Raw genomic sequence first — 288,358 nt, forward strand, 5'->3', positions numbered from 1 at the left:
CTCCTCTCTTCCAACTCCTCTCCTTCGCCCCCCGCCCCAGGCCCGGAAATGTAGTACTTTCACCTTCTCAAGATGGTCCTGGCACTGTGGCCAGTTGCCTGACCACTGAGTTCAGCCTTCGCAAAGGAAGGAAGAAGTAGCACCTGTCCTCAAGGCAGACCCTCCTGTACTGACCCTGGGATGCCAGTGCGAGGGCAGGCCTGATCCTGAGAGCCCAGAACCCCTGGACAGGAGAGGGGAGCCCCACCTGCAGCCTGGGATGCTCAAGACTGAGCTCCAGGCTCAGGGAAGCACAGGTCTCCAGGAAGAGACCCAGAACCAGGAACCTGTCCAATGGGGTGGGCCTGTGGGTCAGTACCCTCAGCATGGCCAGCGTCCACCCAACCCAGCTTGGCAGCACTGTTCCAAGAAGGCCTTCGATGGTTCCGCCTCTCAGAAGCCTCCCCTGAGGTGCACTGGGAAGGGCCCAGGGCTGCACACTGACAAGCAGGCATTTATGAGCCACCTGCATCTCCTCCCTTGACCTCATGACTTTGGGACAGGTGCTGGTGGTGTTGCCTCCACTTACAGGTGAAGCACAGAGAGCAGGTGGGCTGCTCAGGGTCCAGCCGCTGGGGGAGGAGGGACAGCACTGCTGCCCCAGCTACTGCTCCCAGCAGCCTGCCTGTCCTGCAGGACGCCTCCTGCTTTTCCCACTCATCATTGGTACCTGTGGAGACGGGGCTTTCTCCCCTGGGGCCTGTTCCTGGGCAGGTTTGTTTATTTCACGCTTTGAAGCCAGTTTGGCCTCAGCAGCTCTTAGCATCCAGAGGACAGTTAACTGGAGTCTCCTCTATGCCCAGAGTAACTCAGGCCTTAAAGTCACCATTCCTAGCCAAGCACGGTGGCCATGACTATAATCCCAGTAGCGTGGGATGCTGAGACAGGAGAATTACAAGTTTGAGGCCAGCCTCAGCAACATAGCAAAACCCTGTCTCAAAGTAAATAATAAAAAGGGCTGGGGATGTAGCTCCATAGCAGACCTGCCCTGGGTTCAGTCCTCAGTACATAAAAAAAGAAAAAAAAGTTACCATCCTTCCTGCCAGCTCCCCCTCCCTCCTCTGCCCTCACCGAGGTGGCCTGGGCGCTACTTACCTCCTGGGCCAGCTGCTGCTCCAGAGATGCCAGGATGGGGAGCCAGGGCACTCCATCCCCTTGGCCCTGGGCTGCACCCTGTTCCCACAGCTGGGCAGTGGTGGGGGGCCCTGGATATCCCTGTGCCAAGCTGAGTCCTCGAGTCCTTAGGAACTGTCCGAGGCGGAAGAAGCCTGGTCAGAAGGCATCAGGGGTGCTTAGTGCATGCAGTCACTTGTCGCTGCAGCCCTGGCTCTTCACCTCTTCCTGTCCCGCCAGGCTCCACCTCAGCCTTCCTTCCTGTCTGATTTCAAAAGCCGACAGTCTAGACACATCAGTGAGCCAGGTTTGCTTCGGGCTCACCTCTCTGTCATCAGCCCACAAGTCAAAGAGCAGGGAGTGACACTGGTGCCGGGTTCCGGGACTGAGCATCCCTGCAGAACGGCGCAGCAGACAGTGGCACGGTGTCAAAGCTGTCCATGTGTCCCCTCCACCAGCCAGAAAGGGAGACAGGCCATCCACAGTTCAGGAGGGGGTGAGGAAGACCAGTGGCTGGGGGGCCAGAGCTCTGGGGCTAGACTCCTCCCACTCTCTGCTCCCACATCCTGTGGCCAGTCCTCCTTTCTAGCCCCCTTGTCTCTCTCTTCTGTCACTCCACAGGTACCTTCTGACTCAGCTATGAGTTCAGGGGACCCTGAAGCTGTCACCTGCACCCTGAAACAGTAGAATGTGGCTGCTCATGGCACAGATCACTCTCGGCCCCCCCAGGCAGGCCTCAGCCGGTGGTCGGTCCTGGTGGCGAAGGGCGCGGGAGGAAAGAGCGTGGCCCAGAGGAGCAGCCTGAGACAACATCACACAAAGCAGAGGTGCAGAACGTCCCCACCGACAGGGAGCAAGCCACTTAACATGTGGACAGAGGGAAGTCCGCGACAAGGGGGGGCCTTGGGGACTGCGTCTCCTCAGCTGGCAGGAGAAGCCAAGGCCGGCTGTGGCGCAGTGAGTCAGGCACACACCGCGGCTTGTGGGGGCAGGGCCCTTGTGGACGGCTCCCCAGGTTCTCCAGCGTGGCGAGGGGAGGGGCTGAGCCTGATGACCCTGTCTGATCCCCTGCTCCCTCCTCTCCAGCAGTCTTTCCAAGCACCCGGGGACATGCCTGGTGCTGAGAGGATGCAACCCTGGCCCTCTGAGAAGCCCGTGAGCCTCCAGGCGGGCAGAGCGCAGAACCGGTGGCTGCACCTCTGCCACGGGCGCAGCAACGGCATTTGAAAGCAGGCCACCCACAGGATGCCGGAAACCACAGGCCCGATGGGTCTGTCACGTGAAGAGGACAGAGGGGCTCACTCTGCTTCCCTCCTGGGGTCCTGCGGACAGATGTTGAGCACACATCAGAGGAAATAGCCTCCTCTGAAGGGTCTTGGGGAGCCTCCCAGATCTACATCCAGCTCACAGGCACGCGTGGCGGGCCTCTCAGCCACGATCCGCGTGAATGAGGAAAGGGCTAACAGCCGGAGGATGGTGTCGGCTGTGTATCACTCAGTTACCCAAAAACTTATCTACTCAATAAACACACAAGAGCCAGAGCTCTTTTTAAATGAGATGGGGCGTGACAGGTCTGGCCACACCAGCTCTGGCCTCTAACAACAACAACATGGAGTCACCCAACTCTATTTACAGACACACAGGTAAAAGGGGCAAGGCTGGGAGGAGCTTCTTCTGTGATGGACAGGATAGAGTGGAGTTAGGGGAGCCATTCTCTCAGGGGAACTAGACAGGGAACCATCTGATTCTGCTGGATAAGGATGGCTTCCCCCAGGCACATCTATCAGCCTCCGCAGGGCTGATCCTTGTTCTTGTCAGTTAGCTGGGGGAGCCATTCTGGCTCCTGGGAGTTCGGGGTAGGGGGCAAAGAGGTTCCTGAGTCTTTACTGGTCTGGGACTTTCTGTCCATCCAGAGCAGGGTTAGCACTTCCCAACTCAGCAGCAGCCTGGGACCGCTGGGAACCTGGCAGGGTTCCTGCCTGCCAGGCCTGGGACCCTTCCCTGAGTCTCCTTGCCTGGACCAGTGATTCTCCTCCGACTACTTTGGTGGACAAACGCAGGCTGTGGTCAAGGCCAAGGCCACAGAAAGAGGGCAGGTGAGAGGTCAGGTTAATGCTGAAGGCACAGGCGGTCCAGATATATGCTGCGAACATTCTGCAGGGCTCTGGGCTTTCTTCTTGTCAGAGCAGAGCAGCCTCTCGGGGGACTCGCCTTGCCTTGTGCACGAAGCAGGCCTCACTGGTGTTTTCCAACGCAGTAACTAGACCTAATCCAGTAGGGCCAGGGCCCATCCAGCTGCGGCTGCCCCTTTACTGCAGCGGCTTACGTAACCCCTTCCCTCCTGGAAGCAGCAGCCTCCTCCTCAGTTGTTTCAGGACAAAGCGCATCACCAAACTACAAACCCCGTGGAGCTGGTCAAGGACCAGAGTCGCCTTCTGCCTCAGCAACTCTATCTCATGTCCCTAAGTTAACACCAGGAAGGGGCATCAAGCCCCTCACGGAAGGTCAAATTCTACCTTTGGCTTGATCAGAACTCTCCAACCCTTGGGTGCCAGAGCAACATGAGCCAGGCTGGGGTCCCTCCACCAGCACACACACTACATATTCAAGAAGCCCTGTTTTCTCCTAAGTGCTATTTGCCCTCAATGCCCTGTTCACAAATCCTTCTTCCAGGAAGATGTCCTTGATGCCACCCTTCAGGCCACTAAGCCCTGACCCCCATGCTAGGCGGGGGACAGGCCAGAGGCTGTCTCTTCTACTAGTCTACTAGGTGGGATAGGATGAAGCCAGGGCCCAGCACACAGGCCGGGGCAGTGATTGGCAGGTTGACTGGCAGGTCTAGGCACCCTGCTCCTGAAAGGACCCCCAGGTACAGCTGGTGTGGTCCCCCAGCCTCCTGAGCACAGCCAGTGAGGGCTCCCTTCAGTGTGGGAACAAAGAGCATCTGTGTCTGTTATTAGAAACCAGAGAAAAAGGGAGACAGCGGGCCTGGCACCCGAGAGAAGAACGGGCACAAAGAAGTCTCTGGAATCCCAGGCAGGAAGCGGGGGCTGGAGCTCAAGTTCACAACCTGGGTCCCTTGCAGATTTTTCCAGATTTAGGTTTTTATAAAGTCTTTTTATGTTTATTGCACATCATACAAAACCAACTGTGCTGTATTCGACAGACGAGGACGTTCACAGGACGTGGAGACCCCAGCCCTGCTCCTCCTGTGCTCCACACTCCTCCCAGACCAGAGGCAGCTTCAACGCGTGTGGAGGGAACCCACTAACAAACAGCATGCTTGTTCAGGGGTCTAAGAGCTGTGCTGGGCCCTTGTGCACTGCTGAGTTTGGAGACTGCTGGTGACAATGACAAGTCTGGGTAGGATGGTTAGGCCAGGAGCAGCCCCGGGGCATGGTGGTGCAGGCAGCTGTGGACACAGGGTCTGCTGGTGGTGGCTGGCTTGGTCTGAGTGCAGAGAAGGAAGACAGGCTGGCCAGCTGGGGCACTCGTGGGGCAGTCTGCCTGGGCCTGCAGGACAGTGGCAGATGGGGTAGAACTGGGCCTTTTCTTGACCAGCTGGGGTGGCTAACTGCCCCTCTGGAGCACTGGCAGGGGCCCTGCTGGGCTAGGGGAGGCAGACTGTGGCTCTGACACAGGGGCCTAAAGAGGGGGACAACATGATCCAGCTTCTGCCCCAAAGAGCGGGCAGAGCAGGACGGGCTGTCATCGCTCAGGCACAGCAGGCCGTCTGACTTAGGCTGGGTACCCAGGCCCTCCTGGAGATGGCCAGAGGGGTGATAGGGACTGGGCATAGGAGGAGGGCCCTGTCAATCCCGCTGCCCCCTCTTCCGGCCTGCGTGCCGTCGCCCCTTCTGCTTGAGCTTCTCCTTGCGGGCCGCGGCAGTGGTGAAGGTGATGCAGTGGGCGTCCAGGGCCTCCAGCAGCTTGCCGGTGGCCACACGGATGCCGTTCTGCTTCAGTTCTGCCTGCAGCTCTGCCAGTTCCAGGGGCTGGTACATCAGCACCTTTCGGTACAAGGCTGGCTTGGAATGGATGCAGCGCCTCACAGCCTCCTCTGCGTTCTCTGCCTGGACGGCTGCCTGTGAGCCGACCCCCTCCTCAGCCTCCTCAGCCTCCTCAGCCTCCTCGTCTTCTCCCGCGCACTCCCAGGCGGCGCCACACTCACAGGAGGAAGAACTGAAAAGAAGAGAACGTGCTCTGGGGCACCCTTCCTCTCCAGCCTGAGACCAGAAGCCCCTCAGCGGGAAGAGATGTGTTCCTGTGGCCCTGCGGGGCTTGGCATGGCAGAGATGACCGTGCCCTCAGGGTGGCAGGATCTCCTCATGGTACCCCACAGCTGGGCTGGCTGAGCTGGATCCCCCATAAACTGGGAGGTCCAGGTGTGGGGAAAGGAACAGGGATTCTAAAGGTCTGCTGGGGACTCAGGAAACTGCCTTGAAGCCACCTGGGCTTCCTCCAGTTCAAGCCAAATGGCCACGGGTTTCTGAACATCCCATCCCTCAGTCCTGCTGGTCAGAGGACACATGAGGCCAGCCCTGTTGCTTCCGTCCAGTTACCTCTGTGAGCTAAAGGAGCTGTCATTGCTGTCCACATAGGTGGCCACGGACTCCTGGGAGGCTGGGAGCTGGGTGTCACCATCAGGGCCTGGAGGTGGCTCCTCAGTTGCTAACTTCCTTGGGTGCAGGATGCTTTCAACAGGCTGCTGCTTTCGATGTCGGGGGCCCTTGGTCTTAGTGGGGCCTTTGGACCTTTGGGTCCTGGGACCTGCAGTGGCCTTGGGCTGGGTGTGGCCTGCCCGGGAAGGCCTGTAGGTCTCGGTGGTCATGGTTTGGCTGTGAGGTGCCTCCAAAGGCACTTGTGAAGACTGGACCTCGTCCTCAGAGTCCGACTCCAGGGTCTGGTGAGTGTACTGGAAAATCTCCTTCAGTTTCAAAACCATCTGGCGTTTGGGGAGCGGACGGACTCCAAACCTGAACACGGAAGCAGGTGAACTTTAGGCCCAGCTCTGCGGTCTGTCTACACACTTACTGCCGTCACAGGCTGGCACAGAGCAAGTACCAACAGATTTAAGGAATGTCTCTGTGAGACTGACACTGGAACACTCACGCACCAACGTGTGCTAGAGTACCCAGGAGGCCCCTGAGCAGGAGAGCCCCAGGCACCAAGCTAAGGAGAAAGCTTTCATGTTCTCTGAAAAACATGAAGTCTTCTCACTCACCCTGTGGAGCATGGAGACCTGTTCCCTCATGGTGACCCGACGGAGTCTCATTTATTGGCTTCTTAGGGCCATGGACTGGGAGGAGTATGCACACGGTCCCAGACCGCTCACCCCACCCCAGGAGCCACATGCTCCCTGCAGAGTTGATGGCAGAAGCTTCCTCCCAGGCCCAGCCCAGCAGTGCCCATCAGACCTGAAGGACCACCTGTTGGACAGTTCTGCTCCCAGTCTAGATGAGCTAGTAATGCACAGGAGGGGAGAGACCACATGCGAGCACGCTGGCGAGAGCACCACCAACCTGTCCAGTTCTTTCTTCAGCACCGGGGTCTCCATGATGGAATACCTTGGCATTGGAGTTATGGGCACTTTGGGGGGCAAGTTCTTCTTCTGATGAGCACCTTCTGGGTAAAAAAGAAGCAACATCTCAGTCTGAGAGATGTGGATTTGTGACTACTTCTGGTTCTGCAAGTGTCACCAAGAGAAATGTCTCTCAAAGACCCCAAGCAGCACTTTGCCCCCCCGAGAGCAGGGATACCCACCCTCCACTGTTTGGAGTCATGTCTTCCCATTGGAAAGCAGCCTATAGCACAGCCCGAGGGCCCTCCTGGGACAGTGCTGATGCCTGGTAAATGGGCCCTGGTACCACTCAACCCAACAGCCCAACAACACCTGATACACAGCGATGGCTTCAGATAGTGGGCAGACTTGGACACTGACAGACTTGGACATTAGTACTTTTTAATAATTCAACAATAAAAAGATGAATAAATTAAAAATAGGCAAAGACGTGGGCTTGGTGGTACATGTTTGTAATCGCAGCTACTTGGGAGGCTGAAGGAGGAGGACAGCTAGTTTGAGGTCAGCGTGTGCAACTCAGTGAGATCCTGTCTCAAAATAAAAAGGGCCAGGATGTGGCTCAGTGGTGGAGAGCCTGCCTAATATGTGCAAGAACCTGGTACCTCAAAGTCCCTAAAACAAAAACAAACAAAAAATAGGCAAAGAATCTGAGCAGGTGTTTCTCCAAAGATACAGGAATGGCCAGGAAGCATGTGAAAAGATGTTCAGCATCAGCAGCCCTCAAGAATATGAAAATCAAAACACAAGGAGATGCCACTGTGTATCCTCCAGGCTGGCTGGAACAAAAACAGCAGCAAGTGCGGGCAAAGACATGGAGAAATCGCGACCCCGCAGCAGCTGGCTGGTGGGGATGAGAATGGAGGAGCCACTTCGCAGACAGACTTGCGCTTCTCCAATAAAGTTACTGTACAACCCAGCAATTCCACTTCTAAGTACATACAAAAGAAAAATGAAAGCTTATGTCCATACAAAAACATACACATGAAGGTTCATAAGGAGCATTATTCCTAGTAACCAAAAAGCTGGAAATAACCCAAACGTCCACTACTGGATGAATGAACAAACCCAATGTCACTTGTTCACCCGATGGGAGTCTTCCAATATACAAAGGAATGACGTACTGGTAATGTCATTCAAGATGGATGAACCTTGAAACCTTACACTACGGGAAAGAAGCTAGACACAAAGACCATATATCACGATTCCCCTTATGTGAAGTGTGCAGAACAGCCAAACTGCCAGAAAATGGATGGTCAGCGGCAGGGGCTGGCAAGGTGGCTGCTGGTTCTGCTCTGAACAGGCGAGAACCTCTGGAACTGGACCAAAGTGGTGGCTGCACAGCACAGTGGCTGTGCTGACACACTCTGGAGGGGCAACTTAGTGGCATGTGAGTTATATCTCAATAAAGCCATCTTTAAAGAAGTCAGTCTGTTAAAGACCGACAGGTGAGGACTGTGCAGCCTCCCCTCACCCTTCTGTGACCAGGGCCCTTGCCAAGCCGCCCTCCTAGGCTGCAGCTTGCCTCCCTGCCTGGCTGACTTAGCCCGAGGTGCCCAGGTCTCAAGCTACTGCACAAGTTCTCATAGCACCACTCTGGGAACCGGTAAGAAATGCAAATTCTGAGTCCCCAGGGGCCTTCTGGAGCAGAAGCTCTGGCATGGGGTAGGGCAGGCCACGTGCATTTCAGCAGCGCTCAGCAACTCTGGAGCCACTGAAGGGTAAGCACCACCATGGCCCAAGCGGTCAGGGATTTCGGAGGGGAGGAAGCACCGGGGCAGGCAGACACCTGCCCTTTCTCTTCACTGTGCATGCCTGGGCAGGAGGGGCTTCGAGCCTGCAGAGTGCCGAGATGAGCTGGAAATGGGCCCACTTCCCAGGGGGGTGAGGCAGAGCAGGGGCTGCCGGCCTCCCCTTTCCTGTTTAAACCCAGGGGCTCTTACCACTGAGTTACAGCCCCAGCTCTTTTTGTTTTTTAATTCTGAGACAGAACCCCTGGGCTTTGCTAAGTTGCTGAGGCTGGCTCTGAACTTGCAAACCTTCTGCCTCGGCCGCCCAAGCCGCTGGGGTTTCAGGTGTGGGCTACCACGCCTCGCCCCATTTGTTTTTGTATTTTGTTTTTTGATACCAGGGCTTGAACCAGGCCCTCATGCACTCTAAGCCTGTGTTTTGAGTTGGCCCCAGCCCCTTCTGTCTAATGAGATGGAGTTCACATTAAAAATGTGTCAGCACATTCAGGGTTGGGCGACCACCACCTCGATCTGGTTCCAAAACATTTTCATCACCCCAGAAGGAAACCCTGTACCCAATAAGCAATCACTTCCACTTCCCTCAGTTCCAAGCACCTGCTGGTCTTCCTTCTATCGCTCTGGATTCCTGGATATTTCATAGAAACAAAGTCATACACTATGCGACCTCTGTCACTTGGCATAACATTTTCAAGGTTCATCCACACTGTCACGAGTCAGTATTGCATTTTTTTAGATGTTGATGGACCTTTAGTTATTCATTTATTTATACCCAGGGCCTCACACATGCTAGGCAAGTGCTCCACCAATGAGCTCGACCCCCGCCGAGCATGGCATTTTTTATGGCAGAACATTCTGCAGTGCGGATAAAGCACGTTGCCAGTTCATCTGTGGAGGGACATTTGGGTGACTTACACCTTCTGTCAACACTAGCGCTGCCATGACACGCCACAGACAGGCACCTGAGGCCTATCCTCGATGACTGTGGGTGCACAGGTGAGCGCGGATTTGCAACTGAGAGGCTTGCTGGTGGGAGCTGGTGGCCCAGGGCTCTGGAGGGGAGGCCACAGGTACAGGGTTTTAACAAGTGTGCAGGTGAGCACTAGTGAGGACTCAGGCCAACTTGGGAACAAAGACTGACTGGCTATGGGGCCTGAGCTCAACAGGCAGCCTAATCCCCAGATACTGTGGAAAGGGGTCTGCAGGTAACGGAAGGGTCTCACCCAGGTGAGCCAGCCCTTCAGCCCACTTAACACTGCCCTCCACACCCACTACCGTCAAACGGCATAAAAGTCAGGACCCCTCCCCACCCTCGCGGCCACTCACGTGGCGTCTCTGGCCCTTCTGATGGCTGAGCTCGGTGGGCACTTGGTGTCTGGGCCATAGGTGGAGCCTCTGGGGACTTCTGCTCTTCCCCATCCCAGTTGTCCCACAGGGCTGGATTCAGAAAGCTCAGCCTGCTGCTCCCCGAGGAACTGGCTTGTGGGGACTGCTGCTGAGATTCTCTGTGGGCAGCACAGCTTCCTCGAATTGGAGTGGTGCCTGGGAGTCCTGAGCAGTGGCAATCACTGCTGTCCAGAGCCTCCTGGGTCGGTCTGCTGGGACTGCTGGTGCTCAGGGGGCCAGTGCGTTCCAGGTTCAAGTGGTCAATTGGAATCGGCGAGAGCGGCTCAACATGCCAACAACGGCCATCCACGGGAACTGGGGGGTCACCGTCCAACAGCGGACTGCTGTTTACCTGATGGGGGGTCACCTCCTGCTCATCTTCACTGTCCCCAACTTCCACCACTTCACTTGCTGAAGCCTGCTTTGGCAGGCATGGCCCCAGTGGCGAGAGCTTCTGGAACCTGCTGGTGAAATCAGGGAGGCCTCTTGCTCCGGCCTCAGCCAGAGGCAAAGAGAGCGAGTGGTGCCTGGGGCGGGGACGGGGCGGGCTCCCGTAGGTCTGCCTTCTGCTGTCAGGCGACGTCTGGGGCATGATCACTGAAAACTGCGCAGCTTCCTGCACTGCCCTGTGTCCTGAGGCGGCGCTGGGCGTGTGCCGACCCATCTTATCCTCTGGAATCCTGGTCCTGAGGCTTGTGATTTGGGTTTGTGACGAGCAGTCACGGCTCCTACTGGCCAGTGGGGTGGCAGGCACCAGCCATGAGGTGTCTGTGCTGTCCTCATCCAGGCTGTTCTCCTGGTCACCGAACAGCCAGGGGGCCCTTCCATGGCCCAACATGTCCGGATTCTCCAACTCTCCCTCTCCTTCCTCCTGCTGTGTCTCAGTTTCTCCCCTCGGTGGGCTACAATGTTCCTGATCTGCATCAACATCGATGACTGAAAACAGCTCGGAGGACCTGGGGCTGAATTCCAGAACTCTCCTTTCTTCTGGGAGGTCATTAGAAATGGACTTTGTTTTGGTCTGTTCTAGTTCCAACTCTTCATCTGAATCCAGCAAAAGGATGATCTCATTCTCTTTGCTCACATGGGATGGAAACTGCTGGGACCTGGTGCTCGAGCGGTCAGGCTGAGATTGGGTCAGGTCAATGGGAGAAGATTTTTCTGGAGAAATCAGGACCCCCTTATTTTTGCCTTCTAACATGGAAGTACACCCTTCGCCTCTGCAGTGACCTGGCTCTGTACGTGACGTGAGAATGCTAGTGTCCCTCTTCTGCCTGGAAGGTCCAAGTGGAGATGGTGATGCTGGGGCGGCCACCCAAGAAACACCACTGTGTGACTGAGGTGTTGCTGAGGACGAGTCACCCATGTGAAGGTGAAGCTGCGACTGGCCAGGACTCCTGCCTCCTAGGGGCCGTGACAGTGGGCAGCATGGGTGTGGCAGGGGCATCTGCTGTGCGGCCAGGGGACAGGCCATCTCCATCTGCCTCTCCTGGACAGTGTCCCTCTGCTCATCATGACTGCTTATTATTTGGGACAGTTCAGATTCTTGAGCTGATGAAAAGACCTGTTCATGATCACAGATCTTGACTGAATGCAAAAGGAAGCCTTCTTTTTTCCCCGCCCGGCAGCTCCCAGAGAGGCCATGGCCAGGTGCATCTGTGGGCACCTCTTGCTCCTGGGTCTCTGCCTCCCCCGTGCTGACCGAATGCCGGCCTGGGAGCAGCAGAAGGGAATGTTCTCCGTTTCCCCAGAGCGCTGGGGCCTCCTCTTTTCCAGGCCCAGACAACTCCATTGGCTTTTCCAACTGTTCATTACCCTGGACCCTTGCCAGCATGGGCCCAGTCACTGGACTGTCCTCCCCGGGTTGGTCACTGTCCTCCTCTGTGCCTGGTGCTCTCTCCCCCTGGAGTAGCTTTCGCTGAGTAGCTGCAAATTCATAAATTTCTTCCATTTCTGCTTCATTGACCCGTTCCCTGTCTTCTTGTTGGCGCTCAGATTCAAGCAGAGTCTCCGTTTCCTCCTCCTCCTCTGCCCACACTGCCTTCAAGAGTCCCTGGAAACTCTCCACTCTGCTGTCACAATGCTCCTCTTCCTCCTCCTGCCGTTCGCCCTCGGAGTCCATGGGGACAGGCACCTGCTCACACAGGTGAGCGAGGTCATTCACGCCAAACCTGAAACAGGAAGTTCCAGGTCACCACCGCTCTGCACAGAGGTCCGAGCAGTCTTCACGAGGAGGAACGGTGGTGGGACTGGGCTGTGGCCTTTGCCCACTCTCCCAAGAGGAGGCCCACTCCCTTGCCCAGGACACCCTAGCCACTAGCTCTAGAAACCAGAGACTACCACGTGTTTGATGGGTTGCTGCGAACACGAACACGTGTTTGATGGGTTGCTGCGGAGCATGGGACGCATGCTCCATCCGGCATGCGGATGGAGAGCGAGATGGAGGGTGGGCAGGACTGTGAGTCTGCGCAGCACAGGCCACCCCGAGAGGCCTCAGGACGGTCAGTCCGAGACAGGTTAGAGCAGACCAGCTGGCCACTGCCCAGGCTCTGGACTCAGCAGTGCATTTCAAACTGGGGGCTGAGCTGTTCCTTCCCCAGGCACCTGGGGAATGAGGCAGCCTGGGATGAGCAAGGCGCAGCAGCGTGGACGCAGAGGAAACCTGGACCTGGTAGAGTCCTCCCCATCCAGGGCCAGGCATCCCTGCGCAGCTCCATTCTGGCCCACTTCAACTCCCATGCCCTGTTCACAGTTGCCACTTGTCATAAACTTGGGATTAAAACAGGACTTTCAAAGTTTTTTGCGGGGAGGGGAGTACCAGGAATTGAACCCAGGGTGCTTAACCACTGAGCCACGGCCCCAGCACTTTTATGTTTTATTTTGAGACAGGGTCTCACTAAGTTGCTGGGCTGGCTTTGAACTTGGAATCCTCCTGCCTCAGCCTTTGAGCTGCTAGGATCGCAGGTGTGCCCACAGCCTGGCTAGGACTTGCAGTCTGACAGCCTTGGTCATGACCCTCCGGCAGCACAACCTCCCCTGAGCTGCCAGTCCGCCAGCCTCACTGACCCAGAGGCTGTGGGGCCGTGGAAGGAGCAATCCCAACCTGAGGGCCAAGGAGCTCAGGGCAGGGACCAGGCGCGGAGGCAGGCCAGTGTCTGCTGTGTAGAGATAGTGGAGGAAGGCGCAGGCGGCCTCAGAGCTCACACTGCTCAGCAGGACACGCTGGGTCAGATCGCCGTCTTCTACAGCAGAGAAGCCTTCATTGTTCACCTGAGGACAAAAGAAAACACAGACCTGAATGTCCATGCGTCTTGAGCCTTGCGGCATCGCACCCCAGGGAGAGCCTGGCCCTCTGCTGTGCGTGTTGTTGGCCATGATTCTCCAGGATGGGCTGTAACACTTCTTTTTATTGTTTTGTACCAGGGGTTAAACCCAGGGGTGCTTAGCCACTTAGTCACATCCCCAGCCCTTTCTGTTTTCTACTTTTGAGCCAGGGTCTTGCTAAGTTGCTGAGGCTGGCCTTGAACTTTCCATCCTTCTGCTCCAGCCTCCCAAGCTGCTGGGATTACAGATGTGCACCACTGCATCTGGCTTGAGCTATAACATTTCTTATTTTCAAAATCCTATTATGGGTGGATCTTCAAGGAACTGGTTAGTTTTCCTTTGATGGGGTCAAGAATTTTCTGAGAGAAACTGAGCAGTTTGTTGGATTTTTACAAGTCAGAACACAACAGAGCAGGAACTCAACCCTAAATGGACTGATGTGATACTTTATAATGATGCAAATGGAGGAAAGAGGGGACAATACTGGAGGGAAAAACAAAGAACCAAAAATCTGGCCAGGTGCCACGGCACATGCCTGTGATCAAGGTGGTGCACACCTGTGTTCCCAGTGCCTTTGGGAGGCTGAAGCAGGATGATCTCGAGTTCAAAGCCAGCCTTAGTAACTTATCAAGGCCCTAAGCAACTTAGCAAGACCCTGTCTCTAATAAAATACAAAAAGAGGCTGCTGGGGATGTTGCTCAGTGGTTAAGTGCCCCTGGTTTCAATTTCCAGTACAAAAAAAAAAAAAAAAAAAAAAACCAAAAAACTCTGAGGTTCCCTGTCCCTGAAGCCCTCCCTTCTCCACAGAAGCAGAACCATGCCGGCAAGCATCAGGAAGCATGCTCTGGGGCAGCAGTGCAGGGTGAGATGAGGAGGGAGGAGTGGGAAAAGGCTACATGAGGCAGAGAAAGGGTCTGGTCAGAGAAAGGTGGCAAGGGAGGGAGAGAGGTACATGCTGGTCACTGCCCTGCATACTTACATACTGAAAGAGAAGTGGACATCGGGCATAAAGCACAAACTTGTGGGCATAAAGCACTTCCCCACTGTCCACCTGGAACTGGACGTCACTCAGGTGTGGGTTATTGACCATGGCACTGAAGTCAGCAGCCAGCAGCCCCAAGGGGACCTGCAGAAGGAGAAAAGGGAGAGTCTCCTTTCCTAACTGGGCTGAGGGCCCCCGACTGAGAGGCACTAGAGTGGGCCAAGCCAGGACCCTTGCTCTCCTCTCCAGAATCTGCCTGCACCGGGGTTCGCCTCTGGGTTATCTTAAGGCCCTTGGCGATCCAGAAGGGCAAAACACTACCTTCTGTCTCAGGTTCTCTGTTACAGTGTGTTCCCTGACCCATGATGGGAGGGATCTGCAGGTGGCTTATGAGAAGATGTCCTTAAAGCCTCTGAGACTATGTGAGCACATGCTCTGGGGACTGGGTTCCTCAGAGCAGCCTGATGTAGCAGACCAGAACCCTGAGCTCAAGTTGTTCAGGGACCTGCCACTTCCTGACTATACGTGGGGCCATCACCAGACTGGTCCTTGACATGAGGTGCTGGATCTCATGGGACGATGTCCACTCTAAGAAGCACCCAACTTCTAATGCTGTCAACAACATGGGATACTGGACCATTAGCTGGAGCTCAGGACCCACACACAGAAGGGTCACAGCAAGTCCCTCCACAATGAAGGAAACTATCGAGAAATGAGCGTGTAGAGCAGATACCAGAACGAGGTGGCCACAGTCAGCAGTCCCTCTGGGCTCCCAGGACAGAGGGGCTCCAAGGTTTTGCTGCTGAGTAACCCACAGCATCCAGGGATAAAGGGACAGAAGCACCAGGACGGAACCCAGGAGGGCAGGTGGGCTCTCTGCTGGCTCCACTCAAGGGCCGTCAGAGTTCAGTCATCTGGGAAGCTGAGACCAGGGACTCGAGCACCAGAGACCAAGACCACGAAGCTGCAGCAGAGCTGACAGCCTGGCCTGTGGTGCAGAGGCCTGTACTTACCAAAGTGTGGTCACCTCTCTCGAGAGGCTTCTCTTTGAGTGGCAGGACAAAGCCAGTCAGTGGAAGACTGCTGGGCCCCAAATCCAGCCCTGAGAGAAGGATTTGCTCATTAGAACATTACTTCTTGGCAACATTAACCACCGAACAGGCAGCACCACAGTGGGCCGGGCTGCACCAGCAGTGCCCCAGTGAACCACCAGCCGAGGCCACCTGCATTTCAACACCCCCCAAAACTATTCTCACCACCCTTCTTGAGTCTGGAGGTAAAAGGACAGTAAAATAGACAAAATTAGCCCAGATGGCTCAGGCTTTGGTTCAAGTTTTTGCAAAACTGTCACAGACACAAGTGCCTCTGTCACATTCCCCTCTGAGGAAAAAGGAAAGCATCCAGGGTCTGTCCCTCCCACCATACGGGATCAGCCTCTGAGCTGCCCTCACAGCTCAGTCTAGCCTGTCCAGCCTCACACCAGGTGGGCTGGCCCAAAACCCATCCAAGGTCTCACCGGCAACCCTGCTGCAGGGCTGCGGGCTGGTGCTCAGCCCCTCCTCCGCCAGGTCCACCAGGTCCTGCAGGGCTTGGTGCTCCCTCTGGCTGGCAGATAGCAACAGGTCCCTGGGGCCAAGGCCTGCAGGGTGGCTGCTCTGGAAAGCAGGAGGCTTTTGCACATCTGGCTCTGGCTGCTTGGGCAGCATCAGTGGTAACTCAGGTTCCTGCTTGAGACACTGCAAAGAGGAGGAAAGCGCTGTGTGGGCACTGTCATGTCCTGCAACAGCCACCCCCACATGCACGGTTGGACCTGAAACTGCACAGCTGGACAAGGGCTGTTCTGAGGGTGGCCAGTCATAGCCAGGAGCAGCCCTGGGAGGCTTTCCCCAATTACTGTGTCCCAGGCTTCTGTCATGACCCACTCTGGGCTATGGCATCCAGGTCTGCAGTCCATCACAGGGCTGGAAGGGGGCCTAGGGCCCTGCTGTCCTCCCACCGTCAACTAAATGGCTGCAGGCAGAGGAGTACCAACTGAGGACCCCTACAGCAGGATCCTCTGGGGAAAGATTTTACCAGTCCCCCTGGGGGTGGGGCCTGGACTCAGCATTGTAAACAACTCTCCAGGAGCATGCCAATTTGGGGAGCCAAAGCCCTCCCTTTTCTTATCAGGAGAACCGCTCAGTTGCTGTAAGGAGAAATGAGCTGCAGCAATGCCCTTTAGGCTTCCTCCCCACCCCATTTCCTGCATTTTCTGTTGCCCTCTGTCATATACAGGGCTGCATTTCTGCACTCTCCCCAAAGCCTGTCCGCACATGTGCCGGGAGGGCCAAGGCTCACCTTGGCCGACTGCTGGGGTACGATGGGAGGGACCAGGGCCATGGTGTAGAAGGACTCCACAGCCCAGGCCCCGGTCAGGGCACTTCCCTCCCACAGGAAATTCCGCTTTCCTTTAGGCAGCTGTAGATGCCAACCCGCCTCTTCCCATTTTTCTGTGGAAATCCTGCTGGCAGGAAGTGGTGGCGTGCTGGACAGCTCCACTTCCTCTGAAAGCATCTGGGCCATGCGGTCCTCGATTTGTCTACCTGTGGTCTCAGAATCCTGGACTAACAACTGTGGCGGGGATGCTGGGGGTTTCTTCTTGCGACTCTTCTTCTCTGAAGATAAACAAAAGTGGCTCCATCAGTGATGGATCTGTCTCCCCGTCCACAGGCCCCGCTCACCTGAGCTCAGTCATGGCTCAGCAGCGGGACCTCCCTGGGGCCCCTGCTCCCAGTCACTCATACCTGTTCCTGGTCTCATCTTGTCAGAAAAAGCATTTTCCAGTCTGAGTGCAGGCACGGCTGGACGCTGCTCCATCTCAGATCGGGACAGAGCCATGGCCACCAGCAAGTCCTCAGATGGCAGGTTGGGCTTGCTGACCTTCCGCCTCTTCTGTGGTTCCTTCTTGCTGGTGGCTCCTTTCCGTTTCAAACCCTCTGTGCAGCTGCTGAAGCTAAAATACAAGACACAGAAAGTCTGGTGAGGGCGTCCCTCAAGCCTAGGCCTGTTCCCTTCTGGAGGTGAAAGGAAAGAGATCGACATGCCCATTGTACGGAGCCATCAGTCACCTCAGCTTCCACTGTGCTGATTCTGTTCCTCCTGAGCTCACGTGATCCTGTGTTCAGCCTGGGCTGAACACAGAAGGATCTAGGCCCTTTCTATAATTGTCCAATTGGGTTCTCAGTGGACAGACAAAGCCACTGGTAGTCCCTGTAAACCCTAGTTGTGGCCAAACCTTATGGTATAGTCAACACTTGATGGCTTTGAGATGGCTCCCTGGATTGGCACTGAAACTTCAGACGGCCCCAAGGCGGTCCTGGCCACACAGGCCAAAAAGCATCCCTTCCCTCCTACAGGGCCCCAGGGCAAAGTCTCTGCCCCAGGCCTAAAGGAAGGGCCTCCTGGCTTTCCGCCAGGAGTGAGCAGCCGTAGCCAGTTCAGCACCTCTGAGGTGGGCGAGTGAGCGAGAAGGATCTCTGGCTGGAGGGAACCTATGTTGCCTGTGCAAGTCCCCCAGATGAGTTTGTGCCAGCTGCCTGCCCTGCAGCTATCTCCGCACCTCTGGCTTTTGCAAATGCTGTGTTCTTGCTGGGTAAGGAAAGCTGAAGATTCCTAGGGATGGTCTTACAAGATCAAAGTGAGCCCGAACTCAGCTCCAGCTTCCTGGGAACCACAGCTGCCAAGAGGGAAGGGGACCACCAAGCAGCTGGGCAGCCTGCTCCTGTGAGGGCATCATGAGGCTGCATCTCTAGGCTGTGGGCAGGGCCTGGGCCCCAGAAAAGCAAGTGAGGAGCACTCAGCTCTGCCAGATAGCCACATGCCTAGGCTTGACCTCAGCAGGACGAGTTCAAAGTTCCCTTGCGTGTCCAGTTCCTGACCCACCTAGGGCCCACACATGTCTAGTTTCACTACTTGGAGGAATTTCAGAAGCAGACATTTAGTCTGACAGGCAAGCAACAGCTTGGAGAGTCTATTTGCAGGCCACAGGCTGCCCATCCTACAATGCAAGTGTGGATATGCTAAATACAGATGGTTCATCAGCTAAGAGAACCCTCTGCCTCTGCAGTCTCAGCTTGACCGAGCCCAGCTGCCCAGGACCCACGTGCAAGGCAGTGACTGCACAGACAGCCCCCAACCTTGGTCTCCCCTGTGTTCCTACCTGTTATCAAAGAAAAGAAGTCCCAAACCTAAAGATGTCTGGGGCCCACAGTGCCTTTGTTTCCTCTAAAGTTGGGGTCAACATGGGTGTCCTGAGTGGCGAGGCAGTATGAGCCAAGCTGACCTCTGCCACTCGTGTGCCTGTGGTTTGCATGCAGGGGATTCATTTCCCAGCTGTCAGAGGGGCCTTTTGAACACTTAAGCATTAATTCATGCAAATTTTTTTTTAAAGTAAGGTCTTGTGGTTTGGTCACACTGACTCTGTGACCTGTTCTGAATAATCTATATTTACAGTATGAAAATCGAACTACAGAGACGGAAACCATGCTGTACTGCCAAGACGTGGAATGGGCAAAGCAAAGGCCAACTCTAGCGGGGCCACCAGGCACAGACTGGAAACATCTCAAGGATTCAAGGAAAGAATCCAAACGGCCCTTTCCACAGATGGTGTTCTTCAACACTATAGATAGGAAGTTTTTCTTAAAAGGACAAACCACATATCAAGACCATTATTTGGCTTCTCTTTTCTTCATGTGTCTCACCTGGGTGCTGGAGGGCCGTCGCCTGCCTCAGACTGAGCTGTCTGCAGCCGCACAGCCTGCAGCAGAAGCTGGGGGCCCACCTCCATCTTCACTGCGCACTGCTTCAAGTGACTGATTCTGCTCTTGGAGGTGAGAAACGGTTTGCCACAAATGGGACACTCAGGGATCTGAGGTGTGGAAGGTTTTAGTGCCTTTTCAGCCTCATCCAAGCACCTGGAGGAAGACAGTAGATACGGGACAGCCAGCGTCCCCAGTAATGAGGAAGGTAGCAAGTGCTGGACCCACATCAGCACGGACCTGCTGTGGCCTAAGCATGCCCCTGAGGCCAGTCCCTCACAGTCTGCACATCTCCTGGCAGTCAGCTCTAGACACTAGATTTAGGCATCTGTTAGTAAAGGTGGTTAAAGAAAGCAGGGACAGACCCAACAGAGTTACCTCAGGATCCAGCAATTCTACTCCCAAGTACATGCCCTGAAGAACTGAAAACAGGTATTCAAACAAATACACGAAACCTATGTTCGGAGCAGCTCTATTCACGAAACCCACAAGGCGGGAACCAATCAACTGTCGTGCAGGGAGGAAAGGATAAGAATGTAGCGGCTCCATACAATGGGCTGGTACGCAGCCATGAAAAGGAATGACACACTGAAACACGCACCACACAGATGACCTTTGAAAGCATGACGTTAAAGGAGAGAATACATGAAATCATGTTAAGTGAAGGAGGAAAGCAAAGGGCCCAGCCTTGTGTGATTCTACTTGTATGAAGTGTCCAGAGCAAGCAAACCCATAAACACGCTAGTCATGGTTTCCAGGGGACCAACTGCCAATGGGGCGGGGGCTTCTTTGGGGCGACAGAAGTACTCCACAGTGATGCTGCTGACAGCTCACGACTGTGTGGATATAACAAAAGTTCCAGGATTGTACGCCTTTATTCTCCTGTGGCACCGGGAATGGAACCCAGGGCCTCACAAGTCCCAGATAAGTGCTGAGCCGGATCCCTTGGAGAGAAGGGTCTTGCTAATTTGCCTAGGCTGGCCTCAAACTTGTGATCCCCCTGCCTCAGCCTCCTGAGAAGCTGGGATTAGAGGCATGTACCACTGCACCCAGCTGGAACTGTGCCCTTTAAATGGGTGAAAAGTATGATACGTGAATTGTATCTCAATAAAGTTGTGCAGGAAACAGGGCCTGTTGATGACACCCAGGTGCTAGTCATATGAGGTGTCTGGATTCCGTTAAAGTGGGCTGCTCCCCACTTGGGTCATTTAGATGGGAGACACAATGGTCTGTGCTGCTCCTACCTGTTCACATGCTGCTCCCTCCGGGTCACATTCATGGCTGAGAGGTTCTTCTGACACATCTGGCAGAAGAACAACCCCTTCTCCTCCAGGCTACCATCGCATGCAGATGCTGCTTCCCTTCCAAATTCCTGCTGCAGGGCCAAGGCCACTGCAGCATCGCTGTCTGTGGCAGGCAGCCTGGACACATACCCTGTGGAGCAGCAGCCAAGATCATGAGGACAGGCTCAGCACTAGACTCTGCCATGTCTATGCCTCTCACAGAGCATGAAGAAACCACAGCCCAGCACCACTGTGCAGGCCTGGTGATGGGGGTGCTGCCCACTGAGACAGGGCACCAGGGGACTCCTGGCATAGCTCTCCCAAAGTTCAATATGCACACGGATCACCTGGGATACTTGTTAAGATGCAGGCTCAGATTCAGGAAGTCCAGGGGGCACCTGGGACTCTGTATCTCCAACAGCCACCAGGTGGGCAATACTAGTGGTCCAGGTCACCCTAAGTGTGGAGGTTCTAGAGAAGTTTCCCCTCATCTTCTGCTAAATCATGCACCTCGGGCATTGCAGGGTCACATGGCTCCTATTCCAGCAGAGCTAGGTTTTCTCTTTCAAGCTCAGCCTCCCCTGCTGCTGACCTTCTACTGCCCATGACAGAAGAACCACAGCACAGTAAAAGCCCTTCGGTGGTTAAAGGCAGTCTCCAACTTAGCATCAGACCAGAGGATGAACTGATTCTGACCCTGAGTGGCTGCCAGGGTGGCCCATCTGATATTACTGGAGTAGACTCATGGCACTCACAGGGTCCTGAGCATTACTGTGGCCTACCAATGCAGCCACCAGCCAGGAAGCAGCACACATTCATTTGGCACCCTATTTTCCTTTCTTCCTGTGGTACTGGGGACCAAACCCAGGGCGTCACACATGCTAAGCACATGTTTTCCACTGAGTTATGCTTCCACGTGTCCTCCGTTTTTTTAAATAAAGAGGTTAGAGCCAGGCACAGTGGCACAGCATCTAGGGAGACTGAGGCAGGAGGAGCACAAATTCAAGACCTAACTTGGTAATTTAGTGAGAACCAGTCCCAAATCTTAAAAATAAAAAAAGAAGGGGGTGGGGAGCTGTGAATGTAGCTCAATGATAGAGGGCCCTGGGTTCAATCCCCAACATGGGGGCGTGGAAGGCCTATCCATTCCTGAGCTGTAGTCAGGCATGATGTGAAGACACGTGGGGAAAACTGAGTCCACTGTGTGGAAAGTGCCAGGCTTAGGCAATGGCTGAGCGACTCCTCTGCCCCCACCTCGTGTCACAAGGATCAATGCCTCTGCAAGATATCAAATATAAAAATATGCATTTTTAAAGAAACATATAGCAGGAGCATTCTGAATCAACTTTGAGACTACTGGCCAATTCTAGAATCACAAACAAAACCAGTTAAGATCTGAAAAACTGAAGAAAGGTATGTAGGTGGAAAAATGTTAACAATTGTTAAATCTATATGAAGGCATAGAGAATTCACTGTAATTTTTTTCAATTTGTTGTACTTAAAAAAAAGTTTTCCATGAGGGAAAACTTTCATAATGAAACGTCAAAATAAAAACAAAAGGTACTTTTGTCAAGGGAGTCAACTGAAATGACCAAGGGACCCTTCATTCTTTGGCTGAAAAAGTTTAAACAACAGGCACAGAGCCTGTTCACAGCAGAAATGGAATGGATACCAGTTCCTTTCTGCGCCCCCTCCCTGCCTCTGCTTGGAAGAAGAGCAACTCCTCATACCGTTTCCCGCCACCATCTCCTCTTGAGGGCTCTTTGGGCTGTTCTCTTCCAGTGTGGCCTCCGCGGAGCACTCTCCTGAAGCATGCCTCAAACGCTCCGGGTCTGCTCGCTTAAACTGCTGCATCCGCTGGAGAACCAGCTCTGCGGCTCGGGGCTTGGAGGGACTTGGCACGGCTGTTGTCAAACAGGTTGGAGCAGGGTGGGGACCCCCACTGGGAGCATTCTCTGGCAGAGGAAAACATTCATAGCGTCTGTGCCACTAGAGAAATGAGACTTTCCCCACCAGATATATGCGAGACCCGTTTCCAAGGTTGGACCTGCAAGTGTGAACAGGACTGACTGACTACTGGGAACTTGTTTGTGGCAATGACAGGCGAGGAGAGGGAAGTGACTGCTGATGAGCTTGGGATCTATTTTTGGGTTGATTAAAATATTCTAAAATTAGGTAGCAGTGGTGGTGGCACAACTCTGTGATTATGCCACTGAGCTGTATGCTTTAAGAAATGAATTACATTCCAATAAGTTTCACAGAAAGTGAATTAACTATATTTCAGTAAAACTTATTGAATATTAATGACAAATGTTTCTCTTTCTAGATCAGTTCTCCTTTAACTTGAGATCCACAGAAGGCCCCCAGAGTGGAGACCAAGAACCCCCTGAAGCTGCACGTGCGCAGGGTTTTCTGGGAACCATGGGGAGCTTTCGTCAGATGTGCAAAGAGCATGAAGGGCCAGGAGCGTCTTGGCAACTTCACTGCTGCCGTCCACAGTCTCTGAGCTAAGGTTTGACTCCCACTCCTCAGAGGAGCTTCTGCCCATGGTAGGGGAAAAAAAATGCTATTTCAGGTCAGGAAGTAAAGGTGAGGAAAATTTAGAAGCAGAACAGTAGCTCAGAGGACCTGTGGTACATTATACATGCATGGCTGGCCTTCAGTTCTGGTGCAGAACGTTTGCTGAGCCAGGCCTCAGTGTGCTGAGGGCAGCAGGACAGAATCGCTACTTGAAACAAACAGAAAGAGAAAAATATTTAAAGGTCTTTGGAGGAGAGATAAGACCTGAAGATGCTCCTGGGATCTAGACTCACAGCACAACCTCCTCAGCCTCCTCAGCAGCCTAAACAAATTGGTTGGCTATTCCAACTTACCCACTCTGGAGTAAATTCAAGAAAATCACAGCATTATTTTGTGGAACTCCCGTTAACATTCATGGGCAATTCTCAAAGAGCAGAGGGCTTCAAACAGAATCATGTGGGAAATTCACACAGAGTTCATGTTTTCTATAGCTACTGTTTAGGAGTTGGCAAACTCTGGGCCTGGGGCTTGCTGCTTGTTTTTGTACATAAAGTTTTATTGGCACATGGTCACACCCATTCATTTCCATATGGTCTATGGCTGCTTTCACACTATAGCAGCAGAGTTGAGTATAGTAGTCCCTCTAGGGAACTGGTTCCAGGACCCCCTAAAAATATAAAAATCTGCAGATGTTTGAGTCCCTTATATAAAATAGTATAATATTTGCAAATGACCTTTAAGTCCTATCTAGATGACTTACAACACCTAATACAATGTGTTAGGTAATCAGTCGTTACACTGGATTGTTTAGCAAATAATAACAAAAAAATAAGTCTGTACATGCTCAGTACAGATGCAGTCGGTTTTCCTCAAATATTTTCCATCTGAAGCTGGCTGAATCTGCTGATTTGTAACCCATCTATGGGGAGGATCAATGGCAGTCATGACAGATTGTATGGCCCACAAAATCAAAATATTTACTATCTGGCCTATTTCAGAAAGTTTTCCAACCCATGGTGAGAGTCATTGCAAATCACTTCTGTTGTCCTCTCTGAAAGGTCTGGCCATGGTTCTTGCCCAGTTACCTGTCTGGATGCTCTGTGCTCTTTCCTGGAGCTTGGGTTGATTCAGGGAAGAAGCAAGCACTCCTCCCTCCCCATTTACAGACAGAGCTGGTTCGCTTTCTTGCAAATTGGTTGCCTCTGGCCTCTTAGTGCTAGGGGCCTGGCAGCCTAATTGAGATTTCTTCCCTGCAGAGCCATGAAGTGTTTTGCTCTTGGTTGTGGATTGTTTGTTTTTTTTCAATTTGCTTCTTATCTGAGTGCTGTCTGAGGCCTTTTTTGTCTTCCTTTCTCCTGACACTTGCTTGGTTCCATTTTTTTTCACCCTTTGGAAAAAGCTGGCACAGAGTTCTTTAAAATCATCATCTGACTCATCCATCATCTGACCAGTTTTGAGTTTTAAGGCTTGGGAGCTGGTCTTCAGGGGAGTAAGGGCTGATCTGGGGGCATGTCCACAGTGGGAGAGTGAGGCTGCCTATAAGCCCACACTCATTCACACTTTCAGCTCCACCAGGCTTCCTCCCCACCTCTCACCAAGTCACTGGGAGAGTGCACAATTGAGCAAAAAAGTATTGTTTTCCTCTCCGTAATGATTTAAATATCTTTCTTCAAACTGGGTCCGTGGTTAAACCACATGTTTAAAGCTTCCCTCTGCTAAAGTTCAAGGCTGAGAAAATATTCTGCTGTCCATCAGAGGCCTCTGAGATAAGACACACATGAATTCGGTGCTCAGGTAAATCTCCAAGATCTCCATGCTGACACACACGAGTTGGTTTGATTTCACATCTGTAGAAAACCAAAAGCATCTAACTGTAATTCAACAAACACTGTCATTTCTTCCAGGAAGGTGCAAACCATGTACAGTATAGGAAAAGTCTTCAAAGTAATAATATTCTATGAATGCTCTGAATGGCCTTGTTAACAGTGTATAATCATCCCACAGGACATCACAACACAACAGAGTATCTAGAAACGTGCCAATGCAGTCTTCCATAGGCAGAAAAAGTAAGTGCATCTTAGGACAGCCTTGCTTTTTACTAAAATTTGGAGAACCCTACAAAGGACAGTAACCAAAGAAACGGAAAACCCAAACCTAGGGAACCTATCTCCCTACACAGGTCTAAGACTACCAGATTTATCAGTGGATTGGGGCTCTATAAACAAATGTTGCAACATGAAATAAAAAGCATATGACCCTGAACATGCAGAGGGAGAGAAAAGGCCACTTTTCTACCTTCTCAGCCCACAAGCACTCTCCAAATCCAGAGAACCAGAACACTGCTTATATGCAAAGGTTGGACCAAAGGGCATTATTATTTACTTCAGCACACAGTGTGGTTCAAAAATCAAAAGTGAATTATCAGATGGCAAAGTCCTTCATTTCAAATTCCACAAAATCTCCACTGCCCAATCTAATGAATCATTTAGCTTTCCAGAACTGGGAAGATAAGACTGCCCAGAATCTCCTTTCCGTGGCTGGCTGTCTCATCTTCCATGTTACCTCCTCAGAGCAGCCTCCTTTAATGTTCAAGGGAACCCTCTGCAACCCCTCTATCATCACACATGCTTTTCAAAATGACATTTATCAAGGTTATAATCGTATACAATGCATTATCTTTATTGAGTGCTTACTGTGTGCCAGACTGTTCAATTGCTTCTCAAGACTAACTCATCTGATCCTTACAATTCTAAACAAGAAAATCAACCGCCACCTTTTCTTTACAGCAAGGATCTAGGCACAAGCAGAATAAGGAACTAGCTCAAGTCACACAACTTTCCAAGTGTCAAGGCAGAGATCAGACCCAGGCAGCGTGATTCCAGAGTTATCACTCTTATGTTTTTATTCACTGACTATTATCTGTCCCGGACTTAAGTTCAACGCTTCAGGAGGGCACAGACTTATCTGTTCCACTTCGAATTCTTGATCCAGTACCTGACCTGGAATAAGTGCTCGACAGCTATTTGTGGAATTCATGAACTGCGGAGTTTGATAAAATCGGGGTGAAGAAAGTGGGAGGAGGGAAGGGGGAGTCTACAGGGAGCGGCATAGATCGGGTCAGGCGTCAGGCTAAAGCCTGGATTTTATCCTGTCGGGTGGGCGCGGCTAGAGGAATGTCCACACGCCACCGCGAGACCCCGTGTCCCGGTCCTGAGTCTCCGGCGCCCGGGGCCGGATGACATAACGGCCAGGGGCCGGCGGGCAGGGCGCGCTCCCAGCGGGCGCGGGGGAATGAATGGGTCGGGGCGGACGCTCCCGCCCCCCAGCCCGGCCACTACGGGAAGGGGCAGGGGGTCCGTCTGCGGAAGAGATGCCAAGGGCCCTGGAGGCCCTAAGGCCGGAGGAGGACCCCGATCGCCGGCCGCAACCTCCCGCCCCGCTTCCCTTGGAGCGGCCCCCGTGCACCCGGCGCGGCTCCGGCCTGTCTGCAGCGGCTGTGGCCTTGCGAAGCTAGGAGACCCGCCAGAGGCGGGCGAGAACGGATCGACCCGCAGGAGAGCAGGCACGGCTCGAGGGGAGAGGCCCTCTCCTCCCGGGTGCGGACTCCCAGCCCCGAAGTCGGCTCCTCCTACCTCCGGCGCCGCCGCGGCACCTTCTCAACGGAGAGCCTCGCGCCTGCGCACGCGCCCCGGAGTCCCGCGGAGCACGGCTTGTGCGCAGGCGCAGAGAGGTCGCGTTGAGGCGTAGGGGGCAGCCTTCCCGTCTTCCTCTGCGGCCTCGGGGGCGCGCAACGGCGTGACGCGGGGCGTGGCCGAGTGGGCGCGGCAAGCCGAGGCGCGGGTGTACCGCTGGGGAAGTTCGCCAAGTGTCGGGCGAGAGGCGGGCTGAGTCCCGCGCCGTCGCGGCTTTGTGGGGACGTTTGCGGGTGCAGCGGCGGCGCCGACGGCAGCACTCGGAGGGAGGGAGGCGCGGGACCCGAGGCCGCTGGAGCGCGGCGGGCTGCGGAGGCGCGGGACCCAGGGCTCCGAAAGGCGTGCGGGCCGCAATTTGCTAGTTGCGGGCTGCGCATCTGCGTGAGGCGGGATTGCAGTCGCTGCGCTGGTAGCGCCGGAGTGCGGAGGAGTCGGTGTGCAGGAGAGGTGGCTGGCTTTTTTAGACGTCTGACGCACAGTGAGCCTGTGCGCGTCGTGGTTTTCGGTTATTCACAGGATCGTGCCTCCATCTCCCCTCTTACTCCACAACGGTCCCCCCGCCCCGCCGTTCCCTCATATTCCCTTTCTTGGCAGTCACTGATGAGCTGCTCCTTTTTATAGATTTGCCTGTTTTGTACATTTTATATAAATGGAATCATAAATCTGGAGTATTATGGATTTTACTAATCGAGGTTCATCCGTGGTGTAGTTGACTCAGCACTTCATTCCTTTTCCTGACTGAATAACATTCCCTTGTATGCATATACCACATTTTGTTAATTACTTGATGGGCATACGACTGTTTCCCGGTTTTTTTTTTTTTTTTTTTTGTTCGTTTGTTTGTTTTTTGTTTTTGTCTCCTATCTGTGAACACGTACATGCAACTTTTTGTGTTCTGGGAGTGGAGTTCCTTGGGCAAAACTCCTTCTGAACTTTTTTCTTTTTTAACATTTAGTTTTGCAGTGATGGGGAGCAGACACAGCACCTCGTGCATACTAAACACACATTCTACCGCTTAGCTACATCCCCAGCCCTAACTCTGACTGTTGTTTCAGGTGTAGGAATTCCAAGAGGTTTTTCTGTGTGATAGAACTAGGAGGTATGACTTGTTCTCTGGTAGTGGAGACCTTAGTTTGTAATATGGTTTCCCACTGGACAGAGTAGACAGAACAAGACTGGCAGGCAGCAGGGAAACATGGATGGAGTGGGTTGTCTTGGGGTTTAACCCATGAAGGTGCCTGACTGACAGCGGGGGGAGGCCAGTGCCATCAGAAGAGGAATTGATTACTGTTTCCCAGGAAGAGGGAGCATGCCACACCACGCAGGGGCAGAGGGGAAGCCAGGGTTTGCTCAGGAGGAAGCAGGACCAAGGGGAAGGCATAGGTGAGTGCTTTCTTGGGGCCTCTGCAGGAAAGGCAGGTTGGCTGGAGTGGGGACATTTAGGATTGGCTGGTTTAAATAACTGGGGGCTTTGGGCTCTAGGGGTGGTCTCTGGTTGCCTGGTACCTGGCCACGGAATGGTTTAGGGAAAGGAAAATATGGTGTGTGAGTTAGATAAAGGAGGGTGGCTTTCCTGTGAGCAGGACACTCTCCCGTTGAGTTTTTTACTCCCCAGGAATCAGCTAGTTCTGAGAGGTGGTGTTTTCCTACCAGCAAGATTAAATATCATGAGATACAGAAAAATTCAAAAAAATGACTAGTTCACCTGTACATGACTGGGACAGTGGGAAGGACAGATGAGAGGGTAGTTTTTCCTCCACAGATTGGAAGTGAAGTACCTCAGTCATGTTTAGGATTTAAATTTCTTGGAGGCCCAGTGAAGAAAACCCTTTCTAGCTCCCTTCCCCAAACCCAAAATCTGACTTTAAGTAACATGGATCAAAGTGTGACTTAGAGAAGAGAGTGCCTTAAACCTGAGATCCTCAGCTGAATCACCTGTGTGGTTTTCCACAATGGAAACGTGTGGACACTGTCCTTAGGTTTACTGGAAAAGTCCTGAGGGAGGGCCCTGTTTCCAGATGATTCTGATGGCCTCTAGATTAGGAACGACTGTTTAACCACAGCTGCTGAGTAGATCCTGGAAGCCAAAAGAGATGCCAAAAGCCTCTGGGAGAAGGACAACTGGAACTTAGTGTCAGGCCTAGTTCCTCAGGGAAGCGCAGTTATCCATACCCGGGACAGCTTCCTCTGTGACCCAGGGTGAAGGATGGGAGCCCCTTGGCCAAGACCACGTTGTGATGAATCTCCAGCAGAAGCACCAGAATCAGGCAGAAGTCACCCACTGTGACTAAGCTAAGGGACAGTGTCGTTTCTATGGAAATGCTACTGTGTTTCCTGCTTTGCAAAACCCATAAACCAGGGAGGCGAAGGGACATTTCAAATATTAAAAGGTAAGGCTTGAGTTAGGTGCAGTGGTGCACGCTTGTAATCCCAGCAGCTCGGGAGGCTGAGGCAGGAGGATCGAGTGAGACTCTGTCTCTAAATAAAATAATAGGGCTGGGAGTGGGGCTCAGTGGCTGAGGGCCCCACAGAAGGTGAGGGTCAGCTTTGGGTGGGTGCAGAGCCGGTGGGAGAAGTCCGTGTAACTCCAGCCCGCGTGTGCTTTTCTAGCTGACTGGAGGAGGTCGTTTTTGAGTGAGGGGAAAGGCGAAGAGGTTGGATGCACTGATTATCACAGACTTGCCCTTCTGGAATTTCTTTTTGAAAACTTGGCATCTTTGATATTTTAAGCAGTTGTGAGGAAGAAGTGAAGGCCCTTGTCCCAGTTCTGCAAAGCCAAACCTGTCCAGCTCCTCCTGGTTCATCTTGGCAGGGCTTAGGGAGAGTGTAGACTGAATAAGGAAATAATTGTCTTCTCAGTTTTTTTGGTCGTAGTAATTTTACTTTTTCCTTTCTTTTTTTTTTTTTATTTTTTATTTTTCTTTTTTTCCTGTACTGGGGACTGAACCAGGGATGCTTTACCACTGAACTACATTCCCAGGCTTGCTTTCCCCAGAGGCCCGAGGAGGCTGCCGTGATTGGCCACAGGACCAAGCTGGACCCATCCCCTGCCCCCCCCACCCCCACCCCGAGGCCCCAGCCAGGCGGGTGCTGGCGGTGGCGCTTGCTGGCTGCTGGACCTCTGTGCTGGGGGAGAAGTGCTGGCCCCAGTGGACAGCGTGCTTCCATGCACGTCCAGGAGAGGGAGCCTGGGAAGTCACCTCTGCAAGGTGAGTGGACTCTGGGAACCGATGCCGCAACCCAGCTGCAGCCCTGAGTGCCGGGGCAGAGGTCTGGCTGCTGCCTGTGCCCCTGCCTGCCTGGGGCATCTTCCCTTCCACGTCTGGGACACTGTGCCTCAGGCCCTGCCCTGGACTGGTGCCTGGGCTGCAGGGTGGTGGAGGGAGGGCCCTCGGGGAGCCCCTCATGTGGATGGGGGGTTGGGACAGGAGGGAGCACGGGCCCTTCGCCACCTGCAGCCTCAGAAGGCGTATGTCCCAGAGCCACCTGGGGCAAGGCCTTTCCCTGGGAATCGACTCCCCCACCGCTGAACCCCCGCTGGCTCTCAGGGAGAACGCAGTTGCTTCCTGCACGTGTCCCACCCGCAGGGGAGAGTCAGTTGTTGAGTGCAGAACACCACATGACTTCCCCTGGGCAGCGCAGGTGGGAGAAGGACCTGAGTGACCTTGGGGACCATGGCCTCCCGGCACGTGGGGTAGGGCTGCCCTGGCGGGGTCACAGTGCCTCGGTGTCCTGTGCTGAGATCCGGAGATGCCTGGGAGAGCAGAGGGTGGGTGGGGTTGGGGGACAGCAGCCTTCCCAGCTGCCCCACCCAGGAAAGAGTAGGCAGCAGCATCGTTGGGAGTCGTGGTCAAAATGTGGACGTGCGACCAGCAATAGAGCAGCCTGATGCCCAGGCCGGGCAGGAGGTTCTGTGTGACGTGCAGTTCCCAGAAGGCAGCGCTGCCACCCGGCCCAGGGGGCAGAGGCCTCAGAAAGGAAGCTGCCTGGAGCTAGAGCCCTGGCAGCCCTGGGACCAGGAGTGCGGCCATCGGCCGAGCTGAGGACAGGCCCTCCTGCTTGCTTCCAGAGCTAGCGGGGAGCTTCTGGTGGGAGGACTGACTGGGTCCTTGTTAGGACGAGGATGCAGAGGCCTCTGCCCAGAAAAGTGACAACTCAGTCCCTGACTGCCCCAGAAACTGGGCTCGTGTCCCTCTTGGTTCCCCTCGTCTCGCGCACTCTGGACAGGACATCCAGAGCTGGGATTGTTCACATGGCTGCTGGTGGGAGCAGCCCCTGGGCGCCAGCCCTGCCCGAGTGACCTGGAGGCGCTGCACACGGACGCACTCCTCGTGGAGCCGCGTGCAGCGGGACAGCCACCTCCAGCCCCGGCAGAGGCTCCTGAGCAGGTCCTTTCCCCAGGGCCCTGGCTGGGCAGGATGCTGAGGAGCAGAGCCTAGGGCTGCAGGCGGGACCCCAGGGTGGGCCCCATGCTGAGCAGCAGGACCCCAGGGCCAAGTCCCCAAGAAGGAGGAGGCCAGAGAAGAGAGCAGCCTGGCAGCAGGGACGAGCAGCTGGAAGTAGAGCTCCGTGGAGCAGGGAGGAGTCTGGCCTGTGGGGAGGAGGCCCCGGGGAGAACTTGGGAAGTGAGCAGGCCGCAGGGGATGCAGCGCAGTCCCCGGTGCCCCCAGCAGCCTGTTGCTCTGGCCTGTCAAGGAGGTGAGCCTTCCCTGGAGGGGATACGTTCAGACCCCTGTGATCCTGTCACAGTGGCTGATGCTCAGTCAAAAGTGACAGGCACACCAGAAAATGGGAGCACAGGAAGACATCACTCACAGACGGGCCTGGTCATCAGATGTGGGCTTCGAAACAGCGTGGCTGACCCACAAGGAGACGGGCGATGGGGCAGGGGAGTTTGAATTCCGTTGTATCTGGAGTGTACAGGCAGGGGGCCTTGTCAGCAGGCCAGGCCAGCAAGGACTAGTGAGCTGAGGAAGGTCAGTGGAAGAGGCTGCAGTGTCACGTGAGCCTGGGCCTCAGGGGCCTGCTAACCTCTCCACAGCCCCTGGCCCCCGGCCCCAGGGTGGACATGGGAGCTGTGTGCTTGGGGGAGGCTGAAGCGGCTTTGTAACTAGGGTACCCGAGGGGTGTTTTCCACGGCAGCACTTGCTGGGAACAGTGGCACCAGGGTCCTGCTGCACGCTCAGCAGGTATAGCTTGGTGGCTGGCGCCCCAGAGGCTCCCGTTGCAGGGGTGCCCCAGTGCCCAGAATGCCTGGGTTTCTAGGCAGCCGACTTTGTATTTGTGTCTTTCTAAAAGCAGGGTGCAGAACAGTGGTGTGCTTGAGGCTGGGGGTACGGGAGGCCAGCAGAGCCCGCTGGGAGTGCTGCCTCCCAGCCTCCAAGTGCCAACTGTTCCCCAGTGCATTGGGGACCAACGCATGACCAGCCGAGCATGACAGCCGCTGTCACGAGTCCTGGCTTTCCTGTCTGTTGTTCTGAGGAATTTTCCACCCTGGGTGGAAATGAGCAGAAGTGAATTTGGGCTGGCGAGTGCAGGCCAGGTCATGGGCCAAGGGCAGCCCGCGAGCTAGCGATGCCTGTGACCTTCTCAGGGATTAAAGTGAGGTGGCCAGGATGGGGCCTTTGTCCTCCAGGACGCTGCCTCCTGAGCTGTGCCCGGTGCCTCCAGAGGGTCCTGGGGGAAGGGACACTCTCTTAGCCAGCAGGAGCAGAGTGGTGAGCCTGGCTCTGCTGGGGGCCCAGAGCTTTTCTGCTTGAGAAGTCGGCCCTTGAGGAGTGTGAACGAGGAGCGAGTACGCTCATTACAACCACCGAGCGACAAGGGCCCTCGGGCAGTGAGGGGCGACTCCTGCGGTAGAGGCGACATTTAAGGTGACACTGGGATGACAGGAGGGCCCAGCCGTCCAGATGTGGGGCTCTGAGCAGGGCTGCGTAGGTCATGGTAGGCACTGATTCCATCTTAAGGACAATGAGAAACTGGTGACAGATTCCAAGCAGAGGAATAACGTGCTCGTGATCCGATTACACATTTGGGAGAGCCGGTGCCTCACGTGTGCCAGGCAGGCGTCTACCGCTGAGCCACGACCCCAGCCCAGCGTTGGCTGTGTTGCTGTATCGCCAGTTGCTTTCCTGTTTTTCCTCTCTTCCATTTTCTTCTTGAAAATTTATTGAAAACTTATTGAAAATCTTCTTGAAAATTGAAATTTATCAGTGAGACTGTTCTTGTTCCTGCGTCCTTTCCTGCACTCTGGGTCCTACTGTGTTCCTGTGGTTCTGCTGGCCAGAGCCTGTCCATCCCATTTGCCGTAGGCTGGCATTTAGGTCTGGAGTCTGACCAGCTTCAAGGTCGTTCTGGCTGGAAGCCTTCCCCAGTGCTGTCCTTTGGTCAGGAGGCACAGGGTGGCTGCTGTCTTCCTGGTGTCAGCAGCCACTGTGGTTCAGCACCTGGACTTGGGACCGTCACTCCCTGTGCTTCACAGCCTCACTGTTTCCTTGGCCCTCTGACTGGGGCTGCTGAGCAGCAGCCTGTGCACAGAAGTTCCTCTCACTTTGCTGTTTCCAGGATGGTCGGTTCCTAGCAGCCCCGATAGACTAATGTGAATCGTGTACTGAAACACAGCGACACTTAACTAAGCGCTGCGGCTGTTCTCTGTGGCCATCTGTGTAGTTGAAAACTTGAGAGATGTTGAGGTGGCTGCAAATCATGACATCCAGAAGAGAAGGAAAGCGAGTGAGCGAGCTGTAGCGTGTCACCTGAGGTGCCCTGTGTTCCCTGGCTCCGTTTCCGGACTCCCAGCTGAGCACTCCTGTGAAGGCTCGCTGTGGTGACTCCATCACCAGCACTTGAGACAGGGCCTTGCCATATGGTCCCCAACTCCTGGGCTCAGGTGCTCACCCTCCCTCAGCCCCCAGGTAGCTCCAACTCTGGCTTAGGCAGTTATCCGAAGAGGCCCCGAGCCAGAACAAATCCGTGACTGTTGCATTTATTAAATAGGGAAATCCAAACAGTAAGTATTCTTGTCCTGGTGACTTGCAGTAGACATTTTAGAAAAGTAATGCACATAAAGTTTAAAGACAGTTTTTATTTCCATTTTGAGTGTCCTAGTGACTCCTGGTGTGCCTGCCTGCCAGGCCCTTTGACCCCCCCCCCCACGGCCTTGCCTCGTTCTGTGTTGAATCTCACGTGGTAACCGCTTCTTCAGTTACGGCCACAGCCAGCGCTGCGGGCACGGAAGTTCGGAAAGGAGTGAAGTGGGAAGCAGCTTCGGTACCTGGACTTCCCTGAGCCGTGCACGCCCCATCCGAAGGCAGCTCTGTGCAGTCTGGGGACCTCAGCTCTCTGCACCCCCTTGAGCCCTGTGCCACTGCACATGTCCCTTTGAGGTTCTTTGTTCCTGGCCATGGTGTTCATAGGATTTTCCTCTTCATCCTTCGACTCGGCTTGCACACTGTTGTTACAGGCTGCTTCCCTCTGTGTCTGCAGAGGTCTAATAGGAGAAAGCTGTGGTACCTCGTGGCTGATGTACAAACAGCTCACACTGACATGGAAAAGTGGCCAGCTTTTCACACTGGCCACTGGCCGTGGGCATCCATCTCCTTGTTGATGTGACTGGAAATGCCAGGAGAGCCACACCTCTTCCTTCCCTGGCGCCCACCTCTGCATTAGCAAAGTGGGAGCCTTTCTGGTCACCTTGGCTTGGCCCAGTGGCTTGCCAGGGCCAAGAGTGGGCAAAAGGGACAGCGCAGAGTCCAAGCCTAGGCCTCAAGAGTGTCAGGCACCCTGCTTGCCCCTCTGCACCTTCCAGCCCAGCAGCAGCAGGGCCGCCCTGGCTGGTCTGCAGATCTGCGCATGGGAAAGGACGTGTGCTGTGTGCACTGAGACTTGTTTTTCCTTCCCCAATACTGGGGCACCCTGCCACTGACCTACATCCCCAACCCCTTTTTAAAAACTTTGAGATGGGGTCTCATAAATTGTTCGGGCTGCCCTTGAATTCGCCTCAGTCTCCCAGGTTGCTGAGATTACCAGCAAGAACTGTCATGCCTGGTTTTGGGGGCAGCTTGTTACACAGCAACCACTGACTGACACAGATCGAAGTGCCCAGGAGGGAAAGGTAAGAGCAACGGTGGTACAGCATGAGGGCTCTGTCCCCAGGGAGACGGGGACTTTTTAAGAGCTGCAGTGAGTCTGTGGAATGTGCTGTGTCCACTGGTACTTGAACCTCAGGACGGCAGTGGCGCTCCCCTTGGGATGGGGAGGACAGTGGTTCACGCCGGGCTCACAGGAGCCCTGCTCCAAGGCTGCTGCAGGTGGCAGGTGTCCAGGTTCAGCCATCTGTACACTGCCTGAGTCCCAACCTTCTTGCTTGGGGGGTCGGAGGAGGAGGGTGGGGACGGTGCCTGGGAGCGCCCAAGAGTAGGGAAGGGATGAGAGGCTGCCAGGCTCCCTGGTCCAGTGTGCTGCAAACAGGAGCCAGACTCCTGACTCGCTGTGCCAGTGCCCCACGTCCACTCGGAAGCTGGGCCAGGTCACCTCTGTGGAGCACAGTGGCGGCCCGCTAGGTCTGCTCCTCAGGGAATGAAAACAGGGAAGAACCAGCAACCAGACCTCTGAAGAAGTCTGACAGGGCTTCTGGTAGCTGGAGCAACAGCTGGTGACTCCATCTTCCAGGTGCATGACAAAGTTCGGTAAGTCTGTGAACCTCGTGCTGATGGCCAGAGGCGGCTCTCAGTGCTCTTCGAGTCCGCAAAGGTCAGCTTTACCCTGTTAATCCTTGCTGGGCCTGCCCTTGGTTTGTGACCAGCCCCTACTGACTCCTTCCTGCTCTTGAGGCCACCCTGCTCCCTGAACTCCCACAGCCCCCCACCCACTCCAAGGTTCTCGAGCTTTGGTCCTCCCTCAATTTCAGTCGGGCCCTTCCTCCTCAAGGAGACCAAGGCCTCCCACACAGCAGTGCTGTCCTTGGGGACCCAAAAGCTCTTCCCATGTGGGACAGAACTCCCTTAGATGGACCATCTGAATATGGTACCTAAAAATACCCATGTCCTAATCCCTGGAACTCAAGTTTATATGGGAAGAGGACTTCAGATGAGACTAAGGATGGTGAAGTGGGGACATTATCCAGCTAACCTGGGAGGGCCCCAAATGCAACCCCTGTCATCTTTCTAGAGGCAGAACTGTCGGGTCACATGACAGTGGAGGCAGAGCAGAGCCAGGGATTGCTGGGAGGAAGGTCCTTCCCTAGAGTGACATGTGTGGCCCTACTGAAAACTGGGTTCTGAGCCTCTGGTCTCCAGAACTGTGAGAGGATCAACTTCAGTGTTTTAAGTCACTAAATTGATGGTTTGTTTCAGTAGTCTCAGGGCATGAAGGCACATGGGAAGGTCAAAGATTCTGAAATGACTGGACTGGCCCTGTGACCTGGTCACTGAAGGTCCTTGAGGCCTAATCAGCTCCTAATTCACCTCAGAAAGCTCCCTACTGCCTGGCCCTGCACTGCCATCCCCAGCCCCTGCTGCTTGCTCAGCTGCCCACGTGTCAAGGCTGCTGAACTGGGAAGGTGGGAACTGGGGTGCTATGAAGGTCCTGCACCAGAGGTCTGGCCACTGTGGGCTCCGTGGCAACATGCAGCTGTTTCTGGCTTTGGCCTCGGGCTTCAAGGTGACCTCCAGGCCCCCAGGTCAGAGGTAGGCAGGTGGATGAGTGCAGCCCCACCCTCCAGCACACACCATGCCCATCCCTGGGGAAGATACTGGACGGGCAAAGGACAGGAAAAGCGTGTTCACTAGACACTTTACAGCCAAGTGCCAAGTGCAAACACAATTATCAGGTGCTGTTTTTACACTGGTATGGAGCTGTCTGTCAAGGGCCACATAAGCAGTGTCATTGTTATGCACAGTGCAGGGCACGCATGCCCTGGGGGCGGTCTCGGCTGCCTGAACCCTTAAAACCCTGGGCAGGACCAGCAGTGCCTGCACAGGGACTGAGCTCTGCAAGACCTCCTTTCCCAAGACCTTCCTTTGGAAACTTTTTTTTCTTAAAGCAGCAAAAGGAGTGAAGCATCATCAAAGAATATTCCAGATTCTTAGCAGAATTTCCATCATCTCTCCAGAAGTCACCTTGGGTGAGTGCCAGGCTTGGTCATCTGTGGAGTCCTGGGTGACCGGCCAGTCTCTGAGCAGGGAGGGCAGGCTCAGCTGTGTCCCACCAACACAGCAGGGTTTGCCTGGCAGCGCAGGCTCCAGGGGCTCAGGATGGCTCGTTCCCTGGTGGGCGAGGAGGAAACCCAGGGACTTGAGGCACTGAGTGCTTACCCCCTGGATATGTGGGGAAAGGTCTGAGGGTTTCCCCAGGATGTGCTCTGGCACAGCCATGAGGACAGGATGTCCTTGACCTTGGGCTCCACTCGCTTCTGCCAAGCTGACTCAGGAGGCTGGGGTGAGGATGACAGGCCATATCTCACTGTTGGTGTTCCTGCAATCTCTGTCCTCCCAGGATGAGGGGGTCAAGGCCACTGATAGTGCTGCTCGCCCTGGCCAGCCTGCTGCACATGGTCATGGCTTTGAGAATTGCAGCCTTCAACATCCGAAGTTTTGGAGACACCAAGATGTCCAATGACACCCTCTCCAGCTACATTGTGCGGGTAAGTCTAGGTGGCCTGTCCCCGAGGGCAGACCTTGGGAAGGTGTCACAAGCCCCTTGAATGCAGGGCTGGTGGTCTGGGCAGGGCAGCTCTGTGGGACCACAGACTGCTCGTGGGGCATGGAGAGCCCCAGGACCCGGCAGAAATGAAGGCTGGGCGTACTGTGCCATGGACACTGTCCCAAGGAGCAGCAGCAGCTGTGGCCCTTGACATGGTCGGGACCCAATGCCCCAGGCAGGCAAGGGCTGGAGTCTCCACCCAGCTCTTGCTTAGCCCCCGTGTGGCTCTGTCCCCCAGATCCTGAGTCGCTACGACATTGCTCTTGTCCAGGAGGTCAGAGACACCTATCTGACAGCGGTGGGGAAACTGCTGGATGAACTCAACTGGTGGGTGACAATGGTGGGCTTCTGGGAGAAGGGACCACTCCAGGGGACAGTAGGCACAGGAGCCCTGCTGCTGGCCCTGAAGGACCTTTGTTTCCTGCCCTCAGGAATGCACCCGACAACTATCACTACGTGGTCAGTAAGCCCCTGGGACGCAACAGCTATAAGGAACAGTACCTCTTCCTCTACAGGTAAAACCTGGGGCCGGTGCCACCCGTGACCGCCAGCACGTGAGGACCACCCCATGTCGTACCTCAGCACATTGCTGCAGACTGAGGGGGGGTCTAGAGTCCAGTAAGCCCTTCCCTCTGTTGGGAGGAGCCTAGGAAAGTGGGAGGGACAAGAACCCAATGAAACTGAGTGGTCAGACCACCCTCTGCCTCCAGTCGCAGGTGAGCCGGGGACTGGCTGCTCCTAGGTGCGCTTCCTGGCCGGGTGAGCCTGCTCGGTGCTGGAGCGCACACCCGGCCCCTCCTGTTGCCCAGGCCCACGGGGCTGGTGGAGCAGGTGCAGTGGGATGATGTGAAGGAATGGCCGGCTCACCAGCCCCAGGGTCACCTCTTGCCTGGCCCTCCCGCAGGCCTGACCAGGTGTCCGTGTTGGACAGCTACTACTACGACGATGGCTGTGAGCCCTGCGGGAATGACACCTTCAGCCGAGAGCCAGCCATTGTCAAGTTCTTCTCCCCGTTCACACGTGAGTGTTGCCGAGCCTCAGCCTTACCCAGCCGTGCTCAGTCTGTAGCAGAGCCGTCCCCTAGGCCCTTACTGTTCACATCACATAGGAAAAGGTCCACCCCCTGGGGCACCGTGGTGTCCTTTATCCCAACAGCATGTGCTCAGCATGTCTGTCTCCTCAGACGTCAGGGAGTTTGCCATCGTGCCCCTGCACGCTGCCCCAACAGACGCGGTGACTGAGATTGATGCGCTCTATGATGTCTACCTGGATGTCCAGCAGAAGTGGGGCCTGGAGGTGAGACCGTCCTGTGGGCAGTGGGCTCTAGTGGCCCCATCTGTTCCTGGGCCAAAAGGCAGGTGTTTCCTGGCAGGATGTCATGTTGATGGGCGACTTCAACGCTGGCTGCAGCTACGTGACCCCCTCCCAGTGGTCCTCCATCCGTCTGCGTACAGACCCGGCCTTCCAGTGGCTGATTCCCGACACGGCGGACACTACAGTCACATCCACACACTGTGCCTATGATAGGTGGGCAGGACCTACCATGGGCATCCAGCCTCAGAATGCACCACCAAGCCTCTGAAGCCCAGCCCTCACCTGCTGTCCTATGTCTCACAGGATTGTGGTCTCGGGAGCTCTCCTCCAAGCTGCCATTGTCCCCGCCTCAGCTGCTCCTTTTGACTTCCAGGAGGCATTTGGCCTGAGTGAGAAGCTCGTAAGTATGCATCCTGCCAGCTCAGGGTGCGTAGAGGCTCTTCCTCCAGGAAAGGCCTGACACCCTGCACGTCTCCCACAGGCTGAGGCCATCAGTGACCACTACCCAGTGGAGGTGACGCTGAGGAGAGCCTGACTTCAGTGAGCAGCATGGCTGTGCAGGTACAGACCGTGCAGCCCCCAGCCAAGGGGGCGACCTCACTCGACCATCCTGAAGCCTGGACAGAGTCCAAATGTGGGTTAAGGAATACTTTAATGGAGGTAAATAAAACTCAAGGAGGTGGTGGTCTCCTGTCCTTACTATCTCTGCCTCGGGGACACTTCCCAGGCACATGTCTCCTTTGCCACCTGAGAGGACCAGGTCGTCAGCGTCTCTCCAGGGCCTTATGAGAAGGTCATTGAGGCGGCAGACCATAGGCCTGGGGTCGTCCACCAGCCTGCTGCTATCATGGCGTTGTCATAGATCTGAAAGGCAAGGTTGGAAACGTCGTAGGGCAGGGGACCCAAAAGGCAAAGAGGGAGAGCAGCCTCCCAACCTCCAAGGTGGGCCCCCGGGGCCGTCCTGGGCTAAGCCATGCTCCTCTCACCTGGTCGACCAGCAGCTGCGCCAGCTCAGGCTCCGGCTCTCTCAGCTGGGCTGAGCTTCCTGATCAGCATGTGCCTGCAGTATGAGAGCCAGAGGGAAAGTCAGCTCAGGCTGGGCTCTGTCCCACCCACAGGGCCTCTACCTGCTGACCCCTCCGGGGGGTTACCAGAAACATTCCAAAACAGTTCACAAATTTATAAATAGCTTGTTAAACCTCACAGAAGAGCAAGCAGCAAGAAGGGACCTGGAGGAGCATATGCTAAAGTGCGGGGCAAGGCTCAGGGAAGGCAGATCAGCGGGCCTGCAGCATGGGGCTCACTAGCCAGCCAGAAAACCTAAGACCAGTTCTACCATCTTCCTTAGACCAAATTAACTGGGATCAAAGATAGAACAAATCATAAAAGCTTAATCCCAGAAGCAAAATACAAACACAGAAGCCAAAAACAAAAGAATGATAAAAACGTGTTTCCTCAAAGGTAAAATATGCAGAGTTTATCCTAATAAGAAGAAACGTCCATCAACTTAGGGTCCAGGAGAAAATGGGAGTTTACCTATGGTTCCACCGAGCAGGCCACTGACATGCTGCACAGGTGACCCCAGAGCAGCAGCTCCATCTCCAGCCAGCACCCCAAACATACATCCACAGCCAAAAACAGGACGGCTTTCCTGAGGCTCTAGCTCGAGGGCCCCCTGGTTACACCACTGAGCAAGGACCTCCGTGCTGAACCTGTGGACACACGTATGGCTGCACTGGGGACAAGGCCAGGAGGAACATTTTCCCTGTCATTCTTGGTTTGTTCCAATTCTGAACCACGTGAGTATGCCACAGGCTTTAAAAGCAAAATGGAGAAGTGAAGCCCTCGGCCGCCTCCACACAGCACCAACAAAACTGGTCTCCTGGCAGAACAAGTTAGCCTAGCACCTGCCTTTGTAGCCAGTGCTGGGGCCCAGAGCCGGACCAGAGCGTCCATGCTGGTGATCTGGCAGAACTGGGAACGCTACCTCCCCACCCCACTATTTTACAATAAAGATGATAATAAGTGACAAAGAAAAAGTCACGACTGGTGCCATAGGAAAACCCACACAAGCAGAACTCACCAATGGGCTGCACGGGTGGGGTGAGGCATGGATCAGGGCTTTCCTTTTGCCATTAACATCTCTGGTAACTTGTTTATGTGATCTCATTTAAAAAGACAGTTGCAAAAGAAGTTCAGAAAATGAAAAAATTTTAACATTTAACAAAAAGACACATCAGAAGCCAGCTGATGTGGTGGTGCACACCTGGAATCCCCAACTAGGGGGATGGAAGCAGGAAGATCGCAAGTTCTAGGGCAGCTTCAGTAACTCAGTGAGACCCCATCTCAAAATACAAGATAAAAGGGCTGGGGCTGCTGCCTCAGTGGTAGAGCGCCCTGGATCAGTCCTTAGTAGTGCACGCACACACGATATTAGGGCCAGGCTTGGAGCACACCTGCAACCCCAGAGACTCAGGAGGCTGACACGAGAGTACTCTAAAGTTCAAGGTCAGCCTGGGCAACTTAGGAAGATTCCATCTCAGGAAAAAAAAGACATCAATTATAAAAACTAAAGGAACATGCCAGGTACAGTGGCACAAACCTATAATCCCAGTGGCTCTGGAGGCTGAGGCAGGAGGTTTGTGAGTTCAAAGTCTGTCTCTGCACCTTAGTGAAGCCCTAAGCAACTCAGTGAGACCCCGTCTCTAAATAAAACAAAGTGCTGGAGATGTGGCTCAGTGGCTAAGCACCCCTGTGTTCAATCCCCAGTGCAAATAAAACAACCCAACAACAAACTAAAGGCACAGAGAACCTAAACAGCTGAAAGGTACTTAAGACCTAAGTAAATGGAGAAAAATACCATTTCCATCAACAGAAAGACGTCAGTTCTTCCAAAATCGATGTAGGGAGTTAAGACAACCTCCATCAAAACCACTGGAGCTTGTCGGTACGCAAGGGCGTGGCTCCAGTCAGGCCACCTACACAGGAGCAGCGGCCGAGCAGTCAATCTCTGCTCGATGAAGCAGGGGCAGACTGGCTGCTGGGCCTGGAGGCCTGGGAAAGATGAGTGCCCAGGACCCTGTGGAAGTGGCAAAGGGACAGGCAGAAAAAATGTGTGTGTGGACACCTGACCCCCCACGCCTGGGCCAGGACGGTGTGTACAGCAAGTGGGCGGAGAGTGACGGCCGTCTTGCAGAATAGACAAAAATCAGACCTCCCAGGACTATTCAGCCACAGAGCCAGCTGAAAGGCCAGAGCCGCCCAGCCTAGAAGGAACGGTAGGTGCTGAGGAGGACTGGTACGCAGTGTCACCTGTGGAAACTACCCTCAGAGCCCCTGGAACACAGACCGCCCCTCAGATGCTGCAGGAAAGAGGGACTTCAAGGAGAATATCTGTGCCAGGCACAGTGGCACACCCATAATCAGGAACTCGTTCAAGGCCAGGCTGGGCGACTATTAAGGCCCTGTCTCAAAATAGTTACAGGCCACAGTGTGGCTCGGACGTAGGGCACTCACCATGCTGACCTCGGTCCAACCCCCCAACAATGTCCAAAGAAAAAAGCAGGGGAAGGAGAAGCACCTGTGCCGGGACCCAGTCCCCTGCGTTCAAAATAGGCCAACCAGTCTGCTTTAAGGGGCGCAGACTGCTCAGGCACAAGGCAAAGTGAGGCCATGGCAGTCCTGAGACACGGCTGCCCTGTGAGGGACAATTCTAGCGGGGAGAACCCCGGTAAGGCACCTGAGGGTCCGGCAGGGTTCAGTTTGTTCAAATCTTACTGAATACAGTTTTGTGGGTCTTTTTGTTTGTGTTTTTTAGATTTTTGATGGACCTTTATTTTATTTATTTATTTATATGTGGTGCTGAGAATCGAAACTCAGGGCCTCACACATGCCAGGCAAGTGCTCTACCACTGAGCCATGACCCCAGCCCTGAATACCCAGCCCTGAATACAGTTTAATGACATGAGTCCTCTTATGGTCTGGATCTTAAATGACCCCTTAAGTCTCATATGTTAAAGGCTGGGCCCCCAATCTGTGGCACCCCTGGAAGGTGGTGGAACCATTAGGAGCTGGGGCCCTGTGGAAGGAAGTTAGGTCATTGGGTAAGTGCCCTTGAAAAGGACAATGGGACTCTGGTCCCTCTTCTCTCTTTACTTCCTGCTGCCATGAGAGGACCAGCTTTATTTTACCATGTGCTCCTGCCATGTTCTGTCTTGCTACAGGTACAAAGTGACCAAGCCAAATGAAGATGGCTAAAATCTCTGAAATTGTGAGCCAAAATAACCTTTCCTCCCTTAAGTTGATTATTTCAGGTATTTTATCACAGCAACACACATCATCTCCTTATAAACAGCTGTCCAACTGCACAAAGCTTGTGTACTTTCCTATGCCTTGAGAAGAATGCATGGCCATGTACAGTAAAAACCCCCTCAGCAAGCTGAGCATGGTGGCATATGCTTGTAATCCCAGCAGCTTGGGAGCTGAAGCAGGAGGATTATGAGTTCAAAGCCAGCCTCACCAAAAGTGAGGTGCTAAGCAACTCAGTGAGACCCTGTCTCTAAATAAAATACAAAACAGGACTGGGGTAGTGGCTCAGTGGTTGAGTGCCCGAGTTCACTCCCTGGAACTGAAAAACAAAAACAGAAACAAAACCCTCAGCAGGTCATAAAGGCGCCTGGGCCACACCTGGGATTGACTTCCAGTGTGGGCTGTAGGAGTTGAGCACGCTCTTCTTGCGTCTTGGCCAGCTGTTGCATGCGCAGGAAGTGCCGTGCAGCCCCCATCTCTAGCACTGTCACCATGGCAGGGTGGGTGTCCAGGCGGAGGGTCACCTGCAAGCAAGGCCGGGGTGGAGCTGAGGGGGACCCAGAGGTAAAGGGGCCACGCCTGGCAGGGTCTAAAGCAAGGGTGAGGCTCCCCGACACAGTGGATAGAAGAGGGGTCTCAGGGACAACCTCTCACAGCCCAGAGCCATTCCCCTCCCCATTGTCCACTAAGGAGGGGACCATGTGAAGGCAGAGGCCCATGCCTCCTCCCTGAAGCACCAGTCCCTAGTATCTGCTTGATGGAGATCCGTCTTGCCTGGTGCTGTTCACACCTCAGTTGTTCACAGGGCCTGTTCGGTCCATCACCATCTCTGAGGGCCCAACATTGACCTTTGGCCCAGCCCCAGGGCAGGTCCGTCTCTGCCCTGTCCTGCGGCCCTGCTCTCCCTCCTCCCATCATGAGAAGACATCCTCCCAGCAAGCCACTCACCTCCAGTGTCTTGAGTGGCTGGGACCCTGGCTTCCTGACTCAGGCCAAGAACCCTCCTGCCCACCAGCCTGGCCACTGGGGAACGAGGATCTGAGCTCTGATTCAGGCCCTGCCTCCTCAGGCCCAGATGTGATCAGAGCTCCTCACCACAGCCCGGACAGTAGCTGCCCAGTGCTTAAGGGCATGGCGTTTGTGAAGCAGGGACGCAGCATGCACCACAGGAGCAGTGCCACCATGTGACCCTGTCTGCACGGGATGGCTCTCCATGTTCTGCAGAGGTCACGTCTCTTCCACCCAGGGCCACCCCTCAGCTTACTGCCTCCTGGACCTGCCTCTTGCTTGCTCTTATTCCACCAGAACCCCACTAAGATCCAACTGGGAGCATGAGCTCCCCTCGGGCTGGGGTGGCACATCCCTTCCTTGGTACCCCTACTTTAGCCACTGCAACCTCTGTAGGGTCCAGAACAGGCTGGCCCTGAGGCACCTGCTGGGGACCTGGCTGCTCCTGCTACTCCTCAGTTCCCAAGACCTCTGCCTCACGCTGCAGGGGCCACAGGGAAGGCGACATGCCCGGGAAGGCCTCACCTTCACATTGGCAACTCGAGACCCCAGCGCGTTCCTCATCCAGGCCACCAGCTCCTCGGTCTCCTTCTCGGAAAGGCGGTCGCCGGCTGTGCAAGATGGCATGAGCGAGCCACTGTCCACAGCCCGCTTGTTCCGTGGGCTCTCCCCTCACCTCCTGCCCCACTGCCTGGTGCTCCAGAAGACCCATGTCATCTGCAGTGAAAACCTCAGGAGGCACTTCAATGGCCTGAGTTTCCTGTGATTTCATTTTTTGGTGGTGGCGGTGGGGCAGCGCTGGGGATTGATCCTAGGGCCTCGCATGTGCCCAGCAAGCACTCCCCCACCAGGCCACACCCAGCTCTCCAGGTAAGGCCTGAGGGCTTCAAACAAAACAATCCTACACTGGCACAATGGTGCAGCTTATGATCCCAGTCGCATGGAAGACTGAGGCAGGAGGAGCTCAACTTCAAAGTCAGCCTGGGCAACTTAGCAAAACCCAGTCTCAAAAGAAAAGGCAAAAACAGCTGTGGATGTGGCTCAGTGGTAGACCACTTGCCTAGCATGTGTGAGGCCCTGGGTTGAAGGGAGAAAAAAAGCCCAAATCTGACTCTCTTGGGATGCTTGGTCAACTGTCGGAGCCACCACAGAAGGAGCACCAGAGGCCCTGAGACCTCAACATTTTCCATGAATTATTAAGATGTTACCAAGCAGCTTCTTTCCCTAAACCCAAGTGAAAAAGAACATCCCAGGTAAATCCACAGACAGGTCAGGAGAAGCCCTGCAGGCCAAGCATCATCCCAGGCCACTTGGTTTTGTCTGCTACTAAGGCCACAAATGGTGCTGGCCCTGTGCCCTGGAGAGGAGAGCAAGCCCACCTGGTGACGTGTCCTCAAACTTTTCCTCCTTGTAGTGATCGACCACGATGTCCGTCTCAACCGAGATAAGCTTCTTCTTGTCAAACTCACGAAGGTGCAACAAGGTGAGCTCATCAAACTGCTCGTAACAGAAGAGGACCTGCAGACGTCATAGAACCTCAGTGGACATGAGACAGAAGAGGGGACACCTCCTCTCAGCACATCCCTCAGTCTTTCCCCAGACCTGAGTAATGGTTCACCAGAGGGAAGAGGGGGGCTCTGGCCGTCCTAGCAGCAGAAACCCTCCACTCATGCACGAGGTTCCCAGCCACCTGCTGCGAGAACATGCCATAGGGCAGGAGCAGGTCTGCCCGGGAAGGCCCTGGCTGCCCTGGGATGGGGTGGCGGGTGCACCACCTGGCCTCCTGGCCGGGCACACTGGGCTGGGATGTTTGAGACCTCCACTCGGCTCAGACCCTGTGAGGGAGCCGGGCCAGGATGGCGGCTCCAGAGCAGCCCCACTGCTTGCCCACCTCCATGTGCTTCTGCTTCATAGCCTCGTAGTAGGGCGAGTGCTCTGCCAGGTGCCGGCTGGGGGCACACAGATAGTAGATGTTGCGGGTGCCAGCCTGCATGCGGCTGGCATAGTCCGACAGACTGGTCAGCTGCCCAGCAGGCAGTGCTGAAGACTCATAGCGCAGCAGCTTGGCGATGTCCTCCTGTGGACAGACACAGGCAAGTCACTGTCCGCTCCAGGTCTAGCTCTGAGCAGCTCCACCCTGCAGGCCACAGGCCTCACTCTGCCCATGTGCCCCCACCTGAAGAGGGACAGGGACCTGGAAAGTACTTTCTACCACGTATGGCCCAGGGGTGTTCAGAACCCATCCACAAAGACCCTGCTCCTGGTTCCAGCAGCTTCCCTCTGTACTCAGTGATAGTTCCTGTCTCTGTGGGCATTTGGACCTGGGCATTTGGACCTGGGCGTGAAGTCCACATTTCTCAGCTCCCTCACAGCCAGGGGTGGCACGTGACCAGTTCTGGCCAGAGTGGGCCTTGGAGAAAGACCTAGGAGGAGGGCTACATGCAGATGTGCCAGGTAGAGTTGGGGATGTAGATAAGCTGGTACAGTGCTTGCCTTGCAAGCACAAGGCCCTGGGTTCAAATCCCAAGCACTACCAAAAAAAAAAAAAAAAAACAAAAAAAAAAAAAAAAAAAAAACCAGATGTGACAGTTAGGGTCCACGTGGACTGCACGTGAAGGACAAGGAGCAGCAGCAAGTTGGGAGACTGGTCCCTGGTCCCCCCAGCCCAAACACTGCCTTATCCAAGCTGCTATCACCTGAGAGTTGTGGCAGAGGGGTGACAAGGAGTGTGGGAATCCAGGGAAAGGAATCAGAGGACACCTAGGGACAAGTCCAAATGCAAGTGTCAAGCCTGGACTCAAGATGGACAGAAGCAGACAAATGGAGGGAAAGATGAAGAGCAGGAGCTGCCCTGGAGTGGCCACAATATGGTCCTGCTCATGGCAGGCATGGGGTCCTTGCTGGTATGCACAGCTGCAGGCTTACAAAGCACTTGAGAAAGGCAAGGCTACCAGGTCTATCAAGTAAAGGTCAGACCAGCAGGAATGGATGCTGAATGGCAAGCTGGGCAGCCCTGTGCCCAGGGCAGCAGAGTCTGCTGCTAGGATGGAGTGTCAGGGCGAGCCACCTTGGCCACACCCATGCTCAGCCTCCCTCCGTGGCTGGCAGGAGGGCACCAGTCACAGCCAGCACTGGGATGTTCACGGGGAGGCTCCTGTGGGCGAGGACAAGCACGTCCTGGGAACAGAGAGTGCTAGTGCTGGCACGGTGCTGTGGCTGTGCTGTGCCACTGACCTGTGCATTTCAAGAGGGTGACAATAAAAGGTTTAAGGTGCCAATATCTCAATGAACAACAGCAGTGCTGAGGGGCTTCCACCATCACCCAAGGAAAACCCCTTGTTAACACCAGACCCCTCGGCTTGCCTGAGCCCCTAACCTGCTCTGAGAGAGTGCACCCCTCTTCCTGCCACCTCAGGGGTTGGGACCTCAGGAAGAAGAGGCTCAGCCCTTAAGCGGAGAGTGCAGTGCCTGTAAGCCAGGGCAGGGCATGCATGCACCACATGCTCAGCCTGCTGCTCTACTGGCAGAGGCCTGGAGTCCAGTATTCAGTGCACTGACTCTGCAGCAGTGGCCAGGTGCTGGGGACCCCAGTGCTGTGTCCAGAGGCCTCCACCTTCCTCCTCAGCCCCAGTGCTGAGGCAGACCAGAGGAAGGCCTGGAGAGCTGGCCTTACCTTGACCTCCTGCTCTGCAGTGGTCACGATGCCCTCCCTCATGAACAAGCCATAATCTTCAAAGAACTTCGCATACTTCTCAGCATCCCTTTTGCTCTGCTCAACGAAGAACTTGATCAGCCTCTGCTGTAACACGTCCCGGAGCTTCCTGGGAATAGAATTCACTCGCCATGAATGACAGCTTCTGTGAAGGGTTCAACGAAATGGCCAGTCTGCCCACAAAGATGAGAGAATAGCAGCACCACTGGGCCTTCGGTGCTGAGCAGAGGGGCGCCCTGGAGGCCCAAGCAGAGCATGCTGCCCCCTGCAGGCGGGAGTGTGAACTGATGTCCAAGGCAAGAAGAAACAGATTATTATCCTTTGATGAAAATGGAAAGTCAGGTCATAAATTATGAACATTATGACATTTATGTATTAAGATGGTATGTCTACTGCTTCAAATCACCTGAGCTGATATTCAAGAGGTACCATGTGGAGAGACCCGCAGATAACCCTCAGCCAAGTGTCACTGTGACCTTCACAGGCACAGGACAAGTCGGAACCATGCCCCACCTAGCAGGACTGGCCCCTTGTGTTCTTTCACTGAGCCTTGGTGCAAACACAGGGTTGCTTCACAGAATGACAGACCTCCTCCCCAACAGTATCCTGGACAGGAAAGTCAGGAAAGCCCAGGGGCTCACATTCAGCAAGAGAGCAGTGCGACCTGGTCTGGCCTAAGGACGGTGGCAGTGAGACTGGCAACACAGTCCTGGTCCTGAGGCTGTACTGCAGCCACACAGGACCCTACGGTATCTGAAGGAAGAGGGGGCAGGGAAAGAAAGCTTGCCTGAAGACCAGAGGAGAAAAGGTTTTTTACAGAATTTGGAATTCCTTGAAAACTTCTTAACATGGACTCTTGAAATTGAGATGAGCTGTCAGACTGGCAACCTGACAACCATGAGCAGTGATGGGGCCAGACTTCCCCTCTGCAGCTGGGGCAGACCCAGGGCCACGGCAGTCAGAGCACGCAGGTTTTTTGACTGACGAACACGACTCCTCTGTGACGCAGGCTCCAAGGGGCTGTGTGACCAGGACTCAGCACAGTTCTGCTATGGTCAGCTTGGGGTTGCTTCACCAGAGCTTCCTGGTTCTAGGGTTGCCTCTGGTCTCTCCAGCTCTAAGACGTGGTTGGTGCCTGGAATCCCCCTGACTGCAGTCCCCTGGGCTGAGTGGTAGGGATGGGCCCCCAACCCTTCCCATTAACGTGGAGCACAGCATGCCAGCCCCAATGGGCCCGCAGGCTCACTCCGCACTCTGCCACCAGCAGAGGAAACTGTCCTGCCAGAGCGAGCAAGCGTGTTGCCCTGTGGCAGAGGGCCACAGCTGTCAGGAGGCCCACGTCACTGGCACAGACCAGTACAAGGTACTGAGGTCCTTTTTTTCATTTATTATACCTTCTGTTTGTTTTTAATAGGAAAAATAACTTTTCTACCCTAAGGGACTAAATAAACAATACACATCTGTGCGATATGCTATTATGCAGTTATTAAAAGAGGTTCCCCCCAAATTTTTGGGTAGGAAATACCCAAATAAACTACTACCTAGAAAAACAGTATAAATATGAGGCAGCCCTGGGCTGTTCTCCAGGCAGGTGTCTCACCAGTGAGAGCTGCCCTCCTCCATGCAGGAAGTACCTCCTCTTGACCATGAAGAGCAGTGCTTGTCCAGCAGCACACTGCTGCTGATTTCGTTGTTTATGGGCAACTTAGAGACTTGTGAAGGACCTATTTCTTTTCCAATTTGGTTTTTTTTTTTTTTTGGGTGGTACTGGGGATTCAATCTAAGGGCACTTTACCACTGAACTAACTACATCCTCAGTCTTTTTTCTTTCTCTTTTGCTGTATGCAATTTTTATTTGTCAATTGAATTTTTAAAAAATTTTTTTAATTTTTACAGACTGCATTTTGATTCATTGTACATAAATGGAGTACAACTTTTCGCTTCTCTGGTTGTACACAATGTAATCACACATGTACACAGGGTAATGATGTTGGTCTCATTCCACCATCTTTCATACCTCCGCCCCCTTCCCCCTTTCTTTATTTTTTGAAAAAGGGTTTCAACTCAGTTGTCCGAGCTGGTCTTGAACTTGTGATCCTTCTGCCTCAGCCTCCTGAGTACCCAGGATTACAGGTGTGTTCCATCACACCTGGCTCCAATCTGATTTTTGTACACACTCTAGCTCTAAAACCTGCTCTTACCTCCTGAATCCTAAAATGTCAACTCTGGCCATCTCTAGGTTAGGACCACAGATGAGACACATGGCCGTTAAAAGCAAACATTACTTTCACTAGGAAAAAAAAAAAAAAAAAAAAAAAAGCCAGTGAATGCAGTTCCACTTCCGCACAGGGTTTGGCCTGCTGCAGGCCACTGCCAAGAGCCTTGTCCCCGTGCAGCTGGGTACCCCAGCTGGCCCTGCAGGCCCTGTCCTATCTAGACTCCTTGGTGATGACCAACTAGTCCCAAACTCTTGCAGACCACAGACTGAGTGGCTCAGGAGTAGGCCAGGCCCAGTTTTCTGCTCTTTACGCTGCTCCTGTTCCCGTAAGCCACGCTCAGGCGTGTGAGGCACAGCCAAGCTGGAGCACCTGATTCTCAACAAGAAGCCCACACTGCCCTGTGCCCTAGGCTCACCGGATGAGTGCACTCTCCTGCAGGAGTTCCCGGCTGAGGTTCAGAGGGATGTCCTCACTGTCCACCACACCTGCAAGGAACAGGGCAGGTCAGAGCCTCCCTGCACCTACGGCTCCTCAACCACTACCCAAGAGCCACATCTTCTTAACTGGCCCTTTGCCTTATGTGAGCCACAGGTGGTGAGAGAGGGGCAAGGAAGACAGGGGGCTACAGAAAGCCTGGGGACAAGACACATCTGAGAGCAGGCCTAGCCTGGGCAAGGGGTGGTGCCTATAGCCTCAGAGGCCCTGGGACTCAGCAAACACATCAGGGGTTCGACCTTAAAAATTCTAGCTACACCAGGCGCAGTGGTGCATGCCTGCAATCCCAGTGACTGGGGAGGATGAGGCAGGAGGATCGTGAGTTCAAAGTCAGCCTCAGCAACTTAGCAAGACCCTGACTCTAAATGAAATGTAAAAAAAGGCTGGGGATGTGGCTCAATGGTAAAGCAACCCTGGATTCAGTGCCCTGTTTAAAAAAATACATAAAAGTGAAAAAAAAATCCTAGCTATGTCAGGGACAGTAGGCACCTTTGTGCTCAATGATACGAAGATCTAAACACTGAATTCTTTTTTTTTTTTTTTTTGCGGTGCTGGGGATTAAACCCACGGCCTTGTGCTTGCGAGGCAGGCACTCTACCAACTGAGCTATCTCCCCAGCCCACTAAACACTGAATTCTTTACTCAACTACGATCTCAAGTTCAGATTCATCACATGATCAAATCAGTCACAACTAATTTTGAGGCTGGAAACAGTTCGAGAGCCTCCGAGCTAGTCTCCCCAGCCACAATGACCAGGCTTAGGAAAGCTGATCTGAGAGCCAGACCAGCAACACATTTTGCAAACAGTGAGCAATGCAAGGCCACACAGCAAGCTACTCGCAGACTCAGGGCCACAGTCCAGCACAGGTGGCAGGCCACTGTACCTCGAATGAAGCGCAGCCACTTGGGTAGGATGTCTGCAGCTTTGGTCTGGATGAGGACTTTACGACTGTACAGCGCCACACTGGAGCCCAGCTCCCTGCTCACATCAAACATGGATGGTTTCTGAGAAAAAAAGGACAAGGTCAGGTGGCAGTGGCAGAAATCCACATTAGTAATAGGGAGGCAGAGCCCAGTGGCAAGATGCTAGATAACCTTGGCTACCCTGGGCAAAGAACCAGGGGGCAGAAAAGGCCAGAGGACGAGTTCCACCAGAGGTCCCAGTCCAGGTAGACACACCACATGTACACCAGGGCTCTGCAGGGAGTGGGGTTGGCCCTCTCTCCCCAACCCGCTCCCAACACAGTACATAAAAGGATATGCACGTCTCCAAGAATGGAGCCAAACTTGGTGATTAATCAGGGGCCAGCAAACCACAGCCCAGAGGCCACATCTGGCTTGCTGCCTATCTGTATGAGCTGAGGATGATTTATACAGTTTTAATGGTTAGGGAAAAAATTAGATAATTAACAACATGTGAAAAGATAGGAAACTGCCATTTTAACATCGACAGGTCCAGGGGCCCAGCTTCAGTGGTTCCCAAGACACTGTCTGTGGGCCTTTCTCACCACAGCAGTAGGGTCAGCAGACACACAGAGACTGTGTGCTCTGTCCTCCCAGAAATGCATGCTGGGGTGAGCCACGTGCAGTGGTGCGCCACGTGCAGTGGTGCACACTTGTGATCCTGGCTACTTGGGGTGCTGAGGCAGGAGGATCACAAATTGGAGGCCAGCCTCAGCAATTTAGTGAGACCCTGTATCAGAATAAAAAATTAGGGCTGGGGACAGAGCTCAGTTGGTAGAGTGCCTGCCTTGCAAGCACAGGGCCCTGGGTTCAATCCCCAGAACTGCAAAAAAATAAAAAATAAAATACAATAAAATAAAAGGGCTGGGTATGTGGCTCAGTGGTTAAACACTCCTAGGTTCAATTACCAGCACCACCACCTCTGCCTCAGCACTGGGTCCTGCTAGTGTGGGCTCTGACCCAAGAGGTCCTGGTAGGCTGAGACTCAGCATTTGTAACAAAACTTAAGAGGATGCTGAGGCTGTGGCCCATGGACCTCGCCTGGAGGGAAGGCAGTCCAGCTCTTTCTCAAAGGGATACTAAGAAATGGGCACTATTACAGTCGGGTCAGGTGAAGGCATGGGAACCTGGGGATTAAGCCCTGGACAGGCCTCTCCACTGCAGGATCTGCCCATTTCCATATGCCCACATGAACCAGGGTGAGGAATGAGTGGAAGCACACCATGACTCTGAACCCCTTTCTGGAGCATCCTGAGGAAAGCCTCACACGACCTGCAACACAGCCTGCCCTGCCCTGCCCCAGCCAGCATGCAGCTGCTCCAAGGGCCCCTCCCTATGCACCCGAGCACCTGAGACCAGACCTGCTCTGAAAGACGTCACATGAAACACCCTTGCACTGTGCATGTGGGAGACTGAACAGCCTGTGCTCCCTGCCCAGAGGCCTCTACTTTTCTTCTGCTCTAATCCTGCCAATGAGGTGGCACACCTACATGAAGATGTCCCCACTTGGAGCCATCACTGTGGTCACAGGAATGCCCTGGCTCTGGGGGCAGAGGGGCCGCTCAGCAGCCGCAACACGTGAGGGCCACGCAGGCCTGAGCCAAGTGCCTCACCGTCTCAGGCACGTAGAAGAGGCTCCGGATATTGAGGGGTGCATCTGTCCTGTAGTGCAGGGTGTAGCGGGGCTTGTCAAATGCCTGAGCGATGTAACGGTAGAACTCCTCATGCTGCAACTCACTGACGTCCTTGGGGTCCATCATCCAGAGGGCCTGGTGACAGCAACGGAGGGGGAGCATGGTGAGCTGCATCCCCACCAGGACCCTACAGGTCAGTGGAGGAAAGCATGCCCCTGGACAGGCTGCGGTGGGGGCCGGCCCTCCCTCTCCAGTTCCATCCCCTCCAGGACTTGCGGGGAGAACGGGCTGACTCATGAAAGCACTCGCACAGTGTCCCTTCCTGAAGGCAGTAAAGTCAGGCAAGGGCCAACCAGGAGGCTGGAGCTGAGTAGGAGAGAGAATCATGCCATCTATCAATGCTGAGTGTGGGCTGGGTGTGCTGGGTCTGGGGCCCTACCAGCACCCCCAATCTCATCTCTCCACAAAAGACACCTCATCCTGATTCTGGGCAGCGACCCCTGGTCATCTCTGTCCTTCTGTCCATGGAGTGTGCACATCTGTCTCCAGGGCTGCCTGAGCCCTGCAGGTAGCTCTGGGCCTCACCTGCAAGGTGTTAATCCGCCTTCCATTAAGGTACAGAGGGAAGCTGACGAAGTTACTGTACTTTGTCACCACGTCTGCAGGAGACAGAGACAAGAGTAAAGCGAAGCCGCTCCAGGTGAGGACAGGGCTTGCTGAGGCATGCCCACCTCACAGGCGCAGGCAGGGCCCAGTAAGGCACAGGTCCTGCCCACCTCTTTGGGTGGCAGAACCCAAAGAGAAGCAGACTTCCCGGGGCCGGGTTCCCTGACACCACGTGGGCTTTCAGTGAGACTCCAAAACAGCCCACAGCAATGTTCCTCCTGGGAGAAAGGCCACAGGCTCCAAGCTCTTGCAGCTAGACAGCTCTGTCAGACCACCAAATTTACAAGAGATCGAGGGCTGGGTACCATCTGTCAGCAAGCCTTGCCTTTGGGTTCCCCGAGAGTCAGCGAGAGTTTTGTCCCCCACAGACCTATCAACCACGCTGGAAGCCCAGCCCCTGCACAGCCCTTCTCAGCTGTGTCCATCTCACAAGGCCCAGAGGTCAGCTGGGGCCTAGGCACCACGCACCTCGAACCCGGGCCTCACTGGCAAACTCTCTGCAGTCTGACTTGAGATGGATGACAATCTTGGTTCCAGTTCTGACACCCGAAGCTTCAGCGATCTCAAACACTCCAGAGCTAAGACCCAAGGGAAAGGAAGTCAGTTCCACGTGTCACTGCCTACAAAGCACGGTAGGGCAAAGTCACTGCTTTCCTGGGATGTTCACAAGCACAGCCCAAGCCAACACAGGGAGTGCCCCCTCTGACCGAGGCAGAACCCCTCAGGTCACAGAGTGTACACCAGGGAAGAGGACCTCTGTGCTGGGGTATAGGTAAAGTCTCCAGGCTCCCTTGGAGAATTTCCTGGGCCTAAGCAACCAGGAAGCAGACCCAGGGCACCAATGGGGCCTGGCCCAGCTCCAAACCAGCACCAGATACCTGTGCTGTTTCTGAACTGTGGCAGAGGCCAGGTGCCCCTGAGAAAAGCAGAAGCCACTTCAGAAGTGAGGAAAGAGGGACTGGGGTTGTAGCTCAGTGAAAGAGTGCTTGCCTAGCACAGGCGAGCACTGGGTTTGATAGTCAGCACCGTGTAATAAATAAATAAAAAATAAAGGTTAAGCCAGGCTTGGTGGCCCACACCTGTAATCCCAGAGGCTCGGGAGGCTAAGGCAGGAGGATGGAGAGTGCAAAGTCAGCCTCAGCAAAAGAAGGCACTGAGCAACTCAGAGAGACCCTGCCCCTAAATAAAGTACAAAATGGGGTTGGGGATGTGGCTCAGTGGTCGAGTGCCCTGAGTTCGATCCCCAGTGCCACCCTCACAAATAAATAAATAAAGGTAAAATTCTTAAAAAAAAAAAAAAAAAGAGAGAGAGAGAGAAAGAAAGAAGTGAGGGAAGAGGGATGCCCCCCCAATGGGGCCTTGCTGACGCCTTGGCCACGTGCACTCTCAGAGCCACTTCCATGGAACTCACAGACCTCGATCCCGACTGAGGGAGCTGGCTGGCAGTGCTCCAGCCAGGCCTCCTGCCCCAGGGCTGCATGACTTGGAGGTCGAAGTTGTAGGACCAGCTGAACACAATGCTTAGACTTGGCTATGTCCCCATGCCTCTCAAACACTGTAGTGCTGCTGAAACGCCCACCCAATCAACTCGGCAGCTGTCACCCTCAAGCACGCAGGGGACAGAAAGCGAGCAAGTGGCTCTCACAGCCCCACCACCTGCTGAGCAGAGGCCTCCCAGAACCTGGGGGGGGGGGGGGGGGGGGGGGGGGAGAGGACAAGAATCTAGAGGGTAGGGAGAACCAGAGGTGCCCCATAGAACCCAGGCCAAAGAAGTCTGCAGGATGGCCCAGGAGGAAGGCCTGTCCCACACCCAGTCACCGAAGGGGCTCAGCTGGACGGGCCAGCACCACAGAGCACAGTGACTGGTGACCAGTCGCACAGATCACTGGAGCCACAACGTAACTACTTCCCAGAGCAGGAGAGTCAGATTTCACAGTTCATAAATCACTCCTTTGCATTTTCTCAACAAAGTTCCTTTCCAAACTCTGGTCAAACTCAAGTGTTCCCAAGGCAAAGACAGTACCCATGTGATGTAGGCTTGCTTCCTAACTCACCCATCTGAAAGCCACTGATAACCTGGGTTCCCAGGGGCTACTGAGCGGGAATAGACTTCAACTCTGTCGGCCACCATGAAGGCTGAGTAGAAACCCACTCCAAACTGGCCGATGATCTTGCTGCTGGCCTCCGCCTGGTTCTGCAGTGCTTCCAGAAAGGCCTGAGAGGACAAAGGCTGGTCATAGGGAGGTCGCTCCCTCTGGCAGCAGGAGCTGATATCCTCACTTTCTGTGTGGGTTCTCAAGCACATGTCAAAATCCCAGTTAATGCTTAGGCGATCATGCTGAGATGCCCTCTTTCCATGCTATCGATACTAAGTCACACAGAGGTGGAGCAACCCACCCAAAGACACACAGATGGGCCAAAGGGGAAGAGTCCCTGCTCATCCATAAAGCTCCCACTTCCACCTCTCAAGGCAAGGGCAGGCCTGTGGGCTGCATCTGAGTGGGAAGAGTAGTGCCCCCACCCACTAGGTCACTGAACCAACAACAAAGCCTCTTCTCAGTTTGCCTTCCGCATCGTGTCTGCAACACTTGAAGCCTTGTGTGAAGATCAGCACAAACCCAGCACAGCCGTTCCTCAGCACCAGGGGGGGGTCCCAAGACCCCAACAGATACAAAAACCCATGATGCTGAAGTCCCTTGTATAAAATGGTATAGCATCTGCACATAACACATCTTTCCCTAATACAGTGCAAATGCTGTGTAAATAGTTACACCATATTGTTTAGAGAACAATGACAAGAAAAATGTCTCTGTATGTCTTCAGTGCAGACATGATTTTTAAAAAATGATTTCTCTCCCAGCAGGAAAGGGTGTCTGAAGCAGAAGGATCACAAATTCAGGCCAGCCTCCGCAACTTGGTTAAGGCCCTGTCTCAAAATAAAAAATAAAAAGGGGGGCTGGAGCTGTGGCTCAGTGGTAGAGCGCTTGCCTGGCACATGTGAGGCACTGGGTTCGATCCTCAGCACCACATGAAAAAATAAATAAATAAAATAAAGGTATTGTGTCCACCTACAACTAAAAAAATATTAAAAAATAAATAAATAAAAAGGGTTGGAGATGTGGCTCAGTGGTAAGGTGCCTCTGGGTTTGATCCCTAGCACCAAAAAGGAAAAATAAAATTTTCAAGGTTGGATGAATCTGCAGACATGGCACCTGAACACACGACGGCTGGCAATGAGCACAGAGCACCTGCTGTTCTCGTGTATCGACAGTCTAAAGAAAAATGTGTGTGCTCGGCTCTGTCAACACAGTGCAGCACAGTGTCCTGCCAAGCTGGACGTTCTGCACCTGCATCGTGGCCACAGAGCACCTCGAATGTGGTTGCTGTGACCGAGGAACTGAACTGTACATTTTATCTCCTCTTATTTCATTTAATGTAAACAGCCACACGTAGCTAACAGCTGCCATACAGAACAGCGTAGACCATCCCTGACATCCCAAATGGTGGGGAAGTCGTGGTCACAGAAGTTTTTTTTTTTGCGGTGCTGGGGTTTGAACCCAGGGCCTTGTGCTTGCGAGGCAAACACTCCACCAACTGAGCTATCTCCCCAGCCCACAGAAGTTTTTTAAAAGAAGAAATTTCTGTGAGTCATTTTGGACTGAAGATGATACCACTTAGGCTAACAAAAACGAACAGAAAAGCACTCAGAAGGGGCAGCAAGGGCACCCAGTCTGTCTCAGGCCGGAATAGACACACTGAGGATGACCCCTGGATGGTCCAACTCCTCTTCCCAGCATCAGCTTCTGCCATGTTGGTGGCCATATGACCCCCGAGTGGCTGGTAGTCTCCAAGTGGTTGTGAGCAGACCTGTTCACCTGCAGACTGTGGCCCCAGGCTGCCTGGGAGGAGGCAGTCCACTGTGCCGTGGCGTCAAGCCCATGCAGATCAGAGGCCCAGGGGGGCACAGAAAGGCATCAGGAGGTGAATGGCACATTCGAGGTAACTGACAGCTGTGAACCTGCCATCCAGTTCCCAGCTCTGGGCAAAGAGCTCGTTTGAACCCCTTCACACTCAGCGGTGCCTGTGACCCCTGATGCTGAAAGGGAATCAACGCTGCTCTCACAGCGCCCTCTGTGGGGCCCACATGACCAGGCTTCACTAGCGGGGCACCCAGGGCCACCCTGTGGAGGAGAAGCAGTGACCATGCCACCTTACCTTTGACCCTGATCTAGCGATCGTGCCCAGGTTGGACACCAGCTCCTCCTGTGTCATCCCGATGCCAGTGTCCTGAGGAGAGAGATATTAAGTGCCAAGCATGGCCCATGGGGCACAGCCTCAGTGGTCCCACCCAGACGGGATCTGGGAAGTACACCTCACATGCATCAGAAAAGCCCAAGTCCAGTTATGTGAGCTCTGCATGACTGCAGAAAATCGGAAGGGGTAGGAGATTTGTCATTAAAACATCCTGGGGGCTGGGCAGAGCATGTGCTTGGCATGCAGGAACACCTGGGCTCCATCCCCAGCACAAATGAACGAACAAAAACCAATGGAGGAGACACTGCATCAGTAACTTGGAGGAAAACAAGTCTCATCCTAAATGGAGCCAGCTCTGCACCCTCTGCTTGGCACATGCGGGCTATGGCACTGCACTCCCCAACCCCTGTCCCCAGGTGGTAGTGTCAGAAGGGGACTGGTAAGTGGTTACCAGCAGGCTCCCCTCAGGAACGAGGTCAGGGCTCCTTCTGCCACACACTGAATCTGCTGGTGAGGCTGCCTGGCCTCCAGAACTCCAGCAACCATTAGTGCTGCTCATGCACAGAAGAGTCCCAACAGATGAAGAGGGGCCACGTGCCAGGAAGGCTGCCATGGGCCCTCCCTCCCCTTCAAACCTGTGAGTACACGTGGCCTGCTCCCACATGCGGACACCCCATACAAGGCACGAGCTACGTGCTGCCATCAACCTGGAAGTGGGAAAGCACTCAGAAGCAGGTTTTGCCTCCTTGCAGGAAGTCACTTCTAAATGCTCTTCCTGAGGACAGGCCACAGGGGAGCTGTGGCCCACTGGAGGCACAGCAGGGCCACAGGGCGCTGACGCCCGGCTGCCGTCACAGTGTACTTGCACCTGTTACACAGGCCCCAACACCCATCAAGAAATGGGACGTTGAGGGGCTTTTAGTAAATTCTCTCTGAGGTGCTGGTAGGAAGAGTCCAAACTCTGGTCTGATCCATTTATTGTGGAACATGTAATAATCACAGATAAAGAGCTGATTTAAACTAGCTTCTGGTTGGTATTAGTCATTAAATATAATTACACTGAAAATTTCTTCTTTATTTTGGGTGCTGGGGACTGAAGCCAGGGCCACATGAAGGCCAGGTAAATACCTATCACTGAGCCACACCAACTGCCCCATGGCTCTTTCCCCTAAGGATTCTGTTGAGAGTTCCAGTACAGAGCTGGAGAGTAGCTCAGCAGTACAGCAATTATGGGCTGATGTAAAGGAGAAAAAGCATCTAGTAGTTCCTGTTTTCATTTTACAGTGATTTCTTTCCAAACTGATCTATAGATTCATTGCAACATCAATGAAAACTTCCACAGGTTTTGTAGAAAATGACAAGTCAAGTCTAATACTATATGGAAACACAAAGAACCTAGAATAGGGCTGGGGATATAGCTCAGTTGGTGGAGTGCTTGCCTCACAAGCACAAGGCCCTGGGTTCAATTCCCAGCACTGCAAAGAACCTAGAATATATTGAAAAAGAACAAAGCTGGAGAATTTACACTCCCTAATTTTAAGCCTTACCACAAAGCTGAACAGTTAAGATGGCATTTAAGGACAGTTACACAGACCACAGAGACCAGAGTGTCCAGATGCTAAAGCTGTGCAGATGCAGCGCCCCTTGACCTCTAACCAAGGTTCCCAGACAGAGCAGTGGGGACGGAAGTGCTTAAACAGACACTACTGAAGCAACTGCACAGCCACACACACAAAGCAGATTGCAGTCTACTTCACACCATACCCAAAATTCATTGCAGATCTAAATGTAAGAGCTAAAGCTACAACCCTTCTAGGACAAACTTTCAACTTTGGAAGAAGCAAAAATGTACAGACAGATCACTAAAAGCATGAAACATAATAGCCAGAAGTCATAAACTTGACTTCCTTAAAATTAAAAACTTATGGGGCTGGAGGTTAGTTTAGTGGTAGAGCACTTGCCTAGCATGAGGGTTCCATCCCCTGCATTATAAAAAAGAATCAACAACAAAACAACAAAAATCTTTTGCTCTTCAAAATATAATAAAAAGGCAAGCCATCGACTGGGAATTTTACATTCTCTTCTGCCTTCTGTGTGTTCCAAATTTTCTATGATGGGCAAGTGCAAATTTATAGTAAAATTAAGACAGGAGCCTTCAGAACAGGAAGGATAGTCCACATGTCACTTGAGCCTAGATGTAACTGGAAGGCAGGTGTGGCCTCCCTGTGTCAGCCTGTCATTAAGCAGGGCGGCTGGCCACCAGACCATCCTGGTTGCCTCTGAGAGGTGGGAAGTGTGCTATATCCGAGCACCAAGATGGAGGTACCTGGATGGTGATGGTGCCCTTCTCAGCATCTGTCTGCAGGTGGATTTCCATTTCCGGCAGTGTCTGGCCATTAGACACCAACTTGTGACGCAGCTTTTCCAAGGCATCGCTGGCATTAGAGATGAGCTCCCGTATAAACACCTATAAGATACAAGCAAGAGGAAAGCAGACAAAGGACACGAACTCTTCAGGATCTGGCTGGCTGGCTGCATCTGCCATAGCTCAAAGTTGAGACCTATCACAGATCACTCAGCCTCCAAACAGATGGTAAAGGCAGGCCCACACATTAAGGGTGGGTCGCTCCTCTGCAACACAGCTTTCGGACTCCTACTGATATTTCTTTCAGGGTTTTCAGTCAGGTCTGATGTTATTACATGTCTATTAACTCAAACTTTAAGAAAAACCAATTAAGGGACCGTTTCTTTCTGTCTCTTGCACAGGGATAACAAAATATCACCCTGAACATCTTTCTCTCCTACTCCATTAAGAGTGCTTCATTTCATCTAGTGGGATCATCAAGCCCCCATCCTCTGGAGAAAGAGGGCCCCAGGCCCACGAGGCCTCTCAGTCTGGGAGGCACCTCTACCCGACACAGCACACAGGGGAGGTGGAGGAGGCGGCTGGTCTGGCAGGAGGAGACCTGGGGTATTTCCTGTGAAGCCCCTTTCCACTCTGTAACCCTGTGCTTTACCCTTCCCCCCGGCATCAATGAGCACAGAACCTACAGCCTGTTTGTTCTCTGCTTTTTCCAAGTCTTGTCATCCTTAAATGTGTTTGAAAAATTCCTTTGTAACCCTCCCTGCTCTGTGCCACACAGACGGGGGTGTCCTCCAGTTGCTGACGCCCCCCTAGACCTCGTCATACCAGCAAAGAGGTAAACAACAGGGGCCACAGGGCATACCAACAGCAACTCAAAATGGACCTCAGCACAGCCCATGCCAGCATTTGAGGGATTTTTAAATTATCAGCAGAATTCAAATAACTCCCAGAGTCGATCTAGTCCCCACAAAATCATCTGGATACACTTATCCATGAAGCTAAACCAGATTTTGGTGAAATACTCTCTCTGATAGATTAGGATCTGGGCCTCTCTGCAGTCTAATGCATACTCACAACTAAGACACGCCCTGGCACCTCCCCAGGATGGTGTGAGAGCACTTCTGCCAGAACACATTTGAGCCCTGGAAGTGATGGATGGCACCCACCTCTTTTTCTGAGTACAGGGAACGGGCCACGATGTCCAAAAGCTTCTTCGTCTCTGCCTGGAACTCATGCCTGGAGATGGACCCTGGTAATGAATCACAGATGCAGCCAATAAAGCTGTGCTTCCATCTCTGTGCAAGAACACACTATAACACTTAAAAGAATGTTTAAGGTTCTAAGTTTAAAATATTCCTTTTTTCCTTTTTGGTACTGGGGATTGAATCCAGGAGCACTTTACCACTGAGCTATTTCCCCAGTCCTTTTTATTTTGAGACAGGGTCTTGCTAAGTTGTTGAGGCTGGCCCTGAACTTGTGATTTTGATCCTCCTGCCTCAGTCTCCCGAGTTGCTGGGATTATAGGTGTGTGCTACCATGCCCAGCTAAGTTTTAAATATTCTTAAAGAGTGAACAAAAAAGAAAAGTGAAAAGAAAATCTCTCAGGTAAGGGGTCTCAGGAGTAGGACACTCTCCATGTCCTCCATGTGGCTCTTCTCTCCATGGAAAGGACTAGGTGCTTTCCACCTAGTCCTTTAGAAAAGTTTTCCCACATGCTGTGGGGCCAATTTCCCAAAGCTCCTGGTCTTGAGAATCAGGCTGGCCCTGAAAACCAGACCCTGCATCATGGCTTCCAAAAAAGTGGCATTCTATTAAATTACTTAAAAAAAGGAAAAATGACAAAAATTCACGTCTCTCAACATCAAAGATTCTGTTCTTCTTGCCTCACTTAAAAGCCAGAAATGGAACCCCTTCGGGCCTGGCTCCAGAGGCTACCCTGCTGTACTTCAGAGTTCAGTCCTGTGGAAGCTGAGCCAAAACTCTGCTTCCACAATCATTAGCAGATGTGCCATAAACGGCCACTCGGCACAAAATACTCCCAGGTGACCACCAGAGGGGGCAAGACGCAGCAGGAAAAAGCCAGAAGTTGCTTGCTGGGACGGAAATGGAGGACCTCACTAGTCTAGGGAATGCTCCCCACAACCAAGAGTTACATGGGGCTGAAGTTAATAGGCAGCTCTATCAATCACTGTCTCTGCTTCAAAAACTTCCCCTTCCCCACCATCAGTGACCCAAGAAAGACTCCCCAGATCACATTACCTTGAACCTTCTCAGTGCTGCTGACAATGGAATGCAGGGGCTCCTCCTTCTTGTCCTCAGCAGCCTGTGACGTACTGTATGGATGTCCGGAGTAGAAGCTCAAAGCTAGGTTTTGCCTGGGGCTCCTGAAATGGAGTGGGGTCCTCTGAAGACACAGAACTGACTTTCCTGAAAAGGCAAATGTGTGGAAAGGATGACAATATTCAGAAGCAGAACACCCTAGTTACTTCACATCTTGTCCACCTAGCAGCGATTACAATTGCTCTGAGTCAGCCTGCTGCTCCAGAGGCATGAAAAGTGGCTGAATACGGCATGGCTGTTTTGGTGACTTTTCCCCACACGTACCTCAGACACACTTTCCTGATTAACAGTGGCTGATATGTTCTATCGTGCAGCCAGGGAAGACAGCAGCTCACCCAGTGCCAAGGTCCCCCAGCCTGGTGCCATGCACTATTCTGGCCTTGGAAACCACACAGGCTAGTATTCTCCATAGCAGGTGGACCCAGGGGCCAGCAGCCAGGGCATGAAGTTGCTCAGATGTTCGACAGAATGGTTAAGGATACACAGGCAGTCAACAAGACAGTCCCTGCAAGAATCCAGCTCTAAATGATGCATTTGTCTGTCAGGTACTCTCCTACACAGTGCAGATTTTTAACAAATGGAATGATGTAGAAGGTACAGAAATAAGGAGTCAGTCAGGTTTCTTTTCATTTAATTTTTTTTTTTTGTAGTTGCATACAGAGAGCATGCCTTTTTGTTTATTTTTATGTGGTGCTAAGGATGGAACCCAATGCCTAACACATGCTAGGCAAGCACTCTGCCACTGAGCTACAGTCCCAGCCCTGAGTTCTTTTTTTTGCACTAGGGAAGAACCCAGGGGTACTTAACCACTGAGCCACATCTCCAGCTTTTTTTTTTTTTTTGAGTCAGGGCTGTGCTAAATTGCTGAGGCTGGCCTCGAGTTTACAATCCTTCTGCCTTAGCCTCCCAAGTTGCTGGGATTACAGGCATGCGCCATCAACTTTCACATTCCTAAAAAGTACATAAACTTTCATTTTTTCTTGGCTTACTCCTGGATTTATAAATAACTCAACCCTAGGCTTTACGTCTCGACAGAAGACCTTGAACACATCTACCCCTATTGAGAAAACACTCAATTTCCACAGTATAAATATTTAATTCCCTGGACCTAAGTACATTGTTCACTTTAATATAGTTAAAAAAAAAAAAAAAAGACAAAGAAAAAGACAAACTTCTTAAAATTGATGGCTGGCATTAGATAATTTCACAATTGACACTAGACTGGGGAGCAGCATCCCTATGCCCTGCTCAGTCCTCTTGCCCCGGCACAGGTGGCCCTAAGAGCACAGGAGGGAAGTGTCAGGCTTTGCTGCTTGCCAGGGACGGCACAAGGTATGCTCTTGGGGCCTCCATGCTGTAAAGGATCACAGCATGGGTGAGGCCTGGAGCAGACACCGGAGGGAGGCGAGATCTGAATTCTGTCTCCAGGTAGGATGGGATGGAACCTGGACTCAACTGCCATACACCTTTGATCCCAGGATACACCAACAAGAATCCCAGCACTTGGGCAGTTGGCAAGAGGCTGAAAGAATCCTCTGCGATGGGAGGAGCAGAGACCAGAGTGTAAGGGCTGGTGGTATTCAGCACTTGGTGGGCATTTAATTTTTCTCTCTTTTTTCTTAGTACAGGGAATTGAACTCACAAGAATTTTAACACTAAGCCACACCCCAGCTCTTTTAATTTTTTAAGACAGGGTCTTGCTAAATTGCTGAGGCTGGTCTGGAACTTGCAATCCTTCTGCCTCAGCCTTCAAAGCTGCTGTGATTATGTGTGTGGCCACTGTGCCAGTCCAGTGAACATTTAAGACAGTCTGATGCCCAACACTCCTATATGGTTCCTGGGTTCCCTCTTCCCACCGTCTACCTGGCAACCACTCCCCACACCTCAGGTACAGGAGGCTACCCTAGCAGCACTATCATGGGCCCTCTCCTCCTCTGGCCCAGTGCTGCATGCCTTCACAGCACGAGTTCCAAAGCTTGAGATCCAGTCCTTAACTCTACAAGATCACCTCAATACCATCTCCCGGTTCTACCTTGTTTCTCTGATCACGCGTCACTTGTGACCATAGCCACACAGATACAGGATGCTCCAGGCTGGGACTCCAGCTCCCCAGTCCACAGTCTGTGTGTGAAGCCTCTGTGCCCGCCCTCCCACCTGAGCCCTGATAGCACACAGAAGTACTTGACAAGCCTCTGTTCACAGGCCCAGAAACAGGAGTCAACATAGTATTCCTGCAGGGGCTGGCTTTCCACTTTGGTGGGTTGGACCTGGGGAAGAGCAAGCCTTGGCCCACTCCAGCCACAGAGCATACTTGTTGAGACCATCACCTCCCTCTGCCCTACTCTTGCTCTACTGGGCAGCCCTTTCCTCACCACAGTTTCCTGGTCCCCTCAGCAAAGAACAGGGTGCCTTCCTTTGCCACCTTGCTCTACCCCAAAAGAACACCTGGAGTCAGAGGAATCTACTTCAACTAGTCCACAGGTATCAGGGGTCAGGGCTCAAACCGTCTTCTTGGGGACATAATTCAAACCACAATAGACTGGTTACCTACAAGGAGGTGTGTATTGTTTCCTGTGGCTGTCCTAAGAAGTGCCACAAACCAGGAGGTTTGAACAGAAATTTATTCTCTCACAATTCTAGAGACAGGAGGTCTGCAATCAAGGAGTGGATAAGGCTGGCTCCACCTGAGTTTTCTGGATGGCCATCCTCCACATCCCAGCCCTATAAAGACACCAGTCATACTAGACTGGGGCCTGCCCTAATAACTTCAGCTTAACTTGATCACTGCAAAGATCCTATCTCCAAATAAGGTCACATTCACAGGAGCTGAGAAGACTTCAGATTCTTCTTCTTTTTTTTTTTTCTTTTTGGGGAGGGATCACAATTCAACCCCTAACTGGTACATGTGAATGGAGTGGAAAGAACAGGGTACAGGTACCGGGCAGCAGAGGGAGGGTACTTACCACTCCTGAGTATACCTCTTTGTGCATCTGACTCTTTGAACCACAGCAATGTTTTAAATGAGCCATGAATCACGCAGGGCATGCAGGAACACAGAAGGAAACAAACAGTAGCAAAGGTGCGTCTAACTGTTACAGATGTCAAAACCAGCTTGAGAGCAGACAAGAACTAACCTAAGCGACTTCAGAAATTGGTGTTCATTGTGAAGCTAACCTCAAAGAGGACTGTGCACAACCACTGTACTCAGGTGGCTCAATCTGTACATCAGTATAAGTTAGCAAGCCCCAAACTGCTCCGGCTGTGGACCAAGCTCAAGCAAGTGTATATAATTTACTGAATGAGTCCAGATCCCCACCGAGAGAAAAAGGCGGGAGCAGTAAGGAAGGGTGCTGGGACAAATCCTGCAGGAGTGCACTAAAAGTAGAGGCTCTGTATGAATTTGCCACCTCTATTAGATCAGATATAGAAATCAACAGAAAACGTGTAACTCAGACTTCATGTATGCTAGGCAAGTACTCTGCTGCTGAGCCACACCCCCAAACCCTCCATATTTTAAGAAAACTAGTTCTGTTTGCAAAACCTTTGTCACTTCAAGATTATATATGATTCCCATGTTTTGTGTTTCCTGGTCTTCCCCTTAATACTCAGAATTCTTTTGGAAGGATTTGATATGTTGTGATAGAATACTTAAGTGCTCACAGATGGAAAATGGGAGGGAAGAAGCAATCCGTATTTCTACCTGGAACTTCAAGATTCTTGCAACATAATTCTAAGACTACACCAATTCATAGTACTATTAAAAGCAGGTCTGAAAGGTGCCAAAAATATGCAATGGAGAAAAGATAGCCTTTTCAACAAATGGTGCTGGGAAAACTGGAAATCCATATGCAACAGAATGAAACTAAACCCCTATCTCTCACCCTGCACAAAACTCAACTCACAATGGATCAAGGATCTTGAAATCAGACCAGAGACCCTGCAGCTTATAGAAGAAAAAGTAGGTCCAAATCTTCACCTTGTTGGCTTAGGATCAGACTTCCTTAACAGGACTCCCATAGCACAAGAAATAAAAGCAAGAATCAATAATTGGGATAGATTCAAACTAAATAGCTTTCTTTCAGCAAAGGAAACTATCAGCAATGCGAAGAGAGAGCCTACAGAGTGGGAGAAAATCTTTGCCACTCATACTTCAGATAGAGCACTAATTTCCAGAATATATAAAGAACTCAAAAAACTTTACACCAAGAATACAAATAACCCAATCAACAAATGGGCTAAGGATATGAACAGACGCTTCACAGAAGAAGATCTACAAGCAATCAACAAACATATGAAAAATGTTCACCATCTTTAGTAATAAGAGAAATGCAAATCAAAACTACACTAAGATTCCATCTCACCCCAATTAGAATGGCGATTATCAAGAATACAAGCAACAATAGGTGTTGGAGAGGATGTGGGGAAAAAGGTACACTCATACATTGCTGGTGGGACTGCAAATAGTGCAGCCACTCTGGAAAGCAGTGTGGAGATTCCTTAGAAAACTTGGAATGGACCCACCTTTTGACTCAGCTATCCCACTCCTCGGCCTATACCCAAAGGACTTAAAATCAGCACACTACAGAGATACAGCCACATCAATGTTCATAGCTGCCCAATTCACAATAGCCAGACTGTGGAACCATCCTAGATGCCCTTCAATTGATGAATGGATAAAGAAACTGTGGTATATATATACAATGGAATATTACTCAGCTATAAAGAATAATAAAATTATGGCACTTGCAGGCAAATGGATGAAATTGGAGAATATCATGCTAAGTGAGATAAGCCAATCTCAAAAAACCAAAGGACGAATGATCTCGCTGATAAGTCGATGATGACACATAATGGGGGGGTGGGAGGGGGCAAGAATGGAGGAAGGAGGGACTATATAGAGGGAAAAGAGGGGTGGGAGGTGTCGGGGGGAAGGAAAAAAATAACAGAATGAATCAAATATCATTACCCTATGTGAATGTATGATTACACAAATTGTATGCTGTTACTCCATGTACAGAAACAACATGTATCCCATTTGTTTACAATAAAAATAAATTAAAATTAAAAAAAAATTGTGTTAAAAAAAAAAAAAGCAGGTCTGATTTTAGGTTAACTGAACTTTCTAAAATGACTCCACAAATAAACCAGAAGAGTGCAATAAATCTGCCCAAATCAGATACCAATATACCATCTGCATAGTATCTGTCTTCATATTTCCCCCATACCCTAAAGGAAAAGCCACAAACCTCAAGGCCAGGCCACAACGTCCTTGTGTCAAAGCATCAGTCAGCTTGGGGTGGCACAGAAGGGGAAACACTGGGAGTCTGAATGTGACATCACACACAGAGCCTGGCTGCATGTCTTCTATCAAGGCCCTCCTCCCCTTGATAGAGGTCCTCAGTAACCTCTCCCTACAAAGAATTATAGCACTTACTTTCCATGCTGCTCAGTTAATACGTGCTAGCTTGTGGCACCTTTTCTATTAATTTCTTGTTACTATATAATTTATCTCACCAAATCAGAGTAGGGACGAACTTATATTTCCTAGTATCAAATGCTCTGAAGGCAAGAACATCCATACCTCCCAGGAGGCATCTATTACAAAAGCAATACATTTTCCAGATGAGGAACTTTTGTTGGTGGTGTAGTAGATGAACACAATACCTTTGTTTTATTTATTTATTTTTATGCAGTGCTATGGATGAAACCCAGTGCCTCACACATGCTAGGGAAGCACTCTACCACTGAGCTACACACCCAGCCCCCAGATGCATAACTTCTTATAAACCTAGACATCACTGTGTTCCAGCAGAGCCACAGATGGTCATAGTGGCGTTAGGTGTCCTTCAGGGGCTTACTAGACAAGTTAGTTTATTTATTTATTGTGTATGTGTATGGTGCTGGGTATGGAACTCAGGGCCTTGTACGTGCTAGGCAAGTGCTCTACCACTGAGTTACACCTCCCGCCCCTGTTTTGACTAGTTTGAAGGAATAAGAATAGCACCTGTCCACAGGGGCCACCCAAATAAGGTCAGTGAGTAAATATACTGGCTCTATGGTTTCATATAAAAAGAATACCCACCCATCCTATCAGTCATTGACACTACTATGGCTTTACTTTAAAATGTCATCTTCAGTTATGCTCCTTAGGAATATTCTAATTGATTTTCTGGAATTATATATACCAATCAGACCATTTCCACTTTTTCTTTTTTTTGTACTGGGGACTGAACCCCCACATCCCAGCCCTTTTTATTTTGAGACAGTCACCTCGCCTAGCACCATCTCCAATTATACCATGTGATAGCAATAGAAACTACTTTACATTTAACTTCAAACCTAATACAGAGTGCCACCTCCTGAGGGGCTGAGTTGTGTTCGACCACATCAAGTCTCCTACAGATAACCACGAATTCAGGAACACCAACAAAGAGACCATCAGAGGCTCTAAAGGACAAGAACAGGAGATTCTGAGGGCAAGCTGACACTTCCTAGAAGGGATCAACACAAAAGGAAGCAGGCTGGAGTTAGGTCACGACAGAGTGGCTAACTGCCAATAAAAACGCGCACAATGGCTGGAAGAGCCAGAGGGGAAGACTAGAGCAATCACAAAGCTGAAAGGGGGAATCCCTAAAGGGAAAGAGTCAAAGAAAGGAGACTCCAGGGTTTCTGATGGATCCCCTAAACCATGGGTGTGGGCAAACTGTAAGCAGTTCCTCCAAGGACCAAAGAATGGTTTTGTTGTCTATGCAGTTTGATCAAGTAACAGCCCACTTTAAAACAGAAGCAATCCAGAGGAATATAACAGCCCGGAGACTCCATAAAATAGCATCCATAGCACTCAGGGTGTAATTAAAAAAAAAAAAAAAAAAAAAAAAATCACTTGATAAACAGAGAAAGGGGAAATGTAACCCCTGCTCAACAGAAAAGTCAGTTCATGGAGGCTGATCCCCACAGATCCAGATGCTGGAATCAGATACTGCTGTCCAGGCATGGTGGCACAAACCTGTAATCAATCCTAGTGGCTTGAGAGGCTGAGGCAGGAGGATAGCGAGTTCAAAGCCAGCCTCAGTAACTTAGCGAGGCCCTAAGCAACTTGGCAAGACTGTCTCTAAATAATATATAAAAAGGGCTGGGGATGTGGCTCAGTGGTTAAGTGCTCCTGGGTCACTTAAGTAAATTCCTGCTTAAAAAAAAAAAAAGAAAAGAAAAAAAGAAACATATTGCTGTTAAGTAGGGCAGGGAACAATAGCAGGGATAAAGCCAAGAAAAAAGTGTTGCCCAAAACAAGTCACAGAATATACACAGTATGACCTCAACACATTGCTTAATATACATACAACTATGCATGTATGTATTAACACACATAGAGAAATACAAAGAAAAGGAAATAAAAAGTGAAAAATTCAGGCCTGCAGTCACCTCTGGGTGCATCAGGGAAGCACCAGGGAGGCAGCAGGAGCAGGAGGGACTGGTGTCTGAGCCACAGCAGCGGGGGAGAAGTGCTTCTCACTGCACACACTGTCCTCTGAATTCTGCACTAGGCATCAATAACCTAGCACAGCATAACCTGTTCATAAAACTATCTACAGAAATGACCCACTTACAACAAACACATAAAAATTCCCTAAAGGTAGGGCTAGAGAGATAGCTCAGTCGGTAGAGTGCTTGCCTTGCAAGCACGAGGCCCTGGTTTCGATCCCCAGTACCGCAAAAAAAAAAAAAAAAAAAAATCACTAAAGGTATAAAGCATACTTACGAAAGGACATAGAAGAACTGGGGCTGTGGCTCAGTGGTACAGCGCTGGTCTAGCATGTGTAAGGCACTGGGTTTGATAAATAAATTTATCAATGGCACAGATAAATAAATTTTTTAAATAAAGGTCCATCAACAACCAAAAATAAAAAAAGAGCATAGCATGGGGGAATGTCTCTGTGTATTCTCTTTATTTATTTATTTTTGCGATGCTGGGGGTTGAGCCCAGGGCCTTACACTTGCAAGGCAAGCACTCTACCAAAGGATCTGTATCCCCAGCCTGGGAATGTCTCTAAATACAAAGTACAAACTGCCAATTCTCTTCTTGTCTTTTTTTTTTTTTTCTTTGTGGTGCTGGGGCCCAATCCCAGGGCCCCTTACTGACAAATAGTACTCTTACAGTGAACCATGATTTGTCTATTTTTAACATAACAACAACAACAACAAAAAAAAAAAAAAAAAAAAAAAAAAAAAAAAATTTTTTTTTTTTTTTTAAAACAGTGCTGGGGATTGAACCCAGGGCCTTGTGCTTGTGAGGCAAGCACTCTACCAACTGAGCTATACCCCCAGTCCCAAAAACACAATTTTTAAAACAATTATTCAAACTAATATGTTGGTTTCTAGTCAATTCACAAAGCTGTACAACCACCACCACCAATTCCAGAAAACCTTCTCAACCCAAAAAGAAGCCCCGCACTCCTCCAGCTCTCAGGAACTACTTAATCTACTTGTGCTTGGTGGATTTGCTGTTCTGGACATTACACATAAATGGAATCAGAGTGGCTTCTCACTTAACACAATGCTTTGAAGGTTCATCTGGGCCACGGATGGCTCAGTGCTTCCATTCTTCTTACAGCTGAATAATTTCCACTGCATGGAGAAAGGACATTTTGGTTTTTCATTAATTAGCTGACAGTCATTTCTATTTTCTGATGGCCATTTGAGTTGTGCTCACTTCTCCGCTATTATGAATATTCCTGCACAAGTTTTCCCGTGGCATGCTTTCATTTCCCTAGGGCATGTACTGAGGAGTGGAACTGCTGGCTCTGGAGGTGACCAACAAACTGAGCAGATGACTGTTTTCCAAAGGGCAGCTCTTTCCACCCTCCCCGTTGTGCATGCGTAGAGCGCTGACTCTTGCACTGCCTCGCCCACACTCCTCAGCCCATGCTGCTTTTTACTATAGCTGCCCACGTGGGCGTAAACTGGTATCTCCATGTGGTTTTGATTTATGCATCCCCAATGACTGATGATGTTGAGCATCTTAAGTTTTTTAAAAAATGACTTAAAAAGTGGAGAGATTTCTTCTAAACAAGACACATAACTCAAGAAGCCATAAATGTAAGGACCACATAAAAATTAAAAAGTCAACGAACACACTAGAAGAAAATTTGAAGCACTAAAAAATGTTAACTAATACACCAAGAGCACTTATAAATCTCTAAGAAAAAGGCTAACAGCCCAGAGGAAAAATGGCAACTTACAGAAGAAAAACATTAACAACTTAGAATCAGAACAAGATGTTTTACCACATTCATATCTAAAGAAATATTTTTGTCAGGCATGGTGGTGTAGGCCTATAATTCCAGCTACTCAGGAGGCTGAGGCAGGAGGAGGGCAAGTTCAAGGCCAGTGTCAGCAACTTAGTGAGACCCTGTCTCGAAATAAAAAACAAAAGGACGAGCTGAAAAAAAAGAAATGCATTTTCACTACCAGATTGACAAAGATTTCTCCAACACTGTTTCTCTAGCATTGGGAAAGGTGTAAGGAACTGTTGGCAGTGCTGTGATTAAACAGAACCAAACCAGCTTGGGAACACCCTAAAACGGAGAGACTAAGAAAGTTAAGGAAGGCCGGTAGGAGAGCTCTCAAGGCAGATGGGAAGAAGCCTAGCGGAAACGAAGGTAAGACCATGTACTGCACGTCCCAGTCTGGCTCCATGTCTCTCCCTTCCCAAGGTATATGGGTGTGCACGGCATCCTGGCGAGCAGGGCATGGGGTGCCAGGGTGGAACTTTTTTCACTGCACCAGTTTGTTCTGTAAAACAGCATTTTTCTTCTAATTAATAAAAACACAGGAAGATTTTTTTCTCAGAAAACTTTTTCTCTCAATTGTTTTTAATCTCAGAAAACTCTTAGAGTCTGTTTAACTCAATACTTATTCTCAACTATCACCCCAACCTTAAGGTGTGAAGTCACAGACACACTAGACACTGGTGGCACTATCAACTGGAGGAGCTCCCCCAACCTCCCTCAAATGTGCCAATCCATACCTTCCTCAGGACCCTGGCACCCACTTTCCTCCGCTCTTGAAACCCTCTCCTGCACCCAGAGCCTGCTTACTCCTCACCTCCTCCAAGGCTTTGCTTAAAGCCAGCTCTGCATGGGACCCAAGCAAAAACATCCCTGCATCCAAAGCGGCAGTCCCACTGTGGCCTGCCCTGGCTTCTCCACAGGGCTCCTCACCTCACACTCCAGGGAGCACTTTCCCATCTCAAGTCGCACCCCACCCCACCAGTACCTATGTGCCCCCTGGAAATCCCCACAGCACCCGGAACCAGGGCTCAGCAAAACACAGGTACCTGAAGCTCTTCAGCCAACCAAAGTGCCATACAGATGTTTGGGTGCGTTAATCTTCTCAGGAGGTATAGCCATGTAACACAAAGGGTTCTGGTTTTTGTTTTATTTGCAATACTGGGGACTGGATCCTGAACACTTTACCACTGAGCTATACTCCCAGCCCTTTTTATCTTTTCTTTTGAGACAGGGTCTCGATAAGTTGCCCAGGCTGGCCTCAAACTTGTGATCCTCCTGCCTTGGTCTCCAAACGGACCACAGGCATGCATCACTAAACCTAGTAAGAATTTTTTTTTTTTAAGTGAAATTGATCTCCAGGTGCAGTGGCATGCACCTGCAGTCCCAGCACTCAGGAGACTGAGTTTGATCACTCAAGCCCAGGAGGTAGGGCCAGTCTGGGCAACAGAGGGAAACCCCATCTCAAAACAAAAGCACTCTGAAACTGCCTTCTGTATTTCCAGACCCACTATCTTAACAACTCTGAAGAACTGGTTTGTTAAACCAGTTCTCAGCCTGTGCTCTTGGCATAGTATCTGGTAACCCTGTGACCACCTCAACCCTTTCTTAGACTTTCTGTGACCTATGTATATATATCATTGTGTAAAACATGATGTGTCATTAAGCACCACAGATAATAGAAACTTACATTAGAATGGAATACAAGAACTTGTAGCCAGCTGTATCAATGGTGTAGCTGGTGAATTTGCTGTTCTAATAAACCCTGACACTATGGAAAGAAACAAAAGTTGGGTACATGTTAATGGCATTGCTCACTTACAACAGCTCCAGAGAGGCCTGGCAGGTTAACACTACTGCAATGGAGGATGATAACCCCTCAGTACTCAAGACACAGTTTTGGTGTGGGGGCATTTTATAGATGAAGAATTCTTCAATCTCAAAGCCCTACAGGGACCAAAGCACTCGATGGAAGGCCAGGAACCAACATTCATAAACACCTGGAAACCACCAAAGAATGGCTCAGTTAGGTCCCAACTAACCAATGTCTTTTAGAAAGACTTCCAATCATATAAAATAAAATATTTAGGCTGGCACAGTGGTGCAGACTTGTAATCCCAGAGACTTGGGAGGCTGAGGCAGGAGGATTCCAAGTTTAAAAACCAACCTCAGCAACTTGAGACCCTGTCTCAAAATAAAAAAAAAAGGCGGGGGGGGGGGGGGGGGGGGGGACCGCTGGAGATGTGGCTCAGTAGTTAACTTACCCTGGGTTCAATCCTTAGTATGGAAAAGAAAAAAAACGTGTGGGAAGAATGTGGACAGAGAGGAAGGGAAGGAGATAAACAGAATAAAGATGTCCCAAGTCCCTCTGGTGACTTGGGAGGCAGAGGCAGGTGGATCACAAGTTTCAAGCTAGCTTCAGTAACTTAGCAAGACCCTGTGGTAAAACAAGAAATAAAAAGAGCTGGGAGCTGGGGTTGTAGCTCAGTGGTAGAGGACTTGCCTGGCACGTGTGAGACACTGGGTTTGAACCTCGGCACCACATAAAAATAAGGGTATTGTGTCCATCTACAACTAAAAAAATAAATTTCATAAAAAACGGGGGTTGGGGGCTGAGGATGTGGCTCAATGGTAGAGTGCCTCTGGGTTCAATCTCCAGGGCCAAGGGAGGCGGGGGAGTACTCATTCTACTCCACGCTGTAATAAAATAACCTGAAATAATCTTTATTGCATCCAATAGCACGTTAAGCGAAGAAAGATACATCCACAATACAAAAGTCTCTGTAGCCACTGGAGACACGCTGGATACCTGCACATGGACATGAAAAGACGTATGAGGAGGAACGCTGAGCGCGTTAAAAAATATAAAAAGCTGGAGCACGATGCCTATTTGACTCAGATCTTTTTACGTCAGAAGTTACACACGCACATGTACATTTACGTGTGCGTAACACGAGTGTGCAGAGCCAGAAAGAAGCCAAACCGTCACCGTGGATACCTCCGAGTGGGGAGCAGGAGAGCGGGGCTTAAAGTCATTCTCCACTCACGGTTCGACCTACCAATTCCTGGCCCTGCGGATACAGTGGTCGACAGCCCAGAGCCCACCCGGAGGGACAGGGTGGCCGTCGGGGCGCCAGAAGCCGAGCCGAGCTGAGCCAGCGCAGCTGCATGCAGGGAAACGCGGAACCGAGCAGCGCGGGGCTCCGTCCGACTCCGGGCCCCGACGCGCTCGCACAGGCAAGCCGGTCCCGCACACGCGCCCGGCCCCGGGGCCTGAAGCCCGCAAACCCGCGCGCCCCTCGCCGGCCTGCTGGGTGGCCCGGAAGAGAAGCCCTACCCCGCGCCGCCCTCGGAGGGGCGCCCCGCTGCCCTCACCTCCCGGAGCGGACGCCAGCGCGGGAGCCCAAAACGCAGCCCGCAGGCGGCGACCCCAAGGCAGAAGCGCCCGCAACTCCCACGCCATGTCGTCCTCCAGAGCGCCGCGCGGTCTGACGGGAGCACCGCGGGGGCGGGCTTTCCGGGGGCGCGGTGTGTGACGTCACGACGCGCGCCCGGATGCCCGGGGCGCTGCCTGCGGGGGCGGGGCCGGCTCTGCACGCCATCCGTGGGGCCTGCGGGCGGGACCTCCTTGACCTTGGGTCGCGTCGACAAGGGCGACGGCCCTGTGCGTAGGTCCCCGGAGGTGGTCGTCGTTGGGCCGCGCCCGCCGCTTGCTTGTGGGCGTGCGTCTCTCTGAAGCGGGGCCGAGAATGGGAAGAGGCAGGTAGCGTTTCTGCAGCACGGGTCTCAGCCGCTGGAAGTCTCTTCTAAACCTAGCAGGCCAAGTGCTGAGAAGGCAAGAGTATCGAGGCTCGACTTGTCTACACCAAAACGTGAACTCTGTGAACACCACCACCCACAGAACTGGGATTACTCGTTTACTCCAGCTCTCTTTCTTCCTCTTGGAAGTTAGAGTCTGGGTTAGACTATAAACCCTGCAGCCACTTCATATGCAGATTGCCTTGCACCACCTTTACCCAAGAGTGAGGACCAGGTAGCCCTTTTACATGGGTCCCCAGATGAACCTGAGGCATCCTGGAGACCTACTGCTGTGACCAAATAAGTGTACAAAAACATTTACTTGAGGACCGGAGGTGTGGCCCAGTGTTTGCCTAGCACATCTGAGGCCCTGGGTTCCATTCTGACCTCCGCGCCCCCGACCCCACGCCCACACAAAAAGCCGAATAAACCAACTCGAAGTGCTTTGAGATTGTTAACACAAGCTGCAGAGAAGTAAAGGCCCCAGAACAGTTGGGGTATTAGGAGACAGCATGTCTGGGAAAGCGTCAAAATACAAAGATTAGGGAACGACCCCCATTGTCCTGGCCTGAACAACTGAGCAGGGGAGTGTCAACCCAACCTGGTGGGCACTGTTGCATAGAAGGCAGGCGCCCGCTCACCTGGACACTCTTGCCAGCACCCCTATCCTCCGAAGCCAAGTCTCATTCTTTTTACTCAGTCCTCAATAGTCTTCTCCCCCAGTTTTTTTTTTTTTTTAATTTTGAGAAAGGGTGCCCATGGTGACCTTGAACTTGAGATCTGGCCTCAGCCTCCTGTGTCACTGGGATTACAAGGTGTGCCAACTACTGTACCTTTCCCCAAACTCTTAAAATCAATTTTGAATTTGTCTCAGCCCACATGCCCTGTATTGCCTGCTCCTGCCTGGGTTCCTGGGTACCCTCCTCATCACCACTCTCCAGAGTGGTTTCCAGTATGTCTTCACAGCTACTCCCAGAGAAACTAGATGTTTGCCTATTTCATTCCTTTTTCACACCATTTAGGAAGTCATCTCTTCTGTAAAAGCAGACACATTGATCTACAGGAACTTCTGACTTGGGAATCATTTCATCAAGGGGAAGTGGCATTTGGCAAAGGGAGGAAATCCTGGGCTCCATTAAGGATGGGAGATGAAACTGCAGGACCCTGGCTCCATGGAGGATAAACCTAAACCTACCAGGTTCAGGAAAAGCCAGCTAGGGCCCTCTGTCCTTTCTTCGCTGGTACACTTTCCTTGCTCAGGAAACCAGTGCTTGGAATTCATGTATCTATTGAGGGTCAGAAGCAGCTTCCCATAAAGCTCTGAGGTCCCTCTATGCTCTAGCCCTTGCTGCCTCCCAATGCTTTCTAGTGATACCAATTCTAGCTGCCTAACACCTGTCAGCTTCAAATATCTCATTTGACCTATGACCTTTCCACTTCCTTGTTTTATCTCACAGCTTTTGGGGATGGGAATAGTGTTGTTTGGTCCCCAAGACTCTTAGCAGCATATACCTACTCTCCTTCCATCCGCTCCTCAGGAAGCACAGGGAACAACCTTCCTCTTCTCAGGGGCCCACATCTATGTCAAGGTCTGAGGCATCCTGAGTGGGATCAGGGGCTACAAGGAAGGAGTCCCAGCAGCAGGAAACCCGGCTGGCTGGAAAAAAAGAAAGCACTGATGGCAGAATACACCTTCAGTCACCCTTCCCAAAACTCAGTGGGCTTCCAAGGACCTATGGATGTGGATTCTCATCCTGGCTTGGAGCATTCCCTAACTATCTTCTTCAGGGATTCTTTCATCTGAATTTCATGGATATACCTGTATTTTAAAAATCAGTTTTTAAGAGGCTTTCTTGTGGGCCCAGGGCCATGGGATGCAGGATCAGACTATACAACTCATTTCAGTCTCAACCCTCTCACAGGCATTGGGCAGATTGGCCAGAGTCACCTACACCATAATCTTGACACTGTGAACTCTAGGCTGGCCAACACTAGGATGTAAGTACTTATTTTCCTGATCTGAAGTTAACCAGTGACTGTTACCACTTAGTGTCTGAGGGGTTACCATATATAGTTATTCTCCCATTTCCCCAGGTACCCCCACAATGGGCTTTGGGTAAACCTGGGTAAGGCTGGCAGTAGGGCTGCAGGTGCTCCAAAGCCTGGAAGCCTCACTCTGCTCTGCTCTAAATGCACTATGGACTGGGCCAAATCACTTAGCCACTTGCATTTTTCTACCTTATAGGCCAAAGGAGTGAATCCATTTAAACAATTTGCACATATTATGCTGCTTTTTCCATGTCTTCATTTTATTATCTACATCAGGAAGGCAGAATTTGGCAAACTCCCTAGAGGTTAAGGCCAAGGCCCAGGGCTCCTTGCTGGGATTGTTCCTCAGTGCCCCAAGCCTCACAGGGGCCTCAGGCCCCTACTTCTCTCTCCAGGCCCTTCCTAATCCCTTAAAAACCTGCCACATCAGGTCTTCCCCATGCTAGGCAACACTCTATTGAGCTGCACCCCCAGCCCCCTGCAACACTTTCTAAATCAAGGTGTTCAATAGCCGTCAGTTCTCCTATGAATACATTTTGTTTAGTGAAACCAGTTGATAAGATTCCTACTAAGTCCTAAGAAGACTGAAAGCACCTTTATGGAAAACTTAGGTAAACTGCAAAGCATCTTCCTCACTCATCAATGCTCTTTGGAGTCTACTTTGGGTGCTACCTTCACTCAAGTTTAGTATCTCTCAACTGACTTGTTTTCCCATCCTTGACTTTGTATTTATTACCCACAATTAAATTAGACATGATTAAGGCATGTATAAGTAACAGCAACATCTGTAAGAGGCTGCCACATCTTTACAGGCCCAGGTGAACAGACTTTACTTTCATTACTACGTGCTCCCATGCATGAATCTGCTGCAGTATTGAAGCTGTCCCTCCACAAAGTATTTCCTGGCTGCCAGTGGCTACCAATGTACAATCATTGCCTCAATGAAGTGTGTTTTTAAACAGCAGCTTATTTTGTCATGCAGTGCTAAAACCACAGAAACCTTTGGTTTAATTGTATAGCAATCAAAAGAAATAGAAGCCAAGTACGGTGGCACATGAAGGTAATACCAGATATGTGGGAGACTGAAGCAGGATGACTGAGAGTTTGAGGCTGGCCTGGGCAACCTAGTGAGACTGTCTCAAACAAAATAATAAACCTACCAGAGAGCTCCAGGAGAGCTCTGGAGAAGCAGCAGCTTCGGTAAAGCATGCCTTCCAAGACATCTCATTCGATTCCAGTTCTCACAGGGTAGAATTTCAAAGACAGCATCAAAAACATGCTCATTTGAGACAAATTCAACTGAGCATCTCCAGTCTTTCAGTGACAAGCTGCTGAGCTAATTAGCTAATGCTAAGGATCATTAGCCAATCTGAACCATCTTTGAATCCAAGCAGTTTTACCAGCTTTTATTATAAACACCAGCACATTTTAAGTTCCCTCTTTTTGATCACAAATATAGGACTTTTTTCTTCTCTTCTTAAGTATACAGCATGAGACACAGCATCTGGGCTCTCCAGTTCTTACAGAAATTTCCTTGGGATTAGTATCCACAGCCCCACAGCCTTAACATTGAATGCTCAGGACAGTTGCATAGGATGCAGACTCCAAAGAGGATGAGGTTGGTACACAAAGTTTGAATTCCAAGATAACCTGAAAAAGATGACCCCACTGCCCATTAAAAGGATGCACATCAGAGAGCACCATCTTCTGAGCAGGGGCTGGAAGTGACTCCTCCAGGTCTCCAGATCCACATTTTTGCATGTACATGAGACTTAGGGCTTCCCCCTTTGGTGGAAAAGGGAATCTGAAGAGGACTATGAATGTGCAAGGACCCAGCAAGTGGAGCCAGGATGGCAGATCTCCACAGGAGGGCATGCCATCCCCATCTGGGGAGTGGGTTGGTGAGGATGTTACGTGGGTGATTTTCTTCTTACCTGATTTAATTAATCCACATTATTAAAACTTAAGATTGAAACCTCTGTGCTATATCTACATTGTACCCTTCCAATTTCTTTAAAATCTTCAAACTGAGATTCCCAAGTCAAAAATCATATATTTTGAAAATACTTTTGTGAACATAAGGGCCAAAAAAGGGAAGCTATTTGGGTCACAATTTCTAAATTCAATACCACAAGCTCTGCTCTTCCCATCTAGACCAACCTTTGGTGGGTTCCTGGGGGAGGGGGCAACAGACTAGGTGGTTAAGTTTGGCTCCTCTGGGGCTGGTCCTCTTGGATGTGACAGCAATAGCATCTGTTAGCTCATGTTATCTGCTTAGTGAGGGCACCGGCAACTGGACCTGGGGGAGGGTGGGATCATGAAAAATCTGTCCCCGGGTCGCACCTGGCCTGTGTGAAGGCTCCTGAGGTCTGGTGGGACAGGTTGATGGATGTGTCTGCCCTATGAAACCAGGATTTCAATGGAAGGGAGGATAGGGGGTCAGGAACCACCCTGAATCCCTTGAGCACCCTTTTCATCAATTCTGGGAATTGTAGATAGAAACAGGTGGCTGCCTGAAGGGTGGAAGTCCTCCCCCAGGGTGGTTTGCTCCAACAGGAGGGAGGACAGGGGACGTGGGCTGGAAGCAAAGTGCTGTTTCAGACCCATTAGCAGACTTCGCAGCATAAGTAAAATTCACCTGTGAGCATCAGGAGTTAAGGCTGAGGCTGGGCTGCTGCCTCAGTCTCTGGGAAGCCAGCCTCCAGGTGACGGTTGGCCTGGGATGCTTCTCAGCTACCACCTGCATCGCCACCATAAGCACAGCCTCAGCCTCTTCACTCCGAGCGAACAATCGGAACCATGTCTTACAAAGAACAGACTCCAAAAATATATATAAATAAATAAAAACCTTAAACATTCTTACAGGGATCTTAAAGAACAGAATACATGTTAAAAACTTCAGTAATTTATATCAATTTTAAGCGATACTTTATATACAATGGGGGGAAAACACATGCATAGTCCAAATACAATGTTGAAAACAGCATTTTCATAACAAAAACCCCAACACCAAGTGTTAATACCATGTACATGAATTCAAGAAGGACCACCCTTTTTGTCTGTTGCACACAGTTTATTTAACAATATGATATAAGAAATGAGTTGGTACTTTACCATTCTATACAGTGATTGAATCTTCTTGAATTTTCTTATTTATAGTAATTATAGCGCTTGCATGATTTACACTAGAATTGCTTTTCCTCATTTCAAGTTTCACATAGAAGAAAGAAAAGAATGCTTCTTCTCTATTAACATTAGCATGGTCTAAGAGAGTGATCATCCCTATTTTTGTCTAAAACCAGTTTTATCAGAGAAACAAAGCAACAATTTCTACATCTGCAAGACAAGAGTTTGGCTTAGGCCAGCATGTATAGATAGATGTGTGTGGGTGTGTACGTGTGTGCACGCCGAGTCAACTCCTATCGTCCAGGGGTAATACTTGGAGACGCCCACAGAGTTCACTATAGAAAAAAAATCTTCCCGCAACGTCAGTTATCGGGATACATTATAAGATGCATTATTTCAGGAACCAGTTTCTGAATATTATTTTTCTTCTCACTTTTAAACATAAATGTTTAAAGTCTTGAAAATACAAATAAAAAATATGAATATAATGAACTTGCTTTTCCCATTAAAAAAAGGCATGAGTCACCAGCAATGACAAAAAGAATTCAAACAAGCCCCCCTCCCCCCAAAATAAAAACAAAACAAAAAAAAAAAGAAAAAAACAAAAACAAACAAAAAAAACCCCCAAAAACAAAAAACAAAACCAAAGGGAGAGAGAGATCGAGCGACAGAGAGAGAGAGAGAGAGAGAGAGAGAGAGAGACAGAGACCAGATATTTAAATCAACTGGTTTTTAACAAAAAAATATATTCTTTGTATTGTTTCTTTAAACATCAATCCACCTTTCCATGGCCTGGAAGTTGCAGTTCCATCTAGGAATAAAAAGAGCCCAGATGCCTGGATTTTCAGTACAAAAGGTCCAAGAACATGAAAGGGACAAAAAGTGATGCTCTCATAATGCTACAAACCCTCCACAAACTTTTCTAGCGTGTCTCCCGTGGTGTCACCAACCAGAGACAGTTCGCTGGATAGTGCGCTCCTGTTGGGGGTGTTCAACTGGGGGAGCATTGCACTCTGTTCGGGGTTCCCCAGGTGTCCCTGATCCATGGAGCTGGCCATGGTGACTGCAAGTCCAGGGTGGGGGGAACCAGTCTGGGGTGAGACATGGTGTGGTGAAGGCTGGGGCTGTATCCGTGGGGACGGGCTGGAATGTGGAGGCTGGGACTGGGGCCGTGGAGACTGGACAGGGGCTGGAGACCGCACCTGGTTACTAAGGGATGTGGCGATCTGCTGGCCGGGGAGGTGCGAGGCCTGTGGCTGTCCTGAGAGCATGTGCTGCTGGGGGCTCATGGGGTTCGGCTGGCCTGGGGACCCAATCTGCTGCTTCATCTGCTGCTGCTGCAGAATCCGCTGCTGCAGGGCCTGCTGGATATTTGGGGTGCTGTCTGCCCCCAGCCCAGGCTGCCCCATCTGGCTGAGCTGTCCCATCTGAGCGGCCATCTGGCCCATGGAGCTACCCTGGATGGGGAGATGCTGCTGCATGCGCTGCTGCTGCATGGCTGGAGCATAGCCTCCGGGTCCTTGTGGCTGCTGGAACTGGCCATGCCCAGCCATGCCCCCAGCCATGGTGGCACTGCCTTGCTGTTGCTGCTGCTGTTGCTGCTGCTGCTGCTGTTGCTGTTGCTGCTGCTGCTGCTGCTGCTGCTGCTGCTGCTGTTGTTGCAGCAACTGCCTCCTCAGCATCTCTCGGTACTGTGGATTCATACTCGCCATGCTGGGGTTGTGTCCTGGGTTCATGATGTTTAGAGCCTGGCCCTGGGGGTTCAGGCCTCCCATCGCCTGCTGCTGTGGAGGCACACCAGGCCGTGGCACACCGGCTTGCATCGCATTCAGGTTCTGCATGCCGGGCTGCTGGTGCATACCGGGCTGGGGCTGCATGCCGGGCTGGGGCTGCATGCCAGGCTGACTGGCCACATACTTGGCTGTGCGCTGTTTGATGAAAGCTGCCATTAGCTGGGGATTCGACTTGAGGATGTTCAGCACCTGCTGCTGCTGCTGAGGGGAACTGGGAGACTTCAGGGTCCGCAGTAGGTCTTGCAAGGCGCTGGGCGAGATGCTCCTGGGTGGTTGCACACTGGGCATTCGAGGCCCGGCTACAGCCGCCTGGGCCTGCATGGACATCACGGGCCTGGGCATGCCTGGCATTGGCTGCTGCTGGGGGATGGGTGCCTGCTGCCACTGCCCAGGTGGCATGCTAGGCATGACAGGCCCGCTGACCTGGTTGGGTCGGGGCACATTCAGGCCCACAGGGGCCATCTGGCTCCCCGGGGTTCCCATGCCTGTGCGCCCTGGGGGCATGCCATTGTTGATGTTCACTCGGTATAGGTGCTGCTGCTGCTGGGCCTCACGCTCGATTTGCCGGGCTGCTTCCACTGCTGCAGGTGGGGGCTGCGCTGGGGGAGGAGGAGCCTGCACTTGGTTGGTGGGCTTTCCAGCAGACACCGTTGTAGGGGGCTGAGTCCGGGCCACACTGGGGAAGCCGGCTGGTGACATGCTCACAGGTGAGGGCTGGGGCTGGGCAGGGGGCTGTGGTGTCTGGGGTGTGCTGGGCTGCTGTGTGGGGGTCCCAGGCGGTGCTGAGGTAGGAGAAGGCAAACTCTGCTGAGGCACATTGCGGGTGTTCATGGTGGCCATCCTACGGCGCATGAGCTGGGCCTGCTGCAGGCGGTGCTGGATCTGCTGCTGGCGGAGCTTGTGTTTGATGTTGAGGCAGAAGGGCACAGGGCATTTGTTTTCTTGGCAGTGTTTGGCATGATAGCAGCAAAGAGCAATGAGCTGCTTGCACACTGGGCAGCCTCCGTTGGTCTTGCGCTTACAGCCCTTGGTGTGCTGCACAACCCGCTTCATCTTCTGGCAGGATGGCAGTGAGCAGTTGGCATTGCGGCACTGGCAAGCGTGCACCAGGGACTGGATGCAGCGCTGGATGCTCAGACGCCGGGACTCCTGGGGGCTCTTGGACTGTGGCTCACCCTGGCTGCTGCCCTCATCATCCAGGCCCAGGCCCCACTTCACCATCTTGTGGGTGTGGCTCTTTGTGTTGTAGCAGTTGATGCAAAGATCATAGTCCTACAGATAAGGAAAGGAAACAGGCTGGCATCAAAACAGGGCCCAGCATAACCAGACATTCTGGCTGTCCTTCCCCACAGCTGGGTCAGAGCCTGCTCATGCTAGTGTCTGCATGAGGCTCCCAGGCAGTGGACACCTGCCCACTTCCTGTCTTGCTTCCTCTGTTGTGGGAAAAACATCAGGTCCTGCTGTATCCCTCCGACTCCCTGTGAAGCCCTACAGTAACAGAATGAGGAACACTGCAACCATTTCCTCCAAATTCCCCCAGAGACCATGGGACCTCTTTCCCAGGAAGGTATGAAGTAGCCATACAATGATCCTTCCCCAACACAGAAACCCAAGTGACTGAAAACTGCATGCACCTGAAAACAAAGAATAAAGCACTAAATCTGAAGAACATAGCCCCAGGATGGGGCTCACAGGAAGAACACAAAAGCCTCAGTATTAGGAAAGTATAATGTGGAGGGTAGAGGAGGTTGTGAAAGAGCAGGACTCAGAGGTGGTGGGCAAAGGAGGGGCTAGGCATACACATGGGTAGCCCTGGCCCTGCCAAGCAAGCTGCCCCCATGGCAGTGACTGTGGACCATCCTGGGAGGAGGTGAAGGGGGGGGAAGCTAGGATCAGTGACCACAGGAAGGGAACCAGGGGGTCCAGCACAGTCTGACTCACCAACCCACCAAGGGGCAGTCAGTGAGCCTGTGCATGGAGTCCATCAGGGACATGAGAGGAGGGGCTCAAGACCCTGACCCAAGCTGCCCAAGTTGCCAGCAGGGCAGAGGGCATCTCTGATCCCTTAGCAAGACTAGAGCTGGAGTCACAGGAGGTAAACAGATCAGAATTACCATAGGATCAAAGTACCCGCCCAGTGCCCACTCCATGCTTGCCCAGCCAAAACCACAGGCGGCCCTGAGGGTGCTGTAGCTGTGCTAGACGTGGAGTAGGAGCCAATGAAACACAGGGAAGAAGACAGCAAAGCCTCCCAACCAGCTCCTCATCCTGGAAAGGTCAGTAGAAGCAGAACCGTGCAAAGATACCAACAGTGGGATCTGTGTGCACTCAGCCGGAACCCCAAGCTGGCTCCTAGGAGGGAAGGAAGTGATGGGGCCTACCTCGCACACAGTACAGTGCCAGCGGGTCTCCACATGGTGTTTGCACTCATTGCAGGTGTAGACAAAGCGGTCCTGGCCCTGGGTGTGCAGCTCCACCAGCATGCACAGCGTGGACCACTTTGAGCGGCGTAAGGAGGAGAACTCCCAGTGCTTGTCTCTGGCCAGGGTGAGGAAGGCATCACGCCCATCCATGAGGTCACAGCTGAGCAGGGGGTCAGGGTCCACGATGGGGGGCAGAGTGTTGATGACAGGCCCAGCATGCAGGTGAATCACAAAGAAGACCTGCAGAGAAGAGCTGCATTAGCCTCTCCTCTGCCGGCAGAACAGATGGGCAGCAGAGCCCAATGCCTGCTTGAGGGCACCAGTTTGATAGAACAGAATTGGCGACAAGTTGCACAGTATTACCAAACTAGCCATTTCTGCACTCTAGGAGTAGCCCTCCTCCCTCCCACTGTAGACCTACACAGAGTACCTGGAGACGGTCGGCCTTGTGCCTTCTCCATCTCCTGGCTACAGGCAGAGTTGCTGCCCCCTTTGGGCCCTGAGCATCACCAGTACCTCTCACCCAGCTGTGCCACTACCTCTTTATGCTTCTCCATGGTAGCATAGAGCTTCTGGGACAGGTCGTTGGACACATTGGGCATGCTGGGCTTCTTCTTATTGGCGCGGCTAATGCTGCTTTTGTTCTTGTTGGTCTTCTTGTTGTTCTTTTTCTTGGCATTCTTGCTGTCACCCTGACTGCCCTGCAACCACAGGCAAAGTTGTCAAACAGATCAGCTTCCTCTTCCATACTTGGTACTGACACCCGACTCTCAGGCCATGGGGTTCCGGGAAACCCAGCGCAAGAAGGGAACCCTGGGCAGAGCCAGTCTTCAGAGGAAAAGGTGGAGAGGATGGGAGCAGGACCTAGACCTAGACTCAGTCAGGCATGGCCATGTCACCTGTAGCACCACATCACCTCTTGAGGAAGAGTGGACCCAGAAAGCCAGCTCAAAATCTAACCAACGGAGGGGAGAGAACTTCTCAGCCTTATCTGTGCCTGTAAAAGGGCTCCAGTCACAGCAAGTGACAGGAAGGGTGTAAAGAGGAGAAGACGTCACACTGGTAGAAGCAGAACTCTCATGAATCTCCTCCAAGTCCCATGCAAGGCCTGCATGCTCTATCACTGAGCTACATCTCTAGCCCAGGACCTTCATTTTTGGGGGGATGGGAGGGTACATTAACTTAACCCTGAGCCACATCCCCAGCTCTTTGTTTTTATTTTGAGACAGGGTCTCACTAAGTTCGCAGGGCCTCACTAATTTGCTGAGGCTGGCCTTGAACTTGCAAGGTTGTTTCTGAGCTTTAATCCTTCTGCCTCAGCCTCTGGAGTTGCTGGGATTTCAGGTGTACAACACTGTGCCCAGCTTCAGAACATATTTTAAGAGCAAAGCAGCTTCCTGCCCTGAAAGTTGGTCATAAATGAAATTAATCCCATTGTTGAGGTCCTGGATGTCCAAAAGGAAGGCAAGTCCTTGCCACCATGTATAAGCTGCACACAAAGAGAACAGCAAGTCTTCTCTTCAGCAATCATGCCACCTTGCCCTCCCTACCACGTGTGCATCCCTGGTACATGGTCAGGGCTGGCCCAGGTGTAAGCCCCTCTCTACCTCCATGCTCTGGACAGCTTTGTTGCCACCAAGCCAGATGCTTCCCTGGCTGGGATAGAGCTCGGTCTGCAATCTTCCCCAGAGCCTTCGCTCTTATGGTGGCAGGGCTGTCCTACACAAGCTCAGCAGTCAGGGCTCTGATTCTAACCAGGCACCAGAGCCTTCCACAGCTGGGCCCAGGTTCCTCCTTCTGAAATAATCCCACCTGGCCTTTATGAGCTTGGACATGGTTCTGAATTGCACCAAAGGACTAGTCTGGTCTGTACAAGGCACTCAAGATTCACCTGGGTTTCTCCTGCACTGAGCTCTGAAACCTGCCAGCCCTTCCAAGGCCAGCCCAAGTGCAGGCTTCATCCTAAGGTAATGGGACTTCTAAGAACCAAGTCACCAAACCCTGATGAGGACCAGCCAATACTCCAGAGAAGGGCCAGCCTCTGTCAACCCAGTCTCAGGAAGTCAGAAAATGACAACAGTCCTAGAGTTCTTGGGAACCACCAGGGCAAAAGCCTTTGTGTCTCCTGGTCAACACTGTTCTGGAGAGGTTGAGGCCTGGCAGGCCAACAGCACAACCAACTTGCACAGGGCACAAAGCAACTGTGCAACTGATCACATGTGCACTGAGCATGCATACTGCAACCTGGGTCTTCAGATGTCTGTACATGGACAGGCCCTGCTGGAGCCTGCCTCATCCACCTCCTCTGGGGCATTCCCAGACATCTCAACAGCAGTATGTCCAGTCAGTTTTCAGTTTCTCCTATACCACAGGCAACGACAGCAATGTGACATGGAGGCTTGGGCCCCACACAAGAGCCTGTTCAGTTCGTGGTTTCTCTTCGCATGTCACAAAGACTTGTCCCAAGTTTTGGAATTGCCCTCAAAATTCACACTTCCACTGCATCTATAGCTACCACTGAATCTATGCACCATTATCTCTCTCTCTTTCTCTAATATGTATATCCTGCAGTGCTGGGGGATGGAAACCAGGGCCTCATACATGCCAGACAAGTGCTCTAATACCTTTGTGACTCTGAACACAGCATGTTTCCTTCACTGTCTGGAAGGCTCTTCCAATGCATCTTGTGTGGTGGGTGGGTCTGGGCTCCCAAGTCATCTGTCCAACAGCCTCCTAAACCTCCTGCCCCAGCCCCTTTAACTTACTCCTTCTTAGAGCTCCCTCACCACTGCAGCTACCCAGGCCCCTCCTATGTCTCCTAGAACACACCCTGGGGAAGGGATGGAGTCCTGCTTAGTTTGTGCCATTGTGCCTGGTGCAGATGGACAATAATCAGTTAATAGGACAAGCACAGGAAGGCACCAAAGGAAGAGCTGCCACAAATGCAGGAACAAAGCCTGACGACCAAGGGTCTCTTGGTTAAGTGACTTTTGCGCTCCTCTGACTGCCTCCCTGGCTCCCCAACAGGATATCGTTCTTTCTCCTCTCTGGGTCTAAATCCCATGCCCACCCCCGCAGGGAGCATCTTTTGTGCAAAGACCACAGACGGGTCCCCCGCTTTAAGTACTGACACCCTGAGTCCGTGACTTAAAGACAACACCACAGAAAGAACACAACTGCAAATGTGCACTTCCCAGCCTGCCACCTAGCATGCCTGGGGCCTGGTAGGCCTCTAATGGGGGCTTAGGGAGGGCCTGCACCTCGGGGGTCTCGCTAGCTGCCGTGCTCTCTTCTTTCTTCCTCTCTTCTTCTTCTTGTTCCAGTTCCTTAATGCTCTCTTCCAACACATTGGGCCAGAAATCTCCTTCAAAATAGGGCAACTCCTTGGCACTTGTAAGCCTGTCTTCAGTTGCTTGTTTGAAGATGTCCTGGGAGAGAAAAGCACAGCAGTGAGAGGACAGCCCTCAGGCCTTTGGGAACCAGGCACACCAGCCACTGACATATGAGTTGACTGCACTGCAGAGTTCCACTGCAGATAGCCATTTTCATTCTGCGGTGCCATGTTTCTGCTTTCTAATTATTTTATGTGTGTCTGTGGTGCTGGAGTTTGAACCCAGGGTATTCTACTACTGAGCTAAATCCTTAGCCCATCTTATTTTATTTCGAGATAGGGTCTTACTAAATTGTGAAGCTAGACCTGAACGTGTGGCCCCAGTCTCCCAACTCACTAGGATTATAGGTGTGAGTCAGTGTGCTTGACTTTGCTTTCTGATTTTTATTTATTTTTCGTGGTGTGGAGAGGAGCCTCGTGCATGCTAGGCAAGTGCTCTACCACTGAGCTATATCTTTGGCCCCATTTTCTTTTTTAAAAAATTTCCTTCTTTTTATTTTTAGTTTCCTGGCCCCATTTTCTGATCTTTTTAAGTGAACACAATTATAAAGGATGGGAGCACAAGAGGAAAACATTCAGATGTATTTCAATCAACTATGAGAGGCACAAAGTCACTGGTACCTACCTTGTAGTCATGAATGATCCGCTCTGCAAACGCCTTGTCCAGCATCTTCTTGTACCACTCCTGCAGTCGTTTTGGTTTTGGAATTTTTTGATCAGGGGGGTGGCAATGGAAGATGTAGTCATCTCCTTCACTTGGGGGACAGGCCCAGATGTGTCCTGTTACATACCTGCAGGACACAAGCATCAATGTAATTGGCCCTGCCTTCAAGGAGTCACAGCTGAGGTCAGGAACCAAAACAAAGACAGAAATAATTACAAAGAAAGTAGAAAACAAAAGAAATTACCATAATGCTTATGGTAGAAGCTGTAAGAGACCTAGGTTCCAAGCCAATGTCCTGGGGATGGGGTCAGGGGTAAGCGAAGGTGATCTTAATCACTTGTGAATTCAAGCCTGGACATGGCCCTGAAACACTTTGCTCTCAGAGGTGCTCACAGGATGGGGCCAGTCATGACCCTGATCACTTCATCACAGAGCCTGGACCATGATAGGCAGTCAAGGCACAGCAAAGGAGGCATATCAAGTGTGCATCATACTTTCTACCTACTCCTCCTGTGCACTGGAAAAGCAGCTCAGCTGAGTATTTCTAATGGGTTAATGCCAAATCATATTCATTCTATTTAAGACATTTTGATCAAATATCTCTAACTTTTTCATTTGGGGAAGGAATATGATAGATCTGGACTATAAAAGCCAAAGTACTGCAGAAAGAAGTCAGAAACAAGAGACACTGTATTGCAGGATACCATTCCTATGCAATATCCAGAGAACACATTTTTACAGAGACAGGAAGGAGATTAATGGTTGCCTGGGGCAGAGGTGGGACAGGGATTAACAGCAAAGGTGCACAGGGATCTCTCAAGAGGGGATGGAACATTCTGAAACCGATTTATGATGATGGTTGCAACATTCAGTAAAGTCACTAAAAACCACTGACTTGTAAACCTAAATAGGCAGATTCTGTGATATATAAATCATGTCTCGATTAAGGGGAAAGAGAATGAAATGCAAGCAAAAGTAGGCAAAAAACTTGAATTGTCCCCTCCTGAAGTCAGATATACATAGATCTTTTAAAGGAGGCTTGGAAGACTTCTAAATTGACTGCAATATATTAGAAATAAAAACACAAAAAAATTTTTAGTGAAAAAACTCATGGTTTCACATGGTAAACATGCAGGGAAAAAAAGTTTTTATTGGTTCTGGATAATTTAATACTTACCCCAATTTCTTCACATATTCTAGGTATCCAATAAGGATCTCATGGTAAACAGCTGTCCGGAGGCATCGCGGCCGGAAAAAATGAATACTGTCCAGATAAGATATGTAAACACGCCTGCAGGGGTACATTTTAAATTCAGGATCTCAAACCAACACTAGCATCCAAAAACATTTTCATAAATGCTTTGTTTTGTTTTGTTTTGGGGACATCAGGGCCTTGTGCATGCTAGGCAAACACCCTACCACTGAGCTACATCCCTAGCTTTTTAAAAAAAATCTGACACTAGTCTAAGTTGCCCACACAGGCCTCTAAATTGAGAGGCCTCTAACTTGTGCCTCAGCCCCCACAGTCAATGGGATTACAGGTGCATACCACTACTCCTGGTGATGTTCTGCTTTGACAGCAGTTATACTGGCCACCAAACAGGATGGGATAAAACTCCTACCACAGACCCTGTTGCCAACCAAGGAAACACTTGTTATTATTTTCAGTTGCCAACAGAAAGGATGGCACCCCTACCCAGGCAGAGCCAAGGAAGGACTAGTGCAAACTGGGAGCAGCCGCTTGCAGGTCCCTCTCACCTCCATTCTTGACTAAACCCGTACAAACTCTGGGCAGAGGCATTTCACTTGAACAGGTGCATCCAGCTGCCCCATGCCCAGGTAGGATGGAGAGGTCAGCAAGACCAAGGCCCATATGCACACACAACCCAGACACATGCCCTGTCATCAAGATCCTTGGTTTCCTACTAGTTTAGGGGAAAATAAAAACTAACTGGTTTGGTTAGTTCATTGTGGCTTGATTTACTTATATCTAGTACTGAAACACACATGCTTGCTAAGACACTTGAGTTTGGTCTGTGTGCACACAACATGCAAATGACATACTTCTTTGGAAATGAGATGGAAGGCTACCTTGTGTTTGGCGGGGGACAATCAGAGCCATACTCCTGGACGTGCATTCCGAAAAAGCACACATCCACTCCGTCGATCTCCTCGAAAGCAAAGAGTGCTTTGGTTCGATAGGGGAAAGATTCAGACATTTCTCCAGAATCCACAAACCTGGAGAGAAAGCCAAACCTGGTGTTTGTAGATGTCCTTGTCTATGAGGCACTTCTGCTCTAAACTCTGTCAGCGCAGCAGAGTGAAGGTACAACCACCTCTGGGTCTGGCTAGAGCACCCCCCTTGCCTGACTACCTCAGGGTTGCAAGCCAGTCCTTCATGACCCTGCTTCCTCAACGAGGGAATTGTGTCCCTTCCACAACTCTGGCCAAGCAGAGTTGGGAACTGCTTCTGCAGGGTCTTAGAAAGTGAGCACACAAACCGTGACTTCATCCCAGGCTTGACCTCCACAGTCTTGTCCGAACTGGCCACTACTCTGACAAAAACCTCCCCGGCTTCTGGGTGATTCTGGCGCCGCAAAAACTTGTTCACTCGGTCTTCCAAGTGGTTTCCCAATCTCGTGGTCTGCAGTCCTAGGAGCCCAGAAGGAACAGGTAAGAGGCTCAGAGAGCCACTGGGACCTCAGCATCCACTCCTCCTCCCAGCACCATTTGAGGGTCTCTAGGGTTAAAGTTCTTATTTGAGGTATGTGTGCTTATGAGGGAAAGTGGACTATGAGATCTCAGGTGTTTACCTGCCCAGATGTTTCCAATCTTTTCTATAGGGCAAAGAATCACAGAGACAGCCTGAATCTAAAAAGGTCTGTGAGGAGAGGGTGGAGGGAGCCAGACCTAAGAAGGAGCTAGGCTGCACTCTCCTTGCCTACTACCCCAAGCGCTGGGAGGCTGTAACTTATGTGGACAAGCCCTGCTCTGGCCCTGTGTGGAAGGTCAGCTTCACAGTTGTCTCCCATGGGTGTCAACAGTAGGCTGCCTCCTGCCCCGGAATCACACCTGAGGAACTCTTAACAGCAAACGGGAACCCGGCACACCCTCTAGAAAGGAATAGTGTAAGTGTGCTCAGTGATTAGGCCTCTTAGCTCTACTGTAGTCCAGCACAATGCAGTCTAAAACAGGACACAGAACACTGGGGCCCACTAGTCAAGCATCAGTCAAGAAATGCTTGTTGTTTTATAAGTGCTTCGATTACCTAAAGGGAATCAAGACAGGCACCAGGTCAGGACCCCACTCTGGCCCCAGCCTACCACCTCCATGATGAAGCCTATACTGCGTGGCTTCTCCCCTTCTCTCTCCACCCCAGGGACATCCCCCACCATGTGGCCACCATGACAGGAGCTACCAGAGGTAAAATAGTAGTCACTATACAGGGGAATTAGACAAGTGTAGACAGAACAGGACCAGACAGTGAAACGTTCATGGTGATTACTTATAGGTCATGAATTTTTTTTTGTTTTGTCCTGTCCATGAGTGCTGGGGATTAAACCCAGGGTCCCACGCATACTAAATGTGCACTCTACTACTGAACTATCCTCAAGTCCCTAGATGATGAAATTTTAAAAGAAGTTCTCTACTGACTTTCAATATTTTTTGCATTGGCGAGAAATGTAAAAAGTAAAACCTATTTGGGATCTTAGAAGATTTCTTGTGAAGAAAAAGAAATACCTGCAAAATTTAAACTGTTTCATTTTTCTGCAATAAGCCTATCAATAATGCTGCATTTTTGGTATATAAATTATATAAAATTAAAGCAAACAAACAAACAAAAAAAAACAGTCAGGGGTGGTGGCATATGCCTGTAATCCCAAAAGCTTGGGAGGCTGAGGCGGGAGGCTGAGGCAGAAGGACTGAGGGTCTGAAGTCAGCCTCAGCAATTTAGCAAAGTTGTAAGCAACCTAGTGAGACCCTGTCTCAAAATAAAAAATAAAAAGGGCTGGAGGGCTGGGGATGTGGCTCAGCTCCCCTTGCAGGTAATATAAGTAGGTAAGTAGGTAGGTAGGTGAGTAGGAAATTAAGAAGAAAAAAAAGAAACAAGGAAGAAGAAAAAAAACATGGAACAATAAAAATTTGTAAAGTTATAAAAATGAGGGGAAAATGGCTTGAAGATCTATTTTATACTTTGATGAACTTCTACACTTCACAGGGACTGTGAGATCAGGTTTGAGACTCTGTACTCAGCATCCCCTAGTGGCTGAGAACAATCTGGTAGATTGAAACGTGAGTACAAAGGAACTTAAGAGCCACCTGCTCAATCCTGCTGAAGCCCTTGAAGGAAACCCACAAGTTCTCACACTGCTGCTGAGCAAGGTGCGTCCCTCAGGAGGCAGCTTCCAGGTCAGACACACAGCAGCCCTTCTCCAGGAGCAGGGACTCAAAATGCTAGTCACAGCACTTCCTCTGTAGCTCTAAGCTTCTGGAGGAGGATCTGACAACAAATCTCTCAGAATACAAAGTTTACTGTCTATGCTTCCTAAACTTTTGTTGAAATCATGGCCTGGCCATAAAAGCTAGCTTTCATGTATGGATCAAGTCAAATGACAACTGAGCTCTAAAACCGTGTGTTGAGAGGCACCAAAGGAAGACGCGGGGAATCCACATAAGCTCTACTCCACATAGTGCAGGAGAGGAATCTCCCACAAACTTACGCTTAGCGCTGAACTTGTTTTCCTTCCGAGGTCTGCCAGTTTTCTTTAAGCAGTTGTCACACACAAAGCTACAAAACAAAAAATGGTGTGATCAGGTCACAATAACAGTACACGCTGCTGAACCAAAGGAATGCAGCATCAAAAGATCTTGTTGGTGTTTTAGATCATGTGACTGTAAAAGAGTGAAGAGGCAGACAGCTTTGATTCTACAATTCTGAAAGCAGGCAAACACCTAAGACTTAAATTTAGAGCCAACTGCCATCTCCCTTAGCAAACTCTTGCTAACAACAATGAACACAGCGGTCACTAGACTGCCTTCCCACCAGCTCCATGCAGAACTGCTCTCCCTTCCCCAGACCACAGAAAATACTCACCCTGAAGGCCAAATGATGTCATAGTGCAGGACACAAATCTGATGCATCTTGCGGCCACACTCCTTACAATCAACAAAACTGGGAGACAAAGAAACAACACAGTCACACGAGACCATAGAGCAGTCATCTCGGGCAGGACCCCGTGCGTGCATCCACACCTTCTCTAGGTCACTTTGAACACCTCCCATTGGTGCATTTGTTGACTGATGCATTTTATAAATGCACCTATATCTTATTTTCTTTCTCTTTTTTCCAAGAGTGGATTTATTCAAGCACTCTTGCAGAGGCAAGAGGGGACCTGGTAGCAAGTGGTATTTTCTATAGGAAGAAGCAGATTGTGCTCCTTTCTTTGAACAGTGTTTCATTCCCCTTTTCTCCCAATCTCCCTTTAGAACCAGAAACAAAAATTTTACTCTTAAAAGTTACTATGATAAATGCATATTTCACAGGTCAGACATTCTGACATTACTACGCATTTTCAAGATAGATGTTTTTTCTAAGTGATTTTACACACATTTAAACTGATGCAGGAAATATAGAACAATATTTTCAGTGTTATAAAACATTTGCTCTTAAGAATTTTGGGGATACAAACAAGGAAGTGGACAGGTGACAACAGCACACTGAGTCTGAAGCACAGGAGGGAAAACATATTGAACCTGGTGGATGGACAAGCCTCTTTTAAGTACACACTGGCATGCCAGAAGGCTGGCCCACACAGTCCCCCTTCCCCACAATGCTCTGTGCAGCCACTGCCATCAGAATTGGGCTCCCTGATCTCCAGGAGCTGCATCCTCATGAGATCTCCAAACCAAGATGCTGGGAGGGCAAATCTTCAAGTTTTTCAGGTCACTCTCTTACGGCCACCCTGGAGATCTTACAGAAGCAGAAACTATCTCCAGGCTCTTCTGGAATATGACCAATCTGGCTAATAAATGTTAGGCCCCCACCCTTCATTCTGCCACTGAGTGTGCTCTGTAAGCCTTCAGCCCCATAATCTACCCTAACCCTGCCTCTCTGTCCCCACTCTCTCAGAGGGAAAAAAGGTCACAAGTGCGATGTGTGCAACAGTGGCAGCGCTTATAATGTGACGCTGCTGAAGGCTCCCACCCCACACAACAAGGTCGTCATTCTGGGCCTTCACTGCTTTCCTCCAGTGTGGCATTACCGAGGCCAGTTCTGTCTGCAGTCTCCATAACTGAACTTGGCTCCACACTGAGGTGCAAGGTGGGTGGGCAGCTGTAATTCCCTCAATGACTGGGTCATCTCCAAAGACACTCCACTCTAAACTCTCCCTCCCACACCAAGAAAGGAACTACTGAAAATATGCCATGTGCTCCTGACCTCAAGACATCATTGTTGAATTCCACCCCCCCATTACTATCCAGGACTGCCTGGACAGCTCCCGCTCTTGGCCCCACAGCGTGGCCTCTCCCACCTGCAACACTTCCTGCTTTAGTTCGGGACTTGTTGCCTGAGTTGCGCATAAAGTCTCCTAATGAGTTCCCCTACTAGAGATCGAAGTCCTTTTTGGTCAATTCATCTCCCAGATCCAGGTGATCTTTCTATACCAGAAACCAGTACTTTTCTTCAAAACTTCCCCAGTCATATGGCACGAAGTCTAAATGTCAAAAACAGTGTAAATGGCCCGTCCACAAGGATCTCTGCCTCTGCATCCCAGGGGGATGAGTCTTTACCCCTAATCAACCACTCGAGGTGACCCGCAGTTGTGCTGGACATCCTGTGTTCTTTGGTTCCTTTGTGTCTAGAATGTTCTGCCCCTCCCCCCAGCACCTGCTTCCATATGACTGTCACCTTTTCCAGGAAGAGGTCCCCAACTGTCCTGGTGCCACTCTGCCAGACTGGGGCCCCTGACCTCTGGGACCACTCTTCTTGCTTCCTGCTGCCTATACTTTTGAGTCTCTGTTGCTAGACTATGAACAGCTGAAAGGAGGGGCCCTTCTATTCATTCACATGGTCCACTGCCTGGCACCTAGCATGTGAATATATTTGAAATTGAGAAATGAATATAAATTGTAAGGAAACTAAAAAACTATGCAGGGAAGGTCATAATATAAAAGGAGGTAGAGAATCAGAAACAACCACCCAGCTGTCATAAAAGGCATCAGAGGGTGTTCAAGGGAAGTCTCCATAGGCGCCAGCATTTCACCGTGGTTACTGATCTGGGTTTTATTTATTTGGTGATACCAGGGATTGAACCCAGGGGCACTTTGCCACTGAGTTACATCTCTAGCCCTGTATTTCCAACTGCAGCCTGGGTGGGAAATCTGTCTTTCACCACAGTAACCGAGCTCCTAGGAACTAGGAGGTCAAGGGAGGGCAGAACCTGTTTCTAAGCCTTGGATGTGTCTTAGTTCACACTTTTCAGAGAACCACTGTGCCTGGAGACTGTACTCACCCAGCAGCCCCAGACATTGTCCACCTCAGGGACAGAAAACAGTGGGTATTATAAGGCCCTAGGGTGGCCCTCAGTATTCAACTCTAAGTACCTGGGAATAGCTACTATATTGAAGGAACTATGAAATCTCTTTAGAGGCAATTATAAAGTAAATTTTGCAGATATATCATCCTTATTTTTAAAGACAGTGGTAAGAACACATACTCAGTTTCGCATTATATTTATTTATGAGTACTGGGGCTTTAACCCAGGGATGCTTAACCACTGAGCTATATCTTCAGTCCTTTTCCCTTTTTATTTTGAGACAGAATCTCACTAACTTTCTTAAGGTCTTGCTAAGTTGCTAAGGCTGTCCTCAAACTTGGAATCCTCCTATCTCAGCCTCCAGAACCACTGGGATTATAGTTTTGTGCTACCATGCCCCACTCACTTACTTTTAGGAAGTGGTTTCTAAGAGGTTTTCTTTCTGAAAACATCTCCACCAAGCGGTCCTGCCTGAGGTCTCTAAAGAATCATACTCATCCCTCATAATGGGGATTGAACCCAGAGTGCTTTTTAAAAACTTTAAGTTTTGAGACAGGTCCTCGCTATGTTGCTATGGCTGGCCTTGAACTTGCAATCCTCTTGTCTCATCCTCTCTAGTATCTAGGATTAAAGGCATGTCACTCTGACAGCTCAGTTTCTTGAAGACACACATGACCAAATTATTAAAGGGGTTCCATTAAACCAAAACATCCATCTAATCTTATCATAGTTAAAATTCAATAACTGGAGAATATGTGATAGAGGCATACCTATTTTGTGTGAATTTAAAAAGAATTTATTTCTAAAAGATAACTTCACACAAAAAATCCTATTTGTGGCAATGTATCTTAATGTTTTCTCCCACAACAATCTTATCATAAGGAGTAACTTTCCTGATCTGAAATCAAAATTAAAAGAAAAAAAAAAAAAAAAAAAAAAAAAAAAACCAAAAATCAAACAATCAAAAAAGGCTATATACTCACGGTTCAGGGTCTAAAGTGTCATTTTTCTTCTTTTCAAACTGATCCTTGGAAATCGTCCTTGAAAGAAAAAAACAAAAAACAAAAAACAAAAAATGTGAATCAGTGAACGTTTCTCTGTGGAGTATAGACTACTGAGTCTCTTCAAATACTGACGAGTGATGGTCAGCTGAAATCTCAAGTAGATACAACAAAGGGATGAAACTTCCTTAGAAAGTACTACCCTTTATTTTCCTACACAGTGCACTATCATCTACTTTCCATGTATTTTCTTTTTTGGAACATTTCCTTCCAAGTACTATCAGCTTTACTACAAGATTTAATTAAGACTAGTTAATATATGATGGCAAAATTGTGTTAAGATTCAGACCTGTTTATCTTTGATGAAATTTGCATAGTGAATGGCTACTGAGTTGGACTCAGAGCAAAACCACAGTCAAACTGTGACACTTCCTCAGGGCAGCAAAGTCAGTGTCTGTGTTGGGGATGCCTGCCTTTGAAAGGGCTATGCACCTGGTTTTCTACTGTACAGCTACCATGATCAGTGCATATGTAGATTATTTCTGAATCACAGAATTATACAATCAAATTATTGTTTTCTGCTGGTTATTTTATTTTTTAGCTGATACACAAAAACTTAAAGAGTTGAAGGCAAAGATACAGAAGTTGTATGTATTAATGGGGCACCACAATACAGAGGATTGAACCCAGGGCAATGTACATGCTAGGCAAGCCCTGAGATATATTCCCAGCCCTTTTTAATTTGACAGGCCGGCTTCCAATTTGTGATTCTCCTGCCTCAGTCTCCCAACTAGCTAGGATTACAGATGTGCACCACTATCCCATGTAATGTTTGATACGATATACACTGAGTAATGTTTAAATCAGGTTTAATGTATTTATCTTCACAAATATTTATCACTTGTGTGGAAAATTTCCAAAAAAATCTTTTCAGTTTTAACAAAGCGCACAGGAGTGCATGTCTTTAAACCCAGTGGCTCAGGAGGCTGAGGCAGGGAGAGATCAAAGCCAGTCTCAGCAACAGCAAGGTTCTAAGCAACTCAGTGAGACACTGTCTCTAAATAAAATACAAAACAGGGCTGGGGATGTGGCTCAGTGGTTGAGTGTCCCCGAGTTTAATTCCCGGGTACAAGAACAACAACAACAAAATCTTTTTAGTTTTTTTAAATGTATAGTCTGTAACTGATATCCAAGAGTTACCATACCATGCAATAATACCCCAGAGCTCCTTACTACTATATCTAACTGTACTTTGGAACTCACTGATCAACCTTTCCCCCACCCCTCACTCTCCAACCCAATTGTTAATCATGCAATTAGACCAAAAAATTAACAAGGCAAGGGAAGTAAAAATGAATTCAGTATGTAGAATTGCAGTTGTTTGGGTCTATGTGTGGTCTGAGTGATTGGACTTGCTGTGTGTGTGAATGGCAGCAAACCATGTCCAGGTGACTAAGAATCTGCATCACTGTAAGCTGCCTCTGCAGGAGAGCCTTCTAGCTTGTGGTACACAGCCACTCTGCAGCCAGGTTTCCAACACGGCCAGAAGTGCAGGAGAAAAGAGAGCTACAAAGCACTGGTAGGCTGGGCAGATATGGTGTCCAGCAGGCTTTTTGGTATTTCAAGCACAAATGAAACTGATCATTCATTTATGGCTTCCCTTTTTCTTGCCATTTCTGGTTATTGTACCACTCAAAGCACTGGAGAGGAAAAAGTGAACTCAGTACAGGAATGAAACAAAAACTCATACGCTGGAGCTAGTCAAAAAACCAACAGGGAAGGAGACATATTTACACACTGGGCCACAATATGGGGATGAAGAGCACTGTATTCTTGCTAATCTGCATTAGCTCAGTAATGTAAAGTAATGAAGGTTTAAATAGAAGATAAACTCCAAGGCAAAAGATGGGGTATGCCTTCAAAATTTACTTTTTGCTACTGAAAACAAGGCTACCTGGTTTCTTAGGCATAACTAGAAACTTACAATTTCCAAAAATGGACCTTGACAATCATGAGGGAAAATCAATTTCTTCTTTTTCTTCTTTTTGTACTGGTGATTGCTCCCAGGGGAGCTTTAGCACTGAGATTTATTCCTAGTCCTTTTTATTTTCTGAGAAAAGTTGCTGAGGTTGATCTTGAATTTGTAATCTTCCTGTCTCAGTCTTCTGAGTTGCTGGTATTATATGTGTGTGCCACAGTGATTCTCCCAATTTAGCCTCCTGAGCAAATGGAACTACAGGTGTGTGCCAATGTGCCTGGCTCAAGCAATTTTCTCTACCAGAAGAGATAAACGAAGGGTCAAGAGACCACTGAAGTAGAGTGGGAGGCTGCAATACCCTTGCCTTGAATGGAGAAAGAATGTACAGGTGGCACTACTGTTTATGGCTAAAACCCCTACATCTTTACGTGTAAATGTCTACACACACACTTACAATTAAATGTAGGCACAGTTAATAAAAAAATATACACTACACTAAAATCAAAATGGCACATACATTGGCTTCCCTTTTAATCACAGGCAAGAGGAAAATATGAGAAAATAGTACTTACGTCTGGGGCTGTGAAGGGTCGTCACCCAGGGTCACATTCTCGCCCTGGATCTCTGTGAAACACTTCTCACAGAAATGATACCTGTCAGCAAGAAGGCCATACTTGGGTGAACTGGTCCATCATAACACACAGCCACCCAAGCAACGAAGCCACCAATCAGAGCAGGGCAGAGCACCACGACGAAGGGGGGGCGTTGTTGGTTGATTGATGGGTCAGTGAGGACAATGGAGGGAACAGGGGCAGGTGGGGAAGGGCAGGATTAGAGAACAGGGAAGGGAACAAATAGCACAGACACAGAGGTAAGACGCAAACACGAGACAACACAGAGCAGAAAGCCAAGGCAAAGCATTGATTAGCATTCGGTCTCATTGCACACGTCACAGGCCATCATCACTAACAACGACAGGTTGTCCGGCTCCAAGATGCAAATGCTTTCAAGTTGTTAATACTAGGATTGCATGGAGCCTAAATTTAGGAATCTCAATTTTGTCATAAAATCAAATATAACGCCAGGGTTTGAGATGGAGCAAAACAGTCTGACAAAAGGCCTTAAGAAGCAATTTAAACTGAAAATACTTTATTTTTCAAAACAGAAAATTTATGCTTGACAGCAATTCAAAGGTTTTATTTCTGGTTTTAAGCCAGCTCTTTAAATATGTGATAATGTTGAACACCCAGAACTGGTTTTAATTTTTTCCTGTTATTTTTCAGAAGTTAATCACTCAGCTTATTGTATTCTAATACAAATGAAACCAAATCCATATTCTAGACAAACATTTAACAGAAATGCAGTCAGGGTCAAAGACTTTCCAGCCATTTATTAATTAGAATATATAGAGAAAAATGATATATTGTATAAACAATACAATATATGTAAATTCATGAACAATCTTAAAGACTTTAAAATGCAGTTCTAAGTTTTGATTTGAAGTTTTGGTGCTGGGACCAATCATTCATCAATCTGAAATACTTGGCGAATGACTGTTCTGATTTGGTGACAACCCAAGTTAAGCAAATTTAGAAAGTTAATCTTTAAAGCACAATCTGCATTTGAGAAATTATCCATCACCCCAATTTCTTTTATGATAATAACAGAGAGCCTGGGCTCAAGCTATCAAGTAAGAACAATTAAAATAAAAACTACTAAATGTTTGGAAAGGACATGAATGAGAAATCAACAAAAATGCAGGTGGATGCTGCTTAAACAAGATGAGCACACAAGAATACTGTAAAATAAACAAGCTGAACGGAGAATTACATAAGCAAAAAGAATGAGTGTAAGGTAGTGATGGCAGCACAATAAAATGCAGTTTTAGAGCTCAAAACTACGTCGACAAGATGCCAGCAAGGATTAGTAGTAGAAACACTGACAAGACGCCGGGTGCCACACTGACCCCGGTGCAGAGTGAGGCACTGCTCCTCACTTGCTCAGCTACAGATGGAGGCACAGCCAGGAGGAGAGGCCCCCACAAGTCCCAGGGCCCACCTCAGTCAAACATACCCAACATTTGTCTGCTGGGTTTCATTAATTGACACACAGCAAACAAAAGGCATGGAACTTGAGAGCATGAAACATCTCAAGATTATCCAGTTTACCCTGCTCAATTGATGAGCCCAGGGTGGAATCATTGCAATTACAACTGTATTAATAATAGTTTCTTACAGGGACTAGTTTATTCAGAACCAATTCAATTAATAAATACTGCCAAGATTAAAAATTCTGACGAGCAACAGACAGAGTAACAGCTTTCAAATATACACGTATATTTATATGTTTCTGGATGAACCATAGCAATATTCTGGTCATTCGCTATTTTGTAAATATTCCTATGGAGATGTAAAATTATATGTAACAACTTCCACATGTAGGAGGGCATTGTCATTGCTGTCAAGAATTAAAAAACGAAAACTATAGACCAGATTCAGTGTCAAGAAAACAAAATGCAAAACAGACATTCCCTCCAAGCAGATACTTTTTTTTTTAAAAAATAAAACTCAGAATTAATTGCTCTACTCCTTATAAAAAATGCAGTTCTGTGGGCCAGTGAGAAGAAGACCATTGGACAGTCTGAAATGAAATTACCACCACAATTACAAGTGAGTTCAAATGGCTTCAAAATCCTGGGCAAATTCTTTGCTTTTATTTGAGAAGGGCATCAAGCCCCACCACTCTAGGAAACAAGGAATCATGAACCCACCATTTTTCAATGTAGCAAACTGAGGCAGAATAAAGTATTAATGGTTGCATGGCAGCCCTCTGAGATGCCAAGGAAACCTAAGTAAGTCTCTGTGTGTGACTCACAACTACCCAAGAATCTCAGGTCAGTAAGTGGGAAGAACAGAGTGTTAACAGACTCTTATGTCTGTCACAAAGCACTGTCAAGAAATTGGAGAATCTAGCCTGTTCATGCAGGGAAGAAGGGAAGAGGACAGGGACCAGTCATGGCCTCCCTCCATCACCTTTCAGAGAAATGAAAACAGTAACAGAATGGGGAGGGGTTGCCCACCAGATCAAACCAGCTGAAACCACCCTGAACATGGGTAACAGATACTAATGTCAGACTGTCCCTATCTATTACCTAGTCCAAACTTTATTCTCCCTGGAAATAAAGGTTCAGAAGTCCACTCTTCAACCAAAACAGCCTAGGTGACATTTTGCCTGTGTGAAGGAAGCAGTTTGATGAACATGGAGCTATGAAGGAGAAATCCTTCACATGACAATGCACAACTGGGGTGGCTGAAGTAGCACAACGTGACTGCACAGTTTATTTGAAGGGGTAATTTATCACATGGAGTAAGTTTTCAAATGCAGATTGTTTTAAGTACTGTATCCGTGTGTAACTGGGGTATCTATAAATAATCCCCATATTATCTACAGGTAAATCCTGGAAAATCTGCAAGTTTCCCCAGCATGAGTTACTTCTAAATTTTCAAAGCATAGAAACAAGTGAAAATGTAATCACACACTAGTTTACATATTAGGGTTTCACTTGTTTAAATGGTCTGTAGAATTTTCTATTGTTCTAAGTGCCCAAATAGTTTAGCACAGGTAACAAAACAATTATTCCTAAGAACGCCACAGTGTTCATAAATAGTCAAAGTTGAGAACAAAAATGCAAGCAGTTAGAATGCTCCCCACAGAACTGGGCCACTGATTTCTGAGGATAACATTTTAATCTACTCAAATACAGCATTCTGAGAGCACAGAGGTGTAACTAAGCTTTTGAAATAAATCATTCATAGGACACAACTACTTTATTTACATTTCTATTCAAGAAAAACATCTTACTTTCATTTAGTAAAAGTGAATTTTTAAAACTGGATATTTCAGAACTTTCCAGACAGTCCTGTGTTTGTGCTCTATTGATGACCTTCCCTGAGATGACAGTAGTGTGCCCTGATCCTATCAACTCTAACTCTTTCAACATCTGTGGCCAAAATCTGTGCATATCAGCAAAGGCAGGGCACCAAGGACCCAGGAACAGTGAACCAACAATGAAAAGGCCCCAGCCACTTAAAGATAGTGGCAAATACTCTTCTTCCTTCCACACCAAAACTGTGCTGGGTAACAGAGCAGCAGACAGTATTTTTCAGGGTCTAGTTTAACGTGTGGCTGTCAGGGAAAATGCTATTATTTCTGTGTCATGGACAAGTTTAAGCTTAATGTATCATGACATGTGCTGAGGACCACAGGGCTAAAATTGGAAATGGTGGGGCCAGAATTTCTGAAACAACACCTGGTCATTAGGGAGGGATGCCATCATGAGTGGGCTGTAGTATGATTTTAAAGTTTGTTTTTTAAATGCTTCTATTGATAAAGGGGATGTTGAGACAGAAATCAAACTGTTAAACTGGTTTTGGCAAGACAGCTGTACCAGCTGCACTTCCAGGAGAGCTACCCTTGTACTGCGTAGGAAGCCAGTGGGTCAGGCAAGGCATAGAAGTCTCTCAAACCATATTTTGTCAACAGTACCCCCTCCTCCCTGTGGTAATGGAGACTGAACCCAGGGGTGCTTTGCCACCAAGCTACATCCCCAGTCCTTTACCAGTAAGTTGCTAAGGCTAGCTTTAACTTGTGATCCATCCTCTTGCCTCAGCCTCCCAAATAGTTGGAATTATAGGTGTGTGCTACTGAGTCCAGCAACAGTTTTATTTTGTTTTTGTTTTTTAAATATTTTTTAGTTGTCAATGGATCTTTTATTTATTTGTTTATATATATATATATATATATATGCAGAGCTGAGGATTGAACCCAGGGCCTCACACATGCTAGGCAAGCACTCTACCACTGAGCCACAACCCCAGCCCCTTGTTTTGTTTTTTAAATAGGATTTTGAGCTGGGTGAAATGGTGCATGCCTGTAATCCCAGCAGCTTGGGAGATTTAAACAGGAGACTCACAAGTTCAAGGCCAGCCTTAGCAATTTACCAAGGCCCTAAGCAACTTAGACCCTGTCTCAAAATAAATAAATAAAAAGGGCTGGTGATGTAGCTCAGTGGTAAATTGCCCATAGGTTAAATCCTCAGTATCCCCTGCCCCATAAGGGATTTTGATGTAATTGTTTTGAAAATGATTATATTTTCTTAAAAAAAAAAAAAAAAAAAAAAAAAAAAAAAAAAAAAAACTGGAGAAAAAATAAACTCAAAATTTCTTATTTGTCAGGCCTGTGTATGTACTTTTGAACAAATAAGAAAATCCCTCATCTTTTCTGAGCTATCAGAACACAAAAAGGGCAGAATAATCAAAACCCCATACTCTTAACACTCACATTTAATACTCAAACCTCAAGACAAAGAACAGGCACAAAACTCTAGCTTGGTATCATAAAGATTTTAGCTGCCAGATCATAAAATGGAGTTGCTGCTACCAACTCAAGCAGACAGTGCCTTCTGCTCTAGGTGTGACGCCTTCCTGCTATGGCAACATGCAGCCACTTACAGCAATGCATACAAAGGAGGATAACCTTCAACACAGCCTCAAACTATGGAAGTTGAATTGGTGTGGGGAATCAACAACAAATATTATTTTCACTTTTCCTCTGTTTAAGACAGGAGATCTATTCTCAAACTACCTTCACATTCCAAAAGGATGGCAACTAGTTTTCAAGCAGGCCTGCCACTCTCAAAACCCTGAAGCAGTCATTCTCATCAGGAGGGTCATTCTTGACTCAATAAAAAATGCCACATATAATTTGCTATTGTGCTTACAATCAAATTAGATAATGAAAACCCTTAGACTTTTTTTTTTTTTTTTAAAGGAAGCAGCACTAATGTAAGTCTTTCCATTAGATCAGTCAGGCCAAATTACCTAAGCAGCAAATGTTAGCCCACAGAAGAGTAAAATACTAATTTTCTATTCTCTGAATATCTTGAAAAAGGCATTTCAACCTTTATCAGAGTTGCTTTCAAATTCAAACTCTTACTTACAGAGTCACATTTTCTTTTATTATTATTATTTTCTTGTGTGTGTGTGTGTGTGTGTGTGTGTGTGTGTGTGTGTGTTCCTGATCAAACTAGGCCTCATGCATGCTAGGCAAGCACTCTACTTCTGAGCTACATTCCAGTCCCGGGGTTACATTTTAGAATGACTGTGGCTTACAAAGGAGTATTATCTAACCCAAACTAGTGTAGCCAATGACTCTGAAGTGTAATCTTTACACCACACAAGTCTGATTTAAAATTAGGAGACCATGAGCCTGAATGATCAAAAAATGCAGACTGTAACTTTTTTTTGGAACTTCAGGAAAGAAATAAAATAAAGCAGGCTACAGTGAGATGAGCACACCCTGCCCTAACCCTTCCTTCTGCCCTGTAGTGAAGGAAACTACTGAGGCTTACCTATTCTGATAGCTGTAGTAGGCTGCATCTCGAGGAATGGTACACAACTGCTTCCCATAGCAGCACAAAGTCTGTGGGGAAAACTCATACTGCAAAGACAAAGAGAAAACACTAAAAACAATGTCCATTTACCATCCTGAAATGTAGTACATTATGGAGAGGTAGAGGCAGCCATTAAGTTATTTGTTAGTATATTAAGTAAGTTTCCTAATAATTTTCATAGCTATTTTAAGATATTTTTTGAGTAAATGTGACCACTAGCATAACCTGGCTCTGAGACAAGTTATTATAGACAGAGGAAATGGGTAACAGGCAGCCAGAAAGGTGTCACCCAAGGCTTCCTCACAAGCCCTCTAGTCCTGACCATGTTATCACTTCAGGCAGTCAACTGTGCTACAAAAGACCAGGTGTTCTTGTGAGCTTTGAGCACACACATGTGGTCAGACACCAAGTCTCCTTAGTTTAACACCCCTGGGCTGAATTAACCAGGAAAAGTTCATTTTCCAGAAAAACTTAAGACTGTACCTTTCGTCCACAGCAATATCCAAGGGACTGCATGACAGGATCAATTTCTTGCTCAAAAACCTCTGCAAGTTTACTGCAAAACTTATAGACGCGGGATGTCTTGCGGTTGTAGAGCCAGGCATTATTGAACATGAGCCAGACGTCGTCCACATATTGCCAGGGCTCCTGATACTGCCCTGTGTCCAGCTTCCGCTTGATGGTAGAAAGGTCCATGGGATTCTTCACAATGTCAAAATAATCCTTAAAAATAAAATGGTCTGTCTAGTGGATCCTCCAAATTTTAAATGCCAGCCCTATCTGGCAGTTTTATCTTAAATATAAAAGTACCAGAACAACTTTCATTCCCAATAGTAAGAAATGGAATGATAATCTCGAATGTTCCTCCAATATGATTCACTAAAATTATACACATTTCAAGTGTAATCAAATCATTTAAAAGGAAAACTTAAAGAAAAATAAAGGGATTGTTTAATAAACGATTTTTTAATAAAAACATTTTAAGTGAGGATTTTAATTCACTGAATTAAAATGGTGAACAAATTTATTGAAGTGTACTTCTAGAGGTTCACTGGGTCCAAGCACACAGAGTGCCGTGGTAAGACTGACAACTACAGTTCAACAGAACCTTGTGTGTCCCCACAGCCTCCGAGGGGACACTCTCCCACTGTGCAGCAGCCCAGCCCATATCCTCCAGGGCTTTAAGACAAAGCTTACACAAAGCTCCAAATACAAAGCAAGGCCTTGGGTGCCTTGTAGCAGAATGAGTGAACTAGGGACCCAGTGCATGCCTTCCCTCCCCCAGACCTGGGATTTCATGGACAAGTGAGACTACTGACAAATAACAGTTTTCACTATTAGGAGAAACATCTTCAAAGTAAGGAGGATACTTCACCCAACTAAAAGAGATTATATAACAGATGCTCAAAGCTGTAACATATTTTTACTGTATTAACTTACTGGAATTCCTAGAAGCTGGGGATCTACAGGCTGCCGAAAAGGTAAGGACTCTGGGTCCTGTCGATAGAGCGCTTCTAGGGTTGGCATAAGAGCCTGGCGTAGCTCCTCAGGTTTGAAGACTGCAGATAGAAAATACAAGAAAGAGACATCTGTAACAGCTGCCCAGACCCCTCTGAGATAACATTTTAAAATGGAAGCCAGAGCAGCTTCTACCCCCAAGCCACACTTCTAAGGCATAGAGGGGGCTCCCATGAATCATCCTAAGAGTCCGTGGACCAAATGTCAAACTCAGGGCTTCTGAAAACAATAACATTAGGGTTTTAAAAAACAGCGTTCAGGATGTAAGCCAAAATACAATACTCAGTAGTTTGCGTCTTCAACAATAGTGTTTCCAACCTTAAAATTTTGTGGGAATAGAAAACAAAGCTAACTCCCACATCTGTTTCATTGATCAAACTGGTAAATAAAGCCAATTCACTGGAAAGGCCTTTAGAAAGTCCTGATGAGACTTTCCTATCCTTGGCTATATTAAATTCAAGCCACTTATGCATTATAATCTCATTTAAAAGATGTACACAGTAATTGGGCTACATACACAAGTATTCTCCCAATAACGCTCCATACTGTTCTAACCACGTTTACCAATGCACATTGCTCCAAACCTATAGCCACTGCATTCCTACTATACCTTTTGGTATTGGGGAATGAATTCAGGGGTACTGTGCTACTGAGTTACACCCCTAGTTCCTCCCTCTCCTTCCCTTTTAGAGACAGGGTCTTGTTAAGTTGCCTAGTTTGGCCTCGAACTTGTAATCTTCCTGCCTCAGCCTCCCAATAATACCATGCCCAGTCCTACTACAGCTTTTGTTGTCACCAGTACAAGAACAAATACTGCCAAATACTTTAAGATGGTATGCTCATACAAAACCCACATGGGTTTCAATGTTGCAGGCACGTGTGCCTGGTAAATTTAGTGTATGAGGCAGGTGAATTAGCAGTAGGCGAGTCACAACTTTGTCTGGATCAGAGAACCCCTTTTGCATAGAAAAATGGTCAAGGACAACTGTGCCAAAAAAATTTCTGACGAAACAGGTTCTTAAGTAATGTTTTCTGCATCTTGAAAATATTTTCTAGACAGGCACAGTGGCATGTGCTTGTAATCCCAGCTGCTCAGGAGGCTGAAGCAGGAAGATGGCAAGTTCAAGGACAATCTCAGCAACTTAGCAAGACCCTGACTCAAACTAAACAACCTAAAACCACTGGGGTGTAGTTCAGTGACAAAGCACCCCGCGGTTCAATTTCCAGCAACCCCCCAAAATATTTTTTACAATAGATACATGGTAAACTATGATTTAAAAATCGAATGATGATTAACAGAGGTCCACTCTCTGTGCTCACAGTCAGTCAAGAACACCACCCAAGTGCTTGTGAACTGACTCAACAAGAAGAAGCTCCTGGGTGGTGTGATGGCCTGACAGGTACTGCAATGTGGTCCTGGAGAATGTGAAGGAGATGTGGACCAAGGTCCCCAGGGCTGGCAAGGGCAAGAAGTCCACAAGTCAACAAGGACCGCTACATCTCTGAGATGTTTCTGCACGGGGACTCTTTCACTGAGGTCCTGCGGAACACCCCCATCACTGGCAAGTAGGGGCTCTTTCCCACTGTTGGAACTTGCTGCCCTGTCCCATGAAGACCTGCCCAAAATAACAGAGTCCTGAGTTAAAAAAAAAAAAAAAAATCAGATGTAAAATACCATAAACATTTAAACTTCTAGTCAGTCAGTGGCACATATCAGGTACAGGAGTCTATCATTTTTCTGAAGGGGGGGCATCTAACTTGTTCAATTCTGGAGAGCCCACCGATTTCCATCAAGTATAAGTCAAGATGAAAGGTTAAAGGAAAAATCCATTTCGACACCTCTCACTTTAGCGATGGAAATCCCAAGGCCCAGGTGAGTATGTAACAGCCCAAATGCAGCGCTCCCCATGCACACACTGCCAAGCACTCCACAGTTCAAAAGCTTGGTCTAGTAAGACGTGCTGTCCAGCAGCCTCAGAGACTCATCTTCACTTTCGCTAACCCTTTCCTCATCTGTTTTATACAGAGATGAGGTAGAAATTAGTATTCTTTGAACAACTTTTTAACAAATTAGTATTCTTTGAACAATTTTTTCATTCCTCTAGTTTAAGGGTTGGCAAATTATGACCAAAAGGCCTAATCTGACCTGCTGCCCAATATGTGTGAGCTGAATACTAAGAATGTATTTTACCTTTTTAAATGACCAGGATATTTCCTGACATGTGAAAATTACATGAAATTCAAGTTTTAGTCTCCAGAAACAAAGCTTTATTGGCAAACAACCACATTGTTCCATTTATATGTTTTCTGTGGCTGCTTTTGTATAATAGCCAAGTTCAATAATTTTAGCAGAAACACTGTTAAACACAGAGCCTGAAACTTTTTTTTTTTTTGAACTAGGGATTGAACCTAGAAGGGCTTTATCATTGAGTCACATCCCAAGCTCCCCACATTTAAAAAATTCTCAGATAAGGTTCTCACTAAGTTGCTGAGGGCCTCACTAAAATGCCCAAGCTCACCTCTAACTTGTGATCCTCTAGTCCTCACCATCTTGAGTTGCTGGGATCACCTATGAGCACCACTACACCCAGCACTATATGCCTTTTTACAAAAAAAGTGTCTGCTAATCTTCACTCAGGACCATGTCATCTCCCTAATGGTGATCAAAAAAGTGGTATGGACTCGCTGGGCACAAAGGTGCATGACTCTATTCCCAGCTACTTGGGAGGCTGAGGCAGGAGGATCACAAGTTCAAGGCCAGCAGCCTCAGCAACTTAGTGAGACCTTGTTTCAAAATAAAAATTAAAAAACAGGGATAGGGCTATAGCTCCACAGTACAGAATTTGCCTAACATGTGTGAGGCCTTCAGTTCAATTCTTGGTACAGGGGGGAAAAAAAAAAAAAAAGAAGGCCTTCACTGGGCTGCATTCTGGTTGATCATTCATTAAATAACTGTTTAAAGCCCATACTGAGGAAAACATTTGCACACTCCTGTCTCCAAATGTGCTGAAGGAGAATTCATCAGTTGTATCTGAACCAAATTCTCTGCTACTCATTAGTTTGTGTTTCACAGTGAGTCATTCTGCTTCTCTGGCCTCAAAACCTCCATTCAGTAAAGATGGTACACCATACCCAAAGTCCTCATAGAGTAGGGTCCACAGATCCCTGGAAGACCCATGGCCCCACATGGTGCTTAATGTGGTAGTCTCCAGCCACAGGGGACTACTAAAATTTAGTAATAAATTTTAAATTTAAATAAAGTAAGCATTTAGCGCCTTATACACTGTTGTCATGTTCAAGTAGTCAAGAGCCACATGTGGCTGCTGGTCACCATAACATACAACACAGACATGTAACATTCCTGTTACTGAAAGAAGTTCTAGCATTGCCATGGGTCATTTTGGGTGTCTGAAATCAAAACTATTTCTCTAATATGAAAGCGCCCTGTATGGACATTCACACAGGTGAGTCAAGAATCCAAAAGAAAATAAAAGTTAACTTAAAAAAAAAAAAAAAAAATTTTAGTTGTAGGTAGACACAATACCTTTTTATTTATTTATTTGTACGTGGTACTAAGGATCGAACCCAGTGCCTCACACATGCGAGGCAAGTGCTGTATCACAGAACCACAACTCCAGCCCCAAACAGCTAACATTTTGGCAAGGCAAAAAAGAAAAAGGAAAATCAAAAGTAAAACAGCCAACAGCACCAAACTCAGAGGTCACACTACATTCTTTGTGGCCACTCTGCACTCACAGGAAGAATACCAGCCATGTGAGATTACTCTGGATGAGGCAGTAAAGTGATTATTCTTCCTATATCTCAACTTCTGATACCCCTCATTCTGCGTGAGGGAACAGAAAGTCTGCATAACGCTACTGCTGCTCACACGCTGACTTCAGAGTTGCATCTATGCCAGTACCAGGCTGAGCAGAAGGAACCACTTTTTTCCATAGACACACACACCATGCAAGAGCAACAGATACACAAGCTCTGGTTATTGGGTTCTGGTGTGTGGTAGACATTTTCTCAAAATGGACTAAGCCAGTTATTTCAAGGACAAGTGACAGTATTGGGGTTTTCATCAAAAGTTTAGAATTTCGGAAAACTTGCATCTGTCACATGAGCTTGACACTTCCCAAAATTTAAAGAAGTTGGTGATATTAAGGAATGTGGTCTTTTGCTTTTGTGGTTCTTTGTGTGATATTGGGGTGCTCTACCGCTGAACTACATCCAGCCCATTTTAGTTTTTATTTTGAGATGGGGGTCTTGCTAAGTTTCCCAGGGTGCCCTTAAACTTGTGATCCTGCCTCAGTCTCCCAAGTCACTAGGATTACAGGGGTGTGCCACTGTGCCTGGACCTTTTTTTTTTTTTAATTGTAGAATGAAGTATGTCAACACTTGGAAAATCTACACAACACAATGAACCAAAACACTCCAGGTGACCAGAAGATGAGGTCACACATACAAGCTGAATGTGCATTCTCTGAATACACATTCAAAAAACAAGACAGACCCATGAATTCTGATGACACAGGCAGAGTATGAAGAACCCAGTGCTATGGATTCCACACCACAACTCACCTTCAACAAATGTCCACTTGTTGAATTTTGGTAGTTCCAAAGGATACCCACCATTACCTGAAAGAGTTATGAAATTGCTCCTCCCTTTGCTAATGACTGATCTGAGTGGGACTGGATTTTCTTCACACAGTTCATCCCAACAATGCACCACAGCAGTGTATACAGAGCACATCTATGAGTCCAGCTGGGTTCCTTTAACCCTCTTCAAAATGTTGCAAAATTATAAACAATGTCACTCTTCTCACTATTTGTATTTTTCATAAAAATGCATTGACTGGCATGCTGTAACATCTCATTTTTAAATGTTTAAGAGTTTTAATTCCCAACAGTGTGTGATAACCCATGCAATCAAAAACTCTCTGGGGTCCTCAATGTTTAGCAGATAAAGAGGCCGAGGGTCTGCTGTCCTTCACAATTCAGGTCCTTTCCTGCTGTGAAGCTACATGGTCTCAGCTGCTGACACTTCTCTGCAGTTTTTCCCAAACATGACACCCACCACCCTCAACTGTCTCTCACTGCAAAGGGTCACCTGACAATTTTCCAACTCCCTGTTACATCTTAAGGGGGCTGCATCCACCTTCCACTGCATGGCTGGTTCATACCACAGGCCTCAACACCCAAAGTTTATTAACCCCTCCAATTTCCCATCTTGCAATACCAGGTCCCTAGGGCTAAGCAGACCCTTCTCTCCACTGCCCCAATTCTACATACACAGCTCTCTCACAAGGTCAGCAGAAACCTGCTGTCTCCAGGGTGCACACAGGCTGTCAGTGATCATTTCCCTAAAACCACAGCTATTTTGCCATTTTCCTACTCAGATTCTTCATTGGTTTATACCTTGCCAAGAATCCATACTCCTTAGTCTGCTCAAAGACCCAGACGCATTTTCAACTCTCATTTCAGAAGACAGTCCTGTGCTCTGAGCTGCCTCCTCAGCTACAGCCTGTCTTGTACTCATACCACAAACCCTGTGGGTTCTTGTGGCTAGAGTCTGGCTCACTGCTGCCATTTCTCAGAGGTAAAACTTAGGAAGAGCAGGCAAGAAGATAAAAGGGGACATGGAGTTATGCTCCTGCTCTAGTTCTCAGTCCCTGATATAGAGGTTCAGTGCAATGGACAGTCCAGGAATTTAAAGAAAACACAACCTACTCTTTTTGCGTGGCTGCGAAGGGGACGTTGACTGAGAGGAGGCACCATTAGCACTGCTCTCTTCTTCCTCTTTAGCCTCCACTTTCACTTCAGGTTTCTTCTCATCTACTTCCATTGGTTCTGGCTTCTGTTCTGCTGTGTCTGTTTCTTCTTTAACTTGGGAAGACACTTGTAGATCCTCCTCCATCATCTTGAGAAAACAGAATCAGTTGGTAGATCAATCCCCATCCTCCCTCAGCTTTCTTGATATCCATGTCTCAATGCACCCTCCCCAGGCACAGGTACACTCAGCATTCCTTTCCTTCCCCAAAGAAGCAGTTAAGTGTTTGGTTTTTACTGAGTCCCTTCAACACAGGACCAGCGCAATTATAGTCCTAACTTTAAAATTTTAATATGAAAAGTACCTGTATTTTTACAAATAGGTATTTCTAGTTTAGAAAAAATATCTTTGAAAACTGGGAAGGGGTCAAAAGCTCTTGCTCAGAGGTGGAAGGTGTGGTATGAGACAGCAAGGAGCAGTAGAGACTAGCTAGCTGAGCCCACATCCAGATTGCTGCCACACAGGACTGTGAGCACAATAACAACAAAGCTGCTCAGTTCTCAAGACAATCAGAAAGGTAGGATCTTCTTTGTAATTTCCTGATTTTTAAAATACTGGCAAATACAGGCTAAGCAAAACCCACAATCAAGCTAGATTTGGCCCACAGTATGCCACAGATTAACTAGTAAATGAACCCCTACCCTTCCTGCAAAACTAGAAATGAATGAGGAACAGGTTTATCTTACTTCTGACAAAGTAAGATAAACCCACACCTCATATTTTAGAAATATTAACCAATCTCTTTTTGAGCTCATATAAATAATTAAAACAAAATCTGGTCTGGGGATATAGCTCATTGGCAGAGTGTTTTTCTAGCATGCACAAGAGCCTGGGTTTAATCTCAGCACTGCAAGCACACAAAACAATAGCAAAATCCAGAGACAGCCATGGGGAAGGCCTCCTGCTGTCTCCCCAACAAGGACATGTGGGCCATGGGTTTACTTCTAGGGAACAACACCCACCTCAGACCGAGACTCCCCCTTGGATTCACCAGGATCAGGTTCAGTGTCCTCAGTCTGGACCTCTGCCTTCATTTCCAGCACAGGAACATCAGGCCCTGGCTGTTGGGAGTTGGTTTCGGCACTGGCCACCGAAGAGGGGGTGGGGACCCTGTTATCAATGCTAGTTGCAGCCTGAGAAAGCTGTGAAGAAACCAAAATCATTCATCTCTATAAAGCAGATGACACAAATGGCCCTCAACTCTGTTGTTCATCTAATCCCCAACTTCTTGTTACCATTTTTCCGTACTAACCTAAGAGGCACCTACCAAGGAAACTAAGAGAAGTTACCAGGAGGAAGCTCTGGCTAGGAAAGTAGTGACAGAACAGATCTCTCTAAGTTCTGATATAAAATTATTTTCTCCAATTTTTTTTTAGCCAGGTGCAGTGGTGCATGCCCATAATCCCAGCTACTCAGGAAACTGAGGCGGCAGAGTTCCAAGTTCAAGGTCAGCCTTAGCAACTTTACAAGACACTGTCTCAAAATAAAATAAAAAGGGCTGAAGATGTAGTTCAGTCATAGAGGACCCTTAGATTTAATCACCATATCAAACAAACAAAAATTATTTTCTCCAAAGTTTTCTACCTGCATCATGGAACCTTGTATTTTACCATTAGTTTCCTTCAATATGGTTCATACTGAAGTAAAAGGCTGAATTATAAGCAACAGAATAGTTATGAAGGGAAGGGAAGTAAGTGCCCATTGCAAGCAGGACATCTAATGGGCCAGTGTTCATTACAGAATGATGACAGTGGTGAAATAAGCAAACACTAGGAGAAGGAACCATGAAAGTATTCTAAATTTTCAAAATCTTGGGGCTAGGTTGTAGTCCAGTGGCAGAACATGTACCTCAGTGTGTGTGAAGCTCCAGGTTTGATCCTCAACCTCTCCCCCACAAATGAATAATTTTTCAAAGTCTTACCCAATGAAGTTGGAAGTAAATAAGCAAAAGACACCAAAAAATGTATAAAGAGATATTTAGGAATTGGGGGTGGCATTCATAGGCCTCTGGGATTAATACCCAGAACCACAAAAAAAAAAAAAAAAAAAAAAAAAAAATTAATTTTTTAAAAAAAGTTTTTAGTTGTTGATGAGACCTTTATTTTCTTTATTCATTTATTTATGTGCTGCTGAGAACTGAACCCAGTACTTCACACATGGTAGGCAAGCACTCTACCACTGAGCCACAACTCCAGCCCCAAAATTAAAATCTTAAGAGAGAAAAACAGAGTGAGGATAAATAAGCACATGCCCCCACACAGAAACAGAAACAATAATAATAATGTCATCTTTGGGTTTGTTGCTGGGATTAATTCTCCAATTTAATAAATAAATATCCTTGGCACCTAAGAGTAAAGTCAATGTATTTTGGAAGGTAGGAGGTTTAATTTTGACTATAAGAAAGTGATACCAAGCTTTCAATGAAAACTTGGGAGCCAGATGTGATGGGGACAGATGCAGTCTTGAGGTCCCCACATCAGTGGAGGCAGCCCAGCCTAGAAGGGCAACTGAATAGGCATTGCCTGAGGCCTGGGACACAGCAGGCAGATACAATCTGCCCCCCCCCCCTCCCCCGTCACCTCTGCAGATGAATGGGCAATTCTGAGCCACAAGAGGTACAATCCTGGCTCTGCCACTTCATTATGAAAGAGAAAAGCCTTTTCTAGACTTTAAAAAAAAAAATTGATGGGAGGGTGAAAAGACATAAAATTAGGAGCATGACTTATTTACCAAATCCTCAGAACAGCAGCAGAAAATCTATAACAACTCAGAAGACAGTAATCTAGGACGATAAAGGGAAACACCCTGGATACATATATAAAGATTCTACACATGACCTAGGTATTATTATTAATTATTCTCAATAATTAATGATTTCTAAAAAAAAGAACAATTAATGATTTCTGCAAACTCCTTTAATTGGGGGTAACGTAAGTCTTCTTCTGCCACACAGCCTTTGGTGCCAATGCTGGAAACAAAGCACAGCTTGTGACAGTTCCACTGGGGTACAGGTGCTTCCTGGTATTGCACCAAGATGGAGTAGCAACTTCATGACAGAAAATTCTTATGGGAGAGTATCTTCTAAGAATCTTGGCCCGAAGACAACAGATTAGAGACACTCACCGGAGTTCCAGGAGGCTGAGCATGCACAGGTGTTGGTTGCTGCTGCGACGACTGAGGGGTGGCCACAGATGGGGGCTGGACTGGGGTCTGAGGCTGTGGGGTCACCTGTGCCTGGGCTGCTGCCTGGACTGTGGGGGTGCTTTGGGTTTGGGCAGCACTGGGCACTGAGCCAGGAGTTGGGGTGGGAGTTTGCCCAGAAGATGACACAGGAGTGGATGGCTGAGTGGGAGCTGCTGGCTGGGGAGGTGTCATCCCAGGTGGCGTCGGGTGCTGGAGAGATGGCATGCCAGCAGCTGTGGAAGCAGGAGGGGGCGTCGGGTGCAATGGTGACTGTGTCACTGGTGGGCAAGGCAGCTGGTTGGCCTGGGGCCCCAGCATGTTCAGAGGGTTAGGGATAGCGGCACCAGGCACCTGGCCCTAAAACAAATAGAGAATGTTAAAACCAATGGGACAAGAGACTTGGAGAATTACTTATTTAAAAATTTCATCATGGTTTCTTAATAAGGAATGTTCCAGTTGTAAAAATGCATCCAGTTGTATACTTATGTGTCATTTTAAATAAAATTAACACTATGAACGTTGCTCATACTTTGATCAATACAACTAACGTAACTGTTAAAACTTCTGGCTCAAACATAGGTATAGTCACTCAGGTTATTAGCTTCATGCTCCATAACATCCACTCATAGCTTAGAACATGGAAAAGTTATTTCTCTTTTTTAAGAAAAGGGAGTTATTCAAATACTAAAACTTTTCAGTTCAGTGGCTCTCAACTCAGGAGACACTTCAGAATTATTTGTAAACCTTTAAAAAAAATGAAACCCAATCACTGCTCTAGATCAGAGGTTGGTTCATGGGCCAAATGCAGCTGGCTGCTTGTTCCTGTAAATAAAGTTTTATTAGAACACGACCATACTTGTTCATTTAGGTGCTTTTTATGGTGGCTGCTTCACTACTATAGCAGAGATAAATAATTAAAACTAAGACTACTGTACAAAAAGATGAAAATATTCACTCTCTGGCTCTTCATAGAACAAGTTTGCTGACCTCTGTTCCAGAGCAATAAGATGTTATGAAAAATTAAAAATTGGTTATTATATGGTGAATATATCTATTATACTCAATGACTCATTCAGCAATACTTCATGTTAAAAAAATTAAGATGTAAATTTTATCTTTTATGAAAGATTTGACCTGTTTTAAACACATGTAAGTTTTGTATGCTGCAGCAGCAATTTCATGCACTACAATTAACAAAAGAGGGGGGGAAATGCAGTGGAAAAAAAAAAAAGAATAAAAGAAAACAGTTGTCTTCAGCTTTCAATTAAATAATTAAAAACATGTTCAGCAAGAAGATTGTTAGCTTGACATCCTCTAGGCAGTGAGAGATAGGCAGCAGGATACACAAGCTGAATCACTAAAAGTAAATTCATCCCTTTTAAAAAATCCCAATGTCTTTCAGGATCATATGTTAAACTCAGATTTTAAAAATCACAAAACAAACAGAACAAGAAAATAAACCCAAACGCGAAGATCGAACCATGAAACACATACCCCCCACCCCCAAAATCGCAATCCAATCTACCGTTCGCATGCAGTTCACCAAGAAAGGACAAGAGGAATTCCAAACAATCTAAAAATTACTGGATAAACTAGGAAAAAATGAAGAGATGCTGAAATATGAAAACTAATATTCTAGAATTTGAATTTCCATGAAACAAGACTAGTTCAGATTGCAGGGAAGCCAGAGCTATATAGATGTTGGCAGCCAAGGTCCCTACAGTGAACATACCTGTGACACGCCTGTCTGGGCAGCCGGCTGCCCCATGCCCACACTGTTCACACTCATTGCCCCACTGGATGATGGGAACTGGTTCTGTGGCAGAAACTGGTTCTGAGTGGGCGCCTGGGCCATCATGTTGTTGGCGTGTGCACCCATCATGTTGGGGGGCTGAGGCATCCGAGATGGAGAAATAGCCATCTACAAGACAATAAGCATTCAGAGAGCTTCAATGCAGAAGGTACGGCCAGGCGCTTCGAGATGAACAATGCAACCAGAGACCCAAGGGCTTACAGCACGGAGAGTGTGGGACGCATGGCTTCAGCCCTGGGGTCTGGCACTAAGAACCTTCCAGTTCAAAGGAACTTTTCCTCACTTTCTCAAGTAGTCTCTCAAGTGAGTCCACTCTGAATTGTCCTGAGCAGCAATCAATAGCATGCTAAGTTCAAACATGCCTTTTATTAATTCAGTGAAGTGTTTAGAGAGCAACATTAGGAGGGCTAGCTCGAGTTAACAGACACTGGCAATCTCCGCCTGGCCACATATCTGAAGCTGGCTGCTTGCTCCCCTCTCAGAAAGTCTTTTTTTTTTTAAACAAAGGAATACATATTCCTATGGATTTGTTATTTCGCTAAAAATAAGTAAAAACTAAATAAAGTTCACTCTCATAACAAAGATTTTAAGAAGAGAGAGAGATAGGAAATAAAGAATAACCCAAATTCCAAGGAACAAGTCCCACCATGTTTTTAGGTGACACTTGAAACTCCCTGCTCTGAGAACATTCCTAATGAGACAAGGGTTGAGAGGAGGGGAGAAGCACTTACCCCTGGAACCGAGGCCATGCTGTTCATCTGGACAGAGTGGTTCATGGGGGAAGCTGCACGTGGACCCATGGGTGCTTGTGGTAACTGAACGCTCCCCAAGGACATTGGGTTAAATGAATTCATCCCTGTAAACACACCCACAAAGGTTTATTAGGAAAAGCACTCATATGGAAACAGAATTAACAACTTGTCAAGTAAAGGAGATAGAACACACAGACAACATAGACAACCAAAAGGAACTCATTCAACTAACGAGAGACAACAGTTAAGCAATGAACTTATACCCAGGGAAAATGGCATATAAATGGCAGGAGAGAATGGGAAGGTGGGGAGAGCTGGGCAGAACAGGAGGTGAGGATAGAAGGTTGGGTAAAAGACAACAAAGAAAGAAACCAGAGCTGATGTGCATAAAGCAAAAAAGAACAAAGCAGGTGAGGGGGCACTGTGAAGGAATGTAGGCCCTCCATCTACATAGGGAACATTACCTGAAACCAGGGCCAACAACTGAGTGCAGCCTCACCTAACAACACTTGAAGCAGCTGGCTCCCATCCTCCCAGGATTTAGAGTTTCTTGGCTGGGTTTACATTTATTGTTAAAATCTATGCTAAGACTAAAAACACTGTTTCAATTCTTTAAGCACTTTTAGCATTTAGGCTAAAAGTGGACCAGCAGCTCTCACACCAAGGCTCTGTCAGTTTGCAGAAACTCCAAGTCACTGATGAAGACTTTATTAGGCAGCAAGTGTCTCCAGACCACAGTGGCTAGTTCTTACTAACTTCAACAACACTCTGCAAATTGTGAGCTCTAAGTAGAGGTCAGTTAAAAGATATACCACGAACAATGGGATTAGAATTCTTGAGGGAGTTTCTGCAGGTACTGCCTTGACACTGTTGTAGCTGTGACAGAGTCAAGTACATCTGTGTACTATACATTATCTTCAGCAACTACCCAAAGTGCCATCAAGGACCATGAGGAATTCTCAAGGAGCCTATCATTTAAAAAAAAAAAAAAAAAAAAAAAAAAAATCCCCTTCCTCGACAGTTTTACTGACTAAATAAGAGAAAAAGAGGGGCGGGTTCAAAGAAACAACCTCTAAAGAAATCCACACTTCCCAAGACCTGGGTGTGCTGGCAGGGAGGCCAGTGAGTGTTCACCTAGAAAATCTCTCTCCCAGTAACCTGCAACCAACAAGCTGTATCATCAGATCCAAAGCATCCAGACCAAAGGCCATGACCAAAGGCCCACCACAGCATGTAACCAATTTTCAAAGCTCTAACTTTCCAACTTTTTGTTTCACCTTCATATCTAGTGCATACAAATGAGTCCCTGAGGAGTCTCTCCTATGTCAGTTTCAGCATGCAGTAAGATTGCAACAGCTTTAAATAAACTTTCTCCTCTCTCAAACTAATCTGGGAGAGTAGTTTGCCTCAAAAACACTGCAGCAAAGCCTTTCTTTAGAATCCAGATAATGTCACACCTTATTTCACAACATAGAGAAATAAGAACTGAAAGGCTTGCAAATGATTCCAGGTCCTGAACTTCCAAAAAGAGAACCACAGAATCCTGACCTGAGAAAGAGCTGATAAGGTTCTTTAGAAAGATGCAACTATCATGGCTGGGGGTATAGCTCAGTTGGCAGAGTGCCTGCCTCACAAGCACAAGGCCCTGGGTTCAATCCCCAGCACCCCAAAAAAAAAAAAAAAAAGAAAAAAGAAAAAAGAAAGAAAGATGCAACTATCGAAGCCAGCTATGGCTTTCTGCACACAGGCTCCTGAAGTCAGCACCCACCGACTCACCCCTAAACCCCACCCAGAGTGGTCACCACACCCCTCCACCCCACCTGCTGCAGGTACTCGCCCACACGCTCTCCTGAGCACTGAGAACTGCTTCCTCCCCGATCTAAAATGCTCTTTTGTGTCTGATTCCCAATTCATTTAAACAAAGTTCTGAATCTTATCTTTTTTTTTTTTTTTTTAAAAGGACACAATACCTTTATTTTATTTATTTATCTTTAGTGTTGCTGAGGACCCAATGCCTCTCACATGTTAGGCAAGCGCTTTTCCACTGCAGCTACAACCCCTGTCCTCCAAATTCTACTTTGCATCTCTGTGGACATCTTTGCTATAATCTTCAAAGTTACAAACACAACAAATTCACACTACCTGTAGAACTCAATTCTCATCAACAAAAAGAACGGAAAGAGTAAGAATGAGTAAGAAAAGGTTATAAAGACATATAGGGAAAAGGAGAAAAAAGGATGTGGCTACTGAAAGCTAAACTAAAATGATATACAACAAAAAGTTAAATACCTTGAGAAACCTGCATGCGATTCACTGGCAGGGGCAGGGGCCCATCTATAATGGCAAAAAAGGACAACAACTCTGGTTACTTATAATAACCCTTGATTTAGGAGTCAGGCATTTCCCATGGAGGACTTCAAACCTAAAGGGAAACAGTCAATGAGTCCCAAAACACTTGTGTTCTGATGCCAGGGCACCCTTTAAAGAGCCTTCCCACAAGAGAAACTCAATGTCCCCACAGGCCACTGCCACACAGTTTCTAAAGTGAAAGCTTTTGGAGAACGTAATTCCACAGTCTTTGAAATATATCCCAGACACAGAAGAAAAGTCAAGTGAACAAGCTAAGGGCTGGTGGGAGGAAATGCAGTTCTTACTTGGAGGTCTCACAGACTGGGCGGGTGGGATCACAGGGGACTGAGCCCCAGGAGCAGGTAAAGCCGGCTGGTTACCCAAGATGCCTTGTTTATGTAAACGTGATCTCCGTTTTTCCTCGAGTTCTTTTTGTATCTTATAGATTTTCTCTGCTAATAAGTGATAGTATTCATCCTAAAAAGCAGTAACATTCAATATTAAGCAGTTAAAATGGCAAAACATAAATGATCTGTTTTGTAGGTTTTGGTGCTGGGGATCAGACCTAGGGACTTGTATATGGCTAAGCAGGTACTCAGCCACAGAGCTACACCCCAGCCCAATTTTGGTGTTTGTGTGGAAGTGAAGGGGTGGGAGTACTGAGGATATAACTCAGGGGCACTTTACCACTGAGCTACATCACCAGCCCTTTTTATTATTTATTTTTAATTTTTGCTTAGGGCCTTGCTAAACTGCTGAGGCTGGCATCAAACTTGCAATCCTCCTGCTCTAGACTCCTGAGCTGCTGGGATTACAGGCATGACCAACCACACACAGATTCCAGCCCAATTTTTTAAGCATACTGGCAAAGATAAATATTCAACAAGTCTGATAAAACAAAGGACAAAACTCTTGCTGAATTCCTAGTGATTTTATTGGACTTATCAAAAAACAGCAAGTGCTAAATGTTGCTACATGTCATTGCACAATGAAGCCACCTCTTGGGTATTCACTGATTCAGGCAATAATATAATACAAGCATTACAAAGAACACCACCATGAAAAGTATGTCCCAGGGATATTCTGTGATCGTAGCCACCCTTTGTGCCCCTATAGGATAGCGCTTGCAGTTAACAAGAGCGCCATGCAGGAATTTCTTATCAGGATCCTCAAGGTGAGGAGTCCCCACAAGTTCCCTCATTTTTGAACAATAACCAGACAGATCCAGCTTTCCCCACTTCAGGTGCTGTGCAGGCATGGCTGCTACCTGGTGACCTACCCTGCTGTTAGCAGACTCATACATGTCTCCCTCCACTTTCTTGGCATAGGCGACCAGGTTCTCCATGCGACGATCCTTTAGAGCTGCAGGGTCAGGGGTTGGGAAGATGGCTTGGACGCTGAAAAGACAACACACTCTATCAACAACCTGCTTTCTTTTTTTCTTTCTGGCTGCACTAGGGATGGAACCCTGAGACATGGTATTGCTAAATTGCCAAGACTGGCTTCAAATTTGCAGTCCTCCTGTCTCAGTCTCCTCAATTGCTGGGATTACACACATGCAACCACCATGCCCATCCTCAATCTACTTCCAGGGTCATCGTATAGAAACTATAAAACCAGAAGGTTACCTGTTAGGGGTGACAAGTGCTGAGAAAAACCCTTAACTCTCACTTCACTCATGAACATGGGCAATAATCCTGACCTTCAACTTACCTACATGTCAAACACACCACTATTTTGCTATCAACAAATATGTACAAGGTCATTTCAAGAATAACACGATTTCAAGCCAATCCCAAAGAATGGAAGGCCTAATGTTCTCTCTGATATGCAGACGCTAATTCATATTAGGGTGGAGCGGGGAAGAATAGAGGTATTATGGACTAGACAGAGGGGAGGGGGCGTGGGTGTAGGAATGACAGTAGAATGAATCAGATATTATTACTCTATGTGCATATATGATTATATGACCTGTGAAACTCTATATCATGTACAACCAGGCAAATGAGAAGTTATACTCATTTATATATGATGTATCAAAATGCATTCTACTGTCACGTATAACTAACAAATTAAAAAATATATCAAAAAAATTTTAAAAAGAGTAACGATTTCAAATCCCCAAGTTGTAACCTATTATAAAAAAATGATCAAAACAAGAGGGGGAAAATTCAAAAGGAATCTAGTCGATTAACTTCATCTTCAACTTAACTAGCTTTAGGAAGTTAACTATTAACTTTCTGTAAGTTAACTAACTGGATGGTCATACTATCTGTACTCAGCAGGTCCAAATTCCCCCAATTCTCAGGGGTCTTTTTTTTTTTGTACTGGGGATTAAACCCAGGGGCACTTTATCACTGAGTTAAGTCCCCAGCCCTTTTTATTTTATTTATTTGCTTAAGGACTTGCAAGTTGCTGAGGCTAGCCCTGAACTTGTGATTCTCCTGCATTGGCATCCCAAGTAGCTAGGATTACAGGTGTGCACTGCCACACCCAGCTACAAGTATAGTTTGAGCCACAAAACAGAGTAAAGCTCTTGAGCTAATCCTCAGAGTTCAGAGGTAACGAATTTGGGCTACAGTTCATGCCCATCTGCTCTATGATGCCTCTACTTACTGGGGACCAGGGGTTTGGGAATCCCAGCATGCCTAGGGAAGCCTGGGAGGGGTGGCTTCCTAAATCAAGCATGTGACCCTCTGCAATTCCTACAGTTCTGCCACCCGGGGCCAATGGGAAAATAAGAAATAAAAGCAGACATCTACAAAACTACAATATTGCAGTGTTGCCCTCGACCACAATATGCAAATAGTGGGGGAGTGAATACATACAGTTTATGCACTAGATGGCTCCGAAGATCCTGAGTGACATGTTCATGCCAGCCTTTCCGAACTCCAGTGCTGGAAGGAGGTGCTGCTGCAGGTATCGTGCTGAGGCTTCCAATGTTGCCAGAGTTTGAGCCATCATTCATCAGTGGGCTAAGAAGGGAACAAGGACACACATCCAGCTACTCAAGAGATTCAAAGGCTTTCCATCTCAGCAAAATGTAACTTAAACAAGTTTAAGTTAGAAGAAGCAAAGAATAAATTACGGCATTTGCAGGCAAATGGATGAAATTGGAGCATATCATGCTAAGTGAGATAAGCCAATCTCAAAAAACTAAAGGACGAATGATCTCGCTGATAAGTGGATGAGGACATATAATGGGGGGTAGGAGGGGTTAGCGTTAGGTTTAGGGTTAGGGATAAGGAGGATGGTAAGAATGGAGGAAGGAAGGACTGTATAGAGGGAAAAGAGGGGTGGGAGGGGTGGGGGGAAGGGAAAAAATAACAGAATGAATCAAACAACATTGCCCTATGTAAATTTATGATTTTTAATAAAAAAAAATGAAAAGAAAAAAAAAAGAAGCAAAGAATGTATAAACAAAACTCAATTTCTGCTTAATCAATCTGTTCTACATTTATGATTTTAAAGAGAGAAAAAAATGCCATTCATCCTCCACCACCCCATTAAACAATCTTCTCTATCACATGCTGAGAAAGGCTACAGAGTTGTGTATCTCCGCACTCTCATGCCTATCTGTCCTTCAGATAAGAGTTGACCAAAATCTGGGTCTTACTTGGTGGCCCCAAGGGAAGTTGGAAGAGCTGATTCTGAAATTAAATTTGGTGGCTGCTGATCTGTTGTTATTCCTCCTGCTGGAATGTTCATTGGGTTATTTCCTTTAAAGACAAAGAGAAAAGGAACCAATTAACTCCTAGATTATAACATACATTTCCAAGTTCTGAAAAGAGGTAAGTCACCACATCAACAAGTGATTCACACAAGTCACAATAGCAAACATTATGGCGGGCTATATTTTCAGTAATGGTGACCAACTTGTATAAATTCTGTTGTTTTCTCATTCTGTAACCAAAATAAGACACATCTAAGCGCACTCTATGGCTGTATGAAAAATTGTAATGGCCCATTTGCAGCCTCCAACTTTGACTCTGCTTCATTATGGTACACCCTAGACAATTAAGATGACCCACTTCATACCTTTGTGTCATTTTCATTTGGGAGGAATTATCAGAAAATAAAATCATAAAAATTAAACATAGGAGAAAAATACAGAAGGCCAATTTAGCTTCAATCTTCGTATTAAAGTAAGAACAAGTTGAAATTTAAAGAGGGATTAATAGAATTGTCCAAAATTATACCATTATCAGGAGTGGGATTGAAACAGAACTTGGGTTCTTAGGTCTACAACCTAGTCTCTTGGCCAGTATTATATCTAACAGTCCATTAAGGAAGCTATTTTCCAAAAAGCAATATAGGAGATGATTTTAACTGGTCATGTGGGGAATCATTTTTGAGTCTCAAATCACTTGTTCTACTGGGAAGAGGCTAGTTCACCTACCTGCCTTCCCAGGCAGCACTGCTCATGTAGCCTGAGCCTGAGATTAAAAGCACTGTGGTCACACTTGGAGGAAAACAGTAAGGAAACAATAAGCAGAAATGGCAAAAACTGTGGAGATGTGTGAGCAAGATACTGAAGGCTGGCAACTGATGGACTGGAATGACAAGAAGTTGGTGACAGTAGATCCACCCAGAAGTTTGACAGTTGAGTTTCTGAGACTCCATTTGCTGACCAGTCCAAGTACAGACTGGCTAATTCCAATGGTGGGTGGACCATGGTCAAGATGTGCCAGGAAGTGTCCACATTGTTAGTATCCACCATAGTGACCTAACTGTTGTGATTTGTGATTTTGCATCCTGAGTCACATGGCACACCCTTTATGAAAGCTATCCAGGCAGAAGCAGCACAGCAAGCAGCAAAGCACTGCTTCACTTGTAAATGATGTCCTTTTTACAAGCATGGTACACCTTCCTTACATCAGCTATCTTAGTTTTTTCTTAGAAGTTTGTTATTTGAACCACTGAATCTGAAGTAAAAACAAGAACTGAAAAGCCTTGGGTTCCAGTAAGAGTTGTCATCCACTTGCTGCATTTAAACAAAGGAAGTTCTTGAGCTCCTTCACCTACCCAGGGGGTTGAGAGTCCTCATCTGCTGGTGCGCTGGAGGCTGTGCTGGTTGCTGGCCAGGAACCTGAGGCTGCAGCTGAGTCTGGGGCTGGTTCATGTAGGGGAGTCCAAGAGCAGCATAGGCCCGCTGCATGGAGCTGGGGTCTATGGGATTTGGGTTACTTAAAGAAGTGGCATTCTGTTGCCCTGTGCCAACAGAACCAATTGTGTTTTGAATTCCACTAGCTGGAGACCCCAGGATGGCTAGAATACAAACAGACAGGCAACAAAGGTAAATAAAAGGGAGAAGCCGACACAGTATTTAAAAAACGAATGAGAAGCAAATAAAATCTTACCAAAAGACCATATATATATATATATATGTCATAAAGTGTTAAAACAAGGCTACTGAAAAAGGAGCTGTGCGGAAACTAAGAATCCTGTTCTATTCAGCTATTCTGTCAGGCAGTAGCTGAAGAGTAAAAAGCTAAGGAAAATTTATGCTTCTGTCCTAGAAAGCAACAGACCATAAAAATTGCAGGAATCGCTTAATAAATATTAGCAGGAGTGGGTGCAGCTCAGTGGCAGAGCTCTTGCCTAAAATGCACAAGGCCCTGGGTTCAATTCCCAGCACTGCCCCCCCCCCCAAAAGAAGTATTAAAATCTAGTGACTTCTAATATGTCCATTCCAGAGAGTGGCAAGTGTGTGACAGGCAAAATTCCACAGGTCTTGGCAGCCATCACTGAGGCAAGCAAAGGAGCCCTCTTGCTGCCCCCACCCCACATCCTTCATTGCTTCCACGCACAGGTACACAGAGATCAGCAGAGGTGACACCTGGTGCTTTCAAAATAACAAAGTCGCAATTCCTCTAAACTCACTCATACAATGACAAAACCAACAACAAGCCTTTCCTGTGGGATTCTTATGCAAAGAGTACAATGCTGGGCTCTATTTGAAACTACTCAAGAACTATCGCACTTGACTGACTTAACTGATGTGGCTGAAATTAAGGGATGGAATGAGGCCTGAGGATTCTACATAGGTTTTCATTTATCCAGGTATCACCTCATACCCCTGATATTCAGGACCTGGATCTGCCTCACAGCTTTCACTACCCAGTGTTAGGAGTGATGTGTACATCAGCTGATTAGCCCCAGGAGACTAAGGGAAAAGCCAATGTCAAAATAAGGAATTCCACTCTAAAACACTTTCAAATTAACTGAGAGATGACCACTTATTTCCTTGGTCACTGGGGGTTCAATTCCATCCATCTACCCACCCATCCACATATCCTCATTTGGTGAATATTTACCACATGGCAGAAGTTTTATATCATACTATTTACTGTTCCTCTGTATTTCTTATTTTTGGAGGTACTAAGGATCAAACCCAGGGCCTCATGCATGCTAAGCTATTGAGCTACACTCCCAGCCCCAATAGTCCCATCTGCTATAACTTTGGAACTTCAAAGCCACGTTAAAAATAACAACTTAGTCTGGTGAGATGGCACACACCCATAATCCAGCGATTGGGAACACAAGTTCAAGGCCAGTGATGGCAACTTAGCCAAGACCCTGCCTCAAAATAAAAATAGAAAGGGGTGGGGTGTAGCTCAGTGGTAGAGTGCCCCTTGATTCAATTCCCCAGTAACACCCCCCAACACACACACACACACACACACACACACACACACACACACACACACACACACAGCAGCTTATAAAGTTGATACTACAACAATTTTTTGACATAATAAAACATTATCACAGAGTCTTTCAAATTCAAACCACTAATGTATAACAGTACTATTCTTTCATTCAACCATCCAGTACAAGTATAATAAACTCAAAATACTTATCAGAGCAACTTAATTAAATCAAAATATGTAAAAAAATTCTTGGTAATTACCCATTTCATACTATTAACTTTTCTAATAAGGATATTCAGATCTCAAACTCATTAAGGTTCATTAGACACAATTATACACACCAAGCACCTCATTATTATAAATGAGAAGCAATTCCCAAGATGCACCTAGTGTGTTGGTGAAATAGTCATATATGATAATACCTTTAAAAGTATTTTGTCCAACAGCTAGTAGTCCCTGAAACTTTAAGCATGTGTTCATCACACTTCTGAAACCAATACACTAATTTTGTTTTTGTTTACGTTTTGAGGGGGTGCTAAAGATTGATCCCGCCACATGCTAGGGAAATGCTCTACCACTGAGCTACACCCGCTAGCCATTGTTTGTTTGTTTATTTAATTTTTAGTGAGACAAGGTCTCACTAAATCACCCAGGCTGACCTCTAACTTGTGATGCTCCTGTCTCAGCTTTCCGAGTAGCTGGGATTATAGGCGTATACTTCTCTAGCCAGCTCTTGCTGAACTTTTAAAAAGAACTATGATATAAAAAAAGAATGTAATAATGGTAGGCTGGTTTATTTTGGAGTGGGGATGGTTTTGGGGATGGAACCCAGGGCCTCATGCATGCTAAGCCCACCTCTACCACTGAGTCATACCCCAACCCAGGGTAGTTCACCATCACCTCCTGGTATAAGAGAACAGACCTAGACTGCATTTACACACAAAGTGGTGAACTGTGGCCAGGAATTAAAAGAAACAAAGTACCTATGTGGCCTTTCATTTCTGGGTGATGATGCCATCCCTCTGCTTAAATGACTCCCTCCTACTATATTCCTCTTTCATTTACACTTTCCCAAATGACATCCATTTAGCCAAAAAGGCCCAACCTGGGGTGAAATGCCATTCTTCAGGCTGTCAGTGATTCATTTATGAAAGGCCTCCCATGGAAGCTCCTGACATGGTCACTGTATTTTGTGTTTGTGTGAGAGGCATTTATTTCCTAAATATCAATATTACTACATTTTTGTCTTGAAAGAAAATACACCTATCAGAAGAGACAGGTACACATTTGGAACTTGTCATTTCTAGCAATTCAGAGCAAGGAAAAGAAATGACAAAGGCCTGTGACATTATGGCCCAACATATGACTCCAATGATGCTACTAGACAAAAGGGCACATAGAATTTTAGGGTAAGAGGCGTGGGGGCTTTCTATGGGGTGATGGCTGATTGTCAGGGGAGTCATATAAAATGATCATCAACTGTTTTGCAACTCAGCATGCCACCAGAGTTCTGTGAAAGTTTTCCTAATACTTCTGTAAATTCCTATGGAGCCCAATAGGCCTCTGTTTATCTTAAGGCACTTATGTGTGTTCCGTCACTCACTCAAGCACACAACAGACTCAGGAGCATATTCTACCAGGCTGCCGAATACAGTATTAAGCACCAAGTCTTTGCACTCCCTGAGCTTAGAATTGGGAAGGAAGAAACAGCAGAGTAATTCAATCACCACCTGACTCATGTCAAACTGCAGCTTACAACACTGAGCCAGAGAAAAACATGTTCATTTCACTGTCCCTGGACATCCCTGGAAGGTGGGAACCCATATGAGGTTCAGCTTAATTTTCACCTGCTACATGGGACCCTGTGAAGTGTCATGTAGACTCCTGAGGATTGGCAGCCCACCTAATGCAGTGAGCAGTCATACCAATGCTCTCCTGCCCTGGGCACGCTGGGACTGAATAAGAATGGATGGAGTGCTACAGAAAGCAATGCTTCATCTATCTGTGTCCCCAAGAATGAGATCTTCTACAGTCATCAATTTTCCATATTATTGATGCTGTCCTCTTTGGCCTTTTTTGCCATTTTTACATCTTTTTTCCTTAATGCTACAGGATGTCATATCACATGCCACAGTGTCCCTATGCTAGCTGGGGTTCTCCCTAGCATATCAGATGGTATGTCTGAATTTACACACTATATTTGCTTCCTTAAAGAGCCCAACATCCTGAATCACCACACCCCTTCTGTTGTAGCTAAAGTAGAAGCCCAGTAGCTTATACAACAAAAGGCCAAGTTTACCACCATTCTTCATGTCAGGACAAGGCAGTCTTTCCCCAGTGACTACTATATAGCATATGCTGCTAAATAGAAGCATTCAGCTAACTAGTCCCTGATCATTTTTAATAAAACTGAACTTGATGTAGAAATTCAATGAAAACCGCCACAAATTAAATTTCAAAGCTTTGTCAGGATGGTGGAAGAAATGTCACCAAGCAGACAAGGCAGCTACTCTGCTCATCCCTTACATTTATTCAGACTTATTCAGACTTGGAGATCTCTGCCAAATTTGCAAGTATAACCACACTGCCTTGTGATTCCATGAAGGCCAGGATTTACCTGTGACACAGCTTCTCTCTGTGCATAGTACAGAACACAAGCTCAAGTGCTCAGGTACCACCCAACTGTTAAGACCTGTCCTCGTCACTGACACCGTGTCACACCCTCAACAGAAGCCAAGAGACACAGGAGTGATGATTCCATGTAACCCAAAAGGTCAAGCAGCAGCCATTCTGATGAAGTCCATCACTGCTGACTGGAGCTGAAGCAAGGGACAGCAAAGCCACTGCTCTCTCTGTAGTCATTCAGGTTCAACTTCCTGTAACCCCATCTCTACCACAGTCTGTCAAAGAGGTGTTGAAAGACTGATGATAGGCTCAAGGGAAGCAGAGGGCCTGGTCAGCACCCAAGTAAGGCACTGGATGAGGGTGAGTTTTGAGAAGCAGGATTGTGACTCAATGTTAGCAAAGGAAGGCATCTTAAAAAATGAGAAGCACCAGGAAAAAAAAAAAAAAAAAAAAAAATCACAAATATCCAGGCCAAGCAGTGAGGGCCAAGGCAACGGGAGGCACTGGAGGACTACTGATGTGAACAGTCAACAGGGCTCAAGCTGTGGCTAAGCCTAAGCCTAAGCCTGGGGCTGGGTTGGCCTTTGAAGCTCTCACCTAACATTTCTTGTGGGATTCAGAGTTGGGAAACCCATGGTTTCTTTCAAAGAAATGCCTCTTCCTTTCTCTACACCTCAGGGTGCAGGTTATCCTGAACAGAACACCTCAGATTTTAATGTGCATGTACACCAAGCACCTGGAAATTTGTTAAAAATGCAGATTCTAGCAGGGTGTGGTGGTGCTTGCCTATAATACTAGTGATTCAGAAGGCTCAGGCAGAAGAAGGTTTTTTTGTTTTTTTGTTTGTTTTTTTTATTAGAAGGAGAAGTTTGAGACCAGCCTCAGAAACTTAGTGAGACGACCTCTGAAAAGAAAAAAAGGGGCAAGAATTTGAACTGAGGTTGTAGTTCAGGAGTAAAGCACCCCTGGGTTCAATCTCCAGTATAGAAGGAAAGAAGGCAGGTAGGCAGGCAGATTCTAATATAGGAGGTCTGGGATAGAGCCAAAATCTCACTCAGGAGGCCACATGGGTCCTAACAGAGGAACTCAGGCACTTGTTCACCCAGAATTTACTAAAGGTCAGATGCTAGGGTTGATAGCAGAGAAGTCCTAATTATTGAATAAAAGTTAAGTATCTCTATAATAGACAGAAAACTCAAGATCTGTGATTACAGAATGTCTTTTAAAAAAATAATTCAAAGAAAAAAATCAAACAGGGCTGGAGTTGTGGCTTAGTGGTAGAGGACTTGCCTGCATGTGTGAGGCCCAGGGTTCAACACTCAGCACCACATAATTAAAAAAAAAAAAAAAAATCCAACAGAATCTCGACACAGTCCAAAAAAGATTCTCTGGGTAGAGGTATCAATTACAGAAGCTAAGAGAGCTGAACATGTGCCAGCCACAGAGGTGTGTGTTGGGTAAGCTCAGCCTCTGTGGGAGACACTGCCCAGAAGACAGAGCTGCAGACTTGCCTGGTGACAACTCTGCAGAGCATGTGCTAGGGGGCCTCAGTAGAGCCTGGTCTTCAGCAGCTCACCACTGCCCACCTGGACCCAACCAACCCATCCTCACAGGCTTCTGCTGTGCCAGCACTGTTCCTGCTGTCCAGAATGTCCTTCCACTGATACTTTATTTAAGCTGGCTCCATCAAGTCAGTCTAGGCACACACCAATTCTCACCCCACCCAAGGACCACCAAGAGCCTGGCTTGCTCCCACTTGAATCCTGAGTGGGAATACCGTTACATGATGATGATGGTGATGATGCTGATAATCAAGTGTTGTGTGGTTCTGGGGACTAAACGCACGGATGCTGTACCACTGAGCTATACCCCCAGCCATTTTTTTAGTTTTAATTTTGAGACAGGGTCTCCAAGTTGCCAAGTCTGGCCTTGAAATGGCCATCTTCCTGCTTCAGTCTTCTAAGCTGCTGGGACCACAGGGGTGAACTTCCATGTCCAGCCATCATGTTCTTTTTAATGCCTATGTTCTGTCTCTAGAATTCAATGTCAACCTACTGGAAGATCAGAATCTCCTTTTCCTCTTTCTGTTCCTACAGCAGGTTCATATACCATGAGCTCAATTTGCTTTAGAAAGTAAAAATAATAACAAAAACCTATAAAATCAATATTGCTAAAAACTTTCTCACTTCACAAGCAACTCTACTCACAAAACTATAGTGCTAAAGTCAAATGAACACACCTAAAGTTGAAACCTAATTTAAGAAGCATTTAGAATTTTAAAAGTGTTTTCATCCCCCCTCCCCCCCCAAACTACCAATACCTTTGCATGGAGCTCATCTGAACCTTCCCTGAGACTCTGTAGTATGAAATTACCCTGGCAACACCTCCCAGTATGACTACAAGGAAGACTGTGGCTTACCACTTGAGAGAGCATGCAACAAGTCAGCTTTCACAACATTTAAGCAGTTGTAAGGATGTTAAGAAAAATAAACCACATACATTTCTTTTCTTTATTTGAAACAAAAACCACATAAGTATTTCTTAGAGAAGTCATAAAAGTTTACAACTGTCATAGCAGTACATACTATACACAAAAGATCCCAGAAACATGACACCCCCAAATTAAATGCTAAGGATGATCTTAGCTCATTAGTCTAGAAATTAATATTAAGTAACTACAAATTCAACAATGAGTATTTGGATACTTAAAAGCACCTATTACTGAAATGGGTCTTAAAAGCACAAGAAGTTTAAACAACACAATATACGAATAAAAATTAAAAAAAAAAGTTTTATAGTAACTTAAAAAAGAGACTATATTCCACAAGACCTATTATTCTAAATACCTGGTTCTGGAAGACCCATGATCTTAGAACTTCGCTTTGTGTAAGACATATCCAGGGTAATTGTGCATTAAAAATTCAAATTTTGTTCAATCAAAGAATAATTTAACTGATTCAGGAAACTATCGTTAAGAAATTTATTGTGACTCCTCCGTTGGGAGGAAGAATAACAGGTCCCAGCAAACCAGAAATTTTTCTGTGCGCTGAGGATGCCCTGCTGTTCATGAAGCCTGTGCAGTGATAGCCTGCAAACCCCTCAGGAGAGTGGGACTCAGTAAGTCAGGTGGGCAGCACTTGAACTCCAGGGTACTCTCAGGCTCCAAGCACTAGTTCACCTCTCCCTGTGTCACCCAGAGAAAGCCAGAAAGAAAAGCAGTACATGTTCCCCAAGCAGCAAGGACCCAAGGAAGATGAGGGAGAAGCATCAAGAATGAACACTTGGAACAAAAATCAGGGAGGAAGAAAGACGGCACAGACAAGATGGATTAAGATAAAGACTGTCATGCTGAAAGATTACTGAGGAAGGGCCCAAAGGGCTCTAACTGTCCTACATACCCAAAGACCACAGTTTCACCTCTGAAATGACAGGCTTAGACCTTAAAAATAGGAAGAGATAGTCATCCTTCTTACTGTTCTGATGCCTACCAACAGCAAGGACCCTGGAAGTCACATCAGGCCTCCTGATAATACAGATAAGCATAGAACTAACTGTGCCAAGGGCTACATGGACAGCTTGAAAGACGACAAACAATGGGAATGATCAGGATGTGGTAGTCCTGGGGTAGTGGAAGCTGAACTAATTATTAGTTATACAAGTAGATCTGGGAACTGCATTTGTACGTAGAAAAAAGGGTTCACAAATGTCTACATGTGGGATTACACTGACCCAGCTTGAGTGGACAGGGCCTTCAAACATACTTTAGAAGGGGTCCAATTCCAAAAGCGATGTCCTATTATGGCCCCTGATGTCACTGACATGGCAGTGAAATCTTAGTATCTGGCGATACTTAGTGAAATCACTTAGTATCTGGGACAAAATACCACGTCTTCACATTAGCTCCTGGATCAAAGTGACCCTTGCTGTTCTGGGCTCCGTCAAGTATATGTACGCAGGGCGGAGAGCAGTGAGGGTGAACAAAATCCAACAGCCATGGCCACTCACGTTTACTGGCAGCCCATCTAACCTCTGAGCCTGGCTGCAACTGGGTCTCTGTCCACCCTGCCTCACCCTTGCACTCTGTCACTGGAAACCCCTGCCCACTCCCTACCTACTCTTGGCACTTTCTAGAAACAGCTTCTAATCTCATCTCCGAGCTTCTCTGCCCCCGTGCTCACTTACTTTGTTGGTTTCGCTTGTCACTGGCATTTTTCAAAGGGAGGCAAACAGGACAGTCATGTCGTGTGCAGTTCTTCCAATGAGAGATGATTTGTCGTGAAGATGCACAATGGGCAACTATGACCAGAAAAACAACGAGATGTTATTTTTCTATCCAAATCGTCACACTTTCAATTACACCTAAATTATAATGCCAGATTCCATAAGAAAATGGTAACAAGTGTAACCATAACACAGTATAGGCAGTCCTCAACTTACAAACAGGCTGTTTTCCAAAAAGTCTGTAAGTTGACTGTTAAGAATTCCAAACAAAATCTTCCCACAGAAGCAATGTTATGAATGATGGGTGATTAAGGTTCAGCCCACAAAACAAAAGCTATTCAACCTAAAATACTTAACAACTGCAATGAAAAGTAGAACAAATACAGTTCTGTAATGCCACTATTTAAAATAAAAATATTAATTATGTTTAAAGATGAAACTACCCAAGTACTACAGCTGAAGACTTACAGCTAGAGAAGCAAATGAGAACACTATGGAGATTCCAAAAGGGAGCTTGGGTGCTTTGGAAAGTACTTGAGAGGGCACTTGACCCTGGTGATGTTCAGTCTTCATCTTCCAGTATCTAACCTTGCCCTTCTCTGTGTTTTTATCACAGTCAGGGTTACTCACAAATATGACCATAGGCGAGAGGGAGACCAGGGAGATAATTTCAAGAAAGAAGAGAAGCAAAGAGGATAAAGATAATAGGAAAGTACAGCTGGTAACAGAAATGGTTTTCTTCAGTGGAACTAAGGTGTTTGGTAAAAGAGGGGAAAGGGAGCACATGATGTGCCTGATTCATTACCTCCCTAGGGATGACAAGGTGCAGTTCCCTGTATAACTGCCAGTCACCCAGGACAACCTGGCTGTCACCAGAGTAGCCTCAAGACCTAGGGTAAAGCAGCAAGGCAGTGCCACTGATGGCCTGAGTCCTTGAAACAACCACAAGACCGATGCTGGGGTGTGGGAAGGGTGTGTGTTCAACTGTGCATGTGCTATGTGTGTTGTCCCAAACAGAACAGTCTAGACATTTACAACAAGGATTACTCAAGAAGTCACAAAAGTCTTCCATGAAAAGAAGGAGGAAAAGAGCAAACTTGGGCACAGCCTCGAGCAGGAGAGGATTGCAGAGAAACAGAGAACCAAGCTGCCTTTCTCCTCACCAGGTAGGCCTTGCAGGGGCAGTTAAGACTGGGCATGGGGGATGAGAGAGCAACACATCCTAGGCTATACCAAAGGGTGGGAACTCGGCCGCAAGAGTCTTCTGACCTCAAGAGCTGCTGAACAATAACAACGGCACATTCCACCCTGGTCACTGCCACTAGTTCAAAAAAGGGCACTTACCTTGGCAGGCCTTCCCAGCCTGACAATGGGTCATGTGATTCAAAACATTTTTCATGGTTCGACAATGTGGGAGAGAGCAGGCCCGAACCTCTCCATTGGCTTGTTCTCGTCGCTGACATTTATGAGCATGAAGCAGTAGAACCAGCTGCTGCTGTATCAGTTTGCGTTTTTCAGGGTCTGCTGTTGGGCCTGTTGCGATTGCTTGTGTGGGTACAATTCCCACTGATGTCTGCATTTGAGACTAAAACAAAACAAAATAACAAAAGTATTTTATTAAGCTTTTAGAGTTTCAATTCATCCTTATTATTTCACAAATGTGAAAGCTGCCAAATAATAACAATTACAGGGAGGAGGATGGTGTGTTCTCTTTTATCCATGGTGACTTTAAGAAGATCCAGAAGTAAAAAAACCAAGCCAACTCAGAAGCAAGGCTGATTCAAGTTCCATCATTCAAACAAGAAAATGACACTATGAACTGTAGCAACCAAAACCCAACTCACTCTACACCACATAAAACTACTGGAAAAGCTGCATATTATAGCCAGCTGAATCACAGGAAAATGCTGCTTTTGTAGGTCCCCAACGGCCAAATACTGGCAATTTCATAGGCTCCACCAAATTAAGAAGTTTGCCGAGGCAGGATGAACTACAACACACTGCAAATATCTGAAGTAGCAAAGAGAATCAGCACCTTCTGCTGTTTTCTGGGCATATTTTTGGACTTCACTTACAGTTTGAGAGTGGTCCACACCCTGCAGCACCTATCCTTAATGCAACTATCCTGTATGAGTCTAATGCTTTCTTAAGAAATGCTTTTGTCTTTCAATAAAATTGCCACTCTGACATTTGACAATCTTTTTCAAAAAATATTTGATGATCTGTTAAAAATATAGTTTACTTGTTTTTATCTTTTGAAACAACAAGCCAGAACACGCATACATCTTAACTGCAAAGAAAATGGAAAAAGTGATCTATGGAGTCTTACTCTTTACACACTACCAATATTCTTCAAACTTACTACAAAGACCAAGTAAGAGAAATAGAATCTTCCTAGTATAAAGTAAAAGCATCCACAGTTCAGAGGTTTTGGATATTCTCTAATATTCTGTTACACCTATCCTGAGTCCACAGCACCTATTACCTTACCTAAAATACCACCATGATGTTTTTATATACAAATCAAAACTATACAATTATGAGAAACTAAAAATAGTTTTTTAAATATATTTTTGTTGTTGTAGATGGAGAGAATGTCTTTATGTGTTTATTTTATTTTATTTTTTTAATGTGGTACTAAGGATCGAACCCAGTGCCTCACACATGCTAGGCAAATGCTCTGCCACTGAGCTACAGGCCCAGCCCCTAAAAATAGTCCTTAATCAAGATTAATTTTTTAAAGTTCTGTTTTTTTAAATGAATTTAACCTTTAATTAATTAGTTTTTTTTTTTTTTTTTTAATGTGGTGCTGAGGATTGAACCCAGGACCTCACCTGAGCTAGTCAAGTGCTCTACCACTGAGCCACAACCCTAGCCCCAAAGTTATGGTTTTCTATCTGGGTTTTACTTCTATGAGAATTCAGAAAATAAGTGTAGGAAAGTCAGGTGGTGTTTCATTTGGGAGCACAACTCCTAGAAGCCTAAGAATGGCCCAAAGAAAAAGCAAAATTCTGGCTATGGCAGAACACCCTGAATGCAGAAGTACAAAAATCCTATGAGAAAATAGCCTCTATTCCTTCTGTTTACCTTTTCCTGATTACATATAAAGGCAATAAACATATACTGCAGGTGTCATGCTCATGATATAAAGTGCCCCCCCACAGACTTGTGCTGAAGGCTTGTCCCCAAGGGAAGCAATGTTCACAGCTGGGGGTGCTTGGGAAATGATTACATCATGAGGACTCCAGCCTCATCAGTGGATTAATAATTTGAATGAACTACTAGGAAGTGGTAAGAACTGTAGGCAGGTGGGGCACATCTGGAGGAAGTCCTGGTCCTGTACTCACTCCCCACACCTCACTGTCCCTGGCTGCCATGAGCAGTTTTCCTTCAACACACCTTTCCACCATACTGTTCTGCCTCACCTCAGACCCAAAGCAACGGAGGCAAGTCAACCATGAACTGAAAGCTCTGAAAACCATGAACCAAAAGAAATCTTTCCAACTCCAAGATTTTTCTTAGACATTTGTCACTGTGAAGAAAAAGCTGACTAACACAGCAGGAAATTTGGAAAGTAATAAAACTATTAAGGGAATAACTAACAATAATTAAAGCCCCCAAATCCAGGGGTCCACCACTAAAAAGTGTTAAAATTTTTTGTTTCTTCTAATCTTTTTCCCTATGTACATGCACATGTAGGAACCATAATCAATTATCTAATATGTACATGAGTTCTGAACACACATGTATGTGTCTGTGTATGTTTCTCCAGGTCCTGCCCTATACCACTGTGTTATTTCATAGGTGTTGGTATGATCTGTAATGAAAGCATAGCATCTTACCATAAAACTGTATGTTCATTAAACTAGCTTCCCACTGTGGGGCATAAGCTGGAAGCCCTCTCCTCTCCAAGGGTTTTTGCAATTTTAAATGGAGAGTCTGTAAGCAAAGTTTGTGACTGCACCCCTGCGGGCATTCAGCATCAATGCTCCAAGTCCAACAACAAGTAACTGGGAATGGAGATGTGAATGAAAGTGAGAAATGCATGGCCATTGTTCAGGTATCTTTCTTTTGCATTTATAAAATTTCAAATACGCAGAAAAGTAGAAAGGATATCATTATCACATCTCAGAAAACAAGTACTTGTTCTTTCCCATCAGTTAATATCCAATCATATTCCTTTACCTACCCACATGTCTTCTACAGCTGGTTTGCACAAACCAAGACTTAAGGTCCACACGCTACATCTGCTCATCACCCTACATCTGCTCATCACCTTTACATTTCTTCATCTACTGTCCTCTCCCTTCTGTATGCTTGACAACTGGCTGGCTCAGGAGACCATGCAGCTGTCCTTTCACTGCTTCTTAAGCTACAGAAATGCTACACAAAAGGAAAACAAAAAAATTGGGTACAAATTCTAGTCCTACAACTGAATTATAAGCAGATCTTGTTTTAACAAAAATTAGCTCACTGTCTTTCATTTGGGATATGTTTTTAGTAGCATCTTTTGCACTATACTTGACCATATGTCAACAGAGTTGGAAACCATATGACATATTAAAAACTTGCTCTAGTATTTGCCTACCTGTGGATAAGGACATGAGTGCAGTTCAGAGAGCTCTTCCTACTGTGGACATGACATGCATCTTTAAAGCAACCTGCAGGATGGCGCTGAGCCAACAAGAGAATGGAACAGAACACATGTCTAGTGTCCCCGGGGTCTTGCGTTCCACGTGTTACTTGCTACACTTTTCCAGTGCTCCAATTTGTGCCAAGTACTCACAAACACAAGAGGTCACCTCCCCCAGGATGGTGTTCAATGACATAAAAGGGTTACAGTGAACTGCAGGTGGCCTGCAGAAGCATCTTTCAGACTCTCCCAGTGTCCCCACTGCTCAGGTGGGCACCAAGTACAGAGAGGAAAAGTGCTTGGACAAGGAACTTACCTTTAAAGACTGGGAAAAACTTAAGTGCTGGAAGCTCCCCCAAAGCCATCAATACATTTATACAATTTTGTTTTTGCAATAGCCAAGAAAAATTTTAAAACACTGAGAATAAAGGAGAATCTATATTGCCAGACTCTGAAACACACTCTACACAGAGTTCCAGAAACAGACACACATGCACATGAAACCAGCATCTGATAAATACGGTGCTCCAACCTGCGGAGTGGCAGGCATCTCTGACTGCTATTTTACCTGAAACAAGAATACAAGAATAAACTCCAGAATGGAATAAAGTAAGTAAAAACAGACTAAGATGCAGAAAAGGAGCATCTTGAGAAACACTTCTTAACATAGGCATATAAGAATAAAGATTCAAAAGGGGAAAAACTGAAGGAAAAAATTGGTTGGTATTCTCATACACAAATAGCCCTTAAAGGGGGAAAAAAAAAAAAAATCACACTATCCCACTAGAAAGCTGGGCGAAGAAGATGAACAAATACCTCATAAAATACAAAGAAACAAGAAGTGCAAAAAAATTCTCTACCTCAATGCTGAGAAAATGTAGAGGAAGAACAGTCTTTTCAACTGATGGAACAAAGGATGACACCAGGGGCTGGGAGTGCAGCCCAGCACCACCTGCATGAGGCCCTTGGGTACCACCCCCAGCACCCACACACAAAGAAAGGAAAGGAAAGGGAGCCCACAGTGGCAATGGCGCATGCCTGTAATTCCAGTGGCTCAGGAGTCTGAGGCAGGAGGATTTTGAGTTCAAAGCCAGCTTCATCAACGTAGCGAGGGGCTAAGCAACTCAGAGAGACCCTGTCTCTAAATAAAACACAAAATAGGGCTGGAGATGTTCCCCTGAGTTCTATCCCAGGTATCCGCCCCAACACACACAAAAAAGGAAACTGAGGGGACGGGTAAAGAAAAGACCAATCCAGACCAGACCACTGTGTATCAACACAAGGAAAAGGTGGACCCCTCCCCACACCATCCTCAGGAACTGACTCAAAAGGAACCAAAGAACACAGGAGAACATCTTCACGTCCTAGGTTTAGGCAGTAGTTTTTTAGATATGTCACCAAAAATACAAGTGATAAATGGGCAAAGGTGCTGGGTGTGGTAATGTACATACGCCCGTAATGCCATGACCCTGAGGTTGATGCAATAGGATCCCAGGTTTAAGGCCAACCTGGGCAACTTAGTGAGATCCCATCTTAGAATTTAAAAAATAAATATAGAAAGGGTTCAGTGGTAAAGAGTCCCTGAGTTCAATTCCTGGTAACATAAAAATTAAAGAGTAAAAGGCAAGAGAGCTGGATAGAAATTTCTCCAAAAAAGATATCCAGTGGCCAATAAGCTCAACATCATTAATCATTACAGAAATGCAGATTAAAATCACAATGAGATGCCACTGCATGCTCACCAGGATGGCTATGATAAAAGAGACAGATGTTAACAACAGCAACTGTGTGGGAGAGAGCGTGAAGAAAGTGGGTACTCACGCACTGCAGGTGGGAATGTGCAACCATGCAGCCTCAACACAGCGCTACCATAGGGTCTCACAATTCCACTCCTAGGTAAATACTCGAGAAATTAAAAAAGGCATGTTTGCACTTCAGTTTGTGTTTAAAAAAAAGCAAACATTCACAATCTTTATTTATAAGTCAAAAAATGCAAACCAGTCAAACACTCATCAACTAATGAAGGGAAAGATAAATTGTGGTATAACCAAAGTGGAATATTATTCAATCATAAAAAGCAAATACTGACAAGTGCTACAACATAAATTTTTAAAACAGTATTTTCATGGAAAGAAGTCATGAAAGACCATTTGTTGTATAATTCCATTTCTATTAAATAATAGGGGTAGAAAGTAGGTTTGTAGTTGGCTAGAGCTGGGGTTCAGGAGAAACCGAGAGTGATTTTGAGTAGTGTAGGGGTCCATTCTGGGGTGATGAAAATTGCTATACAAGTAACTGTGGGGATGAATACACAATGCCATTTGAGCAGCTTAAAAGCTGTATGATACATAAACTACATCTCAACAAAGTGTAAAAAGTTCTATCTTACTAGTTATCAATAAGTGAAATAAAATTATGAGCTATCTTCCACATCAGTATGGCCAACATTAAAAAAAAAAAAAAATCAGTGGAGTAATTAATGAGGGTACAGAGAAACAGGTAATCTCAAGTACTGGTGAAACTTGCAACTTAGTATGCCTTTGGAAAAGAATGTATTGCAAGGAAAAATGTGCACTTATTTTGATCCAGTAGTTCTACTTCTTGTAATAGATGATTAGGGAAGTAATTAGATAAGGGTGTGCTAAAATGTCCATGCAAAAATGAGGATACTGATAAACTGAAAAAATCAAATGCCTGTCAAATTAAATAGATTTATAATGAGGCTCAATAATGAAATAATATGGCAGAACTCAAATAACCCCAGTTTTATAAAGTCATGTGGGTGGGAGAATGGCTAAATTCCTGGCAGATCAAAAAAGAAAAGGGCGGGGGGGGGTGGAGGTAACACAAAACATCTGTTTTGTTTTGGTTTTGGAGGTACTGAGAATTGAATTCAGGGCCCATTGATGCTATGTAAGTGCTCTACCACTGAGCTACATTCCCAGGCCTCCTTTCCATTTTTATTCTAAGGGGTTTTACTACGCTGCCAAGGCTGGCCTCACACATAATTGTGATGATCCTGCCTTAGTCTCTCAGCAGCTGGGACTACAGGTATGTGCTACCACACCCAGCAAAACAACCATTATTTAAGGCAACAAATAATAACAGTATTATTTTTATGCTTTAACAAAAAGTTATTAATTATATTTTAAGTAATTAAAGTATATTAAGCAAAAAAGGTTATAGAACAGTACTCTGAAGTTTTTCCTTACTGACTTTATTTGAACCTGTTCTTAGAAAAACCTCAGTAAAACTATGTGCTGGTTACATTATAGAGGGGGGGTCTTTCACAGTTTACTTTTTAATAATTCTGCAATGTGTGAGTGTTTTACAAGCATCTATTTTTATAACCCAAAAGCATTCCACTTTGTGGGGAAATGAAAAGAACCAGTAGAAAAGTATGAAAAATACAAAAAATGAAACTGTACAGGTACTAGAAGATAATTAAGATGAATATTCTGTAATGTAAAGATAGTAAAGGTCTTAGTCATGAACTACAAAGTATTGAAAATGCAAAGTACTACTGGCTCTCAGTCATCACCCATAAAATTTTTTTTTTGGGGGCGGGGTGTGGGGGTGCTAGAGTTGTACCTCCCAAAGGGAGGGGGTTCACTCAGGACTAGTCCCAGAGCCCCCATGCTCAACATCTCTGCTCCCCTCCTCAACAAGGGGCTGACTACTTTGCCAAAGTGTTCTTGGCAAATCTAATAGGATAGGAACTAAGTGACTTAAATAAGAAATGACCACATCTCTAAACACAGCACTTGAATTCTTACTAGTTATATAAAAAAATGCAAATCAAAGTAAGATGACATCATATTCTCCTACCAAGAACAAGGTGAGAGCCCCCAGTTTTGGGAGAATGGTGTGATGCTAGAGACCTGATACATGGTTCTTATTGGAAGGCTATATAATAGCATCTATCCAAATAAACAAGCATTTCGTGCATGAGAATCGGTTCATGTCAAACTCAAACGCAGGAGGAGGTCAGTATGGTTGGGGAGTTAAACTAGCTAAACATTCTGAGCCACTGAAGATCAGCTTGTGAACAAAAGTTCACCAACCCACAAGCTTCAGGGTACAGCCCACTCACCTACCCTGGTTTTCTTCACTCAACTTAGCCACAAGCTCTTTGCCTGGGTCAGTGACTCTGTAACTCACCAGTCACATCCCATCCACCAGACTACTTTTAAGGGCAAACTCTCACTTGCCCTTGCATTCCTTAATTTTTAGATTTCAACATGCATTTTTACAAGGATCATTAGTGGTACATAACTTTGTGTAACTGGTCCCAACTGTTTTTCTCATATACTTTGCATTCTATCCTAAGGACAGAGGGATGTGCACCAAAAATGTGCATAATAAAGTTTATTCTGGCATTCCTCACAAATAAGTTATTTTCTAATAAGTGCCCGAGTATACATTATAATGTCTTCAAAGGACCCTGTGTTCCAAACAGTGTGAAGAGAGACCAAGAAAGAACAAGGAGAAATGCATTACCACCTTTCAGAGCAACCCTCAAGACCCAGGCAGTCCCCACCTCCACATCCCTAAAACTCAGGCAATCTAGTCCCATGGGGATAAAGAGCCAATCGGTGGGTCTCAACAGGCATCGGTCATTCCCCTAATGATCAGTTTGAGGATTATCAATTTACTAAAAACCTGTAAAGAAAAAGTCTTTAGGAATAATGACAAAAATAACTTTTTGATTTCTTGACCTATTACTCATTGGGCCAATTGTTTACTGGTGACTTAAACCTTAGAGCCAATTCAGATGATTGTAGGAAAGGTAAGAGGAAGTTAGGGTGACTGGCTTTAAGAGGACCAACACGTCTCAGAACACTTCAGACACTGAGGCACTGTGTAGGCACCATGGCTGGCTATGACTGTCCTCATCCCGCATCATCACACTTATCGTCTACTAAGTCCTAAAGGTCACTAATTTCTCAGAAATGCCTGGTAAACACCTCTTCTGCTTGCTGTTAACAGGCAGGCAGACACTGTGGTGCTAGTTCTGAGTAAGTACACAGCACATCTCCTTTAGTCTTCAGGAAACTTTTGACCTGGTCTCTACTTTCCATGAAGTGAAAGAGCTATGTATCTGTGGGCACAGTTTATGCTTCCAACGAGGAGGTTTTGTTGAGGAAAAGGCTATCCTACCCAGACTCTGGACTCTACAGTCATTCCTAGTATTACAGTGAGAGGGCCCTCAAGGGTAACAAAATCTGTTGATGTTCAAAACCCTTAGAAAAAAATGGACTGTCTGCTTATAGCCTAGGCACAGCCTCCCGAATTCTTTAAATCATCTCTAAATTACTTTAATACCCAATACAAGGAAAGTGCCACATAAATAGTTCTTATACCACATTGTTTAGAGAATAACATATGTTACACTTAGAAACTAATTTCCATCTGCGGTTGATTGAATCCACAGATGCAGAACCTACAGATACAGAGGGTCAACTGTTGTTACAAAACAGAATGTTCCTGATATCACAGAATTGGCTAATTTTCCCCAATTTATAGTTTCCTGTTATGTGGCACAAGTCACATATTATATTTTGTACTTTGACTATGTTTCCCAGCTGATATTTTTTGCCAGAACAAATGGGGATATCTAAACAGAATAAAGGATTTATACTAAGCTACTGTTAAGAATTTTAGACCAAAAGTTATTCTTTGAAGGTCCTGCATACAGATTTTCTCAGCAATCTTCAGGATACAGTGGAGCCAGTATGATGGAAGAAATGGATATAAATTCTTTAAAATACACAAACACTTAAATTAGTAACAATTATGGACAAAGGCTCACATTCAAACATTTACCCATATTCTCTAATTTTATCAATGAGACATAGTCACAATCTCAGTGTGGCTTTACACAGAGCTGTTGTCACAGTAAGGTGGCTACACAACCATTGGCCGATCACCCCTGGGAGAACTCTGCAAGCACCCTCCCTAGTGGACAAAGTCAAACGCTAGACAAGCAGCAGTCTTCAGATCTTCACGTAGGACGTTAAAAGCACTTGTGTGTAACAATGGTGAACTTCAGCATCTGGGGAGGAAATCCAAACCATGGGATGAGCCCACTGAAAACAAGGACAAAGAGAACCCTGGCCTTCATGCAGTTTCATCCTGATCCCCCAATCATCAGAAGCTAGATCCAAGGGAAAGGCAATGATGAGAACATGAGGAACAGAGCTGGCAGTGGGGATAATGAAGGCTTTGAAGTATTAAGGTTAAGGAGGACAGCAAGACCAACAAAGCAAGCCCACTCTATAGGGCACAGGAAGGCACTTGGCCACCAGCATTTCACAGGCAGTGGCATGATCTTTACTCTACATCAGAATCACCAGAGGGGCTAGTTTAAAGTGCAGATTTCAGCGTAAGAGGAAAAGGACTGTAAGACCACCTACTTGTGAATTATCTAAATTACACTGGAGGGAATTAGGAGCCATAAACTGGGAAACTGAATAAGAAAAAACCTGAAGTTTCACAAAGAGTGGTCACAAAAATGGAGAGCTTCACAACTTTCTTTCTGAAAGCTTCTGAATCAGGAGGACAAGGTGAGGCCCAGGAACCACATATCACTGACACACAAAATGGAAGATACAGGGATGTGTGAACAGCCTGAGCAAGGCCAGTTGCCTATGACTTGACACTCGAATGCTGCCAATGTCACTGCCCCAGCCAGGTTATTCCAGCAGGACAGAAAAGACAACTCTACAACCTTCCGCACTGCATGAACAGTCTACCATCAGACACACTTCCCTTCTGTTTAGACATCAATCAGCAGCTGCCAGAGGCCTGGCCTAAAACCTCCATGTCAATATTCTGACACACAATCAAAACAAATTACAACACCACTCTTATCATTTTGAGAATTTTTTAAAATTTGAATTCAGCAGCACTGAGCAATGTCCCCAGTTCTTTTTTGTTTTTGTTTTTTAGATATGGACAGACCTTCATTTTATTCACTTATTTATATGTGATGCTGAGAATCAAACTCAGTGTCTCCTACATGCTAGGCAAGCACTCTACCAGTGAGCCACAATCCCAGCCCCCCAGCCCTTTTTAAAAAAATCTTTTTTAAATTTTGAAGCAGGGTCTGAAGTTGCTAAGGCTGGCCCCCAAACTTGTAATCCTCCTGTCTCAGCCTCCTGAGCTGCTGGGATCACAGGTGTGTGTCACTGCAGTTTATAAACAACACACCTGATGAATCTCCCCATAATGTAGTTTACATTTTTCTTTAAAATAAAGTCCACACAGGAACTCCATATCAGAAATAACTTTGGGAAACCATATGGGGAAACCTGGAGACGAGGCCCCTCTGGTCATAAAATGTTCCTGGTCAAAGGTGGAGTCCCACTTCCAAACAGCGCTCTGTGGAAGTGGCAGAAAGCTCAAGCTGAAGCTTAGACAGGACAATGTCATCAAGAATCAGGTGGCACCTCTTCCAAAAGCACTGCTCTTAAATGGCCTGCTCATCCCTGCCTGCCTGTGAGGCTTCAGTTCCCAGCACGCACATCCTGCTCACAGATGGGCCCAGCACACCTCATACCCAACCTAAAAGGGAGACTCAGCCTCTCTCCCACAAAGCCTGCTCCTCTTCGTCTGTCAATAAATTTTAATTTCTAAATCCTTACATCCACAGACTGTCCTAATAAACTGCAAATATATATGTTTAATAATTATGTCACCCTTATTAATTCAACTTATGAACAAGTAAAACAATACATTCTGCACATCACTAAATCAAAGAATTAACTAAGTCTAACACGGACTTCAGAGATGTGCATCTCTGCAGAGAAATGTACAAAAAAGGGTGCACCTAATTATGAAATAGTATATAGAGATTTTTTAACCTCTAAATCTATATAAAATAAGAGATTTCAAATAAAATGGTCAAAGATAAGAGCCACAATGAGATACGTCTGAAAATTTAATTTTTCATTTTCTTTTTTTTTTCCTTTTGGGTACTTGGGATTGAACCCAGGGGCACTTAACCACTAAGCCACATCCCCAGCCCATTTTTTATTTTGAGACAGTCTTGCTAAGTTCCTTAGGGCCCTGCTAAGTTGCTGAGGCTGGCTTTGTACTCCCGATCCTCCTGCCTCAGCCTCCCAAGTCGATGTGCCACTTTGGCTATGCATGGCTTCTGAAGCATGACTTTCCTTTCCTTTTGAGAAAGTCCTCAAGAACGATGCTACTTCCAAGAGAGGCACTCACCCTTTCAGCACTCCTGGCAAAACAGCCTACAGTAAGGGAGGCTGGGACTGTCAGCAGTGGCCACAGCGGTGGTTGGTCCCCAGGTCTCCATAAGTGTAGATCACATCTCTCAGTGGAAGACCATACTTCCCCACAGACTAACCTGCACTCTCTAATGATGTCATCTGCCCTCAACTTACCAGTCTCTCAGCAGCCACCATTTTCTCCAGTCTAGAGGTCTTCTCTCCCCCTATTATCCCCTTTGCTGGTTCTTCCTTCTTGTTGTCCCTAGCCAGGCTGTCTAGCGTTCTCTCTGGGCCATGTTATTCACCCCACAGTTGTGAATGCGTTGTGTGCTGTTGACTCCCAAATGGCCAATGTCTGCCCTACTCGTATTCCTACCTGTTTTCATCCCCTCTTGGGAATCCACAAGTATCTCCAAAGGCACTAATCCGGAGTGCAGTCACTCAAGCCCTTCCCTCGGTCCTCTCCACCAGGTCTCCCACTTACTCCACACAGCTACCCAAAGGGAAAACCTCAGCTAGTCTCCTATCTCCATTGCATTCAACCACATTTAGACCACTAGCTCCTCCAGCCTCCAGCAGTGCACTCCATCCTCAATCCTCTCCAGCTGGCAATCAGAAGACTGAACGATGCTAAGACCACAGATCATTTCCCTGCAAGTAGAGGGGCCCTCCTTCTATCCAAGGCCCCCCTAACTGGCTCCTATTTGGTCCTCAGCTTCACATACCTGTTCTCCCTTCCCCAAGTGTCATCTTTCCAATGCACTGGACTCCTGTCAGTTCCTACAGAAGACAATGCCCTCTTGGTTCACTGGGGTCTCTGTAACATCTTCAAATGTCCCTTTTTCAGTGCAGCCTTCTCTGAGGGCTCCATGTTAGGTGGTTCCTGTGTCAATTTCAATAACTGCATGCTATGCAGACCTTGGTGCCGTTTTCTACTTATTTCCTGTCACCAATATAGTCCCAAGTTCATGAGAGAGGAGCCCACCCTGCAACACTCATCCCTGTATCTGAACGCTACACCAGTACTTGGGCACACAGAAGGACCCCCCACACACACACACAAAATGGGACAAATTAAAAGAACAATTACATCCCTTCCCTTTCTTAACACCACTCAGCAAAGTTGTAATCCTATAGAAACCCAGAGGCAAGAAAAGCAAGAACTCCTTAGTTTGGTACCAAATCTAGTCGAATTTCAAAGGTTACTTCCCAAAACATGAAAAGAAGTACAAGAAGGTTCAAGACTTATTTTCCTTTTTCTCACTGAACAGACCTAGTTTTTCTGTAACCACTTTTCCTCATCATGCAAAAACCTGTGGATTTCAGGAGGCCAGATATAATGGAGAAAGTTCAAGAAGATCATACAACACAATGGAGGAACTACAAACAAGCCAGATAAGCACAGGTGAGGGACGCATTCTCTGGGGACCCAGGGCTTCTGAAGCATGACATCCAGGAACCAGGGCTTAAGCATGACATAGGGATTTAATTAAAAAGAGCTTTACAGACAGGAAGTTATATGGTCTCAAACAAACCAAACTCCCTCAGAGGCTCAACATCCTCATCTGTAAAATGGGGCCTCTAATGATGCCTCTCACAAGGTCACTGCAGAAATGAAGTAAATCAAAGGGCATGAACACATGTAGAAAGATGCCAGGCAAACAATGTGTATTCATGACCTCCTTGCCAGCCACACTTCCAGCAGGGAGGCCACACTGGGATCATGCTGCCTCCCAGACATGCTGGAGCTCAGCCCACCCTGGGGCCTCCAAAATAAAGGGTCCAGACTAACAGCAGAAGCAGTCACTCAAGTTTGCCCTTTGAAGGCACCCTGCTGTGGATCTCTCCCCTTAAGTCCACATGGACTTTTGTGGGAAAGTGACCCCCAAGCAAGCAGCACAATTCTCACGGACAAAAACACTTCCTCAGTTTACCATGATCCTGGAAAGCCGAAGAGAGAGAAAGTGGGGAGGGGAAAAAAGGGTAGGGGAGGGAAAAGGTTTGACTCCTGTCAGATTTCAAAAGACCGACAAAAGGATAAGACATTACTGTTAGGGCTTCCTCCAATCATTCTCCACAGTAGGGGCTCCAAATGGGGGGGAGTGGCTGTACCCCTATGGAACATATGTCAATATCTGGACACATTTCTGATTGCCACAAATGGAATAGGGAGAAAGGGCCATGAGTATCTCATGGGAAGTGTCCAGAGATGCTGTTAAACATCCCCTACAGCCCAAGAGGCCCTGTAGCAGAGAACTGAGAAGCCCCAGGGCAGAGAGGCCCTGTAGCCCGGGTGCAGGAAGGAGAGAAGCCTTTGTCCAGTAAACAGACACTGCCTTGATGAGCAGACCACAGCCAGCAGATTCAGTCGTACAAAGCAGTAGCCAAGGCTGACAAAGGGACCCAGGGTGGAGGGATTCTATTAGTCAGGTGTAGGTAAAGGAGAGAGGGTAAGGAAGTGGGGTCAGAGGTCAGATAGGAGAGTGTGTGTGTGTGTGTGTGTGTATGTTGCTTGAACCCCAGGACTAGCACATGCTAAGCAAGCACTCTACCAGTGAGCTACATCCCCAACCCCAAACACAATTTTACAGGAGAAAAGGGATGCTAGGCACAGTGGCACATGCCTGTAATACCATCTGCTCAGTAGGCTGAGGCAGGAAAATCAAAAGTTTGAGGCTGGGGCTAGGGATATAGCTTGGTTGGTAGAGTGTTTGCCTCGCAAGCACAAAGCCCTGGGTTCAAATCCCCAGCACCAAAAAAAAAAAAAAAAAAAAAGAAAAGAAAAGAAAAAGAAAAAAAGAAAGAAAGAAAAAAGTTTGAGGCCAGTCTGGGTAACTTAGGGAGAAGACCTTATCTCAAAATTAAAAATTAAAAGGGCTGAAGATATAGCTCAGTAGTAGAGTGTCCCTTGATCTGATCCCTAGTACTGGGGTAGGGGTGGGGCATTTTTAACATAATCCCCTGGCTTTCTTCTAAGGTGTCCCAAATTGCTAATGCAGGAATATGTGAGTGGCAAGCTTTGAAGATCTGACCACTGGCAACAGGCCCAGGAAAGAAGAGAGTTGTCTAGTCAGGCCTGAACAACCACCAACGCAGATCAGATGTTCAGCAGTTGGGGTACACAGTGAGGATGGACCAAGGCAGGCAGTGCTCCCTCCACAATCTGAATTAACAAAGATTTACTTTGTGGTACAAATATATTGAATAGTAGAGGGTTTGGGGAAAGTTCCTATTTATAGATAGAAACTCTTGGGGAGAATGAAGACATGAAATCATCAAGTCAGGCACAAGACCTGCCTCATCAATAAAACAAAGTCCTTGGAAGACAAATGTCATTTGTTTGACCGTAACAAATTGATGGACTTTTACTGACAGCTTCAAATCACTAACGAACAGCAAGCTAACAAAAAGCCAGTCTTGCTGATTCTGGTGATTCCAGAGAGAAAGGTAACATATGTCAAGTTTCATCATAAACAAAGGAAGTCTGGGAGCAGTGGCTATCCCTCCTGTTGCCAGCTCATCACAGACAATGTAAAGATCATTTAGAGAGTTACTTAATCATAAGAAATATGGGTTATCTTCGTATCACCCACTTGATACACTTTCAGTTATAGACTATCACTGTCAGAGCAATAAAATCCATATGCCAAAGCACCCACCAAGTCCCAAAGCACTGAGCGCCAAGGGCACCTTACCATATTTGGCACGTTGGTGACTGAAGTATTCTTGATGTCTGTAGGGAAGGTAGGCAAACTATTGACCATGCTCTGTTTGCTGGATAATTGGGGGTTCACTCCAGTGGCTCCCATTTGCTGCCCTCCAGCCTGACTGAAGGGTTGCCCAAATGGACTTGTGTTACCAGTCATTCCCATCTGAAACAAAAACAGGTAAGATCAGCTGTCACAATACGAACATTCATTAAAGGAAAGGCCTCAGAAAGGTTCACTTGATTCAATGATGGAAAAATTGTTTATTTCCAATGAAATTATAAACTAAAGGCTCATTATCAGAGCCCACAGTCAGGATTATGAACACAGCAAGTTGCTCAACAGCTAAAACTGCAGGGAGGGGTCTAATGAAGAAGCTTCAAACAGTTATGACCGATCCTAAACACCACCCCAGAAGAGGCAGGACTTTTCTCCCTCCTTCTCAGCCATACCCCTCCTTCCCAGATAAGGGTCCTTTTCCAGAGTTTCAGGGAGTTAGTTCAGATGTGAACTAAATTTTCATTAGTTCAAAATGCAAAGTAGAAGTACAGGTAATAAAATGATGTATCCTGGATTTGCCTTAAAATGATCCAGCAAGATAGCTGGTGGCAGCAAGAGGGGCATGTATGAATGGCTGGCGACTGCTAACTACATGAAGTAAGCAGGGGCTACATAGTCCCCTCTAACAGTACACATTCTAGAAATTTCTCCTAATGAACCTTTTTTAAAAAATTAAAGCAAACCAGGCATGGTGACACATACCTATAATCCTGCTACTTTGGAGGCTAAAGCAGGAGGATTGCAAGTTTGAGATCAGCCTACACAACTTGGAACATGCCTTGAAATTTTAAAAGGGTTAAGGGTCAAAAGATTTTCTTTTATGTCATTACCATGAGTTAAGAGGAGAATTCAAATGATACATTATATAAAATTATAGCCAATAAAATATTTCTAAACAAAAAAGGAGAGGCTGGGAGCCAGATATGGTGGTTCAACCCTGTAACCCATGTGACTTGGAAGGCTGAGGAAACAGGATCACAAGGAGGACAGCCTCAGCAACTTAATGAGACTCTGTCTCAAAAAAGGCGGAATGGCTGGGATATAGCTCAGTGGTAGAGCACTTGCCTAGTTTGCATGACCCCCTGGATTGCATTCCCAGTACTACAAAATAAGAAAGAAATAAGTGAAATAAAACTAAATATATGGCAGATTAGGCAAGAATGGGAAGGAGGAACTCTCAGCTGTGCCTCCAGGAGACCAACCCAGGCCAGTTTCCTAAGGTCACCTCAGCTCCAAGCCTCCTTAATATAGGAATCCCCAACACAATACCTTGATGCTTACTTGTCCCCCCTGGGGAGGAACAAAGACTAATCGTTAAGAAACTGGATGTCTGAGTTGCCTACCTTAGATTTCTCACAAGCTGTCCAACACTTGCTCTACATTTCTAGCATCCTGGCCTCTTTGATGTCTGGACAGGAAAGACCTCCAGGAGTGAGTTTCCGTCCAAGAACTCACTGCCAGCCAGCCTCACCTAGTAACTGCAGTCAATACATCCACTCTGGGTAATTTACATCCCTCTAGGAATTTCTATCTCCTCATTTGCAAGGTGAGCGTCTTGAACAAGACAGGTCACATGATTTCTTTCAGCTCTAAAAAGTCTAGGCTGCAAAACAATCAACGTGCAACACAACTAACTCCAAACGACCCTTTTCTGCTGAAATACCCACACAAACACACAGAATCAAAGTACTTTAACCAAAAACATCTTGCGCTATGCCTTCTTATATACAGGTGGCTTCCCTCCACACCAAGTCCTCAGAGTTGGCATTTCTCACCTTTCTGAAAATGAAATCCTTCTAGCTACCACTTTTGCCCTATGTGTTCTATGTGAGTAAACTGAAACACAAATCCTTCACCAGGCTCACAAATGAACTTCAACCTTCATCTCAGGAAGAGTTCATCAATGTGAGACTGTAGTGAGCAAATGTAAGAGTGTTTTAGAGTCTCAGCTAGGTTCCTTCAAGTGTTATGTGAAATAGACTGAAGCAGGAATGTGTAATTTCAGAAAGTACTGTGCTAAATTCTAGTTAAGTTCTTAAAGGCCCAGAATTTGAAACCATTAACAAACATTATACATTTAAAATTTCTAATTCCTCAATCTCTCTACTTTGGGCCACTTGTCAGAATATATGATCTCATTCCCTCTCTTCAACCTGTCCTTGTCAACAGCATTTACCAAGGGTCTGCTGTGAGCCAAGCCCAGGGCTGAGCACCAGTAGACAGCTTTCCTACTTACAATGGAGTGTGTCCCTTATACCACAAATCTGGCAAACAAGAAATCAATGTCATTTGGAAGTTTCTGATTAATTAGGATTTGACTAGCATTAAGCAACCACAGTAGACGGCAGGTAGTGTGTGGTGAAGGACCAGATAACTGTTCTACTCACATCAAATGCCCCTTCAGTGAAGAAAGGGAAACAAACATGAAAAGGACAACAAGCACCAAGAGAGCCTATGGTTCTCAGTTCACCTGATCTGTTTTATTTCCTATTATATTTTTTGTTTGTTTGTTTGTTTTCAGTACTGGGGACTGAACCCAAGCGCACACTACTAGTAAGCTACACTATGAGCCCTTTGAATTTTTTATTTTAATTTTGAGACAGGGTCTCCTAAAGTTGCAGCGGCCTTGAACTTGTAATCCTGCCTGTCTTCTGAGTAGATGGGGTTATAGGCATATGCCACCACACCCGGCATGTCTGACCTGTTTTAAAGACCCACTTCTAAAACTTTTTTTTTTTTTCCTGACAGCATTCCAATGATCATTTTGACAAGGTGAAAATGGGATGGGTGTAACTGGTCAGTGAGGTAATACTATCTGATCAGACTATGCGGTACTTGCTAAATAGTCAATTTCAAAGAGGAACCCTGTGTTTGGGAGCACTCTGATAAAGATTTCTTCCAGAAATTCCTCTGCATCTTTTCCCCTTGGACATCAGATAGAATGGAAACTGCTTCCACATGGTTAAACTTCTTAAAAGGTTAAGAGCCATGGCAAAGTCTAAGGTCTCATATGGCACGTTAGAAATGGCTACCTCACAGGGGTTCAACCTGAGCCATGACAAAAGCAAACAAATCCAGTGTCTGGCCCCATCCTTTCCTTGGCCAGTTCAGAGTTAGTTAACAACAAGGCCAAAGAGTCACTCCAACAAGGCCATAGTCCTCCAAAGGGTCACTGATCATCTTCAAGCAGTCTAGCCTTGACTCACCTCAAACTGTCTCTAGGGAGATGAAAAACTCAAGGGACACACTCCAGCCCTCAGCTGAAGTTTAAGGAATAAGCCATTTGCTTCTAGAAATTCTAAATTTCTAAATTACTATTCTGTATCTATTCTTCGTAAATCAAATTGAACATCTGTGGTCCCAAGCCTAGGCTAACACATGTGCACTTGGAGCACAAATGCTCAAAATGAAATAGTACAATCATAATGTCACTTTGATTAATTAAAAACCTTCATTTAATTTCCCCACAGTTACTTAATGATTATCTAGTGAATGTGGCTTTCTTTTCTACTGAAGTTCATCAGAATTTGTTGTAAGGCTCCTAGAGAACTTCCACAGTAATCTTTTCAGTAAAATTCAAAAAGCAGAACAGAATGGAAACAGGGAAAGCTCATGACTGTGAAAGGAACACATGAACAGGTCAACAATGATGGGAGTGCTAGCACCCTTCAACGGTCCATACATGTCAAGTGTTTCTACTCTGTCCTTCCAAACAGCCCTTCATGCGCATGTATTTAAGTTAAGTTCAATCTCAGAAAAATCCAACTGCATTAAGAACCTAAAAATACCTCTCCCATAATGGAATCTATTAAATAATGCCTTAAGCTCTACTAAATTTTCCAGTGAAAAAGCACTGTGATGAAGTGTATCAATCATTTGAACACCTGCTTGTCTCTTCACTGAAAGAATAAAAATATGTAAGCTGCAATTCCCATGCATAAGGAAAGAACACAATAGATAAGATGGGGGAAATATGAGTGCCAGACTAGAGTCTACCTACTCTAAGGATGGGATGGGGTGGGGGACTGTAGTGGCCTTAGCAAGACGAAGTTATGAGATCTGACAACCACAGCTCCTTAAAGCCCAAGAGCAAGGTCCGTTCTAGTCTTTCTTACAGATACAAGGGCACCTGAAGCAAACTGGCAGCGGCACCCATCCATCAGCAGCTCAGGTCCTAATCCGTGACATGTAGGCAGAGACAGTTACCAACATAGCAGAAGGAAGGGTGGACTATACTTTTCCTCCTCTGACAGACATGGTGAAGGCAGAGTACCACACAACTGCCATTATCTATCGTAATATTTACGATGACTCATTCTGAGTCTGTCTTGGGCACAAAACCAGGATAAAAAGTCCTGCCTTCCTTGAACATTCATCTCCTCTATAACCCAGCACATGGTGGGTGCTTAGTACTTGGGGAAGGAACCAAACAAATGAACACCCCAAGACATCACTGGCCTCAATAGCCATCAGGAACATGAGCCCTGTTATGTCAGCCCTGAGGAAGGAAATGGTCAAAGAACATCGGGCAAGTCACTGACCCCGGGCATGATGACACAGAGTCAAGCATGGTCCGGAGCACACTGGGAAAGCAGTCTCCTTTCTAACCATCTTCTAAACTTTCACAGATCTGAGTTACTAAAATGAATTGAAAAACAGTTCACTTACCCATGTTGAAAAGTTGGGCAAAATAAGCAAATACCCTTGAAGTTCGTTTTACAGGATGACAGTTTTGTGTTTGATCGCAGCAAGACAGGAGAGCAGTCTGGCAGTCTAGGTCAACTGTGCCACACCTCCTGGGCCAGCAGAGCTTTGGCTTTAGTGCAAGGTTCCATCCATGCCCTAACCCAGAGCTTCTCACGTGGGATCCAAAATACTGATCCATCAGCCTCAGTGGTCACCTCTGGCTTCAAACAGCCTTCTCTGTTTACTTTAGTGTGGAGGGCAAATACAATTTCTACTTGTAATGATATGACAGCTATTAAAAAATATTAGTAAGAAAACAAGCTCTGCACCCCTGAAGAGCAGAAAGATCTTTCTGTCTCCACTGCACTAATCAGGGGAACATCCCTACTGCTCACAATTCCTGCCTAATTCATCAAATCAGTTCCAATCTATGAAGAAGGCAGTGAACATAAATCTGAGAACTACCTAGGGATTAAGGAAGACCAGCAGGCACTGAGAGTAGAAAAGATGAGACTGAAAGAGTGCAGGCAGATCACACGAGCTTCTCCCCAGAACAGACTTCTGCAGTGGTAGCAAGCCACAAAGAGGGATTTTCTTCACATGGGGTCACACTACAGCAGCCCAGGCCCTACTGAGAGGAAATAATGGGTAGGGATTGCTTGGGTAGTTGGTGGGGACATGAGAGAGAAGTTTGGTTAGTGACACCTCTGCAAAGTTTTGCATTATGCTCATTTTGGAGGGAAAAAGAGCATCATTTGATTTTCCCACAATGCTCAAGGAAGAGCAAGCCTGACCCTATCTCCACAACCCTGTGCCACTAATGGGAGACTTAGCACACAACCTCCTTCCCAGAGGCACTACCCATGCATGAAAACCACCTTGTCACACACCAATTCCTCCAGTTTCCATCTCCAGAAAACTGCCTGGAACATGCACTCACAGGAAAAGTCTGCCACAACTAAATGCCTGAAGGGATTCTGAGCCACCAGCAGGAACGGGGGGGGGGGGGGGGGGGGGGGGGGGGGGGGGGGGAGGGACGACACGGGACAGGTAGACCATGCTGCCATGCAGGACCTCGCTTGGACTCAGCAGGGCCATGGGAAACACATCCAGTGGCAATGCTGAGTTTGATGTGGTTTCAGTGAGACCACGAATCACACTGCTCTTTCAAAAGTTGACTACTTCAGTTTTCCTCACACCTTGAAAGACACTTAAAACCACACCACACTAGAGAATGCTCAGAGGAAATAGAGGTTTGTAGGTCAGAAAGCATACAGGAAAAAAATATATATATAAGCAATAAGGTTTGTGGGGACAACCAGTCAAGTCAGGATACTAGTTAAAACCTACCACTTTATAAATGAGGGAAGCATCATCCAGAAAGCTCAGACTATACTTATAGTATAGTCAAGAACTTGCCCAAAGCTCCACCTCTCCAGTATAGATACTGTACCCTGAACCATGAGGGTATCACCTTTCCACTGTGACCCTCCAAGCAGACTGGACTTGAATGAGTACCACTGGACAGAGACATGGACTCTGTCTACAAAGACCAAACCTACTGCCATGGGACAAAGTCAACGCAATGGCCACTTTGGGAAAAACAAAAATCAAAAAGTTCTATTGGAACACGTGATAGTATGATTTTATTCAGAGAGGTGGGACAACCTTGTGGTCAGGTATACGGACTTGACATAGTTACTTGATCTGAATGGTGGCTCTGCCACTTACTGTGTCACCTTTGGAAATTTATTTAAACCTCTCTATGCCTTGATCTTAACATTTGCAAAATGGAGATAACTGAACTTCTTTGGGCCGTGAGGATGACACAAACTCAATGTGAAGCTCCAAGAAGAGGAACTGACGTGCAGGAGTGCTATGGTGTCAGCTGCTTTAGCACCATGATTATTCTGAGGCTTTGGGAGGGGTCATTTCACACTATAGAGTTTCTAAGTACACCTCGGGTAATAAACAATATAAAGGGAGTTTAGTTTCCAGGATGATGTGAGGAGTGGGCGGCCAGGCCAGCCAGACTTGCTGCCTTTAATCATAACATGTGCTCACATCAACATCAAAAGCCCTGTGACAGCCCTGTGAGTTCACTCCTTGTAGAGATACTCAAGAGGCCACAATTTCCAAACTGTGGGGTGCATTACCAGCTTTTCCAGTCTTCATTCTCGCTTGTTTTCCAGCTTTATAAACAGTAATTTCAGAATAGTCACTTCAAACTAAGAATATACCATATGCAATATAATAAAAATACCCTGCTCTAACATCCCTGGGTTGAGATTTATACCAAAATGTGGACAAAATGAACAAGAACACTCTCATGAAAAAAGGAACTGATGTGCCTCCCCCTCCCAAGTGACCATGCCATCACAGCCACTCTTAGACATGGTTCAGCCTGACCTGAGAAGTTTGTCGAGCTGGGGTTTTCAACATCTTTCCCAACACACTGGAACATACTTAAAACTACAAATGTGTATGAGGTGTGTAAGAACAACACAATTCAATATATAAGAAGCAAGAGTTTGTAAACCCTTTGAGGGCCAAAGTATTCATTCCTTTTAATAACGTGAAGAACCAGAACTAACAGAGACTACAGCCAGATCATTTGTAAAGCCAAAAGCATTTTCTCTTGGCAACCTATCAGTGTTGGAAGAAAGCCAAGAAAAGCAGTTTTCATGGAAAGACACGGCTGTATTCAGTTGTCTGCTGTCACCCACTTGCTCCTGGAATCTGTCCAGCACCTCGACTTGGCAAATGGAGAGTAAAGGACAGAGGCCATCACTGATAATGCCACAGGTGGTATTAGCTGGCCAAAGTGCACCTGGTGCAGAACAGGGCAAGAGCACCTGGGCAGGCAAGCAGCCCACCTCCCACTTGACTCCATTCTTTTAGTTGCCACCTTGGAGAGCACTCAGCAAGCCACATCCCAGGTCTGAACACTTGTCTTGAACAGATAAATTCTAACTGAAAGGTAAGTAAGAAATATCTAGCAACTCTCGTCACGCTTCACTTGGATAACATGTCTTCTTTCAGGAAGCTGTGACCAAACTATGACTTAGAGAAGTGAATACTCAAGCCTAGAGTTCTAGAATCTTCTGGGAATGAAACTGGCACCCTAATATAGTTCAACAGGTCAGAGCCTTGGGAAATTCCAGTTCCCCAGGGTGCAGTGTGTATTAATTCACAAGCAAAAACATTCGCCCAGTCGAGGGTGGTAGAGACTATTTCTAAACATCTTCTAACCAGCCGTGTAGTGGGGATAAACCTCTTGTTCCTCTAAGCTTTAGTTTTTTTCATGTATAAAACAGATGAGTATTTAGATGATCACTAGGTAAATTTTAAAATTTCTTCTGATCCTAAATTTGGTTTCAATCTGTGCTTGATTCATGTGAGGTCCGGACTCCTGGGAGAAGAAGCTACTCATGGGGAGTAACAACTCGGGGTCCTGAGTCTGCCTAGCCCTGAAGGACCTCACCCCAGCATTACCCTCCAGGGGGCCCTTGGGGTGGCAAGCTTTCCAGAAAAGTGAGATCTCATGGGGCACTCCTTGCAGTCCACAGAGCACAGGGACCAGGCTTCCACAGCTCTGTGCCCTCTGCATCCACACCCTGAGTACTAAGAAAGCACAATCCAAGGCAAAATAAACCAAAGTAAGAGTGATCAGCCTTAGTAGATTGTTTTCCTTAATTCCTTCAAATCCTAATTTTTTAGATAGAAGAGCAGTTTCTTCAGGACTAAAAATTTCTTTCCAGCAAAGAACTGCTTGGACTGAGAACTCCTAGCCCATCCCAGTCCATCCCAGTATGGCCTGACCCACGGTGACAATGGAGAAGTACAGGCAAAAAGGGGATAAGACAAGCATGGTGATGAGCATGGTGGCACACATGCTGATAATCCCAGCTACTCAATAAACTGAGGCAGGAGGACTGCAAGTAAAAGCTAGCTTGGGCAACTAAGTGAGATCCTGTTTCAAAATAAACTAAAAGGGTTAGGGATGTAGCTCAGTGGTAGAATGCTTGCCTAGTATGCACAAAGTCTTGAGTTCAATACCCAACGCAAGAAATAAAGAAAAAGCGGAGAAGGGAGATGAACCTCTCCTCCCCCCCAAAAAATCAAAAAATCGTTTTATCTATAAATGGTTATTCTATAAAAATTAGTTTAATTAACACTGAAGCTTAACTATGGCACAATGAAGCAGAGATAAGGGCCTACCATAAGTTGATAGATGAACTAATAAGCATGCACCCCAAATCCTTGCAAAGAGCCCTCATGCCAAGTACAGAAGCCCATTCCTCCAGAAATCAATTCACTCACTGATGAAAATGACAGAAAAGACATAGAGAGGAGGCCACAAAGGAACAATGTATTTTGAATACAGGTAACGTAGAAACCTACAGCAAGGAGAAGTAAGACGGGGTAATCTGAAAAAAGACACAAGAGGAAAAGAACCAAAGGAAAAGGCAAGCTGACACCTCTGAGGACTGGGCACCCCCTCTCCAATGGGGCAGGAAACCAGAATGAGTTCTTGAAATAGGCTGTTAGCTTTACCATGGAAGCAAGGAAACAGTAAAAGGGGACAAGCCCTAGAACACAATGGTGGGAACATTGTCAATTCAGGTCCTGTGCCACCTCCTCCTGGAAAGCCTCCTGGCTGGAGTGGCAAGAGGAAGATGAGTGGATGAAGACAGCCCCAGAACGGTTGAGCGCCATAATCAGAAGGGTAAAGCACACACAAAGTAGTACTGTCATTTCAAAACATCTGTGGCTCAACTTCTTACAAAATACTGAGTTGTGAAAAGTCCTGTCAAAAATATAGCTGGGACAGGAAAATGTCTTAAATCAAGTCCTCCTGACGGGTGATGTTGATGAGGAGACTAAGGAAGCATGGAGCTTCCTCCTGGTTCACAAAGCATGAAGCTTCCACCTGGTTCACAAAGATATCACACTCAAGGCAAAAAAAGGAGGGACACAAAAGACATCCCATAACACAAGAAGGTACATGTACACGCACAGAGCAAAGAGGAAAGAACGTTAAAATGTTTATTAGTGATTACTTTTATACTTTTTATATCATTCAAGACATCTAACAAAACATTGTTTTAAGGAGAAAAAACTGTTTTTTAAAGTCATTCTCTACTCAAACATTTTTACTGCCCATGACAAATGACTGATCCAATGTTTAGCTGTAGGGCTGTATTTAAAGCATGAATTGAAGATATCATCAGCCACTAAAAACAAGTAGGTAGACCAAACTGATTGTGAATATTGAGAGATTAGACTGGGGTGGCAAATTAAATCAAATTCACCCTCACTGTAGATTGTCACACTTTGCTCTAATGTATTATACATGTGACCAGAAAAAAAGCCCAAATGAATGAGGCTCAGTCACTGCTACCAGACATCTACCACCAGTCTTTGCCGAGAAGGCTGGGAGGAAAGAAAAAAAAGCAAGCAGGAGGGGCTGGAGTTGTGGCTCAGTGGTAGAGCACTTGTACGGCATGTGTGAGGCACCAGGTTCAATCCTCAGCACCACATAAAAATAAATAAATAAAATAAAGGTATTGTGTCCATCTACAACTAAAATTTTTTAAATAAATAAAATAAATATGATTTTTAAAAAGTACACAGGACATTAGAGTTGTCTGTTGTTCTAACAGTGTTAAATTTGCCATCTCGGCAATAACACAGTTGGCTCCTGGTGCAACAGCGGTATAATCATCCCTACTATCTGGATTCTGATTCAAATTCAGGCAGCCAGAGATGCTGCTTCATCAGAATCTGATATTTGAGCTCCAGAGAGCAACAAGCAACAGACTGGATCAGGAATTTACCTGAGCATGTTCAGTTCCCAAATTCAGATTGCAAGGAGGTTATTATTGGAATTTATCTGTACAAGGAACAATCCCTCATGACAAGAAGGCCACTCAGCAGCTGTCACATGGCCCACATGCCCTGGGCTCCATGCTCTTTGAAAAAGATGTGGTGACAACACATATCAACCATGAAAGTGACATCTACCAGGCCTCTTCCAGGGGTCAGGTACTAGTAGTGGTGGAGGCAGACAATACAAAGAAGCCAAGTCCTCAACCTCTAAGGTAAGAGAGAGAAGCCACAAAGAAGTTACGTGGGCTGTCAACAGGTGGTGCCACAATGATTGCGAGGTGGATCTCAAAAGGGCTCAAGAGGTCACACTGGAGCAGGGCCTTGAAAGGAGGCTATAAACAACATAACACTCAGCTGCGGCTGCTCTGCATTGTTGGCAGGAATGAGAACGTGTTGAGACACTTAAGGAAGTGGTCTGGATATCCATTATTCTTGAAGTTTCAAAGTCTATCTCTACTCAAATAATTTAAATGTAAACAAAAACAGACTGGAAGGGGCCAGAGTGAGGAGATTATTAAGACTGGTAACTAGTCTTCAAAGGTAAGCACTGTCTAAGAAGAACATCACTCACACTGACAAAGAGGACAAAAGTTGCTTGGATTGCTCCAGTCAAATGCTAAGGACATGATCCAAGAGCCTGTACCCCTCCTGGCTGTTCCTTCCTTGGTTTACTTTGGCTCAGTGAAACCCTCAGGGCGGGGGCAGCACACCAAGGTGGAGCCATGCCCTGAAAACCCAGACAGCACAGCTACAATGTAGGTAGGCAGTGACTCCCATTTTATGAAGATCTGGGTTCTAGGGGAAAACACACTCTATAACCTCCCCATGGTCTGTTCTTATCTCTGTACTCCAAGCCTCATCTCCCTGTGCTGGATCAGGACACCTGTTCACAGCTGAGATTATATACCTGTTTTCACAGAAGACTGCTCTGACTTCCTGTTTCCAACTTCAATGGCACAGTATGTAGGAAAATGCCCTGACAAAACAAAAAGCACTGCAGGATCTTGGGGCAGCTTTAAGATACCTTTCCAGATGCAGAGCACAAGAAAGCTCTACTATCAGGTAGGACTGTGAGAGGAACTGCACCCAAACTGCAACAATGACCAAGTCAGTAATTCCAGACAATGTCTGAGGACCATGTCTCCCAGTGTTACCAATCTCTTACCCTGGTCTTGGAAGGATTTAAGATAGCCTATTCTCCAGTTCAATCTTCATTACTTGGCAAAAAAAAAAAAAAAAACACAAAATGAATAACAAGGCTCATTACTGAGCAAATAAAAAGTTTTCACCTGGTAATAACAAAGCAGTCACTCCAATCACATCACTTGAGACCATGTGCCACGTTCTCATCCTAAAACATGTAAGAGATTGCCATCCACTGATAAATACTTGTACTTCCTGACAAGAAAATGTCACCAGCATCCAATTCCTGGTTCTGATCAGGCACAAGTTAGAGGGTCTAGATGTTTATGTAAGGTTATTCAGGAATGGAGCTCACTCCTGCCCACAACCAAAAAGGAAACAATTTTTATACAGTCAGAACGCATACCATTATCAAGTAAATCAAAGACAACCAAAGATGCTTGGAGGAAGACCAATTTGTAAATATGCCTTTATTTTTAAAAGGATTAAGACAAAAATATGAGATTCATTCACATCGACTATTTGAACCACTAATAAAAGGTAAAATTTTCATTTCAGAATGTCATTATAGACTTTCAAAAGCATGAAGAAACAACAGAAGACCAATTTAAAAAAAAAAAAAAAAAAACCAGCTGGGTGAAGTGGCACACTCCTGTAATCACAGTGGTTTGGAAGACTGAGGCAGAAGGATCACAATTTCAAAGCCAGACTCAGCAAAAGTGAGGCGCTAAGCAACTCAGTGAGATCCTGTCTCTAAATAAAATACAAAAAAGGGCTGGGATGTGGCTCAGTGGTTGATTGCCCCTGAGTTCAACTCCAAGTTACCCCACACACACCAGGGGCTGCAGGTATAGCTCAGGGATAGAGCACTTGCCTAGCATGTGTGAGGCCCTGGGTTAGATCCCCAGCACCACAAAAGAAAAAAAGAATTAGAAAAAATATTTTTAAAAATTATGAAGAGACAAACCTCATATGAATTCCAAATAAAATACGTCAGCACTCTATCTCTAAAGTAGGTAAAACACACCCCTTCTCACCCTAAGTGTTTGCTGCACATGGTGACTCTCTTCCAAAGAGAGTATGGAAGAGGGAAAGAGTAAAACTGAAGTGGAAAAGCCCAAAACACAATCACAGCCAGGTGACCAAGGGCAACACCAACTGCAGCAACGATTCCTGCCAACAGTGTGCACCCCTGAAGTACGTGATGAAAACAGCACTTGACCTCTAGTCAGGTCAAGACCTAGAGAGAACATTCTCTACTCCCCCTGTTTATCTTGAGAAAAACATCAGGCAAATCCCAAAAGAGGGGCGTATTATGATATACCTGAGCAGTTCTCCTAAAAACAGTCAAGGTCATCAAAACACCAAGGAAAGACTAGGAAAATAGCACACTTGAGAAGGATCTTAAGGAAACATGCCGATTAGATGTAGTGTGCTATCCTGGAAGGACTCCTAAAACATGAGGACATGAGAGGAAAAATGAAGGAAATCCAATTAAAACATTCAGTTAATCATCATGCATCAATACTGGTCAATAAATACAACAGAACAATGTGAGATGTTAACAAGAAGCTGGGTAGGTGTGAGTTGAGGAGGAAATAGAGGACCTGCTGCACTTTCAATTTTTCTATAAGCCTAAAACGTTTATTTAAAGCCCACTTTAAAAAAAATGAAACAAATAATAACTATTAACAGGTATTAATTCAGACTAATGGAAATACAGGTGTTGGTTATTCTTTGTTCTTTTGTTTTGAAAATTTTTAAAAACTCAAAAAGTTGTAAATCAAACCTTTCTTTGCTATCATAATGGAAACAAAATATTTAAGAAGCAGGATCACTTCTTAGAACCACAAATAAATTATAATCGGGCTGGCCTCCTGCATGTAAGGCAAGCACATACTTTTGTAGCTAGGAGAGTCCACCTTCTCATGGGTCTGGCAAAGCCTGCTTGGTTGAATGAACACTTCAGCTGGAGAGAAATAACCCAACTGGACCAAGGGTAAAGTATGGTGGGTGGGGTGTGTTTCTACAAAGTGTAAGCAGTAAATACTTTCACACGACAAATAATCATCCCAGGAAATAATACTCATTCTCCCAGCTATTTGTTCCATTATCTGTGTACAAGGAAACCTGCTCCATACACAGAAAATAAGGGATCATACACTTCCTTGTTTTATTACAGATAAAATGATATAGAAAAAATACAGGATTTGGAGTCAGTCACAGGTAGATGTGAAGTAAAAGTCTGCTGCTTTCAAAAGTATAATTTGAATAATCTCCTGGGCAGTCAGAAAAGTGGCTCAGAAAACTTTATTCCTTGTGTAAAAGAGATCTGGTATCAACCTCACAGGAATATTAAATAAGAGATGATACAAAATGGCTTGCAAAGCACCCAGCACAGTGCCTGGTACAATGGGTGTGTCCTTTCCTGCTCTTCCTTTCACCATATTCAGGAAGAGTTAAATACAGTCATTACTATTCTTGTTCACAAGATCATGCTGAAAGTTTATGCCATCGGCGTGTGTGTGTGTGTGTGTGTGTGTGTGTGTGTGTGTGTTTTAATGCCAAAAATATTACATGGTAATTAACATAGAAACCCTTTAGTATTTTAACTTGATGACAGATGGACAGCAAATCAGTCTATAGTAAACAGAACTCTTTCCAAAATACAGCAAAGACATTTTTGAAAAGATGGTCCTTGAAGTTATGCTCTGGATCCATTTACATTAAGAATGGCCAACACCAGGCTAGGCATGCGGCTTAGGGTTTGAGTGCTTGCCTGCCATGTGCGAGGACCCAAGTTCTACCCCAGTACCACAGGGAAAAGAAAGAAACAAGAATGTTAAGTGCAGCACTGACCAGGTTTCTACACTTTCTAGAGCCTGTGAACCATTCAGCAGATAATAGATAACTTTTAAAGCATGAAGTAATCAATCTCCACAAGGGTCCTGTATATATCATAACATATGTTCACACCACCCAAACAACATCTCTCAATGATCCACAAATCACAGCCACAAAGCCATCACCACATAGAGCCTCTTCAAACTGTCCCCACAAGTGTGATGACTAAGGAGCTGTGGGCCCAACAGATTCCAGAGGAAGCAGAGTGCTGGAGACACAAAAGTCCTGATTAGCCATAGCTTCAAGGTCTTGCTGACCACCCCAGGTACTCAATTGAGAGTCCTTAAAAATCACATCTAAGGAGGACGACTTCTCACAAACTGCCCTAATGAAGTTTAAAAACAAACAGTCTTAAAAAGATCAAACTCATCTGTGAGAAATTAAGTGCCTTCTAGAACAAAATTCACCCTCTGACAGAAGACAAAGAGCCATATTCATCGTGTCATTCACAATGTCCACTGTAGTCAAAAAGTGATGGACATACAGAGGTAGGAAAATGTGACAAACACCCAGGAACTTTATATTTGAACCAACAAAAGACTGCAAACAAAACACAGAGATGTTGGAAAGAGCCTTCAAAAGGGTAGGAAGCCAGGCACAATGACACGCACGCACGTACAATCCAGTGACTCAGGAGGCTGAGGCAGAAATTCAAGGCCAGCCTCAGCAATGTAGCAATGGCTGGAAGTGTAGTAGCTTGGTGATGGAGTGCCCTTGGGTTTAGTCCTCAGTACCATGAAAGGAGGAAAGAAGGAAAGAAAGAAAAGGGGAAGAAACGGAGGAAGGGAGGAAGGCAGGCAGACAAAAGGGTGAAAACAAATACTATGTGAGCATTAAATCATAAGAAAGTAGGAGTAGCTATGTTAATATGAGAAAAAGCAGACTTTAAACAAAGAATATTAACAAAAACAAAGAGGAATCATGAAGGTTCAATTTATTAGGGAAATATAACAACCCAAAATATATACTCACCTTATAAAAGGGCTTCCCAATGCAAGAAACAAGACTTATACTGACTTACAGAAAAAAATGAACAAATCTACAACTAACACTGTATATTTTAACATTCCTCTCTCAGAACAGATTTTTTAAAAATGCAATAGGTATTTCAACATAGCTAACTTACTCAAATTGACATTAACAAAACACCACAGCCCACAACTGTAGGATACATAATCTTCACCAAGAAAACGATCTGCTGGGCCATAAAATAAGTCTCAATAAATTGGAAAGATTAAAAATCACACAGAACATGTTCTCTGAACAGAATGGAATTAGAAATCAATAATACAATTATGTCTGCAAACTTCCCAAATACTTGAAAATAAAGAAATATACTTCAACATCATCCAGGAGTCAAAGAAAAAAATCACAAGTGAAATATAAAAATATTTTGAACTAAATGATAGTAAAAACAAATACATGGAAATTTACAGGAAGTAGTTACAGCAATATTTAGGGAGAATTTTTTAAAATGCTTACTGGTTTATGATAAAAGAATTCAAGGATGGAAAGGGAAATGAAAAACATACAGGGAAATGAAAGAGATGCATGAGGTTTAGGGGAAATTTCAAATGTTAATATAATATTCAAATGTTAATATTAGTATAAGTCTAAAATCAATAAGCTTCTACTGTAAGAAGCTACAAAGTGATTAGAAAACACAAAATAAGCAGAAAAAGGAAAATAAAGATAGAAATAAAGGATAAAACGTATATTAGAAGCCAGGTGCGGTATTGTAAGCCTGTAATCCCAGCTACTGTGGTGGGTTGGGGTGGGGTATGTGTGTGTGTGTGATATGGTATATACACACTGGAGTTTTATTCAGCTGTAAAAAATTAAATTATGTCATTTGCAGAGAAATGGATGGAACTTGAGACCATTATGTTAAACGAAATAATTCAAACTCAGAAAGTCAAGTGTTCTATGTTTTCTCTCACATGCGGAAGTCAGAGAGGAAAAAAGAAAAGAGATAGGTAGAGGAAATGAACCAGGGGGACAGGAGGGGGGGGGAAGTGCTGGGGATGGACACTGATCAAATTATATGGTTACAGCGTATGCACAATAAATATGTTACAACAAACTCCATCATTATATACAACAATAATGCACCCCAAAAAAACGAAATGCATAAACTCATAGAAAAAAATATGGGTTATAAAAGTGAGCATAAGAAGTAGCAAATTTGAATAGCTTAATATCTATCAAAGTAATTGAATCATAACCTTCATGAGTGAATTTAAACATTTAAGGAATAAATAATACTAATCTCAAACTCAGAAAGAGTAATTACCAAGTAATTTTATAAAGCTAGTATAATCTTGATACCAAAACAAATAAAACATTACAAGAAAATAAATCATAAATTCGATTATTCTTCATGAATACAGAGGAACAAATCCTGAACAATATTTTAATAATCAGACCCAGTAATACATAAAAAGAATAATTCTATAATCAAGTTGGGCACAGTGGTGCACACCTGTAATCCCAGCGACTTGAGAGGCTGAGGCCCTAAGCAACTCAGTGAGACTCCGTCTCTAACAAACATATAAAAAAGGCTGGGAGATGTGTCTCAGTGGTTAAGAGCTCCCTGAGTTCAATCCCTGGTACCAAAAAGAAAAAAGTATAATTCCATAATCAAGTTAGGGTTATCCCAGGAAGGCAAGGTTGGCTGAGCAAAATGTAATTTACTGTATCAACATGAAGAAAACATTAACATAATTTAAAGGAAGAAAGAATAAAGAAAACCCTTATTATCATCTGATGAAGGGAAAAATGTGACAAAATTCAGAATCTATTTATGATAAAAGATTCAACAAACTAGGAAGAGGAGGTTTTCCTCAACCAGATGAAGGATGCCTAAGCCTATAACCAACCCAGACTTAATACTAAAAGACTGAATGCTTTCCTCCTCCCTTTAAGACTAAGACAAGGGATGCACACTCTCAACTGCTTTCTGGATTAATTCTAGAAGGATGGAAAAAAAAAAAAAAAATCCTTTCTTGTTTTTCTATTGAAGTTAAATTTGTACTGTATCAAATAAATGGTTTTTATTTGAATAAACACAAAAAAAGAAACACTATACTGGAGTTCTAGGCAGAGAAAGACAGGAAGTTGAATAAAATGCACACAGATTGATCAAAGTAATAAGTACATTAGCAAGGTCACAGAACACATCTAATGCAGAAAAATCACCAAGGGCAGCAGGGCATACCTGTATCAGCCATCCAGGAGGATGATGCCAGTATCAGCAAGTTAGCAAAACCCTGCCTCAAAAAGGGGTCAGTGGTAGAGCACCCCTGGGTTCAATCCCCAGTACCACAAAAAAAGAAAAAAAGAAAAATTAATTGCATTTATCCACTCTAACAACAAACAAATCAAGTAATGACCCAAAACAAAGAAATTGAACAGAAATAGAAACGAGAAACTAAGCAACCTAGACTGTAATACCTACTGCAAAACTAAAGTATATCAATGAAAGAAATAAGTTGGACTTCATTAAAATTAAAAACTTCTGCCCTTTGAAAGACAATGTCAAGAAAATAAGACAAGCCACAGACAGGGAAAAAATAGGAGCAAGAGACATTTGATAAAGATCTGCTATCTAAAATATGCAATTTTTAAACTCAACAGTAAGAAACTAGAAAACTAGATTAAAAATGGGTCATTGATCTTAACAGATACCTCACCCAAGAAGATACATGGATGGTAAATAAACATATAAAAAGATGCTCCTTATCATCAGGAACATGCTAATTACAACTATCAGTTACCACTTCATATCATCAGCAATGGGCAAAATGCAGAGTACTAACATAATCAAATTTGGTGAGAACCAGGAGCAACAGTTCACTCACTGCTGGCAGGAATGCAAAATGGCACAACCTTCAGAAGTCAGTTTTAAAGTTTCTTACAAAATTGAACACACTCTATTGCCACACATACAATCAGCAGTTTTTACTCACTGGTATTTATCTAAAGGAGCTAAAAACTTATGCCCACACAAAAACCTGCAAATGGATATCAACAGCAACTTTATTTACAACTGCCAAAGCTTAAAAGCAACCAAAGATGTCCTTGGGCAGGTGAAAAAGATGCCATGAAAAGACAGGTAAAACCTTATTAAATATATATTACTAAGTACAAGGCAGTCAGACTACACTGTGTGATACTGTAATACAGAACATGTATCCAAATCCAATGAGTGAATGAGTGGAAACCCTAAAGTAAACTATGGATTTGGAATGATTATGATGTGTCAATGTGGCTTAATTGGTTCTAAAAAGCTGTACCCCTCTGGTGGAAGATGCTGATAATGGGAGAGGCTGCACGAGGGGCAGGGATTAGAAAGGTAATCTCTGTGCCTAAAAAATAAAAAAGCTTTAAAAGCTTTAAACAAAGAGGTACGTAGATCAATGGAAGAGACTAGAATAGAAACTGGCAGATTTTTTTCTCAAGGGCCATTTAGTAAATTTTTCCAGTTTTACAGGCAACCTATAGTTTCCATTCCAGATTTTTTTTTTTTTTTTTTTTAAACAACACTTTAAAAATACAAACCCCGTTCTCAGGTTTCAGGCCACAAACGGAATGCAAACGATGGGCTACAGCATCTGCTGACCCCTCAAAGAATTCAGAAAACAGGTACTCCCTCTCTCTAGGCAATTCCATTCCCAGTTATTTATCCAAGGGAAACGAAACCCTGTAGCCCACATAAAAACTTGTACAAAAAGTTTGCAGCTTTACTCATAATAGCTCCAAACTGGAGTTTATCACTAGAGGAATAGATAAGCAAATATGTGGTATATTCATACAAGAGAATACCATTTAACAATTAAAAAAAAAAACAAAAACTGACTCATGCATCAACATGAATCTCAAACAGCATGTGAGCACTGAAAAAAATCAACATACTATACGATTCCATTCACAAGCAATTTGAGCACAGGTAAAACTGGTCCACTGTGAAAGACCACAGTAGTGAATGCTGGGGTGAGGATGAGAGTCAGGAAAAGGGAACTTTCTAAACAAAAGAAATGCCCTACATCTTGAGGGATGGGAGTATAGTTAAGTAAATTTTGACAAATGCAAGATCTGCTTTCACTCTGTAATTATACCTCCAAAAATATTAAAAGTAAAACAGTAAAATGTAAGAATTAACATAGGTATGTCTTTAAGTTCAGATCATCAAAGTTCAATTTTAATTGATAAAATAACCAAGGGTGGTGGTGCACACCTATAATCCCAGAAGCCCAGGAAGCTGAGGCAGGAGGATGGCAAGTTCAAAGTCAGGCTCAGCAATTTAATAAGGCCCTAAGCAATTTAGTAAGACCCTATCTCAAAATAAAACAAAAAGGGCTAAGCATGTGGCCCAGTGATTAAGTGCCCCTGGGTTCAATCCCTGGTACCAAAAAAAATTTGATAAAATAACAAAGATGACTGGGTTTTCTTACAAGTATTGGTCTTCAAGGAAGTCATTGGGAGAGTTACCAAATAAGTCTTCATTGTTGCTATTAGGTAAACATCAATTCAGGTTGAATTACAAAGAATCAGCTACAAAGTTAACAGGAAAAAAAAAAGTCATGACTAAAACTTGGGAGTTTAAAAAAATATATAATTAAAGTTAAAAAAAAAAAAAAAAAAAAAAAAGACTGGTAGGAAATGGAGTACATTTAATGGTTAAACGCAGTGACCCATGTCTGTAATATCAGTGGCTTGGGAGGCTGAGGCAAGAGGATCATGAATTCAAAGACAGCCTCAGCAAAAGTGAGGTGCTAAGCAACTCAGTGAAACTCTGTTTCTAAATAAAATACAAAATAGGGCTGGAGATGTGGCACCCAAGTACAACTGGGTGAGGGGATTATGGGCAACATGTTCTTTTTTAGACTTTCCAAGCTTTCCAATTTTGTAAAATAAACATCAAATATTTTTATGATAGAAAATGTTCTCTGAAAACACTACAAAAGCAGTCTCATTATCAATTCAAATGTTTGTGGCTATCTCAAGACCTTCAATGCAGCAAAGCCTTGAGACTCCTCAATCTTCTTTGATAGGTTTGGAGTTAACCCAGGCACTGTGCTGAGGATTTCATGTACACATCTTACTTAATTAACATAATTCTATAAGATAGATATGGCACGGCGGCACTTGCCTACTACACGTGAGGCCCTGGGGTCAATCCTCAGCACCACATAAAAATAAAAAAGGTATTATGTCCACTTACAACTAAAAAATAATAATCAAAAAGCTAGATATAATTACTATGATCCTCTTTTAATTGACACAATTCTCAAAGAAGGCACTATTATTCTCATTTTAGAACACAAAAACCAAGGCTGAAACAGGCTAAGTAATCCCCTCACCCCCCGCAAGTAACATTAGTGGAGCTGCACATGAACCAAGGCAGCTTGCCCCAGAATCCAAGCTCTACTCTTCAGCACTTAGCTATCCTCCATCTGCAAAGGCCATGTGGGCTGCTGCTGTTGCTGAATGGACTGAGCACTATATGTGAGTCAATCTATTTAAATATACAAATATAATCTAATTTAATTTAAAAGTTCTATAATGAAATCAATTCATGGGGAATTAGGCACATCTTGAACCATACATTCTAAAGGACATTAGGATCACCTTCCTTTGAAGTCATGGTAAGATTACTGAGCCAGTATGAGACTACTAGATATTTCTACCAAAAAGCTCTGCTTAGCTGGGTGCAGTGGCACACGCCTATAATCCCAGCAGTTTGGGAGGCTAAGGTAGGAGGACTGAGAGTTCAAAGTCAGCCTCAGCAACTTAGAAAGACCCTGTCTCAAAATAAAAATAAAATTTAAAAAGGGTGTGGATGTGGCTCAGAAGTTAAGTGCTCCTGGGTTCAATCCCTTGGTACCATAAAATAAAATGAAATAAAAAGCTATGCTAGGTAAAAGATCTCTACAATGAAAACTACAAAACACTGAAGAAAGAAATTAAGGAAGACCTTAGAAGATGGAAAGATCTCCCATGTTCTTCGATAGGCAGAATTAATATTGTCAAAATGGCCATACTACCAAAAGTGCTATACAGATTCAATGCAATTCCAATTAAAATCCCAATGACGTACCTCACAGAAATAGAGCAACAATCATGAAATTCATCTGGAAGAATAAGAAACCCAGAATAGCTAAAGCAATCCTTAGCAGCAAGAATCAAACAGGAGGTATTGCAATACCAGAACTTCAACTATACTACAAAGCAATAGTAACAAAAACAGCATGGTATTGGCACCAAAACAGACAGGTAGATCAATGGTACAGAATAGCGGACACGGACACAAACCCAAATAAATACAATTTTCTCATACTAGACAAAGGGGCCAAAAATATGCAATGGAGAAAAGATAGCCTCTTCAACAAATGGTGCTGGGAAAACTGGAAATCCATATGCAACAGAATGAAACTAAACCCCTATCTCTCACCCTGCACAAAACTCAACTCACAATGGATCAAGGACCTTGAAATCAGACCAGAGACCCTGCAGCTTATAGAAGAAAAAGTAGGTCCAAATCTTCACCTTGTTGGCTTAGGATCAGACTTCCTTAACAGGACTCCCATAGCACAAGAAATAAAAGCAAGAATCAATAATTGGGATAGATTCAAACTAAATAGCTTTCTCTCAGCAAAGGAAACTATCAGCAATGCGAAGAGAGAGCCTACAGAGTGGGAGAATATCTTTGCCTCTCATACTTCAGATAGAGCACTAATTTCCAGAATATATAAAGAACTCAAAAAACTCTACACCAAGAATACAAATAACCCAATCAACAAATGGGCCAAGGAAATGAACGGACACCTCACAGAAGAAGATGTACAAGCAATCAACAGATATATGAAAAAATGTTCAACATCTTTAGTAATAAGAGAAATGCAAATCAAAATTACACTAAGATTCCATCTCACCCCAATTAGAATGGCGACTATCAAGAATACAAGCAACAATAGGTGTTGGCAAGGATGTGGGGAAAAAAGTACACTCATACACTGCTGGTGGAACTGCAAATTAATGCAGCCACTCTGGAAAGCAGTGTGGAGATTCCTCAGAAAACTTGGAATGGACCTACCATTTGACCCAGCTGTCCCACTCCTCGGCCTATACCCAAAGGACTTAAAATCAGCACACTACAGAGATACAGCCACATCAAGGTTCATAGCGGCTTAATTCACAATAGCCAGACTATGGAACCAGATGCCCTTCAACTGATGAATGGATAAAGAAACTGTGGTATATATATACAATGGAATATTACTCAGCTATAAAGAATAATAAAATTATGGTATTTGCAGGCAAATGGATGAAACTGGAGAATATCATGTTAAGTGAGATAAGCCAATCTCAAAAATCCAAAAGAGGAATGATCTCACTGATAAGCGGATGATGACACTTAATGGGGGGTGGGAGTGGGACAAGAATGGAGGAAGGAGGGACTGTATAGAGGGAAAAGAGAGGTGGGAGGGGGGGGGAAGGAAAAAAATAATGGAATGAATCAAACATCATTACTCTATGTAAATTTATGAATATGCAAATGGTATGCTGTTACTCCATGTACAAACAGAAACAACATGTATCCCATTTGTTTACAATAAAAATAAATTAAAAAAAGAAAGAAAGTTTAAAAAGAAATCATGGAAAAAAAAAAAGAAATAAAGAAAGAAACCACAAAATGAGTGAAACCATTCTGAACTTCCAGTAACAGCTGTCTTCCAGAAAAAAAATAAAAAATAAAAAAAGCTATGCTTAGCAGGAGCTGAATACATCCCATAATACACTATATTAATTCACTGCCCTGCATAGTTCCATTCAATAAGCTATTTCTGTTGTGATCTTTTAAGAGACCTAATGAGGATTTTCTTAATATAAAATTCTCTTATTTTCTTCACATTATTTTAAGGATCAGATATCATTACATGAAAAAGTGGAAAACAGCAGCAAAGTATTATTTCCCTTGATACTAAATATCAGAAATTCCCAACTGTGTGTCCAAAATAGAGAAGATGGACTAACCATTCCTCTAAGAGTCAACTTGTCTCTATTCATTCTTTAATGACTATATTCTATTAATCCATTTCAGTGTGTTCCCTAAACAGCACAATCAGGGTTATCTGCGAGCTGGTAGAAATGCCCATCCCAACCTGCTGAATCCAAAGCTTGGGGAGAGCCCAGCACTCCTGTGAAAATCTGCAGATAATATGAGCAGCTGGCAGGATGATGACTGACTGGGTTATATATATAAATATAAATGCACGCCTTGAATCAAGCCCTACATTTTCAGACCACTTTCTAGAAAAGAATAATATTTCAAAGACTTTATCTGAATAAACCAAAAAGCCCACCTGGACTCTAAGACACCTGGGAAGTCCTCCTCTGAGACACCTGGGAAGCTCTCCCCTAAGACACCTGGGAAGCCCTTCTAAGATAGCTGTGAAGAAAGATAATACAAGTTCACTTTGGTCCTTTTTCAGATTTGTAATGAGAAAGAACAAAAAGGATTTCTGAAGCTACAAAAGCAAATTTTTATCAATCTTAAAATCAGAAGATTCTTTTTTTTTTAAGTTTTTTTTACCTGTAGATGAATACAATACCTTTATTATTATTATTTTTAATGTGGTGCTGAGGATCAAACCCAGTGCATCACATATGCTAGGCAAGTGCTCCACTACTGGCTCCACTACCAGCTCCAGAAGAGATGATTCTTGCCCACTTGGTGAAGCAACATCATAACACTTTCCTCTTTCTACCAGCCACTTCTCCATGCAGAGCTATATTTTTCAGCACCTGCAGCAGGATAAAACTAATCTGAATGTTCATGTGGTTTCTAAATCTCACTTAAGTTAATCCTTTTTGCATTCCTTTTACAGGCCAAGTATTTTCTACTGAAAACTACCAAGTTTGGGTTATTTTCAGTAGAAAACTAGAACACACTCCCTAAAAAAAACAGCACATCAAGTTTTGCTGCTGTTGAAATGGAGAAATCATTTTATTTTGTGGCTGATTTTAATCACATTGGGCCTTGTTATCACTGCCATTTTACTGAAATGTTGGGGTTTTTTTTAAGTGTTTTCTTATAGAGCCACACAAAACTGGGAATGATAAAGGGAAAAAACAAACACTCAGAGTGTCTAACAATTTTTGCACAACTCTTAAGTTAATGAATTTTTAAAATGAAAAAAATCCTATTAAAATGTAAACTGTAGGGGCTGGGGTTGTGGCTCAGTGGTACAACACTTGCCTAGCACATATGAGGCACTAGGTTCAATCCACAGCACTGCATAAAAATAAATAAAATAAAAGCTTTGTGTTAATTTACAATAAAAATATATTTGAAAAAATGTAAATTGCAGCCCAAAAAATTCTATTATAATACAAATTGTACCCAGTCATGGTGGTGCACACCCATAATCCCAGCAACTCAGGGGGCTGAGGCAGGAGGATAACAAGTTCAAGGCCAGTCCCTGCAATTTAGGTATACTTTGCCTCAAAATAAAATAAAATGACTGGGAATATAGCTCAGAAATAGAATGCTCCCGGGTATGAGCCCCAATACCATGTGTGTGTGTGAGAAAATAAATAAACGGGCTGGGCGTGGTGGTGCATGCCTATAATCCCAGTGGCTGCAGAGGCTGAGGCAGGAAGATTATGAGTTCAAAGCCAGCCTCACCAATTTAGCAAGGCTCTAAGCAAGTCAGCAAGACCCTGTCTCATAATAAAATATTAAAAAGGGCTGGGAATCTGGCTCAGAGGTTAAGCGCTCCTGGCTTCAATCCCTGGTACTTCTCAAAAATAAGTAAACAAACTGACCCAAGCACAGGCTTCACGGGTTAGTGATTAAGACACCTTCTGCTGGACTGTGTGAGATGCAAGCGGGTTCTGCCACTTGAAGTCTGTGTGATGGTGGGAAACTGTGTGCCTCCATCTCTTAATCTGTAACATGGTGCTGCAATACCATGTACTTACAACCTAACTCATGTTTTTTTAAAAATCAGGACTAAAAAAGTTATATATTTTTTAGTTCTTCTCAAAATCATTGTACACTTTACATACCCACACATATACCTATGATAAGATATAAATATGTATCAACTCCAGAGACCACAAGGGTCAATACCTATAGGAAACACAGTAAGAAAGTTGTCATAGACTTCAAGTCAGATTCCATGAAGGAGCCGGTGGGGAGAGGAGAAGGGAAAAATAATACCAAAATTTCAGGCCCACGCATCTATACAGGTGAAGGGTCACAATTCTTCAAGGAACAAGATCACTATGGTGCTACTTAAACTGTCTAGAGAACAGATGTGAAAGACCTCAAAACTCTCTTTGACCAAGTTAACACAGCATTGGCAGAAAAATATGAGAGCACAAAAAGGGGTCTCTATCTCATTAATGATTAGTAATAAAAACTAAATGTAACATTTGCAAATAAAATTCAGCAACACAATAACTTTTAATCTTACAATTATAGGAATGGTTCAATTGATATGAGAAAACTGATATAGATAATAGCAACAAAATCCATAATATACCCAGGTAACAACTTAATAAGACAGACAAAACTATACTATGCTTCTGAGCAACATAAGACTCCATGAAAGGATATGATTTCTATGTGTATGATAAGATGACTCAGGAAGCCACAAAGCTGTTAAAATGTTACATTTATCCTAAAATGATTTATAAGATTCAAAACAATTCCAACAAAACTCCCAAGTTGTTTTGGTGGGTTAGTTTTTTTTTGTTTTGTTTTGTTTTTTTTTTTGGTCTTTTTTTTAAAGAATTTAAAAAAGAGCCCAAAGTATTTATCTACAAGAGTGGTTCTGGGGCTGGGGTTGTAGCTCAATGGTAGAGCTCTTGCCTAGCATGTGTGAGGCACTGGGTTCGATCCTCAGCATCATATAAAAATAAATAGTTGTGTCCATCTACAACTAAAAATCATATTTTTTAAAAAAGTGGTTCTGTTGCCATGAAAATCAACTGAAAAACTATAAACTATTTTAATGCCCTGTCATACCCTAGAGATTCTAACTTAACTGGTCTGCAGCAGGGTTCAGGCACTATATATATTATATATACATTTTTTTTGTGGTGCTGGAGATTGAACCCAGGGCCTTGTGCTTGCGAGGTGAGCACTCTACCAACTGAGCTATCTCCCCAGCCCAAGGCACTATATTTTTAAAAAATTCCTCAGGTAATTCTGATATGCAGCCAGGGTCAAGAACCACACATCTGAATAAGTAACTAGCACCATCAGATGCTAAATTTCATTGTACAAACAGGAAAGTTAAGTTTCTGGCACAGGAACAAGCAAAGATCAATACAACTAAAGGAAGAGTCTAGAATTAAAGGAAGAGTCTAGAATTACACTCAAACCCTGAAAAGTGAATAAAGCATATTAAAAAAAAAAAAAAAAAAAAAAAAGTTGGGCATGGTGGTGCATGCCTATAAATCCCAGCAGCTCAGAAGGCTGAGGCAGGAGGATGGGGAGTTCAAAGTCAGCCTCATCAACTGAGTAAGGCCCTAAGCAACTCAGCAAGACCCTGTCTCTAAATAAAATATTAAAAAGGGATGGGATGTGGCTCGGTGGTTAAGGGCCCCTGGATTCAATCCCTGGCACCGCCCCCCCCCCCCTCCACACACACACAAAAAAACTCCAAAGCAGCATATCACATCAGAGGGAAAAAAGATGGATTTATATATCCATTAAAAAAGATGGATAATATCTAAATAAACTGTACTGGGATGACTATAATTAAGAAAAATAACAAAAACTGCTGAATTTTCTTTTGCTAAAATTAAATGAGTTAAAGATTCACACATTAATACAAGACAGTATTTCTTTCATTTTTTTCTTCTTTTCTGGTGCCAGTTACTAAACCTAGAGCTTCACACATACTCAGCATGCACTCTACCAATGAGTTATACCGCCACCCCTTCTTCCTTGTTTTGGAGACAGGGTCTCGCTATGTTAACCAGGTCAGTCTTGAACTTCTGGGTTCAAGAGATCCTCCTGGCTCAACCTCCTGAGTATCTGGGACTACAGACACACTCTACTATGCCTGGTCCAAGAGAATATTTGTAATTTTGGGATAAGGAAAACATTTCTGACCATGACAAAGATCTAAAAGCAATAAGGGAAAAAAAGGGATATTTGTTTCCCCCCAAAAAAAATCACAAACAAAATCAGAAACAAAATACTATCATTCTAAACTTAAGTGATTACATTCCTGGTAAAACTGACTTGGCAAATATTAGTCAAAAGACAACTGGGCCTGTCATGGTGGCAAATGACTATAACCCAGCCACCCAGGAGACTGAAGCAGGTGTGTTTGAGGGCAGCACTGACAACTAAGTGAGATCTCAAAAGTGACAGGACTGCCGATTTAGTTCAGTGGTAGAGTGCCCCTGAGTTCAATTCCTAGCACCAATAAACAAACAGGAATAGAACAGACAGGATATAGCTCTATAGGGGTAGGGATATGTTCGCCTAGCATACTGAAGAGCCTGGGTTCGATTCCAATTCCAATAATAAAAAATAAAAAAATAAATAAAAAGATTTAAACCTATAATACACAAAAACTAGTAAGATCATAAACCAATAAGAATAAAATGGGAAGCAATCCAATAGAAAAAGAAACAAAGGCCAGGGACAGCAGAGCACAACTATAATCCCAGAGATATGGGAGGCTGAAGCAGGAGGAATAGGAGGATTCCAAGTTCAAGGCCAGCCTTAGCAATTTAGGGACATCCCTGTCTCAGAATTTAAAAAAAAAAAAAAAAAGGAAAGTTCAATCCCTAGTAAAAAGGGAAAGGAAAGGAAAGAGAAAAGCAGACTAAGAAGATGGTGGCAAATGCCTAAAATCCCAGCTACTTGGGAGGCAGGGGGAGCTTCCAAGTTGAGAGAGGAATAAAGAGACACAAATGGATAAAGAATGTGAGTAAAACACAAATACAGGTGAATAATAAGACAACCTGCCTAAAAGAATGACAAATACTTAGCATCTAACAATATCCAGCATTGGTGAGGATTTAGACAGGGAATTAATTCACTCTTGGTAAGCATGTAATTTGCATATTTTGTTGAGTATTTGGTAATATCTATGTCTATTTAAAATGACAATATCCTCTAATAGAAAATCTCTGCTTCCAAGGATTTAAGTAGCTAACTACCTAGTAACAGGTTCTCCACAAATAAGGTATTTGTGCAGTCCAGTTCCATTTTGTATTATTTTATTTTATTTTTTTTTTGCGGTGCTGGGGATCAAATCCAGGGCCTTGTGCATGCAAGGCAAGCACTCTACCAACTGCGCTATCTCCCCAGCGCCCATTTTGTATTTTAAAAAGGTATTTATATAGAAGTGATATTCTATGGGGGGCTGCTTTTTTATTTTATTATCTGAATTATTTTATAAGAAATATGTATTTTCTTTGTAATAACTTAAAACTGAATTGTTCTTTTTAAAAAAGTTTTTTTGCTGAGTACATTTTAATCACTGCTTTATTTATTTATTTATTTATTTTGATACCTAGGACTGAACACAGGGGAGCTCTACCACTGAGCTACATCCCCAGCCCTTTATTTTTTTACTTTGAGACAGGGTCTTGCTAAGTTGCTAAAGCTGGCCTTGAACCTGCAATCCTCCTGCCATAAGTCTTTTGAGTAGCTGGGATTACAGGCCACCATGCCTTGCTTGTTGTGTGCATTTTAAAATCTTAAGGAATAGTTTGAAGTAGATTTGTCTTTTCCTTTTACTACTTGATCACCACTATTTGTTCTTTTATCCCACCCAAAGGCTATTTCAAAAATGCTAGTCCTCACCACCATGGCTGCCTTGGGAAACCCACAGATAATAAGAAAAAAACTGCACCCCATACACTATTTTGGCTTGCTTTCTAAATAGTGAACATTTACAAAGTGCTGTATGAAAGAAGATCATTCCAAACAAAGAAAGGAAGCCCAGGATGGATGAAAAACTTGAGTAAACAGAGGAACATAAAGTGCTGCATGTGTCATAGGCAACTCCAGACCACGGGGAACTCCACAGGACAAAAAGCAAACAACAATCAAAATAACAGTTTCTTGGACAAATAAACTTGAGGATCCTATGGACTAATTCATAGGAGCCATAACCACTGACTGAAATACATGTCATTCTGCTTTTGAATAAAAATTTATAAAAACTATGACACACAAGACCATCAGAAACTTGAATATGTAGTATTAATTCATTTACACGTGATAACGATCTCATGTTCAGGTAACTTTTATATACATCTTTTCAATGACTCTCCAAGGGCAGTCCAGGAAACCACACTTTCAGGGGGACCACATTGTCAAAACTGTTTCCATCAAATACTAAGACATGACAAGCCCTTTTCACTCTGTCTCAAAAGAGCACAGTGGAGTTTTTCAGAACCATTGTCATGTGCGATGCCAATGAGTTTTGTGGCTAGCAGAATGTATGCTTGCGTTTTAAAATTCTCATAAAACTAATTTTAAAGAAACCTTTCTGGGGTCCTCAATAATTTTTAAATTATTCAGGAATCCTAGAACCAAAAAGTTTGAGAACCACTGCATTATACTATTATGTCTACTTTTCTGTATGATTTAAATTCTCCAAAATGTAAAAGGTTTTTTAAACTGGCAGTGTACAGTGAATTAGGAAGATACAAATATCCATTTACACAGGAGCCAGAAACCCATTAGAAATCCCCTCTTAATCCAACTCGCACAGGCACACCCAGACTCTTCCTCAAAATGTCAGGTACAACTAAAATGTAAGTTCATGTTTCCCTCTATTAACATCTCAAAAGAAAAACATGCAATTCTAATGGTGGAATTACTTTACTTTTATATTTTAAATTTAAAAACCCCTCTCCTTGCCTAAGACACTCACAAAGCTTCATACACCAACCACACTCCCACCAACCTTATGGAAACTGTGCTCTTATCTCTCCCTCTCCCTTATTTAGGACTTATAAGATCCACGGAATAGCCCAATTCTGCTCTGCTCTGGAATTTGCTGGACCGCAATGAAATAGGTGTCCCCATGGATGCTGTTTAGAAGCCTTTGGTGGCAGGGCTTTTGCAGGGTTTAGTATCAATGGCAATCAGCCCATTCTTTCTCTGCACTCTCCTCCCTTGCCAGCCTCCATCTTTTCCAGCTGTCTTGCATATATCTTGGCATTTGTCTTCCCTTTTCTCAAAGTTCTGCTCTAGACAGCAGCTGCAAGGCTAGTGGCTGCACACCTCAGCTCACACCTTTTCCTATCAAAGGGTCTCAGAAGCATTTAGTGGCTTCCTAAAGCTCATAGTGCTGGACCCCACCCCAGTTTCTAAGTCAGTAGGTCCAACTTTCCAACAAGCTTAAGGGAATGCTGATGCTAATGCTGCTGCTGTGACCAACAAATTGAGAACCATTGCTTTGTTGTTTCCACTGAGACCCAAGAGCCCATGCTCCCCACCACCCACTCTGTCCAACTTCTTCCCTGTTAAGAGCAGCAAGGAGCTAATCACCCTGAAACAACTTCTCCATGAATAAAGTAGACTGTGAAATTAAACTTTGTTTCCCAGAGGGTGGAAAGGGGATATGAGGAAGTACTTCATCAGGTAGGTAAAGTGAGGTAAAAAGCATCTTTTACCAGATCTGCTGATTGTCAGCAGAAGTTGCCTCTTTCAACCATGTGGTCCTATTTCTACACAGTTTCCTCAGAGATTGAAAATTGGCAATCAGCCTAAAGGTGCTCCCTATAGTTTTCCAACTACCTGACCTGCAGGCTATTTTGGCAGCTTCTTTAGAAATTCTCATTTTAAAAACAAAGAGAAGAGATCTTTATCCCAAAAAGCAGAGTTCCAGGTAACAAATCTGTCTCTCACATCATGAGTGGCATGTGCAAAGCCCAAAACTGGGGACAGGAAAAGGCCAAGTACTCCCATGTTACTGTGTTGCTTGGAGAAAAGAGCGCCTAGTTAGGCAGAAGCAAACACTTGAGCTCACTTACCTTGGTCATGCCTCCTGCCTGCGCCGTGTTCAGTCCCGCATGGCCGGCCATTTGCGGGGAAACCTGCGTTAAGGTCTCGGCCAACACACTGCTCGTGGCCCCCTGCATGGCCGGAGTAGGGTATGGCATTCCAGCTCCCCTTCCTCTACCAGCAGCCCCAAGAGATCCATTCATGACTTGCGCCTGCCCTTGCTGGGCCTGATTCATTAAGCTATGGCCAGAGTTACTATTGAGGAGGCCTGGGTGGGTCTGGTTAAAGTTAGCATTCATGCAGATGCCAGGTCCAGTCTGCGATGTGGCAGGACTGCTGGTCACCAGCCCCACTTGCTTTTGTGCTTGCGGATTCAGTGCTTGTGAAGCAGGGGGTGTGGGCCCAGAGGTGCTGGCTGCCTGTTTGGGCAGGCTGGGGGCTGACGAATCTCCCTGGTTCAGAGGGCTTTTGCCCATGGCCCCCAGGCTGGCCATGTTCGTACTGTTCGGCTGCCCTTGAGCCTGGCTGCCTAGGCCCTGCTGCACAGGGCTGCTGGCGCTCACATTTCCTATTCCTGGGTTGATACTAGAGCCACTGCCTCCTCGAAGAAGCTCCGACAGTTGTTTATGTTTGGAAGCAGCATCTGGAACAAGGTTCCCACTGTTTAAAAGGCCTAATTCTCCTCCATTGGGGATCAGTTCATCAGGAAGATCATTTTCCAAGTCAAACAATGATCCAAAATCTAGAAATTAAACAGAAATTGAAATGAGAAAATAAGAAACCATAACAGCTTTCCAACTGTCACATGTTCTTATGATCTTAACCTAATGGGCATTTGACATAGAACACTAGATGCCTTCAGAGTAATGTCAAAATAATCTGAAACTTTGGGAAAATAAAACAAGGAAAAACATTTTTTCAAGTTCTGAAAAAGGAAATATTAAATAAAGATGAGAAGAGAGCCAGCCCTACTGGATTTTCTCATTTTCTAAAACAATTTAATAGTACAGTATCAGAATAAACTCAGATATAAAAGGATAATAAATGGGAAGTCCAAAAAGGCACTAAATTAAAATGTTAAAATGGTTTTAAGAATGTATGTGTATTTAAAAAGTAACTGGACATCAAGTTAGATAGATAGCAATTTGGGGAAATGAAAGTTCAACCTGAAGTGATTATACTTAAAAAAAGCCATAATGGAAAACAAGATCAGTGATTTCTCAAAGTAGAAAGCTGCCAAAATTAATAAAAAAGATACATACAGAAACTAAAAAGTTAAAAATAGAAGTTTAAAAAGAGCTGTATTAAGAGGGGAGTGTCAAACAGAATAATGCTAAGCACAAAGACTCCCAAGTGGACAAAGCACAGAGCAGATAACCATCCCAAAAGGCGCGTGGTCTTGTCTGTGTCACCTCTACTCCCTCACCTCTATGAGCTCCCCAACCCGCAGCAAGCAGGCTGCACATTCATGTACAAAGATGAGGTATGCAGCAACGATGTTCACCTTGGTATTATCTGTAATGGCAAAGAAAATGCCAATAACAAAAAAGAAAAGGCCAATAACACCAAGAGACAGTTTAGCCTGATGGTTAGAGACTAACTGGGTCTGCTTACACCTGAATCCTTTGCTTTGCTTCCAGCTTCCCACTTACCAGCTATAAGACCTTGAGTAGGTTACTCAGTCTTTCTGTGCCTCAGTTTCCTCACCTGAACACCAGAGGTGATAATGGCCCCTACTCCTAGGGATGCTGTGAGAACTAAATGAATTAATGAATGAAAAGGAGTGCTATTATGGGTGACACATGAACTCAATAATCATTACCTATTACTACTATTGTTGTTATACAATAACAGAAAGCCTAATTGCTTGGGCTGCAGTCACTGCTCAGTGGTTCAGCACTTGCCTAGTATGTGTGAGACACTGGCTTCAATTCTCAGCACTACATATAAATAAATAAAATAAACATCCATCAACAACTAAAAAAATTTTTTTAAAAGAAAGCTTAATTGCTCTGTATTATAAAATATTTACTTATTAATTAGGATGACTATAGAAATGTAGGAAAATGTTATTAAAACATGCAAAATGGTACACAAATATTAAAACAATGGCTGGAATGTAACATACCAAAAATAAAATTAACTGTGCTTCTCCCCTTCCCCACAATTTTAAAAACTTGCCTGCCCTCCCATCGCCCATATTTAGGAGCTTAAGAACTTCTCCAGGGTGGCAGATCCTAGTGTCTGCTTACCCATTATCTGTCCCCCCTTCACTACCAGCAAACCCATGTGGTTCTGAGGTGGCTGCCTTAGAGGTTTCTCTGAGGAAGGGCAGCACTGTTCCCTGGCCACAGGAGGAAGAGTAGCCAAGCACTTATACACCTTCCCCATGCAGGAGACAAAATCCCAGCTCAGGGAAGCTGAACGACTATCAGTTGAAATCACTCTGGAAAGGGTTTTCCTGCATAATAGTAAGGGAGTCTCAGAAAGAAATCTTTTTTCTCATGGGTCTGTGGCAGTCCTCTTTCAAGTACAAGAAATTGCCATTCTCACACTGAAAAATACCAACACCTGACTCTATGAAGTATGAACTGCTGAATTTATCCAATCCTCGAACCTACTGATGTCTTATTACATGAGAAAATACGCTTCCTATGGTTGAAGCCATTTTAGCTGGATTTAATATAATCACAGCTGAAAATATCCTGATATATCATGTCTGTGGATGAGCAGAACACACAAAGGCCATCAGATGGATCCAACCCCTCCAGATGCACAGTACTCTCCAGCCACAATACAATGAGCTGTCACTTAGATTGGAAGGCTTTCTTCTGGATGCTCTCTTGGGTTAGAAAATGCCACTTCAGCCCCACTCACAATAACTATGAACACAGTAGCTATGCAGACTTCCTTCCCCTACAGAACTGACTAGTGCCTTTCTTTCAGTGCCGAACTTCTCTTTTCTGCCTGACAAACCATCTCTAATACAAAACTACTTCTCCCCACCTGACCACAAGGAATGATGCACTACTTACCATGTACACACAGTTTCCCCAGAACCCTGAGAGTAAGACACAGACTAGCAGGATACTTTCCCTCCACACACTTCAGTATGTATCTCCTAAGAACACCCTTTTATAGAACAAGAGTACATTTGTCAAATCCAGAAAGTATAACATTGAGCATATAAATAATATACTGCCCTTACTCAAATTTTGTGGTCCCAATGTCACATTCATTTTCCTGATCAAGATCCAATTCAGAATCCCATTGCATTTAGTTATCCTGTCTCGAGTATCTCATACCATTCAAGAAAGCTCTTCAGTCTTTGTCTCCCATAACTGACATTTCTGAAGAGTGGAGACCAGTTGTTTTGTAAACAGTTCCTCAATTTGGGGTGCCTCTTTAAGACCTGTCATTGTGATTATACTGGAAAATAACCCTGGATTGAGCAGACAGCTCCATGACAAAGCACAGGTGGTACCCAGAGGACTGCCCCACTACTGCAGGTCTGTCCACAAGTTTTATGCTATGTTGTCCTGAATTTGGAGATTTATTAAGGTCTCCAGATACAAATCACACCAAAGAAAGTTTTTTTTAAAAAATTCCCCCACCATAACTAACATTCTGTCTGCTGCCTTCCAGGCTTTGTCCACATGCATACACACTTTCCACTCAGCATTCTTCAAATACATGTTTTTTTTTAATGTAGTGCTCCTTAATCCATGAACATGAAAATGAAATTTCATCCAAACCAGAAAGTAGAGCACCAAGATAGAGATCCTTTCCTTAATATTTGCTTGGAATGGGGATGAAGAGTATGTGTAAACTAGAAGCAAACACTCCAAATATTTCATACTTATAGAGTCTGGAACAACCTGCAGAATTTTCCAACAGGCCCTTTTAAGCATCCTCTTCTCCAAAGAGAGGGTGTCAAGCCAAAGAACAGAAGACAACCCCAAAAGAATAGTTAGGTAAACCTGCAGGGTCAGGTCAGGGCCCCTAGCTAGATGTAGGACAACAGAAAAGTTGAAAGCAGGAGTTCAGATCCTGACTTAATAACTGGTCATGGATCCTTGAGCAAACTGCTTCATCTCTTCATCATATTACCCTCATCTATAATGCAAGGATAATATTCCAGGGTCACATGGTAAAAGTTGGACTAAAACATCGTACGTCATAGATAGTGGTTATTTTATAATGTCCTAAAGAACAATTTCACTCCCAAAATTTCTCACCTTTAAAAATCCACCCATCAAGGGCTAGGATGTAGCTCAGTGGTAGTGTCTGCCTAGCATGCCAAGGCTCTGGGTTTAATCCCCAGCACTGGAAAAAAAAAAAAAATTCACCCATCAACCTACCACTCTCAGATCTACCAGTTTTCATTTATGCTTATTCTAGTCCTTACCAAATGCATGGGCACTTTTTATAGCTGGGTACTTTTCTTGGGCTAGTGTTTTAGCTTGAGTTTTGACTGGTCTGTCAAATTATGTCCACCTTGATAGACTTTCCTCATCCTTATTTCAGTCCAAACATCAAAAACTATTTGGGTACAGTAAGAGTTGATTAATTCCTAGATATTCATCCACCAGTCCAAACACATACAAAATACACTAGGTGTGTTTTTTTAAAAAGACAAGACAGAGTGAAGGGAGATCAGCAGAGTAGAGGAAAGGGACCAGGAAAAGGGAGGAGAGCAAGAAAAGAGGAAACAGAAGAAATGACATTGGCCAAATTATACTGCTATATTGTGAGTATATATGAATATGTAACAACATATCCCACCATTATGTGCAACTGCAATGCACCAATAAAAAAGTGATGGAAAACAAAGACAAGACAGGCTGCATACCTACCCTCAATATTACTCTTCTTTTATAGATATATATATGTATATATATAGATAGATAGATAGATATTTTTTTAGTTGTAGGTGGATACAATACCTTTATTTTACTTTTATGTGGTGCTGAGGATCAAACCCAGGGCCTCATGCATACAAGGTGAGCACTCTACCACTGAGCCACAACCCCAGTCCCCTAAATATCACCCTTCTTCCCATAGCTTTTCCCTATACTCTTGGTTCAAAAAATTGACAAGAGAGAGTTAAGAAGGCAGGTCAGGATATTGCAACATGCACAGGGATGCTTTCTACACACCAGTGTCCCAACACGTAGACTGAGCAACAGCAATCTGAGTCATCGGAAGTTCCTCAGATTCAAGATGAAAGCTAGTACTTCCAATCCAGGGTAAATTCCCATCACTCTGCCAATCACTAGAGCCCTGAGAGAATGCAAAGCTGAAGATGCACAGATCACGGTCACCCTGCTTTCAGGACTGTTGCCCTTGGCAGGACACTTCCTGGTCACACACCAAATACCAAATACCACCTGTCACACTTCCATGGTTAGTGACAAAAATATTCTCTCTTCTGGAGCTTCCTGACCACTAATTTGGAGTTCACCCCTCTCATTACACTACATCTTCCCAGTTTCTGGGGAAGTCTAATGAGGAAAGAGGAAAATTTAAGGGTTTAGAAAAGAGAAAGTCATAACCAACCCAAGACAATAAAGGACATTTCACTGCTAGCTGGGAAACCCAAACCAATAGTCTACACACAGAAATCCTGCTCTGATGATGACCACTTCTGAACACTGAAAGATAAATGACCTCCCACATGAGCTGTGAGGCCGTTCTTTATCATGATCAGAATTTAAATCTTTCTTTTTTGGTAGTGGGGACTGAACCTAAGGGCACTTTACCCCGAGCTATGTATCTCCAGTCCTTTTTTTATTTTGAGACAGGGTCTCACTAAGTTGCTTAGGATCTTGCTAAATTGCTAAGGCTGGCCTCAAATATGTGGTCCTTGAACTTGTGATATTTCATCTTAAACAAGGAACAAATTACTATCAGATACTTGGGGAAAAAAGCTTCTCATTTTACAGAAATATGCATCAGGAAAAATGAACACAGTCATGCAACCCTGGTGGTCCTAGTTTTTTGGGAGGCTGAGAGGGAGCGACTCACCTGAGCCCCAATTCAAGGCCAGCTTGGGCAACACAGAAAGACTCCATTTCAAAACAACAAAAACAAAATCACCAGGTGAGTAGCTACGTCAATCTGTCCAGTCAAAAACATATGAAAACAGTTTCAAATGCACCAGCCAAAAAAATCATTCATAAAACATACCTTTCTTTAGTTTTCTGAAGTCTCCTCTTTCTATCTTAAGACCTTTATCCTTTGAATTACATTTGGGGCCCCAACTTCTCTATATTACAGAATTGGTTTTAATATCAAATCATGGACAAACCATTCTATTATATCTTCTAACTGGCCAGAAGTATGAACTCCTGTACTCTACAGACATACTGAAGAAATTAAAATTATACTACCAATTTCATATGCAAACTCAGGAAGGCATAAATTCCATGGAAGCAGGGATGCTGGCTACCTGGCTCCTCACTGTCTACTTGGTAAAGTACTTAGTACGTACTAATAAGTATGCATACTGAGTGTATCAGGCACTCAATAAGCATCTATGTGCTAAATGAACGTGTGAATTATTGAGAAAATCACCAGTTATGGTGGAAACATACACTATATCATTTTAATAAGTTGCTCCCCTAGCTAGTCAAAGATATAAAGTGGGAATCACTTATTAGTACATTCTGAAAACAGAAACAAAGAGAATTAAATAATGAATTCTCTTGGAATGTTACACTGTTTTAACCATCTGCCTCTTTACCCCTCTATCTTCCAGGGGACCGTTCTGGAACATTTTGCTTTACAGCTATACCTCAGCATCAATGAAAACTGATGCAAAGATTATATGTAGTAAGAAATGGTAGCGTAAGAAATAAACTACAGACAAGTTTTGATGCCATTTTGTTGTGTGTTCACATTTTTCTACTTACAAGAGTCTGAAACTCCCTTCCCACAAGTATGTTTTCTCTCCACCCACTCCTCATTTCTCTCTAGCATCCCTATTCTCTGTGAAAAAAATGGTCTGCTTTCTTCAGAGTTTTTCAGAGTTCTTTCAGTTTTCTTTTGGCATTACTAGTACTATAAGTGACTATTCAAATGCTTCTCTTAAATCTTTCAAGACTGAGCATTTTCACCCTGGAAAAACTTACAAGAAGAATTTTTAATTCCTAAGTCTCCACTGGACACAAAGTGAGGTAAGACATAACATTCATTAGCTGAATGCAGCCAATCCACAATCTACAAGTTTCAAAACATCATGTTTGTATATGATAAAACATGCAATTTTTACTTGTCAGTTTCAAATTTTGATACTCCCCAAAAAAACACAAAACTGGATCTCACAAGGGTCTGGCATGCTGAGAAGCTCATATCTGAAGACAGAAGAGCAGACGTTTTCACAGGGTTACAATTCTTAGACAACTTGGAGACCATACTGGACTTTGTCAGTACATCTATCAAGATCTTACTAATTAGACAACATGGAAGTGCTACCTGATGCACTAAGAGGAGACTTGGTCTGCATTTCAGATCACAACTGTCATTACTGCTGCGGCCTCCCTGTCCTGCATGTGCTTTTCTCAGGGAGAAAACAGAAAGCAGCACCTGTCCTGCAGGGCAGTGAATTAAAGAACTCCATCCTGCAATGTGTACATGGCACTCAGCACCAAGTCACAAGCTCATCTCTCAAGACAACTGAGGACTAAGGAAAATGCCTGTCAAGGACCGGGCACCCATGCTGGGTACAAAGTGGGTACTCAAAAACCACTTCATCTTTGTGGCACAGCCCTGCTATTATCTTCAGCTTTGATGACCTGTAGCAATTCTGGTAGAATTAAACCCTATTTTCTTTGAAAATTCTTAGGGATTCTACAAATATATAATGGAATAACTCCCCAACAATGGAGAATGAAAACACAAAGGAGAGGGAGAATAAGAGAAAGAACTGTTATATTAGCATTTATGCCACTATAAGTAAGTACTATGTAGGCAATTAAACTAAGTTCCCAAAAGACATATAACTTTTTTTTAATAATACTATTAGGAAATAATTAAAGCAAATTCCTTCTAAAATCTTCTGTAATTCAGGCTTCTTTTATGCAGATACACCACCCACTAATTAGTACAGAATAATGAGGTTTTACTTCATTCTGAAGAGTGATCTAATATGAGCAAAAAAAGTCACACCCCTCCTCCCTGGACCTCACTAAGCCACTGGAGGTTGGCTCCACTTGGCTGGATAGTCACTGACACTACCCCCTGCCCTGGCCCCCGCAGTGGGTCTTTCCTCTGGGAAGGACTGACTTGGACTGAGACTCGACTAGAAGTCTACCTCCCTTGAGAGTCATAATCTAATTGAGGAAGACAACCCATAGACACCTAGTCACAAACTTAAATTGATAACACACGTTATCATATTTCTCAGCCAAGTGGAATGGGGTAAAGATTCACGAAGACGTCAAATAACAGGCAAACTCCGAGTAGAAAATGAAGGAAAGAACACTGAGAAAGAAGAAAGAAGGTTCCAAACAAGGCAGGAATGTTAAGACAGCAAGCTAAGTAGTCATAAGTTGGTTACTTTGCTATGGTGAATTTCAAGGAAAAGATTTCCAAGATCTCAGGATCCACACACCTGATCAGGTAAAAGATTCTCTAAAAAGGAATGGACTTCTGGAGAGGATCATTGCAACTGTCCATCCAAACACTGTTCCACAGACAAAGCATAGCAGATGACAGACAATAAAGCCCAACCCCTAGCCTGCAGCGTAAACTTAAGTGCTGTGCTGAAGGCTGAACATTTCAACTTATTAAACCTGAGTGTACGGCTAAACTATGGGATGAATGTCATGTCCCAAAAGGATCCACCTAGGGGTGCTCTTACATGGAAACCTGTCCAGCAGGTACACTTAAATCTTTAAAATACAGAGCTAGACTGTTTGAAGGGAGTGAAGGAAACTAAGCTAAGATACCAGGTGAAACTCACTGAAAAGCAACTACTGAACCTTAGAAGCTAAAATGTAAGTCAGGGGGAAATACCTGATCTATCAAAAAATACACTTTATACAATTTTCAAGAATCACCTGACTTGGGAAAGGTAAACTCTACTTCATGTGATCACTTACTATCAGAACTTCAGTATTTTGTTTTTTTCATTGTCTGATGTGCTTCCTGGCCACTCTGCATCAGGTACCAGGAAACCTTGCCTCACTGAATGCTGACCATTCATCTTTTGTTCAGGAATCCAAGATGGACACAACTGAAAGTGCTCTGTTATACTGGACTCTAAACCATGCCACCTGGAAATGTACTGGGCCTTCTATTTTTATTCTGTACACTTTTCATTCTGTACACTGTCAGAGAGAAAGTGCCATTCTCAGACAGCTGCAACAACTTAAGTTTCCCAGGCATGGTGTGTGTGCTGAAGGATGGACAAAGCTGCACAGGTAACAGGGTGAAACAGAGGACGGTTGTCACAGTAAATGACCTTTCAGCCCCTACAAATCACTCCAATTGTCTAGGACAGGAACAGCAGAAAGGCCTCATTATTCTTTCTTGACCATGGCTGAGAGAGGCACCAAGACCCCACTTCAGCACTATCATCAGCTGCCTGCCTACTCTGCAACTTAGTAAACTGTTGGGGGAAAGGATTATCCTGGTAAAACAGTACTGGAGAATGAGGAAAGGCTGAGCTAGAATGTACCTCCTGCAGAGCAGGCCCAGGACCTCAGATGCCCTGGTCAAACATCAGGACAAGCAAGCAGACTTGGTGGACCAGGTCTTTGGGCCAAAAACTTGTGAGCTATAACAGGCAGGCAGGAGCACCAAGTCAGGAGAAAGGGGGAAAGTGCATTCTGAACATGAACATAAACTTAGGTGACAGCATAAGGAAACGTATACACTATTTCAAAGCCAAAAATAGAAAATCCATGCCTTAAGTTCAAAAGCACCCCACTAAAGATAAATCAGAAAAGACTACATGACACAAAATGATGAAGAATCCCCAGGGGAAGTGCTAATTACTAGACTATGTTAATAAAGAATACATAAAACCTCCAATGATGCTTAAACAGAGCACAGGTGTGCTACTTTTAAGACTTTGCCAATGTACAAGCTTTTGGAGGAAAGTTTGGTGAAATCAAAATTACAAATGTATATGTCTTTTAACCATGAATTCCATTTTTAGGAATTGTTATATACATGTACAGTTAACTTCACAGGGCTATTCTTTATAGCACTGCTTGAGAGAGGACAAGACTGGAAATAACCCAAGTATCCATTAGCGGAGCCAATAAAATCTGTGATGGCACAGTTCATACAACAGAATACCAGAATACTGTTAAGACACAAAGTTCTCCCTGTGCCAACATCTAAGGTCATGTGCACAGCAGCTACCTCAGTTTGCAAGGAAAAGGCAGGAAGGGGAAAGAGGAAGAAAACGAAGACAACAGTATGTGCTGGAACACAGATCTACGCTGGAAGGGAGCAAGAACTAGTACATGGGTGACATGGGCAAACAAGGTGAGAGGTAGTGAAGCCCTCAAAAGCAGACCTAGAATTTTTGAGCCATTTACTAAGTAGTAAATGAAACTGCTGTTTTAAGAGGCAACCCCCTCCTCTGGGGTGTCCAGACCCAGATTATTAGTTTCAGCACCTGGTGAGAACATCTGGAATAGTCCCAGTTGCTCCAGTTTCCAGCAGAAGTGTTGGTTTGCAGTTTGAGGATAAAATCTTAAATGGGTTCACTACTAGCTTAAAATACTCTGGTGTTCACACAAGCTTAGAAGGCTGGAAAAGAAAAAAACACTTTAAAGATGGACTTTCTTTTTTTCTAAAGGAACATGACAATCTACATGTAACATTCTGTACCCAAAGTAGTAGCAGAATAAGTGTTTCTCACCTTCAAAAATCTGACATCATTTCAAAATACTCAAACAGTGGTTAGCTGTCAGGACTTGTAGTTTCCAGAACATCAATGAAAACCCTCTTATAAAAAGATTCTGTTAAAAATGGAGCTTGCAAAAAATAAATAATAAAACAATCATACAAAACAAATTGGAGTTTGCTCATGTACATGTATGACTGCATGACCAATGTGATCCTAAAATATGTATAAGCAGAAAAACGAGACTACACTCTTTATGTATGATGTATCAAAATGTATAAATGCATTCTGTCATGCACAACTAATTAGAACAAATAAAATTTTTAAAAAAAGGATGTTCTGATTTGGATTTGTTTTTAACTAGGTTTTCATTAGACTTGTGAGTGTGTCTGCTTGTGTTTTAAATGGTGGAGACTGAACCCCCATAATCTCATGCACGCTAGACAAGCATTCTACCACTGAAAAATATCCCTAGTCCAGATTTTGGTTTTTTAAAAGAGCACTTGCAAGAATATAAAACAAAAGATAGAAAAGCCCCAAATACTCAGTTCCTCAATTTCCTGAAAATATCCAGAGTTTGTCATCTGAAAATTTTTTACATGGTATACACATTAGCATATATCTTCTTACTCCTGGAAAAGGATCTGTTAGCACCTTTGTTCCACCCTGACTTTTTATTCAATTATTCTCAAAATTCCTGACCTCAGTAGTACCCATCCCTTTCCCTTTCCATCTTTCTGCAAAGGCAGGGGGCTCAATCTCTTTTCAGGTGGAGCCTCAATTATTCAACCCTCTCTCTTCAACAGGATTTTGGTGTCATCTTTGGTGTCAACAATCTCAAGATTAATTACTAAATTAATGAAAAGGTCTGAGGTTAATATGAATGTTCTTCCAGAGCCTACCAAACAAGAAACTGATTTTCACTCTGCTTGGTATAGGTTGTTAAGCTACAGATATCTGTATATCAACTAATAAGTCGGGTTTTAAGACTCTCTTCTGGAGCAAAGAAAGCATAAGCATACCACTAGTGTGAACTGGCTGCATGACACACATTTTGGTAACAGTAACAAAACCCCTAACATCTGAGATGACACGAAATTCGTTTTTTTAAATCTTCAATTCTTCCTACTTATACAGTGTAGTGAAAACACTAAAATTATTTTGTTATTTACCTAAGTACAGCACCAAAACACTTCACCTTTAAAGTAGGATTTGGAATGAAGTGTGTACTTCTGATACTAATACTTCTAATAGTTCTAAGATATCTATCAGTCCAAAATGCACTCAGAGTAGAACATCACATAGGAGCTCTTTGGGTAAACAGTATGCTGAGACTGCATTTGCTCAGTGACACACAGCACATCTCCAGGATGAGACCTGAGCCAACAGTTGAGGCGGGCTGCTGTGAGAAGGGGTAGGTGATTCCAGAGACCGACAGGAGGAAGGCTTTTCACCAAGTTGTTTTTTTTTTTTTTTTTTTTAATTTTGAACCACATGAATATATTATGTGTTCGAAAAGAAGCTTTTTAACATTTTTTAAAAATTCTACCTGTTTGCACAAAAATTCCATAACATCTTCAATATAACCAGTAATTCTAATTTTTTTTTTTTTTTTGGTACCAAGTATTAAATTCAGGGGCACTCAACCACTGAGCCACATTCCCAGCCTATTCTATATTTTTATTTAGAGACAGCATCTCACTGAGTTGCTTAGGGCCTCGCTTTTGCTGAGGCCGGCTTTGAACTCACGATCCTCCTGCCTCAGCCTCCCAAGCCGCTGGGATTACAGGCATGCACCACCGCACTCCACCCGCCTTATTCTGATTCTTAAACTGCTTTCATGGGACTCTTTTCCTCCCAAAAGTTGGATTAGGGGCAGGGAGGCAGTTGTCAATCCTCTGCAGATCTGAGCTTGGATGGAAAAGTACACTTTGGAAAAAGCTGATACATGTCTGGAAAACAAATCAGTCAGTGCCCCCGCCCCCTAGTCACTATGGGCAAGGTCAGTCAGTATTCCAAAACTGTGTTTGTTCTTTAAGCTCTAAAAGACCTAAACTCCCTGGTCTGACATTCAAGCCTCCTGCTGACCCTACTTCACACCTCCAGATGCCCAACCTGCCTCCTTAAAATGAGCTCCCATGTCCCCTCTCTGCCAAGTTGCCCACCCAGCCTGAAACACCCAGCTCCACTGGACAGACACTGACCTCCATTTGAATGATAAAAGACACTGGAGGGGACTACCAGTCAATTCTGAGTTCTATGAGGCAAGAGAAGCTTCTGCCACCACTGTTATCACCACAACCCAATAGAATGACCCACACATAATACACACAGAAATATTTGTTAAATGAAATAGTAAAGTAGTAGAGTTGATACTGGATCCCAGGCCCAATCAACTCCCCCAGGGCAGGACTATGCCATCAGTCTCTTACCTTCACAGAGGCAACAGGAAGCTGCCTAAATTTTGGTGGCCCAGTGAACATAAACCAAAAGCAAACTGATGTTCATAAAAACTATGAAAACAACAATCAAGAGATTACAGCTCCAGACCTTCACACTTGCTATCTATGCCATTCCCTATGCCCAAAAGTACCACCTGCCATCTCCTCTTTAGCCTTAGGCTTCAGTCCTTCCACATTCCAGGAGGCCTCCTAAGGCCCTTCAGAATAGGTTTAGTACCTGTCCTGTACACTGCCATGCTCAATGCCTCCTCTCTGAAGTCACACCTGATTATAGTTGGCTGCCCAGGAACTGTCTTTTCCCGAACCACAAGAAGGCAGAGTCCAGGCCTGTGATGTCCCCACTAGATCATCAGGGTCCACACAACTGTTTACAAAATATTTTCTGAATGAATAACCATGAAGAGAGTAACTAAAGCTATGAAAATTCTGAAAATGTCTTCCATAAAGAGCACTTCTTATTATTCATGCAGTTCATAATTATCTTAGAGGAAAAAATTCAGCTAACAGGAGAAGCACATGTACTTAGAACTGTACTAACATAGTAGTCACTATGCACATGGGGCTATTTAATTAAAATTTTTTTAAATTTAAAATTTAGTTCCTGTAGCATACCAGTCACATTTCAAGAAACAACGACAAACGTGGTTCATCATTCCATTCTTCAGTGGTGCAAACACAGAATATGTCCACTGAGACAGACAGTACTACTGGCCAGTGTGGACCCAGAGATTATCACCAATGTCATCTCTCAAACAAGAGCAATGCCCAGATCTCCTCTGGCTGTTGAGAAGAAATGCTTTTTCTTCACATACCAAAGACTAAGAAAGTCATCAGTGAGAACTAGAACACTGACTTCTCCTTCTATCACTGGAATGGTTTCCTGAAGATTTTTCAAGATAAGTTAAACTATGGACATGTCTTGCTCTTCAAACAAAACCCAATGCTCACAGCAGTAGAGGAAAACCAAAATGACACAGAAAACCTGTCAACATTTTATGCCTTTGGTTTAGTTCCACTAAAGGTTATTTACTAAAGGTTTAAGATTAAGTATAAAGATAGCCACAAATTAGGAGGGAAATTCTGTGTCCATCATGGGATAATTTCTACTAGTAAAAAACAAAACAAAACAAAAAACATAAAGAACCACACCTAAAATATCTAGGATAATGGAAAAAAGAATAACCTCCACTGAAAGAACTTCCCATTTTCGAATGTGGAGGAAAAGGAAATTCTCACAACTTAGCCTGCAGCAGAATCCACTCCTCTTGGGATTAGTGAGAGCCAAACCAAAGAGGAATAAAGTCTTGCTGGCACTCCTTTCAACCGGTCAACTTGACCAAACTGGACAGTGATTCCAAAGTCATTCTCTCCTCTGACTCTGCTTTCTAAAAAGAAAGATGATTTTTACCATATCTCTGTACTTGTTTTTTCTTTCACTCTAAGTCTTAACCTAAAATAAATCAAGTCCTTGTTCTGAAACAACAACTAGAAAAAGTTCCATTTAGTTAAGATGTCAATTTTCCATGAAGAACAGTTGAACTGTCAACACAGATCAATTAAGGTAAATCAAACTATTGCCAATCTTGTAGGATTCCTGAATCTTAGCTCTTAATTCATTCTTTTGCAAACTGGAAACTGAAACTGCACTAGAGCTGGGTACTAGAAGCAAAACAGGCAGGGGCAGTAGCTTCCTATTCACTGTTTCAGCATGAAGCTTCTACAGGTCTGGTTCTAGCTTAGGTCCTCACATATATTATCCCAATCCTCACTGGCCCAAAAAGTAGGTGATGTCTGATATTTTCCCACACAAATGAACAATAATAATGGCTGTCTCAATAGGCTGTATGCCAGGCACCATAGTAGCCCAGCATACACAAAGTTAATCAAAGCAGGCAGAAGCGGAGTGCAGCAGCAGCAGAAACATCTCCCCCCCCTCATACACACACACACACACACACACACACACACACACACACACACACACACACACACACATTCACGCATCCATGGGCACATGACCCTTGTCCCCCAAAGCTCAAATATGAAGCCTTTGGCCTTTGGCCTGTCATGAGCAGCTAGGCTGGGAGCTGGGCTTGTGCGTCCACCAAGCTGCAGCTAGGACTCCCTCCCAAGTACCGCGCTGTGCACTCCCAGTATAAAAAGCTCTGACATTTCCTTCAACTCTGAGTCATGCTTACGAGGTTCTACTTTTAATCAGGCGACAAATACTCAAAATATTTTAATCCAAAGGAATTGGGTCAAGCTCTTGTAGTCCATAATTGTCAAAGCAAACCCTAATTATTAGGTTTCTATAGTTCCTTAGGAGTCATCATTCAGTTTGTAATCAAAGACCAAAATCTGCTTTGCTGAAATGTTGTACAAGCCTTCTCCACAGGCTGTCATAAAGAAAAGCTGCTTATTTTTCTCGATATTTCACTGGATAGTCTAACTATAAAGTTAAAACATGTACAGGTGGTGCAGTTTGGGTAAGAAAAATCCTAACTAGTTATGGGGAAGGAGGAGAAGCTTAAATACTATAAAGAAAACTTGTGCCAAAACAGAATTGTACAATCCCATTACATAGTTCATTTTCTGTGATTATAGATTACTTAAGTTCAAAAGACTGATTTAGATGCAGCTCCAAAAAGTATCTACTATCCAATAAGGAACATAAGTACAATAAAGTAAATTAGAAAGACTAACAGAGGTAGCAGATGGAACACCCAGAGCTCAGGGAAGGGAGGAAGGGAGGCAAAGGTACTCAAGAGCAAGTATTCACCACTAGATTTTACTGTTCTTGGGGATGGCCGGACTAAACACTCCTTTGATTAATGTAAATGAAACATGGGGAGGGGAAACGTCACCGAGGTCAATAGCCAACACTTAACTTAAGGATAAATTTTAAAAAGAATTCAACTTTTAGACAGAGTTCAAAAATAGTCTTGCTTCCTAAATTTAGAACCAGAAAACACCCTGAAGGCAGTTTTCCAAAGGCAGCAACAGTCATTCTCTACATGGTCTAAGAACTTTAACAAGGGCAAGGGGAACTTTGCTTACTTCCACGTCTTCCCTCCAACCTTTTATAAACACCACACTTGGACCCCTTTGAGAAGGTCCAAGCTCTAATGCAAGAATGTCCACTCCAGGAAGTTCCTGCAGGACCCTGTGTTCCCTCTTCCAGCACTTCCCAGAGAGAGTGGAATATGTGAAAGCTTAGTACCTGTGGGGCACTGGTGCAATGCTTAATCCTAATCAGTGTCGGAGTTCTCCTGAACGCCATGAATACAGAGCGTAGATCTCTTCCCCACTTGAAGCAGGAGCTATGGACAGGCCACACCAAAGCCCATGGAAGATGGATATATTCTAAAGAGGAGGGATGCACACACAGAGAGAAGGTCTTAGTGGCCTGAAGAGAGCACAGGGCACATGTGCTTAAGCCAGAGGGCATGCCCAGGAGTGTTAGGGCTTCCCAGAGACTGTCTGGGACAACCAGAAGAGGACTTAGAAGAGGGTCAGAATCTGTAGTGACATCCAAGAACAGAAGAGTGTCAGGACCAGGATGCTATTCCCAACCCACAAGGACAAGAAGACAAGCAGGCTTACCCAACTGCCTGCCTGCATAGCAGAAGAGGCTGGAGAGGCAGCAGAGAGAGAAGGGGCACCAAACTACTCAAGGCCCCCACCTCAGCACCCAGCCCTGAACTTCTGCAGGAAATAAATGCAACTCTCTTTGGATTGCTCTTTCTGATTCTGGCATTTTTTACCTGAGTGTGTTTTGACATTCTTTTCTCAAGTTTTGCCACAAGGTCTTATTGACAATGTTCTAAGCTACTGAAGGGAATCTACCAGAATCCTCTGGCACACTGCTATTGCTTAATGGGTATCTCAAATTGAGTTATAATATATACAGCAAGAAACAGAATCACATATTCATTTACTGCTTAAATAGTCCATGAAATGTTTCAGAATTAAGTATTTTCAGAACACATGACATAACTTAAGTTTTTCTAATTTTAAAATTTCATGGCCATCATGTTCTCACTTAAAAAAAAAAAAACACACACACACACAATTGAAATGGAGGCAAAAATCAATGGCACTGATTACGGAATTCCTGTCTGTGCGTGTGGTAAAGGGCTACACAACATATGTGCCTGCAAAAGGGCCTCTGTGGTCACGCAGTCCAGACTACTGTCACCATTTCCAGAATTACTGACCAAAAGATCTCAGTCCAATTGGGTCAGCATGCGTAGCAAGTTGGGTAATGACAAGGCACACCCACTTTCTCTGGTGACTGCAAGTACCAGAAGTCGTTCACTGAGCTCCAGGTCAGGCACTTTCCAGACACCACCCACAGTCCACTTCAGATGCCCTTTGATATGGAAATCATTATGATCTCCATTTTACAGCTGAGGAAACTGAGGCTCAGTGATCTGATGTAATGGGCCCCAAACACACTCCAACCAAAGCACTTCTAGGCCAACCAGAAGGTCGCTGGGTGAGAGCATTCAGGTACAGAACTCAGGATTAGGAAACGAAGGACACCAAAAGTGGTGGCAGCAGCTTAACAGCAAAATCTCTGAAGAAAACTATGAGAACTCTGAAAGACACAAACCTTGTATTCTCCCCCACTGCCTCAGATATTCTGAGGGCATACTGGGCCAGACACTATGCCCAGTACTAGGAAGGTAGCTGCAGGAAAGCTCTACACCAGCTTCTACGTAACTACATACCACCTAGCCTCACAGGAAAGGGAGGACGCTGGGGGCCTGAGCGCACGAAATAGGAGAAATGAGAATACTGTGGAGGCCACTGGGGGCAGCAAAAAGCAAAATGGCCAGCAAAAGAACCAAAAATCTGTTTATGAAGTTACCTGGCTTTTTGTTAAAATTACTTGATTTTAAATGGTGCACAAAACTGTTAAAGAGAAACAAAAGAGACAGAGGAAGAGGCTCCTACTAAACTTCAAAGTGTTCATCTCACCCTACTGCCCCCTGGCTTCACCTCCTGGTGAGTGTCCAGGCCAGCACACAGCAGAGCTCAGAGAACAGCCTAGCACTCTCAAACAGGTTAATCCTACATCACATCAAGGTTATCAAGTAGAGTCATGGCCAAATCTCCTGGACGTCAGTTTTTATAAGTTTAGGAGATGCAGCTATACCCATTCATTTACATACTATCTATGGCTGATTTCTTGCCAAAATGGCAGTGTACAGTAGTTGCAATAAGAGACCAGATGGCCCACAGAGCTAAAAATATGTGCTCTTTGGCCTTTTATAGAAAAAGTTGGCTGGTCCACATATTACGTAAAAAAGGGGTTCTATTGCTAACAAGGTTTGTGAATGGTACAAACTCTAGTCCTTCTCCCAAGGATTCGGTACCCCGCAACACAAGGCGGCTCTGGAAGTCTGCACTGCAGTCCTCAGATAGAACCAAGAGCCTCTGAGCACAACTTTTTTTTTTTTTTTTTTTTTTGAGAAACACCTCTTAGCATGCCCTCTAATTTCCTGGAATACACTTCAAGTGCTGGTTGGAGTAAGATAAAGAGGTGGTGCCCTCACTAATGTGACCCCAAGAACTAGACTGGAAAGCTTTCCTAGTCTTTACAAACTCACAATAAGGTACATTTCATCTAAACAAAGTAAGGCGCACTTCAGTCAAACCATTAACAATTTTGTTTTCAAACACATTAAGTACAAATACAAAATCAGCACTTGTAGAGGCCCAAGTAAAGACATACTTTAACACACAACTGCAAACTCAGACCTTAAAGGTGTAAAAACACAGGTTAACGTACTAAGCATCAACTTCCAACTACAGGATTGAGCCTCAGTTCTTTATAAGTCATTTTCAATTATGTTTAGGAATCAGAATCAACCCTGAGGTTAAGCAAGGAGTGACACCCATCTTCTGCTCTGCCAGAGGCCTCACCCCCACACATAATGCTTCACTCTGCTGGCTTCCACCCATGAGGGGTCAAATCACAGGCATTCTCCCCTCACCAAGTTATTCAAAAATCCCCCCCTTTTTTATTAGAGCATTATAGTTATACACAGTACGTGGGTTCATTTTGACAAACTCCTACAAGCATGGAATCTGATTTACTCCACTCAGTCCCATTCTGACCCCGCTTTTCCCACCCCACCTCCCTCTACTCTGGGAGCTTCTTTTTGTTATTTCTGATTGGTGCTTTCTACATACACATAAAGGTGGAATTCACTGTGGTATATTAGGCAAAGTCATGAGAAGTCCTGGCCCACAAAAGTCTCTAAGAGTTTTTTCTCCCTATTAGGCCAGGACTTGGCAATGAGGTAAAACTTTAGCACTTTTCAATTATCCCCTGCAGCAAATAGATATGTGAGCCCACACAATTCAGATGGAGGATAACACCAGAACCAGAAAAAGGGGATCCATGCTAGAAAAATACACCCTGCTCCCCCAAACCACCTTAGCCAGTTATAAACTTTCTCTATAGGTTTTTAATTAACTGGCTGAAGTGATGGTCCTGAAACGTGCCAAGTACCACAGTCTCCTGGGTTTGTGATTCAAGCAAATTCAATGGTTACAAATGTAGATTTACAAAATAAATATATAGAATTCTAGGTTCTGGTTTTGACCTTTCCTGTAGCTTTAGGCAGATCAACTCTGAAGCCAGCTTCCTCACACCCAGAAAACAGGAGTAGTAGTTTCTTCTCTTCCCACCCAGGACAGAGTGAGGCTCACAGGGAGAAAAGCATTCAGATGCATGAAGTACTGCACATGCAACCAAGATTGTCATCTGCATGAAGTACTGCACATGCAACCAAGATTGTCATCTGGCTCTAAAAGATGTGTGGGCTGGTAACCATATCCACCACAAGTTTTCTTTCAATACACTTCGTTATTGCATTTAAAGGGATTCATAATCTGGTGCAGAGTCGTCCCAGTTACTTAGGAGGCTGAGGTAGGAGGATCACTTGAGCCCAAGAGTTCCAAGCCAGACTGGACAACATAACAAGACCTCATTTCTTTAAAAATTAAATGTTTTCAAAAGAGCATTCACATTATAAAATGTAATTACAACTGCTTAGGACAGGATGAAATACACCTATGCTCCATTTTCACAAAACAATTTTTTAAACTTTTTAAATTGTTTACTTGTACAAATTTTGCCACAATAAAGTCAACCAAAAAAAGAAGAAAGAAGTCTACCACTTGCTCAGGCATTTATTTTTCCTATCCTGTTCTGCATGAATCCCTGTCAAAGGCAGTGGTATGCTGTTTTAATTTGGATGTATTAAAGAAAGAACTAAAATATATAATCAACTACATAGTATGGATAACACAAAATCCCCACTTCTTATTAAAGGGTGCCAAGAAAAGGAAGATTCCATCTGTGACAATGTTTAAGACTTCAATGTACAACTAGAAAATGCTACCTCATCAACATCTGATACCATGAAACTCTGCCACTCTGGAGCTGCTGCTTTAGTGGGTGACAAGTACTGCTTCTTCTTCTTTCTCTTGCTACCCATCTTTGGGGCACATTTTCTCTTTCCACATATTCTCTGCAAGCTCTCCCCAGCCTTCAGTGGTGACTACTGCCTGTACCTAGTGGCAATGGCATTCACCACTCAGAGGCCACTTGGTCCTACTAGAGTACACTGCAGGCAGTGCCCTGGTTGGTAAGCTCCACAAACAGGGCCGAGCTCTTCTCATGCCCACTACCATCCCTACAGTCACACCAGAGGAATACCAATGGCTTCACAGGTTAGTCCCCACAACAGTCTATATTGCTCCTGTTTATCAGGCTCTAAGGCAGGTGTCTTTCTCTCCTTCCAACCCTGCATCTCTTCCCCGGCACAGAGCTCCCCTTCCTCAAACTTGATCTGTTGCACAGGACACAAATCTTGCTCTACCTGGCTCAATAAACTCCTGGAAGCCCAGACATCTCACTAAAAAAAGATTGAGTCCCTCAAGAATGTTACTCTAAGGCTCCTCGGTCCCAACTAACCAAAAGTCTTCACTCCTTTCAATGTACTTAATGTAAACACTTATGCCCTTTATTTGCTTAATATGCATCCTTAAGAGCTCAGTCTGTCTCATTACTGGATGTCTTAGACTACTGGTTACTCCTGAAGGTTTCCCCTTGTTTAAGGTGCTCAATAATGATCTATTCCTTGGGAGTCCACACTAACACAACCTTTCATGATAATGTGATAGTGGTTTATGTGTAACCAAGGACTCAATTTAAATATGATCATTTTAGTTTTTGGATGATTTAAATCAGAGCCATTAAAAATGGTGACTTTTTGTTCCTCATCTGGAAAAGTAAGACTGCCCTGTAACTTTTGAGTCTCAAAACTGGAAAGGAAGGGAGGAAAGTGGTTAACTGTGGAAAGTCCTTTCTGATAAGCTCTACTGTGATTAGTAGCACATTAATAGCTGACCACCCAATAGCAGAAACTGCCCCATCTTTTGGGCTACATCTTGGAAACAGCTGGATGTATACAGTAGTTATAAGAACTTGCCTGGTATTATCTACATTTCATATAATTGAAGATTTCGCACTCAAACATGGTGAGATTAAGGAAGCAAATAAAGTCTGTTCTGCAGAAAAGCATTTTATCTATTGTTTTTCCTTATTTCTCATATCATTACTTAGATTTAAAAAAATTAATGTCAAATTCGACTTTTTACCAGTTGGAAAAAAGGCATTATCAGTGACTTTTACATATCCGAGAATCATTTATTCCTTCTCACTAGTGAACACATTTTAAATTCGACAAGAATCTCCTTTAGACTAATTTAAAAAAAAAAAATCACTTCTCTCATTTCTACATTAACTTAACATTATATGACACCTTTCACAGCTGGATTCCAGGAATTGTATTCACACTGAAGCCACAAAATTCAAGTTTTGTTTCAACAGTAGAAACAGATTTTTTTAATACATTAGTGGCCAGTCACAGAAATAGTTCCAAGTTGAACAGCTGTGTCTAGCGCGAATCTGAAGGCAGCAATGCAATTCAATTTGGACCCATTCATCAGAAACTGATTCGGATGCTGCCACTACAGGACTGTGCTGGAGGAGCCTGGCTGCGCCGAGGTGGCAGCGTTCGCAACAGCGCCGGGTTTCCACCGCAGAGGAGAGCTTCGAAGAGGAAGCAGGACTCGCTGGTAACGTTCCCAGGAACCAGCCCTGGACAACTCAGGGACTGAATGAACTGAGCACGCTTGCACACCTGATATCGTTATCCACGAGAAAGTTTCTAAGGAAACTGCTTAATGAGGGGGGAAAGATGACTCGGTCGATGTACTGCTAATTTTTTGAAAAATAGAAATCATTTCATGTGTGTGTGTGTGTGTGTGTGTGTGTGTGTGTGTGTGTGTATATATAGACATTTTTTTTTTTACATCGACACCGTAAACGCAACGCAAGCTCAAAGGGAGCCTGAAGTCCGGAGGGATTTAAAAAAGTGCCAACTTTCTTTTAAAGTTAGATATGTAAATGAAACACACCACAGACACTTTGATGACATCTTTCTAACCGAGTTTGGGGCTTCGGAAAAGGAACGTCTAGGTGACCCCCCCAGAAAAAAAGTTTTCAAAATAACTGCTCAGCGCTTTCCAAGACGCACCTTCCAAGAAACTTCCCAGTCCGCACTCGGCGGGCTGCAGAGCCCACACGGCGGCCCGACCCGCACGCCGAGCGGCGCCGCAGCCCGCCCGGCCCGCCCGCCGCGGGCGCTGACAGCGCGCCGGCCCCCGCTCACCTGTGCTGTCATTCGCCGAGAAGCCGGGCGAGCTGAGTTTGGCTCGTTTGGGGTTGGGCGGTCCGTCCAGCAAGTTCTCGGCCATCTTCGCCCGCTCGCGGAAGCAGCCCCGCGCGCGGGGCCGGGCGGGGGTCGCGGCTGCTGCGAGCCGGGGCGCGGGGAGCGGGAGCGCGGGCCGGCCGAGGAGGGCGCAGGCCGGGTGGGGGAGGCGGCGGCCAAATCTCAGCCTCAGCAACAGCGCCCCGCAGCGCTCACCGCCCGCCCCCGGCCGCCGCCGCCGCCGCCGCCGCCGCCGCCACCGGCCGCGGCCCCCTCATGCCCTGCCCGCCTCCCGAGCGCGACACTCTGCGGCGGGGGCGCCCCGGCGGCCCGGCCGCCCCCCCGGGCCCGGCTGGCAGCGACGGCGCCCGGCCCGGCGGCTCAGGCGGCGCCCGGGAACATGGTGCCGCCGCCGCCGCCTCACTCCCCCCCCGCGCCCCACTTAATGAACCAGCCCGCGGCCCGACGCCCGGGGGGCTCCGGGCTCCGCCGCCGGCCCGCGGCCCGCCGCCGCCGTGAGGAAAAACAATGCGCCGAACGGGGCCGCCGCCGCGCCGCGGCCCCCCCACCCCGCGCCGCCGCCGCCGCCGCCGCCGCCGCCGCCGCCGCGGCCGCCGCCGGGCTCCGGGAGGCCGAGCCGAGAGGCGAGCGGGGCCGCCGGGGCGGGCGCCGAGGGCCGGGCGGAGCGGGCCGGCCGGGCGGAGCGGGGTGCGCGGGCGGTTGTGGGGCCCGGGACCGGCGGGGCCGAGTAGATCGCGCTCGAAGCCCCGGTCGGGTCCGCGACAAGATGGCGGCTGTTGATTCCTCAATTAAAAAAAAAAGAAAGTTTTTTTTCTTCTCTTTCCAGAGCCTGAACGGGGAGGGGGAGGGGGCGGGGCACGCCGGTGCGTCACCCCCCCGCGGCGTCACCACGCACAGCCCCCGCCCCGCCCCCTCCACCTGCGCCGGCTGCGGCGGAAAGACCCGAGCGCGTTCGGGCGGAAGGGCCGAAGGCGCGGCCGCCTGCGTGGGGCGGCGGGCTGCAGCGCGGGGGCCGGGCCTGCGGGACGCAGAGCACCGTGCTAGCCGCCACTTTTGTTCTGACGGCTATCAGGAGCCCGGCTCGAGTCCGGAGGGCGACCCGGTGGCGGGCGAGGACCCCAGGCTCGGAGTCGGCGCCGATCGGGACCCGCCCGTCTCGCTCTGCCCCTGCCCGGCTCTTCGCGTCCCTAGTGCGATCCTCCCTGGTGACATCGGGCGGGGACCGCCGAGGAAGAACCCAGCCCAGGCCGCGCCACTTCTCGCAGCGTGCCAACGGAATGGCCTCTACAGGTTACAGATCAACCTCTGGACGACCGACCAGCGTTGCAGATGGGAAAACTGAGGCAGGAAGGGGCAAGGCAACTTCTCCAAGGGCACGGTGGGAGAAAGTTACAGGGCGGAATTCGAGCCCCCTCCCCAAGTAGAGCGAAGAGGACTCGGGGTCCGTCTCCAAGTCGGAGGTCACGGGGCCCAGGGCCAACACCGTCACCTGCAAGAGGAGCTCTGCCTGCCAGGGCCAACGAGGGCCCTCGAATCAGGGCTGAAGGCCAGGACGCCCCGGGCTCCCTTGCCGCCGCGAACAACCACCTGGCCCCTCGCAGGTGCCGAGGCAGGGGTGGGATACCTGGGAGACCCGCACGCATGGCCACTGCCCGCGGGACACGTCCACAAAACTAAGGTATTCCCATCTGAGTTCGCTATCTGCCCCTCAAAACTTGCCAGCTTCTCTCAGAAGTTCTCATCTTAAAGGCGTCCCCAGGAATAAACCAAAACCTGTGAGTCAGGTGGGCTCCTCCCTCTCTCCGCCCACGAAGCAGCCAGTCTACCAGGGACCTTTACCTGGAGAAACAGCTCCTTCTTCCCCGCCCCTCCGCCAGGACGTTGTCCCTCATGGTCTGGAGACTATGGTGGCAACTAGTCACTTAAGCGTGCAGTGAGCCTCGGTTTCTCCCCATGTATCACCAGAGTTAACTTCCTGGGAAAAAAAGGGAGGGTAAAATCTTTAAAACATGTTTTCCTATACATAGAAAAACAACACCAAGAACACACATGAAGTCTGTTAAAAACTTTGTACGTGGTCATACATATGTTTACACACATATGTAGTGACCACGTACATACAGCATCAAGGTGGAGTGATCTATTTTTTTCTGTTTATGCCGGGCCATACTTGCACGGAGGGTTCCCCCATCTGTCCCTACCACTTTCCATTGTTCATGTTGCCATCAGCATCCCAGTGTGCTCAGTCACTAAGTAGGTCTAATCATTCAGGCCACTTTATACTTTTGTAAATGCTGTTCCCTCTGCTGAGAGCACGTCCCTGACCAACTCGAACCTCCTCCAAGACCCAGTTCCAATATCACCTTCTTTGGGAAGGCTTTCTAGCCCATCTTAGGGCCCCAGCATCACTTCTGAGCAAACTCTGAGCACATAACATGCCACTCCCCCAATCCATTCATGTTTTCTTTATTCATCAAATATCTCTTTAGGATCTCCTGAGGGCATTGCCACTGTGCTAAGCATAAAGAAATCCCTATACACTGTATTTGAGAAGTTCAAGTAGCAAACTCTGGCAATCACAAGCAGAATATTCAGTCAGTCTTCACAGGAAAGGTAGGAAGTGTATGTAGTCAGAGTGACATGGGGCCAACAGCACCTGAGCCCGAATGTGCCCTAGTGCCCATCTTACCTGAGGTTTGAGAGCCCCTCGCGCGCAAGGGCTGTAGGTTTGTAAATTTGATGAATGAGTGATGAACAGTATCAAGTCCCCAGAGTTCTCGACACTTCTAGGCCCCTGACAAGGGTGGGCCCCTGCCTGAGGTCAAGCCAACCTACTTCCCTATAGAGGAAACAAGGTATCCAGTCACCTAGAGGCCTTAGCCAGGGGTGGTGGAGATAACACACAACTCCAGGAAACCCTTGGTAAATCACTCACAGTGCAGTGCACACACAAGTTTTGATTCCCCTACTGGTGAACAGCCGTGGTGCTGATTTACACATTTTACAGAGGAGGAAGCTGAGGGACCCAGTCCCCACCACTCAGAATGGACACATCAGGGATAATCTTGGGTCAAGGGTCTTCAGGTTCCAAGACCCCCCAACTCTTCTGCCTCTCCAAGGCTAACCCTAAAATGCAACCTGCTCTCCAGTCCCTCCTGGGTCATCTTTCTCACTTTATCTTCTCCATCAGTTCCTGTGGTTCTTCCTGATATCTGCTTTTCCTTTCTTGCTGCTTTTTCTCTCTTCAGTCTGAGTTCAGAGAACCCTGAACTCCGACAAGGATGGGGAATTAGCAAGGGAGTTGGTGTGGGGTCCTACCTGCACCCATTAATTGGGCATCACAGTCCACTACTGCCACACTTCCATGGGGATACCACTTCTCACAGTCCTGTAGGAAAAACTTATCCTCATCACAGATAAGGAAATGAGGTGCAGAGAAGAACAAGTCACCTAGTCACTAAGGGGCTTCAGTGGGGTGCACACTAAGGCTGCCCACTCTTCCCACAAACCTCACCCTCCCCCGTGTCAGAAACCACATTCAATGACCAAACAGTCCTTGTTTACAGAAGGCTCAGGAACTGAGAGAAGGTAGGGAGGAGGACGCAAAAGAGTCAGAAAAGGATTCTTGAGAAAAGTTCACTTGAACCCATCAGTTGTACGTCCACATGGCAGAATAGTATTCAGTCATGAAAAGAACTACACACTGACACCCACTACCTCATGAGAGAAGCCCAAAATCATTATGCTCAGAAAGCCAGGCACCAAAGGCCACTTTCTGTATGATTCCATTTATATGAGATGTCCAAAATTGGCAAGTCCATAGAGACAGTAAGCAGATTACAGATTGCAGCGCTCCGGACAGGGTGATGGCAGATGGTGGCTATAGGAGGTGGGGCTCCTCCTCATGATGATGACAATGAAGACGTTCTGAGACTGTGTTGGTTGGTACGACTCTGAATACACCAGAAACCACTGGCATCCACTGTGAACCAGTGAATAGCACAAGATGCAATTTACATCTCAATAAAGCTGCCTTTTAAAAAGTCAGTTTGGAAAGAAGGAAGTGAGGAACAAGGCAGGGCAGAGAGGGGCTCGTGAGTCAGGACCCTGAGCCTAGATGAGGGACGGAGGGTGGGGTAGAGCAGATTGCTTAGGATTTCCTAACTTGGGCGAGGGAATGAATGACAAGAAGAAAATGGGGCCAGATTCACAGGATGAACCACAAGAACAGGAAATCAAGGAAGGGAGATTTTCTTCCAAGTCCCAGTCCCCTGTCCAGGTACTTCCTGCTCAGCAGACCCTACACACAAGCCATGAACTCCCCCTCCCAGTTCTCTCTCATGTGCTTTGCATCCCAGGGAATGGTTGCCTGAGTCAAGCATCTGGACACAGGGCCAGCTACATCATTTGGGGAGCGAAGTGCAAATGAAAGCAAGGGGCCTCTTGTTCAGAAAGTATTAGGAATTTCAAGACAGCAGCCCAGAGCATTCAGCCATGTGAACGCTACTTACAGGATGAGTTCAGGATACTGTGCCACTGAACAGGACTCACACCCAGAAGCCAGGCATTGCTCTCCCTTGCTGCTACTTCCTGCATGTCACCAAACCCTACCCTTTCTCACTCCTTAGGAAGGTGGCTCTGTAAAGTCTGGACCCAAAGCCACCAACGGAAAGGATGAAATTGGGGTCTGGGGCTGTGGCTCAGTGATAGAGCACTTGCCTAGCATGTGTGAGGCACAGAGTTTGGTCCTCGGCACCACCTAAAAATAAATACAATAAAGGTGTCCATCTACAACTAAAACAATATTAAAAAGAAAGGATGAAATTAGGTTTGAAGTGAGATCCATCAAGAAACACAAGGGGCTTAGAAACTTTGTTTGGATTTTGCTAGGTGTCATGGTGCAGGCCTGTAATCCCACCTACCTGGAAGACTGAGGCAGCAAGGATCACCAAGTTCAAGGCTAGCCTTGACAACTTAGTGAGACCCTTTCTCAAAATTAAAACAAAAAGGGGAGGCTTCTGAGGATATAGCTCAGTGGTAGAGCAATCCTGGATTCAATCCCCAATACTACAGAAAAAAAAAATATATAAGGAGATTTTGTGCAATTCAGTCTTTATTATGTCTTTCTACGATCAGAGTAAAAGCCTCAAATTTGAACTTTGCCTTCAAGTGATGCAAACAGTGGAGAGAAAAACTCAAACACGGTACCCACCAAATGATGCAAGAAGAAAAGTCAGGATAACACAAAATAAAAATGCCCTCCCCCTGGTGGGAGTCTTCAAAGGGTCAGTGCTGGAGCTGAGCAGGTGGGCAGGGGTGGGGCAGGGAGGGCAAAATCCCAATGGGTCCAATGGGTCCCTGGTGGAGAGAGGGTGCCATGTATTCTGGGAAGCAAGGTGGAGCTTGTATGTTTGGGGGAACATTAAGGCAGAACTGGGTTCAGTTCCCAAATCTTTTGCTGCTTTTTGAGCTACGGCAAAGACTGAACTTTTCTGATCTGTAGAAAGGACTGTGGTTCCGCAGAGGGGACATGGTGTGCAAAGTACCTGGCACACGAAAGCTCTCTCCAGTCTCTTGGGAGTGGCAGCAGGGAAGCAGGAGCCCCAGGGAGGAGATGCCCACTGTTCCTCTCCTCCCTCCACTGCTCAGTCTGCTGTCACTGCCCATCATCTCCCCTCCTGCATCTTTCATCTTGTACTTGGACTTGATCCCGTCTACCTGATCCACACCCCGGCAGAGCTGCCCCACAGTTTAACCTGCCTGCTCCCCCACCTCTTCCACCCAGCCCAGCCTCCTGAACCAGACACCAACACTGGTGGCTCACCAGCACTGCTTTCCTTTTAATTTTTATTCATGAAAAATGGTTTATATTTTTGTGCTCTGTATTTGTAAGTATGGTAAACAATTTTATGTCTTAATTTTTAAAAAAATTTCAAGCAAGTTACCAAAAATAATACACAGGTACTCATGAATACATTACTGGGGTCAAACAATGTTAACATTTTGCCACCTCAGCTTTGGATTTTTTTTTTTAAGAAATAACATGTCAGGTGTAGTACACCTGTAACTCCAGCTACTTGAGAGGCTGAGGCAGGAGGATCTCAAGGTTGAGGCTAACTTGAGCAACTTAGTGAAATAAAAAGGGCTGGGGATGTGGTGCAGTGGTAGAGTTCCCTGGTTTCAATCCCTATAAGGAAAAATTTAAAAAGAAACAAAAGAACATGCCAGTGGCTAAAAAGCCACTCCTCATTTCCTACCTCACTCTCTGCAGGCTGGCACTTTGCTGGAGATGGATCATCATCAAGCATGATGTGAATTTCTGTTAGGTGAAAGCACATGCCATTGCCAATTCTTGAATGTTTCTGATCCTCCACTATGACAGGTCCACGTGGTTCATCTGACATGACCTAGGTGTCCAACCATTAGTAAAATTTGTTTTGAATATTTAGACATTTTATATAAATGGCATATTGCATGCTTCTTTCTGGAAATTGCTTCTTTGCACTTAATATTATGTTTTATTTAATTGTAATAAATATGCATAATATAAAATTAACCATTTTTAAGTGTACAGTTCAGTGGCATTAACACAATGCCGTGCATTTCTCACCTTTATCTGGCTCTGTGTGTGTGTGTGTGTATGTGTGTGTGTCTGTGTGTCGGTGTGTCTGTGTGTGTGTTGCTGGGGATTTAACCCAGAGCAAGCACTCTGCCTCTGAGCTACACCCCAACCCCTTCCAGAACAGGTTATCTTCCTGACCTGAAGCTCTGCCCTCATCAAAGGATGATTTCCCGCCCCGCTCCCTGAGACCCTGGAACCTCACTCTTGTAGCGTGTCAGAATTCCTCTTTGTAAGACTCGCCGTACAGCTACACCACACCTGGTTGTCCATGTATCTGCCGGTGGACACTGGGTGGCTCCCACCCTCTAGCTGTTGTGAATACTGCTCTGACAGCTGTACCCGCGTCCCTCTGAGGCCTCCCTTCCCATTCTTTGCTGTATGTGCACCTCTTGTGGGCGTTCTGTCTCCAGTTCCCAGGGAACCACCATGCTGCTTTCCACAGTGGCCGCTCGAGTCACATTCCCACAGGGGCTCCAGTTTCTCCTCACCAGAACGGGTTTTCTTTCTTTCCTTTTGATATCAGGCATCCTAATGGATATGAGGTGCTATCTTCTAGTTCATTACTTTTAACAGCTGGATTGAATTCTATCCCAAGAACAACCACATCCTATTCCCTTATTGGCCTCCTAAAGGACAATTAGGTTGTGCCGTTGTTTGGAGGTGAGGTGTCCCCCAAAAGCTCACGTGTGCGACAGTGCAAGAGGATTCAGAGGAGAAATGATTGGGTTTTAAGAGTCTTCACCCCATCAGTGAATTAATCCCCTGATAGGGATTAACTGGGCGGAAACTGAAGAGGTGGTTGTGGCTCGAGGAGGCGGGAATTAGGACGTGGCTTTGGGTCTGTATGTGTATCTCATGAGGCGAATTCTCTCTCTATGCTTCCTGATCATCATGTGAGCTGCTTCCCTCTGCCACTCTTCCGCCATGTTGTTCCTGTCTCACTCAAGTCCTGAGGAATGGAGCTGGCTGTCTACGGATTGAGACCTCTGAAACCGCGAGCCCTCAAATAAACTTCTTCCTCTGCAGTTGTTCTGGTCATATGCTTTCAGTCACAGCAGTGAAAAATGACTAAAACAGGTTGTTTCCATTCTTTCCTGTGACAAGAAGGGTTGCAGTGAGTATTCCGTTTAGGTCTCCTTGTGCACCTGAGTGGCACCAGGTGAACACTATAAGTGTTCTTCTAGGAGCCAACTTGCAAAGCTCTTCATATAGGAACCGCTTTCACTCAGGGTAGGTTGCAAGGGAAACGTGGGCAATTTCAGCAGAGTAGCAACTGAGTTGTCACCACCTTCAGGACCAGTGGAACATGGAGTACAAGACTGCCCAGTCCCGCCACATGAGTAACTGTAGGGATGGCCACCTGAGCAGAGGAATCCTTTGCCAAGGGATTCTACTGGCTTTGGGTGACCAAATTCCCTGATCCCCCTTCTCCTTCTTTCTGCCAGGTTGGCTGCTGGCGAACCCAAGGCCAAGGGCATGACAGCCCTTGGGGGTCGGCCTCCTGAAGCAAGGACAGGGCTGTGGGGGTGGAGATTGTCTGTCGAGGGGGGAGGCACATGGAAGGTTTTTGGCACTGAGGACGTACCCTTCCTCAACATTAGGAGGTATCTCCAATTTGCTTTCCAAAATGAAGTTATCACTTTGCGTTCCCCAGCAACTCATGCTGTCCACATTTCTATGTCTTTGCCAATACTCACTGTTAGTTACCAGACTTGATTTTCATTCATTTAATTTTTTTTCCAAGTCTTTGGGGACAAAATGGTGGTTTTATGTTTTGTTTTTTGTATTTTTGTTTTTTGGGGCTGGAAAGTGAAGCCAGGTCCTTGCACTTGCTAAGCATGCACCCTACCACTGAGCTGTGTTTCTATATTTTAATATGTAGTTCCCTAATTACTCATGATTAGCATTTCATATACTTATTCATCTTAGGGGGAGTTTTTTAAAGATTCTTTTTAGTTGTCAGTGGACCTTTATTTTATCGAATGCAGTGCTGAGAATCAAACCCAGTGCCTCACACATGCTAAGAGAGTACTCTACCACTGAGGCACAACCCCAGACCCCTGGGGGGATTTTTGTGTACTACAAATTGCCTTATCCTTTACTCTTTCTCATATTCATTAGTGAGTTTCTTTTCAAATTTTGGATGTTGATCTTCCCTATATATAAACCATAGCTATTTTCTCCTGTCTGGCTCATTTTTTTTTCATTTGCAGTATCTTTCTTCACACAGAAGTTTTCAATTTTAAGGTCTTGAAATGTATTATTCTTGCCTTTCATGTTTGTGACTGAAGATATATCCTTCCTATCCTGATGTCATAAAGATAGACTCCTTGGTTTTCTTCTGGAGCTTTTCACATATTGGAAAGCAAACTGGAAATGCGAAGGGAATATTCAATGCATTCTGGGGCTGTGCATGTGCACAGCATGTACAGTTTGAGGTAGGGATCTGTTTTTGTCTTTTTCCTTATGTAGCATCGGGTTCCTTATGGAATACTCCATCCTTTTCTCTTTGATTGGTAAGGGCTGCGCTTGTGTGCAATGGCCAGGTCTTTGTATTCCTGCACCAATATTACAATGTTTCAAATGTTCCCAACTTGGAGTAACTCCTGATGTCTGGGGAGGAGAGTTTCCCCCACACCTCTTCCTTTTCAAAGTTGCACAGGTGGTTCTTGGCCCCCTCACTCTTCCTTCTGAAGTTTAGGGTCTGTTTGTCAAAGGACTGTGACAAAAATGGTGGGATTTTCATTGATGTTGTATTGAACTTCCAGATTAAATTGAGGGAAGTTGCCATTTAGAAAATAATGCATCTTGCTACCAATCGGCAGGCAGAGGACAAAGGATGTCACTGGCAAAATCCAAACTGTGGGAAATTGCAGAAAGCACACCTGGTGTATTTAACAAATAAAGTTCAAAGGAAAAAAATAACAGATGAAGAGAGAAGCTATAGATTGAGAGAGGTAAGTAACAACAACAAAGTGCATTTGGGTTTTGTATAGATTCTGATTCAAATCTATTCAAATAATGAGACAATGGAAATGTCTACTGGTGGTGAATGATACTAAGAAGTTACTGTTAATTTTTTAAAGTATGATAGGGATATTTTGTGTTCTTAGTCCTTATCTTTTAGAGAAATAGGCGGAAATATTCATAATCTGTAAATATAATACAATAGTATATAAATATATGAACATAAATCCATAGTGTAGACATATACATACTGGGGATCAAACCCAGGGCCTCCCACGTGCCAGGCAAGCACTCGATCACCAAGCCACATTCCCAAGTCCCAAGCAAGTGATTCTATTGATGAGCTTTGAAGTCTATCACAGCTTCTACCAGCTCCTACCTTTGTTATGGCTGATCAGTGCATTTTTCACTTTGGTTATTTTCCATTTATCCACTGAAATTCGGTATTGGTTCATGCTTTAAGACTATATTTAAACAACATTACCCTATGTAAATTTATGATTACACAAATGGTATGCCTTTACACCATGTATAAATAGAGAAACAGCATGTATCCTATTTGTTTACAAAAAAAGTATATTTAATTTTAATTCATTAGATACAGTTTCCTTTAAGAATATGTTTGTGCTGGGCACAGTGGCACAAGCCTGTAATCCCAGTGGCTTGGGAGGCTGAGGCAGGAGGATCGTGAGTTCAAAGTCAGCCTCAGCAAACATGAGGCACTAAGCAACTCAGTGAGACCCTGTCTCTAAATAAAATACAAAATGGGGCTGAGAATGTGGCTCAGTGGTTGAGTGACTCTGAGTTCAATCCCTGGTACCGACCCCCAACCCCCCAAAAAGAATATATTTGTAGAGTTTCTTTAAAGATTAGTCTGTTCAGACCAACTTCTGGGGCATCTTTTGTTCTATTTCCATTGATTGCTTTTGTTTTTCTTGACTTCAGATCATGCCTCCATGATTATTTATATGTCTAGTAATTTTTTATTATAGTAGATATCGTGGGCAACGCAATGTAGAAACTATGGCTTCTGTCATTGTTTTCTGAAAAATATTCTCATTCTAGTAGATAATTCCTACCAGCAGATCAGCTTGAACCTAGGAAGGCTGATCTTCAGTTTCGAGGGTGGATTTATAGAAATCAAGGTTTTCCTCCAGCTCCTAGTCTTCACAGGACTCAATCTTCAAACCCTGCCTGTGCTGTGAATCTCTTGGTGGTTCCGTGGGGCCTTCATTAGAATGAATCAAGAATATCAAGAATGCACCTTGGGCTGGGTTGTAGCTCAGTGGTAGAGCGCTTGCCTGGCATGTGTGAGACGCTGGGTTCGATTCTCAGAACCACATACAAATAAATAAATTAAATAAAGGTCTATCGACAACTAAAATTTTAAAAAATACATCTTATTCTAGGACTGGGCTTGGCCAACTGCAAACTGTGACCCAAATTCACCCATTGGCTGTTTTTTGTAAATTAAGTTTCATCGGGACACGGCCATTCCCATTCATCATGGATGTCTGTGACTGTTGCCATACTACAAAAGCAGAGCTGAGTAGTTGTGGCCGAGATCAGACCACTTGCAAAGTTCAAAACGTTAAATATCTGCCTCCTTAAAAAAAAAAAAAAAAAAAAAAAAAAAAAAAAAAAAAAAAGCCTGCCTTTGCTGCCTTGGGGCATGGTCCTTTCTCCTCAGACCTGACTCAGTGGGTGCCAGGAGTGTCAGGAGAGGCGAACGTGGTCTCCACGCCAGCGGACAGGACTTGGGGTTGCCAGCTCGCTCTTCCCCAGCCCTGCTTGACCCTCTTGTCTGGAGCAGCCATGAACAGGGAAGCCTGGGGTGGTTTCATCCTGCATGGGAACAGCCTGGCTCCCAGTTATGGCCTTCTGAGGGAGCCCCCAGCCCTGGGGGGACTTCTAGGGTCGGGTCTCCTCTCACCAGAACTACCTCCTCTCCATGGACTTACCCTGCTGATTTCAGCTTCTTCAGGTGCATGAACTTTAATTTCTGCCCCTTCATCTCAGAGTGCCCACCACATGTTCTTTTCTTTTGGCTTTGGTACTAGGGATGGAACCCAGGAGTGCTCTTCCATCGAGCTACATCCCATTCCTTTATATTTTCAATTTTGAGACAGGTTCTTGCTAAGTTGTTGAGGCTGGCCTCAAGCTTGCACTCCTCCTGCCTCAGCCTCCTATGTCACTGCAATTCCAGGCCCCTGCCACTGCGCCTGGCTCTGCTATGCTCTTTTAGAATCCAGCTCTTTGACTAGGTTGAGAAGTGGTCTTGAGGCAGAGAGCTGGGCAACCATGGGGTTCACACGTGAATTCCCTCCTCTGAGTGATCATGGTCTTGTACTGTTTGAGGCCAGATGCCTGGAAATAGTTGCCTCATCTATTTCTGCAGTTTATAGTCACTTGAGCTTTTAGGGCTACTCCAGGACCCTCCACTCCACCATGGCAGGAAGCGGAAGCTCGGCATTTTCTCCTTCAGCCCGTTCTAGATGGAATCTCATTCCCATCACGTCAAGGACACCACTGTCCTCAGCGCTGCTAAAGCAACAGCTGGTCCTCCGTTCTCATCTCTCTTGACCTACTAGCAGCATGGAGCACACTAAAGGGGTCCCTCTGTCCTGATAAACTTGCTCTCCTTCTCCCTCAGGACACCACACTCCGTTTTCTTCTGGGATTTACTGGTGTCTCCGTCTCTGCTGGCTCCTTCTCTTGACCCTGCGTTCATGAGACTGGGATGCTGCAGGCCTCGGGCCTCTCCTGCCACACATGCTCCCTTGGCTGTCCTGTCTGGACTTGGCATTAAACATCATCTGAATGCTCATGACATCCCAATTCCAGCTTGGAATACCAACCTCTACCCCGGACCTCTCTCCTGAACCCCAAACAGGCCAAATGGACACCCCAAAACCAACATCTTCCAAGCTGACCTCCTGATTTGCCCCAGCACAACACCCGCCCCACCAGCAGCAACTTGGCTGCTCAGTCTGAGACACTTGAAGTCCTTCTTGATTCTTTCCTTTCTCTCCCCCACAGCCAGCTTTTGAAAGAAACCCTGGAAGCTCTGCTTCAGAAATAGACCCAGGCCCAGCCCCTCTTCCTTACCCTCATGGCTGCCGCTCTGGCTCAGGCCACCATGTTTCTTGCCAAGTCCACTGGGGTCTCTCCTGACTGGTCTCTCCACTTTCACCTGGCCCTGCTACAGCCATGATCAGCAGTGTTCACAGTGACACTGTGGAAACATAGATGAGACCATGACCCTCCTCTGCTCCAGACTACCCCATGGACCAGGCATGGTGGTGCACGCCCGTGATCCCAGCAGCTCAGGAGGCTGAGGCAGGAGGATCACAAGTTTGAGGCCAGTTGGGGCAACTTAGCAAGACCATCTCACAATAAAAAACATTAAGAGGGCTGGGGATGCAGCTCAGTGGTAAAGCACCCCTGGGTTAAATAACTACTGCTACTCCTATGAGTACTACTACTAATAATATAATAAAAGGACTGGAGATATGATTCAGTGGTAGAATGCTCTGGGTTTGATCCCCAGTGCTGTAAAAAAACCCCAAACAGATAAAAAGAAACACCCAGTGGTTCCCAATTTTTATGATCATTCACTCATTAAAATACTCACATAAATTCTGCATTTAAAAATATTTATTGGGCACCTCCTCTGAGCCAGGAACTGTTCTAGGAGTTACAATACATCAATGAACAGAGCAGTAAAAACTGCTGGCCTTATAGGGAGATTCTAGTGGAGGCCGATAGCTAATCAATAAAACTCATAACAAATAAACTCTTAGAGTAGGTTAAAGGAAGATAATGGCAACCAAGAAGACAGAGCATGGTTAGAAAGAAAAGGAGCAGACTTGTAGAGCCAAGGCCATTTTAAAATAAGATCGTCAAGGTAACCCTTCTTAAGAGAGTGCTTTGGAGCAGACTGGATGGAAGGAAGGGAGGAAGGGAGGAAGGGAGGAAAGGAGGAAGGGAGGGAGAGAGGGAGGGAGGGAGGGAGGGAGGGGTCTGTGAGAACTCCTGGGGGGCTGGGCAGAGGGAACAGGTCAGGGTTAAGGCAGCAGCAATGCCATGTTCCAGGAAGAACAAGGTGACAAGTGGCTGGAAAGGTCAGAGGAGAGAGTAGGTCAGAGACGTAATGGTGGACTTACAGCACATTGTACAGACCTTGACTTCTCCGTGGAGATGGAAGCCTCTGAAGATTCCCTGCAGAGGAGTGATGTCACTTGGGCTGTGCTGCCCAGATGGCCGCACACTCCTGGGCTCAGGCAATTCCCTGCCCCAGCTTCCCGAGTAGCTGGGACTAGTGGCACATGCGTGGTGCCCGGCCTGACGGGTGCTGTGGAAGGCTCCCTTTAGTTGTCCATCATGTGTTCGACCAGGGACTTGTATCTAGAACGTATCATGACTCCGTATTAAAAGACAACCCGATTAAAAAACAGGCAAAGGCTCTGAATAAACAGTTCTCCCAAGATCACAGTGAGGCTGGCAGGTGTGTGGAAAGGGGCATCCTTAGCACCAGGGAGAGGCTGACCCTCCATGACTGGCCGCTCCACAGTCACCAGGATGCCGTGACCACAAAGATGGCAATGCAATGCAACAAGGGTGTGGCCAGCCCTTGCGGTGCCAGGGGGAGTGGAAAGCAGTGCAGCCCCCACAAAAACAGGCTGGCCGCCCCTCAAAAGGTTAAGCCTCCAGGGCAGCGTCTCCCATTTGAGGTATGCACTAGAGGTAGTGAGAACTCATGCCTGCGCTAGCGCTTGCTCCTGAGTGTTCACAGTGGCACCACTTGTAAGAACCGAAAGGTGAGAAACAGCCACGTGTCCACCAATCCATGAAGGGACACATAAACCATGGTACAGCCATACAGTGGAATATTACTTACTAATGAAAGGGAGCGGAGCGCCGACACATGCTGCACAGAGTCGATCTTGCAAACACTGTGCGGAGTCAAAGAAGTCAGCCACACAGGAGCCTGTGCTCTCCGATCGTACTTACACGAACGATCCAGAAAGGGCAAGCTCTAGGGAAAGAAAGTAGATCAGCAACTGCCTGAGGTTGGGGGATATGGGAGAGCAGAGCTAATGGTTTTGGGAGCAGGATGTCTTTTGGGGTAATGAAAATGTTCTAGAATTGATTGTGATGAGAGATGCACAGTTCTGTGAATGCACTGAAATTGGGGGAGGGGTACGAGGATTGAAGCCAGGGGCAGTCTACCTGTGAGCTGCATTTTAAGCCCTTTTTGTTTTTTATTTCAAGACAGTCTCTCTAAGTTGCTGAGGCTGACCTTGAACTTGGATCCTGCTGCTTCAGTCTCCCAAGTCACTGGAATTACAGGCATGCCCCACCACATCTGGCTTATCCCACTGAAACTTTTAAATGAGTAAATCATATTATAAATGAACCATATCTCAACAAAAAGAAGTATTTTAAAGATTCCTTTGAATACGGCATTGAGAATAGATATGGAAAGCAGAGTTGGAAAGAAGAATTTCAGGAAGGTAACTATTACAGTAACTGAATGGTAGCGGCTTGGACCAGGGGTGAGAAGACGCCAATGGGAAAATGTGACTGAGTCCTGGCTACATTTTGACATTTGGGTCCATCGAATTTCCTGATGAATCAGAAGTGGAGCTAGTAAAAAAGAGAGAGTTCAAGGAGGATGTCAACTTTTAGTCTGAGCAACTGGAAGATGGAGTAGCTGTTGACTGAGATGGAGAAGGCAAAGTGAGGGCCAGCGGTGTAGCTCAGTGGTAGAGCACGTGCCTCGTGGGCAGAAGGCCTGGGTCTAATCCCCAGCACCAAAAAACAAAAAGGAATAGTTTGGGAGGGAAGATCAGGAGTGGGATGGCAACCTCCTAATCTAGGTTTGAATCTAGACCCCCTTTCTCAGGTTAAGGGAGTCTCCCTTTTAATCTTTGTTAACTGAGAGTTGTCAAGTGTTGACTTTTACCAAATAGTTTTCAGAACTTGAGGCATCTATGTATTTTCTCCTTGAATCTGTCAATCATGTAAAGCACACTAGTAGATTTTCTGATGTTAGACTTTCATTTTAGTCCAAGGAGAAACCTTATGTGATCTTAATTTGTGAGTTTGTTTTCCTGTTGATATCATTTTTAATATACTGCTAGAATTAATTTGTTAATATTTATTCAGGATTTTGCTTCTAGTTTCATAAATGAGATTGGCTTGTAATTTCCTCTGTTTAAACTATCCTTGTCTCATAAAATTATATGAGTTGTCCCCCCCCCTTTTTTTTCTTTTCTGGAATAGTTTGTATTAGATAAGATATAATTGTTCCTTGAATATTCAGTAGAATTCACATATAAAACAAACATTCTCTGTGTGTTTTGTGTTGCTACTGTATTTGATTTTTTTCTTATGGGATAGAATTTTAACTACTGAATCAAATGTTATTATGGTTATAAGTTAATGTGTATATTAAATCATTTTTAAAAATTGCCTAATTTATGTTTGTGTGTGTGGTGCTGATGTTCAAACCCAAGGCCTCATACATGCTAGGCAAGTGCTCTACCACTGAGCTACACCTGCAGCCCCAATTCATCTGTTTTTAAAAATACTGTTACTGCTGGGTGTGGTGGCGCACGCCTACCATCCCAGTGGTTCAGGAGGCTGAGGCAGGAGGATTGTGAGTTCAAAGCCAGCCTCAGCAATGGCGAGGCACTCAGCAACTCAGTGAAATCCTGCCTCTAAATAAAAAAATACAAAATAGGGCTGGGGATGTGGCTCAGTGGTTGAGTGCACCTGAGTCCAATCCCCAATACCCCCCCCCAAAAAAAAAACCCAGTATTGTTATAAAATTATTTACAGAATTCTCTTACCTTTATAAACATCTGCTACATTTGTAGCTATATTGTTTTTATATTATATTTATGTTTTTTGTTTGTATGCTTGTTACTAGGGATTGAACCTAGGACATTCTATCACAAGCTACATTTCAGTACTTTTTCTTTTTAATTTTGAGACAGGATCCCACAAAGTTGCCCAGGCTGAGCTTGAACTTGTGATCCTCCTGCTTTGGCCCCCAAGTTGCTGGGATTTCAGGCCTAAACCACTGTGCCTGTCTGTCTCCTGTGTTCTCTCAGTCTCACCGGAGGTCTCGCTATTTTACAAAACAAAACAACTTTTGTTTCTGTCGATCCACTTTATTGGTTCTTTGTTTTATAGTTCATTCCTTCCTGCTCTATATTAAAACTCTATCAATGTAAATGACCTGAACACCCTAATAAAAAGGAAGAAATTGTCCCATTGAATGAAAAGCAAGATGCAAACACCGGCTCTCTAGCAGGTTCCCAAGCCAGGAGATTCCCTGGGACAAAGGGGGACGGTTTACTCTGATACTGAGGTCAGTGGATTAACAGTACATAACAATGCTAAAAGTACGTGCGTGCCTGAGAGGCGACTTCAAGACATACAAATCAAAAGTGCTGGGCTGGGCTGCCGTTCGTGGTAGGCACTTGCCCAGCCAGCACAAGGCCCTGGGTTCAGTTCCCAGCACAGGAAGCAAAAAACAGTCATTGAAGCAAAATCAGATAGCACTGAAAGAACAGGGAGGAAAATCCACATTTACAGTCGGTCATTCAGATGCCCCTTTCTCAGCTCTTGGTAGAACAAGTAGACAGAGACTCACTGTCAACAGGGAGACCAGAACAAGGCAGCCACCACCTGACCCGGCTGACGATTATGGAGCCCGGAACCGCACAACTGCACAGGAGCCTTGTTTTGGAAGACTCACGGTGGGGACAACCCAGGAAAGACCACGCTGGCGTGAGAAAGCTGGCATAGATTCTAGAGGACTTCAGTGACCTCAGATGCGTTTCCTGGTTTCAATGGTAACTAGAAACATATAGAAAGGTGTCTGAAAAATGCCCAAATGTTTGGAAATTAAACTACCTGATTCTAAATAGCCTATTGTTCAAAGAAGAAACAACAGGAGATGCTGGAGAACATTTGTCACTAAATGGAAATAAAACCACGACATATCAAAACATGTGGGATGCGCCCACCACAGTGCCAAGCATGATGCTTTTAGCACCGAGAGCTTATATTTTAAAAAGGAAAAGGGGCCTCAGATGAATGGTCTAAGCTTACCTGTTTAGCAACCGGAAAGAAAATAAGTAGAAGAAAGGAAACAAAGAGCAGAAACCAATGAAAGAAAAAGAGAAAAACAGCAGAAGAAAACCCAATGATGATGTAAGCAGGTTATTTGCAAACATCAATAAAATTGATAAACTTCCAGGAAAAATTTTTTTAAATTTCCTGTATCAGGAAGATACATAACAAAATGAAGAGATAGCAAGAATATTGTGAATGTCTTTATGCCAACAAATCCAAAAATTAATATGAAATGGACAAATTCTTTGACACAAACTACCAGAATACACACAAGAAGAATTAGATTAAATTTCTAAAGACAACACATTTGTCATTTAAAATCTCCCAGTTCAGAACCCTTCCAGCCAGGTGGCCTTACTAATGAATTTAACTAAAGATTTAAGGAAATCAAATGAAAGTGATACTACACAAGGTTTTCCAGAAAACAGAAGAGGAGGGAACACCTGCTGTTTCATGTTTTGAGGCCTGCATTACTCTACACCGAAGTCAGACAAAGATGTCACAGAAAAACCTACAAACCAATATTCCTTATGAAACACAAACTCAAGACACAAACTTCATGCATCATAACTTGCAAGTGGGTTTTTATCAGGAAGCCCAGGTTTGTTTAACATTTGAAAGTTAAGCATTATAATGAGCCAGATCAGTTGACAGAGGTAGGCTTAAAAATGAGATTCCCAGAATCTGGAAAGGCTTCCGTATTTGGAAAAAGGTCTGTCTAGATGTGAGAGAGTGAAGGATCTTGATTTAAGGAGATAACACTGAAGTATCAGGTGAGCCCTAAATCTAATAACAGGTGTTCTTATAAGAGAGGCAGAGGGATAGTGAAGACAGACAGAAGACACAGACATACAGCCAGGGCCACGTGAAGACAGAGGCAGAGGCAAGCCAAGGAATGTAAGGATAATGGGAGGCTGGGAGAGGCAAGGAGTACATTGTCCCCACTGCCTTCTGATATACTGTGGCTCTGTGGACATCTTGGTTTAAGAACTCTGGCCTCCTGAACTGTCAAGGGATAAATCGTTGTTTAAAGCCATCAAGTTTGTGGTAATTTGTTAGAGCAGCTACAGGAAATGAAGACCCGACTAAAACAGAAAACTCTTATGATCATCTTTTTTTTGAGGGGGTGGGGTACCTGGGATTGAACTCAGGGGCACTCGACCACTGAGCCACATCCCCACCCCTATTTTGTATTTTTAGAGACAGGGTCTCACTGAGTTGCTGAGCAACTAATTTTTGCTGAGACTGGCTTTGAACTCAGTCCTCCTGCCTCAGCTTCCCAGGCTGCTGGGATTATAGGCATGTGCCACCAAGTCCAGCCAGGATCATCTTTTTTTTTTTTTTTTTTTCCAGTTGTCAATGGACCTTTAGCTGACTCCAACTCTAGCAAAGACAGAGCCTGACACTTGAGCCCAGCTGAGCTCATACTCCTGAGGAAAACAATCTACACTCTCTGGAAGAATACAGAACTCAGAGTCTGTCCTGGTGGGTAGATCATTCACCACGCTGAGAATACAATTCAATATCACCAGACATACAAAGATGTAGGGAAATGTGACACACGCTCAAGAGAAAAAACAAGCAATGGAGACCAACTCCAGGAAAAACCAGACGCTGGGATTAGCAGCTAAGGATCTTTTTTAAAAAAATATTTTTCAGTTGACAGTGGACCTTTATTTTGTATTTAGTTATACGTGCTGCTAGGAATCAAACTCAGTGCCTCACACGTGCTAGGCAAGTGCTTCATCACTGAGCCACAACCCCAGCCCAGGCTAAGGATCTTAACTTGTGTTAGTCTGCTGAGTTGCCATGACAAAATGCCAGAGCCTGGGGGTTGGACAGCAGAACTTCATTTTGTCACGTTCTTGGGGCTGGGCATCAAGACCAAGGCACCAGGGACCTGAGTCAAGTTCAGGGAGCCAGCAGGGTTGGTTTCATTTGAAGCCTCCTCTATCCTTGGCCTGCAGACGAGACCTTCCCTGCGTCCTTATCTCTTCCTCTGCGTGCACATCCCTGGTGTCTCCTCTTCCTTTGACAGTGGCCAGATTGGTTTAGGGCCCACCCAGGTGATCTCACTCAACCTTAACCACCTCTTAAATATAGTCATATTGGGGTTAGGTTTCCACATGTGTATTTCAGGGGACACAGTTCAATGCACAACAGAAATGCTCTCTCAGATACTTCCTATGTAAGAAATATACATGAGATGTGCTATCTCAGCACCAATCAAAGGAACCAAACAGAAATCCTGAAACCAAAAATTATACAATTACAATCTTTAATAAAATATTTACCAAATGACTTAACTGCAAATTGACACTGCAGAAAGAAAGACCTGTTGACTTGAAGACAGAACAATGAAACTGTTCAAACTCAAACTCAGACGGGAAAAGTCACAAAAAAAAAAAAAAAAAAAAAAAAAAAGAAAAAAAAAGAAAAGCCTGAATGACAAGCAATGTCAAGTGACTTAACATACAAACAGTTGGATTCTCTGAAGGAGAAGAGAGAGAGAGGATGGGACAGGAATAAACAAAACAAAACAAAACAAAAACAACAGATGGAAGTTTTCCATTTGGTGATATCACTTACAGACTCAAGGCACTCAGAAAGCCCTAAACTGACCACCAGGCACGGTGGTATGCTTGGGGACTTGGAAGGATGAGGCAGGAAGGTGGCAAATTCCAGGCCAGAGTCAACAACTTAGCAAGACCCCATCTCAAAATAAAAAATAAAGAGGGCTAGGGATGTAGCTCATTGGCAGAGCATCCCTGGGTTCAATTTCTAGTACCACACACACACATACAAAAAAAAAGAAAGAAAGAAAGAAAGAAAGAAAGGAAGGAAGGAAGGAAGGAAGGAAGGAAGGAAGGAAGGAAGGAAGGAAGGAAGGAAGAAAAAAGAGAAACTGGAAACCTGTGCATTGCTGGTGGGGGTGTAAAATGGCACAGCCCCTGGGAAAAAAATGGTCCAGTAGCTCCTCACAAAGTTAAACCAAGAGTGAGCACGTGACCCACAAATTCCACTCCTAGGCATGTACCCCAGAGAAATGAAAACCTATGTCCACGTGAAGCTTGTTCTTAGCAAAATTATTCATAATGGCCCCAAAGCAGAAACATCTCAAATGTCCATTTACCAGTGAACGAATGAACAAATGTTGCCTATCATACAACAGAGTATTACTTAGCCTTAAAAAGGAATGAAGCACAAACACACACTATAACATGGATGAACCTTAAAAACGTTATGCTAAGAGAAAGAAGTCAGAGACAAAAGACCACAGATTCTATGACTGCACAACTGAGAGTATAACAAAACCTTTAACTTGTAAAAAAAAAAATAACAAATAAGGTTAAATGCAAATTTACCATGAGATATAGAAGTTAGGTACCAACCCAAGAGCCAAGAGAATGGAAGTATAGGTACACGTAGATTTGCATACAAATACTGGGATTCTCCTGGGCTAGCTCTAGCCACAGAGGGACATGACAGGCAGTCACAGTAGTCCCACTTGCTTCTTACCAGCCTGCTCTCAGATAGGAGTGGGTGGTCAAGGATGATAACTGCACTCCCCTCTTGAAAAAGAAAGAGAGAAAAAGAAGAAAGACAGAAAACCAGGCAAACAAGCAATTAAAAAAAAGATTAACTTGGAATATAGGCCACGCAGGGAAAAGACAAAATACAAAATAACTTGTTAAATAAAAAGAAGAAATTATATTTTAAAAAGGTACATTCAAAGAACATGAAAGTGCTTTTGGGAATTAAAAACATGATAGCAGAAATGAACAATTCCAAATGGAAAGTTTGGAGGAAAAAAAAGTAGGGAAGGACGGGGTTGGGGGGCTACTCAGTGGTAGAGTGTGTGCCTAGCAGAGACAAGGCCATGGGTCCAATCCCCGCCTCAACAAACAAATAAAAACAGCAAAAAGAAAGGGAGGGACAAGCTAAGAAAATGAGAGCACTCATGGAGGAAGCCACCTTACAACTCGTCAGAGGTCCAGAAGGACAGAGGAAGTGGTGGAGAAGGAGGGGCACCTAGCAAGTAAGAAAATGTCCCAGAATGAGGGACATGAACTTCCAGACGTGAGCATAGCCACCTCTGCCTGGTGCCAAGCCCACCCCAACACTTGGAGCATCCGGGGCAGGAGCAAGGACAGTGGCCCATGCAGCCCGTGTCTAAAATTTAAGGTTAAAACTGAGGTCAACACACTCTCAAATCCAATACGTTCTATTCTCCTACCTTGACAAATACACCTTCATGACTATCCGGAAGGTCAGGCTCTGCTCCAGAACGCCCAGGGTCCTTGAGTTCTGCTTCAGAATGTGGGGTGTGGGCAGAGTGGGCATTCCTGCATCCACTCCCTCCAGCTCCCAACTCCAGGATCTGCCCCACATCATGAGGCACTGCTGGGCATGCACGTGGACCGCGCCCCACACCTCCAAGCTCCATCCCTATCTTCCACACAGAGTCATTCCTAGGCTACCCCCTAAGCTTAGGGGCAATCAACAGTGGGGTGGTCTGTCCTGCCCGCAAGAGGACAGATCTAGAGAAGATGCCCACACTAGTCCTGGAAGTAGGCCTTGGGCTATTTGGGCAGGGAATTCCAGGTTCCAGGAAGGTACCTGGCTCATTGCCAGGGCTCTGAGTGGCTCAGAGACTCCTGGGTCTGTGGGAGGGAGCATGGCTGGAGGATGATGGGGATAGGGGTGGAGGGCACCCTGAAGTCCAGAGCCTAGTGCAGGGATCTTCTTGCCACATCTCAGGATGGCCCTTCCTTGCTTGATGGATGAAATAGACCCACACCCAGGGGTCTATTTCATTATTGTGACATTTTGGAACACTGGACAAAGAGAAGATTCTAAAAACTTCCAGGAGAAAGAGAGGGAGAAGAGAGAGAGGACAGGTTTCACACAATGAGACACTGTCAGAATAGCAGTGGGTATCCCAACTGCAAGGCTAGAAGACAAGGAAGCAAGGCTTTCAAACTTCCAGAGGAAAATGGCTTCTTTTCCAAAAAACGTTTTTTGTAGTTGTAGATGGACAGAATGCCTTTACTTTATTTGTTTATATTTATGGGGTGCTAAGGATCGAACCCAGTGCCTCGCACATGCTAGATAACCGCTCTGCCACTGAGCTACAACCCCAGCCCTAGATAATGGCTTCTAACCTAAAATTCTATATTCATCCAGCTAACCTTCAATTGGGAGCAAACAGAGAATAAAGGCCATTTGGGACCGAGTGTGTCCTCTGCACCTTCCTTAGGAAGATACTGGTGGATGTGCCTCTCTTATGGGAGTAAGCAAAGAGGAAGACAGAGGACTCAGTAAAACAGGGGCCAACTCCAGAGAGAAGGAAGGAATCCCTAGGATGAGTATGTTTGCTTCCTGCCCCCTGTAACCATCATCACAAGCTCAGCTTAAAACATCACCATTTATCTCCCATGTCCATGATCCAGAGGTCAGGGTCCGGTGTGACCAGGGCCTCTACTTGGGGTCTTTGGAGGCTGAAATCAAGGTATTGGCTGACTGTTTCTCACCTGGAGGGTCTGGGGAAGAATCCACTTCCAGGCCCCCTCAGGTTATTGCTTGGGGTTGTAGGACTGAGTTCCTAGGGACCACTTTCAGGCCCTTGCCTCATGGTCACCTCCACACCAGCCATGGAGAATCACCTCCTGAACCTCTTTCACTCTTGGAATGGCTGATTTCTACCACAATCCAGAGATTAGATCCACCTGGACAAAGTTCCTGTGATCACATCAGGCCACCTGGGAAAATCTCCTTATCTAAAGGTCAACTGAGTAGTAAGTAACCTTCCATCTGTAGCATCTCTTTTGATGTGCAAGGTAGCGTAAGCACAGGAGGTGCATCTCAGGAGGCCTCTCCTCACTTCACTGGAGGCCCACAGGACCCGTGGAGAGCTTGCACAGGGGCCGGGGTCACTGGGGCTCATGGGAGAATTCCGCAGCTGCAATGAGGGTGAAAGGAGCTCCTCGGGTGACAGGCACATAGCAGACCTCAAGGGCAACTTGAGAGGGCACTGGGGGAGACTCCTTCAAGATGCAATGGACTTGAGAATGGGTCTGAATATCCAGGGAGAAAAAAAAAACATTTTCAACAACTTCCTGGAAAATAAAACATTGTTCAGGAAGGAAAAAGAGATCACAGCCTCTCCATGGCTCCCAGGACAGGACACTGCTCACGTGGTCATGGTAACATAAACCTAAATATTGTTACAAAAGCATTTTTGGAAGCTAGTGGCAGAAGAAGCATGTGTGAATGAGTGTGTCGGAGCCAGTGGTATGAAAGTGTGAAATATCCATCTTCTTCAATTTAGAAACTAAGAACAAGGGACACCAGCTCCTCAGGAGAGATAGGCAGCAATCCCAAAATCAATTCCAAGAGTTAAAAGCGAGGTGTGGGGCAGGGAATGACCATTTCTGTAATGTCTCGTGGAACCCTTGACTGTGCGTTTAGAACTTGGATAAAAACAGAACTTTAATTAAGGGAAAGATTTGGAAAATCAACATACCTGAGCTCAGCCACCTTCTCCAATCGCCTAGGTCCTTGTCATCATGCCTGAGAGGCTGAGTCTTGCTTACTTGCTGGAGACTCCCAGGTCCTCATTGTCCTCTCAAGGTCTGCACTTGGGCCATGCTTCCCGGATGTCACCTGGTGGGCTCACGGTAACTCCAACTCAACTAGTGCCACCTGCTCATTGTCCTCGCCCGCAGCCGACCCCAGACCCGCCCCTGTTCAAACCAGAAATTTGGATTGAAAGGGAGGGCAGGGTTCCCCGATGCCACTCTCCCTTCACCCACGTTGAGCTGCCTTGATGTCTGGCCTGTCACCACCACTGAGGATTTCGTCTCTAATCTAGGACATAATAGTCTCCGTAGGCGTCTGCTTGCCTCATTTTCCTTCCTCCAATTCATCTTTACAACCCTTCTGGAAATATCCTTCAAACTGAAAAATAAAGTAAGACAAAAATACTATGAGTTTAAAAATCCTCTAGGCCCTTCCCGTAGGATGAGATCGCACTCGGAAGTGCCGAGTGTAAGGCTCCATCCTCCAGGCCTCCCCCACCCTGGCCACCCACTTACCCACATGGGGTCCATGTGGTGACCATAGCAACCCGCCTGTAGCCCCCTGGGCTCCGTCCCCCAACATGCTCTCCTTCCCCCCGTCTTCGCTGCCTGCAGGGCTCCTCCCCTTCCCCTGAAAAGTCCTGTCCTTCCTCGAATGCGTAAGGCCACTCCACTCTTCTGAGAGGCAGAACTTGCAGGGACAGCTGGCACCAACCTCTGGTGCCTGTGGCACCTCCGCCACCTTCCATGGACTGCCTTTCTCTCCTGCAGGGTCAGGGGCTCCCCTGAAACCAGAGGAAGTGCCTCACAGGGCCTGACAGTCAGCAGATGCTTCCTGAATGAATGACAGACCGATGAGGTGGAGCTTGGTGGAACCCTTACCAGTGAAGATGCTTCTAGTCACAAGGGAGCGAAAGCATACCCTAACCAGCTCCACCCAGGGGTGTATGGGCCCCAGGAAACTGACAAGCAGGGTCAGCTTCCAGCACCTGCAACTTGTGCTCAGTAGGATTCTGTGCTTGGGGGGAAGTTGTGTTAACCTGATCAAGCCCAGGCCCTCATACATGCCTGGCAAGTGCTCTACCACTGAGCTCCATCCCCAGACCTGCCTTTTTTTTGTTGTTTTCCTTTCCTGATTTGACTGGGTTAGCCTTGAACTTGCAATCTTCCTGCTTCAATCTGACAAATAGATAGGATTACAGGAATATACCTCACTCTGGTCTTGCCTTTTATGTTGGCACTGGGGATTGCGCCCAGGGGTGAGTTTTTCACCACTGAGTTTTTCATTTTGCAGCCCTTTTTATTTTGCAGCAGGATCTCACTAAGTGGCTGAGGCTGTCTTTGAACTTGTGATCCTTCTGCCTCAGCCTCCTGAGCCACTAGGTTCACAGGTGTGCATCACCATGCTTGTCTTGTCTTACAATTTTGAAAGACATCTTCAGACTTGGTTTTGTAAATAAAGTCTGATAGGACAGGCTGGGGGCAGTTGGTGCTTGACATGCATGTCCACTATTCTTTGACACTGTTCCCACAAAGCCTTGCAACATACCCTGAGCACAAAATTCCAGGGCCCATGATGCATAGTTATTCATGAGTCAAGGTGAGCTCTGAGTAACTGGGGCACTGATATCCCCAAGGGTCCACACACTCCTTTTGAACTAGAACTTGTTTCAAGCTCAGAGAGAAGGCGATGATGGTCCAAGAAACAGACCTACCAAGGACACTGTCCTACCTTTCTCACTGCGCCTTATGTCCCTATACTGGGCACTGTACTGGCATTGTGCTAAAAATGAAGATGCAGACCCAAGGGGAGGGATTGCCAGGGTTCCTTTCTTTTTCATCCTCTCTGACTCATCAGCAAGTTGAAGGCCCAGAGTGTTGGTAGGACATCTTGTCAAGAGTGAGGGAAACATCTGCAGTAGTTTGGTGCAGTGCTGCCTTTGTTCTGGCTGGAACCAAATACTGGTGCACAAGCCAAGCACCAGGTAAAAATGCATAACGTTGGGGATTCCACCACACTAGTCGAATGCTCATATTTGCATTTAAAACTAGTATTGCACAATGTAAACCATGAGTAGCAAAATGCATGCCAGTAATTCACAATTTTAATTTTCCTTTATTTAGAATGATATGGAACAACAAATTTAAAAATACCATGGACGTCCAGAGACTCCAGAGAAGAGAGGGAGGCGTTACATTTTAATACCTTGAATAGCACTTTGCTCCTCTTTTTGAACGAGATTCACGTTTTCATGTTGGATGGAGCCAGGCCTTGGTCCGTGAGTAGTTCTGACTTCAGGAACCTGGAATTTGCAGGATTTCAAGGACAGACTCCAGACTTGGTTTCTCTCCTCCCCTCAGCCCTGGCCCTTGTGTATTGGCTTCGATCTCACCTCCCTTGTGGCAGGGTAGAGCCTCAACGTTCTGCACCCTGTGAAGGGCTACGGTGACCTTCGTGTTCTCAGAGCTGCTGGGTGTCCGTGCTGGGATTCTTTGCGTGGGGCATTGGAGGGCCTCCCTTCTGGAGGGTATTCGACATCCTCATCGGCCTACTTCTTGTTGGTGTGGTTGATCTCCCCTTTGCGTTTGCCAGATGTAGTGTTTTCCTGGCCACAGACACCTAAAGGCTGGCAGTCAGCGTCCTGTCCACTATTGCCGCCCATGCCAGGATTGAGGACCAGGAGCCAGGCACCTGGTAAAGTCAATCTTGATACAAAGGTGGTCTGGAAACCTTGCTCCATGGCATCAGACCTCAGGGCTTGTCTGTCTGTGAACTCAGTTTTGTGGCTGCCCTCTGGCCTGTGCCCTGTCTTGGCCATCGCCCATACCTGGGGTCCTGCCCTGGAGAAACTGGAAACCGTACCTCAGAGGTAGGCAGCACTTTAGACTCCCTCAGGCTTTGTGCAGCTACTTCTTCACACAATAAAATAAAAGCCTTGCATAGACCCATGCTGAAATCAGTCGGAGACCCAGAAGTAAGTATCATCTACCCTCTGTGTCTGAGGCACGAAGCACAGAAAATACTAAAAACAAAGGCATTAATTTGTTCATTACTTGCATAAGTTTGAAAAATTAAGTTTTTTTTTGAAAAAGAATGAGAAACAATGATCAAAGGAAAAACAAATTGGATTTCATTTAAAAACTTTTTAAAAATTGTGCATCAAAAGATATTATGGGACATGGTGGTGCACACCTGTAATCCCAGCAACTTCGGAGGCTGAGGCAGGAAGATTGCAAATTTGAGGCCAACCTCAGCAACTTAGCAAGGCCCTAAGCAACTTAGTGAGACCCTGTCTTAAAATTAAATAAATAAATAAAAATTAAAAAGGGCTTGGGATGTGGCTCAATTCCCAGGACCAAAGAGGGGGAAGACGTTATCAACAGAGTAAAAAGGTAACCCACAGAATGGAAGAAATATTTGCAAATCATAAATCTGATAAGGGATGGATACCCAGTTTCAGAGACCTGCTAAAACTCAACAACAGCAATCATGAAACAACCAGATTAAAAAATGGGCAGAGGACAAGAGACATCAATCCAAAGAAGATACACAAATACTGTAGCCAAGGAGCACGTGGAAAGACCCTCAGCATCACTAATCACTAGGGAAATGCAAGTCAAAATTATAACAAGACGTCATCTCCCATCCATTAGCATGGCCACTACCCAAAAACAGAACAAAACAAAACCCCAGAAAATCACAAATGTTGGTGAGGATGTGGGAATACCAGCGTCCTTGTGCATCGTTAATGAGCAACCATCATGAAAAACAGTTTGGTGCTTCTTCAAAATATTAAAAATAGGACTACCATGTAGTCCAGCAATTCTTCTCCGGGGTATAAACCTCACAGAGTCAAAATTAGGGTCTCAGAATTACCTGTACACCCACACCCATAGCCACATTGTTCCCAACAGCCCGAATGTAGGAATGACTCAGGTGTCCACTGGCTGATGGGGAGGTGAGGCATGGCGTGTGCAGTGGACGACAGGAGGGGATTCTGGCACGTGCTGCAACGTGGCTAAGCCTTGAGCACAAAGTGGAATGAGCCACGCCAAAAGACCCACTGCAGCGCGGACCACTCGGGCAAGGTGCACTGAGCCCTCAAACGCACAGAGATGGAGGCCATGGGGCTGGGAGAAGGGGAGGACAGCGAGTTGGCCCAGTGAGGACAGAGGCAGCATGGAAGGCAAGAGCAGTTCTGGGGCTGGATGTGGCGATGACCACACAGCGGGATGAGGTAGGTACCAGCTGTGCCCTGAAAACCAGGTAAGAGGTGTGTTTTGTGTTATGTATATTTTACCACATTTTAAAAAGTAGTAAAAAAAATCACAAAAACTCAGTGACCAGAGGGATCATGTCAATTAAGGATTACAGTCGACTATAGAGCATCATTAGCTTTAAGGAGGGGATGAAGGAGTCACTTGAACTCCTATGATGACTCAAGGGACAAGACCAGCAGCAGGTTCAGTCAGGATGCCAGGGTGAGGCTGAGTTCTGTGCGGCCCTTGCTGTGGCTCACAGGGTCCCAGGGAGCCACTAGCAGAAGCCCAGGGGACAGAGCGTCTCCTCTCATGTGATGCTGCGAGCAGATAACCACACAGTGCACAGCAGGGACTGAGCAGGTGGAGAGCTGAGTGAAGCAAACACGTTTGCAGCAAGGCCCACCTGACCAGCATGGTGACAGGCTGTGTAATCTGGCAATCAGGCATCTGTGGAAGCTCATGTAATTAGTGATCTTGTTGCCTGTCGACCAAGCACACGTGGTCAGCCACAGGTGCGAGGGTTGGGAGGGACAGGAATGTGGCCCAGGCCCCTCTTGTAGTCCCTGCAACTGTAGTCTGTGTGACTCAGGCCTCTTGGGGATGCCCGTGAGGAGGTGACAGTTGGGCCGGGACAGGGCACAAGGTGGGTGCTGAGTTCCAGGTCCCGTGTGTTTTGGTTTTTGTGGCACTGGGGACAGAACCCAGGGCCTCGTGTGTGCTAGGCAAGCACTCCACTGCTGAGCTAAATCCCCAGCCCTTTTTACATTTTATTTTGAGTCAGGATCTTGCTGAATTGCCCAGCCTGGCCTCAAACTTGCCATTCTCCAGACTCAGTCTCCACAGTACCTGGAATCAAAGGCAGATGCCACCATGCCGGGCACTAGGTTCCATTTGGATCAGGGTCAGGCAACCTTTTTCCCCCATAGCAAGGGATCACAACACTGCCCATCCCTGGCCTAAAAATAATGGGAGCCACGGGGATCCTGCAGCGACATTTCCTGCCCCACACCCTTCCCTTCAGGACTGGATCCCCCAACAGCTAGGAACGCTCCCAGAGCTTCCCTGGACTGAGGAGGGTTGCTTAATCCAAGGTCACATCCCCTTTCTGGGGCCTGCCTCCAATGTGGTGGACGTCTGAACCCAGGTGGGAAGGGCCATCCTGGTACCCGGCAGGTGACGCCCTGGTTGAGACTACACTGCAGCTCAGTGTCTCCCAGCTGGCCTTGCCTCCACACCTGCCCTGCAGGCACTGACCTCCAGAGCAGCCCTAGTGGATTCCCTGCCTGCTCATCTCCAGTCAGCTGGAGCCTGTACTAGTTTTCTATGATGGCCACAACCAAGTACCACCAACTGAGTGGCTTAAAACAAAGAGACTACTGTCTCACAATTCTGAAGGCCCCAAGTCCAAAATCCCTGCAAGGGCTCCAGGGGAGGGTCTATCCTGACTCTCCCAGCTTCCAGTGGCTCCAGGTTGTCCCTAGGTTGTGGCCGTGTCTCCCTAGTCCTACCTCTGTTGTCACATGGCCTCTGCGTTTGTTTCTGTTTCTCTTTCGCTTGTCTAACTGGAACTTGTCGTGGGATTTAGGGTCCACCTTATCCAGGACAAAAGACTCTGCAGAGCCTTTCCTCAATTATGTCTGCAAAGCCCTATTCCAAATAAGGCCTCATTACCAGGTCCAGGTTAGATTTGTTTCTGAGATGGTGATTCCCTCTGCAGCAGTCCGGGCTTCTGTTTCTACAGCAACAGCAGGAGCAAACCATGCGCTCCAGGGACAGGATCTTCGTCACACTTACCTCCAGGTCTGTGGGGGTCCCTCAGAAAGGGCGACAGCACGAACAGCCCCATCTGCCACGGCCCTCAAGGATGGTGCTAGAGCAACATGGACAGTGCTGGGGAGGCTCAGACCCCCACGCGCACCTGTAGAGCTGTAGCCACTGGGAGGGTCTCCCGCCTCTGAAACTCAGGCCACGGTGCTACCGGACGTTAACCAGGTCAGCAGGAGAGAAAGGAAGCCTGACAGCTTAGATGTCTTTTACAACTTCTCACTGAGGATAAAGAATGATTGTTGTCCACAAGGGAAACTGCCAGGGTTGAAACTCAAAATGCTTCTGTGGGGACCAAGCTAGTTGTGGGGACACTCCCAGAAATGTGGGGCCCCCAGATGTCAACTGGGAGCCTGTGTGTGTTAGCCAGGGATCTCCAGAGACACAGAACACACACAGATAGGGGCGTTCCTCGACCTGTAGTGGTGTCCTTCCCTGTAAACCCATCCTAAGTCGATACCTCAGAGTACTGAGCTTCGTAGCTGAGCTGCATAGCACACCATGGGTCAGGATGCAGCACACAGTCATTTTCCCCCCGCAGAAGTCGCTGGGCTGACAGAGTCATGGCTCACTGTATAGCATCTTGAGAGAGGATCCGCCCACAAAGCACTAACTCAGGAAAAGGTCAAAATTCCAAGTATGGTTTCCAATGAACATAAATCACTTTTGTGCCCTGGTAAAATAGAAAAATTGTAATTTAAACCATTATAAGTCAGGGGCCATCAGTACATAGAAAGACAGCTTGGTTCACAAAATCAGAGTCCAAGAAGCCCTGCGACCACCACCCGCAAGCTGGAGGTCAAGAAAAGTCAATCTGCAGCTCCTGTTCAGAACTGAAGGGCTGAGAACTGGAGGCCAATGATCGATGTCCCAGTCTGAGACCAAAGGCCCAAGAACCAGGAGCGTGGATGTCAGAGGTCAGAAAAGCAGGTTGTCCCAACTCCGGCAGAGAGAGACCCTGCCTTTCCTCTACCTGCTTGCTCTGTTCATGACTGGGTGGTGCCCACTGCCTTGGGAGGGTTCATCTGCTTCACGCAGTCCACAACTCAGAGCTCATCTCTTCTGGAAATACCCTCACAGACACACCCCAAAATAACGTGTAAACAGCTATCTGGGCACCCTTAGCCCAGTCAAGTCGACACATAAGATGAACCATCAGGCTGCCCCAGCCACGCCAGGCCCCTCCACTGCTAAACCTGATCATTGTCCATGAGGTGGGTACAAATTTCACTGTGTTCATTTTTAAAATCCAGATTTTGAGATCTTAAAGTGGGTCCTAATTTGGATCAGTACTTGTATTCTGTCCATTCTGCTCTGCTTTGGGAGGAGCCACCAGCACCTCTTGCCCCTGGACCCTCCGGGGAAGCTAAAGGATATCTGGGGTCGGGGCACACAGGGTCAATGGCCACTGGAGGTGTAAGACTGGAATCTCAAAAGGAAATGAGTAAGAGGAACATATACCATTTAAGAAGACACAGGCAGCTGCCAAACCTGAGGGGCATGTGTGTCTACCAGCGGGTGGTTCCCCAGGAAAACTCCTAGGGGGTGGCAGACTCGCCTGGCACTCACTCTCTCTTTGCCCCCAGCCCCCTCTCCCTTCTGTGATGTCTGCAGGTATCAGGGGCTCTGGAAGAGACACGGAGTGAGGCTGCGTCCCAGCCGGGACCCTGCCTACGTCTCCTCCTCCAGAGTAGGGTGCATCCTGCCATCTCCTGCCAGGTTGCTATGAAGCCCTGAGGAGGGGATTGGGGATGGGGTGCAATGCAGCGAGTGAGCCCTGGACTCAGGACTGGGAGGCACCTCTGCAGGCCTTGGCAACCAGGTGACTCTGGGCCAGCTGGGCCTCAGGACCTTGACTTCCTCGAGATGAATATGACGAGCATCAGGCAGCAAAGTGATGGTCACAATGCTGGCTTCCGGGGCCATGTGCCTGGCTCAGCTTTCCCTCCCTAGAATGCTGGCTACTTGGTGCCACGTGAGGATGCCACGGGAGTGAGCACGTGGTTGTTTTAGAGTGTCCTGGGGTGGGTGGCCCTAGGGTGGGCCGCAGGGTGCCCAGATGGGGCCGGGATCCCAGAGGTGTGTCTTGACCATCAGCTCACTGCCTATTTAGTCTTCATTTACTTTGAGGCATAAGGATGTTTAATGACTTGCCCGAGGCCAGCAAGCCCCAGCTAATGCCATGAGTCCTGTCTAAATAAAGGATAAAATCATGTTTGGTCCACATGACTCATGACACTTAGAAGCTCTTAAAGTGCAGCGTGCAGCCAGGGGCTGTGGTGCACGCCTGTGATCACAGCCACTCTGGAGGCTGAGGCAGGAAGATGGCAAATTTGAGGCCAGATTAGGCAACTTAGCAAGACCCTGTCTCAAAAAATAAAATGGGCTGGGGGTGTGGCTCAGTGGTAAATGCCCCTGGGTTCAACCCCAGTGCCAAAAAAAGGAAAAAAAAAAAGTACACTGCACAGAATTGTGTGTCTCCGTGTACACAAGCAGATGTGTGGGCTGCCTGACAGTGTGACTCTGAGATAAATAAATACTAAATGCTTAGTGCCAAACAGCAGATGGGTAGGGATGTTGGTGTCTGCAGGGTTTTCTCCATTAAGTGTCACAATGAGCCTCGGCACCCCAAAGACAAGCGGGCAGGTTCGTTGTGGGATTGGGGAGAGGGTGGAGCTGCGTTGTGCTGTCTTGCTTGAGTTTTGCACAAGCGCTGGTGACAGTGAGACATACCGGGGTCTGAGCTCCTCCATCACATGCTCATCTGCTCCGGGCCCCCTTCTGCTTCTTCCACCCCTCGTCCTGCTCTTGCGCATCTGACTGTGAACTTCGATGGGTTCTTCTGTTCCCTTTACTACTCTCTCTTTTATTTTTTGTACCAGGGATTGAACCCAAGGATACTTAACCACTGAGCCACCTCCCCAGCCATTTTTCATATTTACTTAGAAACAGGGTTTCTTTGAGTTGCTTAGGGCCTGGCTAAATTGCTGAGGCAGGCTTTGAACTCACAATCCTCCTGCCTCAGCCTTCAAAGTTGCTAGGATTACAGGCGTGCACCACCGTGCACTATTCTGAACCCTCCCAGAGACAGCAGAGAAATGCTCTCCCGCCAGTAACAGCGACCATGGGTTTCAACTCCGTAAACAATGAGACACCCCCTGGATGGTAGGGAGACTTCCGTGTGTTCACTGTGGCCCTGCTCTCTTGACCCATGAGGGTCCTTGTCATGCCCTGCTATAGTCGGATCCTCAAGGCCCCCAGAATTCCATATGTCAGAGGCCTTGTCCCCAGGGTGGTGCTCTTGGGAGGTGGAGGAGCCTCCAAGAGGTAGGGCCCAGTGGGAGGCCTTTGGGTGATTGGGGTGTGCCCTGGAAGGGGACAGTGGGACTGCAGCCCCTTCTACTCCCCTTTGCTCCCTGGCCATAAGGTGTGAGGCTTTGCTCCACACATGCTCCCACCTTCGTGAGCTGCCTGCCACAGGCCCAAAAGCAACAAGGCCAACAGATCATGAACCAAGATCTCCAAAACTGTGGGTCAAAATAAACCTTTTCTCTTCATAAATGGATTATCTTAGGTGTTTGTTATGGTGAGAGAAAGCTAATGCGTGCATGCTACCACCCCCACCAAGAGCCCTGACCCCTCCCTCCCTTGCTCCAGGGCCTCCTAGGAGTCTGACTTTACAGAGCACAAACTGAAAGCTGGTGGGAGCCAGAGCCCATGCTGACAAGATCCAGCATCCCATAAAAATGCTGCTGTGATCAGCACCCTGATGCTGAATGTGCAAAATGGGGCCACCCCTTGGAATGGTGAAGATGGCCTCAGACAGCGGATGCCCACCCAGCACCTCCTACACACTGCGGACTGAGTCAGGAACCTTCCTGGTCTGTCCTCACAACAGCCCTGAGAAGCAGATGCCATCATTATCATCCCCGCTCCACAACGGGTCACCCACCGCTCAGAAACCACCCAAGGATGCGCAGCTGGCAAGACACCGAGATCCCGCTGACCTGGAAATCAGAGCACTTATCCCACATGCACAGGCCACTCTGGAAGGTGGAGCCCGGCAGCGTGGGGGATCTGCCCTTAATGACAGAGCCGGGAGTGAGCAAACAAGTTCTATCACATACCAGCACTGCAGTCCCCTCTGGCTCTGGGAAGACGCCACAAGCACCTCTTGGTGACGGACTGAGGGCAGGGAGAGGAGGAGCAGGGAGGCCTCCGGTCCCACGTTCCCTGCCTGGCTATGCCAAGCACCCAGATGTCCCCAGTGGTGGCTTTGCACCAGCCCTGACCCACACAGTGTATAGGTAGGTGGCATCTGGACCGGTGCTTGTGCCCTAGACCCCATAAGGGCTCTTGGCATGAGTTCCCCTAGCTGTGCCATCTCTGTTTTTCCATGGGGAAAACCTAGTTTGGGTCTAGATTTGAACATAGGACAGGTCTCTGGCTGGACCTGGCCATTTGGAGATGTGTGTTGAGCCAGTGAGTCTGGTCCCTCCCAAAGCTAGTTGTAGAGGCCCAGGGACTTGTGAGAAATAACTCAACCCAGGATAGAAGGAGCCAGGCCCAGGGAGCTGACCCTGTAATGGTAGGCTTTGTCAAATGCCCCAGCACCTAGGAGACTTGCATGGGGTACCCAGAGAGCCAGAGGAAAGTGGGAGTGGTAGGTGTGCCACAAATAGAAACTAACAGGAGATTTGCCCTATGAAGCAGAGCACAGGTCCACTCTCACCTGAGGCAGCTGCCTTGTTTGAAGAGGGTAGATGAGGCTAGCAGAGGAGTGGTGGCCAGTTTGTTTGAACACGCATGGATGGTGTTTGGCAACATGTTGGGAGCTGTGGCAAGGCTGGTACTGGCCATGTTCCGATCACCTCCCTCCTGCAGAGGCGGCATGGTCCACAAGGTAACCGAGCTCTGGAGGCCCATTGGGTACTCCTTCCATTCCTGCCGCTTCCATGTACCGTGCCATGGGGCCAGTTAACCAAAGACTCCTAACCTGGGCATGAATGATGTGGCCCACTGTCCCCAAATTCTTAGCTCTTCCTCCCTCTGGAGGTGGAGCCTGGCTCCCCTCTTCTTGAGTGTGGACTGGAGTCTGACTCGCTGCCGGTGAACAGAGCAAAGCCAGAGCAACAGCGCACAAGCTCAGAGGCATCATGAAGGGGCCGTGGCTCCCTGCCTGCTCCCTCCCTTGCTCTTGGTTCCTCATTTTGGGGGGAAGCCAGCTGCTGTGCTACGAAGGGAGGCCTGTGGTGGAGAACTGAAGCCTCCAGTCAACAGCCACCATCTTGGAAGACGGCTGTCCCAGTCAAGCGTTCAGAGGACGGCAGACCCAGCCAACCTCCCGACCGCAATCTTCTGACAGACCCTGAGCCAGGACCACCCAGCTAAGCTGCTAGTGGAAGCCATGGACAATTAGTGGTCATTGTTTAAGCTGATACGTGTTGGGAGTAACCTGCTACACAGCAGTAAACAACAGATAACCCCATCTCAAGGTAGAACTTACTGGGCTAATCTACGCCAGTGCTCAGAAGCCTCGCAGACACTTGGTCTGATCAGGTCTTAGAAGCCCCTCCTCATGGGGGAGCTAAGGTTTGGATTGTGGGTTATGCCCTGCAGGGGGCCAGTCCTGCAGCTGGGTTCCTGGGTTCCTCCCTTTCCCCAAACGTGCCTCCTGGCTTTGCCTACAGAGACCATGTCATGCTGGGGAAGGCCCACTCTCTATCTTCAACAAAGAATCAAAGAAATGGGTTAATCCACACCCTGTGGCAATACCTGTGCAACTCCCCTGCTCACGCTCACCTGCCACACATCAGCTTGAAGACGTCCAGAGTGCAATCAGCTCACAGCATGTCTTGATTAAAATCCTCAACAGCTTCCCTTTATCCTTAAGAGTAGAAAAAAAAAAAAAAAAATCCCCGTTCCTACTGCTAGGAGACCACACACTGTTCTCCGCAGTGAAGTGTCCTTCACCATGCTTTTCCTCACTTGCTGCGCACACGCTGGACGCGCTAGACCCTCCTCCTCAGAGCTCCAGCTCGGCCCTCTGGACCATGCTATCTTACTTGGCCCTTGGCATCATCTGCTAAGACATCCAGTCTGCGTGCTCACTGCCTGAAGCCACACTAGCATGGATGTCCTTTGGAGGACAGCTCTGCGTGCTTACTCTAGGGACCGGAAGGGTGCCAGGTATGCCGCAGGCGCTCACTGCATGTTTAGGGCTAAGAGTTCTTTGGCTGCCACTCAAGTTCTCTTGTGAAAGTGCTGGAGGCTGCTTTCTTCATGAGGAATCCTCTGGAAAGTCCTCCTGTGAAGAAAGTCAATCACCGTCAGCCTTGCTTGCAGTGAGGCACAGCTGCATCCCGATCACCCTGATCTATAAGAAGTTCTCCTTTCAGGATTTGAGACAGCAGTGCTCTGCGGGGAGCTCAGGGTGGTCCCAAGTCGCTGCATGAACTGCAAGTCTTATGAGTTCTGTGGGGTCAGCTGTGCCTCAGCAGAGGGTGAGGGTCCAAGGACCTCATGACCATGTGATGCAAACCTCACTCCCAGGATGGCTGTGGATTTGGGGCCAGTCCCAGGAGTGCAGGACATTCAGCTGGGTTGGTAGAGGACACCTGGAGGAGGCTTTGATCCAAGGGAAGAGGTAAGGGCTTGATCTTCAAGCGGGATTCTTGCACAAGGGAAGGCACCGGTGGGACTAACCAGGGGACTAGGGGAGGGGACAGAATGGCAGAGAGACATCTGGGGCTTTGTGGCATGAATATGTTCAGCCTTTTTATTTATTTATTTATTATTATTATTAAATTGAACCCAGGGATGCTCTACCACTAAGCTACATCCCCATTCCTTTTTATTTTTTTATTTGAGACAAGGTCTCACTAAGTCCCTGAGGTTGGCTTCAACCTGCAATCCTCCCGCCTCCATCTCCTGAGTGGCTGGGCTGACAGGAGTGTGCCACCACGCCCACCTGTGTTTAGATTTAATGCCTGGTCAGGCCATGCCAGAGCTGCTCAGCCTGGCCATCAGGGGACACACCCGGCCTGCTTCCTTCACCTGTCTTTCTCCATGTCTAGCCACTGGGCCTGTGTTTCCTCGGGGCTTTGGAACCCCATAGTGTTTCTCCCTAAAAGTCCCCAACCCTGAAACACTATCCTTCAGAGGTCAACCATCTGGCCCTTCCTTGGGGTGGCTTCCCCCAGCTCTTAGACTGGCCCAGGTCCCCTGGTCCCCACTGAGCCCCTCCCAGGGTTGGCACTCCCAGCACCTACCTGGTGTGTAATTCCACAGAGGAGAGGGTTTCCCACCCTGAGTCTGCAGGTTCCAGTGGGGATTTCTGCTCACAACTGCATTTCGACATCTCATTAAACAGTTGCTGGAAGGACGAACAGATGGCCGAGTCAACAAAAGCCTCTGACCCTCCGGTGGACCCATGACCTGCTTCCTGGCTCTGCCTCCCAGGAGTGTGCGAACCACTCTTGCAGTCTAGAAAAATGTGGGTTCTGTGAGGATGCTGGGCCTCAGAGAGCCCCCGTGGGCTGCTGCATGGGATGGAAGCTCTGCAGAGGAGTGGCAGCAGCAGGGACGCCAGCCCCAGCCTGGACATCCTGGCCAACGCAGCAGAGAGTACTTGGACCACACCTGGTGGCTGGTGAGGCCTTTCGACACAGACATTACCTGTTGAGCACCTGTCTCGCAGCACTCGGAGATCAGGATCTTTGGAATGGAGCTGGCACTGCCATTAACCAAACAAACAACCCGCGGTTTGGTTTGACTCTCCATTCTGTTTGAACCGCGGGTGACTGAGCAAGAGACGAAGCCTCTTCCCTTAGTTCTTCAATGGCTGAAATGGGGAAGGTTTGGGCCACATAGTTCCCAGGACAGACTCTCTTGCAGCTGAAAGCAGCTCTCCCAGCCTTGGGAGAATTGGTCAACACTCCAGTGTTAACCTTCCTGAATTACCTGGCTGTGGTGGGGCCCCTGCCATGCTCTCTCCTGGGCAGAGCCACAGTCTTGGCTCACCAGGTCACAAGCCGCCAGTCCTTGCACAGGAAACCAACTCGCTGGCAGGATCCCCCGCATAAATGCCCAGGGGAGCAGCAGCCAGCACCCAGGACTGGCAAAGCACTGGGAGGAAACCAGTCAGCAGAACGGGGCAGACCTGTTGGGTGGGCGAGGCTGTGCTGTGGCAGGGAGCTCACGCCATAGACTCTGCAGGGGACTCAGTCGGTCATTGCTAATCCTGAGGCATCTCTTACCTCGCTAGCAGTGAGGTTTCAAAAAGCCGAATATAAGTTGGATAAGATGCATTTGTCTAATGAGAGAGATGAGGTGAGTGACTTTAAGTGTTGAACAATCTGAAATCTGCCCCTTGATGGAAAACCTGATATGGGAGGAGATTCTATCAAGTCAAAATAAAGCACCTGCCAATCTTGCTGACGAAGGCCACCTGATCTTTCTTTCTGCCACCTGAGTTTCATGGGTTCACTGCCACCCTGGTGGGTGAGGGTGACTCAGGCAAGCTGAAAGCAGAAGCCAGGTAGCAACACCCCAGGGGCATGCCCATTCTGGCAGGCTGCGACAGGCTGATGTCACTCACCAGCAGGGGAATGCAGGCTAAATGCACAAGGAGGTTCCGCTTCACACCCCCTAGGATGGCCATAGCAGAAACACAGAAATAACAAGTGAAGAAACTGGAATCCTATGCACCTCTGGTGAGAATGTAAAATGGAAGCCATCGTGGAAAAGTCTGGAAGTTCCTCAAAAGGTAGAACATTATTACTACATGACCCAGCAATTCTACTCCTACACATATATGAGAGAGAAATGAAAACCTGCACACATAAAAACTTATACATGAACGTTAATAGCAGCATTCTTTGCAAAAGCCCCAAATGGAAGCAACCCAAATGTCCATAAATGGATGATGAATGGGTAAAGAATAAGTGGTCTATCCACACAATGGGATATTACAAAACCCTAAAATATGGAGGAGGTATGGATTCATGCTACAACACAGCTGGACCTTGAAAACATGTTGCTTAGTGAGAGAAGCCAACAAAGGATTGCATGTTGTAGACTCCATTTATGTGAAATGTCCAGAACAGGCAAATCCATGTGGAGAGAAAGTAGCTCAGAGGTTGTTTAAAGTTGGGATTGGTGAGTGGGAGGATTAGGGAAGGGCGTGGTGTTCCTTTTGGGGCAATAAAAATGTCTTAAAATTGATTGTGGTGATGGTCATACAACCGTGCAACTATACAAAAAGTCACTGAATTCTACACTAATTTTTTTTTTTTTTTGAGTACTAGGCATTGAACTCAGGGACTCATGAAGGATGCGCCATCATGCCCAGTGAACTATACACTTTTTTTTTTGAACTGGGGATTGAACCCAGGGCTTTGTGAGTGAGGCAAGTGCTTTGCCACTGAGCTACATCCCAGCCCTGGTATGTGAATTGCATCTCAATAAAGCCATGTAAAGAAAAAGGGAACCGGGTATGGTAGCACACACGTGTAAACCCAGCAACTCGGGAGGCTGAGGCAGGAGGATCTCAAGTTTGAGGCCAGCCTCAGCAATTTAGCAAGTTCCTGTCTGAAAATAAAAAATAGAAAGGGCTGAGGGTGTAGCTCAATGATGGAGTGCCCCTGGTTCACAAAAAAAAAAAAAAAAGGCAGGGGTTGATGGCTCAGCCCGTGTGGTGGCATCTCCAATAATCCTTCCAGCCACTTGTGAAATGATCGCCCTTGACCAGTAAGACTAAAAATAAAGGAATTTCTTATTATGGCACGTGCATTTAGATAAGGAGCACAGATTCTACTCTGAGGCAACCACAGAAAGTGAGGACTAGGAAATGAAATGCAATCTTGAACATTCAGAACTACAGAGAATCGACTCAGCAAATCACTAGAGCAATCTACAGTAACACAAGGGGCTGTTTAAAAGGAACCGAATCCGTAGTTAATGACCTCTCAAAACCAACTGCCAAGAGTTCATGGGTGAATTCTACCAGACATTCAAGGAAGAAATTACAACCCATTCTCTGATCTTTTTCATAAGATAGAGACAGAGGAAATATTTCCCGACTCATTCAATGAAGCCAGCAATACTCCAAAACTAAGACATTACAAAAAAACAAAAACAAAAAACTATAGACCAATATCTCTTAGCATAGATTCAAAAATCCTCAACAAAATATTCATAAATCAAATTTAAAAATATATAAACAGAATTACACACCACTACAAAGTGGAGTCTATCCCAGGTATACACATCTGGTTCAACATTTAAAATCAATTAGTGTAATTCATCACATCCATAGGCTAAATAAATTATATGACTATAAAGTCGTCCAAAAGCATTTGATAAATCCAACACCTACTCATGATAACAACCCTCAGCAAACTAGGAATAGAGGGGAACTTCCTCAGCTAGATAAAGAACATCTGAAAACAAAAACGAAAACACCCTACGGCTAACATTGTACTTCATGGTAAGAAACTAGAAACTTTCCCACTAAGATCAGGACCAAGGCAAGCATATCTCGTCTTCCATTCTGGAATTCTTAGCTAAGGTAATAAGACAAGAAAAGAAAGTAAAACGTATACAAATAGGGAAGGAAGAAACAAAACTGTCTTTGCTTGCCAATAGCAAGACCATCTATATAGAAAATTCAAAAGAATCAACAACAACAAACCTCCTGAGATTAATAAGTGATTATAGCAAGGTTACAGGATACAAGGTTAATATACAAAAGCTAAAAGCTTTCTTAAATGCCAACAATGAGCAAATGAAATTTGAAATAAAAAATACCATACCATTTATATTAGCATCTTCTCAAATGAAACACTTAAGTGTAAATCTAGCAAAATATGTAGAAGGTCATTACGAGAAATAAAACTCATTAAAAAAAGAACTAGGCTAAAGGAGAGATGTTCTGTGTTTGCAGATAGGAAGACTCAGTATAGTCAAGATGTCAGTTCTTCTTGATGTAATGTATAGATTCAATACAAACAAAGTCAAAATCCAGGGCTGGGGTTGTGACTCACTGGTAGAGCACTTGCCTAGGATGTATGAGGCACTGTGTTCCATCCTCAGCAACACATAAAAATAAATGAATAAAATAAAGGTATTGTGTCTGTCTACACCTAAAAATATAAATAAGGGACAAAGGTAATACTATGAGCTAAAGACAGTCTTTTCATAAATGAACACCCACAGTAAGATAAACAATCTAGACACAGACCCTATACCCTTCACAAAAATTACCTCAAAACTGATTATGGAGAAAACATAGGGTTAATACTCCAATATACAGGTATGAACAACTCTTCTTCAGTAGGACTCCTAAAGATAAGCATGGTGATGCATACCAGTAATCCCAGTAACTTGGGAGGCTGAGGCAGGAGGATTGCAAGTTTGAGGTCAACCTCAGCAATTTAGTGAGACTCTGTCAAATAAAATAAAAGGATCTGGGGTAGAGGGTCCCTGGGTTCAATCCCTAGTACAGAAAATAAAAAAGACTCCTAAAGTTCAGGAAATAATACCAAGAATTAATAAATGAGTTAGCATCAAATTAAAAAGCTTCTGCAAAGGACAGCAAGTATGAAGAGAGAGTCTACAGAATGGGGAAAAAAATCTTTGCTAGATATTCTTCTGATAGAGAATTAATATTCAGAATATATAAAAAACTAAAAAAAAAAAAAGAAATGAAAATCCAGTTTGAAATTGACCAGATTATATTAAATGCATGTACAAATATATCACCACATTTCCCCCTGTTACATGGAATTATAAAGCTCCAATTTAAAAATTAACTTAAAAAATAAAAATACTGATCATGGGTGTAAAACACAAAACTATAAAACTCCCAGAAGATACCATAAAAGAAAATCTAGATGGCCTTGGGCATCGCATGCCACAGGATACAAAACCACCAGGGCACAATCCAGGGAAGTCATGAGTGATCATCTGAATTTCCTTAAAACGAAAAATGGCTACTCCATCAAAGACATAAAAATAAGACAAGCTGCAGACTGGGAGAAAATATTTCAAAACACATCTGATAAAGGAACTATTATCCAAAACACACAAAGAACTCCTAAAATGAGAAACTGGATTAAAAATGGGCAAAAATCTTGAACAGACACTTCATCCAAAGAAAATACACAGATGGCAAGTTTGAAAAGATGCATCATGTCATACTTCATAAGAACACTATAAATCAAATCAAGAAAATCCTGCACACCCTTTAGAGTGACCAAATCTGGAACACTGACAGCACCAAATCCTGGTGAGGACATGGAGTGACTGGGATTCTCGTGCATTCCCAGTGGGAACGCAAAATGGAAGAGCCACTTGGAAGACAGTGTGGCGGTTTCTTACAAAACTGAACGTACTCTTACTGGGTGATCCACCTGTCCTGCCCCTTGGGATTTACCCAGATGAGTTGAAAACTTAGGTCCACAGAAGAGCATGCACGTGGATGTTTCTAGCAGTTTTATTCATAATGGTCCAACTTGGAAGTAGCCAACATGCCGTTCCAGGAGTGGGTGAATAAACCATGGTCCATCCAGACAATGGGGTGTTACTCAGTGATAAAAACAGGTGCACTGTCAAGCCACGAGAAGGCAGGAGGAAACTTCACTAAGTAAAAGAACCAATCTGTAAAGGCCACAAGCTGTGTGATTCTGATTATGGACATCCTGGAAAAGGCAAAATCCTGGAGATATGGAGACACTAAAAAGTGAGGGATTGCCAGGGGTTAAGGAGGAGGAGGGGTGAGCAGGTAAAGCACAGAAGACGTTCAGGGCAGTGAGACGGCTCTGCATGATGCTATGAAGATGGATAGGCATCATTGCACATTTGTCCAAACTCAGAATGCACAAACCAAAAGTGACCCGTGATGTGAACTACTGACTATGAATGCTGGTCATGCACCAATGGAGGGTAATGGATTGTAACAAATGCACCAATGTGGTGCAACACATTGAGGTCGGGAGGTCGTATATAGGTAGGGGCTGGGGCCCTGTGAGAATTCTCTGCACTTTCTGCTGAATCTTGCCGTGAACCCAAGATGAACAATCAACAGCAAAAGAGAAACTGTTAGGTTCTGGCTTCTAAGGCCCCATCTGGTGGATTGCTTCTCCCACAGAGCCTTCTTGGGTACCCCCTGGCCTCTTACTTTGGTACACTCTGCATCCCACTCTCAGCTTGAGGATAGACTACAAGGATGTCTTCCCCAGGAGGCTGTTGCTTGCTTCAGGACTGAGGTCTCTTGTCTATTTATCTTGAATATTTTATGTCTCCTCAGTGACCTCTTACAGAGGACACACAGTATTTATCATAAATACTTCTACTTCCAATAATGGTGCCCAAGATAGTTTGTATCAATCTGCCCACCAAAAACCAAATAAAAGTCTGAACAAAATACAGCAACCAACATGGAGTTAGCAAGACGGGAAGAACCCGTGGAATGATGTCCAAGCAGAGATCTAGGAAGGTAAGCCCACGGTGCCACTTGTTTGCTGATCTGAAGGGCAGCTGAAAAGCTGAGTTTTACAACTTATGGAGGAGTGATGGGGGAGAAGCCAGAAGCTGGGGCCTGCCAATAGCCCAAGGCTCCACGAAACCATTCCCTGGTTTAGGCTCTGATTTCAAAGAGCAGCACCTCAGGAGGACAGCTGCTCTGGAAGCAATGTGGCTGCTGCAGATTGCAGCCAGCTGCAAGCCATCAGGTAGCCCAGAAATAGCCAAAGACTGCACCAACTGGGTCCTGGATGGCTGTTGTCCTACGCCACCTGGCAAAGAGGGAAGTCCTCTCTGGGGGACAGAGCATCACAGAGCATCATCCCAAGCCCCACGTCTTCCTACAAATCAATTTTCGTACATATCATCCATCATACAGAGGTTCAGGCCCGTGAGGTGGCTCGACAGTAAGAACAGAGCCCGCAGCAAGGACACAGGAGCAGCTCCATGGGCTCCCAGGCACAGCCCGAGAAAACAGCTCCATTCACTTTGTCCAGGAAGACAGAGACCGAGCTTGAATTTTTTGTCAGGAAAGTGGAAATTATATTTTTAAAAGCTATGAGGCCTAGGGATGCAGTTCAGTGGCAGAGTGCTTGTTTAGCATATGTGAGCAGGTCTGGATTCAATCCCTACTACAGCCAAAAACATTAAAAAATTTTTAAAATATCAGGCTTGAAAACCTTTGAGAAAGAACCAAATAGGAACTTGAAAACTAAAGCTATATTAAAATTAAAATTTAAAGAGATTACATTAGATAAATTAAATTTAAACCATGATCAAAAATTTTAAAATGAATGTAAGAGTTTAATGGGAAATTAGACATGGCTGAAGAGTGAATTAGTGAAATGAAAATTAGGACTGCCCTGTAAGATTTTCACAGTGTTTGTAAAAGATATCTCACTTCCCTCTAAAAGAGAACTTCTTTTGACATCATGTTTTCACCTCACTTGGTTATACTATAAACACTTTGATCTTCATAAAAAGTCATCAACATGTTAATGTAAAACTTGCTTTTGACCATAATGTTCTTTTTTTTTTTTTTTTGGGTGCTAGGGATCGAACCCAGGGCCTTGTGCTTACAAGGCAAGCACTCTACCGACTGAGCTATCTCCCCAGCCCTGACCATGATGTTCTTTAGAAAGATTTTTTTTTTTTTAACAAGAATATGATTACATCTGAAGAGCAATTAATGAAAAAAAGTGGTTTGCATTTGAAAGGGACCTAAGAAGGCAATAAAAATTGATGCTAATGCTCATGGTCAACATAACCTTTAACCTTCTAGTTGAAATTCTGGTGTAAGACCCAGGCCTGAGATTGCTCACTGTCAGGCGCCTATCATCTGCCATTTGCCTGCCTCTCACCTGTCCATCGCCTGCCTTACACCTATCCATCACCCAACGCTCGAGGTTCACCTCCTGATCCTCCGACAACAGTCAGCAAACTGATCACAGACCGCCAGTGGAGCACCAGCTGCCTGCTGTTGCCTGGAAGTTCACTGTTATAGTACCTGCAGGACCTCCTGGTGACCTGGGCCACACCCTGAGCTGCAGCTCACTATTTGCCAACACATTTCGAAGCCAGAGCGGCCATCGTGGATAACCCTGGAAGCCATAGCTCCGATCTTTAGGTGGGGCAAATCCCATCCTGAGACGCCTGCTGGAGGCTTGAAGCTCATTGTTAGCTACCTCTCATGCATCAGGCTACTGAACTCTGGGAGGTTTCATTACTATATGACTGTTATGCTTCTTTTTGTTCTTCTTATTGAAAAAAATTAAGTTTTTATTTCTTTACTTTTCTTGCTCTCTTTTCCTTATGTTTACCTGTTCTCTCAGAGTCTTTTTCTCCCTTTTTTGCATGCTAACATTCAATTTCTTTTGATTACACTCTCACCCTTTCTATATTCTAGAACTTCTGTATATTTGTTTCTTATACCATTAACAGCCACATTCTACATCCCTCTCCTTCCTCTTTGTCCTCCATTTGAAACTGCAGACCTTACTGCAAATCTGTTTCTTTTACCAAAGATAATATTTGAACTCATTCTGTTTATTATGACAATTTTGTTATTGTCCTCATAGGGACTATTTAGCCTAGGGTTGCATAGTGTCTGAATTGGGCACTGCTAATATTGATCTCCCCTTAAAGAAAGGGTTTTGGAAACATATAGAGCCACTATAAGCCTATGGGGGAAATCTGCAATACCCCAGATCTGCACTGATAGAGGGGAAGATACATGAACAACGTGAAAAACAAGGGAAGAAAATCTAGATTCTATATTAATAGAATCCAATGACAGTATGTTAGAAGAAATGTCAGAAAAGGACTTCAGATTATACATGATTAAGATGATTCGCAAAGCAAAGGATGAGATAAGAGAGCAAATGCAGGCAATGAATGATACTACCAATAAGCTGAAAGAGCACCTGCAGGAAGCAAAAGATCTTTTCAACAAAGAGGTAGAGATTCTCAAAAAAACCCAAATAGAAATCCTTGAAATGAAGGAAACAATAAACCAAATAAAAAACTCAATGGAAAGCATCACCAAAAGACTAGACCACTTGGAAGACAGAACCTAAGGCAATGAAGACAAAATACTGAATCTTGAAAATAAAGTTGCCCAAACAGAGAAGATGGTAAGAAATCATGAACAGAATCTCCAAGAACTATGGGACATCATGAAAAGAACAAATTTAAGAATTATTGGGATTGAGGAAGGCACAGAGATACAAACCAAAGGAATGAACAACCTATTCAATGAAATAATATCAGAAATTTTCCCAAACCTGAAGAATGAAATGGAAAATCAAATACAAGAGGCGTACAGAACACCAAATGCACAAAATCACAACAGATCCACACTAAGGCACATTATAATGAAAATGCCTAACATTCAAAATAAAAATAGTATTTTGAAGGCCGCCAGAGAAAAGCATCAGATTACATATAGGGGGAGACCAATATGGATAGCAGCAGACTTCTCAACCCAGACTCTAAAAGCTAGAAGGGCCTGGAACAACATATTTCAAGCTCTGAAAGAACATGGTTGCCAACCAAGAATCCTATACCCAGCAAAACTAACCTTCAGATTTGAAGAGGAAATAAAATCCTTCCATGATAAACAAAAGTTAAAAAAATTTACAAATAGAAAGCCTGCACTACAGAATGTTCTCAACAAAATATTCCATAAGGAGGAAATGAAAAACAACAATGGAGGTCAGCAAAGGGAGGAACTACCTTAGAGAAAAACCACTCAAAGGAGAAGCCAAGCCAACTTAAAAACCAAAAATAAGCCAAATGGCTGGGAATACAAATCATATCTCAATAATAACCCAGAACATTAATGGCCTAAACTCCTCAATCAAAAGACATAGACTGGCAGAATGAATTAAAAAGAAAGACCCAACAATATGCTGCCTGCAAGAGACTCATCTAATAGAAAAAGACATCCATAGACAAAGGTGAAAGGATGGGAAAAAACCTACCACACACATGGACTCAGTAAAAAAGCGGGGGTTTCCATCCTTATATCATCCTTATATCAGATATAACTTTGGCCTTTTCAAGCCAAAGTTAGTCAGAAGGGATAAAGAAGGACATTTCATACTGCTTAAGGGAACCATAAATCAGGAAGACATAACGATAGTAAATATTTATGCCCCAAACAATGGTGCATCCCTGTACATCAAACAAATCCTTCTCAATTTCAGGAATCACATAGACCACAACACAATAATTCTGGGTGACTTTAATGCACCACTGTCACCACTAGATAGATCTTGCAAACAAAAACCAAACAAAGAAACCATAGAACGCAATAACACAATCAATAACCTAGACTTAATAGACATATATAGAATATTCCATCCATCAATGAGTGGATTCACTTTCTTCTCAGCAGCACATGGAACCTTCTAAAAAATAGACCATATGTTATGCCACAAAGCAGCCCTTAGGAAATGCAAAAAAATGAGATACTGCCTTGTGTTCTATCAGATCATAATGGACTGAGAATAGAAATCAATGACAAAATAAAAAACAGAAATTATTCCAACACCTGGAGACTAAATAATATGCTACTGAATGAAACATGGATAACAGAAAACATCAGGGAGGAGATTAAAAAATTCTTAGAGGTCAATGAGAATGACGATACAACATATCAAAATCTCTGGGACACTATGAAAGCGGTACTAAGAGGAAAATTCATTGCATGGAGCACATTCCAGAAAAGAATGAAAAGTCAACAACTAAATGACCTAACATTACAGCTCAAAGCCCTAGAAAAAGAAGAACAGAATAACAGCAAAAGTAGTAGAAGACAGGAAATAATTAAAATCAGAGCTGAAATCAATGAAATTGAAACAAAAGAAACAATTCAAAAAATTGACAAAACAAAAAGTTGGTTCTTTGAGAAAGTAAACAAAATAGACAAACCCTTAGCCACACTAACAAAGAGAAGGAGAGAGAAACTTAAATTACTAAAATTCATGATGCAAAAGGAAATATCACGACAGACACCACTGAGATACAGAACATAATGAGAAGCTACTTTGAAAAATCTGTATTCCAACAAAATAAAAACTACCGAAGACATTGACAAATTTCTAGAGACATATGCTCCTCCCAAACTGAACCAGGAGGACATACACAATTGAAACAGATCAATGTCAAGCAATGAAATAGAAGAAGCCATTAAAAACCTACCATCCAAGAAAAGCCCAGGACCAGATGGATTCTCAGCCGAGTTCTACAAGACCTTCTAGGAAGAACTCATTCCAATACTTCTCAAAGTATTCCAGGAAATAGAAAAGGAGGGTACCCTAACCAAACTCATTCTATGAAGCTAATATCACCCTCATACCCAAACCAGGAAAAGAGACATCAAGGAAAGAAAATTTTAGGCCAATATCCTTGATGAATATAGACGCAAAGATCCTTAACAAAATATTGGCAAACCGTATCCAAAAACATATCAAGAAAATCGTGCACCATGATCAAGTGGGGTTCATCCCTGGAATGCAAGGATGGTTTAACATCCGTAAATCAATAAACGTAATCCATCATGTCAATAGACTTAAGGATAAGAATCATATGGTTATTTCAATTGATGCAGAAAAAGCATTTGACAAAATACAATACCCCTTCATGCTCAAAACACTAGAAAAAATAGGGATAGTAGGAACATACCTGAACATTGTAAAGGCTATTTATGCTAAGCCCATGGCCAACATCATTCTTAATGGAGAAAAACTAAAACCATTCCCTTTAAAAACGGGAACAAGACAGGGATGTCCTCTTTCACCACTTCTATTCAACATTGTCCTCGAAACTCTAGCCAGAGCAATTAGGCAGACTAAAGAAATTAAAGGGATATGAATAGGAAAAGAGGAACTTAAGCTGTCACTACTTGCTGATGACATGATTCTATATTTAGAGGATCCAAAAATCTCCTCCAGAAAACTTCTAGACCTCATTAATGAATTCAGCAAAATAGCAGGCTATAAAATCAACACACATGAATCTAAAGCATTTTTACGCAAGCAACGAAACAGTTGAAAGGGAAATGAGGAAAACAACTCCATCTGCAATAGCCTTAAAAAAAATAAAATACTTGGGAATCAATCTAACCAAAGAGGTAAAAGATCTCTACAATGAAAACTACAAAACACTGAAGAAAGAAATTGAGGAAGACCTTAGAAGATGGAAAGATCTCCCATGTTCTTCGATAGGCAGAATTAATATTGTCAAAATGGCCATACTACCAAAAGTGCTATACAGATTCAATGTAATTCCAATTAAAATCCCAATGATGTACCTTACAGAAATAGAGCAACAATCATGAAATTCATCTGGAAGAATAAGAAACCCAGAATAGCTAAAGCAATCCTTAGCAGCAAGAATCAAATAGGAGGTCACAATACCAGAACTTCAACTATACTACAAAGCAATAGTAACAAAAACGGCATAGTATTGGCACCAAAATAGACAGGTAGATCAATGGTACAGAATAGAGGACACAGACACAAACCCAAATAAATACAATTTTCTAGACAAAGGGCCAAAAATATGCAATGGAGAAAAGATAGCCTCTTCAACAAATGGTGCTGGGAAAACTGGAAATCCACATGCAACAGAATGAAACTAAACCACTTGTCTCTCACCCTGCACAAAAATCAACTCACAATGGATCAAGGACCTTGAAATCAGACCAGAGACCCTGCATCTTACAGAAGAAAAAATAGGTCCAAATCTTCAACTTGATGGCTTAGGATCAGACTTCCTTAACAGGACTCCCATAGCACAAGAAATAAAAGCAAGAATCAATAACTGGGATAGATTCAAACTAAACAGCTTTCTCTCAGCAAAGGAAACTATCAGCAATGCGAAGAGAGAGCCTACAGAGTGGGAGAATATCTTTGCCACTCATACTTCAGATAGAGCACTAATTTCCAGAATATATAAAGAACTCAAAAAACTCTACACCAAGAATACAAATAACCCAATCAACGAATGGGCTAAGGATGTGAACAGATGCTTCACAGAGGAAGATCTACAAGCAATCAACAAACATATGAAAAAATGTTCACCATCTTTAGTAAATAAGAGAAATGCAAATCAAAATTACACTAAGATTCCATCTCACCCCAATTAGAATGGCGATTATCAAGAATGCAAGCAATAATAGGTGTTGGAGAGGATGTGGGGAAAAAGGTACACTCATACATTGCTGGTGGGACTGCAAATTAGTGCAGCCACTCTGGAAAGCAGTGTGGAGATTCCTTAGAAAACTTGGAATGGACCTACCATTTGACCCAGCTATCCCACTCCTCGGCCTATACCCAAAGGACTTAAAATCAGCATACTACAGAGATACAGCCACATCAATGTTCATAGCTGCCCAATTCACCATAGCCAGATTGTGGAACCAACCTAGATGTCCTTCAATTGATGAATGGATAAAGAAACTGTGGTATATATATATACAATGGAATATTACTCAGCTATAAAGAATAATAAAATTATGGCATTTGCAGGCAAATGGATGAAATGGAGAATGTCATGTTAAGTGAGATAAGGCAATCTCAAGAATCCAAAAGACGAATGATCTCACTGATAAGTGGATGATGACAATTAATGGGGGGTGGGAGGGGGACAAGAATGGAGGAAGGAGGGACTGTATAGAGGGAAAAGAGAGGTGGGAGGGGTGAGGGGGAAGGAAAAAATAACAGAATGAATCAAACATCATTACCCTATGTAAATGTATGATTATGCAAGTGGTATGCTGTTACTCCATGTACAAACAGAAACAACACGTATCGCATTTGTTTACAATAAAAATATATTTAAAAAAAATTTGGCCCAAAAAACAAAACAAAACAAAACCCAGGCCTGCTCTGCTGCTTCTGAGCGCTGAGATGGATCTTGCCCTGAATAGTTTCTAAAGACAATGAGGGGACTCTGAGCTCCTCATGTAGGCTGGAAGAGGGAAATACTGCCAGCAGAGGCCACTGATGCACCAGTTGTGAGTCAGCAGTGACCAAAGGAGAAGGCTTACTAGTGCTGTCTGGTACCCACCTGCTGCCCCTGATTTGTCTCATGCTTCTGTGGAAGTGTGTGTGGGGGACTGGGTTGTGACTTCGTGATAGAGCACTTGCCTAGCATGTGTGAGGCATGGGGTTTGATCCTCGGCACCACGTAACAAACAAAATAAAGTTATTATGTCCATCTACAACTACAAATATTTTTAAAAAAGAAAACGTGTGTAAGTGATCACCAATTTCAGTATTGCCTAACTTTGACATACTGAGCTTAAGTTTTTATGGTTAACCTTGAGCTAATTGTCAGAATAAAATAATCTGGAGTGAAGTGTGAGGAGACAAATAAGTGGAAAATGTTTAATTAAACATTACAAGAACAGCTAAGATACAAATTATACATCAGGTTTATCATATCTAATATAGTAGAATACACCAATAAATTGTTTTAAAAAAGGAATATCCCATCTAGCATGTTTAATTAGAGTCTCAGGAAGACAGGAGAGAAAATAAGGCATGAAAATGGATTATAAGAAGAGGCTACTCCATTGTCAATCAGTGACTTGAGCAGACACAGGCGCTCAAGGAGACTGAGGTGTTACTATATGTATAATTTTTTTTAAATGCAATGAGCCTGTCAAATAAAGCTAAGAGAAGACTTGGAGGAAGATTTATAACCTTAACTGCATGTTTTAGAGAAGGAAAGTCTATAATGAGTTAAGCATTCATTTTAAGATGTTAGGAAAAGCTGGGCATGGTGGCATAGGCCTATAATTCCATCAGCTCAGGAGGCTGAGGCAGGAGAATTGCAAGTTCAAGGCCAACCTCAGCAACTTAGTGAGACCCAAAGCAGTTTACTGAGAAAAAAGGCTGGGGATGTGACTCAGTGGTTAAGTGCCCCAGGGTTCAACCCCTGGTACAAAAATAAATAAATAAACAAATAAATAAAAATAAACAAATTTAATTAATAAAGAAGTTTTAATTAATAAAGAGCAAGGAGGAAAATAAACCTTGAATGGTCATTATCAGATAATGATGCTATATGAAGAAAACACAAAGGACGTAATGACAAATATTAACATTAATAAAGATTTTATCAAGATTACTGGGTATAGAGTCAACATAAAAAATCAAAAGTATTCCAATAGCAAACAGAAAAATAAATGAAAGAGAGAGATCCATGGGCATGGAGGTGAATGCCCATCATCCTGGCTGCTCCGGAGGCGGAGGCAGGAGGGTCACTTGAGCCCAGGAGCTTGGGGCCAGCCACGAACAATGGAGTGAGACCCACCCTTTTAAACAAAATAAAGTAAGACAAGTAAGATACCAACTGCAATAGCTTTGAAAAATAGTAATGCCTAGGAATAAAACTAGAAGAAGATATGCAAAGACCTCTAAGAAACTAAAAATATATCACTGCAAGAAATTTAAAATGATCCAAACAAATGAAGAGATATAATAATACACTCCTAATAGGTACTGCTAACGTGTTAATCATAATAAACACGTTTTATGTAATAAAATAAAACAATCATACGTTCATGGATAAGAAGACTCAATAGTGTAAGTACATCAATTCTCAAACTGCTCCATAGATCCAGCGAAATCCTAATGAAAATCCCAGACCTTGATAAACTGAGTCCAAAGCATGGAAGCAGTTCCGAAGGCCACCAGCGGCAGGATGGGCAAGAGGTTTCAGGAGGAGGGCCTGAAACCCAACAGACAGCACACAGCGTGTGGGTGGCACAGTAGTGCTGGCCACAGGACCTAGGCAGGCAGGCCTGGTGGTGAGATTATAAGTGGAGGCAAGGAAGGGTTAGATAACAGGACAGGAGGAGGCAGCCTGGGAATGGGCGGCTGGGCCTGCCGCGCCCTTTGACGGGGTGGTGGTTGCCCATTGATGGGGTTGTGGTTGCCAAGCGTCCGTCTGTGATTAGCCCTTGTGTGCCCCTTTCTGTCTGAGGGCCATAGTCCACAACACTGAAAAAAAGATGTATTTGTTTTCCACTCAGTAGGATCAGGGCGTCAGAGTCTCCTCCAGGGAGACAAAACGAGAGCTCATGTGAAACAAGCAACTGCTTACCTGGGACATGACCATTAGGGAAGGTGGTGGTCGGGAATGAGTCTAAGAAGAAGATGGCTGAAGCCTACGAATTTGCTATTTTTATTCAGAACTGACAACAGCAGAGAACAGAGGTGGCTCTAAGTTCTACCTTTGCTTGGACAAAACACAGCGTTAGCTGGCATTCCCTGCTCACCCAGAAAACTTGGAAAGCCTTGTTTGCTTTTGGAGGCCAAGACAGGGAGGGGGGCCTTGAAGAGAAGGAATGACCATTCAGACCTCAGGAAAGACACACCTGCATTATAAAAGTAATAGAACGGCATGCTGATCTACCCCTTTAGCCTCCATGGGTGTGAACTGTATGGTACAATTCCCCAGGAAATTATCACAGCTCAGTTACCTGATGAAACTGAATTGTTGAAACACCACAGCAGACCCTGGTACCAACTTTATGCATCAGACTTTCCTACTAAGAGACTGAGGGTGGCTGGTCTTATACCATCTTATCACACAGGGCACCCCTGGGAATGGGGCTCTACCTGGGGACAGTCTAGAGCTTGGCAATAATCTCTGTGGGGAGGGCCTCTTCCCAACTCTCCAATTTTATTTAAGAGGGAACATAGGGGTCTATAGTAAAGATATTATGAACAAGAAACTGCAGACCAATATCCTTAATAAAACATACATGCAAAAATCCCCAACAGAATGATAGTAAATAAAAGCTGGCAATATCAAAAAAGGATCATGACCCCTGAGGTTTATTCCAGGAACATAAGGTTACACTGAAAATCAGTGTAATCTGCCACATTGGAATAGAAGAAAAATCATGCGATCATCTCAACACAGAGAAAGCACTGGACAAAATTCAACACTTGTTCTATGAGGAAAATGCTCAGAAAACTAAAAATAGACAGGACTTTCTCAAAATGATACAGGGCATCTGTGAAAATCCACACAGTGTTTTCTTATGGTGAAAGACTGAACCCTTTCCTCCTACATCTGGGAGCAGAACGAAGATGCTCACTTTTACTACTTCTCCTCAATACTGTCCTGAAGCCCCAGCCACTACAACAAGGCAAGAAAAAGAAAGAAACTGCATTAGGGATGGGAATGGAAGAACACTGCAAAGAAAATGCAGAGAGGTTCTGAGTATCCTTTACTTGGTTTCCTCCATGGCTACATCCTTTAATCTTTTTAGTTGTAGATGGACACAATGCCTTCATTTTATTTATTAATTTTATGCGTTGCTGAGAATCAAATCCAGTGCCACATACGTGAGAGGCAAGTCCTCCACCACTGAGCCCCGGCCCCAGACGCGTCTTCTATAACATAACAAAACCAGGAAACTGACATCGGTTAACTGATTTTTGTTCTCTTTTCTTTTTTTGCAATGTTGGGGACTGAGCCAGGGATGGTAGAACAGTGCTGTATTGCTGAACTAAACCTACAGTCCATGGCCAACCAATTCTTCACAAAGATGACAAGGCAATGGGATGGGGAATAATCTTTTCAAAAAACAGTACTGGATCAACTGGAATCTGTATAGAAAAGAATGAACTGCACACAAAAATTAATTCAAAATGGATCATAAACCTAACATAAAAGTTGAATGAAGCTATAAAACTTGTGGAAGAAAAATGCAGGGGGAAATCTTCAGGGCCTCAGGGATTAACGAAGATTTGTTGGAACACAAAAAGTGATGTGCTAGTTCACCCTAAAATAAAATAAATATAAAATGAACTTAATTGAAATTTTAACCATCTGCTCTTCAAAGGACATCACTGAGAAAATGAAAAGGAAAGCCATAAATTGGGAGAAAATAATCTCAATACATACATCTGGCAGAGAAACCCTCTGTAACTCAATTAGCAGCCAAATTTAAAAGCAGGCAAAAGCTAATAGGTATAGGGTTTTGTTTTGTTTTGTTTTGTTTTGTTTAAAGTGATGAAGATATTCTGGAAATAGTGGTTAAGTGCAGATGATAACAGACTGAAACTACTGAAGTACATACTTTTAAATGGTGACTCATTGTGAAAAATATCCTAATTTTAGCTAGGAGCTGTGACCCACGCCTGTAATCCTAGCCTCTAAGAGGCTGCTGTAGGAGGTCAGCCTCAGAAATTTAGCAAGAGCCAGTCTCAAAATAAAAACAGAAAAGACTGGGGGTTGTGGCAAAGGGTCCCTGGCTTCAACCCCCAGTACCAGAATAAAAGAATATCCCAATTTAAAAATATGCTCTAAAAATGGGCAGGAGACTCTTAACAAAAGATACAGGAACAGTCTATATACATATGAAGAAGATGCTTAAGGGGCCATGGGGGTGCACACCTGTAATCCAGCTACTCAGGAGCCTGAGGCAGAGGTTCAAAAGTTCAAGGCCAGCCTCAGTAAATAAAAATAAAAAGGGCTGGGGATGTAGCTCAGTGGTAGGGCACCCCTGGGTTCAATCCCCTGTACCAGGTTAAAAAAAAAAAAAAAAAAAAAAAAAAGCCAACCATCAATTGTCATATGGATTCAGTGCAGTGGCTGAAGTTTTTATTTTTCAAATAATCACAATACCAAGTGTTGGTGGTGAAGAGCAACCATTTTATGCTCTTGTGGAAACATTAAACGCAGTTAGCATTTTGGAAGACAGCTTGGCAATTTCTTAGAGCAGTAATCCCACCACCACACGTCCACCTACCAGAAGTGACGACATTTCACAAAAGACTGGTACATGAGTGTTCCTAGCAGCATGGTGCGTAATAGTCCCAAACCGGAAAGAACCCATCCATCAGTGGGTGAATAAACATATCGGGATGCATCCGTACAAGAGAAACTCAGCAATCAAAAGCAAAGCCGCCAATTGACAAAACCGCCTGGGTGGACCTCCCAGCCGGGGAGGGGGCAGCTGGATAGGGCAGCCGTGATTCCTGGACTGTTTGTAGAAGGGGGCCTGATAAAATACAGGACCCCTGTTAAATTTCGGATCAATGGCAAATAACTTTGTCAGTATAAGTATGTCCCAGCACATGTAATATTTGAGTATACTGAAGATTATTATTCTTTCTGACGTTTGCAGGTAAATGGATGGAACTGGAGACTATCACGCTAAGTGAATACGCCAATCCCCAAAATACCAAAGGCCGAAGTTTCTCTCTGATACGCGGATGCTAAGGCACAATAAGGAGGGTGAGGGAAGAGTGGAAGTTCATTGGATTAGACAAAGGGAAATGAAGGGGAGGGAGGGGTGGGACAGAAAGACAGAACGAATCGGACGTAACTTCCCCACGTTCGTCCATGAATACCGACCACCGTAACTCCGCACCTCGCACATCCACAAGAATGGGATCCTAAGTAGAATAAGTTACATTCCGTGTATCTATAATGTGTCAAAATACACTCTACTGTCATGTGTATCTAAAGAGAAAAAATAAAGACCATCATTCATTGTTGATCTGAGATTCGTATTTAACTGAGCGCCCTCACTTTTATTTAAGGCCGGCAACGCCTGCTGGGCAGGAAGTTCAAGGATCCAGATTCTTGTCCTGGATCTGCTTTAACCCCGGTCGCAGGACAGGCCTCTGGCTCAGAAGGAGCCTCCCTCCCCCGGGGTGTCCGGAGGCGCGGGCAGAGCGGAACTAACACGCGGGATTGTTCAAAAGCGGAGATTCGGGAGGGAGGCCGTGAGTGGGCGAAAGGCAGACGGGGCTCGCTCCTCCAAGTGCTCGCCGCGCTCTGAACACGGGGCAGAGCCTCAGACCACCCGAGGGGCATGAACAGCGCCCCGCGCCCACGCCCCTTGAGTCCGTCTGTCTGGGTGGGTCCGGATACTCGTCTTTCTAAAAGTTCCCCTGGGCTCCGCGACCTGCAAGGCTGACGACCGCGGGAGCGCGGACGGCTCCAGGGACGCTTTCGGGCTGGCCCCGCACGGCCGCCGCGCCCCTGCCGCTGCAGCAGAAGCGGATGCGGAAGGACTGAGGCGGGACCTGGCGGTGTCCCGGGTGGGCGTCTACACCGCAGGCGTCCAGAACGCCACCGGGAGGTGCCTGGCCCCCGCCAGGAGCGTGCCCGAGTGGCGCCCGCGGCTGGCTCTGGCGCCCCGGGGTTGCCCCGCGCTCGCTCTCCTCGGAGCTGGTCTCGCGCGCTGCCCGGCCCGCCCGGCCCCGGGTCTGAGCGCAGCAGGCTGCGGGCTCGCCCAGCGCTAGGCGGCGACCGAGAGCGCGGCAGGCTCCGGGGCTCCGGGGATGGGGTCCCGGGCGGGGGTTCCCAGGACACGGCGGTCCCCGGGCGCTGGTCTTAGAGCTGGTCGGGGTCCTGGGGCCTGGGTGTCGGGGTCGGGGTCGGGGGCTGGGGGTCCGGGGCCGGCATCCAGGGCGGGGTCTGCAGGGCAGGCTCCGGCTGCGGCTGTGTCCTGCCCCGCGCGCCGGGCTGGCTCCACGCGCCCTCCAGACCGCGCCTGGCCGCCCCCGGAGTTACCTCCCGCACTCGGTGCGCCGCGCCTCTGCCGCTGGGCAATTGCCAGGTTCCGGCAGGCGGCCCTGCCCCGCGCGTGCTTCAGCTGTGGACTGCACGACCGCGCTCCTTAAACACAGGTACCGAGCCGACCGAGACCAGTGTATTCCTGCGCTGATGGGACGCGAGGGAGATGTACAGCGCGGACGCCGAGAGGTGACAGCGTCCCCGGGCAGGGAGGACTGATTAAATTCAGCCAGGATACGTCCGCGTAGAGAGCTTTAGGAATTTTATTACAGATTTAGAAAAAGAACCCTCCCTGAGCTGCTACCGGTGGAAGCACCGTCCCTAAAGCAGAACGCTACCAACAAAACGACACCACAAAACAAACAAATGAACAACCCCAATAAAAACAGGAGGACCGGCCGCAGAAGGCAACAGGCAAACACTTGGGAGTAAGATGTTCTCTTGCCGTCTGAGAAACCGTATTCGAATGAGCTGCTTTTGAGAAACTCGAGTCGGCTTTTGGGAACCAGTTTTTTCCCATGGCACCTTTATTATTTATTTTTCTCTCTCCTCCTTTTATTCAAAAATATATCCCATTGCCTTTTATTTTCCATCCCCTGAGTCAGACTCTGGAAAAAAAAATCAGAAACCATCACTGTCCCAAGGAAACTCACCATCTAACTCTGGGGAGAGGCAGGTTTGTAGATAAGCCCACTCCAGCGTTTCATGGAAGCACAGCCGAGCAGGGCGTTGCTTTTTAGAAAATTTGTATTATGACAATCTTCAAAATAAACATCAGTAAAAGAAATAGTCTAACATATTCGTTAACTATCACCCGATCTATGAAGTTATTAATATACTACCAATCCTTTTTCATCTGTGCCTTACCAGGTTTCTGATAAATTTCACTATTAAGGTTTGATTCAATACTAAAAAAAAGTTGGGGGCTGGGGACATACCTCAGTTGGTGGAGTGCTTACTTCGCATGCACAAGGCCCTGGGTTCAATCCCCAGCATCACCAAAGAATAAAAAAAAGAAAAAATTGCTTACTCTGAATGTATAACTCAGTGATTTTTTTTTTAGTAAATATTGTAATCATGGTAAATTTCACTCCATGACTTCTTGCACTTCTTGTCCCCAACCAGAGGCAATCCTTGATCTTTCTGTCTCTGGATTTGCCTTTCCTGGACATTTCATGTTATTGGAAATATATAATATGTGATCTTTTGCATTTGGCTTCCTTCACTTAGAATACTGTTTTCAAGGTTCACCCACGTGGTAGACTATATCAGCATTCCATTCATTTTCTTATGAATAATATTCCATGGGTGAATATACCACATTTATTTTTTCCCACATTTTTATCAGTGCATTGTCATTGTACATAGTGATGGGATTCGTTTTTACATATTTGTATTACACGCAATATGATCATATAATTTGGCCAATGTCACTTCTCTCCTCCCTCTCTGCCTCCTGCCCCTTGGTCCTTTACCTCTACTCATCTCCCTTTGATTTTCATGAGATCTGCCCAAACCTTTATTTCCTCCTTCTTCTCTAGCTTCTGCATATGAGAGAAAACTATGACCCTTGACCTTCTGAGTTTGACTTATTTCACTTAACATAATCATCTCTAGTCCCATCCATTTTTCTGCAATGACAGGATTTCATTTATCTTTATGGCCAAATAAAACTCCACTGTGTATATTACCACATTTTCTTTATCCATTCATCTGTTAATGGGCACCTAGGCTGGTTCCATAGTTTATTTAGCTTTGTGGATTGTGCTGCTATAAACATGGGTATGTGTGTATCACTGTGTGGTATAACTTTATATCTAGGAGTGGTGTAGCTGGGTCATATGATGTTTCCATGCCTAGTCTTTTGAGGAACCTCCATACTGATTTCCATAGTGGTCGTACTGATGTGCAGTCCCACCAACAGTGTAAAAGTGTTCCTTTTTCTCCACATCCTCTCCAGCATTTATCATTGTTTGTATTCTTTTTTTGTAATTTATTTTTATTGTAAACAAATGGGATACATGTTGTTTCCGTTTGTACATGGAGTAACAGCATACTATTTGCGTAATCATACATTTACATAGGGTAAAGAGGTTTGATTCATTGTTATTTTTTCCTCCCCCCACCCCTCCCACCTCTCTTTTCCCTCTATACAGTCCCTCCTTCCTCCATTCTTGCCCCCCTCCCAGCCCCCTTTAAGTGTCATCATCCGCTTATCAGCAAGATCATTCGTCCTTTGGTTTTTCGAGATTGGCTTATCTCACTTAGCATGATATTCTCCAATTTCATCCATTTGCCTGCAAGTGCCATAATTTTATTATTCTTTATAGCTGAGTAATATTCCATTGTGTGTGTGTGTGTGTATATATATATATATATATATCACAGTTTCTTTATCCATTCATCAATTGAAGGACATCTAAGTTGGTTCCATAGTCTGACTATTGTGAATTGAACAGCTATGAACATTGATGTGGCTGTATCTCTGTAGTATGCTGATTTTTAGTCCTTTGGGTATAGGCCAAGGAGTGGGATAGCTGGGTCAAATGGTAGGTCCATTCCAAGTTTTCTAAGGAATCTCCACACTGCTTTCTAGAGTGGCTGCACTAATTTGCAGTCCCACCAGCAATGTATGAGTGTACCTTTTTCCCCACATCCTCTCCAACACCTATTGTTGCTTGTATTCTTGATAATCGCCATTCTAATTGGGGTGAGATGGAATCTTAGTGTAATTTTGATTTGCATTTCTCTTATTTACTAAAGATGGTGAACATTTTTTCATATGTTTGTTGATTGTTTGTAGATATTCTTTTGTGAAGCGTCTGTTCATATCCTTAGCCCATTTGTTGATTGGGTTATTTGTATTCTTGGTGTAGAGTTTTTTGAGTTCTTTATATATTCTGGAAATTAGTGCTCTATCTGAAGTATGAGTGGCAAAGATATTCTCCCACTCCGTAGGCTCTCTCTTCACATTGCTGATAGTTTCCTTTGCTGAGAGAAACTATCAGTTTGAATCTATCCCAGTTGTTGATTCTTGCTTTTATTTCTTGTGCTATGGGAGTCCTGTTAAGGAAGTCTGATCCTAAGCCATCAAGTTGAAGATTTGGACCTATTTTTTCTTCTGTAAGATGCAGGGTCTCTGGTCTGATTTCAAGGTCCTTGATCCATTGTGAGTTGATTTTTGTGCAGGGTGAGAGACAAGTGGTTTAGTTTCATTCTGTTGCATGTGGATTTCCAGTTTTCCCAGCACCATTTGTTGAAGAGGCTATCTTTTCTCCATTGCATATTTTTGGCCCCTTTGTCTAGTATGAGAAAATTGTATTTATTTGGGTTTGTGTCTGTGTCCTCTATTCTGTACCATTGATCTACCTGTCTATTTTGGTGCCAATACCATGCCGTTTTTGTTACTATTGCTTTGTAGTATAGTTGAAGTTCTGGTATTGCGATAGCCCGTTTCATTCTTGCTGCTAAGGATTGCTTTAGCTATTCTGGGTTTCTTATTCTTCCAGATGAATTTCATGATTGCTTGCTCTATTTCTGTAAGGTACGTGATTGGGATTTTAATTGGAATTACATTGAATCTGTATAGCACTTTTGGTAGTATGGCCATTTTGACAATATTAATTCTGCCTATCGAAGAACATGGGAGATCTTTCCATCTTCTAAGGTCTTCCTCAATTTCTTTCCTCAATGTTTTGTAGTTTTCATTGTAGAGATCTTTTACCTCTTTGGTTAGATTGATTCCCAAGTATTTTATTTTTTTTAAGGCTATTGCAGATGGAGTTGTTTTCCTCATTTCCCTTTCAACTGTTTCGTTGCTTGCGTAAAAATGCTTTAGATTTATGTGTGTTGATTTTATAGCCTGCTATTTTGCTGAATTCATTAATGAGGTCTAGAAGTTTTCTGGAGGAGGTTTTTGGATTCTCTAAATATAGAATCATGTCATCAGCAAGTAGTGACAGCTTAAGTTCCTCTTTTCCTATTCATATCCCTTTAATTTCTTTAGTCTGCCTAATTGCTCTGGCTAGAGTTTCGAGGACAATGTTGAATAGAAGTGGTGAAAGAGGACATCCCTGTCTTGTTCCCATTTTTAAAGGGAATGGTTTTAGTTTTTCTCCATTAAGAATGATGTTGGCCATGGGCTCAGCATAAATAGCCTTTACAATGTTCAGGTATGTTCCTACTATCCCTATTTTTTCTAGTGTTTTGAGCATGAAGGGGTATTGTATTTTGTCGAACGCTTTTTCTGCATCAATTGAAATAACCATATGGATCATTTCACCTTGGAACATTGTTGTATTGTCTCACACATGAGCTTTGGGGGACAACATTTTATCTAACCAATAACGCTACTGTATATTTCAAGAAACAAGAAGAGGGGGGTTTCAAGATGGCGGCCTAGAGGGTGGCTGCATTTCATGTTGCTCCAGGACTCAGGATTCAAAAGAGGAGATATTGAGACGCTTGGGACCAACTCAAAGCAGCCGGGTGACTCTCACCCCCTGGGGAGGCATCCCGGATGGGACGGTGGTCCCGGAACGCAGGAAACTTTGTGAAGTAGAACTGCCGACGAGACGCCCCTCCCCCCGCTGGAGCAGTGAACTCGGACAACTGGGAGCGCCATAAAGGAGGCCGCTCGGCACAGCGCTGGGACTCGGAGCAACCACTGGGGCTCCGGCGGCTGCCCAGGGGAGGAGTGGCGAGGAGAGCTGTGTGGACTCAGGACACCGGGGCCTGCCCTGAGGAGGAGGAGGAGGAGCGTGGCCACTTGGATTCGGAGTGACTGCACCAGAGCTACAGGCGGTTGCCAGAGGAGAAGCCGCGCGGCAAGCTGTTTGGACTCAGAACGACGCTTCTGAACCCCGGGGCCTGCCCTGAGGATGAGGAGGAGGAAGAGGAGCGCGGCCGCTTGGATTCGGGTGACTACACCAGAGCTACAGGCGGTTGCCAGAGAAGGGGCTGCGTGGCGAGCTGTTTGGACTCTGACCACTTCTGAACCCCGGGGCCTGCCCGGAGGAGTAGGAGGAGGAGGAGGAGAAGCGCAGCGGGTCCTTTGGACTCGCAGTGACTGCATTAGCGCTCCAGGCGGCTGCTCAGAGGAGAAGGCGAGTGGTGAGTTGTTTGGACTTAAAGCGACCGCTCCTGAACACAGGGGGCCTGCCTGGAGGAGAAGCGTGGTGGGACGCTTGGTCTTGAGTGGCCGCACCAGAGCTCCGGGCGGTTGCCCAGAGGACCCGTGCAGCGGGTCACGTGGATTCAGAGCCACTCAGAGCGACCACTCCTGAACACCCGGGGGGTTATCTGGAGAAGGAGGAGGAACGGGGAGGGTCACTTCGACTCGGAGTGATTGATTGCCCCGGGCTACGGGTGGTTGGTGGGAGGAGGAGGCACGAAGTGAGTTTCTTGGACTCCTAGTGACCGCACCGGAATACTGGGCGGCTGTCTGGAGGAAGAGGCCTGTGGCGGGTCTCTGGGACTCAGAGCGATTGTTCGGGGCCACAGGTGGCTGCTCAGAGGAGGGGCCACACAGCCAGGCGATTAGGTGCAGAGCAGGGTCCCAGGATCTAGGAGGCTTCTGGGTGGAAGAGCCGCACAGAGACAGGCTTAGGGCGGGGCGAAGGTTCCAGGCCTGTGGGCAAATTCTCTGAGGAGGGGCAGCCTAAGGAGATTCATCTGCGAAGGGTGAGGCTCCCAGGCCCAGGAGGTAGGGCCGGGCCCCTGGGAACTTTGCAGAGGAAGGCATCCCAGCCCAGGCGGTAGCTGTAAATTGAGGGGAACCTCTAGGAGGGAACTGACCAGCGAGACCTCCCCACCGGGTGAGTCTTCCCTGCTGGGTGAGGTTTCCCCACAAGGACGGTAAAACCAGAGACTCAGGCCCAAACAGGCCTTGCCTCAGCCCGCAGCCTAGGTCCCCTTTGGATGACCATTGGTTAACAAGTGGAGGCACCTCTGCCCACTAGCAGGGATTATACCCCACCTGAAGGCCACCACTCCTAGAGAGGCAGCTTCCTTGTGGAGCACCGCATTATCAACTTCCTCCATGACTACAGCCTACTGAAGGCTAAGGGGGGATATATATAGAAATCTTCAGGGACATTGTAAGTCAATAGAGGAAATCTGCAATATCTCAGCGGTCCACTGATACCTGAACAATATGAGAAAACAAGGAAAGAAAATGCTGCAAACAAATCTAGATGTTACATCAATAAAACCCAATGACGGCATGGCAGAAGAAATGACAGAAAAGGAGTTCAGAATGTACATAACTAAAATGATCAGAGAAGCAAACGATGAGATGAAAGAGCAAATGCAAGCATTGAATGATCGCACCAATCGACAGTTAAAAGAGCAAATACAGGAAGCAAAAGATCATTTCAATAAAGAGTTAGAGATATTGAAAAAAAACCAAACAGAAATCCTTGACATGAAGGAAACAATAAACCAAATTAAGAACTCCATAGAAGGCATATCCAATAGGATAGAACACCTGGAAGACAGAACCTCAGACATTGAAGACAAAATATTTAACCTTGAAAAAAAAGTTGAACAAACAGAGAAGATGGTAAGAAATCATGAACAGAATCTACAAGAACTATGGGATATCATGAAAAGGCCAAATTTAAGAATTATTGGGATTGAGGAAGGTCTAGAGAAACAAGCCAAAGGAATGAACAATTTATTCAATGAAATAATATCAGAAAATTTCCCAAATCTGAAGAATGAAATGGAAAATCAAGTTCAAGAGGCTTATAGGACTCCAAATACACAAAATTACAACAGACCCACACCAAGGCACATTATAATGAAAATACCGAACATACAAAATAAAGACAGAATTTTAAAGGCTGTGAGAGAAAAGAACCAAATTACATTCAGGGGGAAACCAATACGCATATCAGCAGATTTTTCAATCCAGACCCTAAAAGCTAGAAGGGCCTGGAACAACATTTTTCAAGCCCTGAAAGAAAATGGATGCCAACCAAGAATCTAATACCCAGCAAAACTTACCTTCAAATTTGACGATGAAATAAAATCCTTCCATGATAAACAAAGCTAAAAGAATTTACAAAAAGAAAGCCAGCATTACAGAACATTCTCAACAAAATATTCCATGAGGAAGAGATGAAAAACAAAGAAGCAAATCAGCAAAGGGAGGAATTATCCTAAAGGAATTGTCAAATAAAGGAGGAAACAAGTTGTGTCAAACAAATAAATAAATAAAATTTAAAAAATGAACCAAATGACCGGGAAACCAAATCATTTCTCTATAATAACCCTGAATGTTAATGGCCTGAATTCATCAATCAAAAGACATAGACTGGCAGACTGGATTAAAAAGAAAGATCCAACAATATGTTGCCTGCAAGAGACTCACCTCATAGAAAAAGATACCCATAGACTAAAGGTGAAAGGATGGGGAAAAACATACCATGCACATGGACTCAGCAAAAAAGCTGGAGTATCCATCCTCATTTCCGATAATGTGGACTTCAAGCCAAAGTTAGTCAGAAGGGATAAAGAAGGTCATTTCATACTGCTTAAGGGAAGCATAAATCAGCAAGATATAACAATCATAAACATCTATGCCCCAAACAGTGGCTCATCTATGTATGTCAAACAAATCCTTCTCAATTTCAGAAACCAAATAGACCACAACACAATAATACTAGGTGATTTTAACACACCTCTCTCACCACTGGACAGATCTTCCAGACAAAAATTGAACAAAGAAACCATAGATCTCAATAACACAATCAATAATTTAGACTTAACGGACATTTATAGAATATACCATCCAACCAAGAGTGAATACACTTTCTTCTCAGCAGCACATGGATCCTTCTCTAAAATAGACCATATATTATGCCACAAAGCTAATGTTAGCAAATACAAGAAGATAGAGACACTAGCATGTATTCTATCAGATCATAATGGATTGAAGTTAGAAATAAATGAAAGAGTAAAACACAGAAACTATTCCAACATCTGGAGATTAAACAATATGCTATTATATGATGAATGGATAACAGAAGATATTAGGAAGGAAATTAAAAAATTCTTAGAGGTAAATGAGAACAAAGAAACATCATATCAAAATCTCTGGGACACTATGAAAGCAGTACTTAGAGGGAAGTTTATTTCATGGAGCGCATTTAATAAAAGAAGTAAAACTCAACAAATAAACAACCTAACACTACAGCTCAAAGCCCTAGAAAAAGAAGAACAGAACAGCACCAAAAGTAGTAGAAGACAGGAAATAGTTAAACTCAGAGCTGAAATCAATGAAATTGAAACAAAAGAAACAATACAAAAAATTGACAAAATAAATAGTTGGTTCTTCGAAAAAATAAACAAAATTGATAAACCTTTAGCCACACTAACAAAGAGAAGACGAGAGAAAACCCAAATCACTAAAATTCGGAATGAACAAGGAAATATCACAACAGACAGGATTGAAATACAAAACATAATTAGAAGCTATTTTGAAAATCTATACTCCAACAAAATAGAAAATTTCGAAGACATCAACAGGTTTCTAGAGACATATGAATTGCCTAAACTGAACGAGGAGGACATAAACAATTTAAATAGACCAATTTCAAGTACTGAAATAGAAGAAGTCATCAAAAGCCTACCAACAAAGAAAAGTCCGGGACCAGATGGGTTCTCAGCCGAGTTCTACAAAACCTTTAAAGAAGAGCTCATTCCAATACTTCTCAAAGTATTCCATAAAATAGAAGAGGAGGGAACCCTCCCAAACTCATTCTATGAAGCCAATATCACACTGATACCTAAACCAGACAGAGACTCATCAAGGAAAGAAAATTTCAGACCAATATCCTTAATGAACATCGACGCAAAAATTCTCAACAAAATTTTAGCAAATCGCATACAAAAACATATTAAAAAGATAGTGCACCATGATCAAGTGGGTTTCATCCCAGGGATGCAAGGTTGGTTCAACATCAGGAAATCAATAAACGTAATTCACCATATTAATAGACTTAAAGTTAAGAATCACATGATTATTTCAATAGATGCAGAAAAAGCATTTGATAAAATACAGCACCCCTTCATGCTCAAAACACTAGAAAAAATAGGGATAGTGGGAACATTCCTTAACATTGTAAAGGCCATTTATGCTAAGCCCATGGCTAATATCATTCTAAATGGTGAAAAACTGAAAGCATTCCCCCTAAAAACTGGAACAAGGCAGGGATGCCCTCTTTCACCACTTCTATTCAACATCGTTCTTGAGACTCTGGCCAGAGCAATTAGACAAACCAAAGAAATTAAAGGGATACAAATTGGAAAAGAAGAACTCAAACTATCCCTGTTCGCTGATGACATGATTATATATTTAGAGGAACCTGGAAATTCCACCAGAAAACTCTTAGAACTCATAAGTGATTTCAGTAAAGTAGCAGGTTACAAGATCAATGCCCATAAATCCAATGCATTTTTATACATAAGTGATGAATCTTCAGAAAGAGAAATTAGGAAAACTACCCCATTCACAATAGCCTCGAAAAAAATAAAATACTTGGGAATCAATCTCACAAAAGAGGTGAAAGACCTCTACAATGAGAACTATACAACACTAAAGAAAGAAATTAAAGAACACCTTAGAAGATGGAAAGATCTTCCATGTTCTTGGATAGGAAGAATTAATATTGTCAAAATGGCCATACTACCTAAAGTGCTATACAAATTCAATGCAATTCCAATTAAAATCCCAATGACGTACCTTACAGAAATAGAGCAAGCAATTATGAAATTCATCTGGAAGAATAAGAAACCCAGAAGAGCTAAAGCAATCCTTAGCAGGAAGAGTGAAACAGGGGGTATTGCAATACCAGATCTTCAACTCTACTACAAAGCAATAGTAACAAAAACGGCATGGTATTGGTACCAAAATAGAAAGGTAGATCAATGGTAAAGAATAGAGGACACGGACACAAACCCAAATAAATACAATTTTCTCATACTAGACAAAGGGGCCAAAAATATGCAATGGAGAAAAGATAGCCTCTTCAACAAATGGTGCTGGGAGAATTGGAAAACCATATGCAACAGAATGAAACTAAACCCATATCTCTCACCATGCACGAAACTAAACTCAAAATGGATTAAGGACCTCGGAATCAGACCAGAGACCCTGCAGATTATAGAAGAAAAAGTAGGTCCAAATCTTCACCTTGTTGGTCTAGGACCAGACTTCCTTAACAGGACTCCCATAGCACAAGAAATAAAAGCTAGAATCAACCACTGGGATAGATTCAAACTAAAAAGCTTTCTCTCAGCAAAGGAAACTATCAGCAATGCGAAGAAAGAGCCTACAGAGTGGGAGAATATCTTTGCCAATCATACTTCAGATAGAGCACTAATCTCCAGAATCTATAAAGAACTCAAAAAACTCTACTCCAAGAATTCAAATAATCCAGTCAACAAATGGGCTAAGGAAATGAATAGACACTTCACAGAAGAAGATCTACAAGCAATCAACAAACATATGGAAAAATGTTCAACATCTCTAGTAATAAGAGAAATGCAAATCAAAACCACCCTAAGATTCCATCTCACCCCAATTAGAATGGCGATTATCAAGAATACGAGCAACAACAGGTGTTGGCGAGGATGTGGGGAGAAAGGTACACTCATACACTGCTGGTGGGGCTGCAAATTAGTGCAGCCACTCTGGAAAGCAGTGTGGAGATTCCTTAGAAAACTTGGAATGGACCCTCCATTTGACTCAGCTATCCCACTCCTTGGCCTATACCCAAAGGACTTAAAATGTGCATACTACAGAGATACAGCCACATCAATGTTCATAGCTGCTCAATTCACAATAGCCAGACTGTGGAACCAACCTAGATGCCCTTCAATTGATGAGTGGATAAAGAAACTGTGGTATATATATACAATGGAATATTACTCAGCCATAAAGAATGATAAAATTATGGCATTTGCAGGCAAATGGATGAAATTGGAGAATATCATGCTAAGTGAGATAAGCCAATCTCAAAAAGCCAAAGGACGAATGATATGGTTAATAAGTGGAGTATGACACATAATGGGGGGGAGGGAAGGGTTAGTGTTAGGGTTAGAGTTAGGGTTAGGGAGGGGGACAAGTATGGAGGAAGGAACTACTGTATAGAGGGTAAAGAGGGGTGGGAGGGGTGGGGGGAAGGGAAAAAATAACAGAATGAATCAAACAACATTACTCTATGTAAATTTATGATTACACAAATGGTATGCCTTTACGCCATGTACAAACAGAGAAACAACATGTATCCCATTTGTTTACAATAAAAAAAAAAAAGAAATAACCATATGATTCTTATCCTTAAGTCTATTGACATGATGGATTACGTTTATTGATTTACGGATGTTAAACCATCCTTGCATTCCAGGGATGAACCCCACTTGATCATGGTGCACGATTTTCTTGATATGTTTTTGGATACGGTTTGCCAATATTTTGTTAAGGATCTTTGCGTCTATATTCATCAAGGATATTAGTCTAAAATTTTCTTCCCTTGATGTGTCTTCTCCTGGTTTGGGTATGAGGGTGATATTAGCTTCATAGAATGAGTTTGGTTAGGGTACCCTCCTTTTCTATTTCCTGGAATACTTTGAGAAGTATTGGAATGAGTTCTTCCTAGAAGGTCTTGTAGAACTCGCTGAGAATCCATCTGGTCCTGGGCTTTTCTTGGATGGTAGGTTTTTTATGGCTTCTTCTATTTCATTGCTTGACATTGATCTGTTTCAATTGTGTATGTCCTCCTGGTTCAGTTTGGGAGGAGCACATGTCTCTAGAAATTTGTCAATGTCTTCGGTAGTTTTTATTTTGTTGGAATACAGATTTTTCAAAGTAGCTTCTCATTATGTTCTGTATCTCAGTGGTGTCTGTCGTGATATTTCCTTTTGCATCATGAATTTTAGTAATTTAAGTTTCTCTCTCCTTCTCTTTGTTAGTGTGGCTAAGGGTTTGTCTATTTTGTTTACTTTCTCAAAGAACCAACTTTTTGTTTTGTCAATTTTTTGAATTGTTTCTTTTGTTTCAATTTCATTGATTTCAGCTCTGATTTTAATTATTTCCTGTCTTCTACTACTTTTGCTGTTATTCTGTTCTTCTTTTTCTAGGGCTTGAGCTGTAATGTTAGGTCATTTAGTTGTTGACTTTTCATTCTTTTCTGGAATGTGCTCCATGCAATGTATTTTCCTCTTAGTACCGCTTTCATAGTGTTCCAGAGATTTTGATATGTTGTATTGTCATTCTCATTGACCTCTAAGAATTTTTTAATCTCCTCCCTAATATTTTCTGTTATCCATGTTTCATTCAGTAGCATATTATTTAGTCTCCAGGTGTTGGAATAATTTCTGTTTTTTATTTTGTCATTGATTTCTATTCTCAGTCCATTATGATCTGATAGAACACAAGGCAGTATCTCATTTTTTTTTGCATTTCCTAAGGGCTGCTTTGTGGCATAACATATGGTCTATTTTTTAGAAGGTTCCATGTGCTGCTGAGAAGAAAGTGAATCCACTCATTGATGGATGGAATATTCTATATATGTCTATTAAGTCTAGGTTATTGATTGTGTTATTGAGTTCTATGGTTTCTTTGTTTGGTTTTTGTTTGGAAGATCTATGTAGTGGTGACAGTGGTGCATTAAAGTCACCCAGAATTATTGTGTTGTGGTCTATGTGACTCCTGAAATTGGACGGATTTGTTTGATGTACAGGGATGCACCATTGTTTGGGGCATAAATATTTACTATCGTTATGTCTTCTTGATTTATGGTTCCCTTAAGCAGTATGAAATGTCCTTCTTTATCCCTTCTGACTAACTTTGGCTTGAAGTCCACTTTATCTGATATAAGGATGGAAACCCCCACTTTTTTACTGAGTCCATGTGCGTGGTAGGTTTTTTTCCATCCTTTCACCTTTAGTCTGTGGATGTCTTTTTCTATGAGATGAGTCTCTTGCAGGCAGCATATTGTTGGGTCTTTCTTTTTAATCCATTCTGCCAGTCTATGTCTTTTGATTGATGAGTTTAGGCCATTAACGTTCAGGGTTATTATTGAGAAATGATTTGTATTCCCAGTCATTTGGCTTATTTTTGGTTTCTCCTTTGAGTGGTTTTTCTCTAAGGTAGTTCCTCCCTTTGCTGACCTCCATTGTTGTTTTTCATTTCCTCCTCATGGAATATTTTGTTGAGAATATTCTGTAGTGCAGGCTTTCTATTTGTAAATTTTTTTAACTTTTGTTTATCATGGAAGGATTTTATTTCCTCTTCAAATCTGAAGGTTAGTTTTGCTGGGTATAGGATTCTTGGTTGGCAACTATGTTCTTTCAGAGCTTGAAATATGTTGTTCCAGGCCCTTCTAGCTTTTAGAGTCTGGGTCGAGAAGTCAGCTGCTATCCATATTGGTCTCCCCTATATGTAATCTGATGTTTTTCTCTGGCGGCCTTCAAAATCCTATTTTTATTTTGAATGTTAGGCATTTTCATTATAATGTGCCTTGGTGTAGATCTGTTGTGATTTTGTGCATTTGGTGTTCTGTACGCCTCTTGTATTTGATTTTCCATTTCATTCTTCAGGTTTGGGAAAATTTCTGATATTATTTCATTGAATAGGTTGTTCATTCCTTTGGTTTGTATCTCTGTGCCTTCCTCAATCCCAATAATTCTTAAATTTGGTCTTTTCATGATGTCCCATAGTTCTTGGAGATTCTGTTCATGATTTCTTACCATCTTCTCTGTTTGGGCAACTTTATTTTCAAGATTCAGTATTTTGTCTTCATTACCTGAGGTTCTGTCTTCCAAGTGGTCTAGTCTTTTGGTGATGCTTTCCATTGAGTTTTTTATTTGGTTTATTGTTTCCTTCATTTCAAGGATTTCCATTTGGGTTTTTTTGAGAATCTCTACCTCTTTGTTGAAATGATCTTTTGCTTCCTGCAGGTGCTCTTTCAGCTTTGGTAGTATCATTCATTGCCTGCATTTGCTCTCTTATCTCATCCTTTGCTTTGCGAATCATCTTAATCATGTATAATCTGAAGTCCTTTTCTGACATTTCTTCTAACATACTGTCATTGGATTCTATTAATATAGAATCTAGATTTGTTTGGATAATTTTCTTCCCTTGTTTTTCACGTTGTTCATGTATCTTCCTCTCTATCAGTGCAGATCTGGGGTATTGCAGATTTCCACCTATAGGCTTATAGTGGCCCTATAAGTTTCCAAAACCCTTTCTTTAAGAGGAGATCAATATTAGTAGTGCCCAATTCAGACACTATACAATCCTAGACCAAATAGCCCCTATGAGGACAATAACAAAATTGTCATAATAAACAGAATGAGTTCAAATATTATCTTCAGTAAAACAAACAGATTTGCAATAAGGTCTGCAGTTTCAAATGGAGGACAAGAGGATGCAATGGGATGTAGAATGCCACTGTTAATGGGATAAGAAACGAATATACAGAAGTTCTAGAAAATAGAAAGGGTGAGAGTGTAATCAAAAGAAATCGGATGTTAGCATGCAAAAAATGGAGAAAGAAACTCTGAGGGAATAGATAAACAAAAGGAAAACCGAGCAAGAAAAGAAATAAAAACTTAAATTTTTTCAATAAGAAGAACAAAAAGAAGCATAACAGTCATATAGTAATGAAACCTCCCAGAGTTCAGTAGCCTGATGCATGAGAGGTACCTGACAATGAGCTTCAAGCCTCCAGCAGGTGTCTCAGGATGGGATTTGCCCCACCTAAAGATTGGAGCTATGGCTTCCAGGATTATCCAAGATGGCTTTGAAATGTGTTGGCAAATGATGAACTGCAGCTCAGGGTGTGGCCATGGTCAGCAGGAGGTCCTGGAGGTGGGATACAGTTGGTCAGGCAGGGGTCCCAAGGCCAGGTGAAATCAGTCAGTCTGGGGTCCCGGTGAGAGTGCGCAGTCAGTTGGCCTGGGTGTCCTGGCAGCAGGGAGCAGTCAGTTGATGTGAGGGCCCCAGAGGCAGGGAGTGATTGGTTGGGCTGAGGTATCCTGGAGACGGGGCTCAGTCAGTCCTGCCAGGGGTCCTATGGGGCCTGGCTGTTGTCTCAAAATGACGCAACCACGTGTAATCAAACCCGCAGGCACTGTAACAGTGAACTTCCAGGCAGCAGCAGGCAGCTGGTGCTCCACTCGCGGTTGGCGATCAGTTTGCTGACTGTTGTGGGAGGATCGGGGAGGTGAACCTCGAGCATTGGGTGATGGATAGGTGTAAGGCAGGCGATGGACAGGCGAGAGGCAGGCAAATGGCAGAGGACAGCCGCCTGACAGTGAGCAATCTGCACTCAAAAAAGTCATCGATATGCTGGCAGACTGCAGGTGATCACAGCAGACAAATGGGTAAACAGCAGGGGATTGATAAGCAGCAAACACTGCCTCATCAAGAAACAGATATCCTGTGCTTAAAACCGGTGTTACGCAGCGACACGGAATGCAGCCTCTCTCTAGTCCGCCATCTTGGATCTCCCCTGTTTGTATTCTTGATGACCACCATTCTGAATGGTGTGAGATGAAATCTCAGGGTAGTTTCAATTTCTGTTTCCCTAATCGCTAATGATGTTGAATCATGTATTCGTTGGCCATTTTCTTTTGAGAAGTGTTTAATTCTTTTACTCATTTATTAATTGGGTTATTTGATGTTTTGGTGTAAAGCTTTTGGAACTCTTTATATAATTTAGATATTAATCCTCTGTCAGAAGAGTAACTAGCAGAGATTTTCTCCCATTCTGTGGGTTCTCTTTTCACATTTCTCATTGTTTACTTTTGAATTTGATGCTATCCTATTTATTTATTTGTACCAAGATTGAACCCACGTGTACTTAGCCACTGAACCACATCCCCAGCCCTTTTTATAATTTATTTAGAGTCAGGGTCTCGATAGATTGCTTAGGGCCTTGCTAAATTTTTGAGGCTGACTCTGAACCCACAATCCACCTCCTTCAGCCTCCTGAGCTGTTGACATTATAGGTGTAGGCCACTTTTCCTGGCTCCATTTATTAATTCTTGGCATTATTTCCTGAGCTTTAGGGGACTTATTGAGAAAAGTCTTTGCCTATATAACTCATTTATTTACCCATCATTAGTTTATGGCATATGTGAGTTATTTCTATTTTTTGACTGTTAAAAATAATTATGTATGAACATTTATATTCAAGTTTCTGTGTGGACATATTATTTATTATTATTTCTTTTTTTTTTTTGATAACTAAGTGTGGCATTGCTAGGTCTTTTTTTAAAAAATATTTTGTTTTAGTTGCAGCGGACACAATACCTTTATTTTATTTTTATGTGGTACTGAAGATCGAACCCAGGGCCTCACACATGTAGGCAGCGTTCTGCCCCTGAGCCTCAGCCCCAGCCCTGCTAGGTCTTACTGTAAATTTATGTGGAACTTTTTAAGAAACTGCCAAACAAACAATCTTTCCACTTTTTTAAATAGTATATCTTTTACCATTTAAAATTCCCACAGACCAGAGATGTAACTCAGTAGCAGACTGTGCCCAGGCCTTATTTTCGATCCCTGGCGGTGCAACAAAAAATAAATATAATGAAATAAAATTCCTATCGGTGATGAAGAAGGATTCTGACCTCCCCACATCCCGGTCAACACTCAGCTTCCTTTGACCCCAGTCATTCTGGTGAACGTGAAGGGGCATCTCATTGTAGTTTTAATTTACACTTTGCCGAGCCAATAATAACAATGGTGCGCATCCTTTCTTGTGCTTACTGGCCATGTGTATATCTTTGTGGAAATTTCTATTCGAACTTCTCTTCTACTTAAAAAAAAAACAAAAACAAAACAAAACAAAAAAACTTTTGATTTTAGAATAGTTTGATTTACAGAAACATTGTGAAGTGAGCCCAGTCACCTCACTGACCTCTCAGGTTAGCGTGGTGATTGGAGACTCATTTCTGACGTGTTACGATTACCGAAGTCCAGGCTTTGGTCAGCTTTCCTTAGTTTCAAGCTACATGTCTCTTTTCTGTTCCAGGGTCCCTTCCAGGATTCTAGATCTCAATTAGTCTTCGTGTCTTTTCAGGCTCCTCTTGGCTGTGACACATTCTTGGGCTTCCTAAATGATTTTAATTTTTAAACATCTTGGCCATGGACGGCTAAAGCAGTTTTGAGTACTGGTTAGGTATTTTGTAGAATGTCCTGATTGGGTTTTTCTGATACTTTTCTCTTGATTAGAGTGGAGTTATGGGTTTTTGAGAGGAAGGTCTCAGAGGTAAAGTAGTAGGCTGCCACCATAAATACTGCACACGGGATGGCTGTCTGACAATAAAATTGTACTCTCCCAGGATCCCAGAAGCTAGATGTGCAAGATCAAGCTGAGGCAGGGTTAGTCTCTTCTGAGGCTTCCTCCTCAGCTTGTAGACGCTGTCTTCACCTGGCTGTCCTGTGTGAGTCTGTGTCCTGATCTCTTTTTGTCCCATAGAACTGGGGATCAAATCCAGAGCCTTGCACATCATGGACAGTCGTTCTACCACTGAACCACATCCCTAGCCCTTTCTAATTATTTGTTCTTGAGTCTCACTAAGTCACTTAGGGCCTCAGTAAGTTGCCAAGGCTGGCCTCAAACTTGTGATCCTCCAGCCTGAGCCTCCTGAATAGCTAGAACTATAGGTGTGAACCTCTCCACTAGGCCCTTGACCCCTCTTAATAGGACACCGCTCATGTTGGATCAGGGTCTCCCACAATGACCTTACTTAACCCTAACTGCCTCTTTAAAGTCACTTTCTGAGGCAGGGAATCACGACTTCAGTACATGCATTTTGGGAAGGACGCACTTCAGCCCTTCATTCCCTGTGCCTCCTGCTGCGGCTGACCTTGATGTTTCCCCACCTGCTCTTTCCTAGCGTATTGTGTGGAGAGACGCCAGGGCGGGCAGCCCACCCCAAGGGGTTGGCAGTTGCGTTCCACAAAACTCTTAGAGGAAATCGAGAGGCGAATCCTCATGACCTTAGATCTGACAACGGATGCTTAGATGTGATACGAGCAGCACAAACAGCCACACAAACAACAGAAGGGGGAAAGAAGCTGGACCTCGTTGCTTTGTCCGGTTTCCCGTCTCTGTGAGCACAGCGCCCGACGACCGGCTCAGAGGGGGAGAGTTTGGTTTGGCTCACGGTATCTGAGGTCTGGGTCGCAGGCTGCTGACTCCACTGCTCAGGTGCGGCAGCACGTCACAGCGGAAGGCGGGGGCAGGGACGCTGCTCACCTCACAGCAGCCAGGGAGCCCAGGGAAGGGGTCCTGGGAAGACGCCCCTCCCAGGGGACGCCCCAGTGACCCACCTCCTCCAGCTCCAGCCACACCCACCTGCCCACGGTTACCGCCCAGTCCACTCAAAAGGGACGGACTGACGAGGTTCCAGCTCTCCCAGCCCAATCATCTCATCCCCGAACATTCCTGCACTAACACTGGACCTTGGGGGGGACTCCTCACATCCAGACCATAACTCGTTAAAACGAAAACTGCATATCAAGGACACTATCAAAAAAGTGGGAAGAACACCAACAAAATGAGAGAAAATATTTTCCAGAATATAAAAGAGCACTTGTAACAACAACAAAAAGACAAAGCAGTCAATTTAAAAATGAATGCAGGATCTAAACAGACATTTCTACAAACAACATGTACAGATGGCCAACAGCACATGACAAGATGCTCAACATCATCAGTTGTTAGGGAAATATAAATCACAGTGAGATAATGCTGTACACCCACTACGACAGTTAATATTAAAAAAAAAAAAAAAAAAAAAAAAAAAAAACAGTGAAAGTCAGTGCTGACAAGGATGTGATGCCGTGGTGCAGCAACTGTGGAACGGAGTTCAGCTGTTCCTCAAAATTACACACAGAACTGCGATACGAATAGCAATTCCACTCCTAGGTATATGTCCTAAGTAACTGAAAACAGTACAAAAAAATACATGCAAAGACAAGTTCATGGGGATGGGGTTGTGGCTCAGGGGTAGAGCGCTTGCCTAGCATGTGTGAGGCACTGGGTTCCATCTCAGCACCACATATAAATAAATGAATAAAATAAAGATCTATCAACATCTAAAAAAATTTTTTTTAAAAAGTACAAGTTCATAGCAGCACTAATCACAATAGCCAAAGCTGATAACAGGCCAGTGTCTATCAATGGATAAATGGGTAAACATACATACTTAGGAATACTATTCAGCCCTAAAAAACGAAGCACCGATATAGTCTTTAATGGGGTAAGGCTTAACCATGCTGATCAAAAGGACTCAGACACCAAAGGTCATAAATTATATAATTCCATATATATGAAATACTCAGAATAGGCAAATCTGTAGTTGCTGGGGCACAGGGCACCGGGTGGTGTTGAAGAGTGGCTGCTTAAATGTTTCAGAACTAGGTAGATATTGTGAATGTACTAAATACCACAGAATCGTTCACTTTAAAAAGATGAGATTTATGTTATGCAGGTTTCATCTTAATTTTAAAAAAGTGCTGGGGATGGAGGAATGGACAAGACCATCGGCAGCACTGGCTGGGTTTCTGTGAGAAGCCACAGGATACTCTGCTCAGCTCTAAGCTTCAGCACTTAAGCCAACTGGGTATCCTCGAATGTTAAGGAATGTGCTTGAACAGTAAGGAATTTACGCCGCGGGCTTGTTCCTGGCTTCCTTCCAAGGAACCATAACAACTGGGTGGATCTGCTTCCAGGGGCAGGTTGGACTGCACCCTTCCTGAGAAGCGGGGCGAGTCCTCCCCATGTGGAAGAAGCAGAGGACCCGGTTCCTCCTCCCAGTTCTGGGCACAGGTGGGAGAGAACCCGTGGCCTGGTGCCAGGCTGGGCCCGGCTCCCCGTGTGGCCTTACTCGCCTCAGAGCCCTTATTTGCCTTCTTGCAAAGCGGGTCCCTTGTGCTTTACTGAATTTTAAGGCATTTTCTTGGCATTCACATGTTGACGCTGGGCTGTGGAAGACCCGGACTTCTCCACTGCCAGCGGTTTGTTCCCTGCAGCTTGTCACAGGCTGTGATTGAACCACGTTTGCTGGAGAGGTGTCATGATGACGCCCACATCCGAGTTGCAGAGCCCGGGCCCTCAGGGGACACTCTCCAGCGGGCAGCAGTGCAGACGCAGGCCAAAGCACCCCAGCCTCGGTTCCTGAGTCCACCTTGGCATGAGAGCCCGAGCTGAGCACAGAGCGGCCTGGGGCCAGGGCCGCCGCACCTCCTTCTGCGCCTGTGGCTTTCCCCTTCTACTGTGGCCAGTGTCTTCCCTGTGTGCCCGGAGGTCAGGAGCCTCTGCAACCAACTTGAAGGGTGAGTTGGTGAATGTGCAAATGGAGGAGGAGTGAACAACACAGGCAGAGGCCTCCGGGGAGCTCCAGGCCACGGGGCAGAGGTCCCGCAGCCCCCAGTCCAGTGTCTCAGCCCACACTCCTTTAAATTTGTTTTTCGTTGAGACCTGAGTCGCATTCCATGACATTGGCCGGTTTAATGTGTACAGTTCAGTGGTGTTTGGCCTATGTACAACAGATTCCCTTTTTGAGTAGGTAATGCATCCACATGGCTTTAGAAATATTTGCTAAAGTCTTCCTCCCACCCTACCACCCATAACTAAGATTATCCATTTCTTGACTAAATGTGTATAGTTTTTATGAAAATATAGCAAATGTGTCCCTGCTTTCTCTACAGAGTAGAAAACTACACACTGCTGTACTGAGCCTTTCCTACTTATCACGACTTGAAGACCATGCTGCACCAGACACGACCTTCCTCACTCCTGGTAGTGGCTACGTGGGATTCTAGGCCATGGAGGGGTGAGCATTTATCAATGGGTATCTAGTTACCTCCAATCTGTAGCTTTTACAAATAAGAGTTGAAAGGAAGGAACGGGTGCATGAGGCATTCTGCATGTTTGAGTGGGTCTGTGAAACAGAGGACAGGTGCTTTTCTAATTCAACAGCTCTCATGAAATCGCCCTCTGTCAAGTTCATTCCTACCCAGCTTCCCATCAGAACACATTCCTAGACCTACCTTGAATTACACCACACTGACAAGAATGCCCCGCAGTCCACTTTACCACCACTTCAAACTGCACACGGCCCGAAGGGTCCTGGACAGGATGGAAGCACATTTTGGTCTCAGCATACAGTGGAATATTATGCAGCAATGGAGAGGAGCAAAATTCCACCACACTCAGTGCAGAGGAATCTCAGAGATGAGTGAGAGGAGCCAGACACAGAATAGCAGGAACTGTGTGACTTCAGGGTTCCCAGGAAGCAGGAAGTTCCCAGGAAGGAGCTGATCCATGCTGAGAGAGATGGTGTCCTTGGATGGTGGGGTGCTGAGGGAGTTTGCTCAGATCTGAGAAATGTCCTATACCTTGTTCCAGGTGCTAGAGCGTCATCGTGTCAATGTGTGGACACTCATCCAACCATGTGCACATCCCTGACGTCACACCCTGCAGCAGGCAGCCTTTGAGCTCCATGGGTCACATGATGGCCTGTCTCTCTTCTGTGCAGGCTTGAGCCAGAGGTGGGTTCTGGGCATGAAGAGGTGAAGCCTGCGGCCCCCTCTGCTGCCTCTAGGGCTGTCTGGGTTTCCTCCATACGCCAGGGAGGAGGACCAGCATGCTCTGAGACCCTTGTGCCACAGGCTCCTTTTCCTGCTCCCTGAGGGTCCCTGGCCCCTCCAGTGCCATCTCTAGGTCCTCTGGGCTAGCAGGGAAGCAGTGGCCCAGTTATTTGGAGCCAAATGTTTTGGCCTCTTTCTCCCATCTTGGGTGCTGCTATGGAGGCCACAGTCCCCCACCCACCCTGGCTTCCTGTGGGACTTACTGGGTACAACCAGCCTGGAGAGTGGGCATGGTGGAGGCTGACTCATGACAAATATCTTAGAACACAATTTGTAAAACTGTTGCTGGAACCTTCCAGAACTCATTGCTGTGGTGAGGGACCTGCCCCTGCAGAGCTGATTCCTGGAGCTGACCTCTAGGACTCTTCTGATGTGACTTCAACTCTCTAAATGGCTTTTGCACTAGGTGGAAAACTTACTTTTCTCCAGACTCTGAGCCAGGCCCAGGGTCTCCTGGTCCTGGGCTCCTGTGACTTCTCCTTGGGTAGAGTGACCCCTGCCTGGGAGAATCATAAAGAGGTTTCATCCCTTGCTGGGAACAGGATGTTGGTTCTCGTCCCTCCTCCGGAGGTTTCCTGGGCCTTTTGGCCAGAGGCCAGGCAGCCTTTGTCGTAGGCAGCTGGCTTCTCCTGGGCCTGACGCAGGCTCCCAAGACCCCGGTGCCCACTCTGCACTGACCCACTCTCCACGATGGTTAGAAGGGGTTTGTGCTCATCCTCACGTCCCCACAGGCCTTCACTGGGGCCAGTGGCAGGCTCCTGTGGGGGAACTGATCTTTTCTTGAAGCCCCCTTAGGCTCCAAAGCCCTCTTTTCTTCCTAATTTCAGAAGACCGGAGTGCTCCCACCCCCACCTCAGCAGGACAGTCCCTCTTGGCTGGCCACCTTGGCAGCTGTGGAGAAAGCAGGTCAAACTCCAGTATTCCTCGGGGTTCAGCTTGAAGTCCCCTGCAGAAGCCCCCTCCTTGGGAACGGGCTGTGAAAGCAGCACCTGGCGGTGCAGGAGATGTGCTGGGAAGCTGTGATCTCCACGCGGGTCCGGAAGGGAGTCCGCTGGCCTCCTCCTCTCCTCCCCACCTCCACTAAGAAAGGGAAGAAAAGTGAACCGGAATAAGTGGGCCATGCTGAGTTGGTACAAGGGTCCGTTTTCTCAGTGTCAAACAAGCTGAGCGAGTTTACCGCTGGCAGTGAGGAGATCAACTGGCTCTGGAGCCAGGAAGCTGGGCCTGTGGTGATCTGCAGCTTCTGCGCTGAGGGTTTTCAGGGAGGTCAGAGTCTGTGTTTGGGCCTTGCCTGTGCGGAGTGCGGAGGCCAGGGCCCTTAAGCCCGTGGCTGTCGGCCAGCGTGTCCTTCGAGTGCAGACATTATGATTTCACTTGTCAGGCTTATTGCAAATGCAAGGGTGGCGGGCAGACAGAAACACAATGGTCTCTGCTGAGCCCACGGCTGTTTTCTGAAACCGTCCTCCTGAGCACACCACCAGACGGGCGCTTTCCTGGGCCCACACCCAGCTCTCCTTCACAGGGATTTGACCCAAGGCAGTGGCTGCCGGCTGCATGGCTGTCCTGGGTGCACACGGCCAACCACCAGCCACCACTGGAAACACCCGTGACACTCTGAATTCACAAGACATCAGAGCCATCTAGTGAGTTTCGTTGACATCGAATTTTTATGTTCCTGTAAGCTTCAAAGTCCATGAAGTTAAAACGAGTACCTCCCAACAGGACAGAAGTGACTACTTTAATTGAAAAAAAAAGAAAAAAGAAAAAAAGAGAGAGCCACCCAGCAAAACCGGTAAATCAAAACTAAAACTCACACCTTTAGAAATGGACAGTGTCATGGGGTTTTCATGTTTGCTCACAGATCCCTCTGGCTGTGCAAGTTTGTCACGTAAGACACAGGCTTTCAAAAGGTCACGGCGTTGGCAGACTGGCTGCCTCAGTGGACCCGTCTCTTTGGACCACAAGGAACAGGCGGCATGTGGAGGGCTGGGGGATCCCTGGAGGTGAATGCTTAAATCCTAGGGGAGCCGCCATACTCTCTAAAGAGATACTGGATAAAAAAGGAGATGAATAAATTTTCTTTGTGGAGAGGGAGACAAAACAAAGAAGTTGCTGGCTATTAGGGCATTTGTTCATATGCACATGTATAAAGATCTTTTTTCAGAACCGAATTAGACTAAGCCCTTATCTCTCACCCTGCACAAAATAGATCAAAAACTAGGAATGAGACCAGAAATTATGCAATTCCTAGAAGAAAACATAGGGTCAACATACCAGCATATAGGCAGAAGCAATGACTTTCTCAGTAGGACCTCTAAAGTTCAGGAAATAATGCTAAGAGTTAATAAATGGGACAGCATCAAATTAAAGTTTCTGCACATGGGCTGGGGGTGTGGCTCAGTGGTAGAGT

At 45.8% G+C, this 288,358-nt stretch overlaps 4 protein-coding genes and 2 long non-coding RNA genes across 11 annotated transcripts; 2 read left to right on the forward strand and 4 right to left on the reverse strand.

The window, feature by feature from the left end:
- Nucleotides 1–4,956: 4,956 nt before the first annotated feature.
- SLX4 (SLX4 structure-specific endonuclease subunit) lies at nt 4,957–26,485 on the reverse strand. Of its 3 annotated transcripts, none has more exons than XM_079121335.1 (15): nt 26,402–26,485; nt 23,855–24,616; nt 21,980–22,204; nt 20,211–20,400; nt 18,910–19,122; nt 16,954–17,162; nt 16,508–16,824; nt 15,687–15,906; nt 15,184–15,272; nt 14,168–14,314; nt 12,968–13,134; nt 9,805–12,035; nt 6,675–6,774; nt 5,715–6,128; nt 4,957–5,334 (listed from the first exon to the last, which is right to left on the reverse strand). In XM_079121335.1, exons 2-15 carry the CDS (start codon nt 24,210–24,212, stop codon nt 4,965–4,967), a joined length of 5,250 nt encoding a protein of 1,749 aa, XP_078977461.1. In that variant the 5' UTR covers nt 24,213–24,616; nt 26,402–26,485; the 3' UTR covers nt 4,957–4,964. The 3 variants fall into 3 exon arrangements, with proteins under 3 accessions (XP_078977461.1, XP_078977460.1, XP_078977462.1); XM_079121334.1 differs by having other exon boundaries at nt 6,675–6,777; XM_079121336.1 differs by lacking the exon at nt 23,855–24,616 and having other exon boundaries at nt 6,675–6,777; nt 26,402–26,462.
- A 9,412-nt stretch (nt 26,486–35,897) lies between these two features.
- On the forward strand, nt 35,898–39,149 carry DNASE1 (deoxyribonuclease 1). Its single transcript, XM_079121340.1, has 9 exons — nt 35,898–36,584; nt 36,956–37,103; nt 37,401–37,489; nt 37,594–37,677; nt 38,067–38,182; nt 38,346–38,458; nt 38,535–38,689; nt 38,780–38,876; nt 38,958–39,149. The coding sequence occupies exons 2-9, from the start codon at nt 36,957–36,959 to the stop codon at nt 39,009–39,011; spliced, it is 855 nt and encodes a 284-aa protein (XP_078977466.1). The 5' UTR covers nt 35,898–36,584; nt 36,956; the 3' UTR covers nt 39,012–39,149.
- On the reverse strand, nt 39,110–75,241 carry TRAP1 (TNF receptor associated protein 1). Its single transcript, XM_079121337.1, is given in 21 exon segments — nt 39,110–39,263; nt 39,266–39,310; nt 39,313–39,340; nt 39,463–39,510; nt 39,512–39,536; nt 43,163–43,308; nt 44,318–44,403; nt 45,172–45,310; nt 45,684–45,869; nt 47,466–47,613; nt 50,139–50,208; nt 51,103–51,223; nt 52,795–52,950; nt 53,401–53,474; nt 53,950–54,059; nt 55,536–55,696; nt 57,697–57,768; nt 60,062–60,202; nt 61,267–61,349; nt 62,360–62,527; nt 75,103–75,241. Coding segments are annotated over 21 exon segments (2,118 nt in total). The 5' UTR covers nt 75,191–75,241; the 3' UTR covers nt 39,110–39,240.
- A 3,724-nt stretch (nt 75,242–78,965) lies between these two features.
- On the reverse strand, nt 78,966–206,448 carry CREBBP (CREB binding lysine acetyltransferase). Of its 4 annotated transcripts, XM_079121343.1 has the most exons (32): nt 206,223–206,361; nt 184,568–184,656; nt 183,171–183,883; nt 151,449–151,625; nt 136,231–136,471; nt 134,848–134,961; nt 126,413–126,655; nt 125,004–125,106; nt 124,216–124,362; nt 122,667–122,784; nt 121,693–121,864; nt 121,328–121,372; nt 119,018–119,142; nt 118,206–118,394; nt 116,414–116,830; nt 114,253–114,432; nt 113,191–113,380; nt 107,380–107,498; nt 106,423–106,662; nt 105,898–105,986; nt 100,061–100,141; nt 97,493–97,549; nt 94,067–94,144; nt 93,693–93,760; nt 91,473–91,623; nt 91,063–91,209; nt 90,149–90,262; nt 88,933–89,098; nt 88,177–88,344; nt 85,456–85,617; nt 84,875–85,156; nt 78,966–83,765 (listed from the first exon to the last, which is right to left on the reverse strand). In XM_079121343.1, exons 2-32 carry the CDS (start codon nt 184,605–184,607, stop codon nt 81,600–81,602), a joined length of 7,302 nt encoding a protein of 2,433 aa, XP_078977469.1. In that variant the 5' UTR covers nt 184,608–184,656; nt 206,223–206,361; the 3' UTR covers nt 78,966–81,599. The 4 variants fall into 4 exon arrangements, with proteins under 4 accessions (XP_078977469.1, XP_078977468.1, XP_078977467.1 ...); XM_079121342.1 differs by lacking the exon at nt 184,568–184,656 and having other exon boundaries at nt 206,223–206,448; XM_079121341.1 differs by lacking the exons at nt 184,568–184,656; nt 206,223–206,361 and adding an exon at nt 187,380–187,983.
- Nucleotides 127,045–133,209, forward strand: LOC306649909. The gene is made up of 2 exons (XR_013760737.1): nt 127,045–131,209; nt 131,288–133,209. It is a non-coding gene; the product is annotated as an uncharacterized lncRNA (long non-coding RNA).
- Nucleotides 206,449–212,319: 5,871 nt separating the features above from the next.
- Nucleotides 212,320–221,525, reverse strand: LOC306649908. Its single transcript, XR_013760736.1, has 3 exons — nt 220,772–221,525; nt 220,054–220,278; nt 212,320–212,689 (listed from the first exon to the last, which is right to left on the reverse strand). It is a non-coding gene; the product is annotated as an uncharacterized lncRNA (long non-coding RNA).
- Between the last annotated feature and the right edge of the window lie 66,833 nt (nt 221,526–288,358).

This window comes from Sciurus vulgaris, assembly GCF_902686455.1.
Source record: "Sciurus vulgaris genome assembly, chromosome: 18".
Classification (NCBI taxonomy): domain Eukaryota; kingdom Metazoa; phylum Chordata; class Mammalia; order Rodentia; family Sciuridae; genus Sciurus; species Sciurus vulgaris.

Excerpts from the sequence above, each read along its gene's own strand:
- SLX4 (XM_079121334.1), bottom strand. The coding sequence starts at position 24,212 with ATGATGGATGAGTCAGATGATGATTTTAAAGAACTCTGTGCCAGCTTT. Across the intron at positions 14,315-15,183 it reads AGAGAGGTGACCACACTTTG|GTCCCCTTGGGGCTGCTGGC; the intron begins GTAAGTACAGGC and ends CTCCTTCTGCAG. Across the intron at positions 12,036-12,967 it reads CTGAGCTCCTTGGCCCTCAG|GTTTGGCGTGAATGACCTCG; the intron begins GTTGGGATTGCT and ends TTCCTGTTTCAG.
- DNASE1 (XM_079121340.1), top strand. The coding sequence starts at position 36,957 with ATGAGGGGGTCAAGGCCACTGATAGTGCTGCTCGCCCTGGCCAGCCTG. Across the intron at positions 37,104-37,400 it reads TCTCCAGCTACATTGTGCGG|ATCCTGAGTCGCTACGACAT; the intron begins GTAAGTCTAGGT and ends TCTGTCCCCCAG. Across the intron at positions 38,690-38,779 it reads ACACACTGTGCCTATGATAG|GATTGTGGTCTCGGGAGCTC; the intron begins GTGGGCAGGACC and ends TATGTCTCACAG.
- CREBBP (XM_079121341.1), bottom strand. The coding sequence starts at position 187,527 with ATGAAAACTGGTAGATCTGAGAGTGGTAGGTTGATGGGTGAATTTTTT. Across the intron at positions 118,395-119,017 it reads GCATGGCCTCGGTTCCAGGG|ATGGCTATTTCTCCATCTCG; the intron begins GTAAGTGCTTCT and ends ATTGTCTTGTAG. Across the intron at positions 116,831-118,205 it reads CCCAGACAGGCGTGTCACAG|GGCCAGGTGCCTGGTGCCGC; the intron begins GTATGTTCACTG and ends TATTTGTTTTAG.